The sequence below is a fragment of the Arachis ipaensis genome, chromosome B7 (genome assembly GCF_059453495.1).
Source record: "Arachis ipaensis isolate K30076 ecotype BB chromosome B7, ASM5945349v1, whole genome shotgun sequence".
In the NCBI taxonomy this organism is placed as follows: Eukaryota; Viridiplantae; Streptophyta; class Magnoliopsida; order Fabales; family Fabaceae; genus Arachis; species Arachis ipaensis.
The window spans coordinates 629,055-905,324 of record NC_142442.1 but is presented as its reverse complement, the minus strand read 5'-3'; the positions used below and the strand labels follow the sequence as shown (position 1 = coordinate 905,324).

At 33.8% G+C, this 276,270-nt stretch overlaps 44 protein-coding genes and 2 pseudogenes across 74 annotated transcripts; 25 read left to right on the top strand and 21 right to left on the bottom strand.

Annotated features, from left to right (window-relative positions):
• The first annotated feature begins 2,676 nt into the window (after positions 1-2,676).
• Positions 2,677-12,081, top strand: LOC107609331 (disease resistance protein At4g27190-like). Of its 8 annotated transcripts, none has more exons than XM_088493042.1 (8): positions 2,677-2,903; positions 3,297-4,199; positions 6,120-6,273; positions 6,634-9,591; positions 9,715-10,432; positions 10,531-10,688; positions 10,840-10,971; positions 11,151-12,081. In XM_088493042.1, the coding sequence occupies exons 4-8, from the start codon at positions 6,655-6,657 to the stop codon at positions 11,889-11,891; spliced, it is 4,686 nt and encodes a 1,561-aa protein (XP_088349168.1). In that variant the 5' UTR covers positions 2,677-2,903; positions 3,297-4,199; positions 6,120-6,273; positions 6,634-6,654; the 3' UTR covers positions 11,892-12,081. The 8 variants fall into 8 exon arrangements, with proteins under 8 accessions (XP_088349168.1, XP_088349170.1, XP_088349172.1 ...); XM_088493044.1 differs by having other exon boundaries at positions 2,677-3,452; positions 4,048-4,199; XM_088493046.1 differs by lacking the exon at positions 3,297-4,199.
• A 374-nt stretch (positions 12,082-12,455) lies between these two features.
• Positions 12,456-13,336, bottom strand: LOC107608014 (thiamine-phosphate synthase). 2 transcript variants are annotated; one of them, XM_016309907.3, is made up of 3 exons: positions 13,243-13,336; positions 12,949-13,163; positions 12,456-12,836 (listed from the first exon to the last, which is right to left on the bottom strand). In XM_016309907.3, exons 2-3 carry the CDS (start codon positions 13,114-13,116, stop codon positions 12,630-12,632), a joined length of 375 nt encoding a protein of 124 aa, XP_016165393.1. In that variant the 5' UTR covers positions 13,117-13,163; positions 13,243-13,336; the 3' UTR covers positions 12,456-12,629. The 2 variants fall into 2 exon arrangements, with proteins under 2 accessions (XP_016165393.1, XP_016165394.1); XM_016309908.3 differs by having other exon boundaries at positions 12,949-13,157; positions 13,243-13,317.
• Positions 13,337-13,558: 222 nt separating this feature from the next.
• Positions 13,559-22,063, top strand: LOC107608945 (uncharacterized). 2 transcript variants are annotated; one of them, XM_021106841.2, is made up of 9 exons: positions 13,559-13,723; positions 13,838-14,081; positions 14,368-17,432; positions 17,967-18,267; positions 18,518-19,164; positions 19,644-20,334; positions 20,435-20,637; positions 20,781-21,054; positions 21,145-22,063. In XM_021106841.2, the coding sequence occupies exons 3-9, from the start codon at positions 14,394-14,396 to the stop codon at positions 21,672-21,674; spliced, it is 5,685 nt and encodes a 1,894-aa protein (XP_020962500.1). In that variant the 5' UTR covers positions 13,559-13,723; positions 13,838-14,081; positions 14,368-14,393; the 3' UTR covers positions 21,675-22,063. The 2 variants fall into 2 exon arrangements, with proteins under 2 accessions (XP_020962500.1, XP_088349167.1); XM_088493041.1 differs by having other exon boundaries at positions 13,563-13,723; positions 14,411-17,432.
• Positions 22,064-22,792: 729 nt separating this feature from the next.
• On the top strand, positions 22,793-29,337 carry LOC107609954 (uncharacterized). Of its 6 annotated transcripts, none has more exons than XM_016312018.3 (8): positions 22,793-22,933; positions 23,643-26,610; positions 26,711-27,449; positions 27,638-27,717; positions 27,787-27,897; positions 28,264-28,380; positions 28,451-28,577; positions 28,649-29,337. In XM_016312018.3, exons 2-8 carry the CDS (start codon positions 23,680-23,682, stop codon positions 29,116-29,118), a joined length of 4,575 nt encoding a protein of 1,524 aa, XP_016167504.2. In that variant the 5' UTR covers positions 22,793-22,933; positions 23,643-23,679; the 3' UTR covers positions 29,119-29,337. The 6 variants fall into 6 exon arrangements, with proteins under 6 accessions (XP_016167504.2, XP_016167505.2, XP_088349175.1 ...); XM_016312019.3 differs by having other exon boundaries at positions 28,264-28,344; positions 28,649-29,268; XM_088493049.1 differs by lacking the exon at positions 27,787-27,897.
• A 6,686-nt stretch (positions 29,338-36,023) lies between these two features.
• LOC107609585 (Sterile alpha motif (SAM) domain-containing protein) lies at positions 36,024-38,830 on the top strand. Its single transcript, XM_016311585.3, has 4 exons — positions 36,024-36,236; positions 36,463-36,543; positions 37,685-37,877; positions 38,463-38,830. The coding sequence occupies exons 2-4, from the start codon at positions 36,490-36,492 to the stop codon at positions 38,591-38,593; spliced, it is 378 nt and encodes a 125-aa protein (XP_016167071.1). The 5' UTR covers positions 36,024-36,236; positions 36,463-36,489; the 3' UTR covers positions 38,594-38,830.
• Positions 38,831-39,554: 724 nt separating this feature from the next.
• Positions 39,555-45,598, top strand: LOC107608965 (Nucleoporin, Nup133/Nup155-like protein). The gene is made up of 8 exons (XM_016310758.3): positions 39,555-39,954; positions 40,050-40,174; positions 40,328-42,154; positions 42,337-43,055; positions 43,130-43,282; positions 43,467-43,800; positions 44,318-44,388; positions 44,894-45,598. Exons 1-8 carry the CDS (start codon positions 39,737-39,739, stop codon positions 45,437-45,439), a joined length of 3,993 nt encoding a protein of 1,330 aa, XP_016166244.1. The 5' UTR covers positions 39,555-39,736; the 3' UTR covers positions 45,440-45,598.
• A 1,089-nt stretch (positions 45,599-46,687) lies between these two features.
• Positions 46,688-50,005, top strand: LOC107608695 (putative calcium-transporting ATPase 13, plasma membrane-type). 2 transcript variants are annotated; one of them, XM_021106839.2, is made up of 3 exons: positions 46,888-47,163; positions 47,245-49,314; positions 49,423-50,005. In XM_021106839.2, the coding sequence occupies exons 1-3, from the start codon at positions 46,888-46,890 to the stop codon at positions 49,693-49,695; spliced, it is 2,619 nt and encodes an 872-aa protein (XP_020962498.1). In that variant the 3' UTR covers positions 49,696-50,005. The 2 variants fall into 2 exon arrangements, with proteins under 2 accessions (XP_016165887.1, XP_020962498.1); XM_016310401.3 differs by having other exon boundaries at positions 46,688-47,163; positions 47,245-50,005.
• Positions 50,006-50,579: 574 nt separating this feature from the next.
• Positions 50,580-52,088, top strand: LOC107608697 (chlorophyll a-b binding protein 215, chloroplastic). The gene is made up of 2 exons (XM_016310403.3): positions 50,580-50,833; positions 51,276-52,088. The coding sequence occupies exons 1-2, from the start codon at positions 50,688-50,690 to the stop codon at positions 51,925-51,927; spliced, it is 798 nt and encodes a 265-aa protein (XP_016165889.1). The 5' UTR covers positions 50,580-50,687; the 3' UTR covers positions 51,928-52,088.
• Positions 52,089-52,686: 598 nt separating this feature from the next.
• Positions 52,687-54,732, bottom strand: LOC107608696 (pentatricopeptide repeat-containing protein At3g62890 pseudogene; annotated as a pseudogene).
• Positions 54,733-57,296: 2,564 nt separating this feature from the next.
• On the top strand, positions 57,297-58,325 carry LOC107606414 (uncharacterized). The gene has a single exon (XM_088493989.1). The coding sequence runs from the start codon at positions 57,674-57,676 to the stop codon at positions 58,136-58,138; it is 465 nt and encodes a 154-aa protein (XP_088350115.1). The 5' UTR covers positions 57,297-57,673; the 3' UTR covers positions 58,139-58,325.
• Positions 58,326-74,510: 16,185 nt separating this feature from the next.
• LOC107606412 (CBS domain-containing protein CBSX2, chloroplastic pseudogene) lies at positions 74,511-75,209 on the top strand (annotated as a pseudogene).
• Positions 75,210-77,741: 2,532 nt separating this feature from the next.
• LOC107640869 (uncharacterized) lies at positions 77,742-82,415 on the top strand. Its single transcript, XM_088493370.1, has 3 exons — positions 77,742-79,253; positions 79,359-79,518; positions 80,383-82,415. Exons 1-3 carry the CDS (start codon positions 77,742-77,744, stop codon positions 82,413-82,415), a joined length of 3,705 nt encoding a protein of 1,234 aa, XP_088349496.1.
• A 4,880-nt stretch (positions 82,416-87,295) lies between these two features.
• On the top strand, positions 87,296-92,477 carry HSP89.1 (HEAT SHOCK PROTEIN 89.1). Its single transcript, XM_016310859.3, has 20 exons — positions 87,296-87,555; positions 87,869-88,042; positions 88,142-88,215; positions 88,305-88,430; positions 88,514-88,607; positions 88,723-88,806; positions 88,885-89,028; positions 89,129-89,242; positions 89,386-89,445; positions 89,562-89,636; positions 89,726-89,830; positions 90,014-90,154; positions 90,261-90,353; positions 90,468-90,545; positions 90,707-90,961; positions 91,053-91,155; positions 91,371-91,545; positions 91,641-91,746; positions 91,839-91,928; positions 92,032-92,477. The coding sequence occupies exons 1-20, from the start codon at positions 87,451-87,453 to the stop codon at positions 92,203-92,205; spliced, it is 2,370 nt and encodes a 789-aa protein (XP_016166345.1). The 5' UTR covers positions 87,296-87,450; the 3' UTR covers positions 92,206-92,477.
• Positions 92,478-92,847: 370 nt separating this feature from the next.
• Positions 92,848-95,804, top strand: LOC107608967 (OBERON-like protein). 2 transcript variants are annotated; one of them, XM_016310766.3, is made up of 3 exons: positions 92,848-93,181; positions 93,658-94,777; positions 94,984-95,804. In XM_016310766.3, the coding sequence occupies exons 2-3, from the start codon at positions 93,691-93,693 to the stop codon at positions 95,598-95,600; spliced, it is 1,704 nt and encodes a 567-aa protein (XP_016166252.1). In that variant the 5' UTR covers positions 92,848-93,181; positions 93,658-93,690; the 3' UTR covers positions 95,601-95,804. The 2 variants fall into 2 exon arrangements, with proteins under 2 accessions (XP_016166252.1, XP_016166251.1); XM_016310765.3 differs by having other exon boundaries at positions 93,654-94,777.
• A 148-nt stretch (positions 95,805-95,952) lies between these two features.
• On the bottom strand, positions 95,953-96,583 carry LOC107608968 (fasciclin-like arabinogalactan protein 19). Its single transcript, XM_016310769.3, has one exon. The coding sequence runs from the start codon at positions 96,581-96,583 to the stop codon at positions 95,999-96,001; it is 585 nt and encodes a 194-aa protein (XP_016166255.1). The 3' UTR covers positions 95,953-95,998.
• An 11,668-nt stretch (positions 96,584-108,251) lies between these two features.
• HK2 (histidine kinase 2) lies at positions 108,252-116,766 on the top strand. Of its 2 annotated transcripts, XM_016310342.3 has the most exons (14): positions 108,252-109,417; positions 109,747-110,022; positions 110,572-111,039; positions 111,322-111,597; positions 111,799-111,968; positions 112,086-112,298; positions 112,401-112,587; positions 112,780-112,831; positions 112,916-113,145; positions 113,244-113,342; positions 113,573-114,240; positions 114,650-115,147; positions 115,673-116,190; positions 116,316-116,766. In XM_016310342.3, exons 1-13 carry the CDS (start codon positions 109,097-109,099, stop codon positions 115,923-115,925), a joined length of 3,711 nt encoding a protein of 1,236 aa, XP_016165828.1. In that variant the 5' UTR covers positions 108,252-109,096; the 3' UTR covers positions 115,926-116,190; positions 116,316-116,766. The 2 variants fall into 2 exon arrangements, with proteins under 2 accessions (XP_016165828.1, XP_088348889.1); XM_088492763.1 differs by lacking the exon at positions 109,747-110,022 and having other exon boundaries at positions 108,406-109,417.
• Positions 116,767-117,369: 603 nt separating this feature from the next.
• Positions 117,370-118,611, top strand: LOC107608603 (Carbohydrate-binding X8 domain superfamily protein). The gene is made up of 3 exons (XM_016310354.3): positions 117,370-117,574; positions 117,683-117,937; positions 118,405-118,611. Exons 1-3 carry the CDS (start codon positions 117,508-117,510, stop codon positions 118,437-118,439), a joined length of 357 nt encoding a protein of 118 aa, XP_016165840.1. The 5' UTR covers positions 117,370-117,507; the 3' UTR covers positions 118,440-118,611.
• Positions 118,612-118,785: 174 nt separating this feature from the next.
• On the bottom strand, positions 118,786-120,561 carry LOC107608601 (uncharacterized). Its single transcript, XM_088492764.1, has one exon. The coding sequence runs from the start codon at positions 120,493-120,495 to the stop codon at positions 118,954-118,956; it is 1,542 nt and encodes a 513-aa protein (XP_088348890.1). The 5' UTR covers positions 120,496-120,561; the 3' UTR covers positions 118,786-118,953.
• Positions 120,562-123,456: 2,895 nt separating this feature from the next.
• On the bottom strand, positions 123,457-126,812 carry LOC107608598 (uncharacterized). The gene is made up of 2 exons (XM_016310345.3): positions 125,018-126,812; positions 123,457-123,810 (listed from the first exon to the last, which is right to left on the bottom strand). The coding sequence occupies exon 1, from the start codon at positions 126,670-126,672 to the stop codon at positions 125,020-125,022; it is 1,653 nt and encodes a 550-aa protein (XP_016165831.1). The 5' UTR covers positions 126,673-126,812; the 3' UTR covers positions 123,457-123,810; positions 125,018-125,019.
• Positions 126,813-130,651: 3,839 nt separating this feature from the next.
• LOC107608599 (uncharacterized) lies at positions 130,652-134,154 on the bottom strand. The gene is made up of 2 exons (XM_016310348.3): positions 132,369-134,154; positions 130,652-131,157 (listed from the first exon to the last, which is right to left on the bottom strand). Exon 1 carries the CDS (start codon positions 134,022-134,024, stop codon positions 132,372-132,374), a length of 1,653 nt encoding a protein of 550 aa, XP_016165834.1. The 5' UTR covers positions 134,025-134,154; the 3' UTR covers positions 130,652-131,157; positions 132,369-132,371.
• A 4,707-nt stretch (positions 134,155-138,861) lies between these two features.
• Positions 138,862-142,727, bottom strand: LOC107608600 (uncharacterized). 2 transcript variants are annotated; one of them, XM_016310350.3, is made up of 3 exons: positions 142,541-142,727; positions 140,595-142,265; positions 138,862-139,390 (listed from the first exon to the last, which is right to left on the bottom strand). In XM_016310350.3, the coding sequence occupies exon 2, from the start codon at positions 142,244-142,246 to the stop codon at positions 140,597-140,599; it is 1,650 nt and encodes a 549-aa protein (XP_016165836.1). In that variant the 5' UTR covers positions 142,247-142,265; positions 142,541-142,727; the 3' UTR covers positions 138,862-139,390; positions 140,595-140,596. The 2 variants fall into 2 exon arrangements, with proteins under 2 accessions (XP_016165836.1, XP_088348888.1); XM_088492762.1 differs by lacking the exon at positions 142,541-142,727 and having other exon boundaries at positions 140,595-142,512.
• LOC107608602 (glucan endo-1,3-beta-glucosidase 4) lies at positions 138,983-140,045 on the top strand. The gene is made up of 3 exons (XM_016310353.3): positions 138,983-139,049; positions 139,154-139,417; positions 139,885-140,045. The coding sequence occupies exons 1-3, from the start codon at positions 138,983-138,985 to the stop codon at positions 139,917-139,919; spliced, it is 366 nt and encodes a 121-aa protein (XP_016165839.1). The 3' UTR covers positions 139,920-140,045.
• A 2,349-nt stretch (positions 142,728-145,076) lies between the features above and the next one.
• On the bottom strand, positions 145,077-149,227 carry EMB3111 (Tetratricopeptide repeat (TPR)-like superfamily protein). Of its 4 annotated transcripts, none has more exons than XR_015892366.1 (3): positions 148,400-149,227; positions 146,795-148,229; positions 145,077-145,611 (listed from the first exon to the last, which is right to left on the bottom strand). XR_015892366.1 is itself a non-coding variant. In XM_021106831.2 (3 exons), the coding sequence occupies exons 1-3, from the start codon at positions 149,133-149,135 to the stop codon at positions 147,238-147,240; spliced, it is 1,593 nt and encodes a 530-aa protein (XP_020962490.1). In that variant the 5' UTR covers positions 149,136-149,221; the 3' UTR covers positions 147,090-147,237. The 4 variants fall into 4 exon arrangements, 2 of the variants coding, with proteins under 2 accessions (XP_088350335.1, XP_020962490.1); XR_015892367.1 differs by having other exon boundaries at positions 145,077-145,587; XM_021106831.2 differs by lacking the exon at positions 145,077-145,611 and having other exon boundaries at positions 147,090-147,666; positions 147,802-148,229; positions 148,400-149,221.
• On the top strand, positions 145,179-145,652 carry LOC107609701 (glucan endo-1,3-beta-glucosidase 4-like). The gene is made up of 2 exons (XM_021106708.2): positions 145,179-145,250; positions 145,360-145,652. Exons 1-2 carry the CDS (start codon positions 145,184-145,186, stop codon positions 145,623-145,625), a joined length of 333 nt encoding a protein of 110 aa, XP_020962367.1. The 5' UTR covers positions 145,179-145,183; the 3' UTR covers positions 145,626-145,652.
• A 10,951-nt stretch (positions 149,228-160,178) lies between the features above and the next one.
• PAT1 (GRAS family transcription factor) lies at positions 160,179-163,296 on the top strand. Its single transcript, XM_016311099.3, has 2 exons — positions 160,179-160,599; positions 161,326-163,296. The coding sequence occupies exon 2, from the start codon at positions 161,490-161,492 to the stop codon at positions 163,113-163,115; it is 1,626 nt and encodes a 541-aa protein (XP_016166585.1). The 5' UTR covers positions 160,179-160,599; positions 161,326-161,489; the 3' UTR covers positions 163,116-163,296.
• Positions 163,297-163,962: 666 nt separating this feature from the next.
• Positions 163,963-167,856, bottom strand: LOC107609293 (WRKY transcription factor 1). Of its 2 annotated transcripts, none has more exons than XM_016311183.3 (5): positions 167,474-167,856; positions 165,833-166,453; positions 165,577-165,748; positions 165,332-165,490; positions 163,963-164,807 (listed from the first exon to the last, which is right to left on the bottom strand). In XM_016311183.3, the coding sequence occupies exons 2-5, from the start codon at positions 166,437-166,439 to the stop codon at positions 164,258-164,260; spliced, it is 1,488 nt and encodes a 495-aa protein (XP_016166669.1). In that variant the 5' UTR covers positions 166,440-166,453; positions 167,474-167,856; the 3' UTR covers positions 163,963-164,257. The 2 variants fall into 2 exon arrangements, with proteins under 2 accessions (XP_016166669.1, XP_016166668.1); XM_016311182.3 differs by having other exon boundaries at positions 165,833-166,477; positions 167,474-167,842.
• Positions 167,857-169,051: 1,195 nt separating this feature from the next.
• On the top strand, positions 169,052-170,867 carry LOC107609406 (DGCR14-like protein). The gene has a single exon (XM_016311363.3). It carries the CDS (start codon positions 169,247-169,249, stop codon positions 170,792-170,794), a length of 1,548 nt encoding a protein of 515 aa, XP_016166849.1. The 5' UTR covers positions 169,052-169,246; the 3' UTR covers positions 170,795-170,867.
• Positions 170,868-172,318: 1,451 nt separating this feature from the next.
• Positions 172,319-176,293, top strand: LOC107610010 (pentatricopeptide repeat-containing protein At4g19191, mitochondrial-like). Its single transcript, XM_088494189.1, has 2 exons — positions 172,319-172,377; positions 174,127-176,293. Exon 2 carries the CDS (start codon positions 174,246-174,248, stop codon positions 176,205-176,207), a length of 1,962 nt encoding a protein of 653 aa, XP_088350315.1. The 5' UTR covers positions 172,319-172,377; positions 174,127-174,245; the 3' UTR covers positions 176,208-176,293.
• A 962-nt stretch (positions 176,294-177,255) lies between these two features.
• On the top strand, positions 177,256-179,779 carry LOC107609783 (putative serine/threonine-protein kinase WNK11). 4 transcript variants are annotated; one of them, XM_016311810.3, is made up of 4 exons: positions 177,256-177,559; positions 177,808-177,855; positions 177,952-178,481; positions 179,124-179,779. In XM_016311810.3, exons 3-4 carry the CDS (start codon positions 177,972-177,974, stop codon positions 179,496-179,498), a joined length of 885 nt encoding a protein of 294 aa, XP_016167296.1. In that variant the 5' UTR covers positions 177,256-177,559; positions 177,808-177,855; positions 177,952-177,971; the 3' UTR covers positions 179,499-179,779. The 4 variants fall into 4 exon arrangements, with proteins under 4 accessions (XP_016167296.1, XP_016167294.1, XP_088350316.1 ...); XM_016311808.3 differs by having other exon boundaries at positions 177,707-177,855; XM_088494190.1 differs by having other exon boundaries at positions 177,257-177,559; positions 177,707-178,481.
• A 4,281-nt stretch (positions 179,780-184,060) lies between these two features.
• LOC107608800 (Phototropic-responsive NPH3 family protein) lies at positions 184,061-186,661 on the top strand. Its single transcript, XM_016310532.3, has 4 exons — positions 184,061-184,392; positions 184,486-184,555; positions 184,631-185,767; positions 185,870-186,661. The coding sequence occupies exons 1-4, from the start codon at positions 184,166-184,168 to the stop codon at positions 186,503-186,505; spliced, it is 2,070 nt and encodes a 689-aa protein (XP_016166018.2). The 5' UTR covers positions 184,061-184,165; the 3' UTR covers positions 186,506-186,661.
• A 3,965-nt stretch (positions 186,662-190,626) lies between these two features.
• LOC107608798 (RNA-binding (RRM/RBD/RNP motifs) family protein) lies at positions 190,627-195,018 on the top strand. Of its 2 annotated transcripts, XM_016310530.3 has the most exons (5): positions 190,627-191,075; positions 191,192-191,319; positions 191,700-191,926; positions 192,144-193,347; positions 194,324-195,018. In XM_016310530.3, the coding sequence occupies exons 3-5, from the start codon at positions 191,705-191,707 to the stop codon at positions 194,335-194,337; spliced, it is 1,440 nt and encodes a 479-aa protein (XP_016166016.1). In that variant the 5' UTR covers positions 190,627-191,075; positions 191,192-191,319; positions 191,700-191,704; the 3' UTR covers positions 194,338-195,018. The 2 variants fall into 2 exon arrangements, with proteins under 2 accessions (XP_016166016.1, XP_016166017.1); XM_016310531.3 differs by lacking the exon at positions 191,192-191,319 and having other exon boundaries at positions 190,761-191,075.
• A 1,176-nt stretch (positions 195,019-196,194) lies between these two features.
• LOC107608797 (Auxin-responsive family protein) lies at positions 196,195-197,961 on the bottom strand. The gene has a single exon (XM_088492697.1). The coding sequence runs from the start codon at positions 197,763-197,765 to the stop codon at positions 196,569-196,571; it is 1,197 nt and encodes a 398-aa protein (XP_088348823.1). The 5' UTR covers positions 197,766-197,961; the 3' UTR covers positions 196,195-196,568.
• Positions 197,962-198,647: 686 nt separating this feature from the next.
• RPL3P (ribosomal protein L3 plastid) lies at positions 198,648-201,588 on the bottom strand. The gene is made up of 6 exons (XM_016310528.3): positions 201,361-201,588; positions 200,919-201,252; positions 200,395-200,604; positions 199,829-199,933; positions 199,527-199,640; positions 198,648-199,172 (listed from the first exon to the last, which is right to left on the bottom strand). Exons 2-6 carry the CDS (start codon positions 201,243-201,245, stop codon positions 198,999-199,001), a joined length of 930 nt encoding a protein of 309 aa, XP_016166014.1. The 5' UTR covers positions 201,246-201,252; positions 201,361-201,588; the 3' UTR covers positions 198,648-198,998.
• An 805-nt stretch (positions 201,589-202,393) lies between these two features.
• On the bottom strand, positions 202,394-206,085 carry LOC107608877 (putative MO25-like protein At5g47540). The gene is made up of 11 exons (XM_016310641.3): positions 205,799-206,085; positions 205,554-205,718; positions 205,052-205,170; positions 204,885-204,962; positions 204,686-204,779; positions 204,438-204,497; positions 204,273-204,341; positions 204,047-204,145; positions 203,897-203,941; positions 203,688-203,790; positions 202,394-202,851 (listed from the first exon to the last, which is right to left on the bottom strand). The coding sequence occupies exons 1-11, from the start codon at positions 205,913-205,915 to the stop codon at positions 202,742-202,744; spliced, it is 1,059 nt and encodes a 352-aa protein (XP_016166127.1). The 5' UTR covers positions 205,916-206,085; the 3' UTR covers positions 202,394-202,741.
• A 270-nt stretch (positions 206,086-206,355) lies between these two features.
• On the top strand, positions 206,356-208,205 carry LOC107608878 (Ribosomal L18p/L5e family protein). Its single transcript, XM_016310642.3, has 2 exons — positions 206,356-206,496; positions 207,652-208,205. Exon 2 carries the CDS (start codon positions 207,654-207,656, stop codon positions 207,996-207,998), a length of 345 nt encoding a protein of 114 aa, XP_016166128.1. The 5' UTR covers positions 206,356-206,496; positions 207,652-207,653; the 3' UTR covers positions 207,999-208,205.
• Positions 208,206-209,322: 1,117 nt separating this feature from the next.
• Positions 209,323-219,633, bottom strand: LOC107608879 (uncharacterized). Of its 2 annotated transcripts, XR_015892163.1 has the most exons (17): positions 219,237-219,633; positions 218,974-219,158; positions 218,713-218,792; positions 218,532-218,630; positions 218,311-218,431; positions 218,055-218,113; positions 217,887-217,952; positions 217,740-217,810; positions 217,505-217,601; positions 217,149-217,223; positions 216,841-216,939; positions 216,587-216,730; positions 216,476-216,505; positions 216,318-216,380; positions 216,127-216,204; positions 215,882-216,039; positions 209,323-209,469 (listed from the first exon to the last, which is right to left on the bottom strand). XR_015892163.1 is itself a non-coding variant. In XM_016310643.3 (16 exons), the coding sequence occupies exons 1-16, from the start codon at positions 219,350-219,352 to the stop codon at positions 215,965-215,967; spliced, it is 1,458 nt and encodes a 485-aa protein (XP_016166129.1). In that variant the 5' UTR covers positions 219,353-219,633; the 3' UTR covers positions 215,599-215,964. The 2 variants fall into 2 exon arrangements, 1 of the variants encoding a protein (XP_016166129.1); XM_016310643.3 differs by lacking the exon at positions 209,323-209,469 and having other exon boundaries at positions 215,599-216,039.
• LOC107606410 (polygalacturonase-like) lies at positions 209,759-211,420 on the top strand. Its single transcript, XM_016308475.3, has 3 exons — positions 209,759-210,254; positions 210,453-210,971; positions 211,053-211,420. Exons 1-3 carry the CDS (start codon positions 209,817-209,819, stop codon positions 211,275-211,277), a joined length of 1,182 nt encoding a protein of 393 aa, XP_016163961.1. The 5' UTR covers positions 209,759-209,816; the 3' UTR covers positions 211,278-211,420.
• A 2,074-nt stretch (positions 219,634-221,707) lies between the features above and the next one.
• SAR3 (SUPPRESSOR OF AUXIN RESISTANCE 3) lies at positions 221,708-230,205 on the top strand. Of its 4 annotated transcripts, XM_088493872.1 has the most exons (7): positions 221,805-222,086; positions 225,072-225,190; positions 225,684-228,251; positions 228,610-228,733; positions 228,934-229,082; positions 229,342-229,439; positions 229,812-230,205. In XM_088493872.1, the coding sequence occupies exons 3-7, from the start codon at positions 225,744-225,746 to the stop codon at positions 230,005-230,007; spliced, it is 3,075 nt and encodes a 1,024-aa protein (XP_088349998.1). In that variant the 5' UTR covers positions 221,805-222,086; positions 225,072-225,190; positions 225,684-225,743; the 3' UTR covers positions 230,008-230,205. The 4 variants fall into 4 exon arrangements, with proteins under 4 accessions (XP_088349999.1, XP_088349997.1, XP_088349998.1 ...); XM_088493873.1 differs by lacking the exon at positions 225,072-225,190 and having other exon boundaries at positions 221,708-222,086; positions 225,736-228,251; XM_088493871.1 differs by lacking the exon at positions 225,072-225,190 and having other exon boundaries at positions 221,711-222,086.
• Positions 230,206-230,455: 250 nt separating this feature from the next.
• LOC110262349 (NAD(P)H-dependent 6'-deoxychalcone synthase) lies at positions 230,456-232,065 on the bottom strand. Its single transcript, XM_016310221.3, has 4 exons — positions 231,460-232,065; positions 231,138-231,381; positions 230,876-231,055; positions 230,456-230,767 (listed from the first exon to the last, which is right to left on the bottom strand). The coding sequence occupies exons 1-4, from the start codon at positions 231,780-231,782 to the stop codon at positions 230,558-230,560; spliced, it is 957 nt and encodes a 318-aa protein (XP_016165707.1). The 5' UTR covers positions 231,783-232,065; the 3' UTR covers positions 230,456-230,557.
• Positions 232,066-232,603: 538 nt separating this feature from the next.
• LOC107608427 (NAD(P)H-dependent 6'-deoxychalcone synthase) lies at positions 232,604-234,193 on the bottom strand. Its single transcript, XM_016310220.3, has 4 exons — positions 233,688-234,193; positions 233,362-233,608; positions 233,101-233,280; positions 232,604-233,019 (listed from the first exon to the last, which is right to left on the bottom strand). The coding sequence occupies exons 1-4, from the start codon at positions 234,011-234,013 to the stop codon at positions 232,813-232,815; spliced, it is 960 nt and encodes a 319-aa protein (XP_016165706.1). The 5' UTR covers positions 234,014-234,193; the 3' UTR covers positions 232,604-232,812.
• Positions 234,194-236,274: 2,081 nt separating this feature from the next.
• Positions 236,275-238,035, bottom strand: LOC107608430 (NAD(P)H-dependent 6'-deoxychalcone synthase). Its single transcript, XM_016310224.3, has 4 exons — positions 237,689-238,035; positions 237,089-237,335; positions 236,809-236,988; positions 236,275-236,664 (listed from the first exon to the last, which is right to left on the bottom strand). The coding sequence occupies exons 1-4, from the start codon at positions 238,009-238,011 to the stop codon at positions 236,458-236,460; spliced, it is 957 nt and encodes a 318-aa protein (XP_016165710.1). The 5' UTR covers positions 238,012-238,035; the 3' UTR covers positions 236,275-236,457.
• Positions 238,036-239,134: 1,099 nt separating this feature from the next.
• Positions 239,135-240,398, bottom strand: LOC107608426 (putative F-box protein At4g22165). The gene has a single exon (XM_021106706.2). The coding sequence runs from the start codon at positions 240,396-240,398 to the stop codon at positions 239,157-239,159; it is 1,242 nt and encodes a 413-aa protein (XP_020962365.1). The 3' UTR covers positions 239,135-239,156.
• A 3,488-nt stretch (positions 240,399-243,886) lies between these two features.
• On the bottom strand, positions 243,887-245,373 carry LOC107608429 (NAD(P)H-dependent 6'-deoxychalcone synthase). The gene is made up of 4 exons (XM_016310222.3): positions 245,036-245,373; positions 244,682-244,925; positions 244,402-244,581; positions 243,887-244,276 (listed from the first exon to the last, which is right to left on the bottom strand). Exons 1-4 carry the CDS (start codon positions 245,365-245,367, stop codon positions 244,070-244,072), a joined length of 963 nt encoding a protein of 320 aa, XP_016165708.1. The 5' UTR covers positions 245,368-245,373; the 3' UTR covers positions 243,887-244,069.
• A 3,079-nt stretch (positions 245,374-248,452) lies between these two features.
• On the bottom strand, positions 248,453-250,675 carry LOC107608431 (NAD(P)H-dependent 6'-deoxychalcone synthase). Its single transcript, XM_016310225.3, has 4 exons — positions 250,293-250,675; positions 249,363-249,606; positions 249,080-249,259; positions 248,453-248,958 (listed from the first exon to the last, which is right to left on the bottom strand). The coding sequence occupies exons 1-4, from the start codon at positions 250,610-250,612 to the stop codon at positions 248,752-248,754; spliced, it is 951 nt and encodes a 316-aa protein (XP_016165711.1). The 5' UTR covers positions 250,613-250,675; the 3' UTR covers positions 248,453-248,751.
• Positions 250,676-267,446: 16,771 nt separating this feature from the next.
• LOC107609108 (NAD(P)H-dependent 6'-deoxychalcone synthase) lies at positions 267,447-269,218 on the bottom strand. The gene is made up of 2 exons (XM_016310945.3): positions 268,677-269,218; positions 267,447-268,245 (listed from the first exon to the last, which is right to left on the bottom strand). The coding sequence occupies exons 1-2, from the start codon at positions 268,994-268,996 to the stop codon at positions 267,624-267,626; spliced, it is 942 nt and encodes a 313-aa protein (XP_016166431.1). The 5' UTR covers positions 268,997-269,218; the 3' UTR covers positions 267,447-267,623.
• A 5,106-nt stretch (positions 269,219-274,324) lies between these two features.
• On the bottom strand, positions 274,325-276,016 carry LOC148550116 (NAD(P)H-dependent 6'-deoxychalcone synthase-like). Its single transcript, XM_088493488.1, has 2 exons — positions 275,514-276,016; positions 274,325-275,195 (listed from the first exon to the last, which is right to left on the bottom strand). The coding sequence occupies exons 1-2, from the start codon at positions 275,882-275,884 to the stop codon at positions 274,562-274,564; spliced, it is 1,005 nt and encodes a 334-aa protein (XP_088349614.1). The 5' UTR covers positions 275,885-276,016; the 3' UTR covers positions 274,325-274,561.
• Positions 276,017-276,270: the final 254 nt, after the last annotated feature.

Genomic DNA, 276,270 nt, shown 5'->3' with positions numbered 1-276,270 from the left:
CACTGATAAAAAGATTAAACCAAAGTATTAAATCACTCTTCCACCTTATCCCGTGACAACAATAAAGATGTCTCACAACCCACAAATTCAGCCCAACAGAATACACAAATTCAATTTTAAGTTTAGTCTTTTATCTTATCTTATAGTTATCTTTATCTTTATCTAAATCTCATCTTTATCTTATCTTTATTTACTTTTATCTTTCATAGGCCAATGCTCTATATATACTTAGTTTTACATTCATAGTGAACAATTCAATCAATTAACAATCAATAAAATTTCTTCATCTTTTCTTTTCTTTCATTATTATTCTTTCACAATTTTATTATCTTTGCGTATTCTTTCTGTTTTATTATGGTATCAGAGCTCCTCTTGAGCTCTGCTGACATCCATGGATCAAGGAGAAAGAGCATACCAGCAACTTAATCCGGAGCCTCTTTTGAACCTTTCGTCAGCCCAACACTTTTCTTTCATGGCACTTCCTTTCAATGAAGAAGCTTGTCCTTCAAACCAACTTGAGCCTTTGTCAAGTCCAGCTACTCATTATCTTTATTCTTTCAATACTTTTTCTACTGTTAACAATTCTTTAAATCGAGATTCATTCTTGAATACTTGGATCATTGATTCTGGTGCCACAGGTCACATTGCATCAAATTTGTCTTGGTTTATTTCTTACATACAAATTTCTCCTATTATTGTTCATTTACCAAATGGTTCTCAAACTACTGTTTCTTATAAAGGCATCATTCAATTTTCACCATCCTTGGTTCTTCACGATGTTCTTTATTTACCTCATTTCAACTTTAATATTATCTCTGTTTCAAAAATTACTTCAGCACTCACATGTGAACTCACTTTTTCATCTTCTTCTTGCACTTTACAGAGCAACAATTTGGGGACGATTGATTTGGCCAGAATGAGAGAGGGATTATATTTTCTTGAACCCAATTTCGGTAAAAATTTATCCACTACACACTCCATAAATTCCATCCAATCTCCACCCATTACACCTTCTAATATATGGCATTTTCGTTTAGGACACCTTTTTGGGCAAAGACTTAATCATTTACATAAACAATTTCCTTTTATCTCTATGCATCATGATGAGGCTTGTGACATTTGTCATCTTTCTAAGCAAAAGAAACTTTCATTTTCTCAAAGTTTTAACAAAGCCAATGCAAGTTTTGATTTATTACATTTTGATATTTGGGGTCTGTTTCGACAAAATTCTATTCATAATCATAAATATTTTTTTACTATTGTTGATGATTTTAGCCGCTTTACATGGGTTACTTTATTAAAATCAAAAGGAGAAGTACAAAATCAAATAAAAAATTTTGTTACTTTAATTAAAACACAATTCAACTCCAAAGTCAAAACTATTCGTTCCGATAGTGGACCAGAATTTATTTTACCTGATTTTTATGCTTCAAAGGGCATTATTCATCAACGTAGTTGTGTTGAAACTCCTCAACAAAATGGAAGGGTAGAACGCAAGTATCAACATATTTTGAATATAGCTCGTGCTCTTATGTTTCTATCTAATCAACATATTTTGAATATAGCTCGTGCTCTTATGTTTCTATCTAATTTACCATCATCTTTTTGGTCTTATGCTGTTAAATATGCTATTTATTTACTTAATAGAGTTTCATCATCCGCAATTAATTTTAAAACACCATTTGAGATTTTATTCAATCATCCACCAAATTATCATGACCTTAAAGTTTTTGGATGCTTATGTTTTGTTTCTACCTTAATGGTAAATAGATCAAAATTTGATCCAAGAGCCAAAAAGGCTATATTTATTGGCTTTCAAAATGGTTTTAAAGGATATATTGTTTATGTTTTAGAAGATAAAAGAATTGAGATTTCTAGAAAAAAAGTTGTGAACAACCGAAGTAATGACCGATGAGAGTCATTCATTAATCTCAAAGATATCAGGTAGGAAAATTATCACATATTTATCGATAAATATTGGAATACTAGTGCATCTACCCGTGCATCGCACGGAAATGACACAAAAATAATAAAAAAAAATATTAGATATATCATATATGTTAATTAAAACTAAAAAACATAAAATTAGTATTCAATTAATTTAAGTAATAAAAATTATTAACTAATATATATAATAATTAATTTTTACATTACATAAAATATTTTTTATAATAATTTGATTTACGTAATTTTATAATGATAGATAGATCCTTAAAAATAAAAAAAATACTTAGATTTTATGTTCTTTTTAAATGTATCTTATATTATTCTCAGCCAATTTATTATTGCTTTTAAGTTGCAAGTATTTAGTTTCAAATTTTGTATAACTTGAACTTTATTATTAAATATAAAAAAAATTATAGTAATGTAAATTATTCCTTCATTTTTTAAATTTTTAACAATAGAATGATCTATGTTAACTAAATACTCCATTGCTGAGTGCTAACTTGCATATTTATTGGACTACCACACTGTTGTCAATGGTGTGTTTCTCATCTCCTCTTCCTCCTTTTTTTTCTCTTTTTTAGTGTTATCTTCCAAATAATGAACAATCCAAAAACACAAGCCTGTGAACCATATCTGATGGGCCTAAGTTCATATTTCAAGTGAACTCATCCAAAAACAAATCATAAAAAGACAAGAATCATGCCATGACAATGATAAAACATTAAGGTTGCATTTGGTCAAGGATAAGATAATGGGTGGAACTAACATTAATTAGTTAAACATAGTCATAGACAGACCAAGACTTGTCAAAGTCGTCGACTTAGGCTGCTTTTGTTTGTTTATTAACTGTAACTGACCTTGAGTGAGAATTTCTATGGCTGCTGCCTTGCATGTTGGAAGAGAAGTGATAGTTGTCAGCTCAAGCGTGTGTCTTCAAAGCGCATGCAGAAACCCAGGTTCTTATAACACAATTAGCTTTTTGTTCGGTTTTCTTTACCAACTTTACTGTTTTGTACTATGAAAATGGTATATCATTGGTTTATGCTTAAAATGTCCTTGGATTGAGTTTCTTAAGTAGAGTTTTTAATGCCTTTGACATTGCCATGTTGAAATCCATGGTAATTGTAAGAGAGCAAGAAATATTTGAGTTAAAAGGCTACCAAGTGAATATCAGTACTTAATAATGAGAATATTATTAATAATACAAGTCACTATTATAATTTATGAACCTTATGTAGACATATATAAGAGTGGACCAACTTGTAATTAATAGCTAACTACCTAACTAAACTAATTCATGACATCTCTAGTAATTAGTGTCATACTATTCCAAATATATCTGTGCACAGTGATATGGTTTTCATGAACATCGAAAAGCTTATTGCAAGGAAGTGATCAAAGACTGAGGATTACCATATTCTCTGATTGTTGCTTGAGATTGGAGCAACGGCAACACTGAACTACCTGGAAGTGTTAATTTTGTGTTGGAAAGTCAACTAAACAAGGTAGGTTTAACACAAACTAAGTTACTTCATGTTTCTTTAGCATATAGGGAGTTAAGACAGGGTGTGTTTTTGTATATAAACTAAAACCAGAATTCTTATGTAATGATCAAAGACTAGTTAATAAGGTGTAAAGACATATTTAGATCTTTATTTTCAAATATGTTAATAGAGCTTTCAAATGAAAAATAAAAATGTGAGAAGCTGAAGAAGCTGATGCTCTTTAGGGCATTGAGGAGTAATATTTGGGGGGTTGCACTTTAGCATACTAAGTTCTCAATATTTTTGATTTAACTGTTACACTGTGTCCCACTTGGTCAGATACCAATGAGGCATTAACCACTGGTCTTTTTAGAGGATGAATTTTTTATTTTGTAACATTAATCTCTATTTCTAGACACCGAGATGTAGTAGTAGTGATTGCTTGTTGGGTTAAGTTTCTTGTTGCCATAGGAAGTGTAACTCTTTGTTAAGAGGCTCAGGGCAGATTTGTCATTTGATGATGGCTCTGCCTACTTTGTAACTCTACTTCTGGCCACTATTTACTGGCAAAGAATTCATTCAATGAAATGAAGGCTGAAATCAAATTTAAATGCAGCTTCTTCAGAGGCAATGTTATTGAGGGGAAAAAATTGAGGAGGTAGAGAATTTCGGTGTTGTAACCCTCTTGACAGAACTGAAGGTGAATCCAATGGTCAAGTTATGAATTCTTTCGTCTAAAGTGTAAAAATTGGTAGTGAAAAATTAGAGGTAATGACTATTAAATTTGCAACTTTTATTAACTTAAGAATTTCATCATGTTATGTAATAGCATAGTTAAAATATATAATTCTCAAGCTAAATACTCCATGGCTGAGTGCTAACTTACATATTCATTGGACGGCCACAAATTAAGGCAACACTCTTGCTAATGGTGTCATTGGTGTGTTTCTCATCCCCCTCTTTTTTTTTTTTTTTTCTTTTTGGTGTTATCTTTCAGATAGTAAACAATCCAAAAGTGCTTATTTTGTGTTTGGATTTTTAGTTCTAAAAGTGATTATTTTATAAAAATATGATAAAAAGTAGTAATATTATGAGAAAAGTTTGGATTTTTAGTTCTAAAAGTGCTTATTTTATAAAAATATGATAAAAAGTAGTAATATTATGAAAAAAAGTTATTTTTTTAACTTCTCTATAAGCTCCTAAATAACTTCTTAGAAAACCGCAATTTAGTTTTGAAAATTGTACGAGACGTTAATATTATTACTTTTCATAAGTCAAAAGCTCAAAAAAATTACTTTTGAAGCTTCCCAAACGAGCCCTAATAGCAACTTATAAATAAATTATTTTGTGTTTAGATTTTTAGTTATAAAAGTATTTATTTTAAAGTTTTAGCGTTTGGATAAATAACTCAAAAAATACAAATTTTTTTTTACACAAGAAAATGAAAATTAAAATAACGATCATAATTGAATGTTTACATAACCTAATCACTAAGATCACAATCGTTTAGGCAATTGATTCTTTATTTGCTCTCTTATTAGTTCCATTTTTTAGACAATTGGTTCTTACCACGTAATATCATTAAAAATTGGTTCTTCTACTTCACCTTCACCATAACGGTGTTCTTGTATGTGGTGAATAGTAATAAAATTTTAATTTACAATAATCTTGATGACAATGCCAAAGAAATTATTGTGTAGTTAGTGTTTGCTATTTTATTGTGTATGATATGGTAGGTGAACATAAAAAATAAATATAAAATGTGTGTCAATGTATATTTTGTTGTTTTTTTTTATTTTTTTTTACTCCTATTAGCCTCCTTCTTTATTAGGGTCAAGAACTTGTTATAACAAACTATAAAAATAATAAGCTATATAAAAATAAAATCACATGTGAAAATAATAAAATTAAAACTGAGATTTCATACCACACACAATTAAATACAAATTTAATAATAAAAATAGAGTGGTAAAATGATAAAAAAAAAAATAACTAGAAGAAAGATATATAGTAGGTGGTTTGTTTTAAAATGGTCGTTGAGGGTCAATACTACAGCAGATGAATCATTACGTTGAAAATGGTGGTGAAAGGACAGTATTTCTAAGAGATGAAACCTTATGTGAAAATGGTGGTAGAGGACTAGTATTTCCAACAGAAACAGAAAATATTTTCAAAGAGCCAAGAATAAAAGTAGATTTTTTTTTGTTTTGAAGTCAATTTTTTTAGGAAAGTGATAGAATGACTTATCGAATATTTTTACTTCTTCAAAAAACCGTGAATGAACTTTTCGAGAAATTAATTAAAAGTTTTTTTTTTTAAATGATGCCAAACACGCGTATTATTAACTATAACTGACCTTGAGTGAGAATTTCTATGGTTGCTGCCTTGCATGTTGGAAGATAAGTTAAAAGGCTACCAAGTGATACAATTTTAATGCCTTTGACATTGCCATGTTGAAATCCGTGGTAATTGTAAGAGAGCAAGAAATACTTGAGTTAAAAGGCTACCAAGTGAATATCAGTACTTAATAATGAGAAGATTATTAATAATACAAGTCATTGTTATGATTTATGAACCATATATAAGAGTGGACCAACTTGTAATTAATAGATAGCTAACTACCTAACTAACTAATTCATGACATCTCTAATAATTAGTGTCATAGTATTCCAAATATTCTATGCACAGTGATATGGTTTTCATGAACATCGAAGCTTATTGCAAGGAAGTGATCAAAGACTGAGGATTACCATATTCTCTGATTGTTGCTTGAGATTGGAGCAACGGGAACACTGAACTACTTGGAAGTGTTAATTTTGTGTTGGAAAGTCAACTAAACAAGGTAGGTTTAACACAAACTAAGTTACTTCATGTTTTTTTAGCATATAGGGAGCTAAGACAGGGTGTGTTTTTGTATATAAACTAAAACCAGAATTCTTATGTAATGATCAAAGACTAGTTAATAAGGTGTAAAGACATATTTAGATCTTTTTTTTTGGTGACTATATTTAGATCTTTATTTTCAAATATGTTAATAGAGCTTTCAAATGAAAAATAAAAATGTGAGAAGCTGAATCCACTTCTGCTAATGTGTATTTTTGAGGAAAACAAAAAATGATCTTTTCTAGCACATCAGTCACTTTCCAATATTGTGTGTAGTTGCTACATCACATGACAAGTTCATCTCTTGTGCTCAAGTCAGGTTGCATTTAGCTGAGTCTTGATGGATTGCTTTATTGGTTTTGCCTCTTCCATTGCAAGAGATTTGGCATGTGGTGCAGTTGATGAATTGCGCTATCCCTGTTGCTTCAACAATTTTGTCGACGACATAGAACGAAAGGAAGACGTATTGATAAGAACAAGGAATGGTGTAAAAAACCGTGTTAAACATGCAAAGAAACAAGCAATAAAGAATACTGAAGTTTTTGATGCATGGTTAGAGGGATCCAGCCCTCTCAAAAACAATGTAGAGGATCTGCTCAAAAAAGCAAGAACAAACAAGAGCTGTTGTTTTGGACTTTGTCCAAATTGGATTTGGAGATACCATCTTGCCAAGAAATTATCAAAGGAAAAACAGGAAATTGAAAAGTGTATTGAAGAAGGTAAAGAGTATATGCAATTTGAACGTGTAGCTTCGCTGCCGCCCACTCTATATCTCTCTGCAGCAAAACGTTTGAAATTTGATAGTATGCAATATCCTTATGAGCAACTTATGGAAGCACTTAAAGATGACAAGGTTACTACTATTGGATTGTATGGCATGGGAGGTTGTGGTAAAACCACCATGGCATTGGAACTTATGAGGACTGCAGAAACTGAGCATCTTTTTGATAAGGTGCTTTTTGTGCCTGTGTCAAGTAAGGTCGAAGTTCGAAAAATCCAAGATAAGATTGCTAGTATGCTACAGTTTGAGTTTCCAGAAGATGGAGATAGGGAGAGAGCCCAACGTTTGAGCCAGAGACTAACTCTTGATGATGAGAGTACCCTTGTGATCTTGGATGATGTGTGGCAATTGCTTGATTTTGGTGAAATAGGAATACCTTCGGGTGAGGATCATGGAAACTGCAAGGTTCTGATCACCACGCGTTCCGGAACAGTATGTGGTTTGATGGATTGCCAAAGAATAATTCACTTAGCAACTTTAACTGATGAAGAAGCATGGTTTCTTTTTCAAAAGCAAGCAAACATATCTCTAGACATGGATAATAATCTAAAGCAATTGGGAAGACTGATATCAGATGAATGTAAAGGGTTACCTGTTGCTATTGCTGCCATGGCAGGGACTTTGAAAGGCAAGGCCGAAGATGATTGGAGGGTCGCATTAGACAGACTAAGAAGATCAATTCCAGTGAATATCGAAAAAGGTTTGCAAAATCCTTACAATTGCCTGCGAGTAAGCTATAATAATTTGGACACTGAAGAAGCCAAGTCACTTTTCTTCTTGTGTTCTGTGTTCCCTGAAGATTTTAACATCCCAGTGGAAACTTTAATCAGAATTGCAATAGGGTTGGGCATAGTTGGAGAAGTTAGATCACTTGAAGGGGCAAGGAACGAAGTGAGTGCAGCGAAGAATATGCTAATAAGTTCTTGTTTGTTGTCATTGTCGCACGACAATGATGAGGGAGAATGTGTCAAAATGCATGATTTAGTTCGCAATATAGCCCTCTGGATTGCAAAGGAAGAGAATAAGGTGGTGAAGTGTGCCTTGGAAAAGGATGTGACTTTTGAATCCAATTCCATAAAATATTTGTGGTGTAAGGAAGTTCCAATTGATTTGGATTGTTCTAGTATTGAATTTCTCTGCATAAAAACAGATCTGCACATTTCAGATGAAATTTTTGAAAGATTGGAAAGCCTCAAAGTTTTGTCTCTTTGCTGGGAAGGTACTCACCGAAGAGCGCTATCAATCGCCTCGTTCAAATCGCTGTTGAACCTTCGCTGTCTGTTCTTAGAATGGTGGGAATTAGGTGATATCTCATCTATAGGCTGCATGAAGAAACTTGAAAGTCTTACGTTGTGTCTTTGTTCATTCTTTGAATTACCTGATGTTGTAACTACACAATTGACAAACTTGAGATTGCTACATTTGTCAAAGTGTGACATTGAAACTGATCCTTTAGGAGTGATTGGAAGACAACAACTGTTGGAAGAACTGTACTTCTATGATTATGAATGGGGTTTTGATATTGGAGAACATGCAGAGTTCTTAAAAAAATTTAGTGTCCCTCAAGCATTGCGGAGGTATCAGATAAAGTTAGGACCTGAATTCGAAGATTATGAGAAAGAAATTCTCAGTGGTCATAGAACTTTAGTTCTTAGTTATTTTGATACATCAAATGCAGCAGTTGTGGATTTGGCCAAAAAAGCAGATGTTCTGCTCCTAGCAAATATAAAAGCAGGTGGGAAAAACATCATCCCTGACATATTTCAAATAGAAAGTGGAGGAGCTATGAATTACAGGTGGACTGAGCTTTGGTTACGTGATTCTGAGACGATAGAGTGTTTGGTAGATACTCGCAGCCATTATAAACAAGTAGGAGCTCTTTTTTCCGAGTTGCGCAAACTGGCAATCGAACGTATGGAGCACTTAGCAGCATTATACCATGGTATGCCTCTGGTTGGCCTTTTCAAGAACTTAGAGCAACTATATATCTACAAATGTCCAGTTTTAGCATGTCTCTTCGTTCGTGCGGTTGCTCGAAATTTGATACAGCTGGAAAAACTAGAGATAGTGTCTTGTGATGGACTGAAGTACATAATGGCAGATGAAGACACAGAGGTTAAGGAGATTAACAGAGAAGATGACATTTTGGTGTTCTCAAAATTGAAGCAGCTTCGAATCAATGGGTGTTCAATGCTGGAATATACAATTCCAGTTGCCTTTGCTCAAAGCCTTGTACAGTTGGAGTCTCTGGAAATTTCCAGATGTGGTGAGTTGAAACAAGTGTTTGGACAAAGCATGCACCAAGGTCACAATCAAAGTGAACCTGATATTGAGCTTCTTGCTCTTGAAAAGCTTCAACTTACTTCCAACTCGAATATGGTTAGCATTTTCCCCCAACATTGTTCTGCAACATTGCCATCTCTGTATGAGTTTTATCTGTGGGATTGTCCAAAGTTTGATATAGCTGTCAATTCATCCAAGGCTAATCGTTGGAAGGTAGGATTAACATGTCATTAAGAGTAATCTGCCATTACCTGTGAATTTATTAATTCATTTCTTTTCCTTGTTAGTTATACTTTTTCTTTTTCGCGCTTTCACATTTATATCTCATGATTATAGGACGTTAGGATCATTGAGAAGGAGTTCCTGACTTCAAAATCTCTAGTGATAAACAACTCCAACATGGAAAGTATTTTTAACCTTGATCGGGTGGATACGCATGGACAACCAATCAGCTTGAGTTTGCAACACCTACGAGTGCTTTATCTATGTCGAATGAAGTATATCTGTGTTGGTCTGGAAAACTCCTTTGCCTTTCAACATCTCAAGAAATTAGAAATATATGGATGTGAAAAGGTTGAGGTAATCTTTCCTGTTTCTGCTCTGCGATACCTACCCGAATTGGAGCGACTAGAGATAACAGAATGCCAAGCCTTAAAGCAAATCATTGAAGAGGATGTGGAGAGTAAAAGGTGGTCGAATCGTTTTCATCCGCAGCCATGCTTCCCGAAACTAGCTGCACTTTTTGTCAACAATTGTCACAACTTAAAACGTCTGTTTTGTGTGTCTGCATCAAATGATCTTCCCAATCTAAAGTTGCTCATCATATGGGGTGCCAGTGAGCTAGAAGCACTGATCAGTGACAAGAACGGAAAGGCGAAAATTGAGCTACCAAAGCTTAAGCTTGCAGTGCTAACCTATCTATCCAGTCTTTGCCAAGAGATTGAATTGCCCAGTCTAATGCTTCGTGTTGTCCATGATTGTCCAAAACTCTCTTTGACTTCATCATTTCCTACGCTTGAGGAGTTTGAAGGAAAACTTTCTGAATTGAACAAAGGTAAGTATTCTTCTCCAATACCATACTTTGTTATGCATTTTTTTGCCACCAAGAGGTTCATTATCTGATAGAGCCCTGATATAATTTCTTTTTGGAAGATTTGGAAATTGATGAGTTTTATAGGTGGAAGTTAGTCAAGATGGTAGGTGAAATTATTAAATCAGATAGCAGAGTTGAGGATCCTACTAAGGAAGTCACTACATACTTTCCAGTTGGCGCGGAAGATGAAACCAGAAGCACTATGGAAATTCATCAGGTATACAATGAAACACAACCTTGTAAGTGAATAATTGGTGTAGAATGATATGAAGAAACATTGAACATATTATTTTAATGTAAATTGTGATGCTAACTGTAACTGACCTTGTTTCGTATATTTGCGTTGCGTTTGTTTTGGTTTTGAATAGAGTATTAGGAGAGACATTGGAGAAGGAGCTACTTCACATAATGACAAGACAGTAACCCTCTCAAATCATTCACAATCAGCTAGATCAAAGTCAGACCAGTTAGTTAATTCTCGGCATAAATCATATTCACATGTAAGTTCATTTTATGCAATTTTGATGTTGAATATTCTTGTTCAACTTGTTTCGATTTATTATTTATCAAATTTTTAGTGAATATATTGTTGCAATAATACGAAAGTTGCTTCCTAGCAAATTGATGAGACTAACGCTGATGCTTTTTTCTGTTACTCTTTTCTTCTTATTCTTCACAGCCAACAAATAAAAATAATGAGCATCGTCCTGTAATTGTTAGAGACTCCGAGTATGATGTTCCCATCAGTTTAGTCCAAATAGGGGAGGATGACAACAATGACCGAAAAATTGCACCTTCTGTTTCTGTTCTCGCAGAAAAACATCCTGTAACCGATGATAATTTGGTGGAGAAGGTCGTTGCCGATGTAGAAGAATCTCTAAAGATGCCTCTGAAGGACATAGCTAGTTCTGAGGCTAACTGTCTTCGCCTTCTAACTGCTCTTAAATTCTTGTCTCACCTTCCTCTAGAAGATGAGACTCTATCAAGTGGACTTAAAGCAGTCATAGACTCCTTACACCAAGAATTTCCAAGCATTCTATGGTCCTTTAAACAAGCCTTTGCTGCCACGCATAGATTTGCAGTGCTTGAAGAAAAGAAGAGATGCATTATGGAAGAGCCGAGTTATCAAAACGAGAAAGCCTATGAGATGGAAGAAACTGTGAAGGAAGGAATCATAAGGCTGGGGAAAGAAATAGAAGACTGTGAAGCTGAACTGTCATCTCTTGAAGAGGAAAAGAAGCAATGCATTTTCGAAAGTACAAGGGTGAAAAAGGAATCTGAGAGTGTGAGGAGAGACATTCCCCAAATGGTGGAATATCAAAGAAAAGCTAAGCAGCAATTATTTGAGATCAATTATAAATGGTCAGCTTTGTGTAGTCAATTTCAGCTTAACCACATGGTTGCCAGAAGACCCTCTTAAGGATTCTTCATGATCGTTTATTTCTGCTTTTATTTTCTTTGTGAATTTTCCAAATGTATATTCCTCCTTTATTACTGTACTTAGTATCTATTTTTTTTTATAACTACTGATTTGGTGTAATGCTTGTTGTTTGAAGTCAAGTACACTTCCCAATGGTTTGAATAATCCAAAACTTTCACTTGTAATGGTCTTCCACTTCCTGTTAAAAATGAATGTCTTCTTTTTCAAGAAGAAACACTTGCATAGTGCCAGAAATTTTGTTGCTTCTAACACAGTTAATAATGTCTTTGTATGCATAATAACTCCATTACAGCACCACGATTAATTGCAGAAATTAAACTCAAGAACCGGTTCACAAAGGATAGAACCAATACAGCAAATGCTTAGAAAATTTTTTAGTAGTGAAGTTCATTAGCAGCAAAGACTTTCTTTTGTCAGCCAGCAACTTCAAAGATATGATTTTGCAAATTTTAGCCATTATTTTGCTCATCAAATTTAAGCAAACAATAGTGCTTGCTTAAGGTATGTTTCTCTAGTTAAGCTTTCCACTAACTTTGTATGCACCTATATAAACCAATAGCACTCATGATTCATGAAACACTTAGAACTTGTTTCAAATCTCTAGAAAGCCTACAATGATCTGAACAAAAATGTTTGCAAAGAAAATACAATAACTTGCAACCTTTATGTTGAAACATTCATACACTATTGTTCTTCCTCCTAAGAAGAGAAGAAAGACTAACTTGGAGAGGGCTTTTGCTTTGAAGGAAGAGTTGATGGTGTTGGCTTAGTAGCAGCAGCAGGATCTATAAACCAAGTAGTGTATAGGAACTGCTTGTGTGCACCAACATGGTTACAAAGAAGACGAAGCTTCTGCCTCTCCCTCATCCATCTCAGCATTATCTTCATGTGATTCTTGCTCGTTAAATCTTTCAAGCCTACTTCCTGATAACACGAATATGCATTCATTCATATATATAAAATAATCACTACTCACATCAATAACAAGGATTATTGGAATGGTTAGTTAGTTAGTTAGTTAGTTACAGTTAGTTACCTTGACACGCTCCCAGGTGTTGGAAACAGTGATTGGACCATGCTCCTTGACGATATCGTAGAGGATGGCGGTGATGGTGTTCCTCTGCTCCGGCGGTGTCTTCATCGCTATAGGTCCCATCTTCGGCTTCGATTTCTTAGCTAAGAATCTCACCGCCGTCCCAAACATTTTATTCTTCTTCTTCTTCTTCTCAAATTGATTCTACCACACTGTCACTATCACCAACATTTATATAATTATATCTAAATACTGAATTTGATAACATTTTTCTAATCTCATCGGAAATGAGCTTACCTGTGTTCAGTGTTGTGCTGTTTTTTCTTCTTCTTCTTCTTCTTCTTCTTCTTCTCTGGACTCTCGACTGTGGAGGGTTCCGGAAGAGTAAGATGGCTAGCTCCACGGTTTAATATTGGGCCTAGTGGGCTAATACATAACCCCCTAAGACTGGGTAACAAATAAGCCCATTTATGTTAGTATTGGGCCTAACGCGACTCAAGCCCACCAGAAAAAGAAAAGAAAAATGAAAAATCAAACCATTGCATTGACTAAGGAGTCAACGCTGTCCCACGGTCTTGCATGAAGATAGAATTGTAGTTATTATGCTACTTTTGTTTGGTTGTTAATTTGAGTAAGAAATGGATCATTCAATGACCTTCACAAACACAATCATTGCTAAACTGGAGGAACTTGATTAATGAAAGAGAATGAACTGAAGAGGGAACACTCTGATCTATCTAGAACCTTCAAGCTTGTGTTGGAAACGCAACAAAACAAGGTAAACTTTAACACACAAATCAGTTAATCATGAAAAAGGCTTCTTATTTCTGAAGTTACAATTCCACTGAGTATATTGAACCAAAACTTTTGTTGGTTTGTTGATTGGTTGCAGGGAGAACTTGTGATTGTTGGAAGTTGAAAAGACGTGACTTCCCTGCTGCACCCATTCACTTGTCAAGTTTGCTGTGGTGTCTTCAAACTTCAAAGTTGAAAGTGCATGCAGATGCAGATGCAGGATTTCCAATATCCATATTGACGCAATAATGAGGATTATCTTATATTCTTCTCATTCGAATTCGATGATTGCTGTTTGCTGCTAGAGGTTTGAGTCAACCTTGTGTTGGAAAGTCAACAAGGTAATTAATTTATTTTACTGTTAGTTTGTTCGTTCTGTTTTCACATTCCATACTGGTTGTTGATGTGTACTGATCCTGAAAACTGAAGCGGCCATTTTTATAATGTATGATATGAAACCGTGTCTTTGTTTGATTCATTTATAAAAAAGAAACAGCTAAATCTTATTACAAGGAAATCAGGTTCTTCAGTTCTAGTTTTGGTTACCTTTCAGTATTATTATCACTCACCAAAGCTGCACAAAATTTTTTCTCTCAAAATTAGTTATTGCTTTCATCTCGTGTTCAGGTGAAGTTGCATTTAGTAGAGTATTGATGGATTTTGTTAGCAGCTTTGCCGCTTCAATTTCAAGAGACTTGGTCTGTGGAGCAGTAGACGAATTACGCTATCCTTGCTGCTTCCACGACCTTGTTGAGGGCCTTGAACATGAAGACAAAATGCTTGTGGACACAAAAAAGCGTGTCCAAGAACATGTTCATCACCAAAAGCGGCAACTGAAAAAGACTGATGAACTAATGCACAAATGGCTCAACCAAGCTAACAACCTTTCAAATGATGTGGATAATTTACTCACAGAAACAAGGACAAACAAGATTTATTGTTTCGGAAAGTGTCCTAATTTGTTTTGGCGATATCGCTTGGGGAAGAAGTTAGTAAAGAACAAAGGGGATGTTAAAAAGTGTATTGGAGAAGGTAGCAAGTATACGCAGTTTGAACGGCTTGCTTCGCTTCCAGGCTTGAGATACTTTTCTCCTGAAAGATGTTTGAAGTTTGAGAGCACACAATCTGCTTATGATCAACTCATGCAGGCACTAAATGATGACACTGTTAACATGGTCGGCATGTATGGGATGCCAGGATGTGGTAAAACCACATTGGCAATGGAAGTTGGGAGAAAGGCAAAAGAAGAGGGGCTTTTTGGGGAAGTAGTCTTTGTTCCTGTGTCTAGTGTTGTGGAAATTCAAAGAATCCAAGAAAAAATTGCAAGTTGGCTACAGTTTGATTTTCCTCAAAAAGAGGAAATTCAAAGAGCACAATGCTTGGACAAGTTCTTCGGAGAAAATCATGAGAATGTTCTTTTGATTTTGGATGATGTATGGGATAGGCTTGATTTTGAAGCCATAGGAATTCCCTCCTTTAAGAACCACAGGGGATGCAAAGTTCTCATCACCACACGGTCTGAAGCAGTTTGTTCTCTGAATGATTGCCAAAAGAAGATCCGATTGAAGACCATAGAACTTGAAGAAGCGTGGAAACTTTTCCAAACTCAAGCACAGATAACTGAAGACACTTCTAATGCCTTGAAGAAATTGGCAAAAGAAATTTCAGATAAATGTGAAGGACTGCTTGTGGCAATAGTAGCTATAGCTAACACTTTGAAAGGCAAGGGTGAAGCAGATTGGAAGGTTGCGTCGGATAATCTTAAAAGATGTAAGCCTGTGATCATTGAGGGAGGTTTGCAAAATCCTTACAAGATTCTGCGTGTCAGCTATGATAACTTGGACCCTGTAGAACAGTCACTTTTCTTGTTATGTTCTGTATTCCCTGAAGACTTTGAAATTCCAGTTGAAGATTTAATCAGAATTGCAATAGGGGTGGGCCTAGTTGAAGAAGTTGTCACATTTGAAGGGGCAAGAAACAAAGTAATTGTAGCTAAGGATAAGCTTTTAAGTTTCAGCTTATTGTTAGATGCTGTTGGAGTAAACTGTGTCAAAATGCATGACTTAGTTCGCGATGTAGCCCGTTGGATTGCGCGCAATGATGGTAAGGCAATTGAGTGTGTCATGGAAAACAATGCAAACTTGGTGGATAGCACTCCGATAAGATATCTGTGGTGCAAGCAATTTCCAGTCGAGTTGGACTGTTCTAGTATTGAATTTTTATGCATAAAAACAGATACGGAAGTATCAGAAGGAATTTTCAAAGGAATTGCAAGTCTCAGAGTTTTGATTCTTTGCTGGGAAGGCCATCAGACAAGAGAATTGTCAACCATGTCCCTCAAATCACTGACAGACCTTCATTCTCTATTCCTAAGTGGGTGGGAATTATTTGACATCTCGTTTGTGGGAGATATGAAAAAACTTGAAAGTCTTACATTGCATAATTGTTCTCTCCCTGAATTAATTGATGTTCTAGTCACACAAGTACCAAACCTGAGATTGCTAAATTTATCAGGATGTGAAATGGAAGGGAATCCATTTGAGGTAATTGGAAAGCACCCGCGAATTGAGGAACTGTACATTAATGATGATAGGCCAGAATGGGATTTGGAAGATGAAGACCCTCCTGAATTCTTCAGCAAGTTCAGTGTCCCCCAACCACTGGAAAGGTATCAAATACGACTGGGCAAATACTTCTCAAAATATCAACAAAAGTGTCTCAGTCATGGCAGAACCTTATTTCTTAGTTGTTTTGACACATCTAATGTGGCAGTCAGGAATTTGGCCAAGAAAGCAGAAATTCTGCATATAGCAAATATTCGTGGAGATGTCAAAAGTATCATCCCTGGCATATTTCAAATTGAAGGAGGAGGAGGAGGTATGAACCATGGGTGGATTGAGCTGCTGATAAAAAAATCAGAGGATATAGTGCATTTGGTTGACACTGGCAAACATTTGAGTGAAGTAGGTTCTCTCTTGTCCGAGTTGCGCAAGCTAACAATCAAGCGGATGAAGAAGCTAAGATATTTATATCATGGTCAGCATGGGAGTGGTCTTTTTGTGAAACTAGAGGAGCTGTATATAAAAAAGTGTCCACAACTGCAAGGAACATTATTTGACTGGAAGCTGAATTTGTGCAGTCTAACGGCCTTGAAATTGTTTGAGTGTAAAAAGCTGACATCTGTCTTCACGCTTGCTGCAGCTCGTGTGAGCCACTTGGAAATACTGGAAATATTGTACTGTGATGGAATCAAGCATGTATTAGATGATGATGAGGAAATTGAGTCAAGTAATGATGATGATGGCTGTTTAGTGTTCCAAAAGTTGAAACGGCTATTAGTTAGAGGGTGTAAGAAGATTGAATACATAATCCCAGCCACATTGGCTCAGGGCCTACTACATTTGGAATGCTTGGAAATAGAAGATAATAATGAGTTGAAACATGTGTTTGGCCACTCCAAACATGGAGCCCAGAAGAGCCAAAATGCACTCAAGATTGATCTTCCACGTCTAGGAGAGCTTGCTCTTGTTAAGTTGCCAAACATCATTAGCATTTGCCCAAGAAATTGCCGTGCAACATGGCAATCACTACATCAGGTAGCTTTGCGGAATTGTCCTGAGTTTGTCATTGAGTCTGCCAATAATTGCATGGCTGGTTCCAAGAGAAGACAGGATGACCAGAGTATCATTGAGGTAAAATTGCTTTAATTTTTCTTTCGTTGTCAACTTGTTGATTATCTACCTGCACAATTTGACAGGAACTGTAGGAATCAGTATAAAAGAGGAGCTCCACATATAACAATGCATATTACTCTATTGGCATGCATTTATGATTAATACAACCAAAACTGGAAAAAGTTTAAACCAAATTTCTTAAAGACATACTAAGAGTAAGGTGCAAATAATTCGATAAGTGTAAGCTGGGAGATTCCATTTATTACAGAGCTTGTTACAAAAACAAGATTATTTTTAGTACTGTTATCTTTAGAATGTATTTGTTTTATCTGCATTTATCATTTTAAACAGTCAAAAATGTTGGAGTGTCATTTTAATAAAGAATTTACTAGTCTCAAGACACAACCTACACAACTCCTAAAACAAAAAGAGAGAAGAACAATAGTATTTCAATAAATAATAATTACATAAAATATGATTATGGTTGTTTACTGCTGAAATTATGTGATGAATTTTTCTTTTTAAATCTTTATTAACTACATTAAACAACAGATAAAAGGCAATGACTCAAGTTTATATGAGATAAGAATGAAGGAGTGTGAGTTAAAAGCCGTACTTGAGGTGGCAGATCGATTCATTGATAAGGAGCAAGATCCATTGATGAAATGTTTACAAAAGCTAGGCTGTATATACAATGCTCTTACACAATCCATGAATCCCCAAAATCTTGAGCAAATGGTGGTAAGTGGAAACACTAATGAAGGAGAGTTTCAATACTTGCTAGATTTTCATTTGGAATCTAATCAAGTGGAAAATTTCCCGCCATCAGTTTCCATTGTGAACTACAAATTTGGTAAGTATTTCACGCTATTTTCACGTGTGATTTTTGCGTATGTCCTTTTGGAAATGTCTTTAGAGGGGAAAAAATACTTAGTATATGAAGTTCACTTTATATATGTACTTAGTGCTTGAAATATTAAGCATAGATCTAAGTTAATAGACGGTCTACTTAACAATCAGTGAAGCAATATACCTGATACCATATCGAATTGTAACTCATCTGCGAAGCAATTTTGAATTCCTTCATTTTTCCCGTCTTCCAGGACCATTCAATCTGTGCAATCTCAAAAGTGTGATATTAAGATCTTGTTTGATGCTACAAACATTGTTTGAACCATCCACAGCTATTAGCTTGACTTCATTGGAAGAATTGATGATAGCCGATTGCCATGAGTTGAAATATGTAGTAACTTCTGAAATTGCTCATGGAAATATAGAGGAAATAACTCCGGAAGATTACGAACCGCAGAGTTATGCTTCAATGTTTCCAAGATTGAAAAGGATCAATGTTATGAATTGTCACTCATTGGAATATATACTGCATGTATCCTTTGCTCAAGGCCTAATGGAGCTGCAAGAAGTCGAAATACGACATGTTCCTCAGTTGAGATATATATTTGGTGAAAATATTAACGATCGTGTTCATTCTTCTAATGATCATCAAGAAAATGTCCAAATTGAGCTTCCTGCTTTGGAAAAAATGGCACTCTTCGATTTACCAAATATGATCAACGTTTGTTCGGGCAGTTATTATGCCACGTGCTCATGTCTGCAACAGACTGTCATGGATAATGTTGGGTTGTCTACCCTGTCTGTCAACAATAGGATGGTTCATTCAGGAGCTACACAATCACAGACACAAAAAGGAAAAAACTCTTCACATTCAAGTCGCAATCATGGTTCTGGATTTGTATGACTCCACCAATATCTTCCTCACTCACTGTCCCTCATCCTCTTTATATTTCTTCCTCCTCTTCTTTTTCTTTTTCTTTATTTTTTCTTTTTGGTGTTATGCATGCCATTAGTTTAAACTTTAAACCATATTTTTATTTTCTGATGATTATTCATATACCTTGCATGTCATTCTAATTAACTGTTTATAGAAGTTTCCCGTATTGGGAAGTCACCAATACAATAAGTGAGAATGACAATAGAATTATTTGAAAGAATTTTTGCTAGACTGCCAAAATTTATGGAGGTTGGATCAAGACTATTCATCCATAAAAGTCTCACTATTTAGTGGTTTTGTAAGTTAAAGAAGTCAAAACCCAGCCATTAGGATTTTATTGTATAATATGTGTTGTAGTGTCATTTAATAGCTACCACTTTGAGTTCTTTCCCTTCCTCTTTGCTGTACTATCAGTGCTGATGAGTAGTATGCTTTTACAGGATAAAACAAATGGGAAAATGTCAGGATCTGAGTCTATTTGGAACAACTCCGAAATAGAAGGCAATTTTCATCTGGATGAAGTTCCCATCAACAGACAAGAAATGACCTCATGGTACATATGGAAGGGTGCCAAACACTTTGTGACCCTCCAAAATGTTACTTTGCTATACATTTTGGGTTGTCAAAAGCTGAAGGTCATATTCTCTCCCTGTGTGTTGAGAAGCCTACCTCAATTGACGATCCTAGTAGTAATACAGTGTCATGAATTGGAGCAAATCATTGAGGAGGATGAAAATTACGAAGTTGCACCAAACCCTGAATCCAAAAAAGTGTCCTTCTCAAAGCTAAAGTTACTTCTTATCACTCACTGCAACAAATTGAAGCATATGTTCCATCTTTCTGCATCCCACGAGTTTCCACAACTAGAGTATTTGATCATAAAACAAAATCCCTGCCTCGAGCAAGTATTTCGAGAATGTGAACAAGATGTGGGGGATAGGAATGGAAGGGTGGTCGAGGCTTTGCTTCCAGAACTGAAACATGTAATATTAATGCAACTGCCAAACTTATGTAACATCTCTCAAGGGATAGAGTTTAACAGTCTGGATAATCTTCTTGTGCACAATTGTCCAAAACTCACACTTACTTCCACAACTACTGCAGAGGAGATGTTGCGAAGTTATTATCATGGTATGCATTCACTATGCACTTGTTTTGGTTGGACTATTGATTCTCTTGATGGTTTGGCCCTCTTATCATTTCCATAATTCTAATAATCTTTGTATTGCAGACAACGTAATTAATTTCTTCGTGCTTAGCGAATTACTCTGCATAAATGATATTGTAAATAAAGAAACTGTTCAACATCAACCAGCATCTGAAAGCCGAGGCAGAGCCAATGAATCAGATGAGATTCTCACATCAGGCAGAGAAAACAAAGGGTCAAGAGAGTTACAATCATTGGAGCAGATTCCTCAAGCTGACTTGACACAGGTTCATATTGTATTTTTCTTTTTCACTTTTCCCCTTCAAAACTTGGGCATCAGTATGTGAAGAACAAATTAAACTAGAAACAATAAGAGGTAATATCAACAACATTGAATTGCTAATAAAGCATTACCTCTTTGGAATTGTAGAGGGAATTTGTCAATGCTTCTAGGCTTGAAGACAAGGAGCATAAGAGTGAGAACATAAACAAAGAGGGAAGTTCTCAGAATCAGTACCACGAAAGGTGTGAGAGCAAGAATCTAGAAGAAAAGGAGATCTCTTATGGACAAGAGCATGAAGAACCTAAGAGAGAGGAGTTGAACAAAAAGGATTTTATTGAACCACGTTGTTCTTATGTTCTTGACAGGCAGCACCAGGAGAAAGAGCATTCTTGCAGTGTCTGTATTACTCAATGCTCTAACGGTAAAGAATTTTCATTTCACTATGCTCTATCTCTTCTTCCACTTGCCTTCCTTCTTGTCCCCTCTCATCTTTTATAGAGTTTTTTGCCAGATACATCCATTGTAGAGGAGCTGAATTCTTTAGTTGAAGCTGGTGAATTGCGTGCTGAATGTGTTGCAACTTTGAGCTCTTTCTTAACTGCTCAGCCTTCGATGCGTCTCACCATTGATAACTCCTCTTTGATTTTTAAAGGCTTTGCCTATTCATCACTTCATAGGCTTGTGTCTTTTCTATCTACTCAACCTCTATTGTCTCTTGTTGGCGACAAGCATGCTGAATTCTTGGATCTCATTCGCCTCGTTGGATGTTTTCCTTTCAACAAAGGCTGGTTAAGTGATTTGGAGGACAGGGTTGCCACTTCTTTGCCGGTTTCTTCCTTGTCAAGCTTGGATAAACTTCTTGCAGATAAACAACAGGTTCTTTCTAAGTTGGAGCCGCTTCAGGATAGAGTGAATGCCCTCCACTCTGAACTTGCTGAATTGTCCACTGAGATGGAACCCTTGTTACGTTCTCTACAAGAAACAGAGGCTCAGGAAGCCAACATTCTCGCCACCTTGAATTATCCATTGTTTCAACTTTAATCATGTTGCTCTTTAATTTGTTTGTTTGGAATTGTTACTTTCTCTTCAAGAAACAGAGACTTTCTTTGTTTCAAGAGAAAGAGGGTCGAAAATCTTTCTTGTTTCTTCCCGATAATGGGCAGAAGTGGGAGGGAAGTTGGCTTGGCTTTCTTTTTCACAAAAATACCCCTTCAAATATTGTGTCTTGGCTTGGCTTGGCTTGGTTTGTTATTGTTATGCTACTATATTTTGTGGTTCCCTACCTATGTGTTGATGACAGAAGCTGCTACTCTAATGACAGTCTTTATTGAACCTGGGTTATTATTTAAGACATGATAAATATAGATGAGTGAATGTAACTAATGTATATTCTGAATGTGAAAATAATAAAATATGATGACTTATGTGCTTGTCCTTGTGTTTATTTTAGATGAGCATATCTCTATTTTGTTATTAGCTATGTTACAACACTAATTATGCTACTAGTGACAAGCTTTTGATGTAGTCATTTTGTTTAATTGTTAAAAAAAGGAAAGGAAAGAATACTTGTAAAATAATTGGAACAAATCAGCCTATTTATGTTAGTCTTGGGCCTACTTACTTTCTTAACAAAGTCTTTTCCTACTAGTTGGGTCAACTAAATGGATTAAAGATGTTATTGTGTTGTGTCCAACTGTCCATGCATTAGGATGTGATGAAGTTTTACGTTGGTTGTCGCAGGTCTAACACATGAATCTAAATATGTTGGTTATCACAGGCCTAACACATACATCTAAAGATGTCATTGTGTCGTGACCATGCATTCTATTGCGACACATTGGTTGTGTATCTTCTTCTTCTTCTTCTTCTTCTTCCTTGGACTCTCGACTGTGGAGGGTTCCGGATGAGTAAGATGGCTAGCTCCACGGTTTAATATTGGGCCTAGTGGGCTAATACACAGCCTCCTAAGACTGGGTAACAAATAAGCCCATTTATGTTAGTATTGGGCCTAACGCGACTCAAGCCCACCAGAAAAAAAAAGAAAAATGAAAAATCAAACCATTGCATTGACTAAGGGGTCAACGCTGTCCCACGGTCTTGCATGAAGATAGAATTGTAGTTATTATGTTACTTTTGTTTGGTTGTTAATTTGAGTAAGAAATGGATCATTCAATGACCTTCACAAACACAATCATTGCTAACCTGGAGGAACTTGATGAATGAAAGAGAATGAACTGAAGAGGGAACACTCTGATCTATCTAGAACCTTCAAGCTTGTGTTGGAAACTCAACAAAACAAGGTAAACTTTAACACACAAATCAGTTAATCATGAAAAAGGCTTCTTATTTCTGAAGTTACAATTCCACTGAGTATATTGAACCAAAACTTTTGGAAACAAATAAGTATTTATCATCTAATATATAGACTAGATTGCCAAACCAAAAAGGACCTAAATGAAAATGTTTATAAATATAGAGATTTGATTTTATTAGAAATGTTTAAATTTAAGGAATTTGATTGAAAGTTGAGTACAATTATAGAGAAATACAAAGTAATTAAACCATTTTTCTAAATTACTTCAATGATATATCTATCTATTATCAAAATATAATACTTACTTGCATTTAAAATATTGGCCAGCTAAATAAATAGAGAAATAGTACGGAAATATTTGGTAACAATTAGTTAAAAACAGTTAGAATTTGTTTTAACTAGTATTCATTAATTGTTATTAGAATTAATGAATACTAAATAAGGCAATGTTGGAAATTTTTTTTGTTTTCTTAGCATTACTCGAAATAAAAATGCCAATAATTGACTATGGAATGACACTGGGGTAATGCTAGGGAGACAAAAAAAAAAGCAATGAATGCTAAATAAGGCAAGTTATGGCTGTTTTTGGCTGATTTTCTTTGGTTACCAAACATTTCCGATAATGGAAATAAGAATTTGCATGAATTAGTATAAACTAAGTGATTTAAGTCGATCTCTTCAATTCTTGTGTTCAGGTTAAGCTGCATTAATATTTAGTGGAGTTATGAACTTATGATGGATTGCATTTCTGGTTTTGCCTCTTCCATTTCAAGAGATTTGGTGGTAGGAACAACAAATCAATTGCGCTATCCTTGTTGCTTCAATGATTTCATTGAAGACCTTGAACAAGAGGAAGAAAAGTTAATCACAACAAGGAACAGTGTTGAAGACCGAGTTAAACATGCCAGAAAACAAGTAATAAAGAATGCTGAAGTTGTGAATGCATGGTTGGAGAAATCTAACCCTCTCAAAGATAAAGCAGAGGAGTTAATAAGAAAAGCAAGAACAAACAGGAGTTGTTGTTTTGGCTACTGTCCAAATTGGATTTGGAAGTATCATCTAGCCAAGAAGTTAGCAAAAAGAAGAAAGGAAGTTGAAATGTGTGTTCAAGAAGGTAAAATGTATATACAATATGAAAGGATTGCTTCACTTCCAAGCAAGCAACATTTCTTGGAAAATTGTTTGAAGTTTGATAGCAGAGAAGGTGACTATGAGGAGCTTCTAGAGGCACTAAAAGATGATGAGGTTACTACTATTGGATTGTATGGCATGGGAGGTTGTGGTAAAACCACCATGGCTATGGAACTTATGAGGACTGCAGAAGCTGAGAATCTATTTGATAAGGTGCTTTTTGTGTCTGTGTCTAATATAGTAGATGTCAGGAAGATTCAAGATAGAATTGCCAGTGCTTTGCAGTTTCAGTTTCCAGAAGGAGGAGAATCGGAGAGAGCACAGCGCTTGCGCGCGAGATTGAATCTTGATGACCAGAGAACTCTTGTCATTCTAGATGATTTATGGCAATCACTTGATTTTGGTGTTATAGGAATTCCATCAGGTCAAAACCATAGAAACTGCAAGGTTCTCATCACTACACAATATGAAACAGTTTGTAGTCTGATGAATTGTCAAAGAATGATTTACTTATCAACCTTAACTGATGAAGAAGCGTGGGAGCTTTTCCAGAATCAAGCACAACTATCTGGAAGCACTTCGGATAACTTGAAGCATCTGGGAAGACTGATTTCAGATGAATGCAAAGGATTGCCTGTTGCTATTGCTGCTCTGGCTAGCACTTTGAAAGGCAAGGCTGAAGATGATTGGAATGTTGCATTGGTTAGATTGAGGAATTCAATTCCGGTGAATATTGAGAGAGGTCTGAAAGATCCTTATAAATGCTTCAGAGTAAGCTATGACAACTTGGATACCAAAGAAGCCAAGTCACTTTTCTTGTTGTGTTCTGTGTTCCCTGAAGGTTATGAAATCCCAGTTGAAACTCTAATTAGATTTGCAATAGGACTTGGCATGGTTGGAGAAGTTTGGTCATATGAGGAGGCAAGGAATGAAGTATGTGCAGCTAAGAACAAACTCATAAGTTCTTGTTTGCTATCAGATATTGGAGGAGGAAAGCGTGTCAAGATGCATGATTTGGTTCGCGACGTAGCCCTTTGCATTGCAAACAATGACAACAAGGTGATCAAGTGTGTGTTAGAAAATAGTGCAATTTTGGAATCCAGATCAATAAGGTATCTGTTGTGTAAGGAGTTTCCAAGTGAACTAAACTGTTCAAGTATTGAACTTCTATGCTTAGAAACAAATTCAGAAGTATCAGATGAAATGTTCAGAACAATGGGAAGGCTTCAAGTTTTGTTTCTTAGCTGCAAAGGCCTTGGTACTAGCTCATTATCAACCATGTCGTTTAAGTGGTTGATAAACCTTCGTTGTTTATGGCTGAAGATGTGGAAATTAGGTGACATCTCTTCCATGGGATATATGACAAAGCTCGAAAGCCTTACGCTGCTTGGTTGTTCATTCTTGGAGTTAACTGAAGATGTAATGGCACAACTAACAAAATTGAGGCTGCTACATTTGTCAGAATGCAAAATGGAGAGAAATCCTTTTCAAGTAATCGGAAGAAGGCCATCATTGGAAGAACTTTACATTGATGGTGAGACATCTAAATGGGACAATGGTAATGGAGGCCAAACTGAATTCTTCAGAAATTTTAGAGTCCCTCAAGCATTGGCAAGGTACCATATACAACTAGGACACAAATTTAAGGGTCATGGAGATAAAATCCTTAGCTGTCGTAGAACCTTAATTCTTAGCTGTTTTGATACATCAAATGCATCAGCTGTGGCTTTGGCAGAGAAAGCAGAGGTTCTGCTTCTAGCAAATATTGTTGGAGGTGCACAAAATATCACACCTGATATATTCCAAATTGAAAGAGAAGGATTTATGGATTATGGCTGTATTCAGCTTTGGTTATGTGATTCTGATGAGATCAAGTGTTTGGTTGAAAACAGCAATCATCCCCAACAAAGGCTGAGAAATATGTTCTCCAGGTTGCGGCAACTAAGACTCGAAAGAATGAAGAATTTTGGAGCTTTATATCATGGTGTGCCTCCTATTGGCCTTTTTGAGAAGCTAGAGCATCTATATATAAGCAAATGTCCACTGAAAACATGTCTCTTCACACCTGCGATTGCTCGAGGTCTGCAACAGTTGGAAAAGCTAGAGATATTTTCATGTGATGAACTGAAGCATATACTTGAAGATGAGGAGATAAGTGGACAGGACCATAGGGTGATCTTCTCAAAATTGAAAAAACTTCATATTATGGGGTGCCAAATGCTAGAATATGTAATCCCAGTTACTTTTTCTCAAGGCCTTGTGCAATTGGAGTCTTTGGATATAGATTATTGTGGTGAGTTGAAATATGTGTTTGGAGAATGCAGCACAGATGGTGATACAAGTCATCAAAATGGAATCAACATCGAGTTTCCTGCGCTTCAGGTGCTTCGACTTACTGATAATTGGAACATGATTGGCATTTTCCCCCAGTGTTACAGTGCAGAGTGGCCATCTCTGCATAAGTTTTATTTGGAATATTGTCCAAAGCTTAAGATAATGTCCATCAATACTTTCAAGGCTAATGAATGCAAGGTGAGCAAAGTGATGAGGCATAGTTAACTTGAAATTACTTTCCTTGTATATTATCCTGATTCTGTTTCATTCATTTGTTTCCTTGTCTTACAAGTTACAGGACACAGTGGCCATTGAGAAGGACTTCCTCTCTTGGGAAACCATATGTATACACAAGTCCAAAGTAGAAACTATTTTTAGCCTCGAACAGGCCGAGATCATTGAGCAACCGGTGAGATTACAGTTAAGACATCTAGAACTTTCGCATCTACGTCAGATGAAGTATATTTGTGTAGGTTTGAAAAACTTTTTTGTCTTCCAAAATCTAAAGACATTAGAGATCAAAAGATGTGAAAAGTTGGAGGTAACCTTTCCTGCTTCTGTTATGAGATGCCTTCCAGAATTGAAGCATCTAAAGATTATAAAATGCCGGGAACTGAAGTTGATCATTGAAGAGGGTGATGCAGAGAATCACAGATTATCAAATTGTGTTCCTCCACAGCCATGCTTCCCAAAGCTGTCTGAACTGATTATTACAGACTGCCAGAACTTGGAAAGTTTATTCCTTGTCTCCGAATCGAATGACCTTCCCAATCTAGAAGTTCTCATCATAGTTGGAGCTGGTAAGCTAAAAGAATTGATCAGATGTGAAGAAAGACAAAGTGATCAAATAAGAAACGTGCAAGTTAAGCTTCCAAAGCTTAAACTTCTAATGCTGATGTCCATGTCTAATCTTTGCCAAGAAATTGAACTGCCCTCTGCAGCACTTTGTGTCATCGATGAATGTCCAAAATTCCCTCTGACTTCATCGGTTGCTACCTTCAAGGAGTTTGAACGAAAAATCTCTGAATTGGATATAGGTAAGTCTGTGCAACTGGATTTTAACTGTTTATATTTTCACATATGATTTCTCTATAGTGAATTAGTATTTTCTCATGTCTTAAAAACTGGTTATTTGGATAAAGTGGTATATACATTATTCTTTTAATGTACAAGTTTATACATTAATAATTTTTGTTCCTACAAAATTTTCCCTGTCTAATGGAAGATCTGGAGGATCTGGAAATAGCTGGAATTGACCAATGGAAAGTACTCGACAGGGTTCGCGAGATTAATAAATCGGATCAGGTTTTTTCTGATTCCTTGTTGCTTATTTTTCTTATCAAACAAAGCCATATTATGACTTAGTGTTTCCAGATTGAAGAAGAAGAAGCAGAGATCAAAATTGTTGGAAAATCTTCTTATTTTGATATACCATCTACATCTACAAGTCCCTTGGACATTGCTGTACATAAAGCACACTCACATGTGAGAATAATGCTCTAAGCTACTGTTTTTCTGAATCAATATTGGAAAATCTGAGAATGAGTGGCTTTAACAATTATGCTTGTGCACTTATTCATTACTTCTTACAGGAGTTAATGACATATATACTGTATTAACTTTTGAATGTTATACAAAATATTGAGAGTTCAATTAGTAAGAAAGTGATGACCATCTTATAAAATATCAAAGACCTTGTGAATGATGAATTGATGATCCTATCATTAAATGAACCTACTAATATTGAAACTTAACATTAGCAGCTGAAGAAGGAAACTAAACTAGAGACACTGAAGTATTATCAATGAGGTTAAATAATTGAACAATATGTCTTATATATGGAAATTGCAGAGTATTGAAGGAATAGAGAAAACCTGTGTTGGAGAAGTTCCAGCATCACTGAAGCCAATATCACCAATTTTTGGTTCAGAAGTAGTAGCAAAACCTCTATATAAAATACCCTCTATTGTAAGTTAGCTGTTCATTTCAATTTTCAAATACATGATAGTGAAATTGTTCTATTCTGTGATGTGTGTAGAATGTTGAGGACAAGATTAAAGAAGGCCAAAAAATGCAGGATGTTAAAGATAGTATCCAAGAGCAAGAGCAACCTCACTTATCAGATAAGCAAGTTGTCTCTAATAGCAATATTGAGGTTCATGGAGGTTAGTAATCTTCTTTCTTTTTATTTTAAAATATAGATAATGTTATTAATACTACCATTTTTCATGTGCAGATTCGTCGATGATAACGAAATTGGAAGCATTTAAGCAGTGTTCTGATCTTGATGATGCACAAATTGCACTGCTTGCTGAGGCAATAGCTGTGTATCCTCATCTTTGGAAAGTTGTTGAGGATTTCAGCATGCGCTTTCAAGCTTGGATGTTGAAGACTTTGGTAGATATATTATTCTTCCTTCGGAACGAATCTCCGGCCAGTGTTACTCCTCAACGGAAGAAGGACTTCCAGAAACTCTGTGATGAAGCTATTCAGTTGGGATTTGACAAGTCATGGATTCATGAAATGCATCAACGTGTTATGGTTATGGTTAAGGATACTAATAAGGTGGATCATGCACAAGAACAACTTGGTGAGCTTCTTAAGAAGCATGATCATCTAACTGAGCAACTTCAAAGCATTAAGGCTGAAATTGTTAGTCTCAGAGACTTTGTTGCTTCTCACAAAAGATGTTTTGATTTTCTTTGATTTATTGAATTGTTTCTTGTGCAAGCAAGCACTCAATTACATGCATGTGTTTTGTAATAACTACATACCACTCAGTGCTATAATTGATCATAGCAAAATTGTGATGCAGAAATTGCTGCACTCAAAAATTTAGCTTCCTCTTTATTTTGTCAGGGATGAAATTGACAAAATAATCTCAATGACTTTGTTGATTTCTCAAAAGAAATGTTTTGATTTCCTATTTGGATATACTGTTGTATGATATATGATCCCACTTCTTTTTTTTTTTTTCTTAAGATGCATATTATTCACTTACTTTATGTTGCTTTCCTGCATTCATTCTCTGTCTCTCTCTCTCTCTGCCTCAAAGTATATTATTTATTACCCAAAAATAATATATAAAATAAAATTAGGTTTAATTATTCTGTTGGTCCTTATAGTTTCACAAAATTTTCAATTAGGTCTCTGTACTTTTTTTCCTTTTAATTGGGTCGTTGCACCAATTTTTTTTTTAAATTAAGTCCCTCTTAACAGTAATTGGTTTAATTATATAGGGACCCAATTAAGAAAAAAAATTGGTGCAGGGGTCAAATAAAAGGAAAAAAATATAGAGACCTAATTAAAAATAAAATTTGGTACAAAAACTCAATTAAAAAAAAATATAAAAACCTAATTGAAAATTTTACTAAGGACTAACAGAGTAATTAAACTATAAATTACTTGGTTTATCAGCATACTAACCACTTTTCTAAAATATTTTTATCGATAAAAAAATATTTTATTATGAACAATGCAAATATTATCATTTTTGTCCACTATTTAGTCAGTATTTTGTCAGCAATAATTTGTTTTCATATTTAAAGAGTTTTGCACACAAAAAATATATAATTTGTGTTTATATTTATTAGAATTTGTACATATAAATCAATACAATTTATACATATATTTTTTAAAATTTACATATATAAATTAATAAAATTTATTTATTAAAAATAATTTCATATTTATACTGATTAAATAATAATAAAAAATACAAAAAAAATTGCTGATCCCAATAATTTTTCTTTTATTATTTCTAAAATGTAGAATATAAAGTACTTACTGTCTTAACTAGTAAGAAGAGTAATAAATATTCATGTCACGTGTTTCATTCTTTTTTTTCCCTTTCTCTTTGAACTATGAAATTAAATTTGATATGTTTGATGTTTTGCTGTCGTTTTCTTAATCACATCTTTCAATTTTTCATGTGTCAAGCCTATTTTCATGTTCCCAATCATCTTTCAATTCCAAATTAAAAATATGATATTTTTATTCTCCATCATGTGATAAAAATCCTTTGAATATGTTTATTGAGAAGCCATCGTTCATTAGAAGAAAAAGTTAAAATAACGTAAAATAAATATCATAGCAGAATCAAAGAGTTTTAAATTTTGATATAATAATTTTACACATTTATTATTCAATCAGATTAATACAATTTAAAAATAATTATTTTTGTTGATATAACAGTACATATTTGACAACCAATGAGTAATAGCTCAAATGGCATAGACTCTCCATACTCAATTAAGAGGTTGCGGGTTGGAGTCTCCTATCTTTCCAAATTTTCATCAATGAGTAATAGTTCAAATAACATAGATTCCCCATATTCAATTAAGAGGTTGCGAGTTTGAGTCTCATATCTTTGGTAAAAAAAAAAAAAGAGTACATATTTGATTATATGTATTACAGTATATGGATTTTTTTTATATTCAAAATCTCTCTTTTGCAATAGTCATCAAATTTCTATTTGCATCCTTATTTTTTTCTAAAGATATAAAGATATTTATTATAAAAAAAATCCTTATTTATCTCAATATAAATTAAAAAAATGTTTTCTAACCCATTATCATGGTGGTTGACAAGGAGGACTTATTGACCATGCATCTGATCTACTTAAATGTACTTAGGAGGAGTATGATTATTTGAGTGGGTCCCAAATCTAAGATGATGATGTTGTAATGAACCAAGACATTTTGGGACCACTTTTTGGGTCTGAAATAAGTGCCTGGTTTTCTGAGTTGATGTCTAAGTCTAAGTGAACTGCTCCCTTTGTTATCTACTGCTTCTACGTGTCATTTTTTTCTTGATGTTTTCTACAACAATTAAGAGATTTATTTATAAAATTTTTAGATCCTCATCTTTGAGAAAGTAAAAAAATTTGAAAATCAGATTTTATAGTACACAAATTAAAAGGTCCATTTTATGTTGAAATAAAAAAAATTTTTTACCCTAAAATAAATTGGAGAGTCTAATTTAAACATTTAAAATTTTTTAATATAATATTTAAAAAAATTAAAATATAAAACTCAAATCTAACTCTTAGATTTGGATATTTAAAAATCACAAATTTAACCTTTAGATTTGTGCTCCCTACATGAAAAAAAAAATACATAAACTATCTACATGATTTGAAAACATCATTGAAAGTCTAATAACAAAAATAAAAAACGATCAATTCTGTAACGATAAATATTTTTTGAAGAAAATAATATTTTATGCATATTCATAAATATAATTTTTTTTAAAGGCAGACTTATTATTACTCGAGAAGAAGAGCATTCATAAATAATATTTTAGTTAATTGGTATTTAACAATTTTTTTTCATGTATTTTCCAGTCTTCACAAAGAAAGAAAAAGAAAATATTTGACTAATCAATTTCTTCTTTTCATCTTATTTTTTTCTATATGTTGCCTATTTGTAATATAACTTGTCTAATAATTGCACTCATGGAAATAAAGTTTAAGCAATTTATCTAGTTTAATTTATGGGAGTCACTCAGATAAAGATGTCAAAAATATTTTTAAATAATTAAAATTTAACACATATAATCAATTAAATTGTATTATTTTTATTAAAATTAGACAGGACAAATCAATTTAGCCGAAAAATTAATAAATTAATTTTAAATCGATCTAAATTAATATTTTTTTATAAAAAATTATTACAATATCCATATTATGAAAAATAAATGGAATACCTCTATTATATATATGTATATATATTAATTTTAAAAAACTCTAAATCCTAACTTATGAGGACCGAGAAAAAAGAGGCTAGAATTTAGAATTTTTAAAATTAATATATATAATAGGAGTATTTTAGTCATTTTTTATAATAGGAATATTGTAGTCATTTTCTATAAAAATAATATTAATTTAGATCAATTTAAAATTTGATTTACTATTTTTTCGGTCAAATTAATTTGTTTGACCTAATTTTGACAAAAATTAATACAGTTTAATCAATTATATGTGTTAAATTTTAATTATTAAAAAATATCTTTAAAAAAAAGACATTTTAGAGGTTTTTATCTGATTGGCTCCCTTAATTTATTTCTTTCTCCTCTCTTTTTTCCATATAGTTAAATATTACTATAGTCTATAGTGCAATCTTTCTATTTTCCATTTTACCCTATTGATAACATGATTTTATATAATTAGATGCAAACAAAAATTACATAAACTCAAATTCTCAAAGCATTACTAATAATAATTTGGATAAAGTATATTTTGAATTCCTAATATTTAGTTACATTTAATTTTATTTTTTATTTGTGTTAAAATTATTTTTAAATGATAATTTCGTATAAAATATTACGGATAAAAAAAATTAGAGATAATTTTGACATAAATAACAAATATTAAAAATAAAGTTGAATAAATAAAAAATATTAGTAACAAAATTAAATAAAATTAAACATATATTTTAAAAAAAATTACAAACATCAAAAACAAAAAATATACTTTCCTCTAATAATTTTATATATGAGATAATCTACATTTTAATGGTTTCTTTCTTTTTCTTTTTCACTCATACGAAGCAATATGCACTTAATTAAATCAAACCTAACCTTAGTGTTCAATGTTTTGATCAACTTGATCTAGCATTATTTGTGGCTCCACAGAACAATTTAGAACATTTTTCACACAATGTCCAAAGTATCTAGGCATATCTTCTCTATGTTAGTTCTCTTTCTCCTAACCAACTTGGATTGGTCGAGTGGTCAACTCACTCGTCCGCTTAAACAAGTGTCGAGAGTTCGAACATCATCTTATGCATGCAGCAACTCATTGGCTAACGACAGACCCCTTAAATGGAGCTCAGATACGCGACGAATTAGTTTTAGTCCTTAACCTGTCGAGTTGAAAGATACCGTTTGGTAAACAAAAAAAAAAAAGTTCTCTTTTTCCCAAAAAAACTCAAATAGACACCAAAGATTAGTAGGTCCATATAGAGAATGTATACCTAGCGAGGTAAGTTTCATCACTAGCTTATCATCAACAATCCAACATCATGTTGAGCAGCTCAAAATTTGTCCAGAAATAACATTTTAATATTTCTCACAAAAAAATATGGAGAAAAAGATAAATAAATCTCTAATTTTTTAATTCAAAAATACATAAATTTTTTTATTAATTGAAAATACAAAAAACGTTTTTGATTTTTTAAAATATGAGATAAATAAATTCTTTCATCTAAATTATATAAGGACAAATCGATCCTCTAAAAATATTTAAATGTTTCATATTTTAAAAAATAAGAGACTTTTTTATTTTTTAATTAATCAAAAACTTATTTATTTTTAAAATAAAAAATTAGAAAACTATTTATCATTTACTCCTTAATATATCGTAGTTTGGATTAGAATACACTAGTAGTCTTGATGACCTTCAATCATAGTCTGATATAAAAAGTTCTGAACAGATCGTGATTTTTTGAAAGCAAAAATGTTGTATTATTTGAAAGTAGGGAATATGTGCTATTGAAAACAAATAGCATATGTTATTGGAGATATATAAAAATGTGTTACTGAAACATATAAATTAGGTTTTTTACATAAATAAAATATAACAAATTCACATGATTTTTCTAAACAAAAATTAAATATACAAATATTCTCTTTCTATATTTATATAAATCTTGCTAGAATATTCCGTTTTAAATTTAACACAAATCGTGCTACATTAAAATTTTAAAAGTATTTATTGAATTGAAGTATTTTAAAAAACGATCCTAAATTTTTAAAATAAGTAGTTTTTAATTTATCAAACATAAAATACATTACCTCTAAAAAGATTTGTGAAACTAAGTTTTAATATATATAATATAAGACAAGCTCCCAAATTCATAACAAATTTAATATTCATTTCAAATAATATTGTTCTTCCAAACCTTGTAATAATCCATTTCATAAATGACGGAATTTTTTTTTCCTTTTAAACGAGAACTTAAAAATGGAGAGAATAACAAATTTGAAAAAAAAAAATAGAATAATACATGCTTTTGAATAATTTGGCTAAGACTTGAATAAAAACACTTTTGTTTTTGTTTTGCAATAAAGGCATTTCATCTCTAGGTTTATTTTTTTTTTATATTGGATAAAATGGTGTAATTTGCAAAAAAAAAAAATAATAAAAAAATAAAAAGAAAAAATATTATAACTAATGAAATTACCTAAATTTAGAGTTTGTCAGATTAGTTATTCTTTTTATTTTGATATTAGATTAACAATAATATTTTTTTAAATTATGATTTGCTATGATATTAATTTTAAATATGACATCGTTTAATTTAAGGTATAAAATTGAATCGTTTAAAGTTTGTTAGAGATAATTATCAAATTTGTATAAAAATTAAAGTTTTATTATTATTATTATTTTTGTTATCACTCTTATTATTTTAATTATTTTTCAAATTATATATTGTATAAATATAGTTGGTCATTTTATAATATATAATTATCTGTTCTTTCTAATTGTAAAAAAATTTAAATTTTAACTCTTATGTCATATTGAGTTATATTTTATATTAATTTTTTTAATATTAAAAGTCTCAGTAATTATTCTTTAGATACTAATGAGTCAAATGATAATTTTTATTGAATTTTTAAAAATTATTTAATATTTTATTTTAAATTCATAAGTTTATAAAAATATAGATTTTATGAAATTTGAATTAAAAACAAAATTTGAATTTCTATTTCTATTCGTTTTGATTTTTTTGATATTTTATTTAAGTTTAAACGACAATATTTTCTTATTAACATGCATTTATATTTTAAAGTTAATATATATTAACTTATAAATAGTAAATTGAAACAAATAATTTTAATTTTTATTGTTTCTTATTAATTCGAATCATATTGATTTGATTTAATATTATAATATATAATTTGAATTTAACTAATTCGATCTATATAGGTATATATACAAGAATACGTATGTAACGTTTCTGATTTTAAAACTTTCATATAATATTAATTAGTGTTTGGTTTAATAATGTATTTTATCATAATATTAACTTAAATCACTCTTAAGTCTTAACAGTATAATATGAAAAAAAGTTAGCCCATTAATTACACCAATTTTATCTTCATATTTAAAAAAAAAAATCTGCATATAGATTTTGAAGTCAACTTACTAGAGCTAATGAATTTACTTTTTACCCGTAGGCCGTACGTACAAAAAATAGTAGAATGTAGTAGCTACTACCTATGCGTAGTTGTAATAGTAACTTGACGAAACTGATATTAATAAAATATTCTCATCAAAATTCAAAGAGAAAAATTTAAAATAGTCATAAATAAAATTTTTGACAAAAAAAATTAATTTAGTTTTTAATAATTATTTTAAAAAAACAATAAAATTTTTATACTAAAAAATAATTATTTTTTTTATATAAGAGTTAATCTATTTCAAAAAAAATATTAAAGATCAGATTAAATATTTTTTTTAGAAGATCTCGTTATCCTTTTGAGATAATTGTCAAGTCAGATAAATATTCAGTCGAATTCAAAAGAAAGAAAGAGGTTGATATTGGCATGGAGCTGAGTGTCACACTTGGCGCGTGTCTTAACTCACCCCATGCTCTCGCGTGGACTCCATCTACCACGTTAACATGCATTTCTGAGCTCAAACAAAAAAAAAGAAAGCTTGGTTCCCATTTCTCTCTCTTTCTCTCTCAACTCTTCACTTTCATTTCTTTCTCTCTGTCTTCTTCTCCTTCTCCAAACCTATAATTTCTTTCTTTCTTTCTTTCTTTTTTATCCTTTCCTTTTTTATAATTCTAACCGTGTTTTCTCAGTTGCCTAAAGTGGTAAGCTTATATATTCTCTCTAATTTTGATATTTAATTCTGATTTTTCTCGTTTAGTTTTCCCCGCAAAATTAATTACTTGAGATCTTGCGATTTTCAGCTTCCATTTTAGCTGCTTTATCTGATCTTTTTCCTTGTTAGTTATACCTTTTTATCTTTATATGAATTTTCTCGCTCTTGTTATTGTTTGTGATGGTTTCTGATTATGTGTTTGGTGCTCTGTTTAGGTGATTTGGGGAACTTTGATTTGGGAAATGAACAAGGGACAGTCACCGGAGCCTCTAGATTTCTTCATCTGGACTGTTGAGGTTATTCATTTCTTCAATTACACTCACTCACTTGATTTATTTATTTCAATTATTGTTTATATTTACCTCAAGTTTTAAGAATAAAAAATAAATAAATATTGCCTTTTGATACTGTTTTTTCATAAGTTGTATTTTTTTAACATGTAGTTAGATCTATGTGACGTTCAATTTAACTAAATTATGGGTGGATGAGCTAATTTGCTCTAAGTCTCTAATCTCTAAGGTAGTCTTGGTTGTGACTTAAGGAACTTGTGTTTGAATTTGATACCAATGATGTTATTAGAAGTAAGATTAACAATTTAGCATACCATTTCTTGTGTATCGCTGTTCCCTTTCTGTCTCTTTTTCAATTCGGAAATTCAGATAAATTTGAAGTAGGAAAACTGTGTTCTTAATGAGAAGCCAGGCTTTTGCTAATTAAGCTTTTGATACTGTAAGAAATGTTTGTATTGGCATGTATCTGCTTTGTTCGATTAATTTGTGTAAGGAAATTTTGTTCAATTCTTCAGTTTGATATTTCATAGTGTGAGGGATTATATGATATTTTTCTCTACAAAGCATCAAAGTACTGTCCAAATATTTGGTCATGCTGAATGCTTATACCTTTTCCCAAACAGATTTATGGGAATAAATCTTCATTTTGATGATTTTCAGCTCTTTTAAATCTGTTGTTCTGATTTTTGCTCTCAGTAGGATCAGGGCAAGCTTAGGCTTCGTGCTTGTGAGTTGTGACTGGTTGCGTTGTTAAGTAGGTTGTTAGAGCTATAAAATCATTTTATAGTTTGAACTTGTCTGATGTTGCATTAAGCATATCAAGATCATGATGTTGCAGCATTAATTGTTGGCTGGTGCTTTGTGCTAGTTATAAAGTTGGCAACATAATGTCGTATTGTTATTAATCACTTCTATAATGCAGCAAGCTCACGAAGGGGTATATATATTCATGTATGTTAACTGTATTGGGAATTGTTCACTTTACAAGAGAGTTTTGTTGAAGCAGACCTAAGCTTCATGAATACCTTTTTCTTCTTCTTCTATCTTGAGCTGGTGTAAAAATCTATGATGTAGGTCATTGGCAGTTATAAATTTAATTGACTAACAGCAAGTTCTCTAGCTGATCCTTTTTAGTCTGGTTTATCAGGATGTTGGCTTGTGGCTGGAGACTATAAATCTTGGCAGTTACCGCCAAACTTTTAAAGAACATGGTGTTAATGGCGAATACTTGGAAGGAATGTCTATGTTCACAACTGAGCAGATCCTTCGTTTCATAAGACGCTGCCACATGAGGTGGGGAGACTTCATTACATTGTGCAAGGAATTGAGACGGATTAAAGGTATTCAACCCATCTCTTTCAAACAGTACACATACAAACACGTGAAAATGAAATCTCTTTTTTCTTGTTTCCTCCTTTTGCTCATCACGTAGATAAGGCTTGGTCGTCTTTGTTGCAATCATTTGTTTCACACCATTTGAACAGTCTAAGGAAACATGATCATGCTAGAGTTAAAGATCAATGGATATCTTGCAATCAATGTTCAATAGGGTCTAATCATATCAGATAATTTTCTTAGCTAAGTAATATTCAAATGACAGTTTCTTTGCAGCAATCCTCCATAGATGTGACAACTGACAACTATGTTCTGATTTGTTGGTTCAAAAGTCTGACCATGTGAAGCTCATTAGTTAAAACATCCTTTCCTTAAGCATATGATATGTTTATATATAAGGAGACATGAAATGTGCATATCCTTCTGTATCATTGTCTTGTACTCTGACTTTTTCTTAAAAGATGATGTTGTTGTTATCGCAACGTTAAAATAGGAAGATGATGAAAATCTTAAGATCAGCAAGATGTTGTGGGTAAATGAACAAATATCCGCATCTGTTATGTGCTGCTAACTTGTACATATTTCTGTAGTGGCTTGTCTGAAAGGGGAGCAAAAGGTGCGGCGGCCGTGGTGGGCACCGGCATGCCTATCCACAGTGTTCTTAAAAGTTGCAAAATCCAACAGACAATCAAGAGTGGTTTCTTTGAAGCTGGAGCCATAGATGCAACACAACCACTGCCATGCGTGTACTTATAGCAATTTTCTTTTTGCCTAGAGCACAGAAGGTAGGAATTCACTTTTTTTGGTTTAGCCTTTTTTTTTTTTTTCATGATTCCACAAGGTGTATGTTTCTTTTCTGGAGAACGAGGTCCTTGTGTAATGATTTATGGTGCTGTGTAATTATGTATTCTCTCATATTATATGAACGAAAAATACTATATATGCCTTTACTCTTCAAGTTCAATTACTCTTTTGTCATGTACCCGCAAATGAAAAAAAAAAAAAAAAAAAGAGAAAAACTCCTTTGTCACCAACTTTATAGTTTGTGTGAGATCCAAGAGTCACTGGCCATGTCCCATGTTCATTCCCAATTGCTTATACATTTCCGAAGGCCAAAATATATTGTGGATTGTTATCTTTATACCGAGTTAATCTCTTGTTATCTTCCTGAAGATACGGATTTATACAGAATTGATCAATATCACAGTTTTCTTTTCGGAATTTTTTCTTTCTTTTTTGACGTTATCTTTTGCAAATTAATATAAAGCTAACAACTACGTCAGCGGGTGAAAACTCAGGTACACTCAACTCACGTGAAGTTGATAGTTGAGAGTCGTTAAATGATTTGATTAAATTTTCATCTAATGACAAAAAAAGGTTTGACTATGTGTTACGCAAAGATAAATTTTTAGGAAAATGTTCCTTGATCTTTAAATTTTTAGTTTTTAGTGAGTCTTTTAATTTAAATAATATTATTTAATTAATTTAAATATTTATTTTTATAGGAAGTTATTTATTTTTTATAGAAATATACTTGTTTTTTAGTTTTTTTTTTCTAAAGGTTGAATAATGGACAATTTTTAAAGATATTAAATATAAATATGCAAAACAACCAAATTATTATTATTTTTTACTCTTCGCTATTTTTTTTTTAAATAAATGTACTTTTGAAAATTTAAACCTGCATTATGATTTCATTTGAACAAGGGCTCTTCTCAATTTGTGTTTACTTTCGTCTCTGCATAGTCGTTTCCCTCTTCCGATTCAAATGCTGTCTCCTTTGAGTCTGTGACTGTAAGTGTGGAAGTAAGCCTAAACCTCCCACTCCGCTCATAAACCCTAACACGTGGCGCATCCTTAACGAATGTTTTCCTCAGCACCCAAAAAAAAGAACACCAATGCTACTCCACTCCGAGATCACGGTGGTGGTGCTGCCGCCGCCGCCGCCAACCTCTTCCATTCTCCGGCAACACCTCAGTCTCGACAAAGAAGCTCCTTCATCTTCAACGAAAACGCCGTCCCTAACCGCCCTTCTACCGGCACTCCCGCTCCCTGGGCTCCTCGTTTATCCGTCCTCGCCAGGTAACCTTCTCTCACCTTCATTTCATTTTACCTTCTAACGCTCATTTTCAGCTAAAATCGCGTTCTGCTTCTCCATTTTTTGTTTGTTTGTTTAGGGTTCCTCAAGTTGATAGAAGTGGAAAAGGTGATGACACAGATCCAATTAAGCCGGTTTTCGTTGCGGAGTTTCCTCAATTGGTTCGCGATGAGCAAGCTACCTTGCTTCACAAACGAGTTTCTGGTGACAGCGGATTTCGAATTTCTTTTAATTTATTGCATTAGTGTTTGTTTTTTCTTGTGTGGTATTGGTATCTCTAATGATTTGTTCAGATTCAAAGAGAAAAAAAAAATCTGAAGATTTGATGTTTGAGGTGTTCTGTGACTTGTGCTGCAGTTGAAGGTTTAGGGTCTGGTGGGATCGACAAAGACACATCCCTTGCTTGGATTACTTGTGGGAATAGGGTCTTCATTTGGAGTTACTTGTCGCCGGCATCGGGGATGAGATGTGTTGTTCTTGAGATTCCCTCGAAAGTTTTGGAGGACAGCGACACTGGCAAAAGTGATGCTGGGAGCTGGTTGCTTTGTGTTGTTAATTGTGATGACACGTCTAAGGGGATGAATAAAGTTCCTAAGCATTGCAGTTCTGCTGCTGTTATTATGTGTAATTGGAAAACTCGGGCTGTTATTTACTGGCCTGATATATATTCTGAATCACACAAGCCAGTCATTAGCGTTGCATCATCTGATGAGTTGGAGACTGTTTTGACTCCTGATAGGAGAAGTTCCTTTGGCAAGCAGCGGCGACAAAGTAAGGTGGGTGGTAGCTTGAATGGATTGCACACTTTCAACTCTTTGATTGCTTCTGTGGTTCCTGGTTGTAAGTTTGTGTGTGTTGCTCTTGCATGTAGCTCAAATGGTGAGCTTTGGCAGTTTCACTGTGGTCCAGATGGCATTCGTCGAAGGAAAGTATATGAAAATGTTACGCGTTCACCTCAGCATGGAGGTGAATCAGGTCAAAATGTGAGCAACAAATGGTATCCAAGGTCATTGACGTGGCGTTTTCCACATCATTCTCCTAAGGAATCAAATCGGCAATTCTTCCTATTGACAGACCATGAGATACAGTGTTTTAAGGTAGAACTCAGTTCTGATATGCATGTTTCAAAGCTTTGGTCCCAGGAAATTGTTGGAACAGATGCTGAAGTTGGCATTAAGAAAGATCTTGCTGGTCAAAAGAAAATCTGGCCTCTTGATGTGCAGGTGGATGATCATGGAAAAGTGATCACCATTCTTGTTGTAACCTTATGTAATGATCGGATTAGCAGTTCAAGCTACATGCAGTATTCTATTCTAACCCTGCAATATAAATCTGGGTTGGATTCTGAGACTACAAATGACAGGATTTTGGAGAAAAAGTCCCCAATGGAGGTGATAATCCCAAAAGCTAGATATGAAGATGAAGATTTCTTGTTTTCCATGAGGCTTAGAGTTGGAGGCAAGCCTTCGGGGTCTACGGTCGTAATATCTGGGGATGGAACAGCAACAGTTTCCCATTATCATAGAAACTTAACTCGCCTCTACAAATTTGATTTACCCTATGATGCTGGAAAGGTACTAGATGCCTCAGTTCTTCCTTCTGCAGATGATTATGAAGAAGGTGCCTGGGTTGTATTAACAGAGAAAGCAGGAATATGGGCAATACCAGAGAAGGCTGTCATACTTGGTGGAGTAGAACCACCTGAGCGGAGTCTATCACGGAAAGGAAGTTCAAATGAAAGATCTGCCCAAGAAGAGATAAGAAATCTTACAGTTGCAGGTAATTTTGCTCCCAGAAGGGCTAGCTCTGAAGCATGGGGTACTGGAGACAGACAGAGGGCTGTTTTAAGTGGGGTTGCACGTCGAACTGCACAAGATGAAGAATCAGAAGCTTTACTAAATCTTCTTTTCAATGATTTTTTATCATCTGGGCAGGTTGACAGGGCACTTGAAAAGCTGGAAACTTCTGGTTCATTTCAAAGGGATGGAGAAACAAATGTTTTTGTGCGGACTAGCAAATCAATCATTGACACCTTAGCTAAACACTGGACAACAACCAGAGGAGCTGAGATTTTGGCTATGGCAGTTGTTTCCACCCAACTCTTGGAAAAGCAGCAGAAACATCAAAAGTTCCTTCAGTTTCTTGCATTATCCAAGTGCCATGAGGAGCTGTGTTCTAGACAGAGTATGATCAAAAGTTCCTTCCCTTTCCCAGCTTTTTTTTTTCCCTTTTTTTTCAAAAACTGATTAAATGTGTTAGGTGGTAAAATAACTTGTTTTAGGTTTAGCAAAATGGAATAAAAACAGTACATATTGAACAACAGGTGAACATGTCATGACTAAATTTTATATATATTATTTTGCCAGGACACGCATTGCAAATTATATTGGAACATGGTGAAAAGCTATCTGCAATGATTCAGCTTAGGGAACTGCAAAATATGATTAGCCAGAATCGTTCAGCTAGTGTTAACTCCTTGGGTTCTAGTTCGGATATACAGATGTCAGGTGCTCTTTGGGACCTGATACAATTGGTTGGTGAGAGAGCTCGGCGTAATACTGTCCTTCTGATGGATAGAGATAATGCTGAAGTATTCTACAGTAAGGTTTCAGATCTTGAAGATTTCTTTTACTGCTTAGATGCAGAAATAGAATATGTTATAAGACCAGAACACCCGTTTGAAATCCAGTTTCAGAGGGCATGTGAACTCTCAAATGCATGTGTTACCATAATTACGACATGCTTAAACTATAAGAATGAGAATCATCTATGGTATCCACCTCCTGAAGGTTTAACACCTTGGTATTGTCAACCTGTTGTACGTAAGGGTATTTGGAGTGGTGCTTCTGTTCTGCTTCGGTTGTTAAGTGAAATATCTGGACTTGATAAATCATCAAAATTAGATTTGTATAGTCATTTAGAAGCTCTAGCTGAAGTGCTACTTGAGGCATATTCAGGTGCTGTTACAGCTAAAATTGAGTGTGGAGAAGAACATAAAGGTCTATTAAATGAATATTGGGAGAGGCGGGATGCACTTCTTGAATCTCTTTATCAACAGGTTAAAGAATTTGAGGCTACCTATAAGGTTAGTACTCTTTTGCTTACCTTGCAATTCTTGCTTGGAATACGAGTATATTGTTCACTTGGTTACGTTCCCAGGATTCAATTGAAGGATCCGAAGGGATGACTGGAGATGCAATTTTGAAGATTATGTCACATCTGCTATCAATTGCTAAACGTCATGGATGCTACAAAGTTATGTGGACAATATGCTGTGATGTAAATGATTCAGAATTGCTGAGAAATATTATGGTATGAGTACGATTTTATCCTTTGTTTGTTTTTTTCCCCAGACATTTCCAATGATGATGATTGTATTGTAGCAACCAAAGGTTTATATGTAACGTGTTTCCAGTTTTATTGGAAGGACATTCTTGATTAGTATTGATGTTATTTTAACCTCATCCTCCCCCAATAATGTTTCTGTGGTTTGCAGCATGAGAGCTTGGGTCCTGATGGGGGTTTTAGTTACTATGTCTTTAAGAAACTTCATGAAAGCAGACAATTCTCTGAGCTCTTGAGGCTTGGTGAAGAATTTCCAGAGGAACTGTCTGTTTTCTTAAAAGAGCATTCAGATCTTCTTTGGCTTCATGATTTGTTCCTTCATCAATATTCGTCTGCTTCAGAAACACTTCATGAATTGGCTCTAGCACAAAATGTTCAATCTACCTCAGTTGCTGAAGAAGGAGAACAAGAGTATTTGAAGTTGAATCTAAAACTAAGTGACAGAAAGAATCTTTTATATCTCTCAAAGATAGCTGCCTTTGCAGGTATTGCCACCGTGTAGCTTTTTCTTAGATATTTTCCAACTGCGAGCTTATTAACTGTTCACCCTCAGGTGTTCAAGTTAAGCAACATTTTCACACTCATATCATTCATCTAGCCATTTTGTCTGTGATTCATTTCCTCATATCTTGTATGCATTCAGCCTGTTTTTTAGGGAAAAACATTCTTTAAAATGAGAAACATGGTAAAGGGAGAAACTGAGGGTTTAATCATCATTAATTTTGTAACTTCCATCATTTGAGTCCCATTATCTTGATTTAATGGTGATTAAATTCTCACTTTACCAACTTTTTCACTTTAAAGGAATTCAATCCTTTTTTAGAACACTGGAAAAGAATTTGTTTGTTTTTCAGAACTACTTTTCTTTTCTTTTTTTTTTTATTTGTTTCCCTATCTGTTAATGTTTTAAATGGTTGTTTTAAAGCTAACTGCCTTAACTTTTTGGACGATGCCTGCTAAATTATATTTGTGATAAGTAAAATTCCCTTGCCTGTCCAACAGCTGGTAGAGATGCTGGTACTCAAGTGAAGGTGGACCGCATTGAGGCTGATTTGAAGATCCTAAAATTACAGGTAGAAATAAGGTTTTTAAATCAATTGTCAATTTCAAAATGAAATTCCTGAAAATTTTCTTGAGTTGCTTTTGTCATGAACATTACACGTGAATAAAATTAAATCACCTTTCTCTGTTTGCATGATAACTTTTTAAGGTTGTGTTTGAATAAATCTGAAGTATGAGATCTAAGCTGCTAAGTTAAAGAGTAAACACACAATTTGAGAAGATAAAAAAAATTTGGAGCTAATCTAAAGTTTCTTCAGTTCAAAAGGAACGGAAAGTAACAGGTGGCTGCGCAATGATTTTGCATGCTTTGATTAATTTCCGAATGATGTGTTTGGTGACAAAATTGTCTGAATAACAATGTTGAAAAGTAGTTTAACGTTTCCCTATATGTGGCTCCTGAGATACGAAACTGATATTTTCTGTGTTTTCATGAGAACTTATTGCACTATGCACCAAAAATAAGCCGCACCTCACTCTTTTAAGCGTCCTTTTCATACACTTTTGCTTGACCTGCAGGAGCAAGTAATGGAAGGATTCCGTTCGATTAAAGATAATCAACTTGTTGAACACCAGCTGCATCATCCAGAAGACTTGATTAAGTTGTGCCTGGAAGGCGAAGGGCGAGAATTCTCGCTGTGGGCCTTTGATGTGTTTGCATGGACCAGTGCCTCATTTCGCAAGGTATACAGAAGGCTTTTGGAAGATTGCTGGAGAAAAGCTGCTAGTCAAGATGATTGGAGTAAACTCCATGATTCATACATAGTTGAAGGATGGAGTGATGAGGAAACCCTGCAGAACTTGAAGAGTACCATACTGTTCCAGGCTTCAAGCAGGTGTTATGGACCTGGAGCTGCAACTTTCGAAGAAGGGTTCGACCAAGTATTGCCCTTGAGACAAGAAAATATGGAGACTCCTGGGGATACAAGTTCTTCAGTTGAAGCAATATTGATGCAACACAAGGATTTCCCCGTTGCAGGCAAGCTTATGCTAATGGCAATCATGTTGGGTTGTGAGGAAGGTGGTGATACCACATACGAAGAAGGGCCTTCCCCTATGGAATAGTGTATTACAATCTAGTGTAGGTAGCATGACATGTGAAATGCAGCTTTTGTTTCGTTCCCCTTTAACCATTACATTGCATTTCACATTCACAATGGCTGATAACGATAATGGTCCTCATAGGAGTCGTGAGCCAATATTAAAAGAGAAATGTTTCTTTTACTTCATTTCTACTTACCATTGCTGCTCCTTACAACTTGTTTTGCGGGAACAAAACGTTGCGTGTGCTTTTTTTTTTTTGATGTAAAAATTGTATAATGAAAATGGCTCGACGCTAATTGAATTAGGTTGGGTTAGGCGACATCTTTTTCATTTTTTTTGGTTGATCTAATGCCGTTGTTTTTTAAATTTATTTTTCTTACGGGCACACCCTTCAGAACACAGTTACACAGACTTCGTTGTATCACAAAGACACATATAGTAACTGTCTAACTGATAAAACTGACACATTAGTACATTACAGTATAGTAGTATACTGTAGCTCATTTTTTAACTAATGAATATAGGAAGAGTTTCAAGTGTATCGAGAACATCAGTGTTCTAATTATTTTAACTGTTAATTTGAATTATAAAAAATATATATAATATATATTAATTAAAATTAACGATTAAAACAACTAGAACATGGATATTCTCGGGTACACCTGATAACTTTCCTATACTATAAGTAGAAGTTAACAACTAGCTCAAAATTTTAAGTTTTTCATGTCAATAAAAATCAAGCCATCAATATTTAATTGGGACAAAATTAGTCAATTTTATAAACCACACCATACCCGGATTGCTCACTCGCTCTTTTATTAATTTTGAATTATCAATTCGACTTTCCAGTGTTTCGCATGCCGTAAACCCATAATATAGCTCAAGTCTCATGATATTAATTATTATGAGGAAGAAATAATAAAAGTTAGGTAAAGGAAAGATGTATCATGTATGAGGAAATTTGGGCCAAATTTCCAAACTCCACTGGCCGGCAATGCACTGCCCGCAAAAGTCAGTTAGTGTAGTATTTTGTGATTGTGAGTGCAGTACTTTTCCAGCCGCCCCGCGTAAAGGTGGACACGTGGCAGCTATCTAGAAGTGCCCGAATAAAATATTAGTAAAAAAACTAAAAATCAAACCCATGCGTAGAGTTTAATGTCTACCTTGTAAATTCTATTGCAATTTCAAGCTTTTTAAGTAAAAATAAAAAAATAGCATTTATACACTTAATTTTTATATATAAATATAGGACCATTCTCTTGTTTTCCTACTCAGTAATCAATACTCAACTAACCAAAATGATTTGGTTTGTGCATTGAAAGATAGGATCTTAGATTCTTCAGATATTCTTCATGCTCTCTTTATTTAGCCTTTTCTCTCCATAAATGAACAAGGAACCAACCATTCATTCTTGTTCCTATTCTGATCCTCAGTTACCTTACAAAACTACCAACTAACTAACTGCAAGCATGTCTGGTGATGATGATGTTGTTGTTGGTGCCAACATTAATAATCTTGGTGCTAGCTTACTCATAACTAGCAGCAGGTACATCAAGATTTGGCATAGAACCACCAAATACATTGGAATTCTCATTTATCTCAAGAAATCAACACCATACACTGCATTGCCTCCTGCTAGATCCAAATCATACCATGAAATTGAGATTGCCTCTGATGATGATCAAGAGGAGAAAGTAGAGCATGATGGCCCTCTTTGTTCACCACTTTCTGATCAACACACTGAGGTATCAATCTATACATTACTATTTGGATGTTACTTTTCTTATAGTAGTGTTATGTGAACAGTTTGGTTGTATGATGAACAGGAGGGCCTTATTGGCAATGGGAACTATAAGGTGTTGCCAGGGCATGATGGAACAAGCTTCACCAAGTGTTTGTGGAATTGCTTCAAACGCAACAATTATGCAATTTCAGTGCTGTTATGCTCAGCTGGTTTGTCCTTTGCCACAGAGTTCAAGCAGGAGGGACCTAAATATGGTTGGCATGATGGTGTTGCCATAGTAATTGCTGTTATCCTGATTGTTGCATTCCCTTCCATAACAAACTATTGGAGCGAAAGGAAGATGATGAAACTGTCAAAGAGAAAGGAGAAAATGATATTCACAGTTGAAAGGGAGGGCTTGTTGGAGAGGCGAATCGAGAAACCAATCTGTTACATTGACAAATTTGTTCTTTTGGTCTCAGTATCCGTTGCTCTTGTGGTGCTTATTCGCCTGATCTGCAAATCGAATGGGGACAGTGGTGATTTGCCAGAGCTTAAGGGGAATGTCTCAGTTGGTTTGGTGATGGAAGTTCTTCAGAGAACCTTTTTGAGGCCATATGGAAGGATTTCCATCTTAGCAGGTCTTGTTACTGTTGTAGTACTATGTGTGCAACATGGAGTGCCACTTATGGTTACAGTTTCTCTCTATTACCAGAAGGTAGTGTCCAGAAAAGATGCAGTCATAAATGGTTTATCAGCTTGTACAACAATGGGGCTAGTTACTGTCATCTGCATTGATGTATCTGGTGGATTGACATCCGAGCTGATGAAGGTTAGCAGAGTTTGGATGGGGGAGAAAGATATTAGCAAGGTTGAGGAATCAGAAGTTAATCAAGTTGTTCTCAGTATGCTTCAACAAGGAGTTGTTTTATCTGTGGCACCAGAGCTTCAGCTTTCTCCAATATCAAGTTCACTTATTTCATGGGCTGAAACAACATCGGGAATGAATAGAGAGTATTTTACAACAAAATTTGACACTCTAAAGCACAGAAAACTGGATTCTGACAAAGAAGGCAGTGGAGTTTTGTTGAAAAATGTTGGGGAGAATGATCAAAATCTGCACTTGCACTGGAGCGGTGATGCATCCACGGTATTGGATATGTGTTCACTATACTATGATAGCAAAGGGGAATGCCACACCATAGGGAATCAGAAAATCAAATTTGAAGAAGTGATTAAGGAGATGGAAAATAGTGGTCTGAAGCCAATTGCATTTGCTCATAAACAAACTACGGTGCAAGAACTTGAACAAGATGAATTGATATTGTTAGGATTGATGGGTCTCGAAGGAACATGTCAAGAATCCAGAAAACTAGCAATGGAAGAGCTCAGAGAAGCTGGATTAAAGATCATACTGGTCTCAGAGGATGCAATTCTGGTAGTGAATGACATAGCTCAGGAACTAGGATTTGAATTGACAGTAGATGACATTTTCCTTGAAGGAAAAGTACTTCAAGATTTGAATGGAAGTGCTAGATTGGATAAGGTGGACCTGGCCCTTATAATGGGAAGTTTTTGCCTTGAAGACAAGATTCTCATGGTACAGTGCTTTCAAGAAAAGGGTCATGTGGTTGCATTTGTTGGAAAAGGGACAAGTAGCCATAGTTCAGTTCTGCAAGTAGCTGATGTAGGCATAATCCATGATTCTCTAGGCACAGTAGTGGACACAGATAGTTCTGGAATAACCATCAGATGTTTCAATGCATTGAAACCAATTGTTATGGCTGGTAGAAATAACTACAGAAACATTCAGAAGTTCATTCAACTTCAACTCACCTTTAGCATATCAGGTTCACTCATAACCTTGATTACTACAATCTCCACAGGAGAATCACCCTTAACAGCATTCCAATTTATTTGGGTGAATTTTGTAATGTGCCTTCTTGGTGGCCTAATGATGATAATGGAGTTGAGTTGTGAGGAAAAGCTTCTTGCTATTCAATCATCAAGAAGGAGTCAATCAGTTATAACAAGAGAGATCTTGAAGAGCATAGCTGTTCAGGTTTTGTACCAGACTTGGGTATCGATGATGCTCAAATTCAGTGGCCATAGAACTAATGAAGAGAAAGAAGTTAGGAAAACCATGATCTTCAACTCATTCCTATTTTGCCAGGTCTTCAATCTACTCAACACCATGAATTTGTTGAAAAAGCAAGTTGTCAAAGTTGTTCTGAAAAGCTACTTTTTCTTGGTGGCTTTAGCTTTTTGCATTCTTGTGCAGGTGCTGATGATTGAGTATGCAAAATGCCTAGCATATTGCATGAGGCTGAATGTTCCACACTGGGCTATCTGTGTCCTTGTTGGTTTCTCTTCATGTGCATTTGAATGGATCCTGAAGAATCTAGTAGTGATTCTTAGCACCAATAATGCTTCAGAAACAAGTACTTCTCCCTCTGGATTGTTTAATTGGTCACGTTGGTTTTATCTCCCTTTGGGATTTCCGTTTCTGATGTTGCTTTTCTTCCCTGACCAAATGAAACAGATACTTAGATAGTGGATGAACTTAACATGTTCATGTGTAGCATTGTAACACACCACTTCAGTAATTTATAGTTCTAGGTAGTACCTTTGTGTATAGTTTTTCACTTTTTGTGTGTATAATAATTCATTTGCAGATTGCAATTTAGTCTCTAAAATGCAACCTGCACTTGTATGTGTAGAATAACGCCCTTGTAGGTGCTACCATTGTGTGTATTATTCATTATTCATATTCATTCCATCCATCACACTTCATGTGATTGTGATTGTGATTTGTGAATGTGCAAGTACAATAAATTTCTGTAGAAAATCTTGATTCTGTTAAATCTTCTTTGTATATGATGACTCTCTTATAGTTGTGTTCCTTGGCTTTTTGATGCATCCAGCATGTAAAACAAAATAAATAAAGGAAAAAAGAAGAAGAAAATAGCTATCTAAAGTCTAAACTAAAGTTAAATATTCTCAGCAAATGAAGTTGTTAAGGCCATTAAACATTTTTTTTTTCTTTTCTTTTGGGTCTTGTAAATTGTAATTCTTACTTCTGAAAAACCTAATTTTGGAATGTAGCAAAGATGATCTAACACCTTGTGACTTGAGGCTGAGGTGTTCACAACAAGCCTGTCTCTTTTTGTTCCTTTCAGTTAAAAAAATATATAAAAAAAATAAAGATGTGATGGGCAATATTTTAGTGTAATATTCGCCCAATCCAAATCCAATCCCTTTTACTAAGCATAGCTTTTAATTGGTGCACCAAATTTGTGTGGCTTAGATTGACCCTCTTGAAAACATCTGAGCAAGAAGATCTTTGCATCCACGTGGCAGAAGGAGAGACACATTGCCATCACAAAATATCAGCTTGGGAATCTACATGCAACTCAACAACCAATTAGAAGCTGCTGAGTTGTGCATATCCTCATCCACCACCCTTCTATAAACCTTTCTACTCTCAACCTTCACTCTCCACAACAACAAGAAAAGAAAACAAAAAAAAAAAATCATAACATAACCATGGCCACCTCTGCCATCCAGCAATCTGCATTCACCGGCCAAACTGCCTTGAAGCAAGGAAATGAACTTCTCCGCAAGATTGGTGGCGCCGGCAAAGGCCGCATTAACATGCGTCGTACCGTGAAGAGTACCCCTCAAAGCATTTGGTAACAACTAAAACTTGTTTGCAAATTAAACATTATACTTGGCACTAGTTTGTTAGTTAGTTAGTTACTTTATTCAAAATATTTGTAACATTTTTCTGTTTCATATCAGAAAACTTTATATAATATATTATATACAATGTTATGTGTATTGTCTCATGATATAGTCACAATATGGTTGTTGTTATAAGGGTCAAGAGGTGAATCTATACCTATGCATGATAAAATAACAGAAAATAACTACCCTATCTATTATGTAATCATGTAACTTTTCATGTTGTAATATTTCTCAATAGTCACAAAAATATTTATATTGAAAATGTATAAAATAATACATGTATAAGTACACAAAAAATACACTGATTTAGTAGCTGATTTTTGAAATAGAACATTTTGTTTAACAGGCTAATTTGCTTAAGAATCTAACTTTGATGTCCCTGTTAAGGTATGGACCTGACCGTCCCAAGTACTTGGGTCCATTCTCCGACCAAATCCCCTCATACTTGACCGGAGAATTCCCCGGTGACTACGGATGGGACACTGCCGGATTATCTGCAGACCCAGAGACCTTTGCAAGGAACCGTGAGCTGGAAGTGATTCACAGCAGATGGGCCATGCTTGGTGCACTTGGATGCACATTCCCAGAAATCCTTGAAAAGAATGGTGTCAAGTTTGGTGAGGCTGTTTGGTTCAAGGCTGGAGCACAGATCTTCTCAGAGGGTGGCCTTGACTACTTGGGGAACCCGAATTTGATCCATGCTCAGAGCATTCTTGCAATCTGGGCTGTCCAGGTTGTGCTCATGGGATTTGTTGAAGGCTACAGAGTTGGTGGAGGGCCTCTTGGTGAAGGACTAGACCCAATTTACCCTGGTGGTGCCTTTGATCCTCTTGGTTTGGCCGATGACCCCGAAGCATTCGCCGAGTTGAAGGTGAAGGAACTCAAGAATGGCCGGTTGGCTATGTTCTCCATGTTTGGTTTCTTTGTTCAGGCCATTGTTACTGGCAAGGGACCTATTCAGAACCTGTTTGACCATGTTGCTGACCCTGTTGCCAACAATGCTTGGGCTTATGCCACTAACTTTGTCCCTGGACAATAAATGAGGATAACTTGTGTCTGTTATGCTGAAATCTTCTGCTAGTTCTCATTGACATTGATGTAATTATGAGCAGAAGAATCTGTATGATGAGAACAATGATATATTAGATATGTCAGCTCTTATGCATGGTTTTGTAATACTGATTGGAATGTGTTAGTTTACATGGTTTCTACTTTTTCAAATAACATCCTCCTCATATGTGAATAACTTTCAAGGACTCCTAAAAGTGATAATTACACAAAAACCTGACTAAATTTAGAGTTTTAAGCTATTAAACTTCCTTTTCTGTGTTTTATAGTTAAATGGCTATCAGTTCTACACAAAGAAAATGACAAGGGAAGAATATCATCTTTAAGAATGTCATATTTTAAGAACTTAAATATGTTCATTTTTATAATATAATTAACATAATTGAAAGAGATCCTGTTAATATATAATTGTGAAAGAAATATTTCCATAATATCTAACACTTATTTGGGTGGATGTATATTTGGCATTGGTATCATTCCATGATCAAATGCGTGGATAATGTTTACATCTTATTACATCATTTTTAGTAATTACAATCATCATTGATTGTGCGATATTATACCAATTTGTTGAGATGAAGTTCATCTGCATTTTAACAAGTGAAAAGAAGCCGATGAATTTCAAGTTTTCAATATACAACTAGACAAGGAAACAGGGAAACAACTCAGACAAATATGTTCAAAGCTGCCCAAGAATCCATGACATACTATAATGCTAATGGAAATGCAATCACCAAAAATCATTGCAAGAACATGATCCATTTTTGAAATGATGGAAGCGGCTATTATCTCTAACAACAATTTCGCGATGGTAGATTACAGACAGGAGTTTAGTAACTTCATGGCAATCATTACAGACTCTAAGGTTTTTTATGATGCGAATAGGAGTTGTGCCTTCCATATTGATGAGGCCAAATGATATGGCCAACCTCTCACTGTGGTTCTCTAATTCAGATTCCTTTTCTCTCTCCCCTTCAATATTCAGTAGAACCTGGCTTGTATCAGGAACATGACCAGCTTGTTTCAGTTTTTCCCTCATCTCCTTCAATTTTGCATATATGTCCTCAGATTGCGGATGTGATCTATCACCCACAATAAACCTATGAAGTTGGCCTCTGTGCTCAATGAAGCTGCATCCAACATCCTTGGATACTCTTCTTTTCTTCATCATTTCCCTTACTTGTGAAACCTTATCCCACTTCCCAGCTGCAGCATACATGTTTGACAGCACGGTGTAACACCCAGTGAAATCTGGATCTGCCTCGATCAAATTATGAGCTGCATATTCGCCAATTTCCAAATTTCCATGGTTCCTAGAACCGCCGAGCAAACTCATCCAGATAACTTTGTTCGGCCTCATTGGCATGCTCTCAATAATCATCTTTGCCTGCTCTAGATGTCCAGCTCGACACAAAATGTCAACATAGCAACCATAATGCTCAACTGTTGGCTTGATTTTGTAATCATCTATCATCATGTGAAAAATCCGGCTTCCGTCATCAACCAATCCTGCATGACTACAAGCATTCAACACTCCAATGAAAGTTATATCATGTGGTTTCATTCCGATTCTGCGCATTCGCTGAAAAAGCTCAAGAGATTGGTCAGCTAAGCCATGCATTCCTAACCCCACAATTATAGCCGTCCAATGTCCCAACTTCTTATTGGCTATTGCTTCAAAAACTTTCATGGCACTCTCTATGCTGCCACACTTGGAATACATTGCTATCAGCGATGTACCAAGTACGCCATCTAATTCAAAGCCATGTTTAACCATAAACGAATGAATCCATCTTCCATTACTGAGAACAGCTAAACTTGAAACTGCTGAAAGAGCACTGAGTATTGTAACATTGCTGGGCATGAGTCCCTCTTTCAAAAGTGCATCAAACAACTCTAGAGCTTCAAAATACCGCCCATTGAGCTCGAAACCTGCTATCATTGAGTTCCAGCTTATCAGACTCCTCACCGGCATCTGGCTAAACAACTGATTAGCCAGATGGACTTTCCTACACTTCATATACCCATTAATCATAGCATTACAGGAGATCAAGCTCTTACTAGGCATTTGATCAAACACCTCTCTTGCAGTCTCAACCTCGCCGCATTTGCATAACCCATCAACCAAAGCAGTCCAAGTAAACTCATCCCTCTCAGGCATTTCATCGAACAGCTTCATCGCAAACTCAACATCACCATTTCTAGCATACCCATCAATCAAAGAGTTCCAAGACACCAAATCCTTGTCCTCCATTCGATCAAACACGTCTCTAGCCACACCCATCTCACCCCACTTCGCATACATGCTCACCAAACTGCTCTGCACAAACTTATCCGAACCGAACCCAATTTTCAATCCCAACCCATGAACCTGTTTTCCCTCGTGAACCGCAACCAAGCGAGCACAGCCCTTGATCACGCAAGGGAGCGTGAACCCATCGGGCACAACCCCATGTAGAACCATTCGGCGAAAGAGTGCAACAGCATCATTGGAACGGTGGTTCTGAACGCAGCACTTGATGATCAAGTTCCACGAAAGCAGAGAGGGTTGTTGCAATGCGTCGAACAGGGAGAGGGCACTTTTGAGGTCGTTGATTTTGGGGTCCGTGTAGAGGGAAAGAAGGCGAGAAGAAAGAGAAGGGTGATTCAAGGTGCCGCTTTTGAGATAGAGAGCGTGGAATTGGTGTGGGGTTTGGGGGAATTGAGTAAAGTTACGATCTTGAGAGAGAAATGAATTGAGAGAGGAAGATTGAGCAAGGTTCTGCATTGCATTCATTCCCTTTCTTCTGATTCAGTCAATTTCATTTCGTTTTGTTTCGTTTGTTTCATTCAATTTCATTTCATACACATTGCATTATCCTTTGTCATTAACCAACTTTATTTTGATTACTCCTCCTCTTAATAGAAAGCTTCATTTCTAATAATAATAATAATAATAATAATAATATGCAATCGACTTCACGTGAAAAGGATGCACATGATCCGGTCTGATTCGAAGGTCTGGTCCGGTTCCGAATACTTTAGGGGTTAATTTGGTGTGATTTTATCGGGTTTAGGGTCGGGTAAGGGTCTCAAAAATAAATTCGGTCATTATTTCGAGTCGGGTCCGGGCCATAGTTCGAGTCACCCGAAGTCGGCCCGGTGGCCCGGTCATTATACACAATTAATATTTTGTGTTATTAGTGATAGATCATGACTATTCTTATATGGAATTTAAGTATTGTAAACCTTAATATTTTGTGTTATTAGTCATTATAAGACTATAAGTTAATGTTTTATGTTTAGAATGCATAAGACTTTAGACTAATGCATAATATTGTATTATTTGTATTGATTTAAATATTTTGTATTATTAGACAATATTAGTATTGATTGTGGTTATACTTTAATTTTGAAGAAGGGTTGGTTCTTGTTATATTTTTCTAAGTGAATTTTACCATGTTAAATAATGGTTGGAATCTTGGAAATTTGGATATTTTTACATGCTAGCTTACAAGAAGGTATCAACGTAATGTAATGTTAACAGCTTGGTTTTCACCCGGTATAATTGTGGCCCGAAAGTGTATTGGTTTCATCGGGTGTAGGACCGGGTTCAAGTCTAATAAATAAACTCGTTGTATATTTCGGGTCGGGTCTGTGTCGCTTCACCCGACCCATGTGCACTCCTACGTGAAGTTGATAACTGGTTAACTGAAAATTTAATCAAATTAATCAAATCATTTAACAACTCTCAGTTACCAACTTCACGTGAAGTTAACTACACCTGAATTTCTACCAAGAAATTGTTGAAAAATAGAAAAAGCTTTCTATGTTATCAACTAAATATCTACTACTACTTGTCTTGCCATTCTATATCCAATAAAAATAATATTTACTTCTTCAATAAATTAAGGAAGAAAAAAAATTTGATGTTAATATTAGTGGAAGAAGATATGAATTGAAGGTGGCATGCAATCATGCATAATAGTAACATAGAAGATTAATCATACTTGTTTTGACTTTAGTTTATCAGTTGTTGCAAATGTCATGATTCGGTAGTTGTAATTGGCAACAATATAATAAAAGTAATGTTAGAATAACCACTATAAGAATACAAACGACACACTATAGGCCATTTCTTATGAATAGTATATCATTTGTCACGATGCTTGTGGTTTCAAAAAGATTATTAAGCTACAATTTAAAAGTAGTTAGATAGTATCGTTGAACAAACCAGATGTATACACATTACACAGTGCTATGACTTGAGTTTTCTATCTTTCCCTTCATAGACACAATGGACTAATTAATCATTGATTGCTAACTCCAAAAATATTCCTTCTCAATTCCTTTTGTCTCTTCTTCGTAGCCCCAACCTTCCAACCTCCAAGCTCCAAAACAAGAATGGCTTATTCAATTCAACAATTCAACATTTTCTTTCTTTCTTTTTTTTAAGTTTTATTTTTTTTTCCTTTTTAAAATATAGGGTAAAGTATATTTTTTGTCCCTGAAATTTGATAAAAGTTTTAAAAATACCCCTAAATTTTATTTTGTTTTAATTTTATCCCAAAAGTTTTCGATTTGCATCAAATATACCTTTGGCGGCTAATTTTTCAAAAAATTTAAGACCAATTCAACAACAATTTCATAAGAATAACCCTCAACACAAGCAAATCAAGCATCATTTTCATACATTATTATTAGATTGGTCTTAAATTTTTTGAAAATTTAGCCGTCATGGTTATATTTGATGCAAATCGAAAACTTTTGGGACAAAATTAAAATAAAATAAAACTTAAGAGTATTTTTAAAACTTTTGTCAAACTTCAGAGATAAAAAATATACTTTACCCTAAAATATATCTATGGTTGAATTTGTTCTGTAGTAACCTCCTAAGGTTATTCTTATAGGGAGAAGTCCAAAAGATATGAAAATTATAGTAAAACAGTATTTTATTTTATAGATATTTCACTTAATATTTATAGTGTATTATAAATGAATTTATGAAAGGATTTATATCAAATTCTAGCCAAATTTAGAGAGATATGATTTGATTTAAATATCTTATGATTGGAGATACTATATTTTACTCTTATAATAGACAAATTATTAGTTGACACAAAATACGATAATAACTATATTTAAATTTTTTTTTTTCTTTGAAAATGTTTGAATAAAATTATTTTTAGAAAAATGAAAAGAGAAGGAATTATACCATCAAAACCAAACAAAGATGTACCATCTTCTCCCAAGCAAACAGTGGAAAAAAATGACAAGCCCAGATAAGCATTACCTAACCATTTATTCTTCACAACACTCCCTTCCAAATGCTACATTGCATCATCAATTTGGACACAAACCCTTAACATTTTCCTCATTCAAAAAGTCCCTTTGGCCACACATCATTGTGACCTTGCCTTACCCTATTACTAACTTTTTAACTTGTATCCATTTGTCATCTTCTCAAACAGCAGTCGATTCTAATCTCTGTTGCTATCATCAGGAATCCAATTAGAAGGACCCCAAAACACTAAACAATAATGCTCAACAGCTAAAAAAAAAAATGATGATCTCCTAATATGCACCCTCTTGTATTATATACCACTTCCAAGCCACTACATGACAAATTCACCAAAATATAGACCACCCCATAATCATCCCCACTTACCCCAACATCAAAGAAGTCCTAAAGTTTGAAACTTTTCCCCAAAGATTGAAAATTTTTATGTCATTGCCAAATGGGTAGGCAAGATAATGATCACACAATGGTGAATTCCTCCATTGCTCTTCTCCAAGAGAGGTTTAGGCAATTGGAGAAAGTGAAAGAAAGAAGAGAAGGGAAAGAGCTTCTTAAGTTGCTGTCTTCTTCTCCTTCTTCTTCCTCTTCTTCAGAAACTCATGATCTGAGGGGTAATTTATCATCTATGCAGAACCAACAAGCATCACAGAGGAATAATAACTCTCTACAACCAAGGTTGATGGTTCCATCACATAGGCCAGGTTTTCATGATGATTCTCTTTCTCTTGGTCTCAACTTGAATTCCAAGCAAGGTTATTATGATCATCATAACTATACCATGAAATCATCATCATCACCATCATCATCATCCTCCTCCTATAGTTTATGGTCATCACCACAAGGTGCATCATCGTCATCAAGAAATTTTGACAGCTCTGATGTTGATACTTCCCTTCATCTGTAAATATATATGTACTTCTTCTCTAATACCAATATATATTATATGTTTGTATGATATTAAGTTAATAATCCTATATGTGTTCTCCATCGTTTTGTAGCAGAAATCCAAGGGGGCAGCATGTATCAGTGTATGGATATAATTCATATAAAGAAAACAGAAATTACATGGCATTTTATAGGCCAGAAAATAATGTTTTGGTATTTTGTAATGGATGAATGCAGTAATAATTCGATTATAAACACTACTTTTTTTATTATTATTATTATTATTTTTTACCAGAGATAGGAGACTCGAACCCGCAACCTCTTAATTGAATATGGGGAGACTATGGCTTGGCTTGGTAAAGCTTTTCAAAGAAGTGCTTGTGCTTTTTAAAAGCTCAAACTCCTCATTTTGTGTTTGGTAAATAAAAAAGATTATGTGATTGTGCTTGCAGCTTTTAAAAGATCGAGGTACCTTTGAAAGCACCTAAGATAGAGCTTTTTAAAGTTAGCTTGTGCTTTTCAAAATTTAAAAGTCTAATATAACTTCATATGTTAACTAATTTTCAAATTTAATGCTTGCATTTATGTCTATTCTAGTATTTTTAAATTTTAAAAGTTATTTTACCAAATGCAATTGTTATTGTTTGTGATTATTAAAAACATTTTTTAATTTAATTTACCAAACATAAATGCTACCATTTTTAAAAAGTCATCTTTTAAAAGTTAGCTTTTATAAACTACTTTTAAAAAGTAAAAGCATTACCAAACTAAGCCTATGTCATTTGAACTATAATTTATTGGCCACTATTCTTTTTATTATTGCTTTGTTATTATTGTTGAAAAATATTTGATAACAACAAAAATTAATTAAAATTAGTTAGAATTTATTTTATTTAATATTCATTAATTATTGGTAAAATAAATAAATATTAAATAAGATAAATTTAAACTTTTTTTTTTCGTCCTAACATTACTATTTTTGTCGATATTAAAATGAAAATTAATTTGTTACATGTTGGATATGTAATTGAAACAATGAGAGACTAAGAAACCTAAAGACTTATATGAGTTATGATTAATCATTTATTGCATAAATGGTTAATTTTTACACCACACTAAAAATTTTCCTAAGTTGCATGTTTTTATTATTTAGCAATATCAATGTGGATAAGACATTTCTTTATATTCGCTTGTCATAAAGTAATAAAAAGAAAAGGTTGACATGTCTCATCAAAATTATATATATCAATTTGGGTGAAATTTACATTTTAGATTCAGTAAAAAACATTAAAAAAAAAAAACAAAAAATCAAGGGGAAAATTGAAAATCAAGAGCATGTTTCATTTAGATTTTTGTATCTAAAAAAAATTATTATTAATAGTCGCGACAAATGCAAAGGAGTGCAAAATATATTAAATATCAATCATACTAAGTGTATATTAAAATCAGTCACTAAATTTAATCACGAGTATAAAATATAAAAATACAAAATATATATTAAAAATAAATTAAAATATACATGTATTTATATATAAATATATAATAAATAATTTTAATGACTAAATTTAATATACAAATAATATTTTTAAAAATACATATGTCTTATCAAGCATTTTAGTAAGAGGGATTGCAAATCAATATAACCATATATATTTAAGCAAGTCCATATTCAATTTTACTCTTCTCATTATGATCATATTATTAAATAGTTTTTTTTTTTTTGGATTTTTCACGATATTCCTTAGCCCGACAGGCTAAGGACTAATCCGTCGCGAACTTGCAATACTGAATTCCATTTAAGAGTTTGTCGCTGGTCAATGGGTTGCTCCAGTTAAATAGTTTTTAATTGATTTCGTGACCTTTTCTTTTGATACGAGATTTCTTGACCTCTTATCTTACAAGTTATTACAATTTACTTGTTAGGGAGTCCTCCAAAATAAATCATAAGACAAATGCTTTTTTTTAAACACAATTATAGTTTTGATCTTAGGCTGTCACGTAAATTTATGCTTATATTCCTCCAAAATCACAATATTCATACACATTACACATTTATATACTCAACATTAAGAATTTTCATCTATTATTAACTTCAATCAAGTCTCGAATCCAAGCGTACTTTTTTTTTTGTTGGTAATGAATCGAAGCGTACTTATTCTAACACCAGAAATCCATTCTGTTTTATAGCAAGGCATCTTAATCCACTTAAAGTGGGCTTTTTTTTTCAGGTCCAAAAAAAAGTGGGCTTTCTTTTTGGTGAAAAAAGTAGCTTTTTTATTTTGGGGGAAAGCGGGGATTGAGCTTTTTTCGTCACAGGAAAGTGTTTTTTGGACAGGGAGAAGCCTTTTATAATTGGTTGCTATGTAAAATAGATTTTTAAAGAATATATAATACTTAATTAATTATTATAATCATATTTAAAGATATTTAAGTTATTTTTATATAATAAAAGTTATATGCTTCAAAAAAAAAATATATTATTTTTTTTTGGTTTCCGGCATGCACAAGGCGGGATTCGAACTCCCGACACTTGCTTAAGCGGACTAGTGAGCTAACCACTAGACCAACCCAACTTGGTTTAAAAAAAAATATATATATATATATATATTGTTGTTCATGGTACATAATGTTTGGATTCAATTCATCATATCCTTATTGTTCATGGTACGTAGAGTTTGAAACATGTTTAGCATACTTTGAAAAATCATTTCTGCTACATGGCCTTAAAAATTCAAACCCATGGTTATGTATAACAAAGGGAAGGGTATTTAAAAAAAAAATAGATAACAAAGGAGTAGATATTAGGTATTTTAAATTCTACTTGATTATTAAACAAAGCCACCAACAAAGTAGCAATTATCTAGTCTATAACTCTAAGATTATCTGCATATGCATCAATTAGATTAATATAAAAGAAACCAACCAAAGATAAAGCAAATGAATTATTTAAAAAATCATAATAGTGTAAATTACAGTAATACTCTTATATATATTATATGTAAATTATAATTTATTAATGATAAAAGATAAATGTATAATTTTATTTCTATTGTTATATTTTTCTTTATTTTCTTCTTATTTATGGGAAAAAATAATTTAGTAGATCTCACATTATTTTTTTTTCTCTCTATTAAGCAAACCAATGATCAACCCCATAATGGTAAAATGAGTAAATGCGTATATCATGAATATACAGAAGGAAGATTCATGATTATATTAAGTGGGAATTTCAGGTTAAAGACATAATGTGAACTCTTCTTTTGATCCTACCATTGACGTGAAAAGAGTAAAAAGGTACATATGCAATGATAATAGATTATGCATGCATGCATGCTGGCTCTACTTTCAGGATTATTAACAAAATGGCTTCATTATTATTGCTTTTCTCAACCTATTTCAAAGCACAGTTTCAGCTTTTATTGCTAATAACTAAAAATCATTATTATACTCTGCTTTTTGTTCTGTTCCTTAAATATATGTTTTATAGTTTGTCATATATCTTTTTATATGTTTTATAGCTAATTAAAAAACAAAAGGTCAAATCAATAAATAAAGGATTATGTCATCATATAGTAGAATTGCAATATTATGTACAAACAACAACAAAGTCTTGTCCCACTAAGTGGGATCGGTTACATAAATCAAACGATATTATTGTGCTCTGTCATATATCATATTTACAGAGAAACTGTTTACATGTAGATATCATTTGACCATCTCATAGATGATCTTCTTAAGTCTTTCTCTGCCTTTCGCCCTTTGTCCATCTTCCATATCATCCACCTTCCTGACTAGATGTTCTATCGGTCTTCTTTTCACATGTCCAAACCACCTGAGACGCAATTCAATCATTTTTTTCACAATGGGTGCTACTCTAACTCTCTCCCTTATATCTTCATTCTTTATTTTGTCCAATCGCGTATGACCACTCATCCATCTCAACATCTTCATTTCTGTCACATTCAGCTTATGTTCGTGCTCCCTTTTAACCGCCCAACACTCCGTACCATACAGCATAGCCGGTCTTATAGCGGTGCGATAGAATTTACCTTTAAGTTTTAAAGGCACTTAGTTAAACGCGTTGCACTTTAAAATATTTGGTGCTAAATATTTAATTTATAGGATCTATTCCTTACACACTATGATGCCTAGACACTGACACGGACACGGGACACGACACGGGACACGCCGACACGCGAATTTTAAAATCATACAAGACACGGGGACATGCATACATATAAAATATAAAGTATCTTTTAGATAAATCGTAATGATATTTTGATATTTTACTGATATTAAAATAAAAATTAATTTTTTTTAATTATTTTTAATGTCTTATTTTAATTATATCGAGTATTTAAAATATTTTTTGTTATAATAAATAATAATATATACTATATCTAAATTTATTTTAAGAATATATGTTAAGAATAAGACTGGACACGCTGTCACGTAATGATATTTAGGTGTGTCTAAATGTGTCTAGAGAAAATTTTTTTATTTTTTATTAAGATACAGTTTGAACACAGTAAACACGCGTGTCGGACAAGTGTCAGTGAGTGTTGTGTCTAAAATGTGTCCGATACGTAGACATATCACACAATTAACCTAAACACTGATCAATGTGGATAAGACATTTCTTTATATTCGCTTGTCCTAAAGTAATAAAAAGAAAAGGTTGACATGTCTCATCAAAATTATATATATCAATTTGGGTGAAAGTAACATTTTAGATTCAGTAAAAAACATTAAAAAAAAAACAAAAAATCAAGGGGATAATTGAAAATCAAGAGCATGTTTCATTTAGATTTTTGTATCTAAAAGAAATTATTAATAGTCTCGACGAATGCAATGGAGTGCAAAATATATTAAATATCAATCGTATTATGTATATATTAAAATCAGTCACTAAAATTAATTACTAATATAAAATAAAAAAATATAAAATATATATTAAAAATAAATTAAATTATACATATACTTATATATTTATAAATATATAATAATTAATTTTAATAACTAAATTTAACGTACAAATAGTATTTTTAAAACTACACATGTCTTATCAAGCATTTTAGTAAGAGGGTTTGCAAATCAATATAACCATAATTCAATCTTACTCTTCTCATTATGATCATATGCGTAAATAGTTTTTAATTATTGGTTTCGTGACCTTTTTCTTTTGATATGAGGTTTCTTGACTTCTTATCTTACAATTTACTTGTTAGGGAGTCTTCCAAAAAATATCATAGACAAATGCCTTTTTTAAACACAATTATAACTTAAAGATATCTAAGTTATTTTTATATAATAAAAGTGATATGCTTCAAAAATATATATATTATTGTTCATGGCACATAATGTTCGGATTCAATTCATCAATATCCTTATTGTTCATGGTACGTAGAGTTTGAAACATGTTTAGCATACTTTGAAAAATTATTTCTACTACATGGCCTTAAAAGTTCAAACCCATGGTTATGTATAACAGAGGGAAGGGTATTTAAAAAAAAAATAGATAACGAAGGAGCAGATATTAGGTATTTTAAATTCTACTTGATTATTAAACAAAGCCACCAACAAAGTAGCAATCATCTAGTCTATAACTCTTAAGATTATATGCATATGTATCAATTAGATTAATATAAAAGAAAGAAAATAGATCAACCAACCAAAGATAAAGAACAGACACAAAAAAAGCATAATTGAGCCCAAAAGATTCTAAAGCTAATATCATTTCTTGTCTTGTCAGACATATGCATATAACTGGTAAGCTTTAAAAATTTTGAGACAGAGAAATATGGAATTCAGAATTCTAAAATACAATAGATCATCACAACAAATCAATTTAATATAAAAAATAGATGCCTATGTCTTATAAATCTTCTTAAATATCAAAGCCTTTGAGTTCTGATTACAGTTCATTGGGGTCAGCATCTTTTTAGGAATCCTCATCAATGTCTTCTCTTTCAGGATCTCATCCAAAGTACATATCTAACATATCAAGTGAATTTTTAAATATATCCTTCAAGTTCTCTATCCCTTCAAAGCTCGAACTCTGGACCTAGTAATTGAATTCGTGCTGAAATCAACTTCAAGTGCTATGACTCTCTTCCAATGTCTTGCTGATCAAAATTGCACCTTCATCTTTCAGTTCATTCTCAAATCCTTAAATTTCACAATCTTCTTAGAGTTTACTTTAAAAGTATTGAAATTTATTTTGGTGCAATGATACTGGTTTTGTATATAAATAAATATAGATCAAAAGCACGAAGAACATGGTTTACTCCAATAATCAATGTCACCAAGTTGTTTTCCTATGGCCACAGAAAAAAGGTTTAAGTTAAAGCAAATAAAAAAAATATATCCATCTTATGACAGAGATTATGAGAGGAGCAAAACAAGTTGTCATTAAACAAATTCCATGAGAACTCAGCTTCATCTCTTGAAAATAAAAAATAAAACAAAAATAGAACTAAAACATCATGAACAGAATCACAAACACAGAAATTGAAATCATTACCATAAAAACAAATTCCAAAATTCTTTAACCCTCTTGAAACAAAACCCTAAAAAAATTCAGACAGCCAATTAAACAGAAGCAACAAAAAAACTTGAATGAAGTCAATGAAACAAATTCATACAAAAAAAATATGTAGAACAGAAAAGCTTTTGAATGAGTTCAATGAAGCAGATTCCTACAACAAGCACATTAAGGGAACAAAAAAAATAAAATCAATGAAGCAAATGCCTGGCACCAATCATGCTCATCAGCCAATGCATAAAATCAATGGTGGCGGGTGGCTGAGCATCAAGGTGGAGAAGAAGGGGTACTGGCATATTCTTTTGGTCTGCTCCCACGATGTTGCTCACCCAGGCGCCTGGCAACACTGATGCTCATCAGCCGCCAGATGCTCATCAGTGGTGGCAGACGTTGGCTGAGCAATATGGGAGGTGGTGGGCGGCTGAGAATTAGTGGTGAGGGGGAGTTAGTGTTGTGGTGAGGCCTTTAGCGGCTTGAGGGGAGGGGCGTGTATAGAAGGAGGTGACTCAAAGTAGTGTTGTTGTGTGGATTTCTGAAGAAGAAGGAGTTGTTGTGTGTGTGTTGAAGGAGTTGGGGTTTTATATAGGAAAGGAAGTAATGCATATGTTGTTCATAAAACAACACACATAATAAAGCATTACTAATTATTTAGCATTGTTTCTTTTGTTTTTGTGCTTAACGTTTTCTGATGGCCAAATACGGTTATTCTAATATCCACATTATCAAAGGTGCCAAATATCTTAATCAAATTTCCAACAGAGTCATTAATCTAATTTGTTAGGTTGACTTAATAGTAATCTCATTCAATTTTTATGGAGGGAACTGAACCTGCTCTACCTAATTGCACTGAAAGGTACATAAATCTGAAAATAAGTTTGGTGAATCATTAATTATGATCCATCCAACCTAGTTTGACTTTCAATAAATTATAGGAAGGTTATTAACAAAGGAATAACATTGCTGATTGAAACTTTCACCATTATGGGGGGTGACTATTTTTTTTTTTTTACCAAATATAGGAGACTCGAATTCGCAACCTCTTAATTAAGTATGGGAGATTATGTCATTTGAGTTATTACTCATTGGCGAGGTGACTCTCTTTTGCACTCCAAGGATATTTTGAGTGAATAAAAATTAAGGTTTTATTTATATATTACCACAAAAGGAAAAAGAAAATGAAAATGAAAATGATAATTATGTTGTAAAATAAGAAAACTATGTTAATAAACTAATAAAGCATGGCTTAATTTAATAAAGAGTAAAATATCATTTTTGTCCCCAATGTTTGGGGTAAATCTTATTTGTGTCCCTAACATTTAAATGGTTCTATTTGTATCCCTAACATTTGTAAAAGTGATTCAATGTTATCCTGTCGTCAATTACACATCGTGAGCGCTTTAATTTGAGTTTTAAAAATCTCTTCTTGAAGTTAGAATACAAATGTTTGGGATAGAATCAATGATCTACTCCGAAAAATAGCTCATCAAATGTTGAAACTAATTCTTACAACATTTACATAATTCACTTTTCTAGGGACATAATTGAATCTAAACACAAATAGTGGGTATAATATTAAAATCGAACACATTCAAGTGAGACCTAATTAAGAATGAATACATCCAAGTGAGAATAATTGAAAAATATAATCTGATTTGTTAGTATAATTGATAGTAGGATAACATTGAATCACTTTTATAAACGTTAAGGATACAAATAGGACGATTTAAACGTTAGGGACACAAAGAAGACTTACCCCAAACGTTGAAGACAAAAACGATACTTTATTCTTTAATAAATTTTCAGCAAGAATAATAATAGAATATTGCTCTCCCCTCATTTCCAATGCATCTTCAGAAGTGTTTTTTTTTTTTTCTTTTAAGAGCAACTTAATTGTATTTATTTTAATTATTATAGTAAACAAGAACAAATACCACTAATTGATTTGAAAAACAGTCAAGAGACAGAAATGATCACAGACCTCATGCCCTAAAACAAGAACTTTGGAGAAGAGATTCTTAAATTCCACTAAGAAGATGACAATATTTTTTGAAGAAAAAAATAGAAGCATTGCATTTCAAGCTGCTTTTTAAAGTGATCTGGCCCATTTAAAATTTTTTTCTTGAAATATGGACTGATAAGTGACAATTAATGGAGAAGAAGTCAATAATGATAAAATTATAAATTTACCTTTTACTTAACAAAGAAATAAAAATGTTCCACTTCATTCTCTTTTAAAATTCAAAAACCGTGTCTAGCCATTAATAGAAAAGGATAATTTTAAAAAAATATTAATTATTAATAAAAATAATATGTTAAAATTTTGTTAACTTTTAATTTAGATTATTTTTTTAAATAACTTAAATATATTAATAAATTATAATTTATATATAATATAAATAAGAATATTAATATAATTTTATTTTAATATATATATATAGATATATATTTCATTCAAATAATTTTTTTATTTATTTATTTTTTATCCAAATAATATACACAAAAAAATTATTTTTTTTATTTTTTATTTTTTATTTTTCATCTTATATCCAAATAATGTGTTTGTTCTGGTTCTGTTAATGGGTTTGAAAAATACAACTATGTACTAGTGTGATGCTCAGAGAGAAATAGAGAGAGAAAAAGAAAGAAAAAAAGAAAAATGGTGAGAGACAGAGCATTGAAGAGTTATTGCCTTGTTGGCATGTCCAATTTGTAGTACATACCTTAGAAAAATTTTCAAGTGTCACTGGTATTTCAGTAATTTTTAATTATAAAAAATATATATAACATATATAATTAAGATTAATAGTTAAAAATTATTCATACACCGATATAACGGTACACTTGAAAATCTTCCCATACCTTAATTCCAGTGTCGTATTTAACATCGAATTGTACCATGTAAGGATAAAATTTGGCCCCAACCAGAAAAGTTAAGGATTCAATTTTTTGCAATTTCATCAATTGCTGATTGAAACTTTCACCATTATGGGGGTGACTCTCTAATAGCCATTTCTAGCTCACAAAGGAAAAATGAAATGCCCTTTTTCACCACCAAAGCTTTCCACAATCACCAAAAGATAAATTAAGTAACATTTAAAACAGAGTACAGTTTAATTTTTATTCATTAATTATATAAAAATTTCACTATGATAAACATTTTATATTAATCAGTATTTAATTAAATTTATTTTTTTACATGATATTTTAAATAAAAATGAGACATTATGCAATTAAATCTAGAAATATATAAAACGTTAAATGTTGTGAAATTAAACATAACTTCCATATAAATTAGGAATCTACTTGTTCTCAAAATATATTTTTTTTATTCGTTTTTTTCATTTTTCTAAATTTTTATTTTACCGTTTTCAAAACTACATTAATAAAAACTAATTTCATATCACATGGTCAATTTAATGATTCATTACCGTAAACACCAAACTAATTTGATTATGAGTTTTGAGAGATATATTTTCCAATAATATTAATCTCCCTCATTCATGATCCATGTGTGGTCTCCATATACAACTGTTGCATGATATTACATAACTTAAAAAAAATTTATTCATTCATTTAATTTATATTACGTATACAGATATATTAAAATATTTCAATTTTATCCCTATAAATAAATAATAAATCCATAATGGACAATAAAACAAACTAACACAAATATGATATTAAACTACACCCATTCTATTTTACCATACTTACCTTAATTTTTCTCTCATCAAAACCATTATTACCAAAAATGAATTTCTTCCATAATTACCAAAAAAATGATTAGGCCCATTTTCAACACATCTACACAAAGCAACCTAATCTGAACAAGCTTTCAACTTGGCTTTTAAATATAAATGAGACATTATGCAATTAAATCTAGAAATATATAAAACGTTAAATGTAGTGAAAAAATTTGCTTTGAAATTATTACTCAATTGTTTCTGTCTCATTTTCATTCAACATATTTCATATTTGTGTTATTTTTATAATATTTACACAATATTAATTTCCTATTCAAATTTTTTAATGATAATATAATTTTAATCTTGTTAACATATATCTTAAGGAAACATAAAAAAATATTTATTAAAAAATTATGAAAAAATAACTTTTATATTTTTTAACGTATTGAATATACTAAAAAATTAGACTTTTTAATTATACTATTAAATGTGCTTTTAAAACAAAAGAGAGTTAAATCACTCATATAAAATATGTAACACCCTAAGTTATATCCTATCTTTGAGGGTCTTTAAATAAGGTACCACACTCGATAGAGAAAGAGACTGAACTTAATCGTTATGCAAGGAAGGGAGGAAGTGCGCGTGAAGAAGAAAACAAGCAATACTAAAACGATAATAAATATGAAATAATAAACTTATCCATGAGTACGGTTCAAAATAAAATGCTTAGAAGTAATTAAACAAAGGAAAGAAACTAGTACGTCCTAACTAATTTCGTCGAAGAGGCTCCCATATTTGTGTCCTATCCTATCCTTGATCAGGACCCTTCAGTTATTCACGAATCGAGGTATTCGTGGTTTTCCTCCAACACCTTTTCGCGCAGTGAAGATCTGGTTCCGTTGTGTGAGATGAACTAGGACTCGACGGGCAGTTGGGGTTCTCCTTCCACGAACTCTCGACCAAAGTAGATAGTTTGGAGCACGGTAGTAGTGGTCGTAACTACCCACGCGTGCTTCGAGGGGTCATACTCAGAAGTTGCCTTCGGGGGCACTGCGTCGTCTCTATCCGCTGTGCCATGTTTCTCTGGAGACAGTATGGGAAAAAAAAAGGATGAGAACCTAACGTCTCAGTAGGAGTGCTATGCAACACCTCTATATCTATCTCCAGCACACGTGCGGGATTTTAAAAGAACGTCGTATGATATGGCATGTAATATGAACCTCTTGTAAAGCGTAAAACATATAGGTAAAAAGGAAAGAACATAGAAAGAGAATAGAAGGATAACATCTTAAGTAACATCAACATAGTCATAAATAAACCTTAAAAAAAAATCATCAAACTTTTCATTCATGCTTTCTCCTTTTTTAACTTATAACTTTCATGGAGGGTATTGAGTTCAAACCGGTATAAAATGAAAGTCCACTTCCCTTACCGAAGGTTCTTATCTCGAATGTCTTGGCGATCACCTTCCCTTACCGAAGGATCATCTCGATCGATCACCCTCCCTTACCGAGGGATCATCTCGATATCTTGTCTTTGGGGTCACCTTCCCTTACCGAAGGATCATTCCCTCAGTTCAATTTACAATCAAGGTTATTTTAAGCATACATAAAAAGAGGGTCATACAAGAAGCATTCATGAAGATGGAAAAAATTAGGATATACTGAATAATTAAATGTAACATGGTAAAAGGTATGTACTCTCAACATTAAAGGAACATAAATGATAATATGAAAAGTCATGTAAATGCACAGGATAAAATTAGGATATACTAAATAATTAAATAAAACATAGTAGAAAGGTATGTACTCTCAATATTAAAGAAATATTCATGATATAATGATATGAAAAGTCATGTAAATGCATCGGATAAAATTAGAATATAATTAAATAAAACATGGTAAAAAGGTATGTACTCTCAACATTAAAGGAACATTGATGATATAATGATATGAAAAGTCATGTAAATGCATCGGATAAAATTATGATATAATTAAATAAAACATGGTAGAAAGGTATGTACTCTCAACATTAAAGGAACATTGATGATATAATGATATGAAAAGTCATGTAAATGCATCGGATAAAATTAAGATATACTAAATAATTAAATAAAACATGGTAGAAAGGTATGTACTCATGAATCAAGAGATTATGAATGACAAAAATAGATGAACATGGTCAATATGGATAAGGGATGAGAAAAAGGTACTTAATGCCATGAGACACATGAAAGATAGTAACCATGCATAAATGGAAGAAAAATAACTAGAGCATACTACATGCCAACATAAAGTGAAAAAGGCATAATTTCCTACTCTTTTTCCTAACGTTTTTTCGAGCTTGCCTCTTGTGTTTGTATACAGAATATTATTTCTTTGTAGAGAGAGAAGGGAGAGGATTAGTATTTGAGATGAGTGATTTTCTACCTATAGGTGCACCCCTATTTATATACATTTGGGGATAGGGTGGTTGGGATAATTTTAATTTCAAACCGAGGTGGTTACTAGATTCCTATCCATAAATTTAAAATTCTAAGCCTATCTCCTAACTGATTTTCAAATTTCGAATTTAATTTTGTTTCTAGAAGGGGTGGTTATTACATTATCACCCCCATAAAAAAAGAATTTATCCCCAAATTCTACATCCTAATTTGGTCGATAAAGGTCATTAGTAGGATGCATATTGATTTGGACATGGGTTAGCTAATCTTACTAGTAGCGGAGAGAGATATGAACGAAAGAGAAGCACCAGTATCATCTAGGATGGTTAAAGGATTCCATTAATTGTGCATTTATCCTTGATTCGATCTTCTGACTCGTGAATTTCCTCGCTGTTGAGGGCAAAGACTCGCCCTTGACGCTGTGGTGGATTGGCAGGGGGTGGGAGAACTGCTGAGCATTCCCTGCCGATATGCCCCGGCTGAAAACACCGGAAGCAGACATTTTGTCCGGTAAGGCACCTACCTCTATGTTGCTTCCCACATGAAGTACACTCCTTGAGTTCGGTGGTCTTTGGTGAGGCATCAGTGGGAGGTTCTTGGCGATCCGTGCCCTGTTGAGGTTGCCTTCCTGTAGGTTTCTCAAGAAAGGCCTTCTTATGCGGCGACTGCTGAGATGATTCTTGATTCAGTTGTCTTTTCTTGAAAGCCTCGCTTCTTTCCGACGCTAGTTTTTTGGTGCATTCTTCGATCACCTGGCACTTGCTAACGAGGGAGGAGAACTCCCGGATTTCCAGTGGGGTTATAGCGGTTAAGACTTCTGCCCTGAGCCCTCCTTGATACTTCATACCCTTCCACTTTTCATCTGGATTAGCCTTATACATGGCAGAAAATTTGCAGAGTCTCTCTAACTTCTCTGCGTACTCTGCAATACTCATCCTATCTTGCCTCAGCTGAAGAAACTCCATCTCTTTGGACTCTCAAATAGAAAGGGGAAAGTACTTCTTGTAGAAAGCTTCTTTGAAGGTGGCCCAACTGATATCTGTTCCCGCATCCTCCAACAACCGTCTTGCTCCATCCCACCAGAACTCGGCATCAGCTTTGAGCATGAAGGTAGCGTAGCTCACTTGCTGCTCCTCAGTGCACGGAAAAATTGTGAATACCTTTTCCATTTCCGTCAGCCATTCTTCTGACATATCAGGGTCGATGGCTCCACGGAACTCAGGTGGACCAATCTTCTTGAAGTCAACAAAAGTTGTACGGGTCTGTCCCACCTCCAGCCTGGGAATATTGGGATCCTTGTCCCCAGTGGACAGTTGTTGGGCCATCAGAGTGGTGGCTTGGGCCTGCTCCTTCATTGTCTTGGCCATCTCCTTCATGTGCTTTGCTAGGTTTGATGAGCTCGAGCTCGAGCCACATGGGCGTCCACGGCTTGCTATAGGTTTTCCTGTTCAAGGATAACCATAGGGAGAAGTTTTATTAGTCGTACCTCCTAAGATAGGATCCCTATGATCGACTTTGCTCTGATACCATTAATGTAACACCATAAGCTATATCCTATCTTTGAGGGTCTTTAAATAAGGTGCCACACTCGATAGAGAAAGAGACTGAACTTAATCGTTATGCAAGGAAGGAAGAAAGATGACAATATTTTTTGAAGAAAAAAACAGAAGCATTGCATTTCACTGCATACAGATAAAACTCTGTTATTTATTACCAAGCTACTTTTTAAAGTGATCTGGGCCCATTTAAAATTTTTCTCTTCAAATATGGACTGACAAGTGACAATTAATGGAGAAGGGGCCAATAATGATAAAATTATAAATTTGCCTTTTACTTAACAAAGAAATAAAAATGTCCCATTTCATTCTCTTTCAAAATTCAAAAACCGTGTCTAGCCAATAATAGAAAAGGATAATTTTTAAAAAATATTAATTATTAATAAAAATAATATGTTAAAATTTTGTTAACTTTTAATATAGATTATTTTTTTTAAATGACTTAAATATATTAATAAATTATAATTTATATATAATATAAATAAAAATATTAATATAATTTTATTTTAATATATATATATATATATATATATATATATATATATTTCATTCAAATAATTTTTTTATTTATTTTTTTTCATTCAAATAATACACACAAAAAAATATTTTTTTTTTATTTTTTATCTTATATCCAAATAATGTGTTAGTTCTGGTTCTGTTAATGGGTTTGAAAAATACAACTATGTACTAGTGTGATGCTCAGAAAGAGATAGAGAGAGAAAAAGAAAGAAAAAAGAAAAATGGTGAGAGACAGAGCATTCAAGAGTTATTGCCATGTTGGCATGTTCAATTTGTAGTACATACCTTAATTCCAGTGTCGTATTTAACACCGAATTGTACCATGTAAGGATAAATTTTGGCCCCAACCAGAAAAGTTAAGGATTCAATTTTTTGCAATTTCATCAATTGCTGATTGAAACTTTCACCATTATGGGGGTGATTCTCTAATAGCCATTTCTAGCTCACAAAGGAAAAATGAAATGCCCTTTTTCACCACCAAAGCTTTCCACAATCACCAAAAGGTAAATTAAGTAACATTAAAACAGAGTACAGTTTAATTTTTATTCATTAATTATATAAAAATTTCACTATGATAAACATTTTATATTAATCAGTATTTAATTAAATTTATTTTTTTAGATGATATTTCAAATAAAAATGAGACATTATTATGCAATTAAATCTAGAAATATATAAAACGTTAAATGTAGTGAAAAAATTTACTTTGAGAAAAGCTGCATCACCCCCCAAATTGACCAGTGTAAAAACACATCTTGACACAAATACTGACAAAGTTTACTCTTCTCAGAAATATATATCAAACTCTCCCAAATTTATTATTTTATTTTATTTTATTTTTTATAGAATGACTTTACTTTACTTAGTTACTTGCATAATCCTCTCTTTCTCACCCGTTAGTATGCTTCTGAGAAGAGCCTTGATTTTTTAATCTGCGAGTTAATATATATTTTATATAAATAATTGATTTAATGAATAATTTTTAATATACGTATAGTATGAGTATACATTTTATTTATTATTATTATTAATATAGTTTTGATATATTACCCAAATTTTTAAATATATAATCAACAATAATTTAATAAATTTGTTTAAATAAAAAAATTTTGCTATAAAAAAATTATAATTTAAAAATATAAAATTTAAAATATAAATGACAAAATAAATTTATAATAATTTAATTTTTTATTATTTTATTTAAATGTTTTACATAATATTTGATTTATATATATATTAAATTATTCTTCTACCTTAATCTATGACAACAATAAAGTACAAATTCAATTCAACAAAATACATAAATTCAATTTAATTTTAATTTTTATTATCTTATTTTATCTTTATACTATCTTTTTATCTTATCTTATATTTATTTTTATCTTTTTATAGACAATACTCTATATATATTTAGTTTTACCTTCATAATTTATAATTCAATTTAATCAATTAACAATAAAAGTTCTTCGTCTTGTCTTTTGTTATTCTTTCCTAGTTTCAACGAAAAATCTGAAAAGTAAGGTACGTTCACGTCTTCTTTTCAGATTTCACAATTCATTCATTATTCAACCATTCTTCTTTGAATTTTCTCATTTTGTTTTTTCAATTTACATATCTTCATATTTTTCAGAAAAATCATCGACATGAGTTCCATTCCTTTGATCAACACACTCCCTGTTGTTGCTCCGCTTCGCTCCCTTTTCCCTCCTCAATGCGGCGAGTTTCTTCCTTTATCCGCCATCCCAAAACGACGACGTTCATTGTCCTCAGCTGCGTTTCGCCCAGTTTCTTCGGGCCCTGGCCCAATCCCAGGCCCAACAATCAATTCATCTCCGCGCGGGAATGGCAGTTACACAGTTGGTGATTTGATGATAACGAAAGATGATTTGCACGTTGTGAAGCCCTCCACTACCGTTGACGAAGCTTTGGAGGCACTCGTCAACAACAGGATCAGTGGTCTTCCAGTGATCGACGAGGACTGGAATTTGGTTGGAGTTGTTTCAGATTATGACTTGCTAGCAATTGATTCTATATCAGGCGGTCCTCAAAGTGAAGCAAACTTGTTTCCTGATGTTGGTAGGTCTTGGAAAACATTTAATGAGATACAAAAAGTGCTTAGTAAGAGTAATGGAAAAATTGTTGGTGACCTAATGACGCCAACTCCACTTGTTGTTGAAGAATCTACTAGTCTGGAGGATGCTGCTAGGCTCTTGCTTGAAACCAAATATCGTCGACTACCTGTGGTAGACAACGATGGGAAGCTTGTTGGACTCATTACAAGGGGAAATATCGTTAAGGCAGCTCTGCTATCAAAACATACCGGCCAGATCAAGATAGTTTGACAATGTTTTTTTATTATATTTACTTTTATCTTTCATAGGCCAATACTTTATATATATTTAGTTTTATTTACATAATTTATAATTTAATTTAATTTTATCAATTAATAATAAAAAATTTTTATTTTTTTTTTATTCTTTCATAGTTTTATCGGTATATAATCTTTAAATTTTATCCATTTTACTCAAATTCTGAATCAATTCAATCCTGCTTAGTGAATTAGTGGGAATATGTTCAGGGGAGGTCCAAGTTAAAAAATTTAAGCAAACCAATGATCAACCCCATAATGGTAAAATGAGTAAATGTGTATATCATGAATATACAGAAGGAAGATTCATGATTAGATTAAGTGGGAATTTCAGGTTAAAGTCATAATGTGAACTCTTCTTTTGATCCTACATACCATTGACGTGAAAAGAGTAAAAAGATACATATGCAATGATAATAGATTATGCATGCATGCATGCATGCAGGCTCTACTTTCAGGATTATTAACAAAATGGCTTCATTATTATTGCTTTTCTCAACCTATATTTTAAGGAATTACTTTGATAAAGACACTAAAAATATCTTTTTTAAAGACGTTTATATGTGTTATGTTATTATTAGACGTCTTTATTAAATTGGTTAATAATTTGTTTTTTAATAAATCAGAATAAAATCGGTTTATTATAACAACAATAATAAACCTAATTGTTCACATTATAATTATTCGATCCGATCGATTTATACAATCTAAACTGAATCATATTTAAATTTTTTGATAAAAAAATAAATATATCTCTGACCTTTATTTTGCGAACATTTAAATTCCTAAATATTTAAAAATACAGTTAAGTCCATAGAAAAAAAATCGTAACCCTAATCTCTTGATTTTATTCTGATTTATTAAAAAATTTAAAAATAACTAATTCATTAATACATCTAATAATAATACGACACGTAAACGTTTTTACAAAAAGATATTTTATGCGCTTTTATGGAACATCTGCCATCTTTCAAAGCACAGTTTTAGCATTTATTGTTAATAACTAAAAAATCATTATTATACTCTGCTTTTTGTTCTGTTCCTTAAATATATGTTTTATAGTTTGTCATATATCTTTTTATATGTGTTATAGCTAATTAAAAAACAAAAGGTCAAACCAATAAATAAATTATGTCATCATATAGTAGAATTGTAATATCATGTATTCTCCAAAAATTGTACTTAGTTAAACGCGTTGCACTTTAAAATATTTGGTGCTAAATATTTAATTTATGAGAACAACTAGGAAACCAAAAGCATATCAGCCAAAAAGTGTTTGGGCTTCATAAAAAATTGGGTTTTGATTTGTGTTCCGTAATTCTAGGAGCAGTTTTCAAACATATTATTCAAAAAGTGGTTCTAATTAAACAGTTTTGTTTACTTTTTGGCTGATCACCTTTTAGTTCCATATACTTTTCCTTAATTTATAGGATCTATTTCTTACACACGATAAAGCTTTCTATATCTCCATGTTAGATATATCTCAAGTACGATACCAACACGTTTTGTTCTCACTCTGAATACTGGACATATCACACAATTAACCTAAACACTAATCAATGTGGATAAGACATTTCTTTATATTCGCTTGACCTAAAGTAATAAAAAGAAAAAGTTGACATGTCTCAACAAAATTATATATATATATATCAATTTGGGTGAAAGTAACATTTTAGATTCAGTAAAAAACATTAAAAAAAAATCAAGGGGAAAATTGAAAATCAAGAGCATGTTTCATTTAGATTTTTGTATCTAAAAGAAATTATTGGAGTGATTTTCACAAAATATATTTATTAGCAGAATCACAAAGTAAAATTAAATAACTAAATATCAATCTCCAAATATTTTCTTTCGAATATTTTTAATGAGCGACTAGGAAAATATGCATTTCAGATTAAAGCTATGCCACCTAACGTAATTTAGTGATTTGAATGGACAAAGAGCTCTTTTAACTCCATTTTGGTCCGTTCATCATTTAATTACTTGTGCAAGTCTTTTATCAAATTTGTTTACTTAAATGAATATCAGACAAAAAATAATTATCAAACTACGCATAAATAAAAAAGAATTTGAAGAATAAGCACTAACTATTTCAAGAATAGCAGCTAAGGTTTTCGAGTTCCAACCATGTTCATCATCACTTAATGCTTTGAAAAAATGATCGCCTGATTGTGTATGGACATAGCCAGAGATGTGCAACTTGACTATTACAGCTCTCTGTAACATAATAGAGTTTGTTTTTTGTATAGCTGTCAAGTTGGTTAATTTGTTAGACATAATTATAGCACTATTAGTTAGTAATTTATTTTTCCTTTTGCTATATATATTGTAATTGGTACCCAGTACTTCTGTGTGGTTCTTTTAATCAATCATTCTCTCTTTTCACTTCTTATCAATTCTTCTTCCATTACTTTGAATGACCTGAGAGTACATCACCAACCTTCTTCTTTTCTTATAATTATCATTTTTGTAATTCACTTGAATTTTAAGCTTGGTATCATTTTACATGGTATCAGAGCGAGAAGATCCAACTATGGCAGATAATTTAGCTAATCCGAATGCAAGCCCTTCATCAAATTCCGCTGCAGATTTTGAGAATTTCACCGCTTTCATGCGTCAATTCTCTCAGTTCCAGGCACATCTTGGCAGATTTAGTTCCTCTTCTGCAATTTCTGATCCGATTAGCCCTTATTTTCTTCATCCAGGAGAAAGTCCTGGTTTGGCCCTAATTCCACTTAAGTTGACACCTCAAAATTATTATCAGTGGTCGCACGATATGTGGAGAGCACTCAGATCGAAGAACAAGGTGAAATTCCTCGATGGATCCATTCTAAAACCAGGTGAAGGTGATCCTAATTTTGAAGCATGGGATAGGTGTAACAATTTTCTCCTCTCTTGGATCAACCTCTCTCTCAGCCCTGAAATCGCTAAGAGCGTGATGTGGATTAGCTCAGCTCTAGACTTGTGGAATGATTTAAAACGTCGTTACTCACAGGGAGATGTCTTTCGAGTTGGTGCGTTAAAAGAAGAATTTTATGCACTCAAACAAGGTGATCTTACTGTTACCTCTTACTTTGCTATGTTGAAAGCTATTTGGGGAGAATTAGAAAATTTACGTGCTATTCCTAGTTGTGTTGCTTGTGTTAATGGATGTTCATGTGGATTACAAATTGTTCGAGACTATGCTTCTGAGGAATATGTTGTCAAATTCTTAAAAGGATTGAATGAGCAATATTCAAATGTTAAATCACAAATCATGTTAATGAAGCCGTTACCTGAAATCAACACAGTACTATCTATGTTAACCCAACAAGAGCAAGAATTGAATTGTGACCTGTCAAATAGCAACATAGTGACTAACTCTTTAGAGGTGCAAACCTCAACTGGAGGCGGTTCATTTTCTGGAGGCGGTTCAATTTGTGGTGGTTCATTTTCTGAAAGAGGCAGAGGACGTGGACGAAATTCCGGCAGAGGAGGAAATCAAAAATTTTATAGTCGAGGCTACACTTCAAAGTTTTGTAGCTACTGTAATCGAATTGGTCATTTAGCAGAGACATGCTATAAGAAAAATGGCTTTCCTACTCACCAAAAGCAGCGAGTGGCCAATCAACTTAGCACTGACGAGATAGTTGAGAATTCTGGTGCTGAGATTGCTGATTCTAACCAGGATAAAAGGAGCGATGATACAGTACTTGTGTTGACTCCAGATCAGAAGGAAACCTTACTAGTACTCCTTCAACAACCACGCATGCCAACTTCAAATAGTGTAAACCACATTACTTCTTCGGCCACCCTTACTCAACCAAAAGGTAGGCATTGTTTGAGTGTATCATCAAATTTTACTAAAACTTCTTGGATACTTGACAGTGGAGCTACTGATCATGCATCCTATATTCAAGAGTCTTTCAAAACTTTTCATTATATGAGACCAGTTTTAGTAAATCTACCTGATGGTTCTACCACTACAACAAATATTTGCGGCACTGTGCAACTCTCTAAACATTTGATTCTTACCAATGTTTTATTCATACCTCACTTTAAATATAATTTGATTTCAGTGTCTAAACTCACAAAGTCATTACATTGTGAATTAAAATTTACTGATTCTTTTTGTGAGATACAGGTACTCCCATCATTGAAGATGATTGGGCAAGCTAAAGTCATTGGTGATCTTTATGTGATGGATGCTCAACCTTGGAAACTAACTACACCAGAAGTTAACACACATTCTGTAAATGTCACGGTGCAGCAAGATTTAGGAACTCTATGGCATGCTAGACTAGGTCATTTACCATCCAAAAGAATGTCAATCATGAAAAATACATTTCCATTTATTGAATGCATTTCATCATCTCATGTTTGTGATTCTTGCCACTTGGTTAGACAAAAGAAATTGTCTTTTCCCATTAGTAATACACAATCAGAAAATATTTTTGATTTGTTACATATAGATATTTGGGGACCACTCTCACTTTTATCTACTGCTGGCCATAAATATTTTCTTACAATTGTAGAAGATAAAACGAGGTTTACTTGGATTTATTGCATGAAACTAAAATCCGAAACTAGAGTGCTAGTAGAAAATTTTGTTCAAATGGTGCAAACTCAATTTCATAAAGTTGTGAAACAAATTAGAACAGATAATGGGATGGAATTTAAAATGAACTCCTTCTATAACTCAAAAGGAATATTACATCAAACATCTTGTGTTGAAACTCCTCAACAAAATGGAATTGTTGAGAGGAAGCATCAACATATACTGAATATTGCAAGAGCACTTTTGTTTCATTCTAATGTGCCAAAATGTTTTTGGCACTATGCTATGCAACATTCAGTACATTTAATAAATAGACTACCAAGCACCTTCTTGAATCATCAAACGCCTTATGAGGCACTTTTCAAGAATAAACCAGATTTGACTCATCTCAAGGTGTTTGGTTGTCTTGTTTTTGCTACCACTTTGAGTACTAATAGAAGAAAATTAGATCCTAGAGCTAGAAAATGTGTTTTTCTTGGTTATCAATTAGGAACAAAAGGGTCCATTTTGTTTGATTTAAAATCCAAAGAAATTTTTATATCAAGAAACACTGAATTTTATGAACACTATTTTCCATTCAAACAAATACCAAGCACTGATTTTTCTATAGATCAGCCTTCAATTGAATCATCCAATTTTGACCCTTTTGCATTCTTTTATAATAACTCTGCACATACTTCTTCATATGAGCATACTCATGGCATAATTGCACCTCACACCATACACACTACACCTGATTCATCTGCCACTTCTACATCACCCATGGCATCTCTTCATGATATAATAGATTCTGCATCACCCGCCACCTTAGAATCAGCATCTGCATTGGCACCATTGGAACATTCATCCATACATATTGAGTCACAATCTGCTGCACCAGTTTTGAGAAGGTCTGAACGAGAAAGAAAAACACCCTCTTATCTTAAAGATTTTCATTGTTTCCATATTTCATCACATAGAGATCCAATCAATGCGGCCCAATTACCTTCAACATGTAAGTATCCCCTTTCTCACCATTTGTCATATTCATTGTTCACTCCCAAGCACCAGGCCTTCACTTTTGCTCTCATAAATAACCCGGACCCCAAACACTATTCTGAGGCTGTTATGCATGATTGTTGGAGGAAGGCTATTGAGGCAGAACTCACTGCTCTTGAGCAAAACAAAACCTGGATCATCACTTCTCTTCCTCCTGGAAAGAATGCAGTTGGTTGTAAGTGGATTTTTCGCACAAAATTCAACCCAGATGGCACTATCGAGAGGCATAAGGCACGTCTTGTTGCCCAAGGCTTCACTCAAATTCCTGGAGTTGATTACATTGACACCTTTAGTCCCGTTGTGAAAATGAGCACTGTGCGTGTTCTTCTTACCGTTGCAGCAGCAAAGAATTGGCATCTTCATCAACTTGATGTGAATACAGCTTTTCTCCATGGAGACCTACATGAGGACGTTTATATGAAACTTCCAAAGGGGTTGCAGTGTTCCGATCCAAACTTAGTCTGCAAGTTGACAAAATCTTTGTACGGTTTGAAACAAGCTAGTCGCCAATGGAACATCAAGTTGTCTGCTGCACTTGCTGATCTGGGGTTTACTCCATCTGAAAATGATCACTCGCTTTTTACCAAATCCACAGGTACAAGTTTCACAGCTATTCTTGTTTATGTTGATGATCTTGTGTTAGCTGGAGATGATTTGAGTGAAATTCAAGCTGTCAAAATGTTTTTGGATGATAAGTTCAAAATTAAAGACCTTGGCCTTCTTAAGTTCTTTATTGGGATGGAGGTAGCACGAAGCAATGCTGGTATTGCACTGTATCAAAGAAAGTATGCATTGGATTTGATCACAGACTGCGGTTTGCTTGGTGCAAAACCAGCATCTACTCCTATGGAGTACACTACTTCTCTGTCTAAGGCTTCAGGCTCCCCTCTTCCTGATGCAACCATCTATCGTAGATTGGTGGGCAGACTTCTGTACCTTACTAACACAAGACCAGATCTCAGCTACTCTGTTGGATGCCTATCTCAGTTCATGGATTCACCAACTGATGCCCACTTGAAGGCTGCCTATAGGATCATCCGGTATCTAAAACAATCACCAGCAACTGGCTTATTTTTCTCTGTCAACAATTCTTTCACACTATCTGGTTACACGGATTCTGATTGGGGGGCTTGTAAAGACACCCGAAAATCCATCAGTGGTTATTGTTTCTTCCTTGACCAAACTCTTATTTCTTGGAAGAGTAAGAAGCAGGCTACAGTTTCAAGGTCGTCCTCAGAAGCAGAATATCGCGCCCTTGCTAATGGCACTTGTGAACTCGTTTGGTTACTCAAACTACTAAAAGAATTCAACATTCTTCCTCCTCTTCCGGTTGATATCTTCTGTGATAATAAATCTGCTATCTATATTGCTTCAAATCCTGTCTTTCATGAAAGAACCAAGCATGTTGAGGTTGATTGTCATGTGGCTCGAAACAAGTTCAAAGAAGGGGTTTCTAATCTTAGGCACGTTGTCTCCAGTGAACAACCGGCTGATCTATTCACTAAATCCCTTCCTCCAGGACCATTCTCTCATTTGCTTTCCAAGCTGGGATTACTTGATTTGCACAAACCACGTAATACCAGCTTGCGGGGGGATGTAACATAATAGAGTTTGTTTTTTGTATAGCTGTCAAGTTGGTTAATTTGTTAGACATAATTATAGCACTATTAGTTAGTAATTTATTTTCCCTTTTGCTATATATATTGTAATTGGTACCCAGTACTCCTGTGTGGTTCTTTTAATCAATCATTCTCTTTTTTCACTTCTTATCAATTCTTCTTCCATTACTTTGAATGACCTGAGAGTACATCACCAACCTTCTTCTTTTCTTATAATTATCATTTTTGTAATTCACTTGAATTTTAAGCTTGGTATCATTTTACACCGTGAAGAGCTAATTCTCAAATGCTTAAATTTATCTCTGCTCTTCGTTACATTAGCAATCTTCCAATGAAGCTCATTCTACATGACTTTCAATGTTTAGTACAGAGCATAGATGTTAGAAACAGAACGTGGTTAAGAACTTGTTTGTGAGAAACTAAACTTCATATAGTAGTTATGTAGACTTGCTTGAGCTAGGCTTCTGTATACTCTTCAATTAAGTTCATAAGTGCCAGTTTAGTTGATATTGCATGCTATCATATATTTAAAAATCTTGAGGGTGTTTTGTGGAATTGGCAAATCAATAGTTATATCCATTGATAAAATGGTCTCTTGTTTTCATTCTCCTATTGCACTAGTAGCATAGTTGTTTCTACTTGTCAGTATTAGTTGCAAACTTGTTTGTTATAATTTGGATCTTTCGCATTCATTTTGGTTTTGTGCAATAACAAGGCTACTTCACAAGACTTATGATGAATGCATTGCTTTGCATCCAAGTAAAAAAAATTTTTGCTTTTGTGTCATTTATTATATATAAGAAAAAGTACCATACAATCACTTGATGCTGTCACCTTTAATTTGGAACGATCCATTCTCATTTAAAGTTTTAAACACAAGCAAGCAAGCAAGCAAACAACTCTTAATAAATAATATCTTATATCAAATATATTATGTGCATGTTTGGGCGCCATTATTTTGTTAAAAAAAGATCTTTTTTCAATGAAAAAAGATCTTTTTTTATTTTTTAACGTGTTTAGCAAATTTCTAGTAGTAAAAGTAAAAGCACTAGTAAAATCAAAAAAAGATCTTTTTTGAAAAGCTGTAATTTACATCTTTTTTTAAAAGATCTTTTTTCCTTAAAAAAAAGATGTTTTTCATGTAATAAATAAACAAAAAAGTACTTTTATATTGTTATACCCAAACATAATTGATTGATAAAAAGACCTTTTTACATGAGATATCCAAACATAAAATTACTTTTACTTCTCTATAAGATCTTTTAAAAAAAGATAACTCGAAAAAAGATCTTTTCTTAAAAGCTCACCCAAACAAGCCCTATACATGAATTGAAAATATATACTTGAGTGTCAAATGAGAAATTAAGCTAATCTTATGAACAGAGTTTCGGCAAGTAATAAACAACAGCATTCTCTTTTCAGCATCCTCTTTCACATCAATGATAATGTTCTTTAAGCTTTTGAGAAACATGGAGTCAAAGAAGGTTTTCAGTTGTTAGAGAACTAAGTAATTGATTAACATACATGAAGAGGTACCCTTATCAGATTCATGTCATGCCAATGAACATAAAGGGTGCATCAAGTTAGCATTTGCAATGTTGTGTGACAATCAAATATGAAAGGCATTCAAGTTATCATCATAAATAAACACTTCCAAGTTCCAAAGACAAATAACATGGAAAATGGAAACATTTGACATAAAGAAGGATAAAACATTTTGACAGCAAACACAGTTTAAATCAAATTACCACCAGTTTAAACAGCTACTAGTATTAACATGGTCACACTTTGAAATCGCAATCGACATTCTATTCTATTCTCATGATGAAGTAAAGATGTATTCAGGTTGTCATTAAACAAATTTCATGAGAATTCACAAGTCCAGCACCAGCTTCATCTCTTGAAAATAAAAAATAAAACAAAAATAGGACTAGAACATCATGAACAGAATCATAAACACAGAAATTGATATCATTACATAAAAACAACTTCCAAAATTTTTTAACCCTCGTAAAGAAAACCCAAAAAAAAAATCAGACAACCAAATAAACAGAACAAAAAAAAACTTGAATGAAGTCAATGAAACAAATTCATACAAAAAACCTTAATAAAAAATATGTAGAACAGAACAGCTTTTGAATGGGTTCAATGAAACAGATTCCTACAACAAGAACATAAAGGGAACAAAAAAAAAATCAATGGAGCAAATTTATACTTGAGGCTAAGACTCCATTGGAACTCTGGAAGTGGAGGATGAAGGGGGAGAGGGAGCACCACGGCGCTGACGACGACGCTCAACTCACTGAGCACCCCATCATTTGTTAGATGATTTGACTGATTTGACTGAATTTTCATCTAACGGCTCTCAACTATCAACTTCACGTGAAGTCGACTGCACCTGATATTTCACCATATAATTATTGAAAAAGTTTTCACATATACCACACCATTTTATTCATAGGAAAAGTCTAGGGGACCAGCAACTTTTCAAAATTGTGGTCAGCATATAATCAGCAAAAAAAAGTGAGTCATTTGATGAAATTTCCCACCAATCTCACACCATTAAAATCATGATTGATAGCTATTTGATAGCTACAAATCACAAAAATTGCTGGCCCTAGCACTCCTCTTATTCATATATTGCTATTCCATTATTCAGATCAGAGGCGTAAATTTCAAGTTTTCTATAAAATTGTCATATCATTTATAAATTTAGTTTATAATAATATAAAATTCATTTATACTACTACTACTACAGAGAATAATATTTAGGAAAAGTTTAGGGGCCATCAACTTTGTTAAATTTTGGCCAGCATGTAACCAGCAAAGAAAAGTGAGTCATTGGATGAAATCTCATACTAATCTCACACCATTAAAACCATCATTGATGGCTATTTGATGGCTACAAATCACAAAAGTTGCTGGTCCCCTCGCATTCTTCTAATATTTATACAATTAATCTAGTATTAATTTCACAATTTTATATATTAAATTATCTAATTCTATTAAAAAATTATAATATAAAAATATTAATTTCTATTAATAATTTAAATTCTAATTTTACATGTTATGTTTGAAAAATAATTTTTTTATAAAAGTCTATTTATTTATTTATCTATTTATTTATTTATAATATACAAAAAGAAAATTTAAGTAATATTAGATAATATTAATCTAAAAATAAGACAAAAGTTAAAAAAATATTAATTCCTAACATTTTTCATACAGTATTTTTTTTCAACCACCTTATAAAAAACTACATATCAAATGACCCGTGAAAGTCACGGTGGCTTTTCATTTCTAACACTTATTTGAAATTCCGAAAAAGTACTATGGAAAAGGATTGCAACACATGGCTTGCATATACAAATACAAATGAGTTAGAAAGAATGTTGCTATCAAAACTTTAATAGATATTAATGATTATCGGAGAACAGTGTTCAACAATAGCATAAAGAATAAAAGAAAAAAAAAAGAATTGTTTCATTTTTCAACCCTTAGAATAGAAAGACACTTTATGTAAGGTAGCAGGAAAAACCGAAAAAAATATCCATAACGTGCAAAATGCAAAAAATTATGTTCTATCAATTAATAAGATTAACTATTATGACATGATAAAAAGCAATACACTTATGTACCTTTTTTTTAATATAAATTAATAAAAAATATGAATAGTTGTATTTAGTAATATTTATTTAAGTAAGAAAACAAAATTTTAAGTACGAACATTATTATTAATTCTATTAGCAAATGTTATAATTTTGTATTTCTTTAAGTAAGAAAACAAAATTTATATCTAAAATATTTGGTGCTAAATTTTTAATTTATAGGATCTATTTCTTATACATGATAAAGCTTTTCTATGTTTCCATGTTAGATATATCTCAAGTACGTTACAACACGTTTTGTTCTGACTCTAAATACTGGACATATCACATAACATAATTAACCTAAACACTGATCAAACTTTGACCAATCATTATCCTTTTGCTTAGTTTTCGTTCTATTAATGGGCTTGAAGAGAATACAGCTAGTCAGCTACGTATTAGAGATAAAGAGAGAAAAAAAGAAAACGGAAAAAAAAGCGAAAGAATTTGGCCCAAATTGTACCATGTAAGGATGAAAAATTAAAAATTGTTGAAAATGAAGTACTTTTTTTTGGACGTAGCTTTGGGCCAGCAAACTGACCCGGCCCAGAACAACAGAAACTATTCGCCCGGCAACCCAACCCACTCACCTTAAACTAGCTTTTATATGTGGGGGAGGGAGGGGTGCTGTTTTTTTGTCACTGGGGGAAGCATTTTTTTTACATTGAGGAAAGCCTTTTATAATTGGGAGCTATGTAAAATGGATTTTTTTTTATGTAAAAAATGATTGAGAGGGGATATGGGTCAAACTACAAATTCCAAAAGCCCAAATGGTCCATAAACAATAACAATTTGCATAATCTTACGGATTGTTATTAAAACCGCTAAAAGTTAGTTACCAAATAAAAAAAAAACCGCTAAAAGTTAACCAACTTGGGTTGGTCGTGATCAGTTCACTCGTCCGCTTAAGTAAGTGTTGGGAGTTCGAACTCCACCTTGTATATGCAGTAACTCATTGGCTAGCGACAGACCCTTAAATAGAGCTCAGATTTGCGACAGATTAGTTATTAACATGTCGGGTCGAGAGTTATCATTTGAGTAAACCAAGAAAAAAAAACAGCTAAAAGTTATGGCTGTATTATGATATTTAGTTATTTAAATAACAATTTTCTTTTACATTTTATAACTAAACTCTTGAATTATTACTACTTATTACAGGGGAGGTTTTCAAATAATTACCACTCCTAGTTTTTCTTTGACTGCAAAATCTTTACATCATGTGCAAATAACGAAGTGAGGAAACGAGGAGCATCGAGAAGCTTCTGAAGACTGAAACCCCCACTATTTGAGCTAATATCACAAAGCCCTTCTAAAACCCTACCATTTCTAATTCTCTGCTTTCACTCACTCACTCAGTCAATCGTAACCGTCAAAATGCACCGTCTATCAAGGCGCTGCTCCTCTCTATCCGCCGTCCTCCGCCATGCTGCCGCTCCTCGCCGTCATCTCGCTGTTCCACTTCTATCTTCCATTTCTTCGGTATAATCCATCGCTTTTGTGTGTTTCCTCGCGTTGAATTCATTTGATTGAACTAATTGTCTCTCCTACAATTCCATGTTAGCTTCACTAGCTACTTCCTATCAATTTTCTCAAGTTCCATCCGTTTCTCTTCAGTTCTGTTTTTTTCTGTTAGAAATTGCAATTTTAATTGTAGTTTGAGATTTTGATATTATGGGAGAAGCATTGAACCAGCTGCTTTATCTTTCTTTGTTCTGTTGCTGTAGAAATGTAGCGTTTTTTGAGGTAGTTGTGTGTTATCAATACCTTTTTTTTTTTCCTGGGTTGGAAGCAGGTAGGTGAGGAAGATGCTAAAGCTAGATGGTATTCCGTCTTAAGTTCAGAGAAATCTAGGAATTATCAAAACTTGAAGAAAGATTTGTTTTTGGGGAAGCGATATGAGTCTACTGCTGCAGAGTCTGCTGAATCCAACTCCACACCATCTGAGAGATATGAGTACCAAGCTGAGGTATATGGCTCTTTTTTCATGTCCATGTTTCCTATCCTTATAGTGTGAATAATATATCATATCGTGATCATAATTTTGTATGTATGCATCGTTTTGCAGGTTAGCCGGCTCATGGACCTCATTGTTAACAGCTTATATAGTAACAAGGAAGTGTTCCTTAGGGAACTTATCAGGTTTGTTCTTCCACTTCTGCTTATATATGAGTAACATTTAATCTTCACTTTTATGTATAGCTCTTGATTGTTTACTGTTTCAAATACAGCAATGCAAGTGATGCCTTGGATAAGCTGCGGTTTCTGGGTGTTACAGAGCCTGAACTTTTGAAGGATGCTATTGATTTTGATATCAGAATCCAAGCTGATAAAGATAATGGGGTTATCAGTATCACGTAAGATAAATGGCTTTTTTAATTTGTTTTTGACTAATATTTTCCTATTTTCGGTTGGTAATGCAAATTTTTGCTTTATGCAGTGATACAGGTATTGGTATGACAAGACAAGAACTGGTTGATTGTCTTGGAACTATTGCACAGAGTGGTACTGCAAAATTTTTGAAGGCATTGAAGGTCTTACATCTTTCTGAAGGATGCTTTATGATTTTAGATGTTTTATGATTTTATTATCTTTATTTCTTTTACAGTTATATATCTTATAGGCTGACAAATGTTTATCATTTAAAAGGATAGCAAGGATGCTGCTGGTGACAACAACTTAATTGGTCAATTTGGTGTTGGGTTCTATTCTGCTTTTCTGGTTTCTGATAAGGTATGCATTTTAACATAAATAAGTGTGTCCATTTTTGGTATCTCAAGTTATTAATTTTCTGATGTTTGAACTCTGAAGGTAACTGTCTCGACCAAGAGCCCGAAATCTGATAAACAATATGTTTGGGAAGGAGAGGCAAATGCTAGCTCATATACCATTAGGGAAGAGACAGATCCTGAGAAGCTGATTCCAAGGGGAACTCGTCTTACACTGCATCTTAAGGCATGTTGATTATTGATAGTCTTTTATTTTTTTTCCGGGGTAACAATGTTTTTTTTTGGCCTGATCTTACGAAGTGGTATTATCTGTGACTTCATTTCAGAGGGATGATAAAGGTTTTGCTCATCCAGAGCGAATTGAAAAGCTTGTGAAAAACTATTCACAATTTGTCTCGTTCCCAATATACACTTGGCAGGAAAAAGGATATACCAAAGAAGTATGTCATTATTTTCTACAAATCTTTTTTTGTTTGATATGATGGCACTGTATGTATACTTGGGTTGGTTTTGCCTCCTCCTGGATTAATTTGATAGAAAACATGAATGTTTTCTGCATTATTAAAATATATGCTTATTCCAGGTTGAGGTTGATGAGGATCCAGCTGAAGCAAAAAAAGACGAAGAAGATGGAAAGACTGAGGTAATCTTCTGCTTGTTACGTGAACCAAGTATTTGTTCTCACTTCTTATGTGTGAGGTCGTATGGCTTCTGCATGTTTACTCACTCAATTATGACTTTGAAACCTTATTATGGCAGAAGAAGAAGAAGACCAAGACTGTTGTTGAGCGCTACTGGGATTGGGAGCTCATAAATGAGACCCAACCAATTTGGGCGAGTCTTATGATCTTAATTTGCATGTTTTCTGCTTTAATTGAAATTTGTTGTTTGAATGGAGATTAAATGCCAGTCTGCTTGTGCAGCTTCGTAACCCAAAAGAAGTCACTAAGGAGGATTACAATGAGTTTTACAAGAAAACTTTTAATGAGTATTTGGAACCATTAGCATCATCACACTTTACCACAGAGGTAAGTTTATATATGTATGTGTAATGTTCACCCGTTCATAAACATTAAATTCTTAGTTCTGCAGTAAAGCATACTCTGCGACTTCCAAACATATAATGATGAGATTTTAATACTAATTTGGAATCTGATGTCCTTGACAGTTGTTTTTGTTGACATTTGTGGTGGTGGTATTTGCTATTGCAGGGTGAAGTAGAATTTAGGTCTATACTATATGTTCCTGCCTTTGCTCCTACGGGGAAGGATGACATAATCAATCCCAAGACAAAGAATATAAGACTATATGTTAAGAGAGTATTCATTTCGGATGACTTTGATGGAGAGCTGGTATAGTCCCTTTACTGTCCATCACCATGAGTAATAGCAACTTGGTGGGTCTGACCGTCTGATCATAACTTTTTTTCCTGTGCTAATTTCTTATTTTCTTTGACAGTTCCCCCGATACTTAAGCTTTGTCAAGGGTGTGGTTGACTCAAATGACCTTCCACTCAATGTGTCACGTGAAATTCTCCAAGAAAGTCGCGTAGTAAGTAGTAGGAGGTTATGCGTGTATAAAGTTTAAACCTATCACTCTGTTTTGGATATGCAGAATTCATAACTAGTTTCATCTTGCTTATCCTTTTTTCCATGTTTCATGAAGGTGCGGATTATGAGGAAACGATTAGTTCGGAAAGCTTTTGACATGATTTTGGGGATATCTATGAGTGATAACAGGGGGGTATGTTCATATTTTGACGAATTTTAGTTGTACACATTCTGCCATTATTCCACTCTACATAGGATAAATTGTGGTAGCTTCATCTTAGATTCACTAATATTATCCGTATGACTATGTGTTTATTCATTAGTATTTGACTAGATGTCTTGCTCTGTATGCAGGACTATGAGAAGTTTTGGGAGAATTTTGGCAAACATTTGAAACTGGGTTGTATTGAAGATCGTGAGAATCACAAACGCATCGCTCCATTGCTTAGGTTTTTCTCATCCCAAAGTGAAGAACAACTGATCAGCTTGGATGAATATGTTGAGAACATGAAGCCTGATCAGAAAGATATTTATTACATTGCAGCCGATAGTGTGAATAGTGCTAAGAACACACCTTTCTTGGAGAGACTTGCAGAGAAGGATCTTGAAGTATAAGCTTGTTTTTCTTCCTAAGTTTATAACTTTGTACCTATTAATTATATCATTTATTAATATTGGTGTTTGCGATTTTTTCTTTTAGGTACTGTTTCTGGTGGATCCAATTGATGAGGTTGCTATTCAAAACCTCAAGTCATATAAGGAAAAGAATTTTGTTGATATTAGCAAGGAAGACTTGGATCTAGGTATGTTCCTATTACATTGTGTACGGGAATAACATTTCTCGAATGCTTGATATACTTCATGTTTTGGGAAAATGCTCATTTAGTCAATGGTATCAGCATTTTCATCAGCCAAATATTTAGTAGTCCTTGTTTGTAGAGGCAATCTTAATATTTCGGTGGATTCATCATGGCTTGGTCCTTTATAGCTAGTTAAATTTGATTTGTTGTTTCTACAGGTGATAAGAATGAAGAAAGGGAAAAGGAGATGAAACAGGAATTCGGCCAAACTTGTGACTGGATTAAGAAACATTTGGGGGATAAAGTTGCAAGTGTGCAAATTTCAAACAGACTAAGCTCTTCACCCTGCGTTCTGGTGTCAGGAAAATTTGGTTGGTCTGCAAACATGGAAAGGTGGGTCTTCCTTTCTATCATGTACTTAACGACGAATTTTGAGGATTTTACATAACAAATTAACATTGTGCTCTATGTAATTGAATTCACTGTAGGCTAATGAAGGCACAATCTATGGGCGATGCCTCTAGCTTGGATTTCATGAGAAGCAGAAGGGTGTTTGAGATCAATCCTGACCACCCTATTATCAGGAACTTAGATGTATGATAAAATAGTGTTTTTACTTTCTTTTTTTATCATCAATAAATAGGTCCAATAATATTAAATGAAAATCTATCTTGTGTAATTTTCAGGCTGCATTCAAAACAAACCCTGATGATCAAGATGCCCTCAGAGCTATTGACCTTCTCTATGATGCAGCTTTGGTTTCCAGTGGATTTACGGTAAGTTCATCGGCTCGGTTAATACTATTGTTTTGATCAGCATATATTGGCTATTTTAACATTACGTGTGACATTATTTCTTGGTGTGCGTGTCTGCGCGCAGCCTGATAATCCAGCACAGCTTGGAGGGAAGATATACGAGATGATGGGTATGGCTCTGACCGGTAAATGGTCCGCCTCTTCTGGTCAGTTTCATCCCACTGGAACCCAGCCCCATGTCCCTGAAACCGTAGAAGCTGAGGTGGTTGAACCTGCTGAGGCACGCACTCAGAAATGATCAAGATTTTTGCTCTTTCTTACCCCAATTCGCTCTATAATTTTTCCATTTTAGCATTTCCTTATGGGCCAAGTTAGTATTGTTGACAGCATCAACTGAGTAGTAGTAGTAGTGAGTAGTACACTTCACATACAAATACAATGAGCGATTTTCAATGTAACGGATACCGAGTTCGTCCTTTCTTGGTGATATGCTATTATAAGTAGTCAATAGCACATCGTCTCCAAGTATTCTGTTTCAACATTTCAATGATTTTTATTGTTTGCTTGAAAGGTTATAATGTTATATAACTGGCGGGTACATAGAATTATAAGCATGTCTATATCATGCTCTCTAGTGTTATGGGATTTTATTCTTATCAAAATATTCAGACTGAAGTGGTCACATTATCCTGTAATTTAAACGGAAACCGTCATTAGCGTTACAGGGAATCCGCATAATTCCACGGCAACGGTAACCATAACGGCAACGGTCTTACACTATTACGGTGAAATAGAAAAACGAGAAAATTGCAGAAGTCAAAGAGCGAACGCGTTAAGCAGTAGCTAGTCAGCCTGCTGAACCGGTCACTCGTGACTCAGGCGTTGAAAATGACGACCCTCTGATTTTTCTATATATATAAATACGGAAATAAAATTTGCTAACGAAAAGTAGAAAACTAATAAAATGATAAAATTTGTAAGTTTTTAAAACATTGAATTTGTTAAAAAATACATTAAAGAATTCACGTAACTATTATTGAAAAAATACATTGAAGAATTTGTTATTAACTTATTATATTCTGTCTTTCTTGTCATCTTTCGCCGGTTCGCTCATTCTACCGGTCTGAACCGTATACCACCGATTAGGGGCAAAATGGGAACATTGTTGGTTCTTATTTTGACCTAAATCATTTCTCTCTTTCTTTTTCGATCCCATTTCAATCGAAGTCGAAGATACTTCAATCGGGGGTTCTCTTCTGCGTTCTTCTCCTTTGGTGAGCTTCTTCTCCTTTGAATTTCAATTATCTACCTTGGAAAACTGAGACTTTTTCTGTGATTGCATAATTTTTCAAATTGAGCTGTGCAAACACTTGATACTTCATTTTTAGCTTCTGTTTTGCTCTGTGAATCTGCTGCACTGTTTTTTCACTTTTGGTTCTTAAGTGCTGAATTTCTAGGTCAACTTCATATGAGTATTATTCAAGTTGCATATTTTATCACTTGATCTGCTTTTTGACTTGATGAGTTAACTTCTATAAGAATTTTAGTTAGATTTTGCATATGTAACTTCCGTGCTTCTTTCCTATGATACAAAGCTAAAGATAGTTTTTTGAGTTGAACACTGAAATCGCTTGCTTAAAACTACGTTTCTCCTTCATTTAACTTGTTTGGTTTTATTTGGTGTGTATATATAAAGCATCTCTTTTGAGTTTCTGACATAATAAATCTTGTCATGGGTATGGCAAGCCAGTCTCTAACATCAACCTGAAGCCTTGGAAGAAAGATGCTTCCTCCACGACAGCAATCCCGGGCTGGTGGACCACAAACATCCCTGTCTCTAGTTCCATTGGATACTCGTCTTTCTCCGGAGGAACCTAGATCAAACTCTGACAACCTCCGTGAATCTCCTACTGAAAGTGCCAGTTCTCGAGAAACTTGGCCTACAGCTGATGCAATCGCATCAAAGAAGATTGAGAATGGTAAAGCTGAGATTGATTGTCCTGAGCAGTCTGTTATTCGCCGTGTTTCTAGTGCAGACAAAATTAGTCTTCAGGACATTGCAAGAGAAAGAGTTGATGTAATATGTGAAAAAATGCATCATCTACCCGAAGAATTTCTAGAGGAGCTAAAAAACGGACTTAGACTCATCCTTGAGGGAGGTAATGGCTCACAGCATCGGGAAGAATTTTTCATTTTGCAGAAGCTTGTTCAGAGCAGATCTGATTTAACAGCCAAGACATTGATTAGAGCACAGCGAGTGCAGCTTGAAATCCTTGTTGCCATAAATACTGGAATTCAGGGATTCTTACATCCAAGCATCAGCCTATCACAGACTTCCCTGATTGAGATATTTGTGTACAAGAGATGTAGAAACATAGCTTGCCAAAGCCAGCTTCCAGCTGATGATTGTACCTGTGAAACATGCACTAACAGCAATGGTTTCTGCAATCTTTGCATGTGTGTAGTCTGCAGCAAGTTTGACTTTGAAGTAAATACATGCCGCTGGATTGGATGTGACTTGTGTTCTCACTGGACTCACACGGATTGTGCGATTCGTGAGCAGCTTATTTGCATGGGCCCTTCTGTGAAGAGTGGAGCAGGAGCTAGTGAAATGGTTTTCAGGTGTCAAGCCTGTAACAGGACTTCAGAACTGTTGGGTTGGGTTAAAGATGTCTTCCAACATTGTGCACCATCATGGGATGGGGAAGCCTTAATGCGAGAACTTGATTTTGTTAGTAGGATTTTCCATGGTAGTAAGGATCAGCGAGGAAGGAAACTGTTTTGGAAGTGTGATGATCTCAAGGAAAAACTTAAGACTGGAAAGGTGGATGCTAAGGCAGCATGCAGAGCAATTTTGATGGTTTTCCAAGGTACATATTTTATAATTTACCTGCAAAATCTAATCTTGATATTTCTTCCCTGATGGAGGCTTTTGGTTACATGTGAAGGTAGTATGAATGGGGTGTTGTCATTAGAAAATGGAGTTAATGATATATAATTGTAGTTGGATATTTAGATGTTACTTCTAATTATTTATCCCATTCCTTGTTATAACCAATGCCTTTCCTAATTGAAGAGCTTGAGATGGACTCTCCTAAGAGCCTGGAAAATTCAGAAGGTGGAAGGCTGATTGCTCCTCAAGAGGCATGCAATAGAATTGCTGAAGTGGTGCAAGAGGCTATAAGAAAGATGGAAATAGTCGCTGATGAGAAGATGAGGATGTTCAAGAAGGCTCGCTTGGCTCTTGAGGCTTGTGATCGTGAATTAGCCGATAAGGCCAGAGAAGCAGCAGAGCTCAAGATGGACAGGCAGAAAAAGAAGGTTCAGATTGAAGAGCTTGAGAGAATTGTGCGGCTTAAAACGGCAGAAGCTGATATGTTCCAACTGAAAGCTAATGAAGCTAAAAGGGAGGCTGAGAAGCTCCAGAGGATTGCTCTTGCCAAGTCAGACAAATCAGAGGAGGAATATACTAGCAATTATTTAAAACAAAAATTAAGTGAGGCTGAGGCTGAGAAGCAATATCTGTATGAGAAGATCAAATTGCAGGAAAGTTCTCGAGTATCACAGAGCAGTAGCGGCGGTGATCCCTCTTCAATGCTGATGTATTCCAAAATCCATGATCTTCTGTACAGTGTTCCTCCCAAGGCAGACAGTCAATCTAATGAGTGCCACCCTTTCCGAACAAATCCATGAGAGTACTAAGATGTGTATGTCGTAATATATTAGATAATTATAATTGTAGCAATGTTTTGTTAAACAATTGATGAAAAGTCAGTCTAATTCCATTAAGATTCAAGACGCCAAAGCCTTTGTGGATGAGAGGTACTAGTAAAGGCTCTAAATCAGTTTGAAACTGGCTTGTTTTATGTAGTATATATATAAATATGCTTTGACAAACTTGGATGAGTTTGATCGTTTGCTTACTTTGTGAAATCTGGGATCCCTTTTTTATGTTATGCATCTGAAATTAGTTACTGCTGTTTTTTATGTGTCCTCTGAATTGATGAGATAGATTGTACGTGAAAGTAAAATGTTATTATTGATAAAGAACACAAGTGCACAAGATTACTCTAAAGGGGTTATCTTCTGCCTTAATAGAGAGGCGGAATGCTCATCTTTTTGACAGAATGGTTTGGGACTGGTACATCACTACCCTTTGGGGGATTCTTAGGATCTTGAACTCGGCGAAAAGGTGCATCATTCTCGAATGTCAAAGCTGCACTGATTCCATGGCACCTTATGAAAGAGGTTTGGCACACATTTGGTGTGACTACTTTTGCATTGTTGACAAACAAACCTGCTCTGCCACTATTGGTTATGCTGATCACCCTGCTTGGAAGACTTGAGGGAACCACAGAGCCATTTGGGAAATGCAATAGATGATTGAGCACCAGTGATGTTGGAATAGAATGACTGAATATGAAATCATGAAGCTGGTCTGGAGTTATTGTGTACTGAGATAGTTCTTCATCACTTGGCATTAGGAATGTCAGATCATTGGTTTGCAATGAGTTTGGTTGGCTGTTGAGGATTTTGAGGAGGATCACAAATCCATAGTAAGACTTACTTCTCATGTCAGCCATGGCTTCCTGCAAATCAGTTTGGTTGAAAGGCGGCGTGGGCTGAGATTCACCAACTGTGAATAGGGTAATAAAGACCACAAGCCAGATAGCCATTGGGGTCAAAAGATGAAGCAGTTATGCTTCAATGCTTTCAGTTTGTGTTAATAAATGGAATGCAGTGAAGTCTCACTTTCTTAGGTATTTATAGCCTTGTTAATAATAACTCACACCTATTTTGCCACACACCTTTTAACCCTTTGTAGGTGGTAAGCTGGTTGTGCATGAAGAGGTGCTCTTATCTCTTTTGAACAGAACAAAAAGCAGAGTATAATAATGATTTTTTAGTTATTAGCACTAAAAGCTGAAACTCTGCTTTGAAATAGGTTGAGAAAAGCAATAATAATGAAGCCATTTTGTTAATAATCCTGAAAGTAGAGCCTGCATGCATGCATGCATAATCTATTATCATTGCATATGTATCTTTTACTCTTTTCACGTCAATGGTAAGATCAAAAGAGTGATCATTATGACTTTAACCTGAAATTCCCACTTAATCTAATCATGAATCTTCCTTCTGTATATTCATGATATACACATTTCCTCATTTACCATTATGGGGTTGATCATTGGTTTGCTTAAATTTTTTAACTTGGACCCCCTGAACATATTCCCACTAATTCACCAAGCAGGATTGGATTGATTCAGAATTTGAGTAAAATGGATAAAATTTAAAGATTATATACATAAATCAAATGTTGTGTACAACATTTAAATAAATATTTAACATAATGAAATCATCAACAAATGAAATGAAGTATGTTGTTCTTTTTGGAGAAAGAAAAAGTCATCTATTTTTGTTTCAAAAGTTTCCATTTCCTATAGTCTCAAGTATCAAAACCCATAAAAAAGTTGTGAACAACTAACAAATGTGGAATTTCTTAGTTAGTGAGGTAATGACTGATGAGAGTAATTCATTAATGTCAAAAATATCAGGCTATTATATTATAGGTCTGCAAAAGAAGCAGCTCTTAAATAAGAACAAAAATTATTAGTATATTGCAATTAGTAGGTATTAGGTAGCAGTTTATGAATTCTTTTAAAATATAATTGTTCATTTGAAATTTTTTTTTATATTAAATCATTTAAAATTAACATGAATTTTAGGGCAAATGACCTTAATAAACCTAATGCATTTCAATATGTCCTGATTGCCCAAACCAAAAAATATAACGTCAAAATCCCAAACCACGTTTTTATATAAATCGAATTGAATGAATTCGATTTAGCGAAACACGTAGTAAATCGAATCAATTTGATTTGATTTACAGAATAAAAATTGAAACGAGTTAATTCGAATTACGTGAATGGTTGAAAAGTGAATAAAATCGAATTTAGTGAATTCGATTTCTAAAAACGTTTAAATCGAATTAACAAGATTCGATTAGGTGACAGATTTCATGTCCAACGTAAATTGAAACCATTTTGTTCGATTTGATGGTTTTGTAAATTGAATTTACTTGTTTCGATTTACATGCATTTCTCGTGCATAATTCGAATCAATTTGATGGTTTTATTAAAATACTTTACATAATCAATAATAATTTAAAAATTAAAAAATTATTTTATTCCATGCATTAAAAAAAAACTAACAAAATATTTAATTATGATATTTTTTATATTAAATCATTTAAAATTAACATGAATTTTATCTTGTAGTTGAATTCAACATTTTTGGCCAAGTTTTTCCATTTTATTGTCTAACTTAAAGGGTCAATTCAATTATTATGCTCTAAAATTGATTCACTTGTTGAAAAAAAACTTGAATTGACACTTTGATGTAGTGGTGGCCGTTTCACCACAAAAAGGTAGGGGACACCCCTTTACCCAAATAGCTAGCTCCTAAGTCCTATATACCTAAACCAAAAAATAAAAAATAAAAAAAAAGTTAAAAAACTTTAATTTGACCAGAGTCAATATGTGATAAACCATTTAGAGACAAGTTTGGAGATTACAATCTTTCATGCTCTTATTTATAAAGCCATTTTGCATCACCATATCCCCTTCACACACCTATTATAAAATAATACCAACACATAACAAACATTTTGTGATGAAGTTTCAAATTTTGCTGACTATATGAAAGCTTGTTACAGGAATAATAATGTTCACAAGAAAAGGGTTGCAACACATGTCTTGCATATACAAATATGAGTTAGAGAAAGGGTTGCTATCAAAACTTTGGTCAAGACAAGGGGTTTGTGTGTCAGGAAAAAATAGATGGGTGAGCTAATTTATTTATAATGTCCCTTGTCTTCTTATCATTTTTGTCTCTATTTTGATTAACTTGTCAACTTCAAACCATTTGTGTAAAAGTTACAGTTGTCCTTCTTTATTAAAGAGAATTATGATAAACATGACATTTAGTAGTATTTATATATTGATTTACAGATAGATTGGACAATCATATAATATGAAACAATCATCTTGAGTTAAAGTGTGCTATTTTTACTTGTTTAAGGTTTACATTTACACAATAAATATTGTACTAAATGCAATTTGATCCCTTAAAAGATACAGATACACATGATATGAATTAATAATTAGTCCTTAAAAGAATTTTGACATTAATTTAATTAGTTGCCAAAAAATATGTCATATATGCTTTTAATTTTTGAAATGTGCTTTGTAATATCAAGTGCTTGTTTGGGCGCTATTATTTTGATTAAAAAAATATCTTTTTTTAATAAAAAAAGTTTTTTTTTTTAACGTGTTTGGAAAATTTCTAGTAGTAAAAATAAAAACACTAGAAAAATTAAAAAAAAAAAATCTTTTTTGAGAAGCTGTAATTTACATCTTTTTTAAAAGATCTTTTTCTCTTAAAAAAATATTTTTCATCTAATAAATAAACAAAAAAGTACTTTTATATCGTTATATCCAAACATAATTGATAGATAAAAAGATCTTTTTACATGAGATGCTCAAATATAAAATTACTTTTATTTTTCCATAAGATCTTTTAAAAAAAAAATAATTTAAAAAGAGATTTTTTTTTTAAAAAAAAAACTTACCCAAACAAGCTCCAAATAAGCCTATAGAAAGAAAACATTAAGTATATGTTATATATGTGCATCTTATATGAGATACAAAATAATGCTAAATATCTTTTTATAGACTAAATAAATGTCACATACATATTTATAAAAAAAAAAAAATTAAATTGATATCATATGTAATTTTTCAAATGACTAAATTGATGTCACAAATGATACATACAAACATTTTTAGTTTAGTCTAAATATTATTATTACGTGATTATTTACGTGAAAATATTTTTATATGAAAATAATAATAGTTAAAATATTAACTAATTAACTAATACTATACTAAATATGTTAATTCATCCATCAGTTATTATTTTTACGTAAAAATATGATAGCTTGTTATTATTATAACACACAATCTATGTTTGTCACTTTGTCTTGTAGCGGGGTAGCTAGGTTGGTGCATGTGGTAGATTCATAGTAGATTTTAGGTGAAAACTCAAATGAAGTTAAATTTTTATGAAATTGATAATTAAGAGTAGTTAAATATTTTGATAAATTTGATTAAATTATCATTTAATAATTTTTAACTATTAATTTTATATAAAATTAACTGTTTTTGAGTTTTCGCTAAACGAAAATAGGAAGGGAGTGAGAGAGCAGTTATTGTTATTGTTCCATGGGGACAAACAACACATGGTGGCTGCAAACAGATCTTGGCTCAACGCAAGCAAAACTCTTGTTAGGTACTGCCTTTGCATCAAACGTGTGATGTTACATTTATACAACTTACATGCTTACATTATTTATATACTATACCCTACTTATATATTACTTGTTTATTTCTTTACATTTTTTTCCCTTATTTTTTATTGAATTCCGCTAGAGAGCTAATAGAATATTTGTATAATGTATATAATGGACTATGAATTAAAAAAATGAATATCATTCATACTATCCAGAATAACCATCCGAATATCAGGGATAATAAATATCTCATGTCATGAAACCACTCATTCCAAAAACTTAAGCTGATTTTGGGGTTCACCAAGGATCAAACTCTTAACCTTTCGAATTTAGAACTCTGATACCATGTCATGAAACCACTCATTCCAAAAGCTTAAGCTGATAGGAAAAGGTAACACTAATGGTTATATCTCTAATACTGAATCGGAGTTCGGACATCCCTAAACCTCTATTGTACACATTATACAAATATTCTATTAGCTCCCTATACTTCCTTTTTTTTATTTTTTAGTGTGATTGTTTAATTAGGTGGGTCATGCTTCACACAATTAATCTTACCTAATTTACTTTCTACCCTCTCACAACTTTTTTTGTTATTTTTTATTTTCCATTGTTGTTAGTTGGAAAGAGAATCTAAGAACTTAATAAGCAACTTATATTCTTATATATTTGGGGTAAATGGAAGGATTATATATTTATTGAGAAATAATTATTGAACTTATACTTTTTTACAAAATTTTCATCAAGCTCTTTTGGCTTTGAATTTTATAATGGGATTCTACATGATAAGTAGTTACTCCAATTTGGAACAAACTGTTGAATATATATAAAATGAAAATCCAAAAAAGGATTATTAGTTGCTCTTAATTTCTATAAACTGATGTCATCAAATTTTGCAACTTGATTATTACTCTCCTAATTTAATAATGGATTATATTAAAATGGTTAAATTAGCTCATACTTATTTAGATTTATCAAAATTACACACATACTACTTTTTTTTATTTGACCATTAACATTTATGTGAAAGATATTTTTATCATTATTTCAATTGAAGAATAAAGTAAAATAAAATAGAAAAAAATGCTAATATACATGGATAACAAATACATATGTAGAGGTATATATTAGTTACATTTACACTAAGAAGTTTAAATGTAGAGTGAATACCCTATTCGGTCCCTGACAATTATCTCGAAAGGACAACGAAGTTCCCAAGAAAAAAAAAAAAAACACTTAATCTGGCCTCTAATTTTTTTTTTGAGACGAATTAGCCCCTGTGAAAAAAAAAAAATAACATTGACTTTTTTTTGGCACAGGAACCTCGTTTTCCTTTCAAGGTAATTGTCAGGGTTGGGTTGAAAATTTTTTTTTTTTTCTGTCAAGGACTATTTTGGGTTTTTCTCTTAAATGTATTATTTAGATGTACAACTAGGGTAATATATAAAAAAATAACAAAAGTGAATATATACTAGTCAAATAGAAAATTAATGTGTGTAATTTTGATAAACTTAAGTTTCTTCAATTACTTTAATTTAACATTGGCAAGTTGACTTAACTTTTCAATCAAGGTCCTTAATTTCAGATTAAACTATTACTCAACCATTTGGGGAATTACATTATATCTAAGAGGAAAAAATTGGCCATCCTATTCCTATAGATTAAAATTCATTAAATTATTAAGCTAGGCATATATGATCCCTTTTAAAATGCTGGCATGCATATGAACAGCAATATTGTACAAATATTTGAACCTAAAGAGCTTTGTACACCTAATTCATTGTTCTTTAGAGATTCTGACTTCTGACTTTCCTCAGCGTGAGACTATAAAATCATTTTTTGCAAACATGTGGAAGATATATATGAGTTTTAATTTTTTTTTTATCAAAGATAGTAAAATTAAAATTACAAAAATAATTATAAATTTAAATAAATAAATAACTCAATAATCTATTTTGAATCAGCACAAGTTTGTTTAATTTTAAAATAATATTATAATTTTTCTGCGTTTTTCAAAAATTTGAATAAAAAAAAATTTTATTTGCGAAATAATTATGCTGACGATCACTCTAAAATTTAGAAAATTTAGATTTTTTCATCTCTCTTTTAAAAATAGAAAACAAAAATTGTCAATGTGTTAATAGCTAGTAAGTTTATATATAAATATTTAGTTCTGAAAACTTCATATTATTCCAGATAAGTCCATATAATTGGGGAATATATTTAACAAGAAAAAGTAAGCTATTAGAATTTTATCTTATTTAAGAATTAAGAATATATCTAAAAATAGGCTGTCGATCCCCCTTCTTTTTTTAATAAGAATCTAAAGATTTTTTCTTGTCCAATAGATGATTTCATCAGTTACAAATAATATATCACATGAGGAAAAAACATAGAAAAAAAAAAAAAACTTATATAAAACAAGCTAGGAAAGATGTTCCTATGAATAGTAAATAATAATATTCTCACTAGAAAAATAAATATAAAAGGAGTAGTCCTAAAAAAAAAAATCATAAATTCATGGTCTTTATTAGTTGATTAAATTAATAGATTGTGTAGAAGAAAAAGGAAGGAAATCATATCATTTATGTAGCTGGAATAATTACGAACGGAATGCATATTCTTGAAGAGAAATCTTCCTAGGGAGAATAATATAATAGACATAGTGGTGGGTCTATGTCCAACTGGATTTTGTAATTATTGAGGTTACAATGTTACTTGATGTGCCCCATACAGTAATCCTATGCACTTCCCACATGAACATAGTACTAAACCTCCAAACATGAATATATTAAATAATTCATATTAATATTAATTTATGATGCATAAATACTGATACAGATACCTAATACGACACGATATGAAACATATAAATATATAAATTTTAAATTTCTATAAGATACGAGGACACGATATATATAAAATATGAAGTAATTTTTAGATAAATTATAATGATATTTTGATATTTTATTCATATTAAAAGATAAATTAAATTTTTAACTATTTTTAATATTTTTTATTATATAAAATATTTAAAATATTTTTTATTTTAATAAATAATAATATATATAATTTTTAAATTTATTTTAAAAATACATATTAAGAATAAGATTGAATATACTGTTATATAATATTATTTGAATGTATTTAAATATTTTTAAAATTTTTATTTTTATTTTTTATTAAGATATAATTAAATACAAAAATACATGTGTCAAAAAAAAATATCAATAAGTATTATTATGTCCGAAGAACATGTACCCTAACTCAAAGTGTTTTGTGCTTCCTAAATATTAATATTAATATTAAATAATCATATAGTTATAGCATGGTAGTTTAGTTTCCACAGCAAGAAGTGAAAAGAAAAGTTGGGAAGAGGAAAATAACAAGGCTTCCAAAATGTTATTATATCAAAGTGGATTACAATGAAGCATGGCCCTACATAATTTTAAACCATGTAATGTATGTATATACTTTGATGATTGGAAATTTTTTTTCCTTCTGGCGATAGCTACTTTCTTTTGATAGATCATAGATCCATTTTGGATGGTGGGGTTTTTATCTCTTTTTCTTCCTAAGATTTGGGTTTTGATTTAATTAAATTTACAGCCACCTTATGTCTATCTAGACTTTCAATTTTCCGGCGCAAGAAAGTAACACTATTTAGTATTTATTTATATTAGGGTTAATAAATATTGTTTTCTTCTCTCTTGAAAATAATGAACGAAACATTATTATTAGTTCTATTAACAAATATTATAATTTTGTATTTTTTTAATGGAAATAAAGTTTTCCTCAAAAAATATTTTAAAATTTTATATTGTTCTCGTTCCTCATATGAATAAATCTAGGTAGGGGTGTGTATGGGTCGAATGAAACCGAGTTTAATGTGACATAAATCCGACCCGAAATATATACCGAGCTTATTTATTAGACCCGAATTCGGCTCTAGACCCGATGAAACCTATACATTTTCGGGCCACGATTATACCGGGTAAAAACCGGGCCATTAACATTATATTACCTTGATACCTTCTTATAAACTAGCATGTGAAAATATCCAAATTTTCAAGACTCCAACATTATTTGATATTGTAAAATTCACTTAAAAAAATATAACAAGAACCAACTCTTCTCTAAAATTAAAGCATAACCATAATCAATACTAATATTGTCTAATAACACCAAATATTTAAATCAATATAAATAACACAATATTATGCATTAGTCTAAAATCTTATGCATTTTAAACATAAAATATTAACTTATAGTCTTATAATAACTAATAACACAAAATATTAAGGTTTATAATACTTAAATTCTATATAAGAATAGCCATTATCCATCACTAATAACACAAAATATTAATTGTGTATGATGACCGGGCTACCGAGCCGGTTTCGGGTGATGGCACGGACCCGACCCGAAATAATGACCGGGTCTATTTTTGAGACCCTTACCCGGCCCTAGACCCGGTGAAATCACACTAAAATAGCCCTTAAAGTGTTCGGGACCGGGTCGGGTTTTCGGGTCGGGCCGGGCCATGCACACCCCTAAATCTAGGGGTGGCAATGGGTAGGGTAGGGTAGGGTTTGGAGTCAACCCTAATCCTACCCGTGGGTTGAGAATATCCAAACCCTAACTCTACCCGCTCTTAACTCGCGGATACTCGACTCTATCCGCGGATTACAAAAAAGATACAACATTATTATATAACTTGATGATATTTTAAAATAGAACTGACTTTTATGTTAAAAAAAGATATTAAATTATCAATTAATAATCTTCTTTTAATGACTAAGAATCTTTTGTATTTAGTGAGAACTCTTTGGTTCAATATTCACTTGCAACATATTTTTATATAAGTATATACATATATAAGGTGCGGGTTGGTCGGGTAGAGTTGATACTCAACCCGCACCCTACCCTACCCGCGAATAGGGTACATGTTGCCACCCCTAAATAAATAAAATGCTTAATTTTTGAACTAGTCTTTAAAAATCTTCTAATACAAGTATAATTCGGTATTATAAATATGTAACTTCTCTTATATATTCACTTTGAATATTAGAAATGATCGTTTTTTAACTTGTGATTTGAATTACAACCGAAATATTATTCTTAGATCTATCAAATTTAATAAATGGATAATGTATAATGAATAGTTATCTTGGTCAAGTATATTCCAAATTGCATTAAAAATAAATTATACCCAAGGAGCTAATTATTAACTCACGAATTTAATAACTTGATGGGGGAATGCAATGCGTGTACGATAATTTTTCACCAATGAAAACGACCAATCGATCAAACTCAATGGATGGGTTTCATTGTGGTGATGATTATAGCATATGAAGTTATCAATTTGAATGAAAGGGAAAGCTTCAAGCTTCTATACATCATTATCTTTCTACCACTTTTAGCTTCTATTTATGTTCCTATATTTTTCTTCTCTCTTTTCTTAGGTAATTTTATTTTGAGAAAAGGACAAATAGGTCCTGACTTATTGTCTCGTGAATATTTTCGTTTTTGACCATTGAAAAATATTTTTAAGTTTCTGACTTTTACAAAATTTGGACAGATCAGTCATTCCGTCCAAATACTTCTGTCAGGGACTGATCCGTCCAAATGCCTCCGTCAGAGACTGATCCGTCCAAATTTTGTGAAAGTCAGAAATTTAAAAGTATTTTTCGATGGTCAAAAACAAAAATGTTCGCAGAACAAAAGGTTAGGAACCTATTTATCTTTTTTTTTTATTTTATATTTTTTTGTGAGTAAAAAATAAATAACTACATAAATAAACAATTAAACAAATAGATAAAGAGTACAAGTCAACAAGTTGTGCTTACATCATCAACACATTATTTAAGAACCATAAATATGTTGGATCACTGATAAAGCTGTTTTGAGAAACAGAGAAAGACAACGGTTTAGAAAATATTAATAAAATTATATTTAACCATAAATAGTAGCTACAACTTTGCAAATATAGCATTTTGTAAATTACTATTTTCTCATTAAACCAAAATTCTTCATCATCACCCTATAATGATTCTTAATTAACCCTAAATGCAAGAAATCCAAAGATCTAAACTACAAGGGCATTTTGTGTGTTTGATCACCACCTAATTAAGATTAACTTAATACATATAATAATAAACAATAATATAAAAATCAGCTTAATATAATAATATCCTTGCAATGATGGTCAAACCAATTATGCTTTTGATAGTAGTTTTTAATCAAATTGCCACTTTGTTTAGTACCATTTCTTGTTGATTCTCACTTTGTTTAATTTCATTATTATTAATATTATTATGATTATTATATATTTTGGTGGTTAAGGTATATAGCCGACATTCAATTTTTTTTATGCCCCCATTACAAACCTTTATAATTTCTTGAAAACCATTGATTCCAATCACACAGGAATCTTTTAACACCATGCGCACATTAGTCACTACCCCTCTGTAACAATGAATGGCCCACTCTTCCTTCTAGTACTTTTGACCCCTGCCTAGCTTCTCTTACTATGGACCCTTCTCCACCCTACACCACATAATATTTTGCAATACTTGTGTCATAAACTCACAATTAGTGTCACTTTATGTTAGATTAATTGCACTCGGGTGGATCCTCTCCAATGAAAAAAAAAAAAAATGGTATTCAGTATTTAATCTCACTTTTTATTGTTTTCTCTTATTTATTTTTGGTCCTATTTATATAATTAAAGATAAAAAATTATACTTTATTCTCTCAAATATTAAAAAAACTGAAAAGAATCTATTTTCATTGCACTCCAACTCCTTGAATTTTCCATCATTTGCAAATTAGTCCAACTTACTTACATAGTCTCTTAAACCTTAAAATATATTACATCTTGTCCTTCAAGTATTTTTTAATTACAACCTTGATCTCTTTTTTTTGTTGCATTTTTTTAACCTACACACTTTAGAAAAGAGTAAAGATCACTGCAAAAAAAAAATCTCAAATAATTATGTTATATATATACACTAAAAATCAATTATTCATATAAAATAATTTAAAATATACCAAAAAATTAAACAATATATATATTTATTCATAAATACTTAGTGATTAATTTGATAATTATTTTTTATATGCACATAGTATTTTTTATTTACAATATGGCATAAACTTGAAAATAAAATAAATATCTAAATGATTTAATTATTTTGTTGATTTTTATAATTTTATTAAATTTTTAATTATATTTTTATATTTTTTTAATTAAGTTTTTATATTATTTTTAATTTTATAATTAGATTTTTTGTATGTCAAAAATATTAAAATTAATAGAATATTTTTTTTTAAAATACATACTGTCAAAGATCTAATTAGATTGTCAACAAATTATAGTTCAAATAACATAATCTTCTCATACTCACCTAGAGATTACAGATTCAAGTCATTCGGTAAAACCGTAAGAAGTAACAAAATAACTAAATCTATCTAAATTGTTTAAGAAATCCTAGTTCCACGGTGGAGTGAAAAGTGTTTGGATCCACCCTAAAGAAAGAGCAGTGAGCATGGCATATTACTACTTGTGATGAAACTGGGAAATAGAAAAAGAGAAGTGTGCAATGGCATTTTTACCCTTATTTCCCTGTTTCAATGTTAGAAATGTTTGTGTCTCACACTCACGGTTTCACCAGAACCATTTCTTCTCACATCTTTTCTTCTGACTCTCTCTTTATCTTTTTTTCTGTCACTCATAAGTCCGTATTTCTGCAGTGCCACAGTTCACAGTTGTGAGTACCCCATCTTTAAACACTCAATGGTGTGGTCTTTTTCAACTCTTGCAAAAGAGCATAACACCAAAACACAAGTTAAATAAACAGCAGAAAAAGTTAATTAATAATTAATAATAATAATAATAATAATAATAATAATAATAATAACAATAATGAAAACATTTTTCTTTTCTTCTTCCAAAAATATTTAGCCTTTCTTTTTATAATCTTGGAATTTTTGTTTGCTTTTGGTTAAACCTTCCCCACCAGATGATGAGATAATCATGATCCATACTCAAATGCTGCACACCAAACTGGGAGAGAGAGAGAAAATAAAAAATAGAAAATAAAAAATAAAAATTGAAGTTATTATGAGCATTTGTAAGGTGGTGATGGGAACCCTTTCTCTTTGAGATTTTTTTTTTGTTCCAAACTTGATGCTTCTTTTGGGTGTTCAGAGCTGAGTGAGGCAGAAAGTGTTTGTTATTGGAAAAAGAACAAAACTTTGCTATCCTCATTCTCTCAACAAACAAAAATTTGTTGTCTCAGTGAGTGAGATTGCCAAAATGACAACTGGTTCTGATTCAGCTTCTTGTGCTGTTGTGTGAGTGATTATTACCATTACCCCCACCCAAATGCCCTTGTTACTCTTCCAACCTCTCCCTTTTCATCATCATATACATAAAAAGCCACACTCTGACTGCTGCACCAACATAGATAACAACAACATCAACAACAACAACAACCTTGGACCACTACCACAGTGTCTGATTTGAGCTGGTTTGTTGAGATATGAAGTGGATTGCATTCAAAGTTCTAGTCTTTGTTTGGTTCTGTTGAAGGGAAACATCATAAAGCATCAAACTTTATGAGTTTTTGGAGCTGGATTGCTGGCAGAATTTCTGGGTCTGCTTCAGTTTTTTCTTTTGTGGTTAAGCAATTTGAAGATTCATGGTGGGGTGCTTTTGGTGGTGCTGTTTTTTGGAATGTTCTGCTGAAAGCTGGAGCCTTCTTAAATTTGAATCTTCAAGTGAGTTTGTGAAGAAGATAAAGACAGGTTGCTGAATTTGGAAAAAGGAAAGAAGATGTCTGTGAATAAAAGAATTTCAGGATCAAATGGGAGGTTGCAACCAAGCATGAAGTCATGGAAGGTCAATGAGCCTCTAAATGGGTCTAATTCTCCTCATAGGACAACATGGAGGAGGAAGCCCTTGCTCCTTTTGATTGTTTTTGGTGTTATCATAGCAAGTTTCGGGTTTTTCTTGAGTTTCAAGAATAGTGAGTATTTGATGAGCAAGGAGAAAGAAGCTGCTTGTGAAGAGAGTTCAAGAATCTTGCTACAAAGATACAACATTAGCAGGAAGCAGCTTCATGCTTTGGCTTCCCTATTATCTGGATCAGATCAGGTGATAACATGCACTTAGCTACTCTTCTGTATTTAATTTTCTTGGTTTCTAGCTTGGAAGCTGGAAAATATGGTTGTTGAGGACAGCTACTTCTGCTTAGAACCTTGAATTAGCTGGCTTCTTCTGTACACACTGTTCTTTCTTTTAGTTTAGTGTTATTCTCATTGAATTTTTGACTTGTTCGATTATAACTTTGAGCTGAAGTAAAAAATTGTCAAATAATGAGAACATAAACTATTGTCTTCTGATGCTTTTGCCACAAGATATGAATGAGAGGTAAACAAAGTGGTGTTCTTTGTCCTGTGCCTTATTACTAGTATGTAATGCAGATTTTCTCCAACTGTATTGATGAAAGAAGACTACAAATGCTGTTAAACAGTGGCATAACCTGCAATCCACAGTTAGTTTGTTGTCCAGAGAATCAGGAGTTACAAAAGAAGCATAGATGTTTTGCAGACACTGTAGAACCTATAGAACAATGCCCAATTCTCGAGGATTATGTCCGGACAAGGATTCAATTATCATTTCCATTTAAAAAATACGTATTGTTGGCATCACACTCTCTACTTTCGTCCAATTTGGTTGATTTTCTGTTCTGTGGAAAGGTAGAGTCTTTACCAAAGCTGAGGAACATATATATATATAAAGTTTAGTAGTTACTGCGTCAATTCTTTGCAAAATAGTTAGTAGTTAGTACCTTTGAATTCTAGCTGAATTACCATTCCCATTTCAAACTGCTCAACCTGTTAAAGGGTTCATGAGCATTAGGCTTTTCTTGTGTATCATTTCCTGAAAAATTGCTGAGATGGTGGATGCTGGGTTAGGAACTAAACGATTAAGAACTTGAACACATAATTAGATAATTCCCTAAATTGCCTAACCACACCTTAACATTCTTATTAGATTTTAAGGAGCATTTTGTGCCATTTGTTTTACATTCCCATAACATTATTATGTAAAGGCATATCTTTAAAAGGCAGAGAATTTTAATTAAAGTTGATTCAAGTAGAGCCTTTGCGGCCATAGTTGTAGACAGATTGCATTTTAGCTTGAGCAGTAACTGAGAAAGCATGAAGTTGATACTTGACACATGCTTATATGAAACAGTTACATCCACAATATAATAATATTGCTCTTTTATTTTGATTCTTCAGAACATGTTGCAGTCATGGGAACTGCATGTCTCTGCAATTATGGACTATACAAGTTCATTAAATTTGGTTAAAGAGTACTGGTGGGTCCTTGTAGGAATTATAATATCATGCAATTTGTCTGGATTCTGTTTACTAAGAATTCAAAAGCAGAAGCTAGTTGAGGGACATCAAGTTAGTCATCAAAAGCAGCTGCGAGATTTATCCCGGAACCCTTTAAAGAGTGTTGGGACTTGGAGGAAATGGTCGCTAGCTATATTCTTGTCACTTGGAATACTTTTTTCCATTTGGTTATTCTGTGACTTATACACCGACTTTAAGCAGACAAGAGAAGAAATGCTTACCAATATGTGTGATGAGCGTGCCCGTATGCTTCAAGATCAGTTTAATGTCAGCATGAACCATGTTCATGCTCTGGCTGTTCTTGTTTCTACATTTCACCATGGTAAACATCCATCTGCAATGGACCAGGTAGATTTCATGACATCAATCTCTTATGCTTATTCTTAGTCCATTCCATGTAGAATTAATCATGGTCCAATGTCTAATACTTTACATTGTTTTTAGTCATAGCTTTTTGACAGTGTAAGGAAATCTAGCCGAAGTACTTGTGTGATAGTGTAGTAATGATGGAAATTTGTAAGTTATATATGTAAACTAGTGGGGAGGCACAGTAGCTCCTTCCCTTTTAGTTTTGAATACATACATATCAATTAAAGATAGCATAACCTTGGAGTTCCGGTTTTACTGCAGACAATTTTTGGAGAATATACTGAGACTACTGCATTTGAGAGACCACTTACTAGTGGTGTTGCTTATGCTAAGAAAGTTCTCCACTCTGATAGGGTGGAGTTTGAGAAGCAGCACGGGTGGACTATTAAGAAAATGGAAACTGAGAATGAAGCACTAGTCCAAGATTGTATTCCAGAAAAATTGGATCCGGCGCCCATTCAGGATGAATATGCACCAGTGATTTTTGCTCAAGAAACGGTTTCTCATATTGTGTCTATTGACATGATGTCAGGGAAGGTGTGCCTTTCTTTTATCTTTCTATTGCCTCCAAATAATCCTCATTTTCTAATACATTCATGTTGATGCTCTTATCATAAGTGTTTCTGTACTAGACAGAAAACTTTCATGGGAAAATTTCAATCAGAAGGATCTTAACTTTTGTCCTTTATTATTATTATTATTATTATTATTATTATTATTATTGTTGTTGTTATATAGGAGGACCGTGAGAATATCTTGCGAGCAAGGGCAACAGGAAAGGGGGTTCTGACATCCCCTTTTAAACTTCTAAAATCAAATCACCTTGGTGTTGTACTTACATTTGCTGTTTATAACAGCAATGTTCCTGCAGATGCTACACCAGAGCAGCGAATCGAAGCTACTGTGGGGTAATTTTATCTAATTATAGCTTTACATAACCTTGAACCATGTATATTTCCTCTTAATATGAAAAGAAATTGATCACAAACTCAGTAATGTGTGTATTGGTACTTCTTTATTGGAAGGTACCTGGGTGCATCATATGATGTTCGATCACTGGTGGACAAGCTTCTCCACCAACTTGCAAGCAAGCAAATAATTGTTGTAAATGTTTATGATACAACCAACGCATCTGCACCGATCACAATGTATGGTACTGATGTTGCTGATACTGGACTACTACGTATAAACAGTCTAGATTTTGGGGATCCACTTCGAAAACATGAAATGCACTGCAGGTTTTTCTTTCACTTAAAAGTGTCTTATGTCCAAAGAGTTGGTATCACATATCAACACAGGTCCTAATATCTTTACTTTTAATTTTTCCTTTTTTATTTTAGGTTCAAGCAGAGGCCTCCTCTACCTTGGAAAGCAATCAATTACTCGGTTGGCATATTTCTCATCGTTTTGCTTATTGGTTATATATATTATGTAGCCATAAAACGAATAGAAAAGGTGGAGGATGACACTCAAAAAATGGAGGAGCTGAAAGTTCGTGCTGAAGCTGCAGATGTTGCAAAATCTCAGGTGCTATATATTTCTTGGATTGTTGCTTTCTGTCATGCAAAGTAATATTTGAGTGATGGTTAGAATATTGTGATTTCTCAAAAGCAGATTCAACATCAGAATTCTTTGTTATAAATTATATAATATTTTTGCTTTTACGAGTTAGATTAATATTTTTGTCTTAACCTCGAAGGATTGTTTCCACTTTTGCAGTTTCTTGCAACAGTTTCTCATGAGATCAGGACTCCAATGAATGGTGTTTTAGGTAACTGAAAACATTTGATGTTATCATAGGAAACCTGTTCTTGTCAATAGTATGTGATATCAAGTGTTTAAAATCATTTCCCAGGTATGCTGCAAATGTTGATGGACACTGAACTTGATGAAAATCAGATGGATTATGCCCAAACTGCGCATAAGAGTGGTAAGGATCTTATATCAGTGATAAATGAGGTTCTTGATCAGGCTAAGATTGAGGCAGGCAAGCTTGAACTTGAAGCTGTAGCTTTTGATCCACATGCTATTCTAGAGGAAGTTCTATCACTTTTCTCGGGAAAAGCTAAAGAAAAAGGAATTGAGGTGAGATCCTCTCTTTCAGCTACCTTAGTTCTATATGTCTCATAACATGAGTAATAAGCCTTACATAAATCTTTGTTCTCAATTTGGGGTGAATACAGTTGGCTGTTTATGCATCCAATGAAGTACCCAAAGTTGTCATTGGCGATCCTAAACGGTTCTGGCAAATAATTACCAATCTTGTTGGCAATTCACTCAAGGTTTGCGATGTTTCACCTTGTATATTTCCTTTTGATCCATCGTATACTTCCCACATGTTCTTGAAATAACTTTCAGTTTTTGATATAACATTTTCTCTCTTGGAAGTCACACAATGATAGTGATAGATCCATGCAATGGACAGGCATCACAATAATACATAAACACTCTTAACGTTTAATAAACAATTATTAAATCATCTTTGTTAATTAGCTTACTTGATACATTTCAGTTCACTCATGATAAAGGACATGTGTTTGTCTCTGTTCATCTGGCAAATGAAGTGAAGAACCCACTTCATGGCATGGATGCAGTGCTGAGGGAAGGCTTAAAATTGGATCATGATTTGTCAGACAATACATATAATACATTAAGTGGGTTCGCTGTAGGAAACCGATGGAAAAGTTGGGCCAACTTTAAAAAGTTAAATAGTATGGATTTGATGGAAGAGCCTGAATTGATTCAGTTACTAGTAACAGTTGAGGATACAGGTATAGGAATTCCTATTGATGCGCAAAGCCGTATATTCACACGTTTTATGCAGGCCGATAGTTCGACCTCTCGAACATATGGTGGAACTGGAATAGGACTGAGCATTAGTAAATGTCTTGTTGAGCTCATGGGAGGAGAAATTGGTTTTGTTAGTGAGCCTGGAACTGGCAGTACTTTTACATTTACTGCAACTTTCAGAAAAGGAGAAACCACATCTTTGGATGCAAAGTGGCAGAATTTCAGTACATTTGATTCACAGTTGCAAGGGTTGAGAGCATTAGTGGTAGATAGAAGAAAAATTCGAGCTGAGGTCACAAGATATTATCTACAGAGGTTGGGGATGTCGGTGGATGTTATGTCAAGTTTGAAATCTGCATGTTCTTGTCTAACTGGTTCTTGCAACATGAGGTATATGTGCACATTGAAACATAATAATTTTCCTATTTAATCCAAGGCATTCCTTAATGATATTAGATCACTCTAAAACACTTCGAATTAGCTGTTTCTCTAAATTTAAAGGTAGCTGCTTCTAAGTTCTATTGCTGCCTTAGAATGTTTTTCTTTACTAGTCATTTACTAATTAAACAGATGATATTACAGTATATATTTGACAAGCAAAATCATAGAGTATGTTTTGCATATTGAACTGTTCTCATATATTACTGTTCATCTGGTTTGTCTGGAGAAAAGCTTTTGTCAAATCATCGAAATAATGTTCATTCCATCAAAATGGATTATAGATTCTCTTCTAGTTTAGGTTAATTTATTCATTTACTTGTTGCAAGTGCACATAGTTTGATTGTATTTATTCCTTCAGAGTGTCGAAGCAGTTTGCGATGATTCTGATAGACAAGGATGCTTGGGATAAGGAAAGTAGCACCTTATACTCCATCAAGAAACAGAAAAAGAATGGCATCAATGGAGACCGAATAAACTTTCCAAAAGTTTTTCTCCTGGCCACACACCTTAGCCCGAACGAATGTGATGAGCTCAAGACAAATGGTGTCATTGATGATATATTAATGAAGCCTTTTTGGCTCAGTGTTTTGGTTTGCTCCTATAGAGAATCCCTTGGAATTGAAAAAAGGCAAATAAATAGGAAGAAAGTATCCAAACTTGGGAATCTATTATTACAGAAAAGAATTTTGGTGGTTGATGATAATGCAGTGAACAGAAAAGTTGCAGAAGGTGTTTTACAGAAATATGGGGCAACAGTTACTTGTGTTGAGGGTGGCAGGGCTGCTCTACAGATGCTTAAGCCACCGCACAATTTTGATGCTTGTTTCATGGATCTCCAAATGCCAGAAATGGATGGGTAATTGATCTTTCTATTTTCACAATTCTCAGTTTGTTTCTTGCTTTTGAATGCAATGAATCTGCTATAGTTGCCCCCATAAGAACAGGTAACTGGTCTAGTAAGTCTACTTCTCACCGGAGAAAAACGCATTTAGCAAACTTGGATTGTAATTGACTGAAATCAAAATTTAGGTTATAACCTTGTTTTACTTTCTTATAGAAGATTTTAATGACCTACTGCTTAGACTATTCAAACCTGAACTAATTTTTCTCTAGGTCTACACTGTTGATAGTGATTAGAACAAAACTGCCTTATTCTGTGCTCATTTTGGAAAACTTCCTTATTTAGACATCTAAGTGGGAAATGGTATAGGGATATAGTCCTTTTGTCTGATTGCTATGTTTTTTCAGATTTGGTGGATGGCCAGCAAGTTTAATGCAAGAAATCTATTGAATTTTGAATGATTTTAGATAGGATGTTAGACCTCAGGATCTATGAATAAGGTGTGATTTATAAGTATTAATTTCATCTTGATTGGTGCAGTTTTGAAGTGACAAGGCAAATCCGCATCCTAGAGAACGACGTAAATGAGAAAATTGCATGTGGGGAAGCATCAGCTGAAATGTTTGGGGATATCTTTTACTGGCACATTCCAATACTAGCAATGACAGCTGATGTAACTCAGGCTTCAAATGAAGAGTGCAAAAAGTGTGGGATGGATGGCTATGTGTCAAAGCCGTTCGAGGAAGAGCAGCTCTACACGGCCATGGCGCGCTTCTTCAAGCCTAGTTCATAGTGTGGAAGTATGTGATTGTGTTATTTGATTATTAGTGCAGGCACCCTGTTGACAACTATTGAGTAACCTCTGGCATGTATTACACATGCAACCCATGATTTACGACAAAATGTCGGTTTTCCATTGCATGAGATCTCAGCTGGATTAATTTCAACTGTGTTTTAATAGCTGGAGACACCACAGCTGATGTGTTTCTAAACATGACATCCATGCCAGCGTCGAAGCTGAATCTTTGAGGTTCTCCACTATGGCCTCATTAGCGATGGTGCGTGCCTTATTCGGTGTCTCTGTTATTAGAAGTACATACCATACACATTTAAGCAAGTAGAAACTTTTTGGTCACTAAGATGCAACATTTAATTAGTTGTTGTTTTTCTTTTTCCTGATCAGGAAGCAGATTTGGAGTGCAATTATTTAACAAGAATCAGTTGTTTGGGGGAGGCTATGTTGCTTAGACTGGTGTGATTCATACTAATCATCGCTCATTGCAGAACACGAGGAATTCAAGTGTTCAACATAAGACATAACTGTAGATAACCGATTTTGTTCCTGCTGCTTATCTCATTTTTTTCTCTGTATATACTCATTCTGAGTAAGTAGGATAAGGTAAAAATGCTATATTGCTATAGTGAGATATCATTTATTTAATCTTTGGGGCCAAGATGAAAGGAGATGGTAAACCTTTGAACCCTCAGGACTTTGTAAGTAACATGTAAAGCAAAGTTGTTATAGAATATAGGTAGAATCAAAGGATGTCTTGTTATGTATTATATATTATTGCAAGTGTTCCACTTACCCTTAAGAAGTGCCAATCTAAGTCTTTTCCATAAGTATTTATCAAGTGTTGATGCCATTCTTTACAGCTGTTTATGGATCTAAAATAGATGTATCAGATACAGCAGAAAATGACCACCAACAGAATTTGAAATTCACCAATAAGGGGCAAGAAAAGAAAAAGGGTTCTACAACACAAAAAATAATGGTGGGGAAAAAAGTAAGATAAATAAATAATTATTTTGCCATTTAGAGGGGGAAAAGTAAAAGTATATCCTTGTTGAGTTGTAAGAGCATCTGACATTAGGAAAAGCTAAGAATATAATAACACTTTCTTTGCCTGTTGGTGAAGCACATGACTATAGCATGTTTAGGAACATATTATTTTAGGGAAACAATAAGCACTTAATTTTACAAAAATTGCTTCTAGAAGTTTGATTCTTAGCTTAACATCTTTTAATTATTTTTTTGTGGCAGTTCATTTCTAAATCTGAATGTGACCTGTGTAAGCAGCATAATTTGTCACTAATAATTTAACCACATGATCCTTTTTCATGAGATTTTTCATCACATTTTCCCACCCTTAAGGTGGGGCCCACATAAAATCTGATCCTGCTTGTGCAGAGTGTCCACTTGCAATGGAATATGAAAATTCCTTCTTAGCCGTTAGAAGCACACAACACATGCCCATAACTTCCATTTCCCATTAACTTCACTATATAATATATATGCAACTAAATTTCTAGTTTCTTGGCTATCCTATTCACTATTCAGAGTTCTTATCGGCTAGGCTTCTATCTCCTCCAAAATGGAAACATTAATGGCCAAGTTAATGGTTCTGATTCTTTTCCTATCCATGATTGCACCAAAAAGGGGTAATCATATACATAAATGTTCATGTGTTGTTAAAATATCCACCAATGTTTGTGTATAAATGTTCATTTTTTTACCTAATTGCATTATATTATGATCACATGATGCAGTGTTTGCTGAATATGAGCAATGGTGCATAGCTGATCCGCAAAGCAGCGACGATGAGTTGCAGGCAGCGCTGAACTGGGCTTGTGGAAGTGGAGGTGCAGATTGTAGCAAAATCCAAGTGAACCAACCATGCTATTATCCAAACACTTTGAAAGACCATGCTTCCTATGCCTTCAACAGCTACTTTCAGAAGTTCAAGCACAGAGGTGGTTCTTGTTTCTTCAGAGGTGCTGCCATTACAACAGAAGCAGATCCTAGTAAGTTCTAAATTAAACTGATTCTAGACAAAATATACATTATAAAATATTATAATAATGCTTTTTAAGTAGAACATATGCATGTTCAGATTGGCACAGAGTGCAAAAGCAGATCTAGAAGAATAGAAGGCCATGTGACATTGTAAAAAGTTTAGGAATATTAAAATTGACTAAATGCTTAGTTATATATAACATGTATGCCATCAAAAGGAGGAAAAGGCAAATTAACTTGGCAAACAAGTCAAGGAATCAATCCAAGCTATTAACTGTTACTCCCTCCATTGTTAATTAAAGTGGTATATTAAAATAACCGATGAATCACGAGACAATTTGTCTCAAGATATATCGGTTTTTTCATGTACCACTTTGTTCCAATAAACTACTATTTCAGAACAAGGTATAACGAGTCCTTCTATTGAGAAATTTGTGTAGACGGTAACACAATAATATATATCCTTTGATTGCAGGTCATGGTTCTTGCCACTTTGACTTGATTCCCTAATTGGAACTGTCACTGAAGACTCAAAAATAGCTGCAGCAGAATCTACAGCTTAGATTTTATCTTTTCCTTTCTTTTTATTGAGGCTGTGTAATCCCCATCAAGCATTGTGCTCTTGACTCTATTCTTAATTAATTGAGTTTAATCTCAGTCTAAGACTGAGAAAGTTATTAAATCTTATGCAGATTAGTGTCCAATCTCAAAGAGCTTAATGATATTTTGCAAAATAACTTTTGAGATTTCATAGCCAGTATGCTGCTGCATGGGAGTTTACTTTAAATATGGGGGAAATGAAACGATTGAAAGACAATAAGAGTGCAGGGAAGCTTCACAACTAACAAGGATTCCCTTTGAATGATGAAGATCAGAACCATTTCAGCTTAGGAATAAATTAACATCAATGCACATATATAATTACAAAAACACAAAAGCAAACAATGATAGATCCGCCAAGCCACATATAACAGCCATCTAGTCACCGAAAATGCCGTAAAACAAGCAACGGCAAAGAAAACACTTAGGTGTGGGTAAAGCAGAATAAAGAATCACAATCATGTGAATATTTAAAGGCATTAATATGAAATGGAAAGATCTGGACGATAATGGTGTATGTCTTCACATCTGGACGATAGCCTTTAATGGAAAGATCTTGAAATATCTCTTTTGCATTTTCAAGTCTTCCACTTTTGCACAAGCCATCTATAAGTATGCTGTATGTATATATATTTGGATCAATACCACTCTCTTTCATTTGATTGAATAACATAAGTGCCTTGTCATGTTGTTTCATACTGAACAAAGCATCCAGCAAGGAATTGTAAGTGAATATATCAGCATGTTGACCTCTATCATGCATCTTTTCAAGAAGCTCCACAGCACAAAGGATTCTCCTTGATTTTCCCAAGCCATCAATTAAAGTAGTGTAAGTAAATATGTCGGGAACCAAGTTCTTGCAACGCATCTCTTCAAGGAGATTCAAGGCATCATTGACCATTTTACTTTTGCACAAGCCATTAATCATAATATTGTAACTACAAACATTAGGAGACACACTACTTTGGGCCATTGTGTTGAATACATATTTTGCCTTATTTACCTGCTTAACCAAACAATACCCATCCATTAAGCTGTTATAAGTAACCACATCTGGTTTCACACCATGTTTTGTCATCACAGCCAACACGTTGTTAGCATCTTTGATCTTTCCTTCCTTGCATAGCCCATCGATCAAAATACTATAGGTCCGAACACCTGGAGTAATGTTTTTGAGCATCATATGATTTAGTATATGAATGGCTGCCTTAAATTGACCCACGAGGCACAATCCATAAATCAGAGTCCTGTAAGTGATAACATTGGGAGAAATTCCCATAGCAAGCATTTCAGAGTATAAATGAAAAGCCTCACTTACAAGTGTATCCTTGCAGAGGCTATCAATAATTGCGCTGTACATGACAACATTAGGAACAATCCCATACTGTGGGATCTTTTTCAACACTTGAATAGCAGCTGCTGTGTGTCCGGCCTTACAAAGTCCATTAACCAAGGTCCCATAGGTGACTTCATTAAGCTGAAATCCATGATCCCGCACTATATCATGGAAGTGCATTGCTTTTTCAACATTACCACAGAGACAGAGACCTTTCAGGATTGTTGTGAACGTTATGGTATTAGACTGAAAACCCATCCTGAAAATCTTGGCCAATACAGAGAAAGCAAGCGTCATACGACCCATGCCGCAACAACAATTGATTAAGATGTTTAAAGTAAAAAAGTCGGGAGCGATTCCCCTGGCTTGCAATTGCTGAAAAAGGGAAACGGCGGCGTGGAAATGCTTCGTCTTGGCAAGGGATCCCAAAATCTTGTTAAATTGGATGATGGGAGGAGTACGACGCATAGTGAGCATGCGAGTAAAGGAATCAACAGCATCGTCAACTTCAGCAAGGGATGGAGGCTCAGAATGAAAGTGAAGGCTTGTCCAGGAAGGAGGAAGAGTGGAGAGTGGAACAAAATTAGGGATTTGACGAACAGAAACCATAAACCTTGTTGCATACAACATTGTTGATTCCTTCTGAATTCTGAATAAGAGAAATCCGCTACTGCTTTTACATGTCAATATTTTTATTGGTTTATTTTGAGGGTAGTACTTTTTATAAACTTGCTCCTGCTTTTATTGAAAACTAATGAGATTCATGCATTGTGATAAATTAATTATAGTATATGATAAATATTAAAAATGGTTATATTTTATAGAATTAAATTTTGAAGATGTATCTTGAATTTGTATGGTTTATTTTTTAATTTCTTTATGTGAATGTAATTTTCTAATGACATCTATATTAAAAAGAAAACAAATGTATAGAATTTTTTTTGAATAAGTTATTTTTAATAAGAATAATTAAAATAGTATAAAGTGAAATTACTTATCTTTAATTGGTCTATACAAATCTTTTGCATATTCTATTTTCAAATTTTTTATTAGTGACTTTTCTTTTTGTAACAAATGTTTGAATTTGTTCATCATATTTTTCTTCACAATTACATGAAGAGGTATTCCCTACAATGTTAGTAAATCGTAGTTAATAATTAGTTAAAAAAAATTGATTACATTTATTTTTTTTAAAGTTATTAGAAAAGGAACAATGAATAGCATATCGAAAGAAATATAATTTTAACGATATTAAAATACAATTATATATAAAGTATTATAAAATAATATAAAAATTATATAAAGCAAAAATAATTAAAATATTTTTTTGTAAATTCAACTTTAAAATACAATAAATATGTTTGTTTTGTATCTTTTCATCTAATATAATCATTTCTAAGCAAAAAAGTTCCTCTTTATTTGTAGGTGTTAATGTTTTTCATTGACGAATCACGCGAACTTTGATAAACCAATTGTCTGATTGTTTAGTTATGTAGTCCAAAGAATGATGCTCCATTGAGTAAGTTTGAGATGTTGTATAGTTTCGAAATAAATTTCTTGTGCTAAATTTGATGATATTTGAAGGAATAGTGTGATAAGAGACCTATATAAATAGTCCAGATAGTATGGAATTTGAATATTTATAACGTAAAATTTATTATGATTAATAATATTATTATGACATTTGTAATATGGATATTTATTACATTTAATGAGTTATTTATAGAAATTAATAAATTAATTATTGGGGTTATAAAAATTTATTGTATTGTTTATAACGGTAAGATATAATAAAGATAGGAATATGGATTCAATGTCATTGGTAATTTTGTACCCTAAGTTACATATATTTCTATTACTTGTATATTTTACTTTATTTTTTTTGCTGATTTGGAATAATAGTTGATTTGAAAAAAATTGAATGGTTGATTCTAAAATTTTGCTAAATAAACAATATTGTTGACATGGCATTAGTATGAAGAGAAAGAAGTATTAAAAATAATGTGGGTCAATTTATCCATTTACTTTTATATATTAAGAATAAATAGGTAGATTGAAGGAGCAATGTTCCCAAAATCAAAATATTGAGCTTTAGTCATGAGCACTATACCTCACAATCTCACATCACTTGTAGTACATGTATTTACCTAAAGCAAAATTGAACCTTATATTACTTTCGGCAATAACACTAGTGATGTAGAACTTGAACAATACTAGCTAACACAATGTTGTATGAATACTATAACAAGAAATGAGTAGGTTCAAAACCTTCATGTTTCTTGGATTATTTATAGATGTCACAAAATGTGCAGGCCACTATTATAATGTATTTGGGATTTGGGTTTGAGTGAAGTGTTGTTATTTACCACTTTGTATCTCAATTGGAAATTTGACTCGGCTAGTGTGGTTATCCAAGTTGTCTCTCTTTTTAAGTCTCACCTATCTTCTATCCTCTTCATATTTCATTGCAAAATTCATTGTTGTTGCCTTTGTTGGTGGACGTACACCTTTTGTTTTTAGACTGGGGAGCTCTTTCAATGTAGGAACACTAGAACCTAAATAGTCCCCCAGAGAACACAAGAAAATAGCTAAGTAATATTCATTTACAAAAGAAAAGAATAATTAAAAATACAGAAAGAAAAAGGACATGTTAACAATGAACTCGAGACGAAAAACAATGGAGTAGTAGAACATACTTCCAAAAAGCTTCTCAGCAGACATTTAGTTGCTGAAAACAATCATCAACTATGGATTGCGTTGAAATATATATGGTACTTGCATAAGTATACGCCCAAAATATTAGGATCCCTTGCAAACCAACCTGCAACTGTAAGTGTTTTCCATGCCGAGCTATCAAGGAAAAGTAATAAAGAAAAGAAAACTAGTTGTAGAACAAGTTAACAACTCCATTTATTTGCTCATGATCTCATTGTTGCTGGTTTACAGATACTATTTTTCTACAAACATTGCATTAGGGCATGTAACATCTAAAAAATTGCTTTTATATTAGTAAATCCTTGTTGAGTTGGAAGAGCATCTGACATTAGGAAAAACTAAGAATATAATAACACTTTCTTTGCCTGTTGGTGAAGCACATGGCTATAGCATGTTTAGGGAAACAATAAGCACTTAATTTTACAAAAATTGTTTCTAGAAGTTTGATTCTTAGCTTAACATCTATTAATTATTTTTTTGTGGCAGTTCATGTCTAAATCTGAATGTGACCTGGTAAGCAGCATAATTTGTCACTAATAATTTAACCACATGATCCTTTTTCATGAGATTTTTCATCACATTTTCACACCCATATGGTGGGCCCACATAAAATCTGATCCTGCTTGGTGCAGACTGTCCACTTGAAATGGAATATGAACATTCCTTCTTAGCCGTTAGAAGCACTAGAGCACAAACATGCCCATAACTTCCATTTCCCATTAACTTCACTATATATATATATATATATATATATATATATATATATGCAACTAAATTTCGAGTTTCTTGGCTATCCTATTCACTATTCAGGGTTCTCCTCCGAAATGGAAACATTAATGGCCAAGTTAATGGTTCTGATTCTTTTCCTATCCATGATTGCACCAAAAAGGGGTAATCATATACATAAGTGTTCATGTGTTGTTAAAATATCCAGAAATGTTTGTGTATAAATGTTCCTTTTTTTTTACCTAAATTGCACTGTATTATGATCACATGATGCAATGTTTGCTGAATATGAGCAACGGTGCATAGCCGATCCGCAAAGAAGCGACGATGAGTTGCAGGCGGCGCTGAATTGGGCTTGTGGAAGTGGAGATGCAGATTGTAGCAAAATCCAAGTGAACCAACCATGCTATTATCAAAACACTTTGAAAGACCATGCTTCCTATGCCTTCAACAGCTACTTTCAGAAGTTCAAGCACAGAGGTGGTTCTTGTTTCTTCCGAGGTTCTGCCATTACAACAGAAGCAGATCCTAGTAAGTTCTAAATTAAACTGATTCTAGATAACATATACATTATACAATATTATAATAATGCTTTTTAAGTAGAACATATGCATGTTCACATTGGCACAGAATGCAAAAGCAGATCTAGAAGAATAGAAGGCCATGTGACATTGTAAAAAGTTTAGGAATATTAAAATTACTAAATGCTTAGTTATATATAACATGTATGCCATCAAAAGGAGGAAAAGGCAAATTAACTTGGCAAACAAGTCAAGGAATCAATCCAAGCTAGTAACTGTTACTCCCTCCATTGTTAGTTAAAGTGGTATATTAAAATAACTGATGAATCACGAAACAATTTGTCTCTAGATATATTGGTTTTTTCATGTTCCACTTTGTTCAAATAAACTACTATTTCAGAACAAAGTATAAGGAGTCCTTCTATTGAGAAATTTGTGTAGATGACAACACAATAATATAGATCCTTTGATTGCAGGTCATGGTTCTTGCCACTTTGACTTCATTCCCTAATTGGAACTGTCACTGAAGACTCAAAAATAGCTGCAGCAGAATCTACAGCTTAGATTTTATTTTTTCCTTTCTTTTTATTGAGGCTGTGTAATCCCCATCAAACATTGTGCTCTTGCCTCTATTTTTAATTAATTGAGTTTAATCTCAGTCTAAGACTGAGAAAGTTATTAAATCTTATGCAGATTAGTGTCCAATCTCAAAGAGCTTAATGATATGCTGCAAAATAACATTTGAGATTTCATAGCCAGTATGCTGCTGCATGGGAGTTTACTTTAAATATGGGGGAAATGAAAAGATTGAAAAACAATAAGAGTGCAGGGAAGCTTCACAACTAACAAGGATTCCCTTTGAATGATGAAAATCAGAGAACCATTTCAGCTTAGGAATAAATTAACATCAATGCACATATATAATTACAAAAACAAAAAAGGAAACAATGATAGATCCGACAAGCCACATATAACAGCCATCTAGTCACCGAAAATGCCGTAAAACAAGCAACGGCAAAGAAAACACTTAGGTGTGGGTAAAGCAGAATAAAGAATCACAATCATGTGAATATTTAAAAGCATTAATATGGAATGGAAAGATGATCGAGCATATGGTAACAAAACACAAGTTAAAAAGAAAGAGATACAAACGACATTTTGTGATGTCTAACAAGAAGAATCTTACTTACTTTTATCCTTGCAATAGGCCTCTAGATATCATTTCACGAAGAAGTTTCTCGGCGTTATCATTTTCACCTCTTTCAAACAGAGCACGAACGATTATTTCGTAAGTCACAGCATCCGGTAAGCAACCATTGTCTTCCATTCTCGACAATAAAGCCAATGCTTCATGAAGCAGTCCCTGTTTGCAAACCCCATTGATCATAACGGTGTATGTCTTCACATCTGGACGATAGCCTTTGTTGGAAAGATCTTGAAATATCTCTTTTGCATTTTTAAGTCTTCCACTTTTGCACAGGCCATCTATAAGTATGTTGTATGTATATATATCTGGATCAATGCCACTCTCTTTCATTTGATTAAATAACATAAGTGCCTTGTCATGTTGTTTCATACTGAACAAAGCATCCATCAAGGAACTGTAAGTGAATATATCAGCATGTTGACCTCTATCATGCATCTTTTCAAGAAGCTCCGCAGCACAACGGATTCTCCCTGATTTTCCCAAGCCATCAATTAGAGTATTGTAAGTAAACATGTCGGGAACCAAGTTCTTGCAACGCATCTCTTCAAGGAGATTCAAGGCATCATTGACCATTTTACTTTTGCACAAGCCATTAATCATGATATTGTAACTACAAACATCAGGAGACACACTACTTTGGGCCATTGTGTTGAATACATATTTTGCCTTATTTACCTGATTAACCAAACAATGCCCATCCATTAAGCTGTTATAAGTAACCACATTTGGTTTCACACCATGTTTTGTCATCACAGCCAACACGTTGTTAGCATCTTTGATCTTTCCTTCCTTGCATAGCCCATCGATCAAAATACTATAGGTCCGAACACCTGGAGTAATGTTTTTGAGCATCATATGATTTAGTATATGAAGGGCTTCCTTAAATTGACCCACAAGGCACAATCCATAAATCAGAGTCCTGTAAGTGATAACATTGGGAGAAATTCCCATAGCAAGCATTTCAGAGTATAAATGAAAAGCCTCACTTACAAGTGTATCCTTGCAGAGGCTATCAATAATTGCGCTGTACATGACAACATTAGGAACAATCCCATACTGTGGGATCTTTTTCATGACTTGAATAGCAGCTGCTGTGTGTCCGGTCTTACAGAGTCCATTAACCAAGGTCCCATAGGTGACTTGATTAAGCTGAAATCCTTGATCCCGCACTATGTCATGGAAGTGCAGCGCTTTTTCAACATTACCACTGAAACAGAGACCTTTCAGGATTGTTGTGAACGTTATGGTATTAGACTGAAAACCCATCCTGAAAATCTTGGCCAATACAGAGAAAGCAAGCGTCATACGACCCATGCCGCAACAACAATTGATTAAGATGTTCAAAGTAAAAAAGTCGGGAGCGATTCCCCTGGCTTGCAATTGCTGAAAAAGGGAAACGGCGGTGTGGAAATGCTTCGTCTTGGCAAGGAATCCCAAAATCTTGTTAAATTGGATGATGGGAGGAGTACGACGCATAGTGAGCATGCGAGTAAAGGAATCAACAGCATCGTCAACTTCAACAAAGGATGGAGGCTCAGAATGAAAGTGAAGGCTTGTCCAGGAAGGAGGGAGAGTGGAGAGTGGAACAAAATTAGGGATTTGACGAACAGAAACCCTAAACCTTGTTGCATACAACATTGTTGATTCCTTCTGAATTCTGAATAAGAGAAATTTGCTACTGCGTTTTCATGTCTAGATTTTTATTCGTTTATTCACCACCAAGATGCAAGAAAAGAAAAAGTGTTTTACAACAGAAAAAATAATGGTGGGGAGAAAAGAGAGAAGTAAGATAAATAAATAATTATTTTGCCATTTAGGGGGGGAGTAAAAGTAAAACCCTGTTGAGTTGGAAGTGAAATGGATCGATTAAATAGGAGAGAAAAAGCAATGAAGAGTTAGATTATACACCAGATAACATTCAATTTTTTTTCTATTAGAGAGGATCCACTCCGAGTTTGAAGAGCATCTGACATTAGGAAAAGCTAAGAATATAGTAACAATTTCTTTGCCTGTTCATGTTGGTGAAGCACATGGTTATAGCATGTTTAGGAATATATTATTTTAGGGAAACAATAAATACTTAATTTTACAAAAATTGTTTCTAGAAGTTTGATTCTTAGCTCAACATCTTTTAATTATTTTTTGTGCAGTCCATTTCTAAATCTGAATATGACCTGTCAGGATGGCAAAACTCTATGAGGCGCGGGAATCTCTGCGAGAACTGTTTCGAATGGGGATCCAACTGTGGGGAATTTTTCTTGCAAGGATGGGGACGGGGGACAAAATTTTTCCGAGGCAGGTGCAGAACTCGAGCGGAGAGAGAAAGCAATGAAGAGTTAGACTATACACTAGACATCATTCAATTTTTTTTCTATTAGAGAGGATCCACTCCGAGTTAGAAGAGCATCTGACATTAGGAAAAACTAAGAATATAATAACAATTTCTTTGCCTGTTCCTGTTGGTGAAGCACATGGCTATAGCATGTTTAGGAATATATTATTTTAGGGAAACAATAAGTACTTAATTTTACAAAAATTGTTTCTAGAAGTTTGATTCTTAGCTCAACATCTTTTAATTATTTTTTGTGGCAGTCCATTTCTAAATCTGAATATGACCTGTCGGGATGGCAAAACTCTATGGGGCGCAGAAATTTCTGCGAAAACTGTTTCGAATGGGGATCCAACTGTGGGGAATTTTTCTTGCAAGGATGGGGATGGGGGACAAAATTTTTCCGAGGCAGGTGCAGGACTCAAGCGGAGATCCCGCCCCGTTCCCACCCCGTCCCCGCTAATCCCCGAAACCCAATACATATATATATAGAAATCCAAAATTCCTAATCTTCATTTGCATAATCCTTCTTCAATTCAATGATCCCTAACGCTATACTCCATCCAACCTCTCTGTAGCCACCCACTCGCGACTTCCCTTCTCACTGCATCGTCACACCTCACCGTGCCATCACCCTCACCGCGTCGTGCTCTCTATTTGCGGCGTTCCTTTCCGTAACTCTGCCGTCGTGTTCATTCTTCCCTCTGTTGCCGCTAAGGGTGTGCATGGGCCGGGTGAAACCGGGTTTGATGTGATCCAAACCCGACCCGAATATGTACCGGGTCCATTTTTGAGACCTGAACCCGACCCTAAACCCGATGAAACCTATACCCTTTCGGGCCACAACTATACCGGGTGAAAACCGGACCATTAACATTATATTACCTTGATACCTTCTTATAAGTTAGCATGTAAAAATATCCAAATTTCCAAGACTCCAACCATTATTTGACATGGTAAAATTCACTTAGAAAAATATAACAAGAACCAACTCTTCTCTAAAATTAAAGCATAACCATAATCAATACTAATATTGCTTAATAACACCAAATATTTAAATCAATACAAATAACACAATATTATGCATTAGTCTAAAGTCTTATACATTTTAAATATAAAACATTAACTTATAGTCTTATATATAATGACTAATAACACAAAATATTAAGGTTTACAATACTTAAATTCCACATAATAATAGCCATCATCCATCACTAATAATACAAAATATTTATTGTGTATGGTGACCGGGCCACCGGGCCAATTTCGGGTGGCCCGAGCTATGACTCGGACCCGACCCGAAATAATGACCGGGTCTATTTTTGAGACTCTTACCCGGCCCTAGACCCGATAAAATCACACCAAATTAGCCCCTAAAGTGTTCGGGACCGGGTCGGGTCTTCGGGCCGGACCGGGCCATGCTCACCCCTAGTTGCCGCGTCTCCCTCCTTATCCACTGCTCTATCTTCTAGCTCGCCGTTATGTCCCATCACTACGTCATTTCGAAAGAAGTTATCATCTTGTCGTTTAGACTTTCACTACGTCATTTCGAAAGAAGTTACCATCTTGTCGTTTAGACTTTTTGTATAAAATCTTACTGTATTGTATAGGATGAATACTTGCGGCTCTATTCATATGGAAATTGATAATTAATTAGAAAGATCAGATAAATGGAGAATGGGTCCCTCGCGGGAAATGGGACCTGTGGGAAATGGGGATGGAGACTAATATTCCCCACGACGGAGAACGGAGATAGGGACACGGAGCAAATCTGGGGACGAAAATGGGAGCAGAGAGGCATTCCCTGCTGACAACCTAGGTCACCTGTGTAAGCAGCAAAATTTGTCACTGATAATTTGACCACATGATCCTTTTCATGTAATTTTTCATCACATTTTCACACCCTTATGGTGGAGCCCACATAAAATCTGATCCTGCTTGATGCAGAGTGTCCACTTGCAATGGAATATGAATATTCCTTCTTAGTGTGTGTTTGGATTACAGTTTGTAAACGGAAGTTTACATAAAATTGATTTTGCAAACTTGATTTTGATAAAAAGTAAGTTTGTGTTAAAGTGATTTATGTTTGGTAATTTTTGTATTAAAATTGATTATAGTAAAATAAATGTTATTTGGCTTGTACCATTCAAAATCACTTTTAGATAAAAAATTACTAAAATAGACCTCAACTTAAATAATTTTTTTTATATTATCCTATCATTCTAATTTAGATATTTAAATAGATCTTATTAATTAATTTTATAATAAAATTAATATTTATTTACTAAAATAAAAATAACATATAAAAATAAATAAAATATATTTTTAAATAAATATAAAACAATATAAATTTTAGATATATATAATCAAATATGTTATATTTTTTTACATCGTACTCTTATTCTAGTACTCTCAATAATCTTATTAAGTATATATATATATATATATATATATATAATCAAATATGTTATATTTTTTTACATCGTACTCTTATTCTAGTACTCTCAATAATCTTATTCTTAATATTAATTTGGAATCCAACATTTATGATTTTATTATTATTTATGATTAATTTTTTATTTAATTTATTTTTTTAATAGAATCATAATCTATGTTATAAAAAATTACACTAAAACATAGTATATGAGAATTACAATTATAACAGAGAGTACTAATAATAATAAAAAAATTAAATATTTACTTTATAGTAATTGAAACAAATCTGAAAATTTTTTATGATTTTTTTATATAGTATATTTTTAGTATTTTTAGTACTATTTTTTTAGTATGCTATAATTTTTTACTATTATTATTATTTATAGTTAATTTTTTATTTAATTTACTTTACCTAATAGAATCCATAAATCATATTATAAAAAGATAATAACAAACATAATACACAAAAATCACAATTATAAAAGTGTATAATATCAAACAAACAGTTGAAAAAAATAAAAATAATAAATAATAGAAAAATAGAGTTTATATAAATAGAAATAACAAGAATTTTATAAATAATATAATAACATACATGAAGGATAAAGTTTGTTAAAGATAACTAAATGGTTAGTATCCATGGCTAAAAGCTCGTTAGGAAAACGCAGAAGCTAACAATAGTTGCTTCTTGTAAACGTTGGTTTTGGTAGCAAAATCACTTATGCGTTCATGAAAAAAAAATTTGCCAAACCAAAAGTTGAAACTTTCAAGAAGTCTAAACGTGCTTCTTCTCTTCCAACGAATTTTCCAAACACACCCTTAGCCGTTAGAAGCACTAGAGCACAAACATGCCCATAACTTCCATTTCCCATTAACTTCACTATATATATATATGCAACTAAATTTCGAGTTTCTTGGCTATCCTATTCACTATTCAGGGTTCTTCTCCTCCGAAATGGAAACATTAATGGCCAAGTTAATGGTTCTGATTCTTTTCCTATCCATGATTGCACCAAAAAGGGGTAATCATATACATAAGTGTTCATGTGTTGTTAAAATATCCAGAAATGTTTGTGTATAAATGTTCCTTTTCTTTACCTAAATTGCACTGTATTATGATCACATGATGCAATGTTTGCTGAATATGAGCAACTGTGCATAGCCGATCCGCAAAGAAGCGATGATGAGTTGCAGGCGGCGCTGAATTGGGCTTGTGGAAGTGGAGATGCAGATTGTAGCAAAATCCAAGTGAACCAACCATGCTATTATCAAAACACTTTGAAAGACCATGCTTCCTATGCCTTCAACAGCTACTTTCAGAAGTTCAAGCAGAGGTGGTTCTTGTTTCTTCCGAGGTTCTGCCATTACAACAGAAGCAGATCCTAGTAAGTTCTAAATTAAACTGATTCTAGATAACATATACATTATACAATATTATAATAATGCTTTTTAAGTAGAACATATGCATGTTCACATTGGCACAGAGTGCAAAAGCAGATCTAGAAGAATAGAAGGCCATGTGACATTGTAAAAAGTTTAGGAATATTAAAATTGACTAAATGCTTAGTTATATATAACATGTATGCCATCAAAAGGAGGAAAAGGCCAAGTAACTTGGCAAACAAGTCAAGGAATCAATCCAAGCTAGTAACTGTTACTCCCTCCATTGTTAATTAAAGTGGTATATTAAAATAACCGATGAATCACGAGACAATTTGTCTCTAGATATATCAGTTTTTTCATGTACCAGTACCACTTTGTTCAAATAAACTACTATTTCAGAACAAGGTATAACGAGTCCTTCTATTGAGAAATTTGTGTAGACGATAACACAATAATATATATCCTTTGATTGCAGGTCATGGTTCTTGCCACTTTGACTTCATTCCCTAATTGGAACTGTCACTGAAGACTCAAAAATAGCTGCAGCAGAATCTACAGCTTAGATTTTATTTTTTCCTTTCTTTTTATTGAGGCTGTGTAATCCCCATCAAGCATTGTGCTCTTGCCTCTATTTTTAATTAATTGAGTTTAATCTCAGTCTAAGACTGAGAAAGTTATTAAATCTTATGCAGATTAGTGTCCAATCTCAAAGAGCTTAATGATATGCTGCAAAATAACATTTGAGATTTCATAGCCAGTATGCTGCTGCATGGGAGTTTACTTTAAATATGGGGGAAATGAAAAGATTGAAAAACAATAAGAGTGCAGGGAAGCTTCACAACTAACAAGGATTCCCTTTGAATGATGAAAATCAGAACCATTTCAGCTTAGGAATAAATTAACATCAATGCACATATATAATTACAAAAACAAAAAAGGAAACAATGATAGATCCGACAAGCCACATATAACAGCCATCTAGTCACTGAAAATGCCGTAAAACAAGCAACGGCAAAGAAAACACTTAGGTGTGGGTAAAGCAGAATAAAGAATCACAATCATGTGAATATTTAAAAGCATTAATATGGAATGGAAACATGATCGGGAAGATGATAACAAAACACAAGTTAAAAAGAAAGAGATACAAACGGAATTTATGATGTCTAACAAGAAGAATCTCACTTACTTTTTATCCTTGCAATAGGCCTCTAGATATCATTTCACGAAGAAGTTTCTCCGCGTTATCATTTTCACCTTTTTCAAACAGAGCACCAATGATTATTTCATAAGTCACAGCATTTGGTAAGCAACCATTGTCTTCCATTTTCGACAATAAAGCCAATGCTTCATGAAGCAGGCCCTCTTTGCAAAGCCCATTGATCATAATGGTGTATGTCTTCACATCTGGACGATAGCCTTTAATGGAAAGATCTTGAAATATCTCTTTTGCATTTTTAAGTCTTCCACTTTTGCACAGCCCATCTATAAGTATGTTGTATGTATATATATTTGGATCAATGCCACTCTCTTTCATTTGATTGAATAACATAAGTGCCTTGTCATGTTGTTTGATATTGAACAAACCATCCAGCAAGGAACTGTAAGTGAATATATCAGCATGTTGACCTCTATCATGCATCTTTTCAAGAAGCTCCACAGCACAAAGGATTCTCCTTGATTTTCCCAAGCCATCGATTAGAGTATTGTAAGTAAACATGTCGGGAACCAAGTTCTTGCAACGCATCTCTTCAAGGAGATTCAAGGCATCATTGACCATTTTACTTTTGCACAAGCCATTAATCATGATATTGTAACTATAAACATTAGGAGACACACTACTTTGGGCCATTGTGTTGAATATATATTTTGCCTTATTTACCTGATTAACCAAACAATGCCCATCCATTAAGCTGCTATAAGTAACCACATCTGGTTTCACACCATGTTTTGTCATCACAGCCAATACGTTCTTAGCATCTTTGATCTTTCCTTCCTTGCATAACCCATCGATCAAAGTATTATAGGTCTGAACATTTGGAGTAATGTTTTTGAGCATCATATGATTTAATATATGAATGGCTTCCTTAAGTTGACCCGCAAGGCACAATCCATAAATCAGAGTTGTGTAAGTGATAACATTGGGAGAAATTCCCATAGCAAGCATTTCAGAGTGTAAATGTAAAGCGTCACTTACAAGTGTATCCTTGCAGAGGCTATCAATAATTGCGCTGTACATGACAACATCAGGAACAATCCCATACTGTGGGATCTTTCTCAACACTTGAATAGCAACTGATGTGTGTCCGCTCTTACAGAGTCCATTAATCAAGGTCCCATAGGTGACTTGATTAAAGTGAAATCCATGAGCCCGCAATCTGTCATGGAAGTGGAGCGCTTTTTCAACATTACCACAGAGACAGAGACCTTTCAGGATTGTTGTCAACGTTATGGTATCAGACTGAAAACCCATCCTGAAAATCTTGGCCAATACAGAGAAAGCAAGCGTCATACGATCCATGCCGCAACAACAATTGATTAAGATGGTCAAAGTAAATAAGTCGGGAGCGATTCCCCTGGCTTGCAATTGCTGAAAAAGGGAAACGGCGGCGTGGAAATGCTTCATCTTGGCAAGGGATCCCAAAATCTTGTTAAATTGGATGATGGGAGGAGTACGACGCATATAGAGCATGCGAGTGAAGGAATCAACAGCATCGTCAACTTCAGCAAGGGATGGAGGCTCAGAATGAAAGTGAAGGCTTGTCCAAGAAGGAGGGAGAGTGGAGAGTGGAACAAAATTAGGGATTTGACGAACAGAAACCATAAACCTTGTTGCATACAACATTGTTGATTCCTTCTGAATTCTGAATAAGAGAAATTTGCTACTACTTTTACATGTCTAGATTTTTATTCGTATATTTTGAGGGTAGTAGTTTTTGTAAACTTGCTCGTTCTTTTGTTAAAAATAGACTCGCGCATTGCGGTACATTAATTATAGTATATAATAAATATTAAAAATGGTTATGTTTTATAGAATTATATAAAATATGTATAAATTGAAGTTAAATTTAAAAAGTGTTTTATTTAAATTAATTTGTAGTATAAAGATTTAGATGTTAAAAATGTATTAAGTGACATTTTAATTTGATGGTTTGATTTTTCTATTTATTTTAATTGATGGACTTAGTCTCTTAATGTGGATGTAATTTTTTAATGACATCTACATTCAAAAAATTATGTAAAATTTTTTTTGAATAAATTATTTTTAATAAGAATAATTAAAATAGTATAAAGTGAAATTATCTGTTAATATTTTTCTTTGACTTAGAAAATGTCTTAAGTGATAACAATTTAAAATAGTGTTAGAGAATGTTCAAAACTGAATCTTTAATTTCCTTCACAACCGTTGTAAGTAAAAAGTTTACTTTCATTGTACCTTTAATTAGTTTATACAAATCATTTGCATCTTTTATTTTCAAATTTTTTATAGTATAGACTTTTTTTTCTTGTAACAAATGTTTGAATTTGTTAATCATATTTTTCTTCACAATTACATGAAGAGGTATTCCCATGCAGTGTTAGTAAATCATAGTTAATAATTAATTAAAAAAATTGATTACATTAATTTTTTTTAAAGTTATTAAAAAAACAATAAATAGCATATTGAAAGAAATATAATTTTAACGATATTAAAATACAATTATATATAAAGTATTATAAAATAATATAAAAATTATATAAAACAAAAATAATTGAAGTATTTTTTTTGTAAATTCAATTTAAAAATACAATAAATATGTTTGTTTTTGTATCTTTTCATCTAATATAATCATTTCTAAGAAAAAAAAGCTCCTTTTTGTTTGTGGGTGTTAATGTTTTTCCTAGACTAATCATGCGAACTTTGATAAATTGTCTGTTTGTTTAGTTATGTTGTCCAAAGAATAATGCTCTATTGAGTAAGTTTGAGATGTTGTGTAGTTCGAAAATAAATTTTTTGTGGTAAATTTGATGATAGTTGAAAGAATAGTGATAAGAGATCTATATAAGTAGTTTAGATAGTATGGAATTTGAATATTTGTAACGTAAAATTTATTATGATTAATAATATTATTATGACATTTATAATATAGATGTTTATTACATTTAATGAGTTATTTATAGAAATTAAAAAATTAATTATTGGGGTTATAAAAATTTATTGTATTATTTATAACGATAAGATATAATAAATATAAGAATTTTGTACCCTAATTTACATATATTTCTATTACTTGTATATTTTATTTTATTTGTTTTGCTGATTTGGAAATAATAGTTTATTTGAAAAAGATTGAGTAGTTAATTCTAAAGTTTTGCTAAATAAACGATATTGTTGACATGACATTAGTACGATAAGAAAGAAGTCTTAAAAATAATGTGGGTAAATTTATCCATTTACTTGTATATATTAAGAATAGATAAATAGATAGATAGATAGATTGAAAGATGTTCCCAAAATCAAAATATTGAGCTTTAGTCATGAGCACTATACCTCACAATCTCACATCACTTGTAGTACATGTAGAACTTGAACAATACTAGCTAACGCGATGTTGTATGAATACTATAACAAGAAATGAGTAGGTTCAAAACCTTCATGTTTCTTGGATTATTTATAGATGTCACAAAATGTGCAGGCCATGTTGCACAATTAAAGCAGAATTTATCTAACAGTTGCAGAAATACCTTTTCTTTCGCAATTTCAGCAGCTTCTTCCTTGGTGACCACATTTCTTGGTGATTTACTTTTGGCAGCAATATCAACCTGCTTTTGGAGTGTGTCCAGTAGAAAGCAATCATTACCATGCCGAGCTATCAAGGACACCGAAACAGGACACTTTTGGTAAATTCCTAATGGTATTGTGACATGAAAAGACAATCAGCAGAATGTGGATGAGAAAATAATCACAAGGGTGTGTATTTTTGCAATGCTACTCACAATCCACCCAAAGTAGCTTTTATTTAGCCACCAGTGGGATGAAATGATTATGTTGCTGTTAAGCCCATAACCATAACTCTTAAAGCACCAAACACAACCATGCAAAATCCCAGCAGAAGCAAATCACTTTGCTCTCTGATTCAACACATTCAATTGTGAGAATATTAAGTTTGTTTAAATTTCTCTCCCTCATTTGTGACTTGTGAGGATAGTGTGTATTATAATGTATTTGGGATTTGGGTTTGAGTGAAGTGTTGCTATTTACCACTTTGTATCTCAATTGGAAATTTGACTCGGCTAGTGTGGTTGTCCAAATTGTCTCTCTTTTTAAGTGTCACCTATCTTCTATCCTCTTCATATTTCATTGCAAAATTCATTGTTGTTGCCTTTGTTGGTGGACGTACACCATTTGTTTTTAGACTGGAGAGCTCTTTCAAAGTAGGAACACTAGAACCTAAATAGTCCGCCAGAGAACGCAAGAAAATAACTAAGCAGGAGGAATGTCCGTTATGGAAGAAGGTAGTTTGTTCCCGTAATAATTTGAATCCAGTTGTGCCTTTGTCCACCCAAGAATTACCTGTGCGGGGGGTCTGTGGAGGGATATTTGTCAGTTACAATTCACAAATCAAATACTAAGGCAGAAGATGATCAATGGGTTATCTATGGAGGTCGGAGACGGACGAGCTACTCGCTTCTGGGAGGATGTCTGGCTCCTTGGAGGTTTATTGAAAGATCGTTTTCCTAAACTCTACTCTGTTTCAAACCAAATAGAATCAGTGATAGGAGATTGTGGATTTTGGGATAGTTTAGAGTGGATATGGAACTTCCAGTGGAGACGACAACTGTTCCAATGGGAGTTGGATCTAGTGAACCAGCTACTTGATACGTTAAGGCTGGTTAGACTTGCATATGACAGACAGGATAGAGTTGTGTGAAAATATGATAAACAAGATGTTTTTTTAACTAACTCATTTATGCAGGTAATACAGGCGGAAATGGCCCCGAAGGATATCACAAGCTATAGCTTTACTAGTACTATCTGGAAAGGACTTGTTCCACCAAGAGTGGAGGTGTTTGTTTGGTTTGCCTTGACTGGCAGAATCAGTACGGATGAGAGACTGAGTCGGCTTGGGGTTATTAACCAACAAGATACTTTATGTGTATTATGTAATAACTGTGTTGAGTCTGGTCACCACTTGTTTATAGGCTGTAGTTTCTCTTGGCAGGTTTGGTGTTCATAGTTATCATATGTTGGTAGAACATGGTCTTGTTCGGGTACGTTGAAGGAGCATTTCCTAAGTTGGATTGAGAATTCAGATAGAAAGGCGGAATGTAAGGTTTGGATGGTGAGCTTTTGCGCGATTATTTGGAATTTGTGGTTGGAAAGGAATAGAAGACTGTTTAAGAATAAAAGAAAAGGAGTGGAGGAGATTATCAACATGTTCTCTCTGAGTTACACGGAGTGGCTAGGTGCGAACCCCTTTAGTTGTTGATGGCAATGCCGGAGATGACATGGGGATATAATTTACTGCTTGATTGCTGTTTTGCTTTTTATTTTATTCCGTGTTGACTACGCTCCACTTCATGTGTTGAGCTCTACTTTCAAAAAAAAAATAACTAAGTAATATTCATTTACAAAAGAAAAGAATAATTAAAAAATACAGAAAGAAAAAGGACATGTTAACAATGACCTCAAGATGAAAAATATTGGAGTAATAGAACATACTTCCAAAGAGCTTCTCAGCAGACATTTAGTTGCTGAAAACAATCATCAGCTACGGATTGCGTTGAAATATATATGGTACTTGCATAAGTATATGCCCAAAATATTAGGATCCCTTGCAAACCAGCCTGCAAAAGCCATTTCATTGTTAAAGTTAAAAAGAACTTCAACAATATGCATTTGATGACATAATATTAGCTTCCACAGAAAAATCATGATAAAGGAACTCTGTGCCATTTGGGATAACGCTATCATCACTGATCTTTTAGACTGAAGAAGTATACTAGTCAATAAAACAAATCACTTATTGTTTGTTTAACAACCTAACCGAAAAAAGATCTCATGTAAATTTATTAAAAAAAAAACTACAAAAAGGGAATAAATAAAAAAATATTTGGCAACCGGATGGATGTTGCTCCCAAAATAACTATGGTCTCTCAGGAAAAGTAATAAAGAAAAAAAAACTAGTTGTACAACAAATTAACAACTCCATTATTTGCTCATGATCTCATTGTTGCTCGTTTACACAGCTACTATTTTTCTACATTGTATTAGGACATGTAACATCTACAAAATTACTTTTATATTAATAAATCCATATTAGGAAGAGCTAAGAATATAATAACGCTTTCTTTGCATGTTGATGAAGCACATGGCTATAGCATGTTTGGGAATATATTATTTGAGGGAAACAATAAGAACTTAATTTTACAAAAATTGTTTCTAGAAGTTTGATTCTTAGCTTAACATCTTTTAATTATTTTTGTGGCAAATCATTTCTAAATCTGAATGTGACCTGTGTAAGCAGCATAATTTGTCACTGATAATTTGATCACATGATCCTTTTCATGTAATTTTTCATCACATTTTCACACCCTTATGGTGGGGCCCACATAAAATCTGATCCTGCTTGGTGCAGAGTGTCCACTTGAAATGGAATATGAACATTCCTTCTTAGCCGTTAGAAGCACACAACACATGCCCATAACTTCCATTTCCAATTAACTTCACTATAAAATATATATGCAACTAAATTTCTAGTTTCTTGGCTATCCTATTCACTATTCAGAATTCTTATCAGCTAGGCCTGTGTCTCCTCCAAAATGGAAACATTAATGGCCAAGTTAATGGTTCTGATTCTTTTCCTATCCATGATTGCAACAAAAAGGGGTAAATACATAAGTGCTCATGAGTTGTTAAAATATCCACCAATGTTTGTATATAAATGTTCATTTTTTCGCCTAATTGCATTATATTATGATCACATGATGCAGTGTTTGCTGAATATGAGCAATGGTGCATAGGCAGCATAGCTGATCCGCAAAGCAGCGACGATGAGTTGCAGGCAGCGCTGAACTGGGCTTGTGGAAGTGGAGGTGCAGATTGTAGCAAAATCCAAGTGAACCAACCATGCTATTATCCAAACACTTTGAAAGACCATGCTTCCTATGCCTTCAACAGCTACTTTCAGAAGTTCAAGCACAGAGGTGGTTCTTGTTTCTTCAGAGGTGCTGCCATTACAACAGAAGCAGATCCTAGTAAGTTCTAAATTAAACTGATTCTAGACAAAATATACATTATAAAATATTATAATAATGCTTATTAAGTAGAACATATGCATGTTCAGATTGGCACAGAGTGCAAAAGCAGATCTAGAAGAATAGAAGGCCATGTGACATTGTAAAAAGTTTAGGAATATTAAAATTGACTAAATGCTTAGTTATATATAACATGTATGCCATCAAAAGGAGGAAAAGGCAAATTAACTTGGCAAACAAGTCAAGGAATCAATCCAAGCTATTAACTGTTACTCCCTCCATTGTTAATTAAAGTGGTATATTAAAATAACCGATGAATCATGAGACAATTTGTCTCTAGATATATCAGTTTTTTCATGTACCATTTTGTTCAAATAAACTACTATTTCAGAACAAAGTATAATGAGTCCTTCTATTGAGAAATTTGTGTAGATGATAACACAATAATATATATCCTTTGATTGCAGGTCATGGTTCTTGCCACTTTGACTTCATTCCCTAATTGGAACTGTCACTGAAGACTCAAAAATAGGTGCAGTAGAATCTACAGCTTAGATTTTATTTTTTCCTTTCTTTTTATTGAGGCTGTGTAATCCCAACAAGCATTGTGCTCTTGCCTCTATTTTTAATTTATTGAGTTTAATCTCAGTCTAAGACTGAGAAAGTTATTAAATCTTATGCAGATTAGTGTCTAATCTCAAAGAGCTTAATGATATGCTGCAAAATAACATTTGAGATTTCATAGCCAGTATGCTGCTGCATGGGAGTTTACTTTAAATATGGGGGAAATGAAAAGATTGAAAGACAATAAGAGTGCAAGGAAGCTTCACAATAACAAGGATTCCCTTTGAATGATGAAAATCAGAACCATTTCAGCTTAGGAATAAATTAACATCAATGCACATATATAATTACAAAAACACAAAAGCAAACAATGATAGATCCGACAAGCCACATATAACAGCCATCTAGTCACCGAAAATGCCGTAAAACAAGCAACGGCAAAGAAAACACTTAGGTGCGGGTAAATCAGAATAAAGAATCACAATCATGTGAATATTTAGAAGCATTAATATGAAATGGAAAGATGATCGGAAAGATGGTAACAAAACACAAGTTAAAAAGAAAGAGATACAAACGGCATTTTGTGATGTCTAACAAGAAGAATCTCACTTACTTTTATCCTTGCAATAGGCTTCTAGATATCATTTCACGAAGAAGTTTCTCCCCGTTATCATTTTCACCTTTTTCAAACAGAGCACGAATGATTATTTCATAAGTCACAGCATTCGGTAAGCAACCATTGTCTTCCATTTTCGACAAGAGAGCCAATGCTTCACGAAGCAGGCCCTCTTTGCAAAGCCCATTGATCATAATGGTGTATGTCTTCACATCTGGACGATAGCCTTTAATGGAAAGATCTTGAAATATCTCTTTTGCATTTTCAAGTCTTCCACTTTTGCACAAGCCATCTATAAGTATGTTGTATGTATATATATTTGGATCAATGCCACTCTCTTTCATTTGATTGAATAACATAAGTGCCTTGTCATGTTTCATACTGAACAAAGCATCCAGCAAGGAATTGTAAGTGAATATATCAGCATGTTGACCTCTATCATGCATCTTTTCAAGAAGCTCCACAGCACAAAGGATTCTCCCTGATTTTCCCAAGCCATCAATTAGAGTATTGTAAGTAAACATGTCGGGAACCAAGTTCTTGCAACGCATCTCTTCAAGGAGATTCAATGCATCATTGACCATTTTACTTTTGCACAAGCCATTAATCATGATATTGTAACTACAAACATCAGGAGACACACTACTTAGGGCCATTGTGTCGAATACATATTTTGCCTTGTTTACTTGATTAACCAAACAATGCCCATCCATTAAGCTGTTATAAGTAACCACATTTGGTTTCACACCATGTTTTGTCATCACAGCCAACACGTTCTTAGCATCTTTGATCTTTCCTTCCTTGCATAGCCCATCGATCAAAATACTATAGGTCCGAACACCTGGAGTAATGTTTTTGAGCATCATATGATTTAGTACATGAATGGCTTCCTTAAATTGACCCACAAGGCACAATCCATAAATCAGAGTAGTGTAAGTGATAACATCGGGAGAAATTCCCATAGCAAGCATTTCAGAGTATAAAAGAAAAGCCTCACTTACAAGTGTATCCTTACAGAGGCTATCAATAATTGCGCTGTACATGACAACATTAGGAACAATCCCATACTGTGGGATCTTTTTCAACACTTGAATAGCAGCTGCTGTGTGTCCGGTCTTACAGAGTCCATTAACCAAGGTCCCATAGGTGACTTGATCAAACTGAAATCCATGAGCCCGCACTATGTCATGGAAGTGCAGTGCTTTTTCAACATTACCACAGAGACAGAGGCCTTTCAGGATTGTTGTGAACGTTATGGTATTAGACTGAAAACCCATCCTGAAAATCTTGGCCAATACAGAGAAAGCAAGCGTCATACGACCCATGCCGCAACAACAATTGATTAAGATGTTCAAAGTAAATAAGTTGGGAGCGATTCCCCTGGCTTGCAATTGCTGAAAAAGGGAAACGGCGGCGTGGAAATGCTTCGTCTTGGCAAGGGATCCCAAAATCCTGTTAAACTGGAAGATGGGAGGAGTACGACGCATAGAGAGCATGCGAGTAAAGGAATCAACAGCATCGTCAACTTCAGCAAGGGATGGAGGCTCAGAATGAAAGTGAAGGCTTGTCCAGGAAGGAGGGAGAGTGGAGAGTGGAACAAAATTAGGGATTTGACGAACAGAAACCCTAAACCTTGTTGCATACAACATTGTTGATTCCTTCTGAATTCTGAATAAGAGAAATTTGGTACTTCGTTATGATGTCTAGATTTTTATTCGTTTATTTTGAGGGTATTATACTTTTAATAAGCTTGCTCACTAGCATAAATCAATACCTCATTAGTCATTACAACCCTACTATGGTCCATTTTCGTTTGTTTATTTCAAGTTTCAAGTTAATTTTCAAATATATCAATTCAAATGATTTTTAAATAGCATGAAATTTAATAGAGATGTCTATAAGATCAAAATTGTAAGATAAAAATTAGGAATTTGAGATCTTACCACAAGGTAGTAAGATACCTTAAGACACCAATCCAGCAGAAGCAAATCATTTTGCTCTCTGATTCAACACATTCAATTATGAGAATATTAAGTTTGTTTAAGTTTCTCTTCCTCATTTGTGACTTATGAGGATAGTGTGTATTATATTGTATTTGGGATTTGGGTTTGAGTGAAGTGTTGCTATTTAAATACACCATTTGATTTTAGACTGGAGAGCTCTTTCAAAGTAGGAACACTAGAACCTAAATAGACCGTCTAGAGAACACAAGAAAATAACCAAGTAATATTCATTTACAAAAGAAAAGAGCAATTAAAAATAAGAAAGAAAAAGGACATGTTAACAATGACCTCAAGATGACATAATGTAAATTTAGCACATAGCAACACAACATACTTCCAAAAAGCTTCTCAGCAGAGATTTAGTTGCTGAAAACAATCATCAGCTATAATAAATATATATGGTACTTGCATAAGTAAATGGCCAAAATATTAGGATCGCTTGCAAACCAACAAAAGCCATTTCATTGTTGAAGTTAAAAAGAACTTCAACAATATGCATTTTATGACATAATATTAGCTTCCACGGAAAAATCATGCCATTTGGGATAACGGTAGGGGTGTTATCGGTTCGGTTTGGTTCGGTTTTAGACCAAAAACCAATCGAACCGATCTGTTCGGTTTTCACATAATACTAATCAATTAGTTTGTTGTTTGCGCAACAACCGAATCGAACCGAACCGAACCGAATCAAAAGCAGTTTGATTCGGTCGGTTTTTTCGGTTTTTTAAATCCTAACTAATAGAAAATTAATCTTAGTAAAATGATGTTCAAAACAATCAATAAACTGAAACAATATTATATTACATTTAAATTCAACACAATTTCAACTCATTCCAACAACTAAACATAAAACAAACACATTTGTTAAGTCTAAAATTTCCATTTCAATGTATTACTAAACCACTTATGCGGTTCGGTTCGGTTTCTGTCGAGCCAATCGAAAACCGAACCGAATCGATCGGTTTATTTCGGAAAAAACCGATTTTTTTCGGTTTTTATTCGGTTGTTGTAATTTCGGTTCAGTTTTGCGGTAAATTTAGGTTTGGTTCGGTAACTTACACCCCTAGATAACGGTATCATCACTGATCTTTTAGACTGAAGAAGTATACTAGTCAATAAAACAAATCACAAATCAAATCATGCATACCAATAATGTAGAGGCTTTTTGAAACAGGTATGCTTCCAACATGAGAGACTGCCCCATATATTTTGGTTATTGATGATGTATATATATACTTGTAGTTTGGTTGATCTGGTTATGTTGTAAAGTGGCCCTGTTTATTTATTCTCAGATAACTTATTGTTTGTTCAACAACCTAAGCGAAAAAAACTCATGTAAATTTATAAAAAAGAAAAAAAAAACACTACAAAAAAGGAATAAATAGAAAAATGTTCGGCAACCGGATGGGTGTTGCTCCCAAAATAACTATGGTCTCTCAGGAAAAGTAATAAAGAAAAGAAGACTAGTTGTAGAACAAGTTAACAACTCCATTTATTTGCTCATGATCTCATTGTTGCTCGTTTACAGTTATTATTTTCTACAAACATTGTCGTTTCGAGGGTTACTTGAAACGTGGATTTGGGCCTGAACATGAGGTTCAAGTCCCTTTGAGAGGCAGTGTCCTACTTGTCGGTGACGAGGTGCTGCATGTCCGAATTCCTCGTGAAAAGGTGGGGGTGATACCTGCAAGAGACTCCGATACTTAAGTTAGCAAGATTAACGTATTTATAGTAGAGTTTGATGACCGCCTTTGTTGGAGTAGTTCCATCTTTTTTGATGGATTAGCGTTCCTTTTATCCTGAAAATTTGTTGGGATCCACCTTCTAGATGAGGTAGAGGTAGAGGTAGTAGAAGAGATTTTTCCAATCAGTTATTTGTTAAATCAACTAATCAAGTAAGGCTGGACTCTTATTGATGTCCAACCTCTTTAAAAAGGTCGGGTTTATAATAAGGTCCACCTTTTCTGGTGAACCTTTTGCTGTTTTTTAGACCTGGCCCGTTGGACCAGAATATGAATAATTGTTTTAGAACATGTAACATTTACAAAATTGCTTTTAATATTAGTAAATCCTTGTTGAGTTGGAAGAGCATTGACATTAGGAAGAGCTAAGAATATAATAACGCTTTCTTTGCCTATTGATGAAGCACATGGCTATAGCATGTTTGGGAATATATTATTTTAGGGAAACAATAAGCACTTAATTTTACAAAAATTGTTTCTAGAAGTTTGATTCTTAGCTTAACATCTTTTAATTATTTTTGTGGCAAATTATTTCTAAATCTGAATGTGACCTGTGTAAGCAGCATAATTTGTCACTGATAATTTGACCACATGATCCTTTTCATGTAATTTTTCATCACATTTTCACACCCTGATGGTGAGGCCCACATAAAATCTGATCCTGCTTGGTGCAGAGTGTCCACTTGAAATGGAATATGAACATTCCTTCTTAGCCGTTAGAAGCACACAACACATGACCATAACTTCCATTTTCCATTAACTTCATTATATAATATATATGCAACTAAATTTCTAGTTTCTTGGCTATCCTATTCACTATTCAGGGTTCTTCTCCTCCAAAATGGAAACATTAATGGCCAAGTTAATGGTTCTGATTCTTTTCCTATCCATGATTGCACCAAAAAGGGGTAATCATATACATAAGTGTTCATGTGTTGTTAAAACATCCACCAATATTTGTGTACAAATGTTCATTTTTTTTACCTAATTGCATTATATTATGATCACATGATGCAGTGTTTGCTGAATATGAGCAATGGTGCATAGCTGATCCGCAAAGCAGCGACGATGAGTTGCAGGCAGCGCTGAATTGGGCTTGTGGAAGTGGAGGTGCAGATTGTAGCAAAATCCAAGTGAACCAACCATGCTATTATCCAAACACTTTGAAAGACCATGCTTCCTATGCCTTCAACAGCTATTTTCAGAAGTTCAAGCACAGAGGTGGTTCTTGTTTCTTCAGAGGTGCTGCCATTACAACAGAAGCAGATCCTAGAAAGTTCTAAATTAAACTGATTCTAGATAACATATACATTATACAATATTATAATAATGCTTTTTAAGTAGAACATATGCATGTTCACATTGGCACAGAGTGCAAAAGCAGATCTAGAAGAATAGAAGGCCATGTGACATTGTAAAAAGTTTAGGAATATTAAAATTGACTAAATGCTTAGTTATATATAACATGTATGCCATCAAAAGGAGGAAAAGGCAAATTAACTTGGCAAACAAGTCAAGGAATCAATCCAAGCTAGTAACTGTTACTCCCTCCATTGTTAATTAAAATGGTATATTAAAATAACTGATGAATCACGAGACAATTTGTCTCTGGATATATTGGTTTTTTCATGTACCACTTTGTTCGAATAAACTACTATTTCAGAACAAAGTATAACGAGTCCTTCTATTGAGAAATTTGTGTAGATGATAAATATATATCGTTTGATTGCAGGTCATGGTTCTTGCCACTTTGACTTCATTCCCTAAATATTGGAACTGTCACTGAAGACTCAAAAATAGCTGCAGCAGAATCTACAGCTTAGATTTTATTTTTTCCTTTCTTTTTATTGAGGCTGTGTAAATTGTAATCCCCATCAAGCATTGTGCTCTTGACTCTATTCTTAATTAATTGAGTTTAATCTCAGTCTAAGACTGAGAAAGTTATTAAATCTTATGCAGATTAGTGTCCAATATCAAAGAGCTAAATGATATGCTGCAAAATCATTTGAGATTTCATAGCCAGTATGCTGCTGCATGGGAATTTACTTTAAATATGGGGGAAATGAAAAGATTGAAAGACAATAAGTGTGCAGGGAAGCTTCACAACTAACAAGGATTCCCTTTGAATGATGAAAATCAGAACCATTTCAGCTTAGGAATAAATTAACATCAATGCACATGTATAATTACAAAAACAAAAAAGGAAACAATGATAGATCCGACAAGCCACATATAACAGCCATCTAGTCACCGAAAATGCCCTAAAACAAGCAACGGCAAAGAAAACACTTAGGTGCGGGTAAATCAGAATAAAGAATCACAATCATGTGAATATTTAAAAGCATTAATATTAAATGGAAAGATGATCGGGAAGATGGTAACAAAACACAAGTTAAAAAGAAAGAGATACAAACGACATTTTGTGATGTCTGGCAAGAAGAATCTCACTTACTTTTATCCTTGCAATAGGCCTCTAGATATCATTTCACGAAGAAGTTTCTCCGCGTTATCATTTTCACCTTTTTCAAACAGAGCACCAATGATTATTTCATAAGTCACAGCATCCGGTAAGCAACCATTGTCTTCCATTTTCGACAAGAAAGCCAATGCTTCATGAAGCAGGCCCTCTTTGCAAAGCCCATTGATCATAATGGTGTATGTCTTCACATCTGGACGATAGCCTTTAATGGAAAGATCTTCAAATATCTCTTTTGCATTTTTAAGTCTTCCACTTTTGCACAAGCCATCTATAATTATGCTGTATGTATGTATATTTGGATCAATGCCACTCTCTTTCATTTGATTGAATAACATAAGTGCCTTGTCATGTTGTTTCATACTGAACAAAGCATCCAGCAAGGAATTGTAAGTGAATATATCGGAAGGTTGGCATCTCTAATGAACTAGATCCACAGCAAACAGAAGGTTGCATATCTTTTCCTCTATGCAAACCCTTTCCTCAGAACCAGCATTAGTATGAAGGCACTTCTTCTTAGCTTTTCTATAAAATTCTGCTTCAGAATTTCTACCGTTTCTTTCCAAACCAGCAACCAGTACATTGTAAGTTCCTAAAGCAGTCAGAAACCCTTTTGCGCACATACTTTTGTGTATATCAAGTGCCTTGTTAACTCTTCTAGAGGCGAAATAAGCGCTAATTAAAGCAGTATAGGTAGCAGTGCACTTATGGTTATCAGGTAACAAGTTGAAAATCGTCACAGCATAAGCAGGCTTCTTAGCGCAACCAAGCCTATAGATCAAAATTGAAGCCAGGTAGATTCCAAGAGAATGACCGGCTCTAGACATTTCCTCAACGGTTTCGACTAGCTGCGAAAACATATTTGATCTGATCAACAAGCCTATCAAGGAAAGATATCCTTGTCTCTCCATGTATATGCCCATTTTTACGCTATACGTGAATGCTAACAAAGCACCTTCAGGTCTGGAATGGGAACAATTTACCTCTATAATGGATGAGATACCCTTATGATCTAAAGGTATTTTCTTATCCATCATTCCAGCAAGTAAATGATCAATAGCAACCAGATTTCTCTTTCTCAAGAGAACAAATAGAAGCTCTTTATCTACATCAACTGTGAAACAGTCATTATCCTTTCTAATGGTGCCAGAATCAATATAAAATTGAGGATTGACTTGCCTTATGAGCGCATCACTTTCCCCAGCAACTTTAAAAGCTTTCAATGCTTCGACAAAAACAGGGTAACGAAGAACAAGGCGGTTTTCTTTCATATACCGCAGGATATGGGTCATGAACATAATCCCTCCAATTTTAGCACACCTCTCAATCAAAATATTGCATGCAGCTTTGTCAGGTTGCACCCCAGCCTCCTGCATCTTTTCAAATATTTCAAGGGCATCTTTGCATTTTCCTAAAATACAAACACACAAAAAAATAATAACCATTACTGACAAAACAGAAGGCAATAACAAATTTCTGAGAGCAATTGAATTGAACTAAGCAAAAGAGAAACGCTCTGAACTTTGAATACCCTCTTAGGCAACATAACAAACACATGGAAGGCAAGAAAGAAACACTAACCAGAGCCAACAAGGTACTCCATTAGAATGGTATAAGTGTAGCAATTAGGAGCACAACCAGATTCAATCATCTCCTTGTAAACACAAGTAGCCTCCTTAACCCTACCATGATCAAATAGAATCTTGATATAAGCAGTGTAAGAAACAACAGTAGGGTAACAACAATCCTTCGACTTCATCTCCTTCCACAACTCCATGGCTGCATCAATGTCCCCAGAATTCGAAAGCCAATGCATCATGCAAGTGTAGGTAATAGAATCAATGTTAACATCATTGTCTTGCATTTGCTTGAAAACGTGCTTCATGGAAGAGATTCTACCAGCTTCTCCAAAGATATCAATCATGGTGGTGTAAGTGTACTGATCATGCTTGAAGCCTGTGAGTTTGGAAGCCCAGTTGAAGAACAACCATGCTTTCTCCATTGGAGGGTGGGATTTTAGGACTTGGTTTACAGTGTAAGAGTCCCATGGCAATGGAAGGTTCTCGAGCTCTTTCTGAGCTGAATCCCAAGTTGAATACTTTAGAGTCTTGTATATGTTTCCAATGACGTTTCTCATGTACTCTTTGGGATCACAGTGAGAATCTTCTTCCTTCTTGTTCGTGTTCTTGTTCTTCTTCTTCTCCTTCTTGTTTTGTTGAAGCTGGTGAAGAGAGTGCATATAAATATAATTTGCGGAAGGAGCGAACTTTCTGATGAGAAATCCATGGAGATTCCATGTTCTGAGCATTGATAGCATCTCCGGTGGATGAGGAACAGACCAACGACGGCAGCTCTTCCGGCGGTGCTCACATCCACGCCTAGCAAGACAAAGGAAGCCAGGCAGAGGGTGGCCCAGTGGGCTTCGAAAATATTCACTATATTTGGGCCTAGGCCCAGTTGTTAACCAAAAAACGGAAAGAAGGTCAAGCCCAAAAAAAGGGTAAATTATTAGAAGTGAAGCTTACTACTCATGATCTGACAAAAAAAAAAAAAGGTTACTACTCATGAGAAGTTGTTTTATGAAAAGATGAAAATTAAAAATTGCTAAATAATTTAATATATTTGATTAAATTTTTATTTAATAATTTTTAATTATTATTTTTATATAAAGACAACTTTTATGTGAATAGTGATCTGAATTTGAATTTGAATTCCATTTTTTTACATGACTTAACCCCTTTTTTTAACCTCAAAAGGTAGTAATTATAAGCTTGATACAACGTTAGCATTCTTGTTTTGATTTTCTTACTTGACTTCCATTGGTTTCTCCAATAGTTTAGGAAGGAATTAAAGTTGAGAAGGCTTTGCAAGCTATAAGTTGAGTCAACTAGTACATAATTTCGTTGGCCAAGTATTCTACATACTCACTGTTTATAATTTAGAAATTACAACTAACTGAATATTTCCATCAAAGTCAAACCAATTGACTAATGAACCCAACATTCTGATTAAGACATCATATACAACCAAAAGTCTACATTAATTGAGGAGTTATTCTATTTCTAACCACATATATTGTCTCTTGATTGAGGAATTATTAATTCTAGTCTAGAACCTCAGGAGAACAAAGAAAAATTATATATTTTTTGAATTTTTTCATATTCTTTTTTTTTTTTTGTTCACGGTATCCCCAAGCCCGACAAGTTAAGGACTAATCTGTTGCGGATCAGAACTCCATTTAAGGGTCTGTCACTGACTAATGAGTTGCTGCATGTATAAGGTGGGATTCGAATCTCCAACACTTGCTTAAGCGGACGAGTGAGCTGACCACTCGACAAACCCAAGTTGGTTAATTTTTTCATATTCTATATATGGAATATAATATAAGATTATTATTATTATTTCATCTTTGAAAATAACTCTACCCACATTTGTAAGAGATCATAATTTCTTTTAGGTCAAGCGTATACCTTTGAACATTGATGAGCATAAAATATGGGACATAGACTATAAACACAGCTTGGCTTACAAGTTAAAATAATTTTGTATTATTACGTTTAAGAAGAGAGTTAACTGTTGGCCCAAATAAGTGAATAACTATAAAATTGGTAATGAAATAGTATCATATTCTAAATTTATTCTTTTCCGTAGAAAATGGTTATTATCAACCAAAGTTTTAAGCATATATACATGGTTCCAATTTTGAAAAAAATAATAATGAAGCATAGCATTACATAGCTAATGTATGTGTAAACAATATGTCACATGCAAAAACTATATATATAATATATCCCCCAAAAAGCTTGTTTGATCACAATTTTTTATCTTATTAAAGAATTGCATGCACATGTGTAACCGCATGCATCATCAACTTGCAATTATAACTTATTAAAAAATAAAATAAAATAAAAAAGAGACCACTTCAATAAAAATGTTTAAAATGTCTTTTTTTTAAAGGTATTTTTTTATTAATTAAAATTTAATATATATAATCGATTAGATTATATTATTTTTGTCAAAATTAGATGAGACAAATTAATTTGGCCAAAAAATCGGTAAACCAAACTTTAAATCGATCTAAATTAATATTTTTTTATAGAAAATGACTCTTATTATATATATTATTTAATTTTAAAAATCCTAAATTCTAACCCTATAACGACACAGAAAAAAGAAAAAAAAAAGAAAAAGATTAAAATTTAGGGTTCTCAATAAATATATATATATATATATATATATATATAATAAAAATATTTTAGTCATTCTTTATAATAGGAATATTGTAAGTATTTTTTATAAAAAAATATTAATTTAGATCGATTTAAGATATAATTTATCGATTTTTTGGCCAAATCAATTTATCTGATCTAATTTTAATAAAAATAACATAATTTAATAAATTATATATATTAAATTTTAATTATTTAAAAATACCTTTAAAAAAAGAAACGTCTTTCTCTAAGTTACTCCAAAATAAAAAACTATAGACATCAATTAGACAAATACGGATTGGCATGATATGTATGGAAATTGAAAAAAGGCAAACAATGTTATCCTTAAATCAGATATGAAACCTGAAGAGATGTAAACTCATTGTCACAGTTCCCAATTTGCATATTACCGCGTTATCAACAAATGAATACATACCCTAAAATGTTGAGCAAAGAATTTGTTCCAAAAACAAACAAAATTAAAGATGGGGCACATGTGCTAAGAGGGTCCCATATGTTACCCTAAATGCATGGCAGCACAACATGATGAAACCCTTCATTTTACAAAGTCTGAAACTTTGGTAATTGATAGGAATAAGGACAAATTCTTGTTCTCGCAGATTAAAAAGACACAACATTGTGCTATCTATCTTACCCTAAAGCCCTAACATGGGCGGTGTGGTGACATGAAAAATTTGGATACAAAAGTCAAACTTGTCATCATGGCTTTTTTTGGTTTTGTAATATGCTCTTCAGCTCCTAGGACTTGGTAACATATGTTAGAATAGATGCAATTGAACCATGCATAACCATGAAATATACAAAGGAAATTTTTTCAATTGTACCAATACACAATATATAAGAGTAAACACTCAACTCGGTCCCTGTCCATATTAAATTAGGACAACGCGATCTCTTACAAAAAAAGTAACACACGTCAGTCCTTGTTTATGTATAAAATAACTCATCGCGCTCCCTCCCATGTATTCCCGTCCATGGACAGGGACCGGCGTGGGTTACTTTTTTGGTGAGGGATCGCGTTGTCCTAATTTAAAATGGACAGGGACCGGGTTGGATGTTTACTAAAAAAATATTAAAATTAGTAGTGTCAAAAAATATTACAAATTTTTTATTTTTTATTAAGATATAATTAGTTAAAAATATGACACTTATATATGTTGAATATATTTTAAATATAATACTGCTCGATATTCATCCGATATACTAAATCAGTAAAAGTGTTCGCATGTCATAATTGATATAACATGGAAAAAAATATGTATTAAAATATTGAATCATTTGTTATATTGACACATTGTGTAATAAATACAAATAATGCAACATAAGTGTTAAAGATATAAAAGATAAGAGAAGATTGACGGAAAAGAATGACACATAAGTAAAAAAATTGATAATACACAATAAAATTAGTGAATATTACCTTGGTCATAAGATGTTTCACGTTGGCTATGTGAAAAGATGTTGGTAAAAAGAATTGGTAAAATATCTATTATACCCTTAGTAATGAACTAGTTATATTCGAAATTTCCTATTAACTTCTTTATTTTTTCACTGGCGAACAGCCACGAAGCAAAGTTAGGTTCTATACTTTCCAAAGAAAACAAAATCTGATATAAGAGAATAATAAATTTGTCAATAATAAAAAAATTAATTTTTTCATAACAAAAAAAGTATTTTTTTATGAATATTAAACTTATTTTGATATGGTGATTAATTTTTTGTGTTAAGTTAATATAATTGTATAAAATAAGTTCTATATCTACATTATTAAAATCTTTTAACTTTTTGAATTTATTGAAAAATTAATATGTTTAGGTTAATTTTTTCTAATATATTAATTTTAATAAATTGAATAAGAATTAATTTAAAAATGAAAAAATATCATGGCTTAATTTTTTTCTATAAAAAAAAATTTGGATATTTTTGTTGAAAATTGACCTTTTATTGAAAAAATTTGGATATTGCTGTAAGTGGAACAGGGCTAATATATAAGGTGGATCATAAGTCATAACTAAAACACAAAATAAGTGTTGAACACTATATGTGTGTCATGCTTGGACGAATCTTTGACGATGTTGTAGTAACATCCCTTGCGTATCCAATTATCAAATATCAATATTAGACAAAACACCACTTTTATTTCTATACTTACTAAAAATAATTTCTAAAATATCAACTGTAGTAAAATTTTAAAAATTAGTCAACTAGTCTTTATATAATTTTTTTTATAATATTAAATTTTTTTTTAGTAAACACCCAATCCGGTCCCTGTCCATTTTAAATTAGGACAACGCGATTCCTCACAAAAAAGTAACCCACACCGGTCCCTGTCCATGGACGGGAATACATGAGAGGGGGCGCGATGAGTTATTTTATGCATAGATAGGGATCGGCGTGGGTTACTTTTTTTGTGAGGGATCGTGTTGTCCTAATTTGATATGGACAGAGACCAGGTTAAGTGTTTACTCAATATATATATATATATATATATGAATAATCACATTTAAATATATATGGTAGACAAATTTATTTTCTTTCCTTCAAAGATATTTGATATTATTTCTTAGTAAACCTATCTACTAATTAAGAAACAGAATGATGATAAATCTAATATTCTTGTATGTACTTATAAATGGGTAAGTCTGCATAAATATGATTTGTTTATTTTCTGGAATATAATAATGTTGGAAATTGAGGAGAGACAAAGGTGTATGAGGGAAGGCCTACATATTCACTCTATAAGGCATGCAATTTGGTTTACAAAGAGTTTGCAGTCTTTGCACCCAAAAGTACTACAATAGCTAGAAGGCATGCAAGGAGGGACAACCTTTTTGGCTTTTGCTACTCTTCAATCAAGAATATTAGAACTCCTCTAATCTTGATTATTATGCAATTAGGTTAATCATTAAGCTAAGGTTACAAATATATAGGGAATTGAACTTCATAAAGGGTTAATCAATATTATAATAAGTAAAGCACTAGCTAGGTCATTCTTTTGGAAATTATGCCTTTTTTCCAATTTTATATAGCTTAAAAAAATTAATCTCCCATCAATACAATAAATTCATGGTAGAAACTTAGGTGCAATCGACTTTACGTGAAGTTGATACCTGAAAGTCGTTAGATAATTTGACTGATTTGACTAAATTTTCATCTAACAACTCTTAGGTATCAACTTCACGTGAAGTCAACTTCATCTGAGTTTTCACCTAAATTCATAAATTAGCTTCCAGCTTATAAATTAGCACAACAACTCAAGTGATAGAAGAAATTAATTAACCTAGTTAATTAAAATTGAAGATTGGATTAGTCAATTTATAGAGAAGTGCTACGTGGAGAAATTTAATGAATTTGGAGGGTGAATGGTGTAACAAATAGGTGACGTGCCTAATGAAAAAGAAGTAAAGAACTCAACTATGTCCATTGAATTGAATCATTTGGTCGGTTTCTCATCAACTTAATTTGTCTCTTCCTTTAGCACGGTTCAATAGTTATGAAAGGACATATATCCCCTCATAATTCAGATCTCTCTATTTGTGCATATAGAATCTCTCATCATCTTTGCTTTCTATGCTTAGAGTGGTACATCCTTTTATTTTACTAATAAAAGCAATTACAAAAAAAGTTTAATTACTCTACTAGTTTCTATAGTTTTGCAAAATTTTCAATTAGGTCTCTATACTTTTTTTCTTTTAATTGAGTTCTTGCACTAATTTTTTTTTTAATTGGGTATCTACACTTTTTTTTCCTTTTATTTAGGTCTCTGTACCAATTTTATTTTTTTAATTGGGTCTCTATAAAATTAAGCTAATTATTACTAAGAGGGACTTAATTGAAAAAAAAACTTTGGTGCAGGGACCCAATTAAAAAGAAAAAAAGTATAGGGACCTAATTGAAAATTTCACGAAATTATAAGGGCTAATAGAGTAATTAAACCTTACAAAAAATATTAATTTAAAAAAAAATTAATTTCTTAATTAAAAAATATATCATGTACATAAAGTTATGCATATATCACAATTCAAAAAAAAAAAAAAATTATCTGTTTTGTGTTTTAAAGATACATATCAAATTTATAAATTAAAATTTTTGTTAAAAATATAAAAAAAAAATTAAATTTTTAATACATTTATTTTATATTTGTTAAATAAAAATATTTAAAATTTTTTACTAAAAATAAACTTATTATAAGATATAATGGGATGAGTTAAATAGGTTGAAAAGGATATTTAATTAAGTTGAAGTTAAAACTTCAATTGAGGCAGGGTTAATATCTTTGCATTAGATTAAGTCACTTTATTAATATACACATACATGAAGTGCAATAATTGGAAAAAGGTTAACACGGTGGTAATGTTATACCTTTGACTCTTTCAACTGTATTATAACTTAGAAGCATGAGTCTCCATTTAAAAGTTGAAAAAACCCATAATATTCAAGTTGAAATTCAATCGGAGTCCATAAATTGAATTAATCAACGATGATAATAAAGTAGCTAGTTTATATTAGGTCCTTTTCAACTCGGTTCTATTTTTTTTTTTCCGGTCCAAGTGGCCTGGGTGGATCTTAGATGTAAATTAAAAGCTTAAAATAATTATAGTCATAGAAGCAATATTTAATCATGGAGGTCATCTTCACTAAAGTTTTTTTAAAAATAAAATGTAAAAAAATTTAAAAAAAATTGAATATCAATTATCAAAATAAGAATATATCTCCAAATTAATCTTTTATTAAACATTTATAAAAGCATTTACAAATTGTCATTGCTATTTTGACTAAATTCGTCACTAATTACATATGAAAAAAAACTGTCGCTAAAATCCATCGACAATTTAAAAGATTTTAGTAGTGATCAAAACTATATTTTTATATTAATAGCAAACTCAAATCCTTAAAAAATTGGAGCCTAACTCTTACCAAGTATATATCCCAACCTTACCTTCTTCACTTGTTGAGCTAGAAGGTAAATTAAGTACAAAATCCAAAATATTTAATATTTGCCAATCTTGAACACAATCTGTGGCGCATAGAAGAATAAACATGGAAATAGATTTTTTTAATTTTTTTAATTGTTTAATAAAATGTGATATCTCACTTTATATTATTTAAGTAGGACCAAAATATATATATATGTAAAAATATATTGAATAATAAAAAATTATACTTTACTAAATTGATTAAAAAAAATTAGAAAATTTACTTCCGGAATAAACATAATTAGGGGTGTTCAAATCTAAACCTAATTCAAATTAAACCGCTCATCCAATTCAATCCAAACCGAAAACCGATTAATACCGCACTAATTCGGATTTGATTGGATTCTATTTTTTGCAAACCGCTAGATTGGATCAGATTTCGAATCTACTTCATAACCGATCGAATCCAATCCAATCCAAACCGTACAAATTGCTATAATATTATTATTTTATTATTATATTTACAATTATACTTATAACATGTTCAATTTGTTATACATTTTTCTATTATTCATGTATTATTATTATTTAATAAATATTTTATGTTCAAAATGTTATTTATTTATTTATTTATTTTAACTAGTCTATAATTTTATTTCTATTGTTATTTATCGTTGACTTTTTAAAATATTGTTAAGACTTGTTATGTCATTATTGATTATTTAAAATTTGATATTAAGACTTGTTATATGTATTTAATTTTTTTAATTTACAAAATTATAAATCCAATTCAATCCAAACTGCTTGAAATTGAATCGATTTTTTTTTTAAATCATCCAATCCAAACTACACCGCAAATAAAATTAATTTTTGAATCAAATGAATTTTTGACTCAAAATCGATCCAAACCGCACCACGAACACCCCTAAACACGACTCCAAATTGGAGCAACTGGCGAATAAAATAAAGGCCTAAAGGGTATATTGAAGATAAGAAGTGTGGGCCATTATGTACACTCACTTGGGAGTTTTAAGAGGACAAAGTATTAACAAGATTCCCCCCTTTTTCCCCTTTAGTTTATGGTTCTTTGTTATATTTGATTCCACAAAGCATATTTAAGGGGTAAAATTACTTGCTAAATCACATCAATAGGAGGGAAATGATTTTCAATAATGGACGTGTAATAGTTTAAATTATAACATAGCAAACCCTTCAATGTTTTTTAATCTTTAATTTTAAGTTTTTTTTTTTAATAGAGAAATAATATATTAGGCTTTTGTGCAATGGATATCTTTCAAAATTTGATTCAATAAGAACATGATAATATAGCAATCTCATAAGAGCACGCGTATAAAGTTGTGATATATGGTGGACCTAAATAAATAATAATAATAATAATAGTGGTAGTAAGGCCAAGTAGCAATAATAAAAAACCATAGTCATGAGTTGATCTTTGCTTTAATTTGTCTTTTATATTTTAGTTTAATTTATATTTGTTTTCTTTAAAAACGGTCAGTTTATTTTAAGTGTGAGATTATAATAATAGTGTAAAAACGTGGATTCAAAGTCAGTTATTCAGAAAAACAATGCGTTTGTTTATTCTTTCTTTCAAAAAGTTAATATTTTTTTATTCCTATTCTAGAATGTATATATTATGTATATATATATAAAAAAATCTATTATATAGAGTTAGCTGTTTCTAAAATTTTATAGGATTAAATGATTAATCAAAATTGTATTATGGCAAATCTACTATGTTTGGCATTAACGTAAAAACAATTATTAAGAAAATGGTTGAAACATAATTATCACGGATTGTTTATTACTAATAACACTTTACCTACCTTCATGTGTTATCTACCAATCTTTTTGTGATAAGTAAAAGACGAAATTATTAAGAAAGATTTCATGTAGCTAGGAATGTGCACTCTCCAATAATGTTAGTTAGTAACTTTCCATGGACTACATCATAATTACTTGAGTGGATTAGGATAAGACATTTTGCACGTAATTATATTAGAGAAGATGTGCTAACATATACATGATATTTTTGAGATAAGTTCAATGGATTATGAAAAGAGAATAAGTGCCAAAAGCAAAATAGTGTATGATATATGTTACGGAGCAAGTCCAGTCCAATTAGCCGCTGGGTTGGGGTACCACTTTTGATCCAGGCTTAAACTATTCTCCATCAGGAAAATTTAACGGGTCGATTTTCAATATCCGACCCAGTCGACATCCGGCTTCGCCACTTGTGCAATCCAACACACTACACCCAGTAACCTGGTCGGGTCGGTTTTTTCGGGGTCACATCCGAAGTTTCGATCCGGAGTTCAGGACGACCAACTCTTCCCACATAGACAGGGACAACTCATAAGCATTCTGACCAGTAGGTTAGATCATTTTTGGGTCCGCCCATCACAGTATATAAGGGGAGAGGTCAACACTCCCTCTAAGGTACACATAATCTTATCCAATTTGACTATCCTCTCGTATGGACACTGACTTGATCGTCGGAGTATCCTTGCAGGTGGCCATTCCCCCTCGTTCGTTCTACCACCGCTCCCGTCGACCTTCGACCCTGAACCAAAGGTCCGCTCCGAGTTACTTCAGGGTCTCGCCATCTCATCCCTTCACCGTCACCCGACCTATCAGATACCCGAAAACCCCAGATAACGAACAATATAACATAATAAAATAAATATGCAAGTTTATCATAAAGATTATTAACTAGAATTACAATATAATTTAGAATAAAAAAATGTTCAAGTGCATGTTGATGTTAGCTGAAGTGTAAGACACTACTTCCTAGTTCCTACGTCATAGTATATATATATATAAGGTTCTCTCTCTTCTAAGATCTAACTCAACTCAACTGAACCCAATTCAAGCGTGTGGGTCATTATCTCAGATTACAACACCCCACCTTTTCATAAATTCAATCACAACCTTTTGTACAGGATTTTTTTTCCCAAATAAATAAATTAAATGTTTTATTTATTTAAATATGTAATTTAGATAGTATTTATCAATTCGTATCGTATTATTTATTTTGTTTACAATATAAATAAGATAAGTCAATTTTTTTTAAGCCATATCTTAGATGTAAATATGTGTAAAAATTTTAATTAGACTTATGTTATTTGCAGTAAAAATAAGATACATGTATATTATACAATAAACGAGATATAAGAGAGTGGTCGAATAATAATAATTTAAAGAATAAAGTATATTTTTTGTTCCTAAAATTTGGCAAAAATTTTAAAAATACTCATAAATTTTATTTTATTTCAATTTTGTCTCAAAAATTTTCGATTTGCATCAAATATATTTTCGACAGCTAAATTTTCAAAAAATTTAGGACCAATCTAACAATAATACATGAAAATTATGCTTGATTTACTTGTGTTGAGGGGTTGTTTTTATGAAATTGTTGTTGAATCGGTCTTAAATTTTTTGAAAAATTAGCTGTCAGAGATATATTTGATACAAATCAAAAACTTTTGGGACAAAATTGAAATAAAATAAAACTTGGGAATATTTTTAAAACTTTTGTCAAATTTTAGGGACAAAAAATATACTTTACCCTAATTTAAAAATTATTACTAAACACGGTTAAGGTATTTTAATTCATTCATAGATTGCATGTTTCTGACCTTCTAGTATTAGTAAAATTTGGCAAAACTTATTCATGTTAGATACATTCTTTTTCTTTAATCACAAAAGGCCAATTTAGAGGTAGATAAAGTGTGGTGCATACATATAATTGTTATTATATACACTCAAATTTTAAATTTATCAATGGTTAGGGGTCAAATGACAAAGCAATTTCCTAGTCAGCTTTCAAATGAAGATTAAGACTTAAATAAAACTAGAGTTACACACTTACATCACACATGTTTTTACACAAAACAATATACATTTAATTATTAAAACACATAATCTTGCATATAAGATTATGACATCTTTAGTCACTAAAATTGGCATCATGATTAAAGCAATCCTTTTAGCACTTGTGTTACTACAAAATACTCCTTAACTAAGGTTTGTACATCCAACTCAAAATCTTACGGTGTCATGTTAATGAATTTCTCATCTTATAAACTCCTCACTCTTTTTTATTTTCTTTGATGTGGGACTAACTTCAACACTCCTCACACTTGCAACTCTAACAGTATGTTTGTCTTATACATGGAGAAATTAAATAACTAGAAGGGTCCATAACCATAAGGGCTGTAACAATAGATAAGAAAAATAGGACTGAAAAATAATTAAGGGAAATTGACATGAATCTGCTCATGATTGTGACACATGAGTCACAGAAATGTAAAGCTGCATTAATGTATGTATTTGACCAAAGTTACACCATTATTAAGAAGGGGTATTTTGGTCATAACAGTGAAACAAATTTGCCAGATGAGCATGATATCTATGGAGCAAATGGTTGATATGTAGTTTCTATAAAAATGGATGGGCAATTTCCCATACATTATTTTTATATTGCCACTGCTAAATTCCTAAGCCTTTTTTTCTTCATTGTAATAGGAAATAGTCTTCTTTCTCTCTCTTGAGCCTATGCTTTGAGATTCTACTCCACTCTGGTTTTCCAACCTTGGAATTTCTTCAAAGCAAGGTAAGAAACAAACAAACAAACAAACTGGTTTAATGTTCAACAATTAAAACAGTTTGTTTCCCTCATTTAGAGTATGTTAAGTTCATTATTCTTGCTTGTGGATTTTCTAAGTTCTAAATTTTTGGCATTTACTGAAATGTAAGTGTCTGTGTTCTTGTATTTAGCTTTTTTCTTCACCAGTTCATGCAATGAGGTGTTTGGATTTGAGTTTTAACATGCATTTTGTATTGAATCTATTATTTACTGGTCAAATTTTTCAATGATATTGCATTTGAGTACTGTTATAGGAGAGGTTTATATGATTACCTTTGTTATTCCCATTTCCTTTCTATTTGTCTCTTATCTTTGCTTAATTCTGGAAATAACTTAATATTTCCTATATCTTTTTTATTTTCTTTTTCTGGCCAAGGAAAACCAATCATTTGCACAATTGGTTTAATTTTTGCAGTTTCTTTGAAACTTTCACAGATTGATTCCATTTAATTCTTTATCTGTTATTAAGAAAGAGAAGGAAAAAACTTAGGAAAAGACAAGTGATTGACTTGGTAAGAGAGTCAAGTTGCTGGTAATACACGGTAGTTGAAGAACAAAATTGACTAATCTTTTCCAAAAGGATGAATATTTCAATTTCAGCTGTGGATTTTCTGTCTCTTTCTATGCATTGATGTTGAATGAAATTCGAAAGATAGCACTGATGCTGTGAATTGTTCTGCTTGTTCAATGCAGACAACAGGTTATGTAAATTATGTGGTTTACCTCCTCTTGGAAGACTTATCCTTAATCAATTCCAGGACTAAATACAATTGATTCTGCGAAAGGAAATTCGATTACTCTCGAAGTATAACCTTCTAGAAGTGGCAAACTGAAGCTAGTCTGTTATCAATTCTGGAATGCAGGCATCAGAGCATCATAGAAGTTCAAGTATGTACTATCAACCAATGCAGCAGGTTGAGGCATACTGCATGCCGCAATATCAAGCTCTGAATCATCATCAGTATTACAATGATGGAGGCCATGGTATTGGAAGCAGATTCTCTAATCAAAGTTCTTCTGAAATTTACTGCACATTGGAGTCATCATCTGCAACCGGCAGTTTTAATGTTTACAATTCTCCTTCAACTGTTAGTTTCTCACCAAATGGTAGCCCGGTTTCTCTTCAAGATTCTCAATCTCAGTCATATCCACCTGACAATAACTATGGATCTCCTATGAGTGGTTCGTGCATAACTGACGATTTAAGTACCTTCAAGCACAAGCTGAGAGAGTTGGAGAGTGTGATGTTTGGTCCTGATTGTGATAATCTTGATAGTTATGACAGTTCATTCAAGGATGCAACTGATTTCATGTCATCCGAGATGGACAGCTGGAGACAAACAATGGTGGCAATTTCTTGCAAGAACTTAAAGCATGTACTCGTCGTGTGTGCGAAAGCAATTGCAGAGAATGATCTGCTAATGGCACAAAGGTTGATGGATGAACTGAGGCAGATGGTGTCTGTATCTGGCGAACCGATTCAAAGGTTGGGAGCATACATGTTGGAAGGCCTAGTTGCACGGCTGTCTTCCTCCGGGAGTTCAATCTACAGAGCCTTGAGATGCAAGGAACCAGAAAGTGCTGAGCTCCTCTCCTATATGCACATACTCTATGAGGTTTGCCCCTACTTCAAATTCGGATACATGTCTGCGAATGGAGCAATCGCAGAAGCTATGAAGGATGAAGACAGAGTTCACATAATTGATTTTCAAATTTCTCAAGGGAGCCAGTGGATCACTTTGATTCAAGCTTTTGCAGCTAGGCCTGGAGGACCACCACACATCCGAATTACAGGTATTGATGATTCAACATCGGCTTATGCGCGCGGTGGTGGGCTGCACATTGTGGGAAAGAGGTTGTCCAAGCTTGCAGAGCATTTTAAAGTGCCATTTGAATTTCATGCTGCAGCTATATCTGGTTGTGATGTTCAGCTGCATAATCTTGGTGTTCGACCGGGCGAGGCATTAGCTGTGAATTTTGCATTCATGCTACATCACATGCCAGATGAAAGTGTCAGCACCCTGAATCATAGGGATAGGCTCTTGAGGCTGGTCAAGAGCCTATCCCCGAAAGTGGTGACATTGGTGGAGCAGGAATCCAACACCAACACAGCTGCATTCTTTCCACGTTTCCTCGAAACTATGGACTACTACACAGCCATGTTCGAGTCGATAGACGTGACTCTTCCGAGGGAACATAAAGAGAGGATCAATGTGGAGCAGCATTGCTTGGCAAGGGATTTGGTTAACATCATAGCATGTGAAGGGGTTGAGAGAGTGGAAAGACATGAAGTGCTTGGGAAATGGAGGTCAAGGTTTGCAATGGCTGGTTTCAGTCCTTACCCTTTGAGTTCATTGGTGAATGGTACCATCAAGAAACTGCTTGATAACTACAGTGATAGATATAGGCTTGAAGAGAGAGATGGAGCATTGTATCTTGGTTGGATGAATAGAGATTTGGTTGCCTCTTGTGCATGGAAATGAGAACTGGGAATTGTGTGTTGGGGGAGGACAAAGCAGAACCTCCTTGTTCTTGTTCTTGTTCTTATTCTGTTCTTATTCTAGTTCCATTAGGTTGTAGAAGCTAAATGGGAAAAGGGTATACTTGAATCCAATCTGAATCTGCACTTTCTTTGTTCAAGAATTTTAACAAGAAATGTTGCTATAGCATTTTCTTATCAGCAATATTGATCTTCCTTTTCATAATCTTTTCTATTCTCCTTATCTCCCATCACAACAATGATTTACTTGAAATCTGATTAACTTTTTATGTTCCTGTTGTTCATAAGATAGAATTACAATTGGTGTGCGTACTTAAGGGGTTGTACTGATGTTACTTCTAGTGATGGAACAAGTTGACTAGCTGGAACTTGACTTGTTTCGGTTGACTTTGACAAAAGAATACTAGTGACAGAATTCGGAAGATGCATATATGACACTGTTAAAAAAAGCTAGCATGAATGTTGTTCCAATTAAACCAAAAACCAAAAACCAGTTATTAAATTAGTCGCTGTATAAAATATATATTGGAGTATAAATACACATTAAAAATATATCAAACAAAATATGTGAATATACTAAAATATGTAGTGATTAATTTGATAACTGATTTTTAGTGTGCGCATGATAAATTTTTTATAAACAATTCTATACCACTTCCAATGATTATTTATTTTCCTCTATTAATATGAACAATGTGGTTTATCATGTACTTGAACAATACATAAGAGAAGCAGCACAGAATCATTGTTTTATCCAAAGGCCACAATTCTGCAAGTCATTGTACAAACCACTACTTACATTAAGAAAGAAAGGGCAATAAGAAAGCACAAAACAAGAATTACTTCTGAGGAGTATATTACAAGCATAGAACGTTTTATACATGTATATGAAAATGTACAGTTTCCTTATTTTACTAACAAAATAGTATACAAGTGATGATAATTGATATCTAATCCGGTAAGAATCATTATTTGCATATTTAGTCAGTCTGCAAATACCCAAATATGAAAGGAGAAGTTAGAGTAGAAATAGGAAACATATTCCCATAAATATTTGTGTGTAACCTATGTCATTGCCTACTCGCTTCAGTCACTAGCTGCAAAAATAACACTGCAAATTTAGCTCTAGACAGCTTCTGCATCAGATGCTGATTGCTTCTTGAGTTGACCTTCTTGACCAGGAGTATCATGAACAACAACCACATTAGGGGATCCGTTCTTTCCTTCTGATTTAGTTTCTACGTCATCTTTCGGCTGTTCGTTTGATTTTGATCGACATGGATCTTCAGAATTTGATTGGCATGTGATGTTAGCACCAACATAATCCTGTTTGGCAACTGCATTTTCATTTTTTTGTTGTTGTTGCCCATTTAATTTACTTTCAGGACTCTTACCAGCCTCTGATTTAGTAATTGAGTTGCCATTTACTTTCTCATTTGATCTGCTTCCTCTTGTATCTGTAGAAACAGGATTTGATACAGAATTGGTTCCTGGCTTGCCATTAATGGTTGTTGTTTGAGCATTTGTAGCTGCATTATGAGTGACAGTCCTTCCAGGCGGGATTTCATGATCATGTTGTCCCTCATAGGTAGTTATTACAACTTTTGAATCATGAGAGGCCCTTTCCACATGCTTTTTGACAGGGCATCCGGGACTAGAGCATCGATAATAACTTCTGGTGAAGTGGAGAAAAATGGAGAACACATTAAATTAAAACCTACTGGATGAATGCATGCATACTTCCGAAGTTCAAACAGAATCGAAGAGACAGAAATCAAACAAGCGTTAAAAACATTTGTGGCCAACAGGTAGTAAAGATGAAAAGTCTAACCATTATGAACATACTCAAAGGAGAAGACGAAGCAGCTAGATTAACTTGGCCATGAATCCACAAACATAGCAATTCAGAACAATAGGATTATTGGCAAAAAATTGTAATTGAACATGTTCTAGCATAAAGTGCAGGTAGAACACAATTTGAAAAGCTATTAAACGAACTACCATAACCGGATTCTGTTGCTTTCAAGAAAGGAAATAGACAGCAACTGCAATCAATTTATTGTGATGAGCTTTCACCTTTCAGGCTGGCCCATAGCTATAAACGCATTTACCATATTCAACTAAACTTCAAAATGCCTATAACAACACAGGTAAAAATGGATGTACAGTTACATCATAGACATGAAAGCTAACTTGTACCTGGGATTTGCATTTCCTTTAACTAGTTTCTGACCATATTTGCGCCAACGGTACCCATCATTTACAAAATCAACCTCACTTGAAGTTTGAACGACAACACGAGACGCACAAGTTGACTTGTCAGCTACACTGACTTCAATATTACTATCGTCTATCCTCCTATTACAAATCGGCAGATAAAATAAAAGGTTAGCTATCACACATATTACAAGCCAAGCATTTTTCACAATGGTCAAATAACGTACTGCCGTTTTGAGTCAGGATAGTCATTGTTGTGAACCTCGTCATTTGCTGTGGTCAGTTGTGAATGTGCAGCTTTCATCAGATCAGCTGCAGGAACATTTGTAATCTGAAGCGAGTGTGAAAACTTCATCTGTTGAGGTACACTTGCATGCTCATTCAATGATTTGTCTTCAACTGTGACGCCATAAATATATTTATAAATAACCTTTTTGTGGAAGGACATTAATGACTAAAACACTAAATAAATCGAAGTCTCACCTTCTACATTGGCAACACGGGGCTTGTCTAGTCCTTCTTCAAGAACAGGAAGAACAGGACCAACAGGCTTTGTGATGTTGGATTGAGGCCTAGGATGATTATGCTGACCAATGCAAATGGAATCTGTGATCTGGCCATCGTTTGACTGCTCTAGCTGTTTCTTTGCCTGGCAGTTCGGATGCGTACACTTGTAATAGCTCCTTATAAATTCATTCCCTTTAACATTTTTCTGGCCATATTTTCGCCAGTTATACCCATCTTTTGATACCCTTTCACGTATTATTGAGGGACTGTCATGACCAGATTGTGATGGATGACGTTTTTCACGGAAAGGTGTATCAGGGCTCTGCACAAGTTTTTCAACTGATGCTGCAATGTGTGTGCTTCGTTGTCGATCTGATTGCAATGCAGAAGCAGTAACATCAGAATCCTTCACTTTGTTTTGAGCCACAGCAGAAGGAATACTTGTTTCTTCCTTTTGCTTGGACGAAGAGGTTTCAGCTCCATGAATCCCTTGTGATTCTGTAATATCACTATGAGGACTTGCTCTCTGCAGTGGTATAGCATAAGGAACATTGTGATCTGCAGTTTCTTCTGAGGAAACCATGGGAACAACTGTCACTGCTTCCATGAATGTATTGAAATCTATTAGCAAATAAATATTCAATAGCCTATTGTCAAGTGCATAAATTTGGGTGCACTGGTATCAGAAATAAGAAATACTATTAAACCAGCTATCATATGGAAAAGGAGGAAAAATTCTAGATACATATATCACAATATGCTAGTGGGGTTGATAAATAACTTGTTTTTCATAAACTATTGAAACTTGGTCACTCGCCACCACACGCTAGCTGCAAAATCATTGATAATAATGCTCCCAGAATCCTGTGTCAAGTTAAATTGTAATGTGTTTTTTGCTTTTTGGCAAAAAAAGCTAAATGTTATGTTATGAGTTAAAATTATTGGAGTGACCAAATTATTGGCTGTGTGATTGAGATTCACTATTAAATAGAAATAATAATAGTCCTGTGATGGTGGGGAAATGAGATAGCTTTTTCCCCCATCAAGTGTATCAGATATGTTGAAAAACAAAGGGGTGAGTGGGGTAGAGCTGAAATTTTGTCCCTTTTTGATGAATCAACGATAATTGACATTAAACAGGAGAGGAGATAGTCCTTAAGGACAAGATTAGAAGAGACGGCGATTATTATTTATCATTTACTATTTATATTATTCTTATGATTATTATATGTGTGTTACACTAAACAGTAAACAGAAACTCACTATAAACATCTGAAATCATTATCACTCTAAACTAGGTCAAATAGCAGAGCTGCTAGCTGCTGCTGCTACATATTGTAAGCGTTAAAAGGAGTTATGAAGTCTGAATTCCAGATTTCAATAGATGAAGGTCCAAGTTTGATGTATGAATTTTGAATGATTTCAGTAAAATTTAACATTGTAAGGTGGGAATCAACTAAGGAAGAAAGATTCCATCTGGTTTGGTAAAAGGCAGCAAAGTGAAGACTTTAGTAATTTAGATTAGATTAGATGCGTAGTAATTAATTAATCCTGTTCTGAATAAGGAAAGAAATAGTGAAATTGAAAGGAAGATTAAGAGAGGGAGGGAGACATTACCCGGAGAGGAGAGAGCAGAGTGTGTGGAGAGTGGTGACGGGAGCTGAAAGAAAGAAAGAAAGAAGGAAAGAGGAGCTGAGATGAATGGGTTGGTTTGGTTGGTTGGTTGGTTGAATTGAATGCGCAAAAATGAGAGTGAGAGAGAGAGAGAGAGAGAGAGTCCAATCCAAGTATCCAAGCAACTAAGAATGGTTCTCTTATTTAATTTGACCGCAAAAAACAAAGCAAATGGGGAAGAAAAGAAACCAAAAGTCCACTCTTTTTTCTCTCTATTCTCTATTCTCTATTTCTCTCTCACAAGCCTGGCTTCTCAGACACACACGAGTGAGAGAGAGAATAGCAGAATATGCCTCTCTCCCTCCTTTCCCTGTCAGGACTTGTCCTTTCACCAGTTTTAGTACTCTCTCTTATTTTTTTAGTCGGAACAGTGTTAACTCAGTTGTGTTGTTGCTTTTTTTTTTTACTTTCTACTGGGCTTGGACTCTTTTGGGCTTGGACCTTTTTGGGCTTAGACTTGCATCCATTTTTTCTTTTATTATTCGGCCTCTGGCCTTCCCGACATTTGGGCTCTAAAACAAAACAAATCTATGACTAAATGCTTTAAATTTGAGGCTTTTTGGGCAGACCATGTTGATTATGGTAATGTCATAAGGAGAGGATGGCACAGTGTTTGTAATACTTCCCAATCTCTATCATTAGCAGTGCTGATCTGAGATTTAATAAAGTTTTCACACCAAACATAAACATTAATATGTATATTACTTTTCCAAAAAAGACACAGCTCCTGGACAACTCCCGAAATTTCACACAAAACATATTGTCAAACCTAACTTTCTCCTAATCCTAACATAAGTAAGATTGCTAACTTTAGTTTCCATAAAGAACAAAACGGACGGCTTGAGGGATTTACAAATATTTCTTAGTTCAGATACTGTCGAAGGGGCCGCCATCCCCGACAGTTCCAGCTAACAACAATCATGGCTGCTGGTAGGGCATGATAAGGCCCGCCTCTTCAACCATAACTGTTCCAGCTTCATCTTTAAGCTTCTTACCTGGTTTCTCCATTCTTAGCTGTTTGTCATCCTCCGCCTTGTCTACATATGTCCCTTTTTCTTTGAGTTCAGATCTAACCCCATATCAAAAGCCAGCTCCAACACACATTGATTGTCATTCCTCTGCTCTGACACAGCAGCAAGCTCCTCATCCATGTCTTGCTTCTCCTAAGCTAGTTCGACGTAATATTCCTCCCCATTCTCCATGAGTTGAATCATGGTTCTACCAGCTGCAGTAATGACTCTCTTCATTTTTTGTTTTTCCCTGTAGCTCCACAACTGACCTGAGCCATGCTTAACGATTCGTGTCTCCATCTCTAAGTGCTTATTGATTGCCATATTTCCATGTTGATTAGTCTGGGCCTCTTTCTTGCCAAAAAGCTTCTCCAATTCTTCCCTAATTGTTATGTGCAGGGTTGATTTTTTGTTGGGCTGGGCTTCTGTTTTTGGGTCTGGGCCTTTTTGGCCTGGATCCCTGACCAAAAAAAAAAGCTTTAAAATTATATATGAAATAATTTTTTTTAGATACATATAAATCTATTATAACGTGTTCAAAATCTGAAAATCCGCGTTGTGTTTTTCTTCTAGTTCCTGGAAAACTCCTACAAATCAATTTTCCTAGCTCCTGATCTGGATTGAGGATTTTAATTTCACCTTTCCTTTCATCAATTTCAATTTCCATTGTTCCCTCTTCTTCATCTCTTCACGCAATTAAGAAAACATGCTTCAATCACCAGGCCACTCGCCCCTCCACCTCTCTTCCCCATCCCCTTCTCCCTCTCTGCAAAACCCTAACCCTAACACTTCAACTTCGTCATCTTCTGCAGCAATCGCACCCAGACTCCCTCCCAAGAACCCCACAGTACTCGATGAAGATACGTACGTTGAAGCCCTCGAGAAGATCATCGAACGCGACTACTTTCCCGACATCTCCAAGCTCCGAGATCGCCTCGATTGGCTCGAAGCCATCAAGACCGGTGATCCAGTCCAAATCCGTGACGCCCAGCTCAAGATCATCGAGCGCCGCCGTGGTGGCTCCGACGTTCCTAAGGTAACCGGTTCTGAATTTAGATCCACTGTCACCCCTGGCTCCACTTTCATGAGAAATTTCACACCTTTTGATGAATTCGATGGTAAAACACCCAAGACCCAACGTTTTGATATTGGTGATGAAGAGAATAATAAGAGCGATGGTGGTGGTGGTGGTGGGGTTGATACTTCTTTGGGGCTTGATCAGTTTTTGTGGAGGTATACGAGTGAGGATAATCACAGCTTCTCGAAGATTCTGGAGAAGGTGAATAGGAAGAGGAAAGAGAGGGTTGGGTATTTGACGGAAGGTGAGAACAAAGACGATGTGGAAGGTATCGAGGATGCTAAGAGAGAGAGGATAACTGACGGGTATGGAACATCTTATCAGCCTCCTAGTACATTGGAGGGATGGAACTATACGGCAAAGAATCTGTTGATGTATCATCCTGCTGATAAGGGTGAGGTTCCATTGACTGAAGAGGAAAGAGCTGTTAGAATTAAGGGCATGACAAAGGAGATAAGTCGTGCAAATACTAGGTTCCATGGTAAAACATTGGATTCTAGGCCAAGAGATGATGGAACTGTTGAGGTGTTGTATACACCTGTTGCCGGTGCTACTCCTGCCCCAATGTCTCTTAGGGAAGGGGACAAGTTAAAGAAGTATGATCTTGAAGATTTGAGGAAGACTCCTAACCCGTTCTATATGGAATCTGCAAAGAAGGCTGAGAATGGCTATAGCTTTGTTAAGACTCCTTCTCCTGCGCCGGGTGTTGATGAATCCCCGTTTATCACTTGGGGAGAGATAGAAGGGACACCGTTGAGGTTGGACCCAGAGGAAACTCCAATTGATATTGGTGGTAGTGCAGATGGACCACATTATAAGATTCCTTCAGCGCCTGCTAGAGATGCAAAAGCGCATTCCCTTTCTAGGGAGGCTGCAAGGAAGATTAGGGAGAGGTCGAAGATGTTTCAAAAACCGCCATTGGCTTCGCCTGTTAGAGGTGGAAGTGCTAGTCCAAGCATGCGGACGCTTTCTCCCGCCGCTCAGAAGTTTGTAAGGAATGCAATTGCAAAGTCCTCAACCTCAGTTGATGAATCGCTTCGCGCAAGTTATCGTGGTTCCAGTCCTGCCTTGGCTACTCCTAGAAGTGTTAGTAGAAGTGTGTCAAGGTTTGGTAGGGATGGGAGTACTGTTTCTAGGTCTCCATCTGTTAGAGAGGGTTCTAATCCTCCTTGGTAATAATGTTGTAACATAGTTTGTTAAAATTTGAAGATAAAGAGCAATATGAGAATGACAGATTTTGCATTATAAAGATTTTGTGTCTTCTTCCTGATTAATTGATACTGGTTATCTAATGTCTATCTGTTGTGATAACTGTGAAGTACTATGTCTGCCTTATGCCTTCTGTGTTACTGTAGTTTTTGCTCGTATTGAAAGTTCATGTTTGTGTGTGTGCTTAAAATAAGTAGGTAGTTTCTGGGTTAAGATGCGTTTATACAGTAATATATAGCTAAAACCCTAAAATTACAAAAACAGATTTTATAAGCCCTACTGGCCCTAATTAAGGCCCCCCAAAAAAACTTTATAAGAAAAGTTTCAAGTGTACTGAGAACAGCTGAGTTTCAGTTATTTTAATCGTTAATTTGAATTATAAAAAAATATATATTAATCAGAGGTGAATTTCTTCTTTTTCTGTCCCTCTCTTAGAGTTTCTACTTTCTACTTTGCTTGTTTCTTCTCTCCTTCTGTGATTTCAAAATGGGATTTTTCAAAATGGTTGAACTGTGAACTTGTTTCTTCAATTGTAATTGCAAGCTTCAGTATTTTCCCCTGTAATATAAATTAACTAACATTATGTTTAATATTGCTTAATTTCAATTAACTGAGTATACGTTATAGCAAAGATAGATAAATTCTAATGAAATCCAAAACTAGGAATGGAAATTAAATGGAAACCTGTGAAAAAGTTTGCTCCGAGATATAAGTTTACTAATGATGTGCAGTTGCCAATAGACTTTGGAATGGTGCCACCAACATTGTTATTTAATATAGAAATATGTTGTAAGGAATGAGCTTGATCACACATCTCTTCAGGAAGTTGACCACCAAAGAAGTTGTTCCGAAGGTTTATTAGTCTTAAAGTGGAGATGTTGAAAGGAGACTGTGGAAGTGAACCTGTCACAAAGCTTCTTGTCTTTTACCATTTTGTTGTTCCATTTCTTTTTTGGGGTTTTTTCTTTTGGTGCTGTAATGTATGTAATGTGTGCAATAGAAGATCTGAAACTGAAAACAGTGTCTTTAATGCTACTCCAAGGAACCCCTGAACCTGGCAGTTGTGGTTGTAGAGTGGAAACTACCTTTTCTTTCCTGTTCATACACTCTTATCTCTTCTCACATTTAATAATTTTGAAGACAAACTTAATGCATGGACATAACACTGTTTATTGTTATTATTATTATTGTTATTATTTATTTTTTCCCACACTTTTTGTAATCAAATAACATGACATGCTCTAAGAGATTAAAATCTTTTTTTCTGGGATTGAATTTGAAGTTGGATTAGATAAGCTCCTTTTTTGTGTTTTAGGTGCAATCTTAATAGTGCCTGTAAAAGTATTTTCTGATGGAAGTTCATGTTCTTTCTCATAATATTCTTATCCAATTCATTTTCTAGCATTCATTTGATTTGGAAGATTGTTTTTTAACTGATTGATTTTAGATTGTTTTTTAATTGATTGATTTTAGATGATGACATTGGTGAAATTCATGAAGAAGAAGTGTCAACGGAGTCGATGCATCCCCCTCTACATTCATGATTTTAGGTGATTTATTTTTGTGTAAACTTTATTTTGAGTGGTGAGTTTGCACTTTTAGTTCATAATTTAAATTTGGTTGGTGTTTTGATTTTCTACTAGAGACATTATTGAAGAGCAAAATAGTGATGAAGGTATTTTCTAGTTTGTATAGAGTTTGATATTTATTTTTCAATTTCGTTATTTCTATATATAAAAAATGATAAAGGGATAGAAGAAGCCAATAACTTTTAATAGGTTTATTGAAAGAGTAAAAAAAAAGGATTTGGTGGCCCGTGGGCTGGCCCTATAAAGTAGGGCCAAGGCCCTATAGGGTCAAGCATATTGACACCACTAGTAAATTGGCTTAAAAGATTGGAGGCTTTGGAGGATGCCATTGAAAGCATTGAAATTATCTTGACAACTTATTTAGGAGATTTTTGAGAACCAAAGTCTCTCTTTTAAACATTATGACTCAATAGATCCTACTTACTCATTCTTATCTCTCTAAATCCTACAAAAGCATTCAAATTTTAAGGATTTTTTGAGGGTTAAAAATTTTGATCTCTTTGATTTGTGCATTTCCAATTAAGTTGGGTGTTGTTCATTTGCTGCATTTTTTATGCCTTCTGTGTTACTGTAGTTTTTTGTTCCTATTGAAAGTTCATGTTTGTGTGTGTGCTTAAAATAAGTAGGCAGTTTCTGGCTTAAGATGCGTATATACAGTAATATATAGCTAAAATCCCACATGTAGTTTTTTTTTTTCGGTTATTCTAATATTCTATATTAATTTTTAGAGTAAAGTAACTATTAGGTCCCTGAAAATTTTGACTTCGGACAAATTAGTCCTTAAAAAAAAAGTACCAATTTGATCCTCAAGGATAGCAAACGGTGGACACATGATGTCCTTCTATCAATTCATCAACTAAAATCTAACGGTGATGCTTATATATACTGTTAATTACTCTGGCATGTCTATCTATGAAAGATAGTCATGTAGATAACTTTTGGAGTGAAACTTCACTTATTTTGATAGAATTTGTGATAAATAGAGAACAGTTGATAAATGAAAACTCAAAAGATAAGTCCAAAACTACATAGTTTTTCTACTCATGTAATAGTAACAAGACATGCACCACTGTAAACCTTCATTGTACACATTGTACGCTTAGGTCATTGGCTCCCTATACTTTCTCTAACGAAATATATAGACAATTCAATTTCGTTTCGCATTATTTATTAACAGAAGGACATAGATGTCCACCGTTTGCTATCTTTGAGGACTTAATTGGTACTTTTTTTTCTTTTGGGATAAATTAGTCCAAAGTCAATATCTTCGAGGATCTAATTGTCACTTCACTCTAATTTTTAATAGTTGATTCATAGATGTGATTTCTGTTATTTTTATTGTTGTTTGATTAATGAATCTGATTAGAATATGACAGAGATTGAACTTGAAATGTTGAAATATTTTTGTTGTTAATTTTATTGTTGAATTGGTTTATGAATTGGGTTTGCTGACTATGAATATGCAGTGATTTTGTTGAATGTTGAATTGGTTTATGAATTGATTTTGCTGATTATGAATATGAAGTGGTTTTGTTCATTGTTGATTGTTGCTGCTGTAATGATGTTGAATTTTTTTAGATGCTCAGACTTTGAAATTACTCGCTTGGGACCCTAGCCAAGTTCTTGCACCTGTAGAATTTTCGGATTCTTTTTTTATTAAATTTTTTCTGCCTTCTTTACTGAATTAATCCCTACTCTCTATGTTAGCAGCAATGAGCGCAGCTGGTTCTGCTTGCAACAAGACCCAATTGACTTCAGTTCAGTTCAGTTCCGTTTTCTTGTTTCTACTCATTGCTTCAAAAGAACAAGTTCAACTTCAAAGATGAGAAATGATCACCTATCCTGTTGCTGTTACTGTTACACCATTTATGAATCGTTTCTCGAATTTCTCAATTCTTTCCTTCTGGAACTCCAATATAAGAGAAGCTGTGAATGGAGGCCATGCACAAAAAGCCCTACTTCTTTTCCGCCAAATGAAGCAAACTGGGGTTACACCCAACGGTTCTACCTTTCCTTTTGTTGCAAAAGCCTGTGCCAGAATTTCCTGTCTCTGGAACTCCCAAATGATCCATGCACATATTGCCAAATCCTGCTTTCAGTCCAATGTTTTTGTGCAAACCGCAATGGTTGATATGTACATGAAATGTGGTCATTTGGAAGATGCACACCATGTGTTTGTTGGAATGCCCACTAGGGATATTGCTTCTTGGAATGCAATGCTTGCAGGTTTTTCTCACAGGAGTTTTGTTGACAGGTTTTTCTGTCTACTGCGTGAGATGAGGTATAGTGGGATGCATCCTGATTCGGTCACTGTCTTGCTCTTGATTCAGTCTGTTTTGGAATTGAAAAACCCAAATTTTGTGAATGCAGTGCATTGTTTTGCGATTCGAATTGGAGTTCATATCGATGTTTCTGTGGCTAACACTTTGATTGCTGTGTATGCTAAATGTGGTGACTTGTGCTCAGCAGAGATAGTATTTGATGAAATTGGCAGTGATGTTAGGTCTGTTATCTCATGGAATTCTATGATTGCAGCATATGCGAATTTTGAAAAGTATGACAAGGCTGTTGACTGTTATACAGGGATGCTTGATTGTGGGCTTTTGCCTGATATTAGTACAATCCTCAATTTGCTTTCAGCATGTGTGCAACCCAAAGCACTATTTCAAGGTCTGCTAATTCATTCTCATGGGATTCAGTTAGGTTGTGATGCTGATTTGTGTGTGGTGAATACTCTTATTTCTATGTATTCCAAGTGTGGGGATGTTCATTCTGCAAGATTATTGTTTGATGGCATGTCTATCAGAACTTGTGTTTCATGGACTGTAATGATTAGTGGGTATGCGGAGAAAGGATATATGGATGAGGCGTTAACCTTGTTTAATACAATGGAAGCAACAGGTGAAAATCCAGATTTAGTTACTGTGCTTGCTTTGATTTCAGGTTGTGGTCAAACAGGATCTCTTGAACTTGGAAAATGGATTGATAATTACTCTATTAACAAAGGGTTGAAAGAAAATATTGTAGTTTGTAATGCACTAATTGACATGTATGCAAAGTGTGGAAGTCTAAACAATGCTAAGGAGCTTTTCTATTCTATGGCTAACAAAACTATCGTCACCTGGACAACCCTGATTACTGCTTGTGCTTTGAATGGAGATGTTAAGGATGCTTTGGACCTGTTTCTTGTGATGGTGCAGATGGGAATGAAACCAAACCACATAACATTTCTTGCTGTTCTCCAAGCTTGTGCTCATGGAGGTTTACTTGAAAGAGGATTGGAGTGCTTCAACATGATGACACAAAAGTATGGTATAAGACCCGGTATAGACCATTATTCATGTATGGTTGATCTCCTTGGTCGTAAAGGACAACTGAGAGAAGCTTTAGGAATTATTGAATGTATGCCGGTTGAACCTGATGCTGGCATATGGAGTGCATTGCTGTCTGCATGCAAACTACATGCTAAGATGGAGATGGGCAAATACGTCTCAGAGCGGCTATTTCAATTGGAGCCCAATGTGGCAGTTCCTTACGTGGAGTTGGCTAACATATATGCATCAGCTGGGATGTGGGATGGAGTTGCAGCTATAAGAAGAAAGATGAAATATCTTCAAGTGAGAAAATGTCCTGGACAAAGCATTATCCAAGTGAGTGGCAAAACTCATATCTTTACAGTTGAAGATAGACATCACCCTGAAACCTTGTATATATATGACATGCTAGATGGCTTGACTTCTCATTCTAGACAAGCCCAACTAACAAATTCATGTCTTAAAATAAGTAGGTAGTTTCTGGCTTAAAATGCGTGTATACAGTAATATATAATTATATAGCTAAAATCCCACATGAAAATGGTGAATGGGTGTTATGGAACCATGAATGTGATGTGCCTGGATATGGAAATAGAATGTGCTAGACCAAATTGTGGGACAGCTTTATGTGAGTGGCAGGAGTTGGAACTCGGATCCTGCGAGTTCTATGTTGGCAAAAATTGCTTAACAAATCGGAGGGTCCGATTTGGCAGGGGCTGAAATTTGAATTTCACAGCATGCAAATCGGACGGTGCGTTTTGTATATATATATATATATGAATTTTTGTATGAATTCGTATTCTTAGCTACAACTTGGACCGTCCGACAAGCTATGAAGAACTCGCATGGTTCGATTTGTGGTGTTCTGACACCACACACAGGTCAAGCACCTCTCTTCTCCATAACCGCGTCCAACCCAACCTTTGCCTCCATATTGAAATTAAAAAGCGGCGCAAGAACACTAGTGCATCATTGAAAAAGCTGGTGAAAAGATTAATTTAACTCTTATCAGATGTATTTTTACTCCAAAATTGGTAATAATCGGACCACAAACATCACCACTCAAGCACCATAGTTTCTGAATAGAGCTCCTCTATTCACCCAAAAATAGTCATGAACCACTTTTTTAGCAACATGCATCCTCCTTTTTTACTACTACTAAATGGTATTATTTGGAAGTTTCCTGAATATATGAGCAATTGATGGATGCAAAGGTGGAAGATTCAGGGTCAAAATTAGGCATTAGAGCACGGGTGTTACCTGAAAACTTTTTGTGTTATATGATGAGTGTAATAATATTTATATTTAATAATGCATCATCCCCCATTCTTCTCGTGAAGTTCAGAATCAGATACACTGCTTCTCATTACATAATTTGATTCATACATTTCGATCCCGCATCAATTATCAAACAGAGGAAACAACACGAAAAAGGGATTGTGACACATGAAAAATCTGCCACGTCACGCAACTCACTCTCCCTTTACCTCTCAACTCTCCACTTCTCTACCAACAAATCAGCGGTAAATAAATGAATCTACGAAACGAAACACACAAAAAAAGAAAGAAAAAAACAGAAAACAAAAAAAGAAAACTAAAGTAACTAATTAGCGCGTCTGTGAAACGACGTCGTTTAGTGAGCTGCCCCGAGATTTGGGAGCACTATAAGAAGCGCAGTCATCGTCTCGATTCATTTGCTGATTTTGCATGCTATGCTCTCATCTTTCCTTCTTACTTATCTCTCAGCTTTGTAAGGCAGGGTTTTCGATTCTCAACTTGAAGTTTCAAAAAAACTCTTAATTTAGCAACCATTCTCCTTTCCCTAGCTGGTAATTAATGCTCTTGTTTTTGCACCTTTCATTCGAATTCCAATTGAAATGATTCACATACTTTCGTGCATGATTGAATACTTCATTTTGATTTTCCTTCGACATTTCCTTCATTTTGATTGAATACTTCTCTTGTTATTGCTTCAGAATTATAATTGCTTATATTGACTCAGCTACATTCGATTGCGTTCGAGATCAGAATTGATTCTCTCCTATAGTTAGCTCAGTATTAAATTGATTTTCTACAGATTCTTAGGTTTCATGACCAGAACAGAGAAAATAAAAGGGCAAAAAGAGTATTCTTTTTATTCCATTCGCAATTTCACTTTTTTCTTTCTTTTTTTATAAAAAAACTAACTTCATTAACAATTATTGTTTATTGCATTGTGTAGCAAACTTTTGGCTATTGAAAATGCCTGCTAGTGCTGGGAACTCAAACACCTATGATAGAGAAGGGGAACCGTTTGTTGAAGTTGATCCAACTGGCCGGTTCGGCCGTTACGAAGATCTGCTTGGTTATGGCGCCGTGAAGAAGGTTTATAGGGCCTTTGATCAAGAAGAAGGCATTGAGGTTGCTTGGAATCAAGTTCGACTGCGGAATTTCAGTGACGATCTTGTTTTGATAAACAGGCTTCACTCTGAGGTTGAGTTGCTTAGAAACTTGAGCAACAAGTATATCATTGTTTGTTATAGTGTTTGGAAAGACAATGATCGCCAGAACATCAATTTCATCACTGAGGTTTGCACTTCTGGCAATTTGAGGGAATACCGGAAGAAGCACCGCCATGTTTCCATTAAGGCGTTGAAGAAGTGGTCGAAACAAGTCCTTGAAGGGCTGGAGTATCTTCATACTCATGATCCCTGCATTATACACAGAGATCTCAATTGTAGCAACATCTTTGTCAATGGGAACATTGGACAGGTAAACAGCACACTTGCTAGTTTGAATTGTGGTAAACTCCCCCTACTTTAACATTGGCATATTTATTGTGATGAAGTTGATGAAGAGAAGAGGAGAGGCCAAATAAAAGCATTACCAATCATCTTTTGTTTCTAGATAGAGCATTAATAACTTAGATTTATCACAATCTGCTAGCAATGCTTGTTTTAGACTTTTTAGCTCATTATGATTAGATAATTGTTGTAACTTTAGAATGCTTTAATTATGCTCCTAAATAATATGACATGATTAGTCATCATCTCTGAATAGACAAGTAGGAAATGGATTCTCTCAATTTTTTTGTGAAGTGTGATCTCTTGCCATATACTCTTTAAGTGGGACCAAGAGAAAACATGTAAGAGAAGATGTTGAATGATGAGAGATTATACTTTACAAAAAAATTTGAGAGAAAAAAATTGAGAGGATCCATTTCCGACAAGTAGACCTTACCATTAAAAATCACTATGATTTTTATAAAGAAATTCTTGTTACAACCTTTTGAAACATAACAAATAACAATGTCATTATTATTATTATTTGTTTTCATATTTAGTTGGTTTTATGTGCCTGGTTATTGTGCCAAACTAAATTCTAAAACAATTTTGCTCTTGTGGCTTTCTATAGGTGAAAATTGGTGATCTAGGATTGGCGGCGATAGTGGGGCGGAGCCATGCAGCGCATTCAATTTTAGGGACACCAGAGTATATGGCACCGGAGCTGTATGAGGAAGATTACACTGAGATGGTGGACATATACTCTTTTGGGCTGTGTGTACTTGAGATGGTTACAATGGAGATACCCTATTGTGAATGTGACAGTGTAGCCAAGATTTACAAAAAGGTTACAATGGGAATTAAGCCTCAATCCTTGAACAAAGTCACAGACCCAGAGATGAAGGCATTCATTGAAAAGTGCATAGCACAGCCAAGGGCAAGGCCTTCAGCCACTGATCTCCTTAAGGACCCTTTCTTTTCTGAACTCAACAATGATGAAGAATAATATACCTATTAACTTTTTTTTATTGTTTTTCTCTTTTCCTTCAACTCTTTGCTTCCAAGTGTAATTGCACCTAAGACTAATTGTTATAGCACATGCATTTTCCAATCCAGTTTCACTATACCATTGATGTACTTGTGACTTCAATAGTAGAACGAGACTGAACTAGAGAGTAGAGACAATAATGTTGAAATGAAACTCAACATGATATCCCTTACCCTTCTAATCAAGAAGCATCCCATGCTTACATTTTATTATTTATAATTCATTTTTCATTGTATTTATACACAAGTGTTAATATGTAATTACATATTAGGTGTATATCAAAATCAGCTACCAAAATTAGTCACTAGTATAAAATACATATTGAAATATAATTACACATTGAAAATGAATTAAATAGCAGATGTATTTATACACAAATATATTAGTAGGTTAATTTTAGTGTACAAATAGCATTTTTGTAGATATATTATTAGTGATCTTTTGCCTAAAACATAAATGAACAAATAGACATGCGTTTGCATTCTTGCTAAAACATATTGCTTTGTATGTTTCTAATCGATTGATGATTGGCTAAATATAATTTTTGTCTAATTGTGTTTTTATTTCATGGTATATCCAAGCAAAAAAAGCGTTTATATTTCATTGTATATCCAAACAAAAAAGAGGAGCTCTCATATGGTCTGAACCAAAACAAATGTTTGATTTGTTTGTAATTATGAAATGCAAATTTAAAAAGTTATGCTGTAAATTTAAGCTGTTTTATCATGTTATTAATCATAAAAATTCGTCATACATATTTACAAATTTTGGGAGAAATAAACAAAGAAAATGTTCTCATTTAAGTATTGACAAAAATAATTTTAAAATATCAACACAGCAAAAATTATTCCGAAAATTAAAACGTGACAAAAAAAAAAAAAAAACGAACATATCAAAATGAGTTTTACATGTAACTCATGTTATGAAATTTTGCTAATTGTTTAAAGAGCTTGTCAGCTTGTTGTGATAAACATCATCAACTTATATAACTGAGTTTTCAAGAGTGTATACAATGAAAAATCTTAGATTAGAAAAACATTTAATTTATCTTATGAGATTAGAAAATACTGAACTTATAATATAAACAAGAAAAAATTATATGAAAACAAAAGTTTTCAATAAGTAGTTTTTTTTTTTTTTTCCAAAATGTTTGGAGGCCAAAGATAGTCATAATTTATTTCTTTTGCCTTTGGTTTGTAACTTTGTATTCATTCATTATCGTTAGAATAAATTCATAATATTAAATATAATAAATATGTAATTATAAATTTTTTCTAGTATGTTGTAAGTTTGTTTTTCATATGCGAGAGAAAATTCTTATTTTCAAGTAGTTCAACATATTAAACAAGTTTCTACTGTATAGCCAAAATAATACCTCCTTTTGCCAACAAACTATAACTTAAATGATATAGTCTCCTCATACTTATTTAGAAGTCACGAATTCGAATCTTACTCCTAACTTAAAAAAAAAAAATGATGCCTCCTTTTGAGATCAGAAATAGAATATCTCTGCTTCTGAGATCTTGTTTAGAGATGCAATAACTCAGTTGTGGAGCCAAAGTAAGTTGGAAATTTCGTGTTGATGAGAGCAGATTAAGGTCTTAATTGTCGAAAATGTTTGTAGTGGGCTTTCTATTAATGGTCGAATTATGTTTATACATATATTATAATTGGAATTGAGTTAAAATTGTTTAATTATTTAAACATTTACCTTTTAATCCCACGGGAACTTTGTTGAATACTTTAATGTAAATCTGTTTGAAAAATCGGTGGGTCATGGTTTAAAAGAAAAGAAAGTAAATAATGGTAATATTTTTATTCTTGTTCCTTGATACTTTGTTACTTGCTAAATGGTAATACTTATCTAAGGCAAAGAGTCAACAATGGACACCCTAATATTATGCTCTAATATGTGTATATAGAATTGTAGATGTGCATATGTATATATGTTTATCCCCTTTATTAGTCGTTGCTTGAATTCTAAGAATAGAAAGCTATATAATATAGGAAACATTTCAAGTGCACCGGAGAGTATCGGTGCACCAGTTATTTTAATCGTTGATTTCAATTAATATATATTATATATATTTTTTATAATTCAGATTAACGGTTAAAACAACTGGTGCACCGGTACTCCCGGTACACTTAAAATGTTTCCTATAATATAATCCTGTAGGAATTTGGCTCCGGAGCCAAATCCAATATGTAGCATCTATTTCCAAGCTTACCAACTTTTTTATAATTTTATGTATGACTTAATTATAATAAAAAAACAAAGCCATTAGAGGATTAGAAAAAAGAAAAGCGTATATGTACATGCATGATATATGTGTGTTCTAGTTTCATAAATTTCTCTATATATAGACAAATGCAATTTTTTTTTTTTTGAAAAATGCAAATATACTGATTAAACGATATATGATACATAATATAATATAAATATAATACAGATAAAAAATGTGTTTATTTAAACATATTTTGATATTTTTTTATTTATCCAACAACCAAATATAACAGCTAATGAACTATAACTCAAATAACAGTTTTTTTTATCTTTGGTTAAAAAAAAATAACCACCAAATACAATTTAAAAGAAGAAGGAAAAAAGTCGAAAATTTTATTGAAAAAAATTGTTCATCTAATATTGTTGAATTGAGAGAGATAAAATTTTATAATTTTTTATTTATTGAAAAATAAAGAAAATAAAAAAGATAATTTTTTTGTTAGTATTTATTTTTGTAAGACACTTTAGTTTTTCATAGTAGGTAAAAACTCAGATAAAGTCGACTTCACGTGAAGTTGATACCTGAGAGTCGTTAGATGAAAATTTAGTCAAATCAGTCAAATCATTTAACGGCTCTCAAGTATCAACTTCACGTGAAGTCGACTGCACCTGAGTTTCCACCTTCATAGTATCTTTCAATTTGCCAACTCAAGGATTAATTGGTCATAGATCGGAATTTTATTTAAGGGTTTGTTGGTGGTCAATGTGTTGATACATGCATGTATAAGACAAAATTTAAATTTTTAATATTTACTTAAGTGGATTAATAAGTTAACTACTACACTAACCGATCTCGGTTTTTTTTTGGTTTAAGACACTTAGCAAGGAAAGCGGAAAAGTAAATATTGGGATTGATAGTTGGTGCTGGTTGAAAGCAAGCACAACCCAATAACCAAAGCAACCCCCCCAAAATTTGAGTAGCCGTGCCGTCTTGGGCGTTACCATTTGCTAAAAAAAAAAAAAAAAAGATGCCACAAAACTTCACATGCACTTCATGTTTCCTCTCTTTACCCTATTTTAATCCCCTACCATTTCCTTCTATTGTTTATTTATTACCATGCAATGCATTCCCTATTTCCCAATACACATTTCCTCTTTTTATTTTATTCTATGAAAAATCTAGATCAAATCAAGCGTAACGTCTACTGTAAACTGCTTCTTTGGTCTCTTCATTTTCCCCAAATGCCTCATCAACCATGCATTATGCACTTCACATTCACACATTCAAATTTCAAGATTTGAGCCATAGCTCCAATTTATATCGGTTAAATATTTCAATGCAAGTAATCAACTTGGTTGGTGGAACAATTAGCTCACTTGTCTTTTTAATAAAATGTTAAAAATTCGAATCAAATCGACAATAAATTTTTAAATAGAACTCTCATCTACTGTAAATTAAATATTAATATAAGAGTATCAATATTTTAATTATTATTATTCTCGCATAAAGATATTTGAGTTAATATTCAATTTGGCCTCTGAAATTACACGCGAGTCTTAATTTAGTCCCCGAAATTTTAATTGCCTCTATTTAGTTTCCAAATTTTGTGAACATAACTCATGTTAGTCCTTGAAACAATTTTCAACGTACAAACCTTAACAAAACACCGTCGTGACAGCCGGATGCCACCTAAACTTTGTAAAATGATGTTATTTTGGTTTTGGCAATCAAATAACCTAAAAACAACATCCTAAATGGTGTTTATTAAAATTTTACCTAACAAAATAAGTAATACGATGTCGTTTTTGAGCTATTTAAATATCAAAACCAAAACTGCATCATTTTACAAGTTTTAACGTGACATATAATAGTCTACAACAGCGCTCTATTAATGTTTTTATACTAAAAATGGTCTCAGGGACTAATATGAGCCACGTTTATAAACTTCGGGGACTAAATAGAGGCAATTAAAACCTCAGAGACTAAATTGAGACTCACGTGTAAATTCAGGATCAAATTAAGTATTACTATTATCTCAAGATATTTTAAGTAGACATCGATTATACATATTTTGAAAACAAGTATTAAATATTAAATATGATTCAAATTACATACAAATTTTCTTGTTCTTAAACGTTAGAAATAGTATTATCATGTGCATCATAGAAATTAGAAAATGTGAAGAAATGGGATTTTTATATATACGTGAAGAAACTGTGTTAGGGTGCATGAGAATTGTATATTGTATTCTATTGGCTGAAACCTGAAACCGCCAAGTTGTATGGCAAAGAATTCAACTTCCCAACATTCAAGAAACGTTATTGAAGCCTTAAAACTTGGAGTTCGAGTTTCACTCGTGTGCATGTTGACTTTGACTAAACCAAGGATGAATATACACCAATGTGTTTTGGGGACAAACCTCACCAAATTCAACTTCTTCCAATGCTCCTACTTTCTGCTCTATATACTCCTACAATAATTCAGATTATTCACTTCAGTGACTCAACATTCACATTGATTCTAAGCATGGAAATTGCAAGTTCAAAAGATTGCTCCTCATCAGTGGCTTCTAGTCCTTACTCTTCACCCAACATTGGTGCCTTGCTCAAGATCAAGGTCATTACATGGTGAGAATATGGACCATTCAGTGTTCTTCTATTTCTCTTCTTCTGTAATCAAATCTGTATTTTTGTCCTGAATTGTGAACCTTTTTGTCTTAGGAGCCAAGAAACTGGTTTACCTGTCTCTGTCCGAGTTTGGGTCAAAGATAAGATGTTCAACCTACACAAGGTAAGATCAAAGAATGTTCAACAAAGTTTGTTATTCTTAGTTTAAATGTTATGTTATGTTTTGAAATGGCTGCAGTTTCCTCTGGCTTCAAAGAGTGGATACTTAAAGAGAAGGCTAAAGGATACACATGAGGTTGAGCTGCCAGAGAATTTTCCTGGAGGGCCAGAAACCTTTGAGATGATTGCATTGTTCATTTATGGAACCTCAACACTGATTGACCCTTTTAATGTGGCGGCTCTGCGCTGCGCAGCTGAGTTTCTTGAGATGACTGAGGACTATTGTACAGGAAACCTCTGTGAGAGGTTGGATCTATATCTGAATCAAGTTGTGCTGCAAAGTTGGGATGACACACTGATTTCACTCCAAAGGTGCCAGATTCTGCTTCCTTGGTCTGAAGATCTGCTTATAGTGAGTCGCTGCATCGAGGCTCTGGCCTTTATGGCATGCATGGAGATTCTTGACCCTGAAAGAAGGCGCGACACGCCAGTTGTCACTTTGGATGAATTGGCCTCACAATCCTGGAGCTGTGAGATTGTGAGCCAACAAGATCTATGGATGAAGGATCTGATTGCATTGCCTTTTGATTTCTTCAAAAGGGTCATTGGATCTTTGAGGAGACAAGGGATGAAGGAGAAGTATGTGAGTCCAATCCTTGTTTTCTATGCAAATAAATGGTTGCTATCTAACAAGTCACTTCCATTTTCTGGTGAGAAAAGTAGTGATGATAATGACATTAACAGAACTTCAATGATTCTACAAGGCATCATTGATCTTCTTCCAATGGGGGATAAAGCTAGCAAAGTGATTCCAGTTGGTTTCTATTTTGCTTTGCTTTCAAGATCTCTTGAATATGGTTTGAGGAATGGAAGTAAGGCAAAGTTGCAATCACAGATTACAGCATTGTTGCACTTTGCACAAGTTGAGGATTTTCTTGTTCCTGAAAGTGGAACAACAGCAATGTCCTCTAGTATTGAGTTGGCAACAATGGAAAACATGGTTTCAGCATATGTAGCAGCATCTAACTCACACATGAACCGTCCTCCAGATGCTAGAAATTTCGCAGTTGCAGAACTTTGGGATGCATATCTGTCTAATGTAGCTCCAGATCCTGAAATGGATCCTAAGAGATTCATGGAACTCATTGAAAGGGTGCCACCTTCTTATAGACAGAACCATTACCAACTCTATAGAGCAATCAACACCTTTCTCAAGGTATGCAAAACTAACTTGTTGTATGCAACTTCTTTTAGCTAAGTAACTTGTTGGATTGGTTTTAACAATGATTACTCACTCACATTGTTTTTCTTCATATAGACGCATCCGGATACATCCCAAGATGATAAGGGATTGGTGTGCAAGTACCTTGATTGCCAGAGGCTATCACAAGAGGCATGCATTGAAGCAGTTCAGAATGAACTGATGCCGCTTCGCCTAATTGTGCAAGCTCTATTTGTTCAGCAACTCAACACACACAGAGCCTTCAAAGAATGTTCAGATTCGTTCCGGTATGCGCAGTGTGGAGACTTATCTGGAAGCCTATCAAGCCAGAATCTTGTGGAAAGCCCTTACACAGATGGACCAGAATTGCATAGCAGCAGGCCTTTGAGCATTGTGATGAGGAATTTCAAGTTCTCAACTGCTGAATATGAGTCCACAAGCTTCAGGATTCAGAACCTTGAACAAGAACTCATGTCATTGAAGAGAAGCCTTCAGCTGCACAACATTGTAACAACAAAGAAAGCAGAAGAAACATCACAGAAGCTGAAGCCATGTGGGTTGGAAACAAGATCATTCAGCAAAAAAAGGAACCATATTGGACAAGCAACTAGTTGCATCGGTTCCTTAAACTTTGCTTCACAGAGAAGGTATGCTAGCCGGTTGCTGAAGCTATTTCGCCGCATAACTTTGTTTGGAACTCGGAAGCTCAAGAAAAAACCAGGGAATTCCTAATCAATCTACTTAGAACATAGTTACCTGCAACTCAATATATTCCATTACAGAATGTAAAATATTTTATGTAAAAAGTATACTTATGACTTTCTGGTATGCAGATGAATTTACATGGCAATTAGTGAAAAATTCATGTAACTATGGAACTAATATTATTGTTAGTGTTGCAAGTGTGAGGAGTGTTGAAGTTAGTCTCACATCAAAGAAAGCAAGGAAGAGTGAGGAGTTTATAAGATGAGAGACACGTTAATTTGATATCTTAAGATTTTGAGTTGAATGTGTTAACTTCTCTCTGAAATTCAAGAACTCTCCAATATGAAACAGTGCATCACTACATCACCCAACTCTATCCAAAGTGTTTCTTTGAATAAGCATTTACTTTTTCTATTATTTATTGGACCTTAAGCATTTTCTTTTGTATTATTTGTTATGAAAAGCAAATTTGATACTGTCCTTAAGTTGCAGCATGTATACCGTAGATTTTAGTCAGTAGTTGTTAAGAGCATATTATATAACCTTTTCAATGAATTATTCCTTTTTCGGTTTTTCCAACTTGGTCCACGATTGGCATAAAAAACACCAACTCACATTCCACATGCAACTTTTTTTTTCCCCCTTTATGCTTAATGCTTCTGCGACCTGCTAAAATTGGGCCTTATTATCAATCATAATCTCAAATTACGGAAACCAAAAATTATTATAAAAAATGAGTCATGACATGTAATTTAGCCGCTATGAAATGAAACGAATATCATCCATCATTCACAATGCAAGCTAAGGAAGTCAACGGCACTTTCTTTTTTTTTTTCCCTTATAAGCATCATCGACGTATATATTATTCTCAGATTTATTCACAAGATAAACAAATCCAAAATTTATGACACTTCAACTAATTAAAGTTGAGTCTAGTAAAGTCTGTCTAGCCTTGTATATTTTTACCTTTTTGGCTATACCCTTGATTATATTTAGAACATGAACATCATACCCTTTTCTCCAATTTACGTTGATAAGTACATGGGAATGTTTTTGAAGAAGTGTAATAAACTAGAGCATAAACAATAACCATAACCAAAAGACAATAGTATAAATTATAAGGAATTTAGATCTCTAAACTGAAGAAATTGAAAAGGTGATAAAATGAGAAGTTAATAATCATTAATTTTGTAATTTTTATGAAATATGCACCTCATTATTTTAATTTAACAGTATTTAACTCCTCATTTTATCACTTTATCAAATTTTTAGCTTTAGAAGATCTTATCCAATTATAAGTTATAAACATGTAAAATATGATGTTCATTTAATTACAATTGAGAAGGGTTAGCTAATATAAATATATAATAGATGATTAATTGTGAACCATTAAATTATACACATCTGGTTAAAGATTAAAATTAAAATAAAGTTATACCAATTTAGATTTTTTTTTTCACTTTATTATATGCAATCACTTATATCACTTAGCAACATTTCTTCTTAGAACTCTAAAAGAGTGAATATTAATATTATCATATTTATTATGCGTTTTTGCAAGAAGATGAAAATGAAAAAGAGGTTTTTTTTTTCATCTATACATGTGACACAAGATAATGCCCCTCCCATCCATTGGTCAACTCAAAAGTCACTATATATGTCAATATCTGCCATCTTTTTGGGCTAGTTTCTCACACTATATCTAACTTTGTATACATATGTGTATCAATCTTATCTACCTCCTCCATTAATTAATTAGGAGTAACAAACAGCACTAATGTTTTAGCAGAGTTTTTTCTTTAATCCTACACTATCTATTCCAATATCTATCTTTTCCTATAGTTGTCCACATCTCCTCTATAACATAGGGTTAAGCTTTATGTATATGTAACTGCTCTGTGGAGATCGTTTTAGGAAAATAGATTCTCTCAATTGTTAAAAAAAAATTGAGAGTGTAAAGTATGATTTATAATCTTTATTGCTCTCTCTCATATTTATTTTTTGTCTCACTTATAAAATTAACGGTATGAGATCACATTTTACTCTCTCAATTGTTAAAAAAAAATTGAAAGGATCTATCTTCACCATTTCAAAGGTTGAAGATCAATCCAAATATCATATATTGCACAAATGATTGCAAATATAATTCATCAAAAGCAGTTGTTTCTTTATATATAGTTGGCATGAATTATTTATTATATAACTTTTTAAGCTTTAAATGAGATTTTATAAGAAAATAAATGTGTATGATTTTTATCTAATAACAGAAGAAATAAAATATTCATGAAATGATCGATGTTTCCAAAACATGACCATTATACCGGCCTCAACCAACTTAACACTCATAAAATATATATGCAATATACAAATACTATGAACACTCAAAACCATAAGCTACTCACTCATCAGAAATAGACCTTTGTTGTTTCACTTTTGCATTATTCATCCTTTATAATCCTTCATAAATATTACCTTTAGGAAAAGGAAAGGATTATCAAATATATATCATCAGAGATACAGTAATAATGTTAAAATCACAAACTCTTCTCATGCTTGGGACTAATATTGTTTTATGAATTTCAGTGCTCAACAATGGTTACTCTGCTAACGAATCTGAATTATGTTCCACTTTCAATGGATGTTTTTTTATGTGTCTTGGGCTTGGTCTTATGTTATCTTTAATTAAGAGTTGTCATTGTTGACTTGTAATAGACTCTTAATTTTGTAATCTCTAAAATTAAGAGGAGAGAAGATTGCCCTACGCACTATATATTTGGCACATTTTACGTTGTCCCACTGAATATTAGTAAGGCTTAAATGGTATAATTTGAGTTGTATTAAGTAAACATTAGTCAAATAGTTCAAATGTGTAAAGAAATTACACTTGTTATTATTTTTTAAATTAACAATAAAACAAGCCGATTATTAAGTACTTCTTTATTAAGTGGTATTGTTTTGCTTTGAGAATTCAATGCTACCTTATTTGTTGAGACGTTTTCATTTTTAATATAGCAATATCATTTTTTTTATTTTATTTACAACGGTGAGTGTTTGATGATTTTATATTAAATTATTAATCGATATAAATTATCTTAAAAAATATTGTTATACATATATTAACTATTATAATTCACTTCATTAATGAATAAATGATTTACATTAATATAAATATAAATATGCAACAGATATTTCGAAAAAGGAAAATTCATTTTCATTAATATATATATATATAGACCAAACATGTTCATAATTTATTTTTAAAAATATTGAAATCAAATCTTAACAATTATAATACTGAACAAGCGTCACCAAAAATAATACTGAACAAACATATATTTTATAATATTCATTATGATATTTCAAAAAATACATATTTTTAACTTTAAAATAAGATTTTGATTTTGATACATGATGAATATAAAAAAAATTATGCATTCATAGATTTGTAGGAAAAAAACAAATAAAAAAGAGTGAAATATATGATTGCATAAATATTTTTATAAAAATACAATTTACATATTAAAATCAGCTACTAAAATTAATCATTATATATTTATGTACGAATATATGTGTAGTTTGACTTATTTTTAATTTATATTTTATATTTTAATATATATTTTATATTAATAACTAATTTTAATAGTTAATTCTATTATTTTAATATACACTTAACATGATTAATATTTTTATAGTCATCAAAATTAAAGTTCCAAAACAAATGCCTACTATAAATTAGGAAATCACTTACATATGAGCTTAATTATTATGCTGAGGTCAAAATAATTAATTTAACAATTTTTATTTATATACTAACAATATAAAATTAAAGGTGTGTATAATTTTTTTTCTACTAACAATACCCATAAATTAAATCCTAAACATATTAACTATACCATGTAATGTAGTGATACTTATGTCATCCGTTAATTAACAGTGTGATAGTTAATTGATTTAGAGCTCTATGACAATAAGATTAGTCACTATTATGTATTATCCTAAACAAAAGGTTTTTTTTTAATTAATTAAAAATAGAGCTTAAAAATTTTATGAAAATTAAACCCTTAAAAAAAAAACATGCGGACGAGAAAAGGAAAAAAAAAAAATCTTATGATTTCCGGATTTACTTCCTCCCTATTTTATTACACACCAAAATTTGAAATGAAAGATGTTTTATTTTGTTTTTCCATTTTGTTGAAAGTAAAATAATAAGAAAAAAGGAAATGAAAATCATTTCTACCATTTGCAGAGTCCCCTATATATTGCTCACGCCAGAGATCTCGCAGCTTCTCTCTCGGCTTTCTCCTTACAAAGTTTTATACTTTTATCGGTTTTTTTTTTCATTTTTTTCATTTTTTTTTTGGTGGTGGTTTCTGTGTCTCTGTAGTTTCATATACCAAGAAACATTCGCAATCGGTTTTGGTAACTGGGAATTCGCATTTGGTAAAATCTAATAAACACAAATTGGAAAGAGAAGAAAGCAAGAAAGAGGGTGTTGGGGAGGCATAGAGCAAGATAATGAACCTTGTCCTCTGATTCCTAATCTCATTGTGCCTCCCCTCAGATCTTAAGATTTGCCCATCTGGGTACTATTCAATCGGTGCGTTTCCGCTGAATCTTGATTGAAGTTTTGATCTTTCTTCAATTGGGTCTCCCTTTGGATCTTTGATGATTGAGATTTTTTTTTTAATTTTATTTTTTTATGGGTTTTTCCAGGAGAGTGCTTAGTTTCTGCCTTTGATTTCCACTGCCTGATGAAGGATCCGATGTTTCTTTACTGAATCCGACACAATATTTTGTATTTGCGTCGTTAAGACAGTTTCTCAGTTTTGTTATAATTAAAGGTATTCTTTGTAATGTTTTTTTTTTTTGGCTGTCTCATACATACTTGGGACTATATTGTATTTGAACAATCTGATAAATGATAATGCTGTAAAATTTGATTGTATCCTAGCTGTATTTGCTTGCATTCTATCTGAGACTAGGATTTTTTTTATGTTGTTTTGTGTGGCTCATGTTTTTCTTATTGCAATTAGTTATCTGTAATCAATTGGATCCGCTAGGAAGACACTTATTCGGCTACCTTTCAATTTAGATGCTAGTTTATCCTAAGAAGCTTTGAAAAATCTTTCCCCTTCGTTAAGTTTCTAACTTTCTATTGATGATGGCACTAGCATTTGAAAGTTTTCAAGCTTAATGAATGGATTGTACCTCTTGGTTGTAGATAAAATGCAATCAGATAATGGCAAGTTATTCATTGGGGGGATATCATGGGACACGAATGAAGAGCGACTCAGAGAGTATTTCGGTACTTATGGGGAGGTTGTGGAAGCAGTGATAATGAAGGATCGCACCACCTGTCGAGCCCGTGGATTTGGTTTTGTTGTTTTTTCGGACCCAGCTGTGGCAGACTTAGTCATAAAAGAGAAGCACAATATAGATGGAAGGATGGTAATTTTCTTTTGTCTCATTTTAATTCTAAGACTTAGTTTTGACATTTAGTTTGTGTTTTTGAATTACATGGCATCGAAATCCTCAGTTCTGAAACAACAGGTTCTGATAATGAATTGTACTTCAGTTTGCAAATCTAGTACGGGTTGGATGGATTGATAGGTCTTTATCATTGTTTTCCTTGATTGTTAGTCAATAATGTTTCATGTTTCACTAGGTGGAGGCAAAGAAGGCTGTTCCCAGGGATGATCAGAATATACTGAGTAGAAACAGTGGCAGCGTCCATGGTTCTCCCGGTCCAGGTCGCACAAGAAAGATATTTGTTGGAGGTTTAGCATCTACGGTGACAGAGAGCGATTTCAAGAAGTACTTTGATCAGTTTGGGACTATAACGGATGTTGTAGTAATGTATGATCACAACACTCAAAGGCCAAGAGGCTTTGGATTTATCACTTATGATTCTGAGGAGGCTGTTGACAAGGTTTTGTTTAAGAATTTCCATGAATTGAATGGTAAAATGGTTGAAGTGAAGCGAGCAGTACCTAAGGAGTTATCGCCAGGACCGAATCGCAGCCCACTTCCTGGATTCAACTATGGTTTGAGTAGGGTCAATAACTTCTTAAATGGATTCACTCAGGGATATACTCCAAGTGCTGTTGGAGGCTATGGACTTCAGGTGGACGGTAGATTCAGTCCAGTTGCGAGTGCTCGAACTGGATTTGCTCCATTTGGATCTGGTTATGGAATGAGCATGAATTTTGAACCTAATTTGGGTGCTGGATTTGGGAGGAGTGCAAATTTCAATAGTAATCTTAGCTATGGTCGGGGTTTAAATCCTCCTTACATTGGCAGCTCCAATAGGCTTGGAAGCCCTATGGGGTATGACAGTGGTAATGGAGGAAGCAATTCTTTTTTCAGCTCCGCTACACGGAATTTGTGGGGGAATGGTGGCCTTAGTTATGGAACTGGTTCTGCAAATTCCAGTGCATACGTTGGATCCGGGAGTGGAAGCGTTGGAGGAAACGCCTTTGGCAATGCTGGTGTCAACTGGGGTACTTCAGCGGTTTCTGCGCAAGGCGGTGGTAACAATGTGCTACAGAATAGTGGCAACCTTGGTTATGGAGGTGGTGACAACACTTATAATTTGGGGACTGGTGGGTATGGAAGAAGCAGTGGTTCTGCTATTGCCCCAACATCTTCATACACTGCTTCAAATGGCGCCGTTGATGGTGCTTTTGCTGATTTTTACAATAATAATAATTCGGTTTATGGGGACGCCACATGGCGTTCTTCAAATTCCGAGCGAGATGGATCTGGTCCCTTCAGTTATGGACTTGGTGGTTCGGCTACAGATGTTTCAGGAAAAAGTTCTCCGGGTTATGTTGGTGGTTATACTATTAATAAGAGGCAGCCAAATAGGGGTAAGAACTAAGTACCAATTCATATTTATCTCAAGGTTTCAATTTCAGTTAGTCTATTCTGCTCCCTGCTTAATAAAATAGTGTGACTTAAGTGATGAGAGCTGGATAAGTATAATTACAAACCTTAAGAATGAGTTCAAATGAAGTTTGATTGTCACAATTTTTGTTGGGACTTTTATGCAATGGATAGATGAATGTTTGTTACCAATGTCGTATCCGTAAGTTTGCTGTTAATATGGAATACTTGTCACTGGTTCTAGTCATGTTCTCAGCTCTTTATTTTTTTTTTTATTTTTAATTGTTTGCTAAGAAGATTTCATTGGATAAGGTCTTAAGTAAATATTTGAGTCCTTAGGTGAAGTTATCCAGGCATATTTTGAAAAGTTTTATTATCTCATCATTGTACAATTTCTTGCCAAAGTTTTATATACTTTTGCTCAAAATTCTTTAACCCCACTTACAAGCCTTTAATAAGAATAACCAAATAGTTTTCATTTATTTTTAAGATTAATTATAAAGATGTCAGATTGTTTTCATTGCATTTCCCCGTTTCATGATTTTAGAAGAGTGATACAACTTACAAGATTTTCTTATTTCATTGTTTCCTTTAGAAAAATCTAAAACCATTTAGCTAAATGAAAACAAGTTGGCATTCTTTAGTAAGAGTGCATATAAGAGAGATATCATTCAATTCAGGTCCTAGAATTCGAAGTACATTACAGTGAATGGTTTTCCTCACATTTATGTGACCTTTCTATCTGATCTTGTATGAAATAATCTAGTTGTGGCTGCGAAAGCTGAGGAAGTCACATATGTACTTAAAACTTAAAAGTAACTTGCATACTTCATTCATGAATATAAACTTAACTTCATGTTATGATTTAAGGGAAATCTCAATGATTATTCAATTATTTGTTGGTGATATGAAATGAGTTGCCTTGCATGCCAAGCTGACAAACTTAAAACTTTGTTTCAGGAATTGCTACATAGGAAGATCGTTATGATGACACGAACTTGTAGGCGAGGATAATCCGGTGAAGCAGGTGAATTGTGAATTTTGCGCACCGCTGCTGTTGTTACTGTATTTCGGTTTAAGACATAAGATGTTTGGTTTATCTAGAGCTAACTGGAGTGCCTGTTTTGAGGATTCAGTCAGATATAGAGATAGAAGTTACATGGGGGAATGTTGAGGTTTGAGTTTTTTGGTCACTGTTTTAGGTTTTGGGGTTTGAAATTTGAGTGAGATGTAAAATCTGATTGCGGGATATAGCGGAAGTGTATCAAATGCATCACATGTGAGGCAGCAATATAAACAAAAAAAAAAGGATGGACAGCATTTCCTTTTTCTTTTTTCCCCTTCTTCTCTTTGTGGGTAGATTTTTTGGCTGTAATGTCTTTGCAAAGCTGTGGGGTTCTGCTCAGGAATTGTTTGTTTCTTCTTTTTTCTTCTTCATCTTCTTCTTCTTCTTGATCATCATGATCCATCATTTTGGTTTGTTCTTTAGCAGAATGTATTTGAGGTTTTTGTTGATTACTAGTGTGAAACATTGAAGGGATACCCATCTAGGGTCCCCATGAATAAGTTACAAATATATTTTGATTCTTTTCGGTAGGGGAATACTATGCTCCACAAATTCAAACTTGTGTTGATAAATGGAATTCTTTCCCCAACTTGCTCTTATTTTATTTCCTTTCAAAATATATGTCCTTTTTGGTATTCATATGTAACTTTATAGTATTTAATTTTAGAGTGTATTATTATTTAAGATTGTTAGGACCTTTGGACCAATGTATTATAAATAAATTAATTTCTCAAAAAGAAAAATACAAATGATTTTTTCATTTAGCAAACATTTGATCTAGCAGTTAGATGATGTTTGACATGACAAAGGCTCATAATAGAGTGCTGCCAAAGCGTTGTTGTCTCCAAAGTTAGACAGCAACCGTTGGCTGGTCTTGTTGGTACGTAGGTTCTGATGTTCTGTCAATAGTTTGGTGGAGTTAGTAAACCAATTACAAGTATGCTTCAGACAGCTAAGTTGAATATCCTTATCTGTTTAATACATAAATCTTGTACTGAGTTTTCTTTTAAAATTAAGATCTGGGGATTATTGATTTGATATTGTTTGGTAGGACTTGTATATAATGCAATAATGCATCTCAATTTTTTCAACAATGTTTCCAAAGATTTTTTTTTTAGAAGTAATCTCAGTTCACGTTACTACTTTAGTTTTAATAATGAAACTGAAGTCAACAGTCAACTGTTCCAAGTGGGCAGAGCGAAGAGAGTAGGGGTAACAATGGATAGGGTAAGGTAGGGTTTGGATCTAATCCTAACCCTACCCGCGGGTTGAGAATATTTCAACTCTAATCTTACCCGTTCTTAACCCGCGGGTACTCGATCCTACCTGCGGATTATATAAAAGATACATTATTATTATATAACTTGATGATAATTCAAAATAAAACTGATTTTTATGTATAAAAAAAATTAAATTATTAATTAATAATTTTTTTTAGTGGCTAAAGATCTTTTGTATTTAGTGAGAGGTTTTTGATTCAACATCCACTTAATACATATTTTTATATAAGTATATAACATATACATATCTAGAATGCGGGTTGGTCGGGTAGGGTTGAGACTCAACCTGCACCCTATCCTACCCGCACGAGAATCCTACTCGCACTCTACCCTATTCGCTGCGGATTGGGTTGGCAACCCTATCCGACCGGGTGGGGTCGGATTGGATACCCGCGGGTAGGGTACATATTGATTATTGCCACCCCTAGAAGAGAGTACAAACTACAGAGAGTTTGAAACCGAAGACAATAAAGCGCAAAACTACAAGGACCCAAAAATGGGGTAATTGCATTTAACACCCTTAAATGTTTATGTTTTATTTGTTGATGGCACGTAAATTTTAAAAATTGCAAACGCATCCTCCTCCAGTCCTCCTCCTTCACATTAATATAGTTCAAGACTTGATGCTTCATTGTATGCATCATTCTTCTATGAATTGAACAATTAGAAGCTAGCCCATGTTCCAAAAACCATTTAAAATTGCACGCAAGCTTTTTCTAATGCATGCACAGCTAGAATAAAAATGAATTAACAGAATATTTGACAGAAATTTCTAACACAGTAGCATTTTTCATGTAAAACCCATTGCTGTATATATTATATGCTTCCAAAATCAAAATCAAAGTTGTGTTATTTGCACTTAATGATGGATGGCACTGCTCCCTTTGTCTGAAACCCCAATGAGGCCTTCCCTTCTCAGCTTCTCTTCCTTGGATTTTCTACAAAACACAACCCAAGAATTCACCTCCAAGGCTATGCAAATTCCAATGAGAGTAGAGAGTCCCAAGCAATAACACAACTTAGCATAAGACCTACTTGCCCCCATCACTTCAAAACCTTGAAACACATTCACAAACCCAAGAACCACACAAGAGTACCCTACAAAATGGTGATAGGACTTCCAATACTTCCTGAACTTGTTCCTTGCATTTGGCCTGAAAAACAATGCAAGTGTCTGCAATGCCCCTAAGCAGAACACAGCGATTCCAAGCTTCCTATGAAGCCCATATTCCACTCCTGGAGAAAGCTGCCCAAGGCGTATTCCAAGTGCAAAACCAGCAGTTCCAAGTGTGAAGGCAAAGAGTTGAATCCCTGCATGTGCATAGAACCATGTAGTTCCTAATGCTTGAATGTGCCTAAGGTAACGAGCACTTATGGCCCCCATTGGCAAAAGAAGACCCCATGAGATTGCATTCAAGGTTCCATGGATGACTCTTAATCCTGTCAGATCACGGTGCTGAGATGCTGAAGATCCTGATAGAACATCAAAGGTTGCAATGGAAGACAAGTCACTAGAAGTTGTTGGGTGAATGGTGGGTGAGTAGCCCTGGACATAGAGTCCACGGTTCCAAACAAGGTGGATTTTCGTTTTGTTCGGTTTGAGTTTGATCGAGGCATAGATTTGGATGGCTGCGCCGTTGTGGACAGTGGCTAATTTTCCGCCATACATTGTGGCAGTGGAGGAGAGGAGGTGGAGGTCAAGGGGCCGAGATAGGAGTGGCGATTTTTGGAGCTTAACGGTTGGATCAAGAATGTAAGGTAGAAGGACTATTTGGCCTGAGTTTGGGTCGGGGAATGCTATTAAGGCGCGTGTCCCTGTCATCTCAGGTGAAGTTGGGTTGATTCCGCAACCAACCCAACCGGAAGGGGAGATGAAGGTTCCGAAGAAGGCTAGTTCCAAGGTGGAGTTGTAAGGGTGGAAAGTCCATGCTATGGAGGCTTGTTGTGTTGGGAGGTTCATGCATTTTTGGAAGGTTTTTGTGTTGGTTTGTGTGGTGCAGTGTGATGAGAATGCTGTGTGTGGAAGGAGGAGTAAAAAGAGGTAAAGAAGCAGCATTGTGATTGTTGTGGAAAGGTTGAGAGTTGTAGATCAGACAAGTGAAGAGATATGAGAAGAGGAAGGATTCAATGGAAAGGTATAGGTTTTGTTGTTGACACTTTGTGTTATGTAATGATGGAATAAGGCATTATGGATGTTGAACATGTAAGTTAAAGAATGAATATGAATATAGTGAGTGCTTAACTTTGAAGGGAAGACAATGGTATGCTTTTGGTGTGTATTAGAAACATTGTGAATATTATTGGTTCAATACATTTAAGATATTGTTGTGCCTAGTGTTGGGTGTGGCTACTCCCTTTTTATGGTATATTGTGATTTATTATTCATGAGATACGGAAGATTGCGCTTGGCTTTGAAGCTATGTCATAATAATTTCAATTCAGATTTTAGAATTTGAGCATCAATTTTAAATTTGAATGAATGATTTATATATACTCACTTTATGTTGGCACACTGAATATTTTGAGAGAGAATAATAATTATTTGGTGCTGGATTAGTGATTCGTCATCCATCAAGAAACAACATTATTAGTACTTATTATTAGTAATAATAACATGCAAAACCACTTTCACCCATTTTCACCTAATTCTTTTATATATATTCGTAGTGGTCTTACCTAATTCTAAGTACTAATGTGAAACTCAACTAAAGATAAACGGCACAACCTTGTTTAACAAAAACGAACCACTTTTAACAAAGGAAAAAAAAAAAAACACTAACCTACCTGTGCTTTGCATATTTACAAAAAGAAACAAGCATGACCACCAAAAAAAAAAAAAAAAAAAACACAGAAGAAAACTGAAATAATTTTAGATTACAATTTCGAAACATGCACAAAAAAAAATGGAATTAAAAAAAAAATAGAGAAACATTTGTAATAGCAAACAACTCCCGCGAAAAGAAGATTGTATAGCATGTGAAACGTAGAATACTTCACCCGTAATGCTTACACGCTTAATAGTGCATATTCAAATATTTTCTAGAATTTCAAAATCATTTAATTCCAAGTTTCCATACTTATTTGTAGGATTTGCAATCTCAACTTATAGAGTTGATGAATGAACCTAAAACTACGGTAAAAGCCTCAAAACAAGTGAAGAATCTTCCTCGGATGGTTTCCCCAAAATCACTTCTCTTTTCTTTTTGTTTCCCATCTATATTCAAAGAAAACAACATGATTGCAGAAAGTGAGCCTAACATGAACAGAGCAGTTTCTGAATTGCCGCTCTTTAATCTGTAATCATAAATGGATCCACATCCCCAAGATCAGCTACCAAAGGCTTCAAATTTTCTGTATCTTCATCTTCCGGGGGAAAGAAAGTTGGGAATGGAAGTATAGATATGTCCGGTTTTTCATAGACAGCATCTTTTATAAAAACGAAGTTCCCTGTAGCTCCTGGAACCTAATTTTGCACATCATAACAAGGGGGGAAATGAGTCAATGACAAAGCTCAAATTTTAAAATTCGGGTGAAGATCAAGGAAAATTATGAACCAAGAAGTTGCAAATCAATCACCAAAACAAATACCACCCTTGATTTTTGTCAGAGATGGCACTTGTTGCAAGAATGCTTTTGGCTCATATTAAAAATTCCATGATAGTCTATACTATGAATGTGATGTGGATTGGAGGACACCAACTCTAAAAAATTTAGAGCAATCATGCACAAGTGACAGATGTGTACATCAGATATTTTATGCTATTTAGCTCCAATTCACACTTCACTGTGAATAACCAAAAAAGTATTAAGAATCTACCTGGCCTTTCACCCACATCAAATTCCTTGCTGGACAAATTTTGTAGACCCACACATTTTTAACTGTTCTTTGCTCCCCACCCATGCGTCCAGGCATCTTTTTACCTTTAAACACCTGAAATGTGATGGTAAAAACAATTATTTAGAATGATAAATTAATAACAATAAGCAAACAACATTCTTCCAAATAAAATCAGTTTATTCATGGAATAAAAAAAATATTATCACATATGAACATGAAAATACAGAAAGTTGTGTAGTAAGAAAGCATAAAAATGACCAGTTTACAGAATTCTGACTTACCTTTCCAGGAGCGTCCCTTTGACCTGTAGAACCAATGCTTCGATGTGATAATGATGCACCATGGGATGCAGGCATTCCCTTAAATCCATGCCGCTTCATTCCACCCTGGTAAAAAATGAAAAATGGAAATTGAAAATCATATAACTGAGAGATTAAGGTCTATAAGACCAGTAGCAAACAACTGTCCCCTTTGAGTACAAAGAAGGATTCAACACACAAAGGACTATGCACATACATATCCAATGCATAAATAATATTAAAACAGAAAAAGAAGAACTACAAAGACCCTTGATTCGAGATTTGTTGGATTTATTAACTTATTCTTGCAAGTTCAGGACTTAGACAATTGGTAGCATCAAAATCAATATTTGAGCTTAATTGCAATTTGCTATAAGAACTTTCACCATTTTTTAACCAATTGACAATTGGAGGAATGGTAAAAGCATTACTAAAAACAAAAAACAATAAAAAAAAGATGCCATGCACTGTCCTATCATTGTATGAGAATAAATCCAATCACACTATACATATGAGCAGTATTTAACATTAAGATAAGAGATAATCACCTGAAAACCTTTTCCTTTTGTGATTCCCGTTATATCAACATACTGGCCTGGCACAAAATGACGAACATTAAGCGAAGTACCAACAGGAAGAAGTGCATCCTCTGTCACCGGAAACTCCCTTAGCTTCCTCTTCATCGGAACTCCTTGAGCCCGAAAATGACCCACTTCAGGCTTGGTCAAATGCTTCTCCTTCTTCTGCCCACAACCAATCTAACTAGAAACAAAGCAGCAAAAAACTTTATAATTAGATAACACAAACTTAACCCTCATGCAACTTGCCAAGACAAAAGAATACTACTCCAGTGAGAAAAATAAAATTATACATTGAATTTCTGCGAGTTTGAGCTAAATTAACAATAAGGACATCGTCCTTTATTTACACTCTACTCTTCCCTTTGGTGTAAATGACTCTAACCTCAAAATCAAGAACAAAATAATATATGATCTAAACTTTTTACAAGCAGAAACCACCAAAGGAATGCAATTTTGTTTTTAACACACAAAAAAATGACAATGCTACGCACCTGGAGGGCAAAGATTCCTTCCTTCTCAGGAGTCTTAACCTGAGAAACGATATTATCATCGACCCAAAGTACGGTTATTGGAATTCTAGCGCCCCATTTATCCCAGAGTGCACTCATACCACACTTGAGGGCTATAATCCCGGTTCGTTTGGAATTTGGGGTCATCACCCCTGGCTTCGCATCGATAATCCGAGTCTCAGCCGCAACGGCGGCATTGGAGCTGAATCCCCTCAGAAATCGAACAGGGAATGGTGTCGCCGCCACCGCCGCCGCATCGGTTGCGAAGAATTGAAGACGAGAAACGAGGCCTCTCGAAAGGGCCAGCATCGCAGAACTACATAGGAAAAATAGAGAAAAACCAAATTCAGAAAAATCGGAAAATGCGGCATTGGTTCAACATTGAAATAGAAGTTTAGCTTAGCTCAGTTCAGCTGTTACTTACTCACTGAGTTGAAGGTGGAAATGGAAATGGAGATCGCAGTTTCTCACTTCACAGAAATAACGAATTGAAGCGGCAAAGTTTGCGAAGATTGATGATTTTCAGATCGGAACTGCGAAATTTGAGAACCCTAACCCCTTCTGCGGACGTGGCACTACGGAAGTAGCAGAAGGAAGAAGGGGGAGTGAGTCATGGGGTTTAGGGTTTTGATGACACACTCTTTCTCAAATTGAATAATATTTTATTAATTCATTCTTTATTTCGACAAAATGGATTTGTCTCTCTTTCAAGTAATGGTAAAAATAATTTAATTTCAATTTTATTTTACTTTTTACGGTATCTACTAAATTCAATTTACATACATTTATATATTTTAATATTAATAGATTATTTTACACTATTAATATATAAAACTTAAATCAATAATTTATATTGATTCTATTTTTATTGTCGAAATGTATTAATCTAAAATTGCTTAAATTAATTCATTATATTCTATTGTAATTGAAATTCTGAAAATGCTTTATATTTTTTTTACAGGTAAAGATGATTTATTTTGCAATTTTTAGTTTTAAAATAATTGTGAGCGAACAAATATAAAATTTGTTTTTATACTTTGCTTAAAATGGTTGTCATATTTCTTTAACCAAATCAAACTATATTATATTTAATCACAAAAAAAGACTAAATTAAATTTGGATGTTGATCGTTCAATTGATACAAGAAAAAATGGTTTTATCTTATTAACTTAGACAGAATTAATCAATAAGACAAATATATTGAAAATCAACTTTTGAAAAGAAAGAATATGAAAACTGAAAAACCCCTATCTCTTTTATGAGATTTTATTACAGTCAAATTGAATTAGCTAGATTTTTAATAATAAGACCCGTATGCTTGTTATTCTACAAACCCAACTCAATTAAGCTAATTTGGCCGAACTTCCACATTTATTTTTTCTTTTAGTTTGCAATGTAATTCAATAATTATGACATAGTGAAATCTTCAAACTTAAATTTAAGGAATAGAAAATAAATTTTTTATAGCACCAATGGAAACATAATATAACAAAAATTCGTTATATTTACATAGTAAGAAGAGTTGTAATTAATTAACTATTCTCAAAAGTCATCATGACATGTCTCAAAGAAAAAAACCCCATAAGACAACAAAACATGTACCTAAAGAATTTGGATCTTCTTACGTTCAAAATGAATATGATATTCTCATATTCACATCTCCACCATCAATTTGATTATTTAAAAAAAGTACATCCAAAAATAAACAACTAACAATAGAAATGTAAACATGATAATAATGTTTTGTTGGTTTTGAATATGAGAAGATTTTTATCCTATATGTATGTAATGTGTGTAATGAAGTTTCAACATTGAACTTCACAATTGTCCATAGATGTGCCATGGGGATCCTTGTGTCCAAGACTAATTATCTCACTAATTACTTGTTGTTTATCTGCTTGAAATTGCTCATCCGCTACAAAACAAAACAAACCAAATTACCTAAACAAATTAACTTCAAAATGGAAAACATACATATAATATTTGAAAGAAAAATCTTTTATATAAAGTTCATCTTTTATGCAGATATCAGACAATCTTTTATATAGAGTTCATCTTTTATATAAGAGTAAAGTATCGTTTTTGTCCCCAACGTTTTGGGTAAATTCTATTTGTGTCCATAACGTTTAAATCGTCCTATTTGTATCCTTAACGTTTGTAAAAGTGATTCAATGTTATACTGCCGTCAATTACACATCATGAGTGCTTTAGTTTGAGTTTTAAAAACCTCTTCTTGAAGTTAGAATACAAATGTCTGGGAAAGAATCGATGATCTACTCCGAAAAATAGCTCATCAAATGTTGAAACTAATTCCTACAACATTTACATAATTCACTTTTCTAGGAACATAATTGAATCTAAAGACAAATAGTGGGTATAATATTAAAATCGAACACATCCAAGTGAGACTTAATTGAGAATGAATACATCCAAGTGAGAATAATTGAAAAATATAATCTGATTTGTTAGTATAATTGATAGTAGGATAACATTGAATCACTTTTATAAACGTTAAGGATACAAATAGGACGATTTAAACGTTAGGGACACAAATAGGACTTACCCCAAACGTTGGGAACAAAAACGATACTTTATTCTTTATATAATGTTCACAAAAGTATATCACAAAATTCATCACACTCTTTTCTTTTTTCTTTTAAATTGGCATTTGCTGAGCCACAAAAAAATGGTTCAAAAACATTTATCACTATATATATATATATATATATATATATATATATATATGCATACCTTTCTCAAAGTTGAAGTCACCAAGAAAGTTCAGAAGCTTATTCCTGTTTGTAACAAGTATATTGACAACTTCAGGAGGCTTGTTCTGGTTTGCAACGAACAACTGTCAATGCCAACATTTGAAATAAGCAACATAATATTTTATCAGAATAATGAATCCATAAAAGAAGTTAGACTGAAATAGAGGAATTATATTCATTCATTCCAACCTTAAAAACATGGAAGCTTTCGTACTGAATTGTTTTATTAGAATCCTGCGATTAGAAAACATAAAAGGAGAGCTAGGTGGGTAAACAAAAAAAGTATTTGGTCAAATGTTATGCAAGTCATAAAATAATGTGAGATAATAGAAAGCATACCCTTAGGAGGTTCATGAGGATGACCATGTTACTTACTGAGCTCACATACCGAACCATTGTAGCAGAATTGGAGCGATCCAATAACATATCCGCCAATAACTGATAGCATGTAAAGTTTTAACTATGATCAAGATTAAGAAGATGGCCTTCCAAACATTATATACAGGATTTAATGAATCAACAAAGGTAGATTGTATTCATTCTAGGCAGAAATTTCAGTGTGTACCTTAATGGCAAGTCGTCTAGTGAAATAACTGTTAGATTCTAGCAATCGAGTATTGTACTCTTCAAAAAACTGAAATGAGATAGATAGTAGCATGTTTTAGCTAATGATATGTTAATACATTGATTAAAAGGATAACTTTGCTTTCGTATTCATTGATTCACTTACCCAATCATAATTCTTGGAAAGAAATTCAGAGACGGTGGATTTGTGCCTTGTTAATAGCTCCTGTAATAGATAACAAAACTTCAAGATCTTGGATTCATTGTCAATAATGGATGAATAAAAGATGCAGAGCACTTGAAAACAGATAATACATGACATATTTGTATCCTTTGTTATAATAACATCCACAACATTAAGTTGTAAGGATTTATAAATGGAAATTAAATAGAGGAATGGAATCATGAGTATACTTTAAAAGTTGAAAGAGCATCTGAGGCGATTTCAAAATTCGGCAGTTGAATATAGTCAAAGAACTTCTTCATGTGATCTGATCCCAAGACATGTCTGAAAAACATAAATTAAGCCGGTTGAGATTGTGAGAATGCTTAAGTATGTCAAAAAAAAAATTTATTCTAATTAATCAAGAAACAGATCATTGTAGATGCTTACCTAGCAACACACTGATGGCGTATGCACTCTCTTGCAACCGCACCATAAGTCAAAGCAATGTCACCATCTTGTTCATAACTAATAAAATTAAATCAGCTTGTTAACCAAATGTGTGAAAATGATCAAGCACTTCAAATTTCAACAAACATTCGTCTAAACAGTTTTACCCATTAATTAGCATATCCACGAGATCCAAATTTTTTTCCAGGTATTGGGAAGCTATTATCTGTGAATTGATTCGCTGTCTTTGCAAGTTTGCAATCACATGAGTAGCATCTTGGCGAGCCTACAAAGGAATAAAAATAATGGTTATATTTCTATCACGCTCAAGAGTCTTCTGTATGAATTTTGCAAAGACATTTTTCTCTTTGAGGAGTGCTAGGGGCCAGCAACTTTTGTGTTTTTAATGGTGCGAGATTACATTTAATGGTGGGAGATCACTCACTTTTCTTTTAATGGTTAAATCCTGGCCACAAATACAAAAGTTGCTGGTCCCTAGACTTTCTCTTTCTCTTTTTCATTTGCCTTATATCTTGAAAGCTTTTTAGGATCAACAAAAAACGAATTCTAGACTTTTTCATTGTAGAAATTTTGATGTATCTCATAAAAATGCGTGTTCCAAAAAGTTAAGCCGATATGTAGAAAAATTGTAACAGAATGATTGGTTACCCCAAGCGGTAGATTTAGAAGAAAGAGGACAAGAAGGCGAAATGTGTCCTCCTTGAAGAACTCGTTAGTGACTTGAGAACACGCATCTGGAATTGGCTCTGATTCACCGTTTCCATATAGAACAGTTCTTATGTCCAATATCGTCCTGCTTAGATCTGCAAGATACTGTATATGTATGCATACAAATATAATTAATGAAACTAATATAATTTAGGTAGCTAGGTTGATTGAAGAAATTAAGTAACCTTTTCTTCACGCTTTTGATCGATGTCAGATTTGGAGCTGAGAAGGAGAAGGAGGTGGTGGACATGGCGGACGAGCTCCGCAGGGGTGCGAGGCTTGTTCTTGAAAAGGCCCTTCATGATGATATCATATCCATTGTGGCAATGCAATGCGATTTGAATTGCATGGAGACGGAGAACATCACTGCCAATTAATGATGCTCTTGCTGCACGTAATTAATGCCTTTTTTTGGAAAATCCACAAAACTAATCTGACTTGTTCGCACATCATTGCTTCTATTTTCCCAAACCTGCCGCATCCATTCATTCTTTCCTAATTTTTTCTTCTATGCTTTTAACCAAAAAAAATTAAATATTAGTCTAGTGCAGATTTATTATTTTACTATATTAACTTTGATTATTTTATAGCTAATTATTAAGTTAATAAATAAATAAAAATATATCAATGAGTTATAATTCAAATTGCATAGTCTCTCCATATTCAATTAAGAAGTTGCGGGTTCGAATCTCTTATCTTTGAAATAAATAAATAAATAAATAAAAATATAATTTAAATAACACATACATCGATTTAGTACCCTTTTCCCTATTATTAATTAGCACCTGTTTGAAGAGAGTGAGTGAGTGGGTCTGAGTCTTAGAGAGTGGTATACGCGCTCTTATCGAAGCTCTGCACCTTCTTCTTCTTCTTCAATCTTCAGGTAATGCTATGCTCTCTCCATTCACCTCTTCTTCTTCTTCTTCTTAGAGGTGTTCTATGTGCAATGTATCAATCAATTGTTTCATTTATATTCGATTACTTGTTCCCTGTTTTTTCACTTGCTTTCTTTCCTCTTGCCCCACCCACTAATCCACCTTCTCATCTACTTGTGCGTAATCGAATTGGGGCATCGCACAATCTTAGATTCTGCGTATTATACTTATTGCTGCGTTCGTTTATGTATTGTTTGTTTCGTTGTTTACTGCTTGCACACCACCTGTTTGATGCAATTCCCCAACCACAATTTGAATTTTCAACAACCCCTTTTTCATTATTTTTAGCTCCTCTCTCTCTTTTCTTTTTCTCTTTGGGTTTCGCGTGCATTGATCCTCAATGTTTTTAGATGCAGTGGTTGCAAAAGTTACTTTCTTTTTTGCTTAATTACGCTCTCCGCATTTGCCACTTTCTTTCTCTGTATACTCTGCTTAATTGCTGCCTTGTGCCTGAGTTATCGTGCCCTTATTGGTGTCTTGGGAACAAAGGAAGTTACTAGCTGCTGCTACTACAGTGCATTAAAGTGAAGAAAAAATGAAAAAAGTAAAACCGAAAAGGACCCAATATGGTGCACGAATAAGTTAGCAATTTTAGAGAGTTAGCAAAACTTAATCTCTTGTGAATCAAGTTTCTTTTTTGCTTGTGTTACTTGTTCTCCTTAATGTTGATATTAGGCAGTTAAAGTTTAACTTCCCCCTAAATTTGCTGTTGCATGCTTATAAAATCAAACACCAGCTTTGATTACCTCTTTTTTGCATATAGCAAATTTTTGGGACTGTTACCAACTTTGCTCATAGATTTCTCCTGAGCTTTTGCTAATAAGTTTTATCGAAATCTTAAAGATATATGCTACATGGCCCATATCCTTGATTAATTTTGCATAAGGTAATCCATGTAGGAATGTTGAAAGGGGAAAAGTTTATATTTTGCAGATAGATTGAAATGCTAGCCTTCTTTTGTTCAATATTCAGTTCTCTGATGTGGCGGAATGAATGAGGGAGAAATAGTTGTTGTGACTGTTGATAGATAACTGAGTTTTGTGTGATATGCCTAAAATTTATCTGATACTGACAAATGAAGTTTCCTTTGCACCACAAAACAGACATGGTTATCCCTCCTCCAGTAAGGCCTCCAAGGATCACACAATTTCTAAAACCCTATGTTCTGAGAATGCATTTTACCAATAAGTATGTGAGTGCCCAGGTGATCCACACGCCAACTGCTACGGTGGCCTCTTCTGCTAGCTCACAGGAGAAAGCATTGAGATCAAGCTTGGAAATTAAGCGTGATGTGGCCGCGGCTGCAAAGATCGGGAAGTTACTAGCCGAACGCCTCTTGCTTAAGGACATTGCTGCTGTTTCTGTTCATTTGAAGAGAGAACAGAAGTATCATGGGAAGGTTAAGGCAGTTATTGATTCTCTCAGGGATGCTGGCGTTAAGCTTCTTTGAGTTTAAGGTGGTTGTGTGTTTTAGTTGTACCCGAGTGAGTGGCATCATCCTTGTTGGAACTTGTCTTTAAGGAGAAAAGAAAGATGGTTGGAAATTTCTGGTACTTCTGTATTATTTTAGTAGAAAATAATAACTAAAAAAAGTTAAACCAATGTAATATCTTTTATGTTTGTATTACCCTCATATCAAGAAGGTTCACATTTTTTATGGTGGTTTGTTTGCTCTACAATCTACATCTTTTGCGTATGAACATAACTTGCTTCAAGGGATAGTTATTAAAAGGTATGAAAGGATTACAAATCTTGCTTACGGATTATAACGTCAACACTGCGAAGAGTGTCTTCCATGATTAATAATGAAATGAAAATTATGATTAATCAGTAATGGATATGAAATATTCTTAAAGTCAATATTTACAATATTAAATTCTAATCTAAATTAAGAAAGCAAAACCGACGGCTAGGTTAGCATGCTTGCAGCTTAGTGAAGAGACATAACATGTCAGAATGCCGCTGTATTGAGTCACAACCAAGTCATTCATATCTTTTTAGCATCCTTGTTTTTTGATTTGTTCTCACCAAGAAAATAAATTCTTGTGTAAGTAAGATTATTAAGCTCTCCTTTATTATAAGAGTACAAATATTATAACCAATGAGCTATAACTCAAATGACATAATCTTTTTATCCTTACTTAAAAATTTTGGATTCAAATCTCACTCTTAACTTTTGTTCACGGTTAACAATTCTTAAGACACCAAAAAATGATCATTTAATAAAAAATATATGTCTGATTACGCTCTTTTTATTGAGCATATATTTTCTATGTCTTATATCGATAATTTAGATTTATAAAAATAATTTATTTGTTTAGTTGTCTAATTTATCATGGTATAATATGATATAGAGTTTAAATATTAATTTGAAGTATATATCTTTTTAAAATAGTCATAATTTTCAATTTAAAATAACTATTAGGATAATAATATTGTCACTATTATTTTTGATAATGTCACTTCATATATACTTTTCCTATATTATATATTTACATGAATTTATAAAAATGGGTGACTATCAAAATAAAAGTGATGATATCTATTTTCTAACTGTTGTATTCTATTGTTTAAAGAATATCACTCTATTTTTCTTAAAGTGCATTAACATTAGTCATTGCTATCAGTACTTAGAAGTCACAATGTTGCTATTTTTTATTGATATTGTAGAAATAAAATATCTAATATTAAATTAGTTATGTTACAAAAATAAAAAGTGGGTAAATAAAAATAAAATATGAATATTTAAAAATAAAAAATTACACATGTTAAAATAAGTAAATAACCATCCTTACCAATTTATTATTTTTTTAATAAAAAGAGAAATAGAGTAGACCTATGTTGAATAGTTTTGCTTTTCTTTTGGTCATGGGACCTATTATTAAAAAATACAGCTTTTTTTGGAAATAAATTCTAATTATCTTTTTTATAGAAAAATTTATTAATAGTGACAATACCTAAATTAAAGACTGGTTTACAAATAGCTTACATCATGGCTAAATTTAAAATGCTGACAGCAAAAAATTACAGAGAACATTCCATTAATTAATCATATATAGTTAAATTTCTAAAAATGATTATATGAGATAAATAAGTCAGATGTCTCTGCTGGTGCCAGCCTCCTGAACCCACAAACAAAGGCTGCCACAATAATTTCCCAAATAAATATCGTTCCCAACACATTTGGAAAGCAACTTTTTAGAAGTTCAACAAATACATTAGTTTCTTTCTTTGAAAAAGAAAGGACAAAGTTTCAACAATAATAAACATGGATATGGAGTTGAGCACCACAACGCTTGTTTTATTCATATTGCTGGCTGCGTGTGGCATAGCTCAATCTCTTGTCGTTCCTATTTCAAAATATGGTGGGGTACCTAATTCAGATATAACTCAGGCTCTTACAAATGCATGGAGAGAAGCATGTGCATCACCAATAGCAAGCAAGATTGTGATACCTCGTGGGAATTTTAGAATGAGGGCAGTGGATTTGAAAGGTCCTTGTAAGGCTCCTATTGAGCTTTATGTTGATGGAACAATTATAGCACCAATGAACCCTCGTGGTGTTGGCGACGAATGGCAATGGGTTAAGGTTCAATATGTTGATTACTTCACCCTATCTGGCAATGGTGTTTTTGATGGTCAAGGTGCAATTGCTTGGCAACAAAATGATTGTGGAACCAACCTCAATTGTGCTAGGACTCCAATGGTGAATAATATTTTTCTTTTTGCGATTTCTTAACATTTTACAATCATGTTACGCGTACATAAAAAATCAGCTACTAAATCAGACATTTGTATATAATATTGTCTAGATAGTATATAAACTGTTTTTGTGTTTCTTATTTTCAAACCAGATTTATATATATTGATGTCTAAAAGATGAATGAATTGTGTTTGATGACAGAATTTCGGTTTCAACTTCATGAAACATGCAGTTGTTAGGACAATAACATCAAAGGATAGCAAGAACTTTAATGTGAATGTACTGGGGTGCCAAAACTTCACCTTTGATGGGTTCAAGGTCATTGCACCAGGGAACAGCCTAAACACAGATGGTATCCACTTGGGAAGATCAAATGGAGTCAGGATTCTGAACACAGACATAAAGGCCGGAGACGATTGCATCTCGATCGGCGACGGAAGCGTGAACACATACATCTACAATGTGAAGTGTGGACCTGGCCATGGCATCAGTGTTGGAAGCCTTGGCAAGTACACCACTGAGGCTCCTGTGGATGGTCTTATTCTCAAGAAGGTCACTCTCACAAACACTGACAATGGTTTGAGGATCAAGACTTGGCCTAGTGCTCCTGGAACTTCTCCTATCTCTAATCTCTTTTATGAAGACGTTACCATGATTAATGTCAGGAACCCTATTATCATTGACCAGGAGTATTGCCCTTGGAACCAGTGCAATAAACGGGTATATATTATTCATCACTATACATATATACATACATTATTAATTGTTACTAATTGTTTCTGTTTCTGTGCACTTGTTTAGAATCCATCGAAAATAAGGATAAGAAATGTTTCATTCAAGAACATTAGGGGTACCTCATTAACCAGGGAAGGGGTGAACCTCATATGCAGCAGTGCTTTGCCATGTCAGCAGGTCACGCTACGTGATATTGATCTCAAATTCAACGGAGCTCCGGCAGTCGCCGTATGTCGTAACGTCAGGCCAACCGTTGCAGGAAGAGCTCTTCCATTCGTAGCTGCTAATTAGAGCCTTTGCTTAACACATGCATATATACAATGCAACCATGGCTCTTATAACAGATTTATTTATTTATTTATTCATTTAGCTTCTACGAAGGTGACGAAGGTGCATAAGTCGTCGTCCTAAGGAGAGTTGTAGTGCTCTTTATGAGTTACAGTACATGCTCCTTCCTACAAGTTGGTTCAAAGATCAATAGTACTTGATTAATTTGAGATGTTTCAAACAACAGCAGAAGAGGCCCGTGCATTGGCAATAGAACCGACATGGCTGGTGAAAGAGCCAAATTATGTGTACATATGAAAGAGATGTTATTGTTTTATTTATGAGTTCTCTTCTTTATTATTTATTATTTTTATTTTTTTTGTTAATTTTTGTTTGAGTTGAAATTGTACACTTTTATAATCTTGTGTATTATATTTATTATTATTTTTTTATAATATAATTTATTAATTTTAGTTTGACAAACGATAATTCAAAAACACACATAGTATTTCAAAATCAATTTTACTATTCTAATTTATCATTGTAATAAACAGTTGAGAATGCGGAATAACGTTGGCAGTTTGGCACACAAGTTCGATTACAGAAGACGCTGCAACTCGTTATTCACAAGCGCATGACTGCAATTATATTACAAAGGCAAAAAATTGAAACACTCAATGATCCAAGCTGTAGAACAAATGTTCATTCAAAACTTATAAGGATGCTAAATACATGAATTATGAGAGAGAACATGCTATCAAACTCTATATATCAAACTCTCTATCGGATGGTAATGTCGTAATGAAAATAAAATAAAGATTACTTCTCTTTGATGAAATCTCAAATCAGTTTTCTTTTTAAAGCCGTTTCCATAAAGATGGCAAATAATATCATATTTTTGGTGATGTAACTTCGTATGGCGCACCATTTTCATTTTGTTTTGAAAAGTATCATCACAAAATATTATATAAAATGACTAAAATAGTTCTGTGATTTCAAATTTTTTACATCAAATATAAATTAATTTAATAAAAAATGAGAGTACATAAAGAGTACAGACGAAACTTAAAAAAAATATTTGAAGAGAAAAAAAATTTTAATAAAAAAATATATTAATATTTATATTAAAATAAAATTTATAAATATAATTATTTTATTTTTAAATTTATTATTAATATGTAGATTGAGATTTTTTTTGTCTGAAAAAGATTACTGCAGAAACAACACAGAACCTTGTACTCATGGTGCTTTTGTTGAGCATGGTCTTCTAAATCATTCGGATGATTGAAGACACCTCCCTTGCAGTGAACACATATGAAGCGTTCTTGCACTGGCCTAGAGCGAGCCTCTTCTATATAAATGCACCGACAAAAGATCAAAGAAGAAAAGGGATATATTATAATAATTTTCGGATGGTAATGTCGTAATGAAAATAAAATAAAGATTCCCTCTCTTTGATGAAATCTCAAATCCCTTTTCTTTTTAAAGCCGTTTCCGCAAAGATGGCAAATAATATCACATTTTTGGTGATGTAACTTCGTATGGCGCACCATTTTCATTTTGTTTTGAGAAGCATCATCACAAAATATTATATAAAATGATTAAAATAGTCCTCTGATTTCAAATTTTTTACATCAAATATAAATTAATTTAATAAAAAATGAGAGTACATAAGGAGTACAGACGAAACTTTAAAAAAATATTTGAAGAGAAAAAAAATTTTAATAAAAAAATATATTAATATTTATATTAAAATAAAATTTATAAATATAATTATTTTATTTTTAAATTTATTATTAATATGTAGATTGAGATTCTTTTTTGTCTGAAAAAGATTACTGCAGAAACAACACAGAACCTTGTACTCATGGTGCTTTTGTTGAGCATGGTCTTCTAAATCATTCGGATGATTGAAGATACCTCCCTTGCAGTGAACACATATGAAGCGTTCTTGCACTGGCCTAGAGCGAGCCTCTTCCATATAAATGCACCAACAAAAGATCAAAGAAGAAAAGGGATATATTATAATAATTTTCGGATGGTAATGTCGTAATGAAATAAAATAAAGATTCCCTCTCTTCGATGAAATCTCAAATCCCTTTTCTTTTTAAAGCCGTTTTCGCAAAGATGGCAAATAATATCACATTTTTGGTGATATAACATCGTATGGCGCGCTATTTCTATTCTCTTTTGAGAAGCATCATCACAAAATATTATATAAAATGATTAAAATAGTCCTCTGATTTCAAATTTTTTACATCAAATATAAATTAATTTAATAAAAAATGAGAATACATAAAGAGCACAGACGAAACTTAAAAAAAATATTTGAAGAGAAAAAAAATTTTAATAAAAAAATATATTAATATTTATATTAAAATAAAATTTATAAATATAATTATTTTATTTTTAAATTTATTATTAATATGTAGATTGAGATTTTTTTTGTCTGAAAAAGATTACTGCAGAAACAACACAGAACCTTGTACTCATGGTGCTTTTGTTGAGCATGGTCTTCTAAATCATTCGGATGATTGAAGACACCTCCCTTGCAGTGAACACATATGAAGCGTTCTTGCACTGGCCTAGAGCGAGTCTCTCCCATATAAATGCACCGACAAAAGATCAAAGAAGAAAAGGGATATATTATAATAATTTTCGGATGGTAATGTCGTAATGAAAATAAAATAAAGATTATCTCTCTTTGATGAAATCTCAAATCCCTTTTCTTTTTAAAGTCGTTTCCGCAAAGATGGCAAATAATATCACATTTTTGGTGATATAACATCGTATGGCGCGCTATTTTTATTCTCTTTTGAGAAGCATCATCACAAAATATTATATAAAATGATTAAAATAGTCCTCTGATTTCAAATTTTTTACATCAAATATAAATTAATTTAATAAAAAATGAGAGTACATAAAGAGTACAGACGAAACTTAAAAAAAATATTTGAAGAGACAAAAAATTTTAATAAAAAAATATATTAGTATTTATATTAAAATAAAATTATAATTATAATTATTTTATTTTTAAATTTATTATTAATATGTAGATTGAGATTCTTTTTCGTCTGAAAAAGATTACCGCAGAAACAGCACAGAACTTTGTACTCCTGATCCTCTAAGTCATTCGAATGATTGAAGACAGTTCCATTGCAGTGAACACATGTAAACTGTTCTTTCACTGGCCTAGAGCGAACCTCTCCCACATAAATGCACCCACAAAAGATCAAAGAAGAGAAGGGTTATATTATAATAATTTTCGGATGGTAATGTCGTAATGAAAATAAAATAAAGATTACCTCTCTTTGATGAAATCTCAAATTCCTTTTCTTTTTAAAGCCATTCCCGCAAAGATGGCAAATAATATCACATTTTTTGTGATGTAACTTCGTATGGCGCGTCATTTCCATTCTTTTTGAAAAGCATTATTACAAAATATTATATGAAATGATTAAAATAGTCTTGTAATTCCAAATTTTTTACATCAAATACAAATTAATTTAATAAAAAATGAGAGTATGTAGGAGTACAGAAGAAACTTGAAAAAAATATTTGAAGAGGCAAAATATTTTAATAAAAAAATATATTAATATTTATATTAAAATAAAATTTATAAATATAATTATTTTATTTTTAAATTTATTATTAATATGTAGATTAAGATTACCAAAAAAAATAAATCTGAATTTGATTAATAAAAAAACTCTATACATACATACATGCATACATTATTAATTGTTACTAATTGTTTCTGTTTCTGTGCACTTGTTTAGAATCCATCAAAAATAAGGATAAGAAATGTTTCATTCAAGAACATTAGGGGCGCCTCATTAACCAGGGAACCTCATATGCAGCAGTGCTTTGCCATGTCAGCAGGTTACGCTACGTGATATTGATCTCAAATTCAACGGAGCTCCGGCAGTCGCCGTATGTCATAAGTCATAACGTCAGGCCAACCGTTGCAGGAAGAGCTCTTCCATTCGTAGCTGCTAATTAGAGCCTTTGCTTAACACATGCATATATACAATGCAACCATGGCTCTTATAACAGATTTATTTATTTATTTATTCATTTAGCTTCTACGAAGGTGACGAAGGTGCATAAGTCGTCGTCCTAAGGAGAGTTGTAGTGCTCTTTATGAGTTACAGTACATGCTCCTTCGTACAAGTTGGTTCAAAGATCAATAGTACTTATTAATTTGAGATGTTTCAAACTGTGTATTATATTTATTATTATTATTTTGTAATATAATTTATTAATTTTGATTTGACAACCGATAATTCAAACACCCACGTAGTATTTCAAAATCAATTTTAAGAAAATTAAAACAAACAACTCGTTTGCTTAACCAATCTAATTTACCATTGTAAAAACAAGTTTGAGAACAACGTTGGCAGTTTGGCACACAAGTTCGATTACAGAAGACGCTGCAACTCGTTATTCACAAGCGCATGACCGCAATTATATTACAAAGGCAAAAAATTGAAACAATGATCCAAGCTGTAGAACAAATGTTCATTCAAAACTTATAAGGATGCTAAATACATGAATTATGAGAGAGAACATGCTATCAAACTCTATATATCTACCATCCTTAATATATTGCTTTCAACCTGTTTCACAACAACTGTATCTAACTTAAATACTTCTAGCCTACCAGTAACATATGAAGGGGAGACCAGGAAGGCTATTATGCTCAATTATATCACGACCGAGTTCTATTCTTGTTGTAATTTTCATAACGCCGAGAGACAGCAGACTCAGATAAAGTGTCCCAAACCTACAAGGTATGAGTGACAACAGTAAATTTCACAGAAAAAATCTATCAAGAACACAAATTTGAATTTCTGTGGCCCTTTTCACTCACTTGCAATTTTCCCTCTGAGCCTCCTATAGCCAACACAAAGGGGTTGTCCTCTGAGAACGAAATAGAAAATACAGCTCCCTGAACAGCCGCATCCAAAAACAGAAGTCAACCATGCTACTTGTATCATGATTCAGACTAGAGAATACCTTTTTTCCCGTTAAAATCTCAACAAATAAAAGAAGCAAACTTACAGCATTGGAGTTTTTAGATGCCACAACAGATGGTTGGTTATTCGATAAATCCCAAAGCTTTACCTGCAACAAATAACAGTACTCGAATGAGATGATTTCCAATTCTGCAAGATATAGTATATAGGAATACGAACACAACAAATTGACTTCACAATTACCGTTTTGTCCATCGATCCAGTAGCAAGTAGCTGCAAGAAGGCAACAAGGTACGGTTAAACTAGAGTACATAAAAACTTGGTATTTCTCACCAAAACATTGAAAATACATACATTAGGTGCTGACGCATTATAGGATACTGAGGTAACAGCTTTGTCATGTGCATGAAGAGTAAATGTAGAACTTAGATCAGATGTGGATTCAGACTTTGCTGTCCGAACATCAAAACACTTGACAGTACCATCCTCGAGACTCACCTAGAAGCACAATTTAATTATTATTAGTGAAGCTAAAACTGTGCATCCATAAAAAATACAATTACCAATTCAATCACTGAAACGAGAAATCAAAATTAACCATAACACACCACAAAATAGTGGTTAGTGTGTGGATCCCAGGCCAAGCTCTCGACATCAGCTGTGACTGACCACTTATAACCAGGATGGGATGACATCCTTACATCCCTCTGCAAAGTGTAAAAGCATTGAAAGCATTAGAATATTAGATAACTAAGAAAAAAGGCAGACAGAAATTCCAATGTAATCATTTTTAAAGAGAAAGTCTGTTTTGGCACATGAATATTATACAACCAAAATCTACAGTGTAATAAGTATCCATTCCAGATAAAAAAGAAATGCAAAAATATAGAGTATATAAGAAACATTCTGTCACTACCAGGACCACAGTATGATCAAACGAACCACTAAGAAGAATTTCTTGTTCATGATGATGCCAAGCAACTGCTTGAACCTGTCAAGATAGATGAACAAAGGCATCAGACAACATATTGACTCAAGCAACCTAAATTAATGTTGGTAAGACAAAATATACAATATTAAATGACTTAATTAAGGAAAAAAGTGAAAATCTTTCCTACCAACGTATAAGTAATATTTCTGAGCTTGTACACTATTTAGAAGCAAGGGAAAAAAGAAAAGAAAAGATGATGGACATAAAGAGGGAAAGTCCTCTTTATCAATAAAAGAAGCTCATATTTGTAATAATTGATTGCACTTTAGCATACTACTTGCCTTGTCCGTGTGATGCTCCATTGTACTCTCACACTTCCCAGTAGCCACATCCCAAATCTTGACTCGCTTGTCAGCACTGGCACTAGCAAGTACATTCCTGAATGTTTTAAGAATGACTGTCATCAGAGGTGCAAAAGAATAGAGTTTCAAAATAAGTAATAAATGAAACCTTTATGTCCCAAAAGGTTCCCAGCAGATGAAATAATACAAAAATCCAGTTTTAAATTTAACAAACCTGCACGCTTTGTTCCAGGAAAGACCAAGTACAGAGTCAGTGTGACTGTCATCTTTGTATTTGATTGATTTCTACAAAACCAATTAACAGAATCAGTAACTGGGTCTATACTCAGAATTGCACTTCAACACAAAAAGATGTACAAACCTTCTTCCCCTTCTTCTTTTTCTCTGAAATGCCACCTAAAACCATGCATGGCTGCACTGCATCAATCTGGGAACAAAGGAAGCTTAGAAGGTATTCAATGAAAGTGGCTTTATATTCTGAATGATGTTTCCAACTTTTCAGTGAAATTTATTAACCATATTCACTTACAACATCAAGGTCCCAAATTTCTATTGACGGTTCCATTGAACCAACAGCTAAGAAGTTTCCTGCAATGATAATGAAATAATAATGCGATAGAAAGTAGAGGAAGCATAAGGGGATCAAGTCAAATTTTGAGCATGCAAATGAAGGCTAGAATTTAGAACTTATTTACTAAAACAGACAAGAGCACAAAAAACCAACATATTTAATTAAAAAAAGGAGTAAACATGCGAGATGCATTGACAAAGGCAATATTCCCCACCTTTCTCTCTTCCTTGAAGGCAGTCAAGCCAAGCTGTGGATAGTGGAAATGCAGGAATTATGATATCATGATGGACATACATGTTCATCTCACTAGTACCGACGTCCTCAAGTATATGAACCTTGTAGTAGAAAAAGACGCAGCTCATATAAGTCTACCATTGCATCACATAACAAACATCAAAGAAAAATACATCAGCCAATAAGTGAGGATTTGTTTACCTCGAGAAGACTGAGATCGTCCTCAGTACGAGCACAAACAATGACGGAATCAGTTGGATTAATGATCATGTCTTCGAGTTCCTCAGAGTCATCATCATCCTTCACAATGTAAAACAATATGATGTTGTAGAGTCACAAATGAAGGTCAACAGCAGAATGCAGACAAAGTATTGGAACTTACGTTCTTATCTTTGATATAAGGATCCAGGTCGTTACTTGGATAATAAAGATCACCAATCCCGGAACTAAATACCTCAACTCCTAAGGTCAATAAAAAGATGCAAATTAACACAGACAACACAAGGAGACAGAGCTAGCTAGCTAACCATAGCCATGGCTGATATCATGCTAAGTGATTCGATAGCTAACTCTAACTAAAACCGCTAACTAACTAACTAACTAACTAAACAGATAGATAACTCCCTGAGATGTTAGTGTATACCTTCATCTTCATCATCGTAATGTTCCATGTCAAGCTCCTTCAAACCGAGGGCAATATCGTCCAATTTATCAGCCTTCCCGAGAGCATCAGCAACATTGAGTGCTCGCGCAACTTCATCGACGGCACCACCGGCATCATCCATGCGTTCATCACTTGCTTCTTCCTCATTTTCACTGTCTGCTCCACTGCATAACATACATGTATTGTTAAGTATTTGATAAAATTTTATAATTGGCTAAGTGAGTTTTGAAGTAGAGAAAGACCTTGCGGCGGCGGCGGCGGTGATTATATCTTGAATTTCTTCCTTGGAAGGAGGTTCAACTACGGTGGGTTCCGCCTTCGAAGCACCTATCGGTATCCACGAAATAGCTGAAATCATTCTGAGACTCGAAATCAAACGAAAGAAGAAAGTGGTGTGTGTGTGTAGAATGGTGGTGGCAGCAGCTAGCCGCAGTAGCAGAGAGTAACAAGGAGGAGGAGGAGAACCCTTTTTTTTTTTTTGGCCTTTAGGAGAACCCTTAATGGTCCAGTTCGGTGATGGCTTAACGGGCCTTAAAACAAACTCAACCCAGCCCAATAAAGGTCCAAATATTTGGAAGCCCAAATTGATTCGGCACGGAAAATTTCTTTTCTCTTTTCACTTTTGAGATAACTCTCAAAGTGGTCACTGAAGTTGCACTCGAATCTCATAATAGTCTCTGAACTTAATAGTTACTCTTATTCGTCCTTGAAATTGCACTCCAGGACTCAAATTCGTCGTTCCAGCACATTTCGTTCACCTGGCACTACCGGAAAACTGATCAGGACTCTTTCGTGACACGCTGGCTGGGTAACGGCTAATTGACGTGGATTAATAAATTTTTATGGTGCAATTTAGTCCCTAAATCAAAATTAAAAATTTTAATCCCAAAATTTAATTATTATTCTCTTCTCTATAATAGTAACCCCTCTATTTTCTTTTCTTCTCTTCTCTTCTCCATATGGATGTGAAAGAGACTACAAATTACAACTTCATTGAAAGCACGCATATGTTTTGTTAATTAAAAGTCACATATTATGTCTTTGTATTTAACATTTTATGCACTCATTTAACTCTAGTTTAATTAAAATGTTTTACAAAATTCAATTTTATATTTTTATATGATTTTACAAAAATCTATCTCTTGTATTTACGAAATTAAAATGTTACATAGTTATTATTATATATTACATTATATTTCCTTTTGAATCCTGTTCCAAAATAATCATGTATCATCCTAATTTAACTGTTATTCATATAGTATTAATATAAAGTGTTATATTATGGTATTTCAAATCATATGACATCTCCATTAAAATGGCGTGTCTAAGATTTTATTATAATTAAATAGGTATTTCAAATTAATTAAGGGTAATATTAGAGAAACAAAAAATAGTAAAAATTTACCTAATTTAATACTTATTATTTTAGTCTCTAATTAATAAAAAACTAATTAAGCAAAATAAATATAATTAACTAATTTAAGACACTAATTTGATCATATTAAAATATTAATCATATCATCTTTTTGTTTGCAAATGTCATGCTAACATTTTAACATTTTATATTAGTATTAGAGATGAGTTGAGATTCACAATTTATGAATTTAGGAATCAATTTAATCATTTTTTAAAGTCAACAAATTTGTATGAACCTTCACAATTTTAGAAACTAAACTTTGCATTATTTATTTAATTATATATATCACATAACTTTTTTTATGTTATAATTTTACCATCTTTTTTACAAAAAAAATGGGATAAAAGCGGTTAAACTTGTTCAAATAATGGTTGTTAAGAAGACTCTAGTTGTTGTTATTGTTATAAGATACTTCAACTAAAAATAAACAAAAAGAAAAATATTGTGAATTTGGGATATGAAGATCTATGCCTATAGAGAAAAGAGGGATTACTGTAGAGAAGGGAATGATGATTAAATTTGGGGATTAAAATTTTTAATTTTGATTTAGGAACCAAATTGCACCATAAAAAGTTTACTAATCCACGTCAGCTAGTCGTTACCTGGCCAGCGTGTCACAAAGGAGTCCATATCAGCTTTCCGGTGTTGCCAGGTGGACGGAATGTGCCGGAAGGACGAATCTGAGTCTCGAAGTGCAACTTCAGGGACGAATATGGGTAACTTTTAAGTCCAGGGACTACTATGAGACTCGAGTGCAACTTCAGGGACCACTTTGAGGCTTATCTTTTTCACTTTTCGTTCCCCGCTCCTTCCTCCCTCTTCCCTCTGTTGTTCAGTCTCAGTAGCTGCGACCTCTTCCGTTCTATTATTCTGAAAATCAGACTGGACTGGCCGGTTCAACCGAATTAACCGGAAACCGATCATTTGTCTGGTCTAGTTGACCTTCAGAACCATTTTATAAAAAACCGGTTTAAAAACCGGCTAAACCGGTAGTTAACCGGCAAACCGAGCAAACCGGCCAGGTTTTTTCAAGCCTCGATTCGCTGATCCAACAATCAAAATAGTGTCGTTTTGATTCTAGCAAGGTTCTGAAATCTGGTTCGAATTGGCCGGTCAAACCGGTTGAACCGTCAACCGATGACAAATGCGATTCGATTAGAAGCAAAAACCGCCCAATTCAAAAACCGATATTAGACCGCTGAACTGGCCGGGAATTGGTCAATCGAACCGAACCGTGAACCGGCCGGTTTTTGAAATGGGAAATGAAAATTAAAAAACGGTGCGTTGAACCCCAATGCCTAACATTTGCAAGCACCCCTCTCGGCCTCTCCTCTCCAGCACACAGAAGCAGAACGCAGAAGCAGAAGTGCACAACGCGAAGCAGCAGTGCAACAGTTGGAGCTTCTGGCGCAACTTCTGTCAGGCACCGCCGCCGCCGTGCAGTCCGTGAAGCTAACGTCAGTCACCTCTGTTGGCGGCTTCGTGCAGCCACTTTCCGTCGCGCAGTGAGCTCGAAAATCGGAACCACCGCCAGCGCCGCTTTCCGTCGCGCAGTGTCTTCCCGCCGGCACCAGGTCTGTTTCCCCCTTCCACGCATCAGCCACTGTCTTGCCTGTTGCCAGCCACTGTCCCCGCCAGCTCTGCATTTTTTCAGGCTTCCAGCTTCTAACCCTAGGTATAATTTTTGTTCTTTGTAATAATAATAGTTGAAGCATTGATTAATTGTTCTAAATCTTGCTGTTGAAGGCTTGAAGCATGATTAATTGTTGGGTGCTAATTGCTAAACCTTAATCCCTTCCTTAGCTTATTCTTACTATTGTTGTTCTTGTCCTCATCATTGTCTTTGCCACATACCTGAGACTTCCTCATCATTATTAATTATTGATCAATCAGATTAAATGTTAGTATTCCTCTCCACTCCCTTACTCATGGAAGAATTTTTCTTACTTTTCATAGTCCAATTTCGTTTCATGTTATTTTTACTAAATGCAGTAAGATGTATACTAACATCTTTCTTAAAATGTATGTTTGGTCGTTTGGATTACTTTAGATTGATTTATAGTTTAAAGTTTATTAATAAGCACAGAATGAGTTAATCATGAAAAACACACTTTCATGAGTTAATTATCTTCAATATCAGTATCACTCACATAAACCACTCATATAACATAGTTATCACACACGCTACAAAAACAGAGGAATAGAGTTTCTTTACTAAATAATTCAATTAATTTCATTCTTGGCATGCATAACAAGGCTTTTCATTTCATTGCAAGAGTGGTGGTACATCTTGATAAAGCTATAATGATGTAAGCATGAATAAATCACAAGCTTGATATCTAACACACTTTATTCCACAAACAGAAAATTCACATGACAAAAGAATAAAAAAAAGAAAGAAAACACATGAAGCTTTACATAGCCTCTGATCTCCTCTGGTTGTTCTATTAGGCATATCCATAAACAAGTCTCGCAAGCCACAAGGGTTTAGATAAGTAAGGGATTAATTTATATATAGAGGTATTAGAAAGAAGCTTGATTTGGAGGCAATTAATTAATAATGACTAGCGATGATGTATTACATGATGATAATAATGATGGTGGTGGGTTTGCTTACAATACAGGAAATGAAGAGTAGTAAGATCAAAGGGGGTTAGTTGATAAGTCTAGTACTAATAATAAACAGTTTTGAGAAGGACCTCAGAGATAATAGATACTTTCATCTCTTTTTTTCCTTTGCCCACAAGTTGTATGTTGTTGCTGGTAGAGTATGAGTAGTCGTATTTGCACAATAAAAATTAAATCTAATTGTATATTTATAGATGATATTAATGGTGATTTAGATGAAAGTGGTGGTGGTGGTAGTAGTACATGTTATGCTGCACCACTTAATTTTTCTGGTTCAAGTATTTGATGATATCAACGAAGCAAATCTGCAGCAAGTTATGGCGGATTTTGATGATTGAGGATAAACTTGGATGTTGGCATTTTATGTTTGGTTGGTTATTTTTGTTATTTGACTTTTAAGTTTGTATTTGAATGAGATTATAACATTATGGTTTATGTAGTATTTTTAATTTGGATGATATTTTAAAGTTTATATTAGACTATAATTATATTTTAGTGTGTTTATTTATATTTTATTTATTATTTTATTATAAAACGGTTTTTTCGGTTCAATCACGGTCGAACCAGTTGAACCTATAAATCAGTGAACCAGTAATTAGAGCGGTTCGATGACTGGTTCGGTTTTTAGAACCTTGGATTCCAGAGAAACACGAGTTCAGTGCTGAATGACACCCCCTCCCCTTTCTCTCTCACAAACACAGCCTCACCAACCCTAGATTCTCCTAAACCCTATCAGAGCCACCATCACCATCTCCCCTTTCTTGCATTCTGCTCTTTTCCTCGCGTCGCCAGAAGCTAAGGTCGGTTCGGGGCTGTTGTTGGCGTTGCCGTTTCCCTGTCCGAACTCTCTCTGTCGCTGCTTTTCTGCTCCTTCACCGTTGGTCGTCACCGCTTCTCTGCTCCTCGCCGTGAGTCGTCGCTACTTGTCCCCTCGTTGCCGTGCGTCGTTTCTGCTTATCCCATCCTCGCCATTTTTGGCTGTGGCCCCTTCTCTACTTCCTGCCAATCTTGTCGTCGCTGCTTCTCTGCTCCACACCGTGTCTCACCGTCATTGCTTCCCTATTTCACGTTACTGAAGTTCCGAATTCGAATTTCTCTGTCTCTCTGCTCTCTGGCTCTATGCTGTCTTTTCCTCCCCTTTGCTGCCAATCCAGATAACGTAAAAACCTCCCCTTTATCCTCTTCAATAATGTTCAATTTGTTGTAATTGTATTATATTGTTTTCTTCTTCGTTTTGTTCTGAATATACATATGATGTATTATTGATGTTTCTGCTGAGTTTTGAGATATTAATTTTCTTAAGTTTTATTTGAATTCAGTCAGTTGATGTTGAATTAATTCTGCTGAGATGGAGTTATAAATTAAATTTGTTTTAAGTTTAATTTATTAATTATGCTGAGAATGATTTTTGCTGAGATTGATATGAATTAATTCTGCTGAGATTGAGTTATAAATCCAATCTGTTTTACTTGTTATTTTGCTGTTATTGATTCAAAAGAGAAACATGGCTACAATTCTGCATTGGATTTACTATATGCCTTCAAAATAAGGGTTGGGTGAAGTTCAGACAAGGAGATGGTTTACTCATAGGAAAAGAGAATGAAGTTAAGAAGCAAAGAACAAAAAGATTACCTAATTTATGAAAATGGAAAATTCAGGAATGGAAACCTAATTTATAAAGGTTATTTATGCTTCTTTATTGTGTTTTTGTCTTGTTTAGTTAATTTAATTGTTCAGTTTTTTTTGTGTTCTGGGCTTCTTACTGTGCTGTGGAATTGCTTCTTCCAGCTCAAATTGTAGACTATACTGATTTCTTTTCCACCTTACACCATACTAAAATTTGTGGCCTCAAATTTTGCTTGCCTATTATATCTGAAAATGATATTGTTTGACCAAGTTTAGAAGTCCTATTGCTAATATGTTATATATACATGAAGATTAAGAAACTGATATTGTTTAATTCATACAATGCTTTAATTATTCTGCACCCTATCTCACAATATATGTCACTTTGAATTTTTAATAATTTTAGGTTATATTTAATTAAACCGGTTCAACCACGGTTCGACTTCGGTTGAACCGTTGAATCATTAAACCAGTTACTTGACCGGTTCATTGACCGGTCCGGTTCTCGCAACCTTGATTATTCATGTGAGTATCTTTTTACTCATTCAGCTTCCAGTTTCCAACCGCTGTTACTTCATATTTAGTTACTCTGCAATTTTACTGCCAACTATTTTCTTTTTGCCCTCTTAAATTGATGTTGCGTTACTTCACTGTGCTGCGATTCAGCTCAATGTCTTTGTAAATCTGGTTTTATTGTTCGTTTCTTTCTTTCTTTATTTTTATTTCCTTCTATTTCTACCACTGTTAATATATAATTGTGTAAGAATTATTTATTCATGGGATTCGTTTGATAAAGATCAGGTGCTTTGTTGTGTAGTTTTACAAATTTAATTTTTATAGTACAAACCTTATATAATCCCTGTTTTGTTAGTATTATTAGTTTGATATGCACCATACTTTATATGTATTGTAGGGATGTCTTTTTTTTTTTTCTTTTACTTTTACTTTTCTGTCCTAGAGATTGTTTTGTAGGTGCTTTCTTTTGCAATTCCAATCTGATATGCTTTTTGTATATCAGGGAATTGTGTTGGATTTGTAATTTTTGAAGAGCAACATGTCACTTTGAACAGGCCGTGTGATGGAATTTGATGCAGGAAGCTTCTTTGATGTGTGCACTGTGCATAACTGCAAAAAAAGAAGGGCTTTAAAAGGCTTAATTACTCCACTGAATGAGAGCATGAGAGAAACGGAAGCTTCCTTGCCAATCTTGCACTCCCCTGGATACTATACCAAACCATCTCTGGAGGAGTTAGTGGCCCAGGAACTCCTTGACCCCGGTTATTGTACCCGAGTTCCTAATTTCACTGTTGGGAGGCTTGGTTATGGATCTGTCAGGTTTCTTGAGAAAACAGATGTCAGGGGGTTGGATCTAGATCAAATTGTGAAGTTTTATAAACATGAGATAGTTGTATACAGCGACGAAAATGATAAACCTGCAGTTGGTCAAGGCCTTAACAAGGCAGCTGAAGTAGTTTTAGTTCTAGATACTGAACTACTGAAGTCTAAAGACAGGAAAGATGATTTTCTTGTGAAAAAAGTAAAACAAAGTACTGAGAGGCAAGGAGCAAGATTTATTTCGTTCGACCTAACAACTGGTGAATGGAAATTCTTGGTAGATCACTTCAGTAGATTTGGGTTTGGCGAAGATGACGAGGAAGACATTGTCATGGATGATGCTGATGGTGAGATGTATGATGATGATAAAGAACCTTCCACAAATATGAACGGGATTGAACTTTCTCACTCTCTTCCAGCTCATCTAAGGCTTGACCCTGTTAAAATGAGAGAAATGAGATTATTGATGTTCCCACATGAAGAAGAGCCTGAGGAATTGAGTCATAAAGCATCCATCAGTAAGGAATATGCAAGGCCTTTGCAAAATTCTGCTCAGGCAATGCCCCATAGATCCACTCCACCAATTGCAAGGAAAACTCCATTTCCTTTACTTGAATATAAACATGGGAGTTTTGATGCAAATTCTCCTGGGTCTATTTTGATGGTTCAGCAACATAAGGGAATGCCTCTGAAGACAATAAAAGCGGAAGGTTTTAAGTTAGACCTCAAGCATGAAACTCCAGTGTCAACAAACTATGCTTGCAATATTGTAGATGCAGGTCTATTTATGGGGAAGTCATTCCGAGTTGGATGGGGACCTAATGGCATTCTTGTACATTCTGGTGCACCTATAGGAAGTGGTAGTGAATACAAGGTATTATCATCTGTTGTCAGTTTGGAGAAAGTTGCTTTTGACAATTTTGTTAGGGATGAAAATAACAAAGTGAGTGAGGAACTTGTTGAATCTGCCTTGATATCTCCATTAAATTTTCACAAAGAAATAAACCATGTGAAGGAAGAGGTTAGAATTGGTCCTTGCAAATTGAAACTTCTAAAGCTTGAAGCGAATTGTTCAATGTTGTCAGATATTTCACATGGCTACTGTGATATTATTGAGAGGCAATTGACTGTACCAGGGTTGTCTTCCACTACACGTTTGGGTTTAACACATCAAGTAATGACCTGGGAATTAATTAGAGTTCTTTTCTTCGATAGAAAACAAAAAGGTCAAGTAGAATCTTTGGGTGCTGACAATGAGGAAGATATGATGCAGGATATGAAGGAAGTTTATCAAGATGTTGACCAAGAAGCACTCCCACTTATGAGGAGGGCAGAGTTCAGTTATTGGTTGCGAGAGAGTGTTTCTTATCATGTTCAAAACCAAATAAGCTCTCTAAATGACTCTGATTATCTACAACATGTTTTTGTATTCCTCACTGGGCGGCAACTAGATGAAGCAGTGCAACTGGCAGCTTCCAAAGGAGATGTGAGGCTGGCTTGTTTGTTAAGTCAGGCGGGTGGTTCTACTGTGAATCGCTCTGACATTTCAAAGCAACTTGATATTTGGAGAAAGAAAGGTCTGGATTTTAGTTTCATTGAAAACGACAGAGTGAGGCTATATGAATTGCTTGCAGGAAATATTCATGATGCATTGCACGAGGTCGATATTGATTGGAGGAGGTTCTTAGGTTTATTGATGTGGTACAAACTGCCGCCTGACACATCATTGCCCATTGCTTTTCAGACATATAAGCATTTTCTTGATGAGGGAAGGGCTCCATATCCTGTTCCACTTTTTATTGATGAAGGACCATCAGAAGAGGCTATCAGCTGGAATGCAGATAAACACTTTGACATTTCATTCTATCTTATGCTTCTTCATTCTAGTGAAGAGAGAGAATTTAGCTTTTTGAAGGCTATGTTTAGTGCATTCTCTTCAACCCCTGATCCACTTGATTATCACATGATATGGCATCAACGAGCAGTCTTGGAAGCAGTGGGTGTTATCAAATCTAATGATCTTCATGTTCTAGACATGGGGTTCGTGTCTCAGCTTTTGAGCCTAGGGAAATGCCATTGGGCCATATATGTGGTCCTTCATTTACCCTTTCGAGAAGACTGTCAATTTCTTCATGTGAATTTGATTCGGGAGATATTGTTCCAGTACTGCGAAATTTGGAGTTCAGATGAATCTCAGCAACAGTTCATTGAGGATTTAGGCATTCCTTCAGAATGGATTCATGAGGCTCTGGTATGCATCATATGTCCTTCCTTATTTTATTTATTTATGAAGGAGTGTCCACAATGTGCATAATTTGTTTGAGTACCCTTTCAACCCTATCTTTCTCTTACAATCATCTTCTGGTACAGATGCTTTTACTTGTTGAGTTTCAAATTAATGATATTGACAGAAAAACCACGTGCACTTACAACACACCCACTCTTTAGACATACATAGAGGCGCTCATTATAGCCATCTTTTGTGTAAAACTGCATTAATTTGTTTTCTTGATCTTCCTGGCTGGTCATTGAATTCAATAATGCTTGAAGAATTTTGAAAGCTCTGGTGAATGATATTTTAGTAATACAAGCTCTTTGTTGTGATGCAGGCAATTTACTATAATTATAATGGTGATCTGCCAAAAGCTCTTGAGCACTTTCTTCAGTGTGCAAATTGGCAGAAAGCTCATACCATTTTCGTAACATCAGTTGCTCATAGTTTATTCTTGCAAGGTAATTCTTGTATACGCCTGTTACTTGAAAAAAATACTGATTAATTCTTATAAAAGACCTGTGCATTGTCACCTATAATTTTGGTGTGCTATTGTTTTGACCCATTATATTGTTTTGCATAGCTGAAAATTGCGAGAATTTTTCTCCTTAAATCCAAGCAAGTGCATCATCATAAGTAACTACTTTGATATCTTGTGCAGCCAAACACTCAGAGATATGGAGGATTGCAACATCCATGGAGGACCATAAATCTGAAATTGAGAATTGGGAGTTGGGAGGTGGAATATATATTTCATATTATTTGATGAGAAACTCACTTCAGGGAGACACCAATGCGATGACTCAATTGGTATGCCAATTTATAAAAGGAGGTCCCCCCCCCCCCCCCCCTTTTTTTTTTTAATTATCATTCATGTACACATTGATTATTCTAGAAGTGCAAATTTACCACACCATAGGATGGTATTTGGGGTACATACAATTAGGAGTTGTGAAAGTATGATTTGTTAAGTTTACAGTCAAATAAAAATAAAGGTGTGTCCTTAGCTTGAGCCTTCCTATTTCCTTTTATTTTTATGTTCTCAAAATCATAAACTTTCCTTTTTCAGGATTCTCTTCAAAGTAAAAATGCTGCCTGTCAGGAATTTGTCAGTCAGCTTAATGCATCATTGGCTGTTTGGGACCGCAAATTACCTGTTGATGCAAGGTATACGTTGCCCTCCAACTGCTTTTTGACCTATTTTAAGGTTGCATTATAGCTCGAATGCTGATCTTGTGGGTTGGTCAAAATACATGTATAGAGCCCTTTTCTCTTTGGAGATGCACTATTTTTGTGAAGAGGACCCGAAAAACATGATAAAGAATAAGGGAATATAGTAATTGATAAAATAATTTACATTTTAATTTAATAATTGGTATTTTGGCTTTTTGTTTTTGTAATATCTTCGTATACACACAACTTTAGTTCAGTAAATTCAGGACCGGTATCTTTTGCCATGTATATGCATGTTTTGAGCTATGCTGTGAGAAAGGTCATCTGTTCAATTGTTGTATCGATGCTTACTACTTTCTGTTGCAGATTGGTGTATTCAAAAATGGGGGGTGAGATATGTGATTTGCTGCTATCTGCTGTGGGCGAGGGTGCTAGCCGAGATGAACAGTTTAGCTGCTTTGACACTGCTTTCAGTGCACCGGTTCCAGAAGATGTTCGCTCTGGTCACTTGCAGGACGCAGTGTATCTGTTTACCAGCTTTCTCTCTGAGATTGCTACTTAATTCCAGAAGATATGTGATTTGCCTATTGCTTGTGATTTTTGAAATCAGAAAAGAAATGCGTGTTACAGGGGAGGGATTTTGATCTGCAATTGAGCCATGACCATGAATTTTGTGCCTTTTTGTGTTAATTGGTCTTGCAGGATTATGAAATGATGCTAAATGTGATTATAATATCATATTCATCCATTTTTTTTGGGAGCCCGTAGCTGTAACTTCCAAATTTCATTTTGCATGTGCTAGATCGTAGAATTATTGAACTTTATCAGAAGTGGGAACGTGTTACAAATAAAAATACTTTTTTTTTCTTAAACCTTACAAGGATATAGATTGTCGATAAATTTACGACATAATAACCTTCTATTTCTAAAATTATTTGAGTTCTTTAATTCTATATTAACACAAAAAATACGCTGGAACTGTGGTATGTAAAGGCAGAAATCACAGATACTTTGGGAGATTAGTCGTCCCTCTATTAAACATATAAAGGCTTTTCACAAGGACTATCCAAATAAGTCATTAACATGGAACTCAAAAAGAAATATATAAACTACTAATTTTCTCCATCCCATAGATGATCTATGACATCGAATCCTGCAGGGCCGTTCTTCACCTTGCGCTCCTGCTGGATTTGCCTAATCTTTTGGTAATCATCATTTGTAAGTGAAAAATCAAATATGTCTAAATTTTGTTTTATTCTTTCTTTATTGTAACTCTTCACCACAACAGTCACACCTTGCTCGTATAACCATCTTAGACTTACCTATAACCAATTCAAAAAGGATTATTAGTGCTTTAACGGAGAGTTAGAGAAATAATAATAATAATAATAATAATAATAATAATAATAAAGGACCTAATGCAATTATACCTGAGCCACAGTTTTTGCATGAGTTTGTGCAATGTTGTTGAGCAATTCACTGTCCATAACATCATTACTACCCCAACGGGTTCCTTGGGCTCCCAAAGGAGAATATGCAGTTATAATTATACCCTTGGCTTTGCAGTATTCTGTTAGATTCTTTTGTTGCCAGGAAGCATTCATCTCAACCTGTTTGTGTTTGTGGTGATGCCATTAATTAGTAGTGATCTAACATAAACACATGACTAAAATCATTAAGAGAGTGTAGTACTTGATTAACAGAAGGAGGAATTGTTGCAAAAGAGAGGAGATCTTCAAGTTTCTTGGTAGAAAAGTTGCTGACTCCAATTGATTTTGTAAGACCCATGTTCTGACATTCTTCCATTGAAGTCCATACACCCTTTAAGTCAAATGGTACCAAATCCTCTTCTTCAAAAGGAACTTTCCATATTCCAGGCTTGGCACTCATGGGCCAGTGGACCAAGTACAGATCTAAGTAATCTAATCTAAGAGTCCTGCATGCATCAACCAGTAATGTATATATAAGTAGAAATTAAATACTTGTGAATTTTAAGCAATAAAGAGTTGCATACTCAAGTGATTTTTGTAGAGCAGGAAGAACAAGGTGGGGATGGTTATCAGGTAACCATAACTTGGAAGTGATAAAAAGCTCATCTCTTGAGCCAATTAGACCAAGTTTAAGGGCTTCAGCGATGGCTTCTCCCACAGCCTGCTCAGACTCATAAAGAGAAGCAGTGTCAAAGTGCCTGTAACCGACCTTGATGGCCTCTATCACCGCCTGTTTGATGGCTTCGCCGTCGTTGGATTCGGCCGCAGTTCCTAGGCCTATCACGGGCATGCTGAATGATGATTGCAGAACAACATTTGGGACCGCTACTTTTGTTGTTGAGGACATGCTTCTTCTTCTTGCCTTGCTCTCTCTCAACTTACAATTCCTTTGTTTTTGTGTTTCATCAGCTCTGTCTGGTGACAATTTTTACCAATTTTTAATTGGTTGGTGATGATTCATTCATCTTATCCAAGAAGTTTGAAATTAAGCTTGTGAGCTTTCATGCATCAACTCTTTGGCATTATTCCACGCTTTGATTCTTAATATGTGATAGTTATCTATCCTTTAAATTATTCTCTTCTTTTTTTAACTAAAGTTGATAGCGGTGATCAGAATAATTTAAATGTGTAATTACCAGAATGGGCTTATCTAAAATATATAAAGTTGAGAATTATTGAACTTTATAAAAACAGGCTAATTTTTTTTATATTGATTAAATATATGTGTAATACATTGTTATTGAAAAATTAGGTGTTTTTTTATATAGTGTTTTTTTTTTATTGGTAATCGGAGGATCCAATTTGTTTAAAGAAAAAAATAAACTACAAATCGGAGGGTCCGATTTGTATTTTTTATTTTTTTTATTTTTAAAAATAAAAATCGGACGGTCCGATTTTAACATTAAAAATTTTTTTATTTTCGAAAACACAAATTGGACCGTCCGATTTATGATTATTTGTTTAAAAAATAAAACAAATTGGAGCCTCCGATTTGTCTTATCCATAATAAAGTAAAGCACTTCTCTTCTCACATCATTTTGAGATACACTCTTTTCTATCACACGAAAAAGAATTCGCGATAAAAACATACGCTAAGGGACAAATTTAAGGTAACAGAACGCACTATATATTTGAGTAATTGACCCTCAATGCAAAGGCAAAAGCAGATAAAATCATCAAAATAATTATTTCAATTTCAGTTATTTAATCTCACAAGTACAACAAAAACTAATAAAGCATCATCCCCAAACTAGTACAAGCCTTTGAAATTGGATGAGATGGTAGATTTATTGTAACAATAAAAATACCGAAACTTAAAGAAAATTAAAAGACATCAAAGACAAACTAAAACAAGATGCCTTCTTGTGAATAAATATCTAATTTTCTCCATCAAATAGGTCAGCAACAACAAAGGTAGTTGGATTGTTAACTGACTTGCGCGTCTGTTTGATTTGATTAATCTTTTGATAGTCATCATTTGTAAGTGAAAAATCAAATATTTCTAAGTTTTCTTTCATTCTCTCCTTGTTGTAGCTCTTCACAGCAAAGGTCACGCCCTGCTCGTACAACCATCTAAGACTCACCTATAACAAATTCAAAAGAATTACATAATTAATGGAGCGTTATATGTAGAATTGATTCATAGCTTGGATTTTTTATTCTACCTGAGCAACAGTTTTTCCATGAGCTTGTGCCACCTCTTTAAGCAATTCACTATCCATAACATCGTTACTGCCCCAAGAGGTTCCTTTGGCTCCCAAAGGAGAATATGCAGTTACAATTATACTCTTGGCTTTGCAATATTCTGTTAGATTCTTTTGTTGCCAAGAAGCATTCATCTCAACCTGTTGTGTATAGTGATCCAACATATGTTAATATAAATATAAATACATATAAATTAAAAATTTTATGGAGAAAATATATACTTGGTTAACTGCAGGAGGAATTGTAGCGAAAGAAAGGAGATGTTCAAGTTTGTTGATAGAAAAATTGCTGACTCCAATTGATTTTGCAAGACCTAATTTGTGACATTGTTCCAGTGAAGTCCAGACTCCCTTTAAGTCAAATGGCACCAAGTCATTTTCGTCATCATAAGAGGCTTTAAATAATCCGGGCTTGGCACTCATTGGCCAATGAATCAAGTAGAGATCTAAGTATTCTAATCCAAGATTCCTGCATATGAATTACAACAAGTCCATAAGTTATTCATTCGTATTATTGAACTTAATTAAAGTAATTAAGTAGGTCTTACTGAAGTGATTTGCGTAGAGCAGGAAGAACAAGATCGGGATGGTTATCAGATAACCATAGCTTGGAAGTGATGAAAAGTTCATCCCTGGAGCTTATGAGACCAAGTTTAAGAGCTTCAGCAATGGCTTCTCCCAGAGCCTGTTCGGAGCCATATATAGAAGCAGTGTCGAAGTGCCTGTAACCGAGCTTGATGGCCTCAATCACTGCCTGTTTGTGGACGTCGCCGTCATCGGTTTCGAAGGCGGCAGTTCCAAAGCCTATGACCGGCATGCTGAAGGATGATTGCAGGACAACATTTGGGATCGCTACTTGCGTTGTTGAAGACATTTCGAATATGAAGATCGGAATTAATTAATTAATAATAATAATTAGTTTGTTGATGATATATGGTGCTTGTAAATAAGTATTAATCATATATATATGGTGCAAGATCTAGAATACGTCTCTGCTTGCATCATCATTTGACAAGTTTAATAATTTGATATAGTGGTCATGGATGGTCATAGCTCTTTGGCTTTAAGAAAAAGTGTCAATTTAAATTGAATATTGTCCAACCGCCTCTGTTGACTCGCTGCAGGGCTAAAAGATAATTATATCATTACGGTTGGAATTTAGAAGTGACTCAAATAAGTTGCTCAATTTCTCAAAATAAGTTGAGCTCATATTTGAATTTCAATTTGAATTCATATGTTAAATTAGTTAAATTTGAGATTGAATAAGTTCATTTTATTATATAATTATATTATATTAATACACATATTATATATTTTGTACTTTTAATTTTTAATAATATATAATTTTAAATTATAAATTATATCATGAATAGAGTACTAAAACTCAATTTTCATGAGATAATTTTGAATTTAACCTGATTTAACTCATTTTCACTGACTTCCTAACAAGTTTTGTTCATACCTTTGTCAAGGATACGAGCTTGAGAGATCGGAAAAGTTAGAGATTCTAATTCCTAACTTCAAAAATGCTAGAATTAAGTCGTGACAATAATTTGTAAGACACTCCAAAGTTTAAGTTAGCAATGTATTAAATAATATGGTTTTTTTGTCATGGCTTACCTGTTAAATTTCCTTTTCTTTGATTGTAGTTTACACTTTACAGGGCAGAATTTTGATCTGCAATTGAGCCATGAACATGAATTTTGTGCCTTTTTCTTTCTTTTTAAGTGGTCTTGCAGGATTGTGAAATGATGCTAAATGTGATTAATTATAAAATTAAAATCATATTCACCCAAACTTCTTAAAATTTTTATCTTTCAATCCAAATTAATTTTGAATTCATCGTAATAAAATTGTAATCCTTTTTAAAAGTTCATGTCTTTTTTTAATTTAAACCAAAATTAAAGCGATAGTTATCTATCTTTTAAATTATTCTCTCTTTGAAAAAAGCTAAAGTGGTAGTTTTCTATTTTTTTTTTTACTTCTGTTTTTTTTCTCGGGAAAAAAAACACCTAAACGATAAATGTATAATAGTATTTGGATAGTATAGTGATCAAAACTAATTTTTAACGTATAATTACAAAAAAATGATAATATTTGGATAGTGGTGATTAAAAATAATTTAAATGTGTAATTACCAGACTGAATTTACTTAAAATATATAAAGTTAAGAAAACTTTATAAAAACATACGTTAAGGGACAGAAATTTAAGGTGTTATAATGTGTGAGAATCGAATGCAATCTGTTAAGGGACAGAAATTTAATGTGTGAGAATCGAGTGGGTTTGGCACTTTCAATGGAGGAGGGAATTCTGTCAATGAAAGACTGATATTTTAGATCAGCTGCTTCACATCTTGCAATCTGTTAGATTAGTTGCAGATGTATAAGACAGAGTGGTGTGAAAATTTGGTAAGGAAGGAGTTTATTTTATTAACTCATTTGTGCAGATTTTGCAAGAAGAGACCATGAATGAGAAGCTTGTGAGCTATACTTTCACGAAGAAAATTTAGAAAGGTCTAGTCCCATCGCGGGTTGAGTTGTTCGTTTGGTTTGTATTGATAGGCAGGGTCAACACAAAGGATCGGCTAAGTAGACTGAGAATCCTACAGCAGAATGATAATGTGTGCGTGTTGTGTAAAAAAGGTGTTGAAAACATACAACACTTATTTGTTACGTGTGAGCACTTGGCAGGTGTGGTGTGCATGGATATCGGCGTTTGGACAAGAGTGGACTGCTCCCGGTACTTTGAAAGACTACTTTGAGAGTTGGCGAGCTATGCCGATGAAAAGTGAGCAGCGCAAGTTTTGGCTAGTTGGGTTCTTCTCAGTAATATGGATTATTTGGTTACGACGGAATGAAGTCATATTTCAGAGCAAGACAACAGAAGTTGTAGAGTGTGTGGATCAATCGTTTTCATGTGCTACAGAGTGGTATAGAAAATAACTCATATGGTCGATGGCTATGCCGGAGATAACATAAGAGTTATTTATCTTTTATGATTTGTGTCTTTTGTTCCACTATGAGTGTTGAGCTCTTTTTTTTTAAAAAAAAAAACTTATGTTGAATTCACAACAGAACGCACTAATTGATAAACATACATTTGACCCTCATTGCAAAGGCAAAAGCAGATAAAATCATCAAAATAATTATTTCAATTTCAGTTATTTAATTTTACTAGTACAACAAAAACTAATAAAGCACCATGCATCCCAAAACTAGTACAAGTCTTTGAAACTGGATGAGAAGGTGGATTTATTGTAGCAATAAAAATGCTGAAACTTAAACTAAAGTACGAATGATTTGTTGTGAATACATATCTAATTTTCTCCATCAAATAGGTCAACTATAACAAGTGTAGTTGGACCATTACTTCCTTTCCGCGTCTGTTTGATTTGATTAATCTTTTGATAGTCATCATTGGTAAGTGAAAAATCAAATATTTCTAAGTTTTCTTTCATTCTCTCTTTATTATAGCTCTTCACCGCAAAAGTTACATCCTGTTCGTACAACCACCTAAGGCTCACCTGTAACAAATTCAAAAGAATTACATTAGTTAACTGAGTTCTTTAATAAAATGATTAATGGAGAGTTATATGTAGTGATGCCAAACAAATAAACAAGCTTAGAACTAGAATAATTGATGCATATCTTTGTTTATTTTTTTTTACCTGAGCAACAGTTTTCCCATGAGCTTGTGCAACGTCCTTGAGCAATTCACTACCCATAACATCGTTACTATCCCAAAAGGTTCCTCTTGCTCCCAAAGGAGAATATGCAGTTACAATTATACCCTTGGATTTGCAGTATTCTGTTAGATTCTTTTGTTGCCAGGAAGCATTCATCCCAACCTGTTGTTTTGTTTGTGGTGTTTCCAATTATAAGTAGTGATCCAACATTTATGAATATAAACACATAAATAAAAATTTTTATGGAGAATATATTATGTACTTGATTAACCGCAGGAGGAATTGTAGCAAAAGAAAGGACGTGTTGAAGTTTTTTGATAGAAAAGTTGCTGACTCCAATTGATTTTGCAAGACCCAATTTGTGACATTGTTCCATTGAAGTCCAGACCCCTTTTAAGTCAAATGGCACCAAGTCATTTTCGTCATCATAAGAGGCTTTAAATAATCCGGGCTTGGCACTCAATGGCCAATGAATCAAGTAGAGATCTAAGTATTCTAATCCAAGATTCCTGCATATGAATTATCAGAAGTCCATAAGTTATTCATTCGTATTATTGAACTTAATTAAAGTAAAAATAAATGACCATCTGTACCCAGAAAAGATGAAAACGCTAACATATATATCTATATTAGATCGAAACTAAATTTGTACCTATGCAAGATGCCAAGATGCCCTTCGTGTGACAAAAGTATCCTGTCTTTGGAGGGTTGGAGTGTCATATAGGATATTTTTGTCACACGAAGGACATCTTGCATGGGTATAAGTTTAGTTTTAATCTAGTGTGGATACGTATGTCAGCATTTTCATTTTTCATGGATACAAATGGTCATTTATTCATTAAAGTAATTATGTAGGTCTTACTGAAGTGATTTGCGTAGAGCAGGAAGAACAAGATCGGGATGGTTATCAGATAACCATAGCTTGGAAGTGATGAAAAGTTCATCCCTGGAGCTTATGAGACCAAGTTTAAGAGCTTCAGCAATGGCTTCTCCCAGAGCCTGTTCGGAGCCATATATAGAAGCAGTGTCGAAGTGCCTGTAACCGAGCTTGATGGCCTCAATCACTGCCTGTTTGTGGACGTCGCCGTCATCGGTTAAGGCAGCAGTTCCAAAGCCTATGACCGGCATGCTGAAGGATGATTGCAGGACAATATTTGGGATCGCTACTTGCTTTGTTGAAGACATTTGGAATATGAAGATGGGAATTAATTAATGGATGCTAAGTTATGAGTATATGGAATAATAATCAATTTCTTGATGATATATGGTGCAATGTACATGTATCCCTCTTTATATATATGGTGCAAGATCTAGATATACGTCTCTGCTTGCATCACCATTCCAAGGAAAATCCAATCCAATAATAATAAGAGAAACGTTGATTTAAATAGAATCAAGTTTATTCCATTCTCCAGCCGTCTCTGTTGTTGACTCACTGCAAGGCTTAATGTTGATGATACAATTACTGTTGGAATTTCCAAGTAACTCAAATCAGTTTCAACTTCGTTTCTCAAAATAAGTTGAGCTCATTTGTTTTTTTAACTAAATTTAAATTTGAATTTATATTAAATGAATTTAATTAAAAATTAAATAAGTTTATCTTGTTATATAATTATATTTATATAAATAAATATATTATAGATTTTATACTTTTAATTTATAATAATAATATATAATTTTATACATATATTAATAAAAAATATAAATTATCATTAATAAACAAACATTATATATAATTGATAATTTTTTATGGCAGCCACTCGCCCACTCGTATACACACGTCATAAACGTTCCTTTTTACGGATGATAAAGTGGATAAGTTAGCTTACTAACATATGTTCATTGTCCATTCATCAGCGTTTACGGATGTAAGGAATCAAGGACAAAATTCTAATTGATTAAAATTATCAAAATATTTATTATAATTAATGAAATATCTAATTTATTATTATTTTTATTTTTTATTATTAATAAATATGATAAATGAATAATAAAATAATAATTTATAAAATAAAAAATAAATTTTATAATTAAATAATATATAAAAAATTAATTTGTAGTTAAAATTAAATAAAAATTATTTAATGTTTATTAAAAAACTTAAAAAACATATTTTGTTTATGAAACCACGGTATAAAACTATCGAATCCGATACCTGATCTTTCAATATTTTTACTAAAATAAACTATAAAGTGAAGAGAGAGAAATTACAAGTCTAAATAGCACTACTGAATAATAACAAAATGGAGATAAACATGTTTTCATTAAAATTTTACTATAAGGAAGAACAAACACACTACAAATAATCTTTTAAAATAATAATAAAAACACTAAAGAAATGAGCTAGAATAACACCAGACGGGAGGACACGTGAACTTTTCTTCGTCTAATAGTGTTTGACAACTTCCATCGTCCAAGTTGAAGATGCCAATATCTTGATATTCGGCACAGTCCAGCGATTTCAATTCTATTAGGTTATCTGTAAAGTAGATTTGATTTCCTTTGGTTTGAAGACTTGCAGGCAGCATTTGAACAGAAGAGTTGAGTCCAATCATCAGTGCGTAATTTTTCAAACTATCTAGTCTGGACCATTCTTTTGCATTCTTCTTTAATTCATAGATATCAAATTTGTAAGTCCAGTGACTTCCAGGCATAAAATGTCTCGCCAACATCAATAAACTTCCGTTAGCACACCCAACCAAATATTTAAGCTGGTAAGGACCCAGCGCAGCATCAGAGGGAGGTTTGGCTTCATGAATACCACCTACAGGCCCTGATTTTGTGTTTGTATCAAATTCGTATAGCTGGCCACCTTCGTCTACTGCATATATCTTCTCTCCAAAAAATATGACATCATGAAACGATATGACATCATGAAACGACGGTTTTCTAGTTAAAAGATCTAACCATCTCTTATCATTTGGTTTGTAAAAGGCTAATGTACAACGAGGTCCATATATGGCCACTGCCAAAAAATCTTCATTGTCATTGCTAGGACATGAATTTATAATAACCTTCCAAACCTGGCCACTATTTATGAAACTACTCGATATCCGCAAATTATCCCCATTGTCATCATCCCAATCCCAAACAGTATATTCAAAGCCATAATTGTTAGGATTGTAGTCAACTATATCCGGAAAAGTTGATATTGGAGGAAGATCTAAACGGACCTTTGTAAATGCATTTAACATATACATCGAACCTTGGTATATATCTAGGACGATCAACCATCCACCAAAAGAACCACGGATCAATTTGTTCTGCATCTCTGGTAGCTTGAGATGGTGGATCTCGTCTTCATCAAGAGACTGAATATCAAGCGGTACTTCACCAGCAATAGGTAAGTTCATGAGATGGTAGATCTCCTCGTCTTCATAAATATGAGTACTGGAAGATTCTTCAGGTACCAGCAGCCACAAAATCTTGCTGGAGATCTCTGGAAGTTTCAAGCTCCATTGCTTGCAAACTAAACGAAGTTGGATGAAATCATCGTACGAATAGAAGTGCTCTACAATTTCCTTCAAGATGTCATCATGAATGTTTGCCCATCCATCAATGTCGTCACCCATATCTCAGACTCGAGCTATGTTATTCCCAGATGAGACGCAAACTGCAGAAGCCAGGATTTGTTTGAAGTTCGCTGTGTTTGGTACGTATATATAGGATTTGTTTGAGCCTCTTAAAAAATATTAATTTTTTTTTTAAAGGATCTTTAAAAAAATATTTTATATTTAGAATTTGGGTAAATTTTTAAGAAAAGATCTTTTTTTGAGTTATCTTTTTTTAAAAGATTTTATGAAAAAGTAAAAGTAATTTTATATTTGGATATTTAATGCAAAAAAATCTTTTTATCTATCAATTATGTTTGAGTATAACAATATAAAAGTACTCTTTTGTTTATTTATTATATGAAAGACATATTTTTTTAAGGAAAAAAAATCTTTTAAAAAAAGATGTAAATTACAGCTTCTCAAAAAAGATTTTTTTTTTATTTTTCTAATATTTTTATTTTTACTATTAGAAATTTGCAAACACACTAAAAAATAAAAAAAAATCTTTTTTTATCAAAATAATGGCGCTCAAACAAGCACTTAAATATCTGATATAAAAATATTTTTTACTTAATAATTATATTTAGATATAATAATATAATTTTTTTTAATTTATTATGTTAATAATATATTTTTTAAATAAAGAAATTTTAAAAATATATAAATTATAATTTTTTTAAAAAATATTTTTTTATTTTGCTAATATTTTTACTTTTATTATTAAAATTTTGTTAAGCACACTAATTTTTTTTCTAATAATTGAATAATACCTAAACAAATTCAGTGTGTCTTGTTTGTTGCATATCTCTGTCTATTTATTTTGGGTAGATTTTATCCCGTCTTATTTAATTTTAAATTTCAAATTTTGTTGAAAAATTAAAATTAAATTGAGGAAGATATATAACTAGTTTTTCTTGGGGACGCTATCAAATATGAGTTTGGAATCTATCTATTTAATACAGTAATAGTGTGATACCTCACATGATCATATTGGAAATTTGGGATCTGTATCATTAATAATTTATTGTTCAAAACTTTTATTTAACTTTTTAGAGGAAAAATCTAATTTACTAATCTTTCTGTTTCTTCCTTTATTAACTTCTCTTGCAATGAAGTGCAATTCCTTCTTATTTCCGAAATAATTGAATTCAGTTCTTCTTCCTTGATTTAGTGTTAATCCACGTTGATGGTTACCCAAACAACAAAGAATCTTGGTTCCATCTTTGGTCTCAAACTCAAATAATTAACCGAAACAAGCATTGATGCCAACACATAACATACCAACTCAAGGAGCTTAAACAACATCTTAACTAACCTTATAATTGAATCTGTCTTTCCTTTTGGACTTTTCATTTAGCAAGGCTTCAATATCCTCTCTAGTGAACTCTATAACACCATAATCCGACCCAGCATTGCTAGGTGGATAGGGCCATATTGTTGATCATTTCCACCATTTACAACTGCAAAAGATGGCCTTACTCTTCCATTAATAGGAGTTCCCACCATTTTTCTTGAACCCTTTTCAGCTCTACTAGCTCCTCTTGGTCTTTGTCTATGAGGATTTCGTCACCCACTAACTAAACAAAGTCACAACAAACAAAAAAATCAACAAAAATCATGAAATCAATAAATTATCAACAAGAATTAAAAAATTGCAGAGCCAGAAATTCAAAAATAGCAGCGGTATCCATGCTTGCACCTTCAGAAATCAAAACAGAAAATAAAAAGAAAAACACAAAGCAGCAACCAGAGCCAGAACCCAGAAATCAAATAATTATTTAACAAAAAATAAAAAACACAACATAGCAGCAAACCAAAGCGAGCAAATCAATTATTTCAACAAAAACACAAAATTCCTATAATCATTTAAAACTACGTATTTATAAACGTTATAATATTTTTGTAAATTTAAAACTGCATGTATTATTATAAAAAAAAATATTACAAAAAAAATACGTGTATTATTATAAAAAAAATTATGATTAAAACAATATCAATTTAATTTTTATTTTTAAATTAACCCAATTTTTAAAAGTTATATCTTATCCTACGTATTTAAAATTAGTGATTCGAAATTGATTAGTACATCATTTTTTTTTAAATTAACCCATTTGAATTTGTATTTAAAGAGAGTACATAAAAAAAATAGATCAAATTAGATTGATTTAAATTAAAAAAAAAATTGTACGTGTTCAGTTATACGATGAGAAAAAAAAAATGTCAAAAACCTTTAATACATGCTCAGTTATTGTATTAAAACAAACGTGGAATTGATGGAACAGATAAAACAGAAAAAAATGAAAAAAATAATTCCGTTTCTTCTCATTATGAAATCAGACCACGTAATTTTTCATCTTGATCACATCACTTTTAATCCCTAATATTCTCTCACATAATTAATGTTTCAAATGTTTACACGTAACTTTTAATTCCTCGTAAAACCTTATTTCAAGTTTAAATCAATCCAATTCTATCTATTTTTTATGTACTTTTTTTAGTTCTAATTTAAATATGTTAATTTTTAAGAAAATAATGTTTTGCATGTTGATATATATGTTTTTTTACGAAAATATCGTAACATTATATATAAAAATTATTTTGCTCGCACGCATTATGGGTGCATCCGATATATGACAAGAAATACATTTTAATAAATACTTCCACGTTTATTTAAATAGTAAATATTATATTTATTTAATTTAAATAAAAAATTTCAGCATTCATTCAGAGCACGCATTTTTTTTTTTCAAAACGCCACGCCGCATTAAGCAAACTGGTCGCGATTTTTAGTGGTGAACCGAATCACTTGTAATGCTAATTTTTGGTTGGACCGGTTCAACCAACTGATCTAATCCAATTTTGAAAACCATGGGTCAAATAGGAGGCCAGGGGTAGATCTAATACAAGAATTGTGTATATAAACTGGCTGACCCTATATCCCTCTTTAGCGGTTATTAGGCTTGTGAAAAATGGATCGGGTCATGTACCTTTCTTATTAGAAAACACCCCACAAATGGAGGCTATAAAGAGAAGGTTTAAATTCTAAGTAAGATGGTGCGAGAACAAAAAAGCTAGAGAAGTCATTAAAGAAGCTTGGGGCATTAATTTTAGTAGATCAACAATGTATATACTGGCCCAGAAAATCAAGACATGCAGACACGAATTGGTTTAATGACAATGCTCTAGTAAATATAATTCAAAGAAGGTTATAGAAGAATTGCAACAGGAATTAGAATTGCTGAGAGAAGTTGAGAGTATTGGGGTGGTTCTTCTCTGCCTCGCCTCTGGTCCTTGTCCTTGTCTCTATTCTTCGTCAATCTCATTATCATCGTCTCTTTTCCTTATGTTTATATACATCTTCATAGCTTGTCATTTTATTTTCGTTTCTTTTGATCAGCAGGTAATAATATTTGTGCATATCAAGTTATATAGGTCTCTTCCGACTGTATCATATGTCATTAAATACATCCATTATATTACGCGAAACTTATACAAAAGAATTACAATAAATTAAATCACTGATTGAAGAATGCTTCATTCCATCTATAAACTCATTAACAACAAATCAACTACAATCACTCAAATATGTAGACAATAATTTAAAACTAAAGCTAAATATTTAAAACATCAATCAAATATACTTATCCAATCTGGCACATAACACAAAACCTGATGAATGAGTGTGGTATCTAATTTTCTCCATCAAATAGGTCAGGAAGATCGAAAGCAGCAGGACCGTTCTTCAGTTTGCGCTCCTGTTTCATGTGATTAATCTTTTGGTAGTCATCATTTGTAAGTGAAAAATCAAATATATCTAGATTTTGTTTCATTCTCTCTTTGTTGTAGCTCTTCACTGCAAAAGTCACACCTTGCTCGTACAACCATCTAAGACTTACCTATAACCAATTTAAATGAATTACATCATTAGATAGGTGAGTTACGTTGTAAATGGTTCTCTATACATAATGTAAACTCAAAATTGATGCACAACTTTAATTATTTTTCATTTTTTTTTGTTTACCTGAGCAACAGTTTTACCATGAGCATGTGCAATTTGCTTGAGCAATTCACTGTTCATAACATCATTACTACCCCAACTGGCTCCTTTGGCTCCCAAAGGAGAATATGCAGTTATCACAATATTCTTGGTTTTGCAATATTCTCTTAGATTCTTTTGCTGCCAGGATGGATTCAACTCCACCTATTTATTGTGTGATTAGTGTGGAACGGTATTTAATTTAGTGATCCAATGAATAAAATCAATGTTTATGTGTATAATTAATATGAATAAAAAAAATTACTTGATTAACTGCAGGAGGAATAGTAGCAAAAGAGAGGAGATGTTCAAGTTTCTTGGTAGAGAAGTTGCTAACTCCAATTGATTTTGTGAGGCCCAAGCTGTGGCATTTCTCCATTGAAGTCCAAACACCCTTCAAGTCAAATGGCAGCAATTCGTCTTCATTATAAGGAAATTTTCTTATTTCAGGCTTTGCACTCATTGGACAGTGGACCAAGTAAAGATCCAAGTATTCTAATCCAAGATTCCTGCATGCATGAATCAATCAGAGTTTATTATATATTCATCAATCATGCCTTCTCAACATTTACTTTAATAATATCTGATCTGATTAATTATGAAAATAAAATGATCTTACTGAAGTGAGTTTTGTAAAGCAGAGAGAACAAGATGGGGATGATTATCGGAGAGCCATAACTTGGAAGTGATGAAAAGTTCATCTCTGGAATTTATGAGGCCAAGTTGAAGGGCTTCAGCAAAGGCTTCTCCGAGAGGCTGTTCGGAATCATAGATGGAAGCGGTGTCAAAGTGCCTGTAACCGAGCTTGATGGCCTCAATGGCCGCTGCTTTGATGGTGTCGTTGTCGTTTGCTTCGGAGCCAGTTCCAAAGGCGATCACCGGCATGCTGAATGATGGTTGTAGGACCACATTTGGGACAGGAACCGATGCTGGTTTTTCTGTTGAAGACATTGTATATGCAATGTGGAAATGCTAAGATTCTTTCATTATATAGTCCAATGAAGCCGCCCTTAAGGTAAAAAATATGGTATTTAATTACCTGTTACGTCTATGCATGCATCATCAGCACGCACCTTTCGTTTTTTATTTGTTTCGTATCCAAGCTTAACTCATGTAGATAACTACACCAGGAATATTTATTATACTATCTCATGCATTATATATATTTTCTTTTCTTTTATTAAGTTAACGTGTATTCTAATATGTAACACTTAGGCTGCATTTATTTATAGATATAGGACATTACACAGAGACACAAAATCATGTTTGATAGAGGAGATATGAACAGAGATAATGTATCTAGGAACACTGAATTAATGTATTTTATATCCATCCTAATAGGAAGGATACGAAGACACTAATATGGAATACAATTTATTTTTCATTAATTTTATTAATTTTTTATAATTATATTTTTTTATTATTATATTTTTCGTCTCAAATTTTTTGAATAAAAAAAAATGAGAATAAATTAGATTTTCATAATTTGTTCTAGTTTATTACCCAACAGAATATAAGAACACAAAATTTTATATTTCTGTCCTTTTATGTCTTGTTGTTAATGTTTTGTCTTATCCTGTTCACAAAAACAAACACAGTCTTAATGTATTCTAATTATAAGTTTTAAGTGAGTCTCAAATATGTTTTAAGAAAAAAGTTATATAAATATTTTAACTTAAATAGGATTAACTTTTCATTTTTCATTTTATAGCTATATGTATGTATTTACTATGTTAGATAACATTCAAACTATTTAATTACCTTTTATCTTTTCAGATATTAATTGTCTACATTTAAAATATCATCCGTATTTACGAGCGTCTCCCCTTCTTTAATAATTCTATTAAGAAATGTCCTTAGTTTAGGCTTTGCACTCATTGGGCAATGGACTAAGTAAAGGTCCAAGGATTCTAATCCAAGACTCCTGCTGTATGTAATCATCCGAAGTTTAATTTATTATTATTCAACCGAGTCAATTACAGCACTGTGTGGTTACCCTTATCATCCTACTAGAGGGAATACCTCGGTCCAGCCAAATATTTCAAAAGGACAACGAGATTTTTAAGAAAAAAAAAAATACTTAATTCGGTTCTTGATTCTTTTTAGTGATTAATTAGTCTTTGTGCTAAAAAAAATAACATTGACTTTTTTTTGTCACAAGAGTTTCGTTGTGCTTTCGAGGTAATTTTCATGGGCTGAGTTGGATTTTTTTTGTCAAATACCTCATTGTCTTTCGAGGTAATTGTCAGAGCTGTTTTAGGTTTTTCTCTTCTTTTAATAATAATTATTAACCAAATGAGCAATTCGGTTATAATAAGTGTACAACTTATAAAATATGGATAATGCTAGGGAGACAAAAAAAAAAAAACAGCTTACTTTATTTAACATTCATTAATTGTCGCGATAATTAATGAATACTAAATAAAAAAAATTATGACTGTTTTTGCCTAATGTTTTTTTGTTACCAAACATTTCTGATAAAATATATCCTCTAACATAATTTTCAGAAGCTTATTTATCTTGTCCTTAATTTCTGCCTCGTGTTCTATCTCTCGAAAAAGGATTATTGTCCGAAGAATGCTGCACTTTTATGAAATTAGCAACTATTTTAATATTCATGAAATTCGAATAGAACTGACATTCTTGTTGACCAAGACAATATTAATATCAAACAAAAACTTCAAAAAGCATGACTTGAGACTTGACAATAGAATATTGCTCGATTAAGTTTATTAAAAATTTAACAACATATTTCTTAGATGCATAATCTCTAACCGTTTTCAATCCCAATTGAAACCATTAACACAAATTAAACAACTAAAAATGGTACAAAAATTCTCTAATTCCTCTCAAATAAATTTTAATTTAGTGAAATAAATAATAACAGTAGAATCATCTTGACGAATAGTACGAATAGAATAAAACTCCTCCTTCAACTCACCAACTCTAAACACATCTCCATGCAAGTAGCGAACGTTAAAATTGTTCCACAAACCTAAAACAGAAGTGATCCACATCATATTCTTAGTAATTTCTGGGCTGAGAGAGAGATTGATCCAAAAAAAGAGAAAGCTATTGCATCGATCTTAAGTTTCGAAGGTAGCTAGCTTCATGCTCAGCAGGTTTTATAATTGATCCATCTAAGAATTTCATCTTATTCTTAGATCTGAGAGCCTCATCATCAAAGAGATTATCTTAAAATGTCCTTCAAATTCCTCCGGGTAATTAATTAATTCTGAAAACCCTTAAAGCGTAGTTCCTAATTCCTACCAAGTCCCTAACTTCCTCGAGTGCTACACTACAAATCTTTTTTCCAAGTCTAAATTACGTAGGCTTTAAAGTAAGTAAGAGTGAAGCAATTAATCTTTTTGTGGATCTTAGATTTGAGAGCACGTCATATATCATGTGACCACTGATAGTAATTTTGAGGTGTGAGCTGAAAAGGTATCAACAGAGTGCCAAGACTTTCACCATGATGAAGAAAATAAGAACTAATAAAGTCAGAAATGAAGGAAGAACCAGATCTCATAAATTGATTTTAGAATTATAAAAATTAGGTCATAAAAACAGTGAATCGCTCAAAATTCGCAACAAAATTAGCAAAATTGGCAGCATTCATGTCATCAAGTACTATTGAAGGATCGTTTGAAACTCTAATACCATATAAAATGATACTAGTCTATAGAGTGTTGCAAGAGAGAAGAAAAAAAAGGTAAGAACTAAAGCTTTAGCAGATCGGAAATTGAAGAAGAGAGTTGAAGAAGATTCGAAGAAGTCAGAAAAAAATTTGGATGATGAATATTCTTTGTACATTGAATAAAGGAAGCATCACATTTTTACACTATAAATATACACCTTATATATTTGTACAAAAAAAAAAGATAAACAATTAATTTTCAGCTAATTTTAACAAACTCACTTGCTGTATAAAACTAAAAGCTTTCTAACAATTTTCTGTATTTAGATGTATTTCAATTTAATTTTAATTTTATTTTCAGATTCTCACATATTATATTACAAAATCAGAGAGAAGAGATCGAAGTTAAAGACATCCATTACACGAAACTTAATTATACAAGAAGAATTACATTTAATTACTCACTGATTGAACGATACTTTATTCGACTTATAACTCAATAACAACACAAATAAACAATAGTTACAATAACTCAAGACATAAACAATAATTAGCTCTAAACAATAACAATATATACTTATCCAATATACTTTTCAATCTGAGAATAAATCCTTTTATTTGAAGACTATTGATTCTTCTATTAGACGGCCATACACGCACAAAACACAAAAGTGACAAAACATGAATGAGTCTGGTATCTAATTTTCTCCATCCCATAGAATATCAGAAAGATCGAATGTAGCAGGCCCGTTCATTTTGCGCGTCTGTTTGATTTGATTAATCTTTTGGTAATCATCATTTGTAAGCGAAAAATCAAATATTTCTAAGTTCTGTTTCATTCTCTCCTTGGTGTAGCTCTTTACTGCAAAAGTCACACCTTGCTCGTACAACCATCTAAGACTTACCTATAACCAATTCAAATACATTACATCAATTAGATACACCAAGTTACGTTAAAAATGGTTCTATATATATAATCTAAACTCAAAATTGATACACAACTTTAATTGTTTTTCTTTTTTTTACCTGAGCAACAGTTTTTCCATGAGCATGTCCAATTTGCTTGAGCAATTCACTGTCCATAACATCGTTACTACCCCAACTGGTTCCTTTAGCTCCCAAAGGAGAATATGCAGTTATCACAATATTCTTGGTTTTGCAATATTCTCTTAGATTCTTTTGCTGCCAAGAAGGATTCAACTCCACCTATTTATTGTGTGATTGGTACGGTGTGGAACGGTATTTAGTTTAGTGATCCAATGAATAAAATTAATATTTGTGTATAATTAATATGAATAAAAAAAATTACTTGATTAACGGCAGGAGGAATAGTAGCAAATGAGAGGAGTTGTTCAAGTTTCTTGGTAGAGAAGTTGCTAACTCCAATTGATTTTGTGAGACCCAAGCTGTGGCATTTCTCTATTGAAGTCCAAACACCCTTCATGTCAAATGGCAGCAATTCATCTTCGTTATAAGGAAATTTTCTTATTTCAGGCTTTGCACTCATTGGACAGTGGACCAAGTAAAGGTCCAAGTATTCTAATCCAAGATTCCTGCATGCATGTGAAAGAGTTTTCAATGAAACAAAAAACTAAAATGATTTGATGATTGAGTAATTGGATCCTGTTACATAGATGAGGCAACTCTGCTATATATATATATATATAGCAAGCTGCCACAGAATTTTGTTGTTAGCAGAGAAAACAGAAATAAGGTAGCATTTGGTGGAGAGACAGAAAGACTAACTGAGAGATAGAGATTGAAATAAATCTCAGTATTCTGTTTAGTGTAAAATAGGAGACAGAAATTGAAAAAAGAATGAAACTCTAATTTAATTTGCACAAAGGATAAAATTGGAATTAATTAATTGAAATAAAAGTATTTTAGGTATAAAATGTTATTAAAGTTTCAGTCTCCATCTCTAAAATTTTCAGTCCCTGTGTCCTTACTTTTTGAAAATACTGAAATACTGAAATTTTAGAGACTGAGACAAAAATTTTAGTACCAGTCTCTGAACTAACAAACACGATACTGAATTTTAGTCTCTCAAACAAATGCTACCTAACAGATTTGACAACAAACTAGGCTTGACTATCTCTTAACAACTGTAACTTTATTTTCTTGATCTTGATCTGTTATATTACATACTCTATCTCTATTAGCATGCATCAATCAGAGTTTATTATTCAACATATACTTTAATAATATCTGATTAATTATAAAAATAAAATGATCTTACTGGAGTGATTTTTGTAAAGCAGGGAGAACAAGATGGGGATGATTATCGGAGAGCCATAACTTGGAAGTGATGAAAAGTTCATCTCTGGAATTTATGAGGCCAAGTTGAAGGGCTTCAGCAAAGGCTTCTCCGAGAGGCTGTTCGGAGTCATAAAAAGAAGCGGTGTCAAAGTGCCTGTAACCGAGCTTGATGGCCTCAACGGCCGCCGCTTTGATGGTGTCGTTGTCGTTTGCTTCGGAGCCAGTTCCAAAGGCGATCACCGGCATGCTGAATGATGATTGTAGGACCACATTTGGGACAGGGACCGCTGTTGAAGACATTGTATATGTCACAAATTGGATGTAGTAAATGTTTGCTAATAATAAGAGTATACAATATAATGTTGTGGTGCTAATTAATAACTAAGTGCTATATATATACTCCAATGAAGCCGCCGCCAACGTAATTTAATTACCTGTTACGTGTATGCTTGCATCAGCTAGCTAGCACGCACTTTGGTCTCCGATTAAGTTTTGTAGATAATTAAATGGAATATGCTATATGTATTTACTATATATGTTAGATTACATTTTAGAGGAGTGTTAAGGATTAGTAATTTTTGTGATTTGTAGTCATTAAATAGTTATTAATAATGATTTTAATAGTGTAAAATTGGTGTAAAATTTTATTTAATGACTCACTTTTTTTTATTAATTACATATTAGATAAAATTTGATAAAGTTGCTCATCCTCTAAATTTTTTTTACATTTTATTAGTTTAGGCGACTTTGCTATCATTGGGCAATGGACTAAGTAAAAGTCCAAGTATTCTAATCCTAGACTCCTGCTCTATGAATCAATTGCCAAAGTTTGTTAGTATTCAACCCAGTCAATGACAGCATAGTGTACGTGTTTGTTTCACGGTTGACACGTGTCACAAAAGGAAATTGCACATACAAATTTTAAATTTGACAAATAAAGGGATGTACGGACTACTCTCTTATATAAAAATGCAATTTCATTATATTATTCGTTATTAAATTCGTTTCACTGGTTAAAAAGACGACATTAAAGACAAACTTTTTAAAACGCCTTCAAATTTAAAACACATTAATACTCCTAGGCTTTTTTTTTTTTTTTTTTTGGAAATAGATTAGAGAATTCCCAATCTTAGACATTATATCACAAATTCACATCCACCTATACTCCTAGCTTATGAATTGGCGCATTGCTATTTAATATTTGTTTTTTATTTTTTTTATTTGTCATGGTATGGGCTAGGAAGTCTGACCCACACCCAAACACTAGCCCACCCAAAGCAGCTGGCTGAAAAAAAAAAGAACGCTCCAAATTATATACTGAAGAGAGAAGAATTTCAATAAGAATGTGTTAGTAGCTGCAGATTTGAAAGGTCGTGGTCAGCATTGGCTAGTAGAGAGAAAGTTGGGTGCTTCGTTCCTTTGTTGCAGGTTGATAGCCGCTGGTCACCGAAACCCTCCCTCTCTTCAAGTCCATTAATACCAAAAATAAATTTTTGTATATAAATATATATATTATTCAATTTATTTTTAATATTTATTTATATTTTATATATTAATGACTCATGATAATAGTTGATTTTAATGTATATTTATCATGATCAGATTACTATCCTATCATCTATTATTCTATCTCGTGACCACCATTCCGGAGGAAAATCCAATCCAATACTAATAAGAGAAGTGTGGATTTAAATAGAATCAAGTTTATTTCATTTTTCACCCGCCTCTGTTTTCTCATCGCAAGGCTTAAAGTTAATGATACCATTACTGTTGGAATTTCCAAGTAACTCAAATCGGTTCCAACTTCATTTCTCAAAATAAGTTGAGCTCATTTGTTTTTTTAGCTAAATTTAAATTTGAATTAAAATTTATATTAAATGAATTCAATTAAAAATTAAATATGTTTATCTTATTATATAATTATATTTATATAAATAAATATATTAGATTCTATACTTTAATTTATAATAATAATAATAATAATAATAATAATAATAATAATATATAATTTTATACACATATATTTTATATATAATTATTATAAAAAATATAAATTATAATTAATAAACAAATATTATATATAATTGATAGTTTTTTAAACTTTATAAATATAGTCGGTTGTTATTGAATTGTGATCTTAACTTGAATTTAAATTTGACATGGTTTGTTTGACACAACTTCCTTAACTTCCAATCCTATAATAATAATAATAATAATAATAATAATAATAATAATATAACAGCAATTAAATTCCTTAGCTTCTCTGTACTCTGTGTATGTGAAGTTTCGAAACCTGAATTATTAGAGCATAAAGCTTAATTTTAAAGAAAATAATATAATATTTGATCATATTAAAAAATTTTCTTGAGCTGACTCTCTCAGATTAAGACTTAATTTTGACTTAGGCATAAAAATCAATTAAATAATTAACTCTTCATAGTAACTGTTCATACCCTGGACCAATAAATAGGGTCCAGGATCCAAGCAAAGAAGCCTAACCCAAAGGGTTGGCTCTCCCCCAGTACCAGCCTTCATTCCAAGAAGTCGGTACTGAACATGACATGTTCCAAAGAAGTCGGATACGAGGGTTAGCTGGCAGATAACCCTCATTCGAATGAGTAACTGCCCCTAGAAACTCTCTAACCACTTCATAGAGCCATATCTTAACCTCCCTAAGATATGGGAACGGTTATCCACCTAAAAAGGTGGCACTACTTCAGCGGTGGTTATTGGTTCACCACTATAAATACACTGACACCATTCAGGTATCTTTAAGTTCCAATACTCTCTAACCTGCTCACACTCTTGCTAACTTAGGCATCGAAGTGTCTTTGCAGGTACCACCCCCCATTCTTTCACACATACAAGTCGGACGGAGGAACACCGAGTAACAGATCCACTCGAAAGCCGCCTCCTTCATACGTTTGGGCCAACCAACGCCATCCAACCCATTAATCTCCGGTTACCCACCGTAACATTGGCGCCGTTGCCGGGGACCCGAGAGATCAACCAGTGATGGCGGATAGATCCCCTGAAGAGGGTCATGTGGAGACAGATTCTGAACAAGAGAATCTGAACATTGGAAACAATGAGGCAGACCAGACCCTTCACCAGGAAGCCAATGATCAACACAGGGAAGGCACCTCCGGAATCAAAAACCCGAAGGTAAATTCCTCGGAGGGGCGCGAATCAGAAAAAGAAGGACCATCCCACGCAATTGAGCTCATGGGATTAGTCCACAGTCGCCTCGAGCAGCTAGAACAGGAACGGAAACGACAAAAGAAAATCGAAAAGAACCTAAAAGAGGAGATGGAGCGACGAAAAGAGTTAGAAAGAAAACTCTTAAAGTTAGAATCCTCCCTCAAAGGTCAGAACTCCCACGACGGTAGAGAAGATTCGCCCTTAGGGGAGAAAGATCCTTTTAGCGAGGACATAATGAGGGCAAAAGTTCCGAGAAACTTTAGAAGCCCCGATATGGACCTCTACGATGGAACCACTGATCCAAAGCATCATCTGAGCAACTTTAAAAGTCGGATGTATCTGGCTGACGCTTCTGACGCTACGCGATGCAAAGCTTTTCCGACAACCTTGTCAAAAGCAGCGATGAAGTGGTTCGACAGCCTCCCTCCGAGGTCAATTACCAGTTTTGAAGACCTCTCAAGAAAGTTCTTGATGGGGTTCTCCATCCAGAAAGACAAAGTAAAACATGCACCAAGTCTCCTGGGAATAAAACAGGAGGTCGGGGAGTCCTTACGGGCCTATATGGAAAGGTTCAACAAAGCATGTTTGGAGATTCAAGACCTGCCCACCGAAGCAGTCATCATGGGGCTAGTCAATGGTCTTAGAGAAGGTCCCTTCTCACAGTCCATATCAAAAAGACACCCCGCCTCTTTAAGTGATGTACAGGAAAGAGCTGAAAAGTACATCAATATGGAAGAAAATGCTAGGCTAAGAGACCCGAATTGGCGACCTGGTCACCCTCCCTCAACGAAAGAGAGGGAGAGGGAAGCTAAGAAGAAGGAAGAACTCGACCTCGATAGGCCAAGAAAATATCACTCTTATACTCCACTGAAAGTTCCTGTAGTGGATGTATACAGAGAAATTTGCAATACCGAAAGGCTGCCTCCTCCCAGGCCCATTAAAAATAAAAGAGGGGGAGCCGCGGTGATTACTGTGAGTACCATAAGATATATGGGCACTCCACAAACGACTGTTACGACCTTAAAAATGTGATAGAAAAACTGGCCAGAGAAGGTCGGCTTGACAGATACCTCATAGAAAGGTCGGACAGTCATGGAAAAAGAAAGCGAGATGATATGGATAAAAGAGACCCACCACCACAAACTCCGGAGAGACATATCCATATGATCTCAGGAGGGTTTGCGGGAGGGGGACTCACAAAATCTTCTCGTAAAAGACATCTCAAGAGAGTTTACCAGGTCGGAGAGGGGTCCTCCGACCTTCCAACCATTTCATTCACAAAGGAAGATGCGCAAGGAATAATCCCTAGGTACGACGACCCAGTGGTAATTACCATGATCCTGGCAAATGCCCATCTACACAGAACACTAGTAGACCAAGGAAGCTCAGCGGACATCCTCTTTAAGCCCGCTTTCGACAAACTAGGGTTAGATGAGAAAGAGTTAAGAGCCTACCCCGACACCTTGTACGGATTAGGCGACACGCCAATAAAGCCACTAGGATTTTTGCCCCTCCACACCACTTTTGGAAAGGGGGAGAAATCAAAGACTCTGAGTATAGACTTCATAGTCATCGACGTAGGGTCGGCCTATAATGCTTTAATCGGTAGAGCTACCCTTAATCAACTCGGAGCGGTGGTATCGACACCCCACCTCTGCATGAAATTCCCGACCTCAGCGGGGATAGCAACGGTGAGGGGAGATCAGAAGCTGGTAAGGAAATGCTACAATGAAATCCTAAACCTGAGAGAAAAAGGCAAAGAAGTTCACACAATAGAGCTCGGTGGAGCAAGGATTAAAGAAGAGCTGCGACCACGACCCGGAGGAAAAACCGAGGAGATTCAGGTCGGAGAAGAGGAAGGAAAAAACACTCACATAGGAACCAACCTGGGGGAAACCCTAAGACAAGAATTGACTAAGCTCCCAAGAGATAATTCCGATCTCTTCGCCTGGAAGGCCTCCGACATGCCTGGGATAGATCCAGAACTCATGTCCCACAAGCTCTCGGTCTACTCGGGATCTCGACCTGTACAACAACGAAGACGCAAGCTCGGCCCAGAGCGAGCTCTAATAGTAGAGGAGCAAGTACAAGCGCTCCTAGAAGCCGGTTTCATCAGAGAAGTCAAGTATCCAACATGGCTAGCCAATGTAGTGCTAGTCAAAAAATAAAATGGTAAATGGAGAACGTGCGTCGACTATACCGACTTAAATAAGGCATGTCCCAAGGACCCTTATCCACTACCAAGCATTGACGCCCTAGTAGACTCTAGCTCGGGGTATCAATACTTGTCGTTCATGGACGCCTACTCAGGGTATAACCAAATCCCGATGTATGAACCAGACCAGGAAAAAATATCATTCATCACGCCCAGAGCTAACTTTTGCTACGTGGTCATGCCATTTGGATTGAAAAATGCAGGGGCCACATATCAGAGGCTGATGAATAAGGTGTTTGCCCCTCACCTAGGGAGCTTAATGGAAGTGTACGTCGACGATATGCTGGTAAAGACCAAGAAAGAAGTCGACCTCTTGTCCGACCTTTCACAAGTCTTTGACACCATAAGGTTGCACGGGATGAGACTAAATCCTGCAAAGTGCGCCTTCGCGGTGGAGGCAGGAAAATTTCTAGGATTCATGCTAACACAAAGAGGGATCGAAGCCAATCCCGACAAGTGTAGAGCTATCCTAGAAATGAAAAGCCCTACTTGTTTGAGAGAGGTCCAACAGCTGAATGGCCGACTAGCAGCTCTCTCCAGATTTTTGGCAGGATCAGCACTAAGATCCCTTCCACTGTTCTCCCTATTGAGAAAGGGACACCAGTTTGAATGGACTCCCGAATGCGAGGAGGCGTTCCAGGAGTTCAAAAAGTTTTTTGAGCCAACCTCCTATTTTGACCCGACCTGTAGCCGGAAAAGACCTCGTCTTATACCTATCCGTGGCAGACAAGGCTGTCTCAGCAGCCTTGATAAGAGAAGACGAGGACGGTCAACACCCAATCTATTTCATCAGTAAAGTTCTACAGGGCCCTGAGCTAAGGTATCACAAATTAGAGAAATTTGCCTACTCCTTAGTGGTAGCCTCTCGAAGGCTACGGCCTTACTTTCAAGCTCACACAATAAGAGTCCGCACGAACCAACCCATGAAGCAAATCCTCCAAAAGACGGATGTTGCAGGAAGAATGGTTCAATGGGCAATAGAGCTCTCCGAGTTCGACTTGAAATACGAAACTCGGACGGCGATTAAAGCCCAGTGCCTCGCCGACTTCATTGCAGAATATGCAGGGGATCAAGAGGATAAACCAACTACATGGGAACTCTATGTAGATGGATCCTCCAATAAAACAGGAAGCGGCGCAGGCATAATATTGGTAGATGAAAGGGGAACCCAGATAGAGGTTTCCCTCAAGTTTGAATTCCCAGCTTCAAATAATCACGCAGAATATGAAGCCTTGATTGCAGGATTGAAGCTCGCAGAAGAAGTCGGTGCTACGAAGGTGATGATATACAGTGACTCTCAAGTGGTGACCTCCCAAATAAGTGGAGAGTATCAGGCAAAAGACCCAAATATGAAGAGATACTTGGAAAAAACTCTGGAACACCTTGGGCGCTTTGCAGAAATCGAGGTCACGCACATAACTCGGGACCTAAATAGCAGAGCAGACGCCCTATCCAAGTTAGCAAGTACCAAGCCAGGAGGAAATAACAGAAGCCTGATCCAAGAAACTCTCCAGGAACCTTCAGTGGTAAAAATGGAAGACAAACAAGAAGTCTTTGAAGTGGTCGGATTAAACCTCGGATGGATGAACCCCTTAGTCGAATACCTGAAATTCGACATCCTCCCCAAGGAGGAAAAGGAGGCCAAGAAAATCCGAAGGGAAGCACAACACTATACCTTGGTGAAAAATATTCTCTATAGAAGAGGGATATCAACACCATTGTTAAAGTGTGTACCGACCTCAAGAGCCACTGAGGTATTAGAGGAGGTACATAGTGGAATCTGCGGGAACCATCTCGGAGCAAGGTCATTAGCCAGAAAGGTGATCCGAGCTGGATTCTACTGGCCAACCTTGCCGAAAGATGCCACAGACTTTGTGAAAAAGTGCCAACCGTGTCAAATGCATGCAAATTTCCACGTGGCCCCCCCGAGGAGCTCATTAGTATCACCTCCCCATGGCCCTTTGCAAAAAAATGGGGAATGAATTTGTTAGGTCCTTTTCCCCAGGCGCCAGGACAAGTCAAATACCTAATAGTGGGAATAGATTATTTCACAAATTGGATAGAAGCAGAACCACTGGCCACCATCACTGCACAAAGAAGTCGGAGGTTCCTCTACAAAAATATAATCACAAGGTATGGGATACCTTATTCCATTACCACAGATAACGGAACCCAGTTCACCGACTCCACCTTTAGAAGCCTAGTAGCCAGTATGAACATCAAACACCAGTTCACCTCAGTGGAACACCCACAAGCCAATGGGCAAGCCGAAGCAGCCAACAAAGTCATACTGGCAGGGCTGAAGAAAAGATTACAAGATGCGAAAGGAGCTTGGGCTGAAGAGCTCCCACAAGTACTATGGGCTTACAGAACAACCCCCAATCCGCCACTGGAGAAACACCCTTCCGACTAGTTTACGGCGTAGAAGCCATGATTCCAATAGAGGTCAATGAGCAAAGCCCAAGAGTGATTTTCCACGACGAGATCGGGAATATACAGGGGCACAAAGAGGAGCTTGACTTGCTCCCCGAAATCCGAGAAGAAGCCCAGATAAGAGAAGCAGCGTTGAAGCAAAGGATGACCGCGAGATACAACAAAAAAGTCATTCGAAGGAGTTTCACCCCAGATGACTTGGTCCTAATCAGAAACGATATTGGAGTCAACAAATCGGGGGAAGGAAAGCTCGCTGCTAATTGGAAAGGACCATACAAGATCAACGAGGTCTTAGGAAAAGGCTATTATAGGGTAATCGACTTCGACGGCAACGAGTTACCAAGATCATGGCATGCTTGTAATATGAAAAGGTACTACAGCTAAAAGCGAACCCTACTCCCTGATGTACTCTTTTCCCAATTTCATGATTTTTTCCCAAAATCAAAGGGTTTCTTCTGAAAAGGGTTTTTAACGAGGCATCATAGTAGGGGCTAAGGGAAAATAAATTATCAAAAGCCCTTAGTAGCAATACGGTACCTCCTTAATTAATAAAGATCTCTTTCATTTTAAATATCTCTTTTAAATTCCCTTTTTATTCTCTTTCTACGAAACGCGCCGATTTAAGCTCGACAAAACGTGAAAATCCCATGAACCGACCTAGATGGTCATCAGGATAAAACGACGAGGTACAAGTCAGCGTAAAGAGGCTATAGAAGTCGATCATGATAAACTCGGGAGCAGTCCGACTCATAAGTCGGAATGCGAAACCGAGTAAAATTAAAATGAATCGCAAAAGTAGCCTAAGTTACGAAAAACTCAATAAAACAAAATTGAGTACTAGGAATAACAAAAAAGAGATAGGAAAAAACTAAGAAAAAGTTGTAAGGCTGCCTTAAGGATAAAAAAGATTCAGAAAAGCAAGCAAGCCCCAAAGAATAGGTTTTTTCCAGAAAAGATCAAAAGAATAGAAAAGCATGCGCGCATAAGGTAACTCAAAACCCTTATCCAAAAAGGGCATTTATTTAAAACGCTAAATTAAACCCTTATTAAAAAAGGGTATCATAAATTGTTTTGTTTACGGCCTTAAAAGGCCAAAAATTGTTCAAACATCAACAAATAAATATAAAGAGTTTAAAAAGGGGGGGTCCACAGGCCAGACCCCCAATAGCCAACAAATTACTTCTTTGCAAGAGGAGTAGAAGGATCACCACCACCAGGACCAGGAGTTGGAGAGAAAGTCGGAGGAGCGGCAGAAGAACTCGGAGCGTCCTTAGAGCGAGGAGGGGACTCTATGATCCTCTGCCCCCGAGTCTTCAAATCAGACTCAGACTCCACCACGGGGACAGGAGGATCCACGATGGCACCATCAATAACAATCTTATCAGGGTCCAAAGGAGAAAGGTCCAAGTCAGGAGCAATGACTCCGACATGCTCCTTAAAAACCCTCCAAGCCTCATCAGCACCATCCGCAATAGAGTCTTCCAACTCGGTATAGGCCTTCCGGGCATTCAGCAAGTCATTCTTTACAGACACAAGATCAGCAAATAAACTGTTGTAGCTGGCTTGCGCTGCCTTCCTCAAATCCACCTCCATGTTGCATTGGGCTTGCAACTTCTTCTCCTTCTCCCGGAGGCTGTCCCTCTCCTCCTTCAGCTTGGCGACTTCCCCATCCAACTCCCTCTCGTGCTCCTGATATATGCGAAGCCTGCCTTCCAGCTCTTCGACCCTCGAGGTCGTCCCTAAAGAGCTGAGAGGAGTCTTCTCAAATATATCTAAGAGTTTACCACAAACTCCCGCCGTTTTAAGACTCTCCTCAACCACAGCAGTGAGGTAGTGCCGAACAGAAACATCATCCATGCTCATACGAGCATGGGGATAAATGTTCTTTCGGATGAACGCAAGAGCGTCCGCCTCACCAGAAGCGCCAGACTCTAAGGTCTTACGCTTCCTCTTCTCTGGTTCAGGAGTAGCTCGGACGGAGGGGGGTGGCAGAGAGGAAGCAGAAGAGGAAATCACAATAGGTTGGGAGGGAGTCCCGACGTTCCGAGGAGGAGGAGGAGGAGAGACAACTGCCCTAGCACCACCAGACCTGGCACGAGACCTTGCCTTGGCCTCCTGAACTCTTTGGTAAGACTCCTGGGCATTTGTTTTTGCCATCTCTGAAAAAAGCAACAATTGATAGATTAGACAAGTCGGAAGAATTAATCAGACAAGTCGGATCACCAAATGAAAGCTACCTATTTGTGATTGGATAAAACTTGGAGACCCCTGGAGAAACTTTTTTGTGTCCAAGTAGGGAGACCTCCCCCAAACTTCTCGGAGGAACCCCACAATGGCCGCCTCCACCTCATCCAGGTCGTCAAGACCATATTTTTCACAAAGGGAGGCCTCCAACCAGTATAAAGGAAAGCGGGGGGAAGAATTGTCATCCAGGAAAAAGGGGTGGTGGCCCTCTACAACTTGCACTTTGAAAAAATAGTTTTTGAAGTCGTGGACGGATTCGTCAAAAAGGGTGAAAATCCTCCTACCTTGTATGGCTCGGAACGATACCCACTGTTGTTTATTGTTTAGCCCACTAAAGGGTTTTGTCATATGAAAAAGATGGAAAAAAATCTTTAAAGAAATCGGGAACTCTAAAGCCTGGCTAATAAATTGATAAATTTTCAAAAAACCCCAAGAGTTGGGGTGAAGCTGAGTAGGAGCGACTCGGCAATGACGTAAAACAGACATCTCAAAGTCTGAAAAAGGAAGAAAAACACTCAAACGGGTGATCATACACTCATACATAAAGAAAAAATGAGAGGCCGCCTCATTAGCCCTCCCAAAGCAAACCCGGTCTTCTGGACCCGGGGCTACTAACTCATACTTCGGCTCGTCCTCCTCAGAAGAACAAATTCTGTGGCGAGTACGAAGGTGGGTGATAAACTCAGAATCGACTGAGGGTTCCTCCCCTAAAACTGTGACATCGACCCAGTGAGAGAGAGCATCTACAGAAGCCATTTCTTTTCTAAAAAAGGGGTGACAAAACCTACAAGGGGAAAATAAAAATCACCAACACGGTCTCTAAAGGAAGGGGGATGCGAAACCAAAGTCTGCAAATCAAATTTATCTACAAAAGCATATTAAAGAACTAACCTTTATCTGGAAATGAGGGTTGGAAGCAAAAGCCTTCGAAAGCACAAGAATGCAGCACGAACGAATGCAAGGGAAATTTGAAAGATCGCAGAAACGAAACAATGAAAGAGAGGGAAAGTATTTATAAGAACGTTAGGGGCATAATGGTAAAATAGGGGCAATCATTAATGAAGATGCACCGTTACCAAGGCTATTGAATCCCTATGCACACCCCTAACGGACACGACGCTTGATTAGACGTAACTGTCAGAACCAAAAGGTCACGAAAAGTCACGTCGGTTTCAAATCATCACGTCGGTCCCCTTACAAATTGGCTACGATCCCGAGTAGAATACTCGAACCCAAATCTCAAAAAGAAATTGGGCTCGAGTAGGGGCACTGTTCATACCCTAGACCAATAAATAGGGCCCAGGATCCAAGCAAAGAAGCCCAACCCAAAGGGTTGGCTCTCCCCCAGTACCAGCCTTCATCCCAAGAAGTCGGTACTGAACACGACCTGCTCCAAAGAAGTCGGATACGAGGGTTAGCTGGCAGATAACACTCATTCGAATGAGTAACTGCCCCTAGAAACTCTCTAACCATTTCATAGAGCCATATCTTAACCTCCCTAAGATATGGGAACGGTTATCCACCTAAAAAGGTGGCACTACTTCAGCGGTGGTTATTGGTTCACCACTATAAATACACTGACACCATTCAGGTATCTCTAAGTTCCAATACTCTCTAACCTGCTCACACTCTTGCTAACTTAGGCATCGGAGTGTCTTTACAGGTACCACCCCCCATTCTTTCACACATACAAGTCGGACGGAGGAACACCGAGTAACAGATCCACTCGAAAGCCGCCTCCTTCATACGTTTGGGCCAACCAACGCCATCCAGCCCATTAATCTCCGGTTACCTACCGCAACAGTAACCATCTGTGAAAAATTAAAGGGTTTATCATTATATTTCTGTTTTATATGCTGTGTTAGTTTTTTAATATTTATATTATGAAAAAGTTTAAGAATCCGTAATTTTATTTGATGGTTATAAAAGGCTATTTTAACACTCCTTTTTGCAATTTTTTTTTTTGGTCAAACGAACCTCAACTGAAATTCGAAGCATCTTTTTTTTTTGGTCAAACGAACCTCAATTGAAATTCGAAGCAACTTTATTTGATGGTTACAAAAGACTATTTTAATACTTCTTTTTATATTTTTTTTTTGGTCAAACGGATTTTTTTTTTTTTTTTTTGGTGACTGGTCAAACGGATTGAAACCTCAACTGAAATTCGAACCCGAATGCAGTTGCATAAAGCATATAAAAATGCCATCTGACCTAGGCATCGCTGCAACACTCCTCTCTACATTATTTACCTATACTCTATAGAGTGGGCTGGTGATACCGAGGTAGAGCCCAACACAGTTCCTCCAAACACACCCCGGCCCCTTCACTACACACTTGGACTGCTCCACCCACATACAACAAAATTAATGCTATTTCCTCATATATACATGCATGCATGCATCATGCATTCCATTTCCATCCCATTTATTTATTTTTCACCTATATAAAGGGGTGCAACTTTTACCTTATTCATTCATTCCTAGCTTATTATTGCACTACTACATTACATACATACTACTCTAATTAATTTAATTTCTCAAATAATTAAATCAAACTATATATTAGACATGGCTGCAGTTAAGGTTCCAACGGTGGTGCTTCCCAACGCCTCTGGCGAAGTGAATATGCCGGTGATAGGGATGGGATCAGCACCTGACTTCACATGCAAGAAAGACATTCAAGTTTTAAATTCTTGAGAACTTAAATGTCCACAAATTAAAAAGTCAATGATCTATTTATCTTTTTTCCTATAAAAATATGAAATCACTAGACAATATTAAAACACTTTTCATCAAACTTATGATACAAAAACTTTTTTTTTAAAAATGTACCTTTTTTATTTTTAAAAAAATTGTAACTTTTGGACTGAGCGACAGAGGTAGAAGTATGTTGGGTTGAGCAGTGGAGAGAAGGACCGTTGGAATGAACGATGGTGTGAGTATTTAATTTCAAATATTGATTATTTTAATAAATTGAGAATCTAATTTAAATTATTAATTTAACCTTTTTTTAATTATTGTTCACGTTATTTAACATCTACCTTATTTATCAATACTTTCTCTTTGGCAAGGTTATCAAACTCGCGAGTCTAAGTAAACTCGTGGAACTAACCTAGACTTGACTCGTGAGTTAACTTGTAAACTTGTACTATTACAAATTTTTTTCAATATATATATATATATATATATACTTAAATCTGGCCATTTAAAAATAACAATATCAAATTTAAAGCACATAATAAACTAAAGTAGTAGCATACATTATAACAAGTATTTTAGAACACATGTACAAGTTTAAATCCTTTACAATTATATTTATGCAATTAGTACAACATACAACACACACAACTAAAAGTTCTAAACTTATAATAAAATTAAATTGAAATCCTCCAATATCTTTATCTTCCATGACATCAATAATATCTTCATCGTCTTCATCAAAATCTTCATTTATCATTTTCTTTAAGCAACATTCTCAAATATTCGGTGCCTAAATTAAGAATATCAAATAATCAAATTACTAAGGTTCTCCCTAAATAAATATTATGTCCCTAATTTAGTTATCAACTATAAGTTATTCTTAATTGTTAATTTTCTATGTTATCCCTAAATAACAACCATGAACATTGAAGTTGAACCATAATCAAAGCACTGTAATTTACTAACTGTCTAAATTTTCAATCTACATAAAAGACAAGCAATAAAATTTAGGAAAAAAAATACTTGAATGGAATAAAAGCACAACAGCTAGCTGCGAGCCTGGGATGGCCGAAAAAGAACCAGCATGAAATCGAGTAGAGATGCAGCACAATTGTGCTCGTCTAGTGCAGAGATGAAGTCAGATGCAGACGAAAAGAGTGAAAAATAGTGAGCAACAACAAAGCACAATAGAGGTAAGAAGCATGGGCCAACAACGACAGCGCAACACAGTTATGTATGAACGGTAGATGAATGAACATACAGTGCACGAACAAACCATGGTAGCGCGACAAACTACATAGTTGCGGAGGACATGATAAACAGTAGCAATGAGACGAACAAGCTAGCGTGGTGGATGGCAGAGGCTCCTCGTGCATCGAAGCAAAACCTAGCTATGGTAAGAAGCAGAGCACTGAGAGAGAGAGTAGAGAGCGACGTACGACTGTTCTGGGACGCAAGCAACCTACGGTGAATGGCGAAGAAGATTGAAGTGTGATTAAACAACAGAGAGGGAAAGAACTGAGAGAAGAATGATTAGGGATTTAGTCATTTAGGATTACGTGTTACTGTGTTAGCATAACATATAACGTTATTCTTTTTTTTTTGCCCAAATGACATCATTTTTGGCCAAAACTGGCACCCAAAGCAAATTCGCTCTCAAACTCGCGACTTTGACCGAGTTTACACGAGTTCATTCGAGTCTACGCAAAAATGAGTTTATGTCCGAGTTAACCCGATTCCACTATCTAAACTCGTAAACCCATACGAGTTTACGAGTTAACTCGAGAATTTAACAACAATGCTCTTTCGTATTACTTACTCTAATTCCGTTAGATAAACAATGAAGAATCTCAACAACATGAATAATGGGCCGATTTCTTGGCCCACCAAAGAAAAAAAATCCCACCCAAATTAAATAACAAAAAACCTTTTTATATTACCTTCTTAAATTTTAACCATCCAACGCTGCAGTTGATTTCGAAATTTTAAATTTTAAATTGTTGATTTTTAAAATTTTAAAATTTGTTAATACTTATTTAATTAATTATAAATCTGAATTTTAATAATGTCGTCGATCCCTCCCTCACTAGCTAGCTTAAACGTTGCCGAATTTCTTCTCCATCAAGTTGTTGGTTTAGAATGAAAATAACTATCCACATATTTAGTAAAATGAACATCTATTAAATTCAGTTGTATTTATATAAATCCAATCCAATCCAAATTAAATGAACATCTACTTTTTAATGAAAATAAGGGTTAAGTATGATTTTGGTCCCTAAGGTAAGGGCTGTAAATTTTTTTCGTCCCTGACCATTTTTTGCCTACAAAATGGTCCCCAATATTTAACTTAATTTTAAAATCGTCGTTCGGACAAAATACCCTTCCCCCTTCTTCCCCAAAACCAACTAGAAGCAGAACAAAAGCTGAAGTTGAACCAGAACCCACCACCACCACTACCATCATCATCATAGTCATCATCATCAGAAGAACAATGAATAATGGAATCATAAGAAGAAACATAAGAAGAAGAAGAACAACAACAATGGATAATAGAATCATAAGAAGAACCATCAGAACTCAGAACCCACCACCAACACCCCCACCCACTATCACTCCATCACCATCTGTATCACCCTACCCAGAACTCAGAAAATCATCGTCATCATCGTCAAAACTCAGAACCCAGAACTCATAACTCAAAAAAATAAGAACCCAGAACTCAGAACTCAGAAAAACAAGAAAATCATCATCATCATCGTCAATACTCAGAATAATGAACAAAACTCAGAACTAAAATTCTTCCTCTTTCATGAACAAAATTCAGATGCAATTACAATAATCAGAAATTTCCAAATTCATCTTGAATTATAAAAAAAAATCCATAAATATAATTACTCAAACAAACGATGAGACGAGGTGTGAAGGCGAGGAGGACGTGCGGCGAGACAAGGGGGAGGGCGAGGCAACAACGTCGGCGGGGTGAGGAGGAGGAGCAGAAACGGCTCGCGGCGCACGGCGTCCTCCCTCACGGTGAGATCCAGCGGTGAAGACCAAACGACGAGGAGCAGGAGTGCCGGCGGCGAGGAGCAGCGGTAGCCCTTCCCCTTCCCTTCCCCCTCTTTTCCCCTGAACCAAAACTCCACCCCCTCCAGCTGATACCCTTCCCCCTTCTCTCTTCTCCCTTAACCCGTGTTTTTTCCTTTTTTTTTTGTTTTTTTAGTTAAGGGTATTTTTAGAATAAAAATTAAAAATTTAGTAAAAAGGACGATTTTAAAACTAAGTTAAACCTTTGGGACTGTTTTGTAGGCAAAAAAAGGTCGGAGACGAAAAAGATTTTCAGCCACTATTCTAGAGACCAAAATCGTACTTAACCCTGAAAATAACTATCCATATACCTAGTAAAATGAACATCCACATCCAGAATAAGGAGAGAAGAGGAAGAAGAGGAGGAGGAGGAGGAGGAGGAAGAGGAGGAGAGAGGACGGCGATGAGACAGCAGTAGTGATGCCACAAAAATGAATAATTCTCCATTATTAGATGAAATCTCACATCATTAAAAATACTATTAATATCTAATTAATTGCTACAGCTCATAAAATTTACTGACCGGTAGCACCTTTTATTTATTGTTTACCTATAATTTCTCTACTTCTCGTTGATAAGCGCGCTCATTGCATACTTATCCTCCATGAACAGTTGAACATTGGATGAAAAGAACGATTCTCAAATCTTAATTAACCAATTTAGGTCCACACAATCTTTTCATTGCATTAAATTAGGGAGTAACGCTCAAGTTTACTCAATTTTTATTTTCTTCTAGATTTCTACCAACTATATATAAATGGTATGAAACTAAATTGAGTTAGTCTAGTTGTTAGCTTATTAATCCATTTAAATAAGTGTCGAGGAGTTTGAATTTCATTTTGTAAATGCAGAAACCCATTAGCCGATAAATCTTTAAACGAAGCTCGATACTGCAGAAGATTAGAAAATACTGTTGAAAAAAAAAAAACTATAAATGGTATGCAGTAGTCGTCGTTTTCTTTGAACAGAATATAGACTCATTAATATGTTGATTATTCCCTTGGTTTCTTATTTTCTTGTTCTTTTTTATTTTCCAGTCAACACTTTGAGTAATCATCCCATAAGTGAATTGTGTGGTTGGCAGGTGGATGGCGTAGAGTGTTCTTCAAACCACGTTCTGTCACTTTGTCGTCAACGTCGTGGTCTTTCCATCTTAATTGAGAGCAATAATATTTACGTAATTTTTTTTTTGTTTTTTATCATATAACAAAATATAAAAGATGTACATATATTAGATGGAAAATTAATGCGTCTATAGTAATAATAATATCACGGTTCTCTTATTTCCTGGGAACTTCCCACAGTCAAATATTACAGCCAATACATGAGGGATAAAAAACAAAACTTTGATGATGGATAGTGGCGAAAAGCAATGCAGAGCTCAATTACAAGGAAATTAAGCAGAGACGAAGACGATTTATTGAATAATTTAGATCTAGATATCATCATCAAAGAGATCAGGGAGTTGGGGCTTGGTTGGTCCACTGATGAGACGGTTCTGAGTGATCTGACTGATCTTGAAGTGATCGTCCTCCGTCAAAGAAAAGTCAAAGATGTTGAGGTTCTGCTTCATCCTATCCTTGTCGTAGCTCTTTGGCACAGCGGTGACACCATTTTCATAGAGCCATCTGAGTGAAACCTGCGCTATGGACTTGCCATGAGAATCCGCAATCCCTTTGAGTGCATCGTTCTCCATAACTTGGTTGGGGCCCCTGCTTGCTCCTTTCCTCAGCGGCGAGTATGCGGTCACCACTATGCCGTGTTTCTTGCACAAGTCTCTGAGTTTGTTCTGCTGCCAGGCGAGGTTCATCTCCACCTGGTTCACTGCAGGAGGGATGGTGGTAAGAGAGAGCAGATTCTGAAGCTTCTTGACGGAGAAGTTGCTGACTCCGATGGCTCTGGTGAGGCCTAGTTTCTGGCATTCTACCATGGATTCCCAGACGCCCTTCGCATCGAATGGAAGCAGATCTTGCACATCAATTGGGAATTGAAACTTTGGCTGAGAGCTTAGCGGCCAGTGAATCAGGTACAGGTCCAAGTAATCCAGTTGAAGAGTTCTGTATATCCATACAAATTATATTATTAAATAAAAACACATAAAAAAAAAGTTAAGTACGATGTGTATAATGGACTATATGAGTTACAAAATGAACATCCCCATATTATCTAGAATAACTCTTGACCTTTTGGATCTAGAGTTATAATACCATGTCATAATACCATTCATTTCAAAAACTTCAACTGATGGAAAAAAGTAACACTAATAATTATATCTCTAATACTCTATAAACCTCCATTGTACACATTGTACAAATATTCCATTTACTCTTCGTACTTTTCCAAAAAAAAAGGCTACTCATGCAAAAAACTTAAATTATATCATCTAGAATTATATTATTGAAAAGTGTTTTAATATTGTCTAGTGATTCCATATTTTTATAGTGGTTGTCTAATAATAGGAAGCGGGATAAAAAATATGAATTCTTACTCGAGCGATTTACGGAGAGCAGGGAGAACAAGGTGAGGAAGGTTATGAGTGACCCAAAGCTTGGAAGTGACAAAGAGGTCTTGGCGGGTGACGAGACCAAGCTGAATAGCCTCCTTCAAGGCCTCTCCGAGGGCCTGCTCGGAGCCGTAGGCGGTGGCCGTATCGAAGTGCCTGTAGCCTTGCCTGACGGCCTCAACGATGGCCTCCTTAGTGTCTTTCTTGCATGTGAAGTCAGGTGCTGATCCCATCCCTATCACCGGCATACTCACTTCGCCAGAGGCGTTGGGAAGCACCACCGTTGGAACCTTAACTGCAGCCATGTCTAATATATAGTTTGATTTAATTATTTGAGAAATTAAATTAATTAGAGTAGTATGTGTGTAACGTAGTAGTGCAATAATAAGGCAGGAGTGAATGAATAAGCTAAAGGTTGCAGCCCTTTATATAGGTGAAAAGAAATAAATGGGATGGAAGTGGAATGCATGATGCATGCATGCATGTATATCTGAGGGAAGGAAATATAGCATTAATAATTTTGTTGTATGTGGGTGGAGCAGTCCAAGTGTGTAGTGAAGTGACCGGGGGTGTGTTAGGTGGAATTGTGTTGTGCTCTACCTCGGGTATTACCAGTCCACCCAATATTTTCTATTCTAATATTATTATCCAAGAATGTTATTTCTTTCTGTTTGTATTTTGCCTCATAATCAACCAACGTGTTCTTCGCAGGCTCGTCGTCACCTCCACATGGCACTGCTGCAGGATATTCGGCCATCTGAGCTTTTATGTATGTTTTATCTTAAGTATATATGGAGGAAAGATTTTTTTTTAAAATTATAATTATTTTGGAGACCACTTTTTTATAAAGACACTAAAAATATTTTTTTTAAAGATAGGAGACTCGAACCCACAATCTCTTAATTGAGTATGAAGAGATTATGCCATTGAGTTATAACTCATTGTTTTTTTTAAAGACATTTACATATGTTATGATATTATTGGACATCTTTATTAAATCAGTTAATAATTTATTTTTTAATAAACTAGAACAAAATCAGTTTATTATAGCAACAATAATAAACTTAATTGTCTGCATTATAATTATTAGACTCAATTTGATCCGATCGATGATTTGAACTGAAATCATGTTTAAATTTTTTTATAAAAAGACAAATATATCCTGATTTAAAAAAAAAACATAGTCCATGAATTTTGTACATTGATCGATTTGACTGAATTTAATAACAATTAGGTTTATTGTTATTATTATAAAAAAATCGATTTTATGCTGATTTAAAAAATTTAAAAATAATCAATTTATTAATACGTCTAATAATAATATAACATATAAGTGTCTTTATAAAAAGATGAAGCATCCTCCAGTTATTTTTAGTCTTTTATCCTATTTCAATAACGATATAAAAATTTACTATTATAATTTTTCAGACTTACTTAGTATTTTTTAAAATATATATATAAATTTATTACAATTTTTTAGATATTTTATTTTGCTGGAAACTTATAAATCCATAAATAAAAAGATTATCATAAACTTAATTTTCTTATTTCTGGGGAAAAAAGAAATTAAAAGGAACAAAATTAAAAGAAATTTGCATTATTACCTTAGCTTATTTTAATTTCTGCCATGCCTTATCGGTCAAATATTCTTTTCCAGTTGATTTTAGTTCTTCTCTTAGAAATATCAAAACAAAATAATATTCTGCTCATATTTACTTGCTATCCTTTTATTTTCTTAGTGTGCTGCAATGTGTAGTGTAGACTGGTAATTCCTTTTTGACTTGTTTTATGGCAGCACATTATTACATGACTTGTTGCATTAATGGGGTCTTCCTCCTTACTGCTGCTTAGAAATCTCGATGTTGAGCTCCTGTGCCTTTGAAATCATCATCAAATAATAATAATTATCTCATATTAAAGAATAAAATAATACTTTACCTTTCAACAAAGTCAAGTTCGGAGGCTGATAACTCATATAGCCATCTACCATCAACTATATATGTTCGAATTGAATGCATCATTCACGTACACATACATGTTACTACTGATAGTTGGACCCCGTAATTAATTAAGATGAATGCTACTTATTCTCTCTAAAATAATATGTAAATTATTTTTTTTAATGTGTTATATTATAATTCGATATTTATTTTAATATATTTATTATATATTTATTAAAATATTAATTAAAAATTTTCTTATATTAATAAAATTCTAAACTAAAATATTGATATTACAAATTAAAAATAAAAACACAAATTAGTATTACCGTAAAAATTTTTAATTTAAAAAGTTTATCGTGTCAAATAGATCTTTAAATTTAAAAATTTATTCTATACAATTTGGTTTTGAATTATATGAAAAAAAAAAGAAAGAAATTAAAATACTTTATGTCTTTTTTTTTTTAAATTAATGTAACTAGTTTACAATTATTTTTATGAAGGTCTGAATTTTTATTTAATTTTTGTTAGAAATTAGAGATTTTGTGTGAAAAATAAAAGAGTAATATATAACATTATTTTTCAATTATTTTGTTAAATTTTCAACAAATTTTAATGACCCGAAATCAATTTTTTATTTTTTATTTTATTAGATAAATTAGTCATCCAACAAATTCTACTAAAAATTTAAATAAATAAACACCCATTAAAATATGATACATCAGAGAGAATAATTTATATGTTATTTTAGAGAAAGTAGAGTAGCATTTACCATTAATTAATTATATTATTCTATTCTTCTGTGTTTATAAATAATACATAATTTAATTTTGAAAAGATATAGATCCTATTTTCCAATACTTATATTTAAGTAATTGGTGGATATTCCTATAATGTCATCTTTACATGAAGATAGTATTGTGAACTATTAGATGAGTTGATATATTTGACTAAATATATTTAATTAATCATCTAAGGATTTACAATATCATCTTCATATGAAGATGTCATCATGTGAGTATTTCCCTAAATAATCTAGATAAAAAAATGTTGTAGACACTATAAAATTGATCTTGAAAAAATCACAAAAAATATTCTATTGGTATATACAAGAAAAATTGATATATTTCTAATAAGTATATAAAACAAGTAAAAAGTAAATCTAAAAATAAGAGATAAATGACTTAATCGCGTTTTTCTTAGTCAAATAATCAGTTTAAGAGAAAGTATAAAGGAATAATTTTTTTTGAATAATTTAAATAATAAATTAAAAAAATTATTTTTAAATTAATTAAATTTAATCATAATTTTAACTTTTTTATTTTTTATTATTTTTTTCAAACAATATCACCTTCTTTCTCGGAGAAAAAAAAGGTGCCGCAGCAACGTCAATGATAGAAAGTACAGGAGCAGCACGACACATAGGAGAAGAAGGTGGATGCGTTACTTTTTTACATATTAAATCTTAAATTTCTCTAATTGTGCACCTATTAAACAAATGAAAACAAAAACAAAAATACTATTTGTACATTAAAATTAATCACTAATATATTTGTATATAAATATATGTGTAATTTAATTTATTTTCAATATATATTTATATTTTAATATATATTTTATACTGATGACTGATTTTAGTATACATATAGCGTAGCTCAAAAAGTAATTACCAAAAAACAATGAGACAAAAATTAAATCACCAAGTTTTTTTCTTTTTATTTGTTAATCTTATTTCCTTCTCTTAACTCTAGATTTTCTGTCTTCTCCAATTTTCCAAGAAGAAAATTCACAAGTCATCACGCCAAATGAACAAAAGGTACAAGAAACGTGGGGATTTGAGATCAGTAGAGAGTGCAAGATTGTCAAGCATGTCCTACATTGCTGTGTTTGTCGTCTTCTAGGATTTGTTTACAGAAATAGTGATAAGACGTTAAGATAAAGAATTAAAGATATGAAAACATAAAATTATGTTTGATAAAAGAAATATAAATAAAAATGATATATTTAAATATATTAAATTAATATATTTTGTTGTATTTATTTTAATAAAAAAATACAAAATTATTAACAAAAAATATAATTTATTTTTTTATTATTTTTATTAATTTTTTATAATTATAATTTTTATTTTAAATTTTAATTAAAAAAATAATAAAAAATTAAATTTTTATAATTTATTATAATTTATTATTAAATAAAATATAAAAATATAAAATTTTGTGCCTTTATCTTGTATGTTTGTTCTCCGCCATTGTTTTCATAAACAAACAATGAAACTTCAACTATCAACGTTCAACACACACCACAAATCAGAACTCCCAAATTACCCTTGGATATTTCTGGCAGCAACAACTCTTTGATTTCGATAACTTACAGGTGGGCAGATAAGCTTTTAGTGGTTTCTTAAAACGTCTTAATAAATATTAATTAAGCTACAAGTAGTTTAATTAATATTCAACCACATATTACCATTCGCAAAGTATAGGTAAATAATAAAAATATTAAATAATGTGAATAATAGATATATTAGATATTCAATTTAATAGGTATACAGATGATTATGTTTATTATTTTTAATTAAATAGTTATTTTTTTATTTAATTTACTCATACACAATTAACAATGACTGAATATTAAATTTATTAGGTGTGCAGATGATTATCTTAATTTTAAAATTCAGGAGATAATTTAAAAAAATATTTTTTTACTTTATTAAATCAATTTTAGAATTCATTATTTACATTATTTACAAAAATTACTATCTACCTAACAAAACCTATTTCCATTTTTTCTGATTGGGAGAAACATTTTATAGTTGGGAGCCGCTCAGATAAAAACGTTGAAAACGTCTTTTTATAAATATGTTTTTTAATAATTAAAATTTAGCATATATAATCGACTAAATTGTGTTATTTTTGTCAAAATTAGGTTAGACAAATTGATTTGACCGAAAAATGGTGAATCAAATTTTGAACTGGTCTAAATTAATATTATTTTTTATAGAAAATGACTACAATACTCTATTATAGAAAATGACTAAAATACTTCTATTATATATATTAATTTTGAAAATCCTAAATTTTAGTGCTTTATTTTTCGGGCAATTTAATTAAATTGTTTCACTCTCAATATTATGCAAATATATTGTTTCCAAATCTAATACGCAAATACATTGATTCACGTATCTATATAAACTGCTATTGGCAGTAACGGTTTACAGATTGTTTATAGATATGTGAATCAATGTATTTGCGTATTAGATTTAGAAATAATGTATTTGTGTAATATTGAGGGTGAAACAATTTATTTAAGTGGCCCTTATTTTTTTATCCTAGGATTAGGATTTAGAATTTTTATATATATTATGTTTATAATCACTTAGATTTATATATCATCATATTTTTTTGTATTATGTAACATGATCAACTAATCATTTTCCTTAAAACTCATGCATCTTTAATTCTTTAGATCACCGAAAACAAATATGAGTAATAATTATCCAAGGTTGAAATGTTTTGAAGACAATATGGACATTTTTTTATTTGTTATTTTTTCCAATAATCGTTGTCACTTCCCAGTCACACACCTAGCCAAAAGTTAGGCGAAAGTTACAAGACACAGCTCAAAACAAAAATACAACCTGAAAGCATAACACAATTTAAACTCTTTTCTTTTTTGTTTATGAATTGGTCGTTTAAAATAAAAGGTTGAACTTTATAAGACTTTAATACAAGGAGGATATATAGCCAAAAGAAACACACAAGTACAGTAGAATTATATGTAAGTACAATAACTCATGCATTCTCATGTATAATAAAAGACCTATAAAACGAAGACAAATGCGGGAAATTTAACTTGGGTGTAGATATTACATATCCATGATAGATAGTTTATTTAGAGAGAGAGCATAGCATTAATTAGCATTATTAATTACTGATGCTCGTCTTCCTCGTCCCAGAGATCATGGAGAAGAGGCTTGGTGGGTCCCTTGATGAGTCTATCTTGATGGATTTCACTGATTTTCTTGTAATCTTCGTCCGTCAAACACCAATCGAAGATCTCCAGGTTCTGCTTCATTCTCTCCTTGTCATAGCTCTTAGCCACAACCGTCAAGCCTTGCTCGTAGATCCATCGCAGACAGATCTGAGCAACAGTCTTGGCGTGAGCGTCAGCCAGTTCCTTGAGAACGTCGTTGTCCATCACCATGTTGGTTCCCCTGCTCGAACCCTTCCTCAGAGGAGAGAAGGCAGTTACGGTGATGCCTTTGGACTTGCAGAATTCCCTCAGCTTGTGTTGCTGGAAGGCAAGGTTGACTTCCACCTGGTTCACTGCGGGAGGGATGGTTGCAAAGGAGAGAAGCTTCTGGAGTTTCTTGATGGAGAAGTTGCTGACTCCAATGGCTTTAGTGAGGCCCAGTCTCTGGCATTCCTCCATGGATTTCCAGACACCCTCCATGTCAAATGGCACCAGCTCCGACTGCTCAATGGGATATGTCACCTTTCCTGGTTTTGCTGATATGGGCCAGTGGATCAGATACAGGTCCAAGTAGTCCAGTTGAAGTGTCCTGCATTTGCATGCATGTTAATTAATTGGATCCCGCTAGAAAGACAATGGACTATTTGTACAATGTGTACAATGGACTATTAAGTTACAAAATAACATCTCTCGTACTATCTAGAATAACCATGCGAGTACTAGTGATAATAAACATCTTTCCAAAAGCTTAAACTGATGGAAAAAGATAATACTAATAATTATATCTCTAATACTTCCTAAACCTCTATTGTACACATTATATAAATAGGTTCCTCATACTTTCCCTAATTAATAACTACCAAATTGAGAGAATAGAATAGTAATAAGTAATAAGTAAGTATCGTACTTGAGTGATTTTTGGAGAGCAGGGAGAATGAGGTGAGGGTGGTTGTCAGTGACCCAGATTTTGGTGGTGATGAAGAGTTGATCCCGGGAAGAAATGAGTCCAAGTTGGAGAGCTTCTTGGATGGCTTCTCCGACGGACTGCTCAACGCCGTAAGCAGAGGCGGCATCGAAGTGCCTGTAGCCCTGCTTAATGGCCTCAACAACAGCGTCTTTGGTCGACACCTTGCTGCTCGCTTCAGGGGCAGTGCCCAGCCCAATCACTGGGATTCTGCGTTGCCCGTTCGATGATTCTAGAACCACTTCGGGGATTGCTACTGTGGCCGCACCCATTATGTATGTATGTATGTATGTGTGAGTGTGAAATGCATGCATACAGGGGTTTGCCTTGCCACCTTTATATACTTTGGATTAGGATCATTTCCCTTCAACACTACTTTGTTTTTTAGTGTGGTTGTTGGGTTTGGGTAGTAGCTATCTTTCAATTCGCTACTACCATTTTTACATTTAATAATCGATATATATGGATTTGGATCCTCTAAATTTTGAATTTCACTTTAGAGAGTAAAGTTTGATCTCTCACCTTTAAATGGTTTCTCTCTCATATCTTCTCTTGGTCCCACCTATGAAATAAATGGTGAGAGATCAAACTTTACTCTCTAAAGTGAAATTCAAAATTTAGAGGATCTAAATCCGATATATATATATATATATATATATATATATATATATATATATATTTTAACTTTCTGTTTCATTAG

Excerpts from the sequence above, each read along its gene's own strand:
- LOC107609331 (XM_088493047.1), top strand. The coding sequence starts at position 6,655 with ATGGATTGCTTTATTGGTTTTGCCTCTTCCATTGCAAGAGATTTGGCA. Across the intron at positions 9,592-9,714 it reads CCAAGGCTAATCGTTGGAAG|GACGTTAGGATCATTGAGAA; the intron begins GTAGGATTAACA and ends TCATGATTATAG. Across the intron at positions 10,972-11,150 it reads GGCATAAATCATATTCACAT|CCAACAAATAAAAATAATGA; the intron begins GTAAGTTCATTT and ends TATTCTTCACAG.
- LOC107608014 (XM_016309907.3), bottom strand. The coding sequence starts at position 13,116 with ATGTTTGGGACGGCGGTGAGATTCTTAGCTAAGAAATCGAAGCCGAAG. Across the intron at positions 12,837-12,948 it reads ACACCTGGGAGCGTGTCAAG|GAAGTAGGCTTGAAAGATTT; the intron begins GTAACTAACTGT and ends TCGTGTTATCAG.
- LOC107608945 (XM_021106841.2), top strand. The coding sequence starts at position 14,394 with ATGGATTTTGTTAGCAGCTTTGCCGCTTCAATTTCAAGAGACTTGGTC. Across the intron at positions 17,433-17,966 it reads ATGACCAGAGTATCATTGAG|ATAAAAGGCAATGACTCAAG; the intron begins GTAAAATTGCTT and ends ATTAAACAACAG. Across the intron at positions 19,165-19,643 it reads GCAATCATGGTTCTGGATTT|GATAAAACAAATGGGAAAAT; the intron begins GTATGACTCCAC and ends ATGCTTTTACAG.
- LOC107609954 (XM_016312018.3), top strand. The coding sequence starts at position 23,680 with ATGATGGATTGCATTTCTGGTTTTGCCTCTTCCATTTCAAGAGATTTG. Across the intron at positions 27,718-27,786 it reads AGATTAATAAATCGGATCAG|ATTGAAGAAGAAGAAGCAGA; the intron begins GTTTTTTCTGAT and ends TAGTGTTTCCAG. Across the intron at positions 27,898-28,263 it reads TACATAAAGCACACTCACAT|AGTATTGAAGGAATAGAGAA; the intron begins GTGAGAATAATG and ends TGGAAATTGCAG.
- LOC107609585 (XM_016311585.3), top strand. The coding sequence starts at position 36,490 with ATGAACAAGGGACAGTCACCGGAGCCTCTAGATTTCTTCATCTGGACT. Across the intron at positions 36,544-37,684 it reads TCTTCATCTGGACTGTTGAG|GATGTTGGCTTGTGGCTGGA; the intron begins GTTATTCATTTC and ends CTGGTTTATCAG. Across the intron at positions 37,878-38,462 it reads GGAATTGAGACGGATTAAAG|TGGCTTGTCTGAAAGGGGAG; the intron begins GTATTCAACCCA and ends ATATTTCTGTAG.
- LOC107608965 (XM_016310758.3), top strand. The coding sequence starts at position 39,737 with ATGTTTTCCTCAGCACCCAAAAAAAAGAACACCAATGCTACTCCACTC. Across the intron at positions 42,155-42,336 it reads GGAGCTGTGTTCTAGACAGA|GACACGCATTGCAAATTATA; the intron begins GTATGATCAAAA and ends TTATTTTGCCAG. Across the intron at positions 44,389-44,893 it reads TGAAGATCCTAAAATTACAG|GAGCAAGTAATGGAAGGATT; the intron begins GTAGAAATAAGG and ends CTTGACCTGCAG.
- LOC107608695 (XM_016310401.3), top strand. The coding sequence starts at position 46,888 with ATGTCTGGTGATGATGATGTTGTTGTTGGTGCCAACATTAATAATCTT. Across the intron at positions 47,164-47,244 it reads TTTCTGATCAACACACTGAG|GAGGGCCTTATTGGCAATGG; the intron begins GTATCAATCTAT and ends TATGATGAACAG.
- LOC107608697 (XM_016310403.3), top strand. The coding sequence starts at position 50,688 with ATGGCCACCTCTGCCATCCAGCAATCTGCATTCACCGGCCAAACTGCC. Across the intron at positions 50,834-51,275 it reads AGTACCCCTCAAAGCATTTG|GTATGGACCTGACCGTCCCA; the intron begins GTAACAACTAAA and ends GTCCCTGTTAAG.
- LOC107606414 (XM_088493989.1), top strand. The coding sequence starts at position 57,674 with ATGGGTAGGCAAGATAATGATCACACAATGGTGAATTCCTCCATTGCT.
- LOC107640869 (XM_088493370.1), top strand. The coding sequence starts at position 77,742 with ATGGTATCAGAGCGAGAAGATCCAACTATGGCAGATAATTTAGCTAAT. Across the intron at positions 79,254-79,358 it reads AACATTTGATTCTTACCAAT|GTACTCCCATCATTGAAGAT; the intron begins GTTTTATTCATA and ends TGTGAGATACAG. Across the intron at positions 79,519-80,382 it reads TCTATGGCATGCTAGACTAG|ATCAGCCTTCAATTGAATCA; the intron begins GTCATTTACCAT and ends ATTTTTCTATAG.
- HSP89.1 (XM_016310859.3), top strand. The coding sequence starts at position 87,451 with ATGCACCGTCTATCAAGGCGCTGCTCCTCTCTATCCGCCGTCCTCCGC. Across the intron at positions 88,216-88,304 it reads TTCCTTAGGGAACTTATCAG|CAATGCAAGTGATGCCTTGG; the intron begins GTTTGTTCTTCC and ends TTTCAAATACAG. Across the intron at positions 88,431-88,513 it reads AATGGGGTTATCAGTATCAC|TGATACAGGTATTGGTATGA; the intron begins GTAAGATAAATG and ends TGCTTTATGCAG.
- LOC107608967 (XM_016310766.3), top strand. The coding sequence starts at position 93,691 with ATGCTTCCTCCACGACAGCAATCCCGGGCTGGTGGACCACAAACATCC. Across the intron at positions 94,778-94,983 it reads AATTTTGATGGTTTTCCAAG|AGCTTGAGATGGACTCTCCT; the intron begins GTACATATTTTA and ends TCCTAATTGAAG.
- LOC107608968 (XM_016310769.3), bottom strand. The coding sequence starts at position 96,583 with ATGGCTATCTGGCTTGTGGTCTTTATTACCCTATTCACAGTTGGTGAA.
- HK2 (XM_016310342.3), top strand. The coding sequence starts at position 109,097 with ATGTCTGTGAATAAAAGAATTTCAGGATCAAATGGGAGGTTGCAACCA. Across the intron at positions 111,040-111,321 it reads ATCCATCTGCAATGGACCAG|ACAATTTTTGGAGAATATAC; the intron begins GTAGATTTCATG and ends GTTTTACTGCAG. Across the intron at positions 115,148-115,672 it reads CAAATGCCAGAAATGGATGG|TTTTGAAGTGACAAGGCAAA; the intron begins GTAATTGATCTT and ends TGATTGGTGCAG.
- LOC107608603 (XM_016310354.3), top strand. The coding sequence starts at position 117,508 with ATGGAAACATTAATGGCCAAGTTAATGGTTCTGATTCTTTTCCTATCC. Across the intron at positions 117,575-117,682 it reads CATGATTGCACCAAAAAGGG|TGTTTGCTGAATATGAGCAA; the intron begins GTAATCATATAC and ends CACATGATGCAG. Across the intron at positions 117,938-118,404 it reads TACAACAGAAGCAGATCCTA|GTCATGGTTCTTGCCACTTT; the intron begins GTAAGTTCTAAA and ends CTTTGATTGCAG.
- LOC107608601 (XM_088492764.1), bottom strand. The coding sequence starts at position 120,495 with ATGTTGTATGCAACAAGGTTTATGGTTTCTGTTCGTCAAATCCCTAAT.
- LOC107608598 (XM_016310345.3), bottom strand. The coding sequence starts at position 126,672 with ATGTTGTATGCAACAAGGTTTAGGGTTTCTGTTCGTCAAATCCCTAAT.
- LOC107608599 (XM_016310348.3), bottom strand. The coding sequence starts at position 134,024 with ATGTTGTATGCAACAAGGTTTATGGTTTCTGTTCGTCAAATCCCTAAT.
- LOC107608602 (XM_016310353.3), top strand. The coding sequence starts at position 138,983 with ATGGAAACATTAATGGCCAAGTTAATGGTTCTGATTCTTTTCCTATCC. Across the intron at positions 139,050-139,153 it reads CATGATTGCAACAAAAAGGG|TGTTTGCTGAATATGAGCAA; the intron begins GTAAATACATAA and ends CACATGATGCAG. Across the intron at positions 139,418-139,884 it reads TACAACAGAAGCAGATCCTA|GTCATGGTTCTTGCCACTTT; the intron begins GTAAGTTCTAAA and ends CTTTGATTGCAG.
- LOC107608600 (XM_016310350.3), bottom strand. The coding sequence starts at position 142,246 with ATGTTGTATGCAACAAGGTTTAGGGTTTCTGTTCGTCAAATCCCTAAT.
- LOC107609701 (XM_021106708.2), top strand. The coding sequence starts at position 145,184 with ATGGAAACATTAATGGCCAAGTTAATGGTTCTGATTCTTTTCCTATCC. Across the intron at positions 145,251-145,359 it reads CATGATTGCACCAAAAAGGG|TGTTTGCTGAATATGAGCAA; the intron begins GTAATCATATAC and ends CACATGATGCAG.
- EMB3111 (XM_088494209.1), bottom strand. The coding sequence starts at position 149,135 with ATGCTATCAATGCTCAGAACATGGAATCTCCATGGATTTCTCATCAGA. Across the intron at positions 148,230-148,399 it reads GGAGTACCTTGTTGGCTCTG|GAAAATGCAAAGATGCCCTT; the intron begins GTTAGTGTTTCT and ends TTTGTATTTTAG.
- PAT1 (XM_016311099.3), top strand. The coding sequence starts at position 161,490 with ATGCAGGCATCAGAGCATCATAGAAGTTCAAGTATGTACTATCAACCA.
- LOC107609293 (XM_016311182.3), bottom strand. The coding sequence starts at position 166,463 with ATGGAAGCAGTGACAGTTGTTCCCATGGTTTCCTCAGAAGAAACTGCA. Across the intron at positions 165,749-165,832 it reads CCGTGTTGCCAATGTAGAAG|TTGAAGACAAATCATTGAAT; the intron begins GTGAGACTTCGA and ends ATGGCGTCACAG. Across the intron at positions 164,808-165,331 it reads AAAGGAAATGCAAATCCCAG|AAGTTATTATCGATGCTCTA; the intron begins GTACAAGTTAGC and ends CCACTTCACCAG.
- LOC107609406 (XM_016311363.3), top strand. The coding sequence starts at position 169,247 with ATGCTTCAATCACCAGGCCACTCGCCCCTCCACCTCTCTTCCCCATCC.
- LOC107610010 (XM_088494189.1), top strand. The coding sequence starts at position 174,246 with ATGATCACCTATCCTGTTGCTGTTACTGTTACACCATTTATGAATCGT.
- LOC107609783 (XM_016311810.3), top strand. The coding sequence starts at position 177,972 with ATGCCTGCTAGTGCTGGGAACTCAAACACCTATGATAGAGAAGGGGAA. Across the intron at positions 178,482-179,123 it reads TCAATGGGAACATTGGACAG|GTGAAAATTGGTGATCTAGG; the intron begins GTAAACAGCACA and ends GGCTTTCTATAG.
- LOC107608800 (XM_016310532.3), top strand. The coding sequence starts at position 184,166 with ATGTGTTTTGGGGACAAACCTCACCAAATTCAACTTCTTCCAATGCTC. Across the intron at positions 184,556-184,630 it reads AGATGTTCAACCTACACAAG|TTTCCTCTGGCTTCAAAGAG; the intron begins GTAAGATCAAAG and ends AAATGGCTGCAG. Across the intron at positions 185,768-185,869 it reads CAATCAACACCTTTCTCAAG|ACGCATCCGGATACATCCCA; the intron begins GTATGCAAAACT and ends TTCTTCATATAG.
- LOC107608798 (XM_016310530.3), top strand. The coding sequence starts at position 191,705 with ATGCAATCAGATAATGGCAAGTTATTCATTGGGGGGATATCATGGGAC. Across the intron at positions 191,927-192,143 it reads ACAATATAGATGGAAGGATG|GTGGAGGCAAAGAAGGCTGT; the intron begins GTAATTTTCTTT and ends ATGTTTCACTAG.
- LOC107608797 (XM_088492697.1), bottom strand. The coding sequence starts at position 197,765 with ATGCTGCTTCTTTACCTCTTTTTACTCCTCCTTCCACACACAGCATTC.
- RPL3P (XM_016310528.3), bottom strand. The coding sequence starts at position 201,245 with ATGCTGGCCCTTTCGAGAGGCCTCGTTTCTCGTCTTCAATTCTTCGCA. Across the intron at positions 199,934-200,394 it reads CAAAAGGAAAAGGTTTTCAG|GGTGGAATGAAGCGGCATGG; the intron begins GTGATTATCTCT and ends ATTTTTTACCAG. Across the intron at positions 199,173-199,526 it reads TGATGTGGGTGAAAGGCCAG|GTTCCAGGAGCTACAGGGAA; the intron begins GTAGATTCTTAA and ends GTGCAAAATTAG.
- LOC107608877 (XM_016310641.3), bottom strand. The coding sequence starts at position 205,915 with ATGAAGGGCCTTTTCAAGAACAAGCCTCGCACCCCTGCGGAGCTCGTC. Across the intron at positions 204,342-204,437 it reads TTTCCAAGAATTATGATTGG|TTTTTTGAAGAGTACAATAC; the intron begins GTAAGTGAATCA and ends ATCTCATTTCAG. Across the intron at positions 203,942-204,046 it reads TCCTCATGAACCTCCTAAGG|GATTCTAATAAAACAATTCA; the intron begins GTATGCTTTCTA and ends TTCTAATCGCAG.
- LOC107608878 (XM_016310642.3), top strand. The coding sequence starts at position 207,654 with ATGGTTATCCCTCCTCCAGTAAGGCCTCCAAGGATCACACAATTTCTA.
- LOC107606410 (XM_016308475.3), top strand. The coding sequence starts at position 209,817 with ATGGATATGGAGTTGAGCACCACAACGCTTGTTTTATTCATATTGCTG. Across the intron at positions 210,255-210,452 it reads ATTGTGCTAGGACTCCAATG|AATTTCGGTTTCAACTTCAT; the intron begins GTGAATAATATT and ends GTTTGATGACAG. Across the intron at positions 210,972-211,052 it reads GGAACCAGTGCAATAAACGG|AATCCATCGAAAATAAGGAT; the intron begins GTATATATTATT and ends GCACTTGTTTAG.
- LOC107608879 (XM_016310643.3), bottom strand. The coding sequence starts at position 219,352 with ATGATTTCAGCTATTTCGTGGATACCGATAGGTGCTTCGAAGGCGGAA. Across the intron at positions 217,811-217,886 it reads AAAAGAAGAAGGGGAAGAAG|AAATCAATCAAATACAAAGA; the intron begins GTTTGTACATCT and ends TTGGTTTTGTAG. Across the intron at positions 216,940-217,148 it reads TTGATCATACTGTGGTCCTG|AGGGATGTAAGGATGTCATC; the intron begins GTAGTGACAGAA and ends TACACTTTGCAG.
- SAR3 (XM_088493873.1), top strand. The coding sequence starts at position 225,744 with ATGGAATTTGATGCAGGAAGCTTCTTTGATGTGTGCACTGTGCATAAC. Across the intron at positions 229,083-229,341 it reads CCAATGCGATGACTCAATTG|GATTCTCTTCAAAGTAAAAA; the intron begins GTATGCCAATTT and ends TTCCTTTTTCAG. Across the intron at positions 229,440-229,811 it reads AAATTACCTGTTGATGCAAG|ATTGGTGTATTCAAAAATGG; the intron begins GTATACGTTGCC and ends TTTCTGTTGCAG.
- LOC110262349 (XM_016310221.3), bottom strand. The coding sequence starts at position 231,782 with ATGTCCTCAACAACAAAAGTAGCGGTCCCAAATGTTGTTCTGCAATCA. Across the intron at positions 231,382-231,459 it reads GCTCTACAAAAATCACTTGA|GACTCTTAGATTAGATTACT; the intron begins GTATGCAACTCT and ends TGATGCATGCAG. Across the intron at positions 231,056-231,137 it reads TTCCTCCTTCTGTTAATCAA|GTTGAGATGAATGCTTCCTG; the intron begins GTACTACACTCT and ends AAACACAAACAG.
- LOC107608427 (XM_016310220.3), bottom strand. The coding sequence starts at position 234,013 with ATGTCTTCAACAACGCAAGTAGCGATCCCAAATGTTGTCCTGCAATCA. Across the intron at positions 233,281-233,361 it reads TTCCTCCTGCAGTTAACCAA|GTTGAGATGAATGCTTCTTG; the intron begins GTATATATTTTC and ends TATACACAACAG. Across the intron at positions 233,020-233,100 it reads ATGGAAAAACTGTTGCTCAG|GTGAGTCTTAGATGGTTGTA; the intron begins GTAGAATAAAAA and ends AATTTGTTATAG.
- LOC107608430 (XM_016310224.3), bottom strand. The coding sequence starts at position 238,011 with ATGTCTTCAACAAAGCAAGTAGCGATCCCAAATATTGTCCTGCAATCA. Across the intron at positions 237,336-237,688 it reads GCTCTACGCAAATCACTTCA|GAATCTTGGATTAGAATACT; the intron begins GTAAGACCTACA and ends ATTCATATGCAG. Across the intron at positions 236,665-236,808 it reads ATGGGAAAACTGTTGCTCAG|GTGAGCCTTAGGTGGTTGTA; the intron begins GTAAAAAAAAAT and ends AATTTGTTACAG.
- LOC107608426 (XM_021106706.2), bottom strand. The coding sequence starts at position 240,398 with ATGGGTGACGACATTGATGGATGGGCAAACATTCATGATGACATCTTG.
- LOC107608429 (XM_016310222.3), bottom strand. The coding sequence starts at position 245,367 with ATGTCTTCAACAGAAAAACCAGCATCGGTTCCTGTCCCAAATGTGGTC. Across the intron at positions 244,582-244,681 it reads TTCCTCCTGCAGTTAATCAA|GTGGAGTTGAATCCATCCTG; the intron begins GTAATTTTTTTT and ends CACAATAAATAG. Across the intron at positions 244,277-244,401 it reads ATGGTAAAACTGTTGCTCAG|GTAAGTCTTAGATGGTTGTA; the intron begins GTAAACAAAAAA and ends AATTGGTTATAG.
- LOC107608431 (XM_016310225.3), bottom strand. The coding sequence starts at position 250,612 with ATGTCTTCAACAGCGGTCCCTGTCCCAAATGTGGTCCTACAATCATCA. Across the intron at positions 249,260-249,362 it reads TTCCTCCTGCCGTTAATCAA|GTGGAGTTGAATCCTTCTTG; the intron begins GTAATTTTTTTT and ends CACAATAAATAG. Across the intron at positions 248,959-249,079 it reads ATGGAAAAACTGTTGCTCAG|GTAAGTCTTAGATGGTTGTA; the intron begins GTAAAAAAAAGA and ends AATTGGTTATAG.
- LOC107609108 (XM_016310945.3), bottom strand. The coding sequence starts at position 268,996 with ATGGCTGCAGTTAAGGTTCCAACGGTGGTGCTTCCCAACGCCTCTGGC. Across the intron at positions 268,246-268,676 it reads GCTCTCCGTAAATCGCTCGA|AACTCTTCAACTGGATTACT; the intron begins GTAAGAATTCAT and ends ATGGATATACAG.
- LOC148550116 (XM_088493488.1), bottom strand. The coding sequence starts at position 275,884 with ATGCATGCATTTCACACTCACACATACATACATACATACATAATGGGT. Across the intron at positions 275,196-275,513 it reads GCTCTCCAAAAATCACTCAA|GACACTTCAACTGGACTACT; the intron begins GTACGATACTTA and ends ATGCAAATGCAG.